This window comes from Dendropsophus ebraccatus, chromosome 9 (genome assembly GCF_027789765.1).
Source record: "Dendropsophus ebraccatus isolate aDenEbr1 chromosome 9, aDenEbr1.pat, whole genome shotgun sequence".
In the NCBI taxonomy this organism is placed as follows: domain Eukaryota; kingdom Metazoa; phylum Chordata; class Amphibia; order Anura; family Hylidae; genus Dendropsophus; species Dendropsophus ebraccatus.
In genome coordinates this window covers 57,280,074-57,554,017 of record NC_091462.1, presented here as the reverse complement: position 1 = coordinate 57,554,017, position 273,944 = coordinate 57,280,074, and the positions used below count along the sequence as shown (strand labels likewise).

The 273,944-nt window shown below is 42.5% G+C and overlaps 1 protein-coding gene across 4 annotated transcripts; it reads right to left on the bottom strand.

Annotated features, from left to right (window-relative positions):
- Positions 1-76,937: 76,937 nt before the first annotated feature.
- Positions 76,938-217,959, bottom strand: ADAM23 (ADAM metallopeptidase domain 23). 4 transcript variants are annotated; one of them, XM_069983439.1, is made up of 26 exons: positions 217,615-217,959; positions 205,638-205,867; positions 186,955-187,031; positions 163,797-163,860; positions 158,313-158,395; positions 155,773-155,836; positions 149,624-149,696; positions 148,446-148,528; positions 141,217-141,282; positions 138,949-139,020; positions 124,669-124,835; positions 124,225-124,309; positions 122,939-123,035; positions 122,587-122,638; positions 121,158-121,257; positions 120,113-120,184; positions 119,576-119,680; positions 118,584-118,664; positions 118,331-118,381; positions 117,009-117,072; positions 115,228-115,333; positions 114,174-114,293; positions 111,082-111,250; positions 109,732-109,843; positions 91,838-91,928; positions 77,474-77,605 (listed from the first exon to the last, which is right to left on the bottom strand). In XM_069983439.1, exons 1-26 carry the CDS (start codon positions 217,766-217,768, stop codon positions 77,560-77,562), a joined length of 2,484 nt encoding a protein of 827 aa, XP_069839540.1. In that variant the 5' UTR covers positions 217,769-217,959; the 3' UTR covers positions 77,474-77,559. The 4 variants fall into 4 exon arrangements, with proteins under 4 accessions (XP_069839537.1, XP_069839539.1, XP_069839538.1 ...); XM_069983436.1 differs by lacking the exon at positions 91,838-91,928 and having other exon boundaries at positions 76,938-77,605; XM_069983438.1 differs by lacking the exon at positions 91,838-91,928 and having other exon boundaries at positions 76,938-77,605; positions 119,576-119,662.
- Between the last annotated feature and the right edge of the window lie 55,985 nt (positions 217,960-273,944).

Here is a 273,944-nt window from a genome sequence, read left to right as displayed (position 1 = left end):
TGTAATATGTGATTGAGGTTTAAGCTGGGTCAGATTAGTAACTGCACCCTTGTGTCAAACTTCCGTCATCAGCTGCTATTTCCATGTTGTTTTCTTGTGTACAAGCTGCCAGGAAGACGTATATTCTGGGAAGAGGAGATACTGTAACTGAGCTGCTGAGTGCCATAAGGTTATATTGTATGTGCTGGATGCAGAGAGCAGTCATTTACTACAACCACTAGTTATGTCACTGTCTGCCATGGATGCAATATAACTCCTGTGCATTTAACTCCTAGGTGTCCCCAAATTTGAGGGGTTTTTTTTTCGTTTTTTTATTTATTTATTTATTCATTTATTTCTTTATTTTGCATTAGGATCATTTATAAACTGTGGGAGAGACCTTCTTAGCAGCAAATGACTCATGTGTCACAAATTGTGTTATTGATGGTGAAAATGGTTGATATATACATTTTATTGTATAAAGGTGGGTCTAACACAATTTGCCAGATTTTTTATGCCACCTGCAACTTTCTCAGTATACAATTTGCTCCATTTTCCTTATTATGACAAAAAAAAAAAAGTTTTACCATACGGTAAATCCTTATTAAAATAGGCATACATTATTTTTTGGACTCACTGCTATTATTGAGCTCCTAAGGGCTCCTGGTGCACAGTTTTCTATCATTCTCTCCATATCAAGGGGTGGGAGGAGCTGGGATATTTGCCAGGAGTACTCACACCTAGACCTCCTTTCCCTTACTTTTCTGGCCAATCACAGGACATCACCTACTTGTCTCTGCTAAGTCATTGACTTTGTAGTGGAGAAAGTGCACTAGACTAAACAGGCAGGCCCTGACCTGAGTGGATAATATACAGTACACTATTATAGAAGAAATGTTGGAGGAATTCTTAGCATTTTTACTGGATATTAGTGTCTATGATATTGTTATGTAAAGATATTGTTATGTAAAGTTATGTAAGGAGTTTTATGTTTGTACCATTATTACTAAAATGTTTATACAAGCTTATAAATCCACCTTTTTTGTACAATTTATACATAATTGTTTTTTTTATATGGTACAATTTATTATTCTTAAAAAAAAAACACTGAAAGGAAATGTTGGGGGGAGAAGGGGTTATCTATGCGCTAGCTGTCTAAGGTGCTATGTGAGCAGAAATAAAAATAACAAGAACAGCAAGGCAGAAGTTACATTTTATAAGTGAAGAGACAGCACATCCAAGGTGAAGTGAAGTTTTAATATCACACCAGTATGCAATGTTCCAGAATTAACAAGCCTTTCTCAAGCAGAATGATGAAACATTGCATACTGGTGTGATATTAAAACTTCACTTCACCTTGGATGTGCTGTCTCTTCGCTTCTGTTGGATTGTCTACCAACTTTGGGCCAGTTTGGTGAGCCATGCCCCCACCTATTACTTAAGTACATTTAATCTATGCTGTTTCATTACAATTGTGGACAAAATCATATAAGTAGCTCTGAGTTAGGCATTCATGTGGTGCAGCCGACGATCGTAGCCATGGTCTGAGGGTATGATCACACTACAGAGAATGCACAGAAATTTCAAGAGGAGGCCGCACGCCGGACATGCCAATTCTTTGGGCAGACAGTGCATTGAGCTCGAGAAATTCATTGAGTCAATGAGACAGGCGGAACTTCAAGTTGGGTCCGCCACACAGCCTCTGCTTTGAATTTCTGTGTGTGTTTAGTAGTGTGAACATACCCTAATTGGACCACTAATGATGATGATGATGATGATGATGACAGTCTAGACAAGGTATAGCTGCCGAGAATTGTGTGCATGGTGAGAGATAGATAGATAGATAGATAGATAGATAGATAGATAGATAGATATGCAACTGAAAAACTTCTTTGGAGCTCTCAAAATCAATGGCGGGTGCCTCCAGTCTCACCTGGGTCCAAAAATAATGGTTGTTTATTTACCCATGAAAAACTGTGCGCCGTTTCAGCCCAATCAGTATGAGCTTTTTTTCAAGCAGTGAACTACCTGAGATAGATAGATAGATAGATATCTTGAGGTATAATCAGCAGCACAGTTACAAGTGGCGGGTGCCAGTTCACAAATCCTCCAACCACAGGTTTCTCAGTAATATGCAAAGTAGTTGTCACGGCACTCCAAATGAGGTGTAGCAAAAAAAGTGTATTTATTCCAAATAAATCAGCACAGCAAGCATAATCAAGTGGCAACGTTTCTGTGGCCTCTCGCCACCATTTTCAAGCCCAAACAAGTGAACAATCCATTTCCTTAAATACAGGTGTATCATTAAGCACAGTACATTCATTGGTTCTTCTACATGTCAATCACAGGTGTTAATCTCAGTGGATTACCGTGCAGGTGTGCATGTGTATAGTGCACAAGGCTAGTAAAAAAATGGGTACACAAAATTGCATGAAATACAAAAGTGCAATCTAAGTGTTTACTTCACATTATTGTTAAGTCAGTGTCCCATAGTGTCCATTCAAGTCCATAAAGTCCATTTACCAGATCGCTAATACACGCAAGTATCAGCGACAGACTCACTTGAAAATCCGGGATACATCGGAGCAGGAACTGGCCGCTAGAGCAATAGAAGTAAACAGCGTCATGTAACTAAGGTAACGGTTGACGTCACCTCAGAGCCGAGACTGATCAGGCTCAATTGGGGAACGTACTAAGATGGGAATCTCAGCTTGGCTGTCCTGCAGACAGCACAGTAACAGTTCGTCTTAGCTGTAAGGCAAACAGCATGATTCCGATATCATTCAACAGTGCGTCCAAACTGGGTGGAATCCACCCCCACGAACACACCGTCTCACCACCAGGACCCGACAGGTCGCTGTAGAGAATCCGTTCAGGTGCCGCATCCCATCAATACCGCTTGGTCTGTACTGTTCCCAACCACTGAAAGGTACTTCCTCCTTGCTCAACACAATGCAGTCCAGTTACTTGTTCCAATGCGTCCCGTTTACATATATCCATATCTATGAGATAAAAAGAGAACATGTAAGTATCAACTTGACATAATAAGTTATTCACATTATATTATATAAAGATATCAGGTGAATCGTTCACTTCACCTCAGTAGAGACCCACACATCATGGAAGACTGGCTGCTACTATGGCTATCTATTCAGATGTTTAACAACTTTGTACTCCACATTAACCCTTTAAGGACAGAGCAAATTTCGATTTTTGCGTTTTCGGTTTTTCCTCCTTGTGCATAAAAGGCCATAGCACTTGCATTTTTCCACCTAGAGACCCACATGAGCCCTTATTTTTTGCGTCACTAATTGTACTTTGCAATGACAGGCTGAATTTTTCCATAAAGTACACTGCGAAACCAGAAAAAAATTTAAAGTGTGGTGAAATTGAAAAAAAAAACGCATTTTGTTTATTTGGGGGAAATGTGTTTTTACGCCATTCGCCCTGGGGTAAAACTGACTTGTTATATATGTTCCTCAAGTCGTTACGATTAAAACGATATGTAACATGTATAACTTATATTGTATCTGATGGCCTGTAAAAAATTTAAACCATTGTCAACAAATATACAACACTTAAAATCGCTCCATTCCCAGGCTTATAGCGCTTTTATCCTTTGGTCTATAGGGCTGTGCGAGGTGTCATTTTTTGCGCCATGATGTGTTCTTTCTATCGGTACCTTGATTGCGCATATACGACTTTTTGATCGCTTTTTATTACAATTTTTCTGGATTTGATGCGACCAAAAATGCGCAATTTTGCACTTTGGGATTTTTTTGTGCTGACGCCATTTACCGTGCGAGATCAGGAATGTGATTAATTAATAGTTCGGGCGATTACGCACGCGGCGATAGCAAACATGTTTGTTTATGTATTTATTTATTTACTTTTATTTATAACCTGGGAAAAGGGGGGTGATTCAGACTTTTATTAGGGGAGGGGGCTTTTTACTATTAACAACACTTTTTTTTTTACTTTTACACTTATACTAGAAGCCCCCCTGGGGGACTTCTAGTATAAGTGCTTTGATCTCTCATTGAGATCTCTGCAGCATAGATATGCTGCAGAGATCCATGAGATAGGCACTCGTTTACTTCCGGCTGCTGCAGCCGGAAGTAAACGAGTGCCGAGCCGGGGACGGCGCCATCTTGGAGCGGTCCCCGGCCGGCTTCATTTGCGGAGATCGCTCCTCCGGGACAAATAAATAAATAATTTAAAAAAAAACGCATAGGGTCCCCCCTATTTTTATAACCAGCCGGGTTAAAAACCAAACGACAGCAGCCTGGTAACACCAGGGTGGGAAGAGCCATTGGTTTAGGCCCTCCCCAGCCTAAATCTTACCAGCCTGCTGCCGCCCGGTCCAGGAGCGCCAATTTTGACGCTCCGGGACCACTGGCACCCGGCTCTTCCCAGTACCCCTGGTGGCATTGGGTACTGGGGTAATAATAGGGGGTTAGTGTTAGCCATTTTATACCGGCTAACACTAGGCCCCGACTTAGTAATGGATTCCGTCTATTAGACGGCTTCCACTACTAAGTCTATAAAGTAAAGAAATAAAGACAAGACACAAGTTTACAAATTTTTTTATTCAAATAAAAACACCCCCACACCCCTCATTGACCATTTTATTAAAAAAAACATTAAAAAAACGCTGGTCATCGACGTAGTCCATGGAATCCGACGTAATCCCCAGGATACCGATATCTGAAAAACAAAAAGGGAGAAACACACAAAAACACACAAACAGGAGCACAACACCCATCATTGTGAGCGGTGTTGTGCACCTTACAGTATGCAGCATCTTTACAGATCGCTGCTTACAGTCTGGCCCCCAAGGGGTTAAGGGAGGATGTATTGCATCCCCCTTAACCCCCTGGGGGCCAGACTGATGTCAGACTGCACCCATCCCAGCAAGGAAGGGGTTAACTGACCCCCCCTTCCTTGCTGGGAGGGGTGCAGTGCTGGGGAGGGGGTGGGGAGAGCTCTATACTCACCCCGATGTTGTCTCTTCGCTGGTCCGCAGCACAATGAAGTCACTGTGCTGCGGACCCGCTAATTATATGTGCGCTCAGCCGAACAGCCAATCAGCTGAGCGCACATATAATTCTAAATGTTTCTTCTAATAATGCTATTGTCATAACATAATTAGAAGAAACATTTGATGTTTTCATTAAAGTAAAGTGATGATTAGTACAGAATGCTCTATTGCCGGCAATATGAATTAATGGCTTATGGAGCTTCCTGTACTAATTAATATTTAATTAATAAAACACATTTTCATTGAAATAAATACAGTTTCGTTATTCAATAATTTATTTCTAACGAATCCATCATTGTGCAATTCAATATACTGTCAAAAAATAAATATATAGATAAATATACATTTATTTATATATCTATTTTTTTTAACAGTATATTTAATTGCAAAATGATGGATTCGTTAGAAATAAATTATTGATCAACGAAAGTGTCTTGATTACAAAGAAAATGTGTTTGATTAATTTAATATATTAACTATTAGAGGCATCGGCATTCGGCATCATTGCCGGCTATTTTTGAAGTACTCCGTACGGACCGCCTGTCAATCCACGGCCGCATATTCAGCCGCAAACAATGGTCTTGTTCATTTTTTACGGGTCCGTTTACGATAGGGCCGTAGATTCATACATAGTGTGCACTGTGCAGCCGCATATCCTATACTTCCAAGCATACACACGAACCACCAAAAATACCGCCGCACAATTACAGCCGCAAATACAGCCGCACTCTTACAACGTGTGAATCGAGCCTAAGTCCGTAATCTCCACGGGCATCAGTCTTAAAAATCCATTCTAATTCTTTTCTTTTGAGAGTCAGTTGTCTATCGCCACCCCTACTGAGGGGGCAGATCCTGTCTACAATCATACATCTGAGATCCCACTCCGAATGACGCTTTTCAGTGAAATGTTTTGCCACTGGTAATTCTATTTTGCGTTTCCTTATAGAATATCTATGTTGGTTGATCCTCGTTTTAAAGTCCCATGAGGTTTCTCCCACGTAAATGAATCCACAAGGGCACCAAAGGATGTACACCACCCAGTCCGACACACAGGTAAGATACTGTTTAATCTTGAATGTTTTTTTTGTAATGGGGTGTACAAACTCAGAGCCCTTTTTCATGAGTTTGCAGTTGACGCAATTCAAGCAAGGAAAGGAACCAGTATTTCTTCTACCAATGTACCTTTGTGTTTCACTGGCTACTGTCTTCACTGTAGATTTGACTAATTGATCCCTTAGGTTCCTGCCTCGTCTGTACGAAATTAACGGGGGTGTCAGGAACTCCGGGATGTTAGTATGACTATTTTTGATAATATACCAATATTTATTCACCACCGTGTTGACTTTAGGTGATAGATCAGTATATGTAGAGACAAGGGGGATTCGGTTGAGTCGACTGTCCCTGGGTTTGTCCTCGAGCAGTGGCTCCCTCTCTTCCCCCTCTATCTCCTGTCTACATTCTGCTAGGAGTCTCTCTGGATATCCTCTCTCTTTAAAGTTCTGTGTCATATTAGTAAGTGTCCTGTCCAAGTCAGTCTGTCTCTCTATAATACATCTGGCCCGTAACATCTGGCTCCTAGGAAGGCTCTTGATCATTCGACGAGGGTGACAACTTCTATATTGTAGCATATTGTTACAGTCCGTGGGCTTCACATATATGTCCGTCACTAGTTTCTGTCCATCCCTGGTGACCAAAACATCCAAATAGTTAATTTTATCATAGTCACATTGCATAGTAAATTTGATTGTACGATCCACTGTATTAAGGTAATTTACGAATATCACCAACTGTGACATGTCACCATGCCACACCATGAAGACGTCGTGTAGCAGCTTCCACATACCCACATGTTGGAAGTGGGGCGTCACATAGATTGACGTCTCCTCGATGTACGTCATCACAATGTTTGCGTAGGTTGGTGCATAATTGGCTCCTATCCCTACTCCACGTTCCTGTCGATAAATCTGGTCATTAAAAACAAAATAGTTGTTAGTGAGTGCAATATCCAATAGTTGTAGGATGAAGTCTTCCTCTCTGGGTGTCATGCATAACTCACTTAATTTGTGCTTTACTGCCCCTCTTCCTGTTTCTGCATCAATTGACGTGTATAGACTAACTATGTCAAGTGTCACTAAGATACACTGGTTTGGTATCTCTATCACCCCAATTTCTCGTATAAATTGTGTAGAGTCTCGTACATAAGATTTTGCGTTGGTAGCGAGTGGCCTCAAGACTTTGTCAAGAAAAATTGAAACATGGCTCACTGCCGAGTCTCGACCTGAAACAATTGGTCTGCCTGGTGGACGCACCGGGTCTTTATAAGGTTTAGGCAAAAAATAGATTACTGGCATTCTTGGATTTTCTACTATCAGAAATCCTTGTCTGCGGGCTTAATGACGATATTGTGGTTATCCATAAGGTCCTTCAAGGCGGCCTTCTGAGGAAGTAACATTGGGATGAATAATGTTGCCATTTTCATATTGCACCTTAAGTTGTTTCAACTCATTTCTGACCAAATTGGCAAATGTCTCAACTGCCATAGACATATTAACAGGCATAAAGTCACTATCTGTTTTGATGTTTAACTTATTACAACTGAACCTGGGTGCTATCACAGTGTCAGGATCAACCAACATAGATATTCTATAAGGAAACGCAAAATAGAATTACCAGTGGCAAAACATTTCACTGAAAAGGGTCATTTGGAGTGGGATCTCAGATGTATGATTGTAGACAGGATCTGCCCCCTCAGTAGGGGTGGCGATAGACAACTGACTCTCAAAAGAAAAGAATTAGAATGGATTTTTAAGACTGATGCCCGTGGAGATTACGGACTTAATGTGGAGTACAAAGTTGTTAAACATCTGAATAGATAGCCATAGTAGCAGCCAGTCTCCCATGATGTGTGGGTCTCTACTGAGGTGAAGTGAACGATTCACCTGATATCTTTATATAATATAATGTGAATAACTTATTATGTCAAGTTGATACTTACATGTTCTCTTTTTATCTCATAGATATGGATATATGTAAACTAAGCTAAGACGAACTGTTACTGTGCTGTCTGCAGGACAGCCAAGCCGAGATTCCCATCTTAGTACGTTCCCCAATTGAGCCTGATCAGTCAGCCGGCTCTGAGGTGACGTCAACCGTTACCTTAGTTACATGACGCTGTTTACTCCTATTGCTCTAGCGGCCAGTTCCTGCTCCGATGTATCCCGGATTTTCAAGCGAGTCTGTCGCTGATACTTGCGTGTATTAGCAATCTGGTAAATGGACTTTTTGGACTTGAATGGACACTATGGGACACTGACTTAACAATAATGTGATGTAAACACTTAGATTGCACTTTTGTATTTCATGCAATTTTGTGTACCCATTTTTTCACTAGCCTTGTGCACTATACACATGCACACCTGCACGGTAATCCACTGAGATTAACACCTGTGATTGACATGTAGAAGAACCAATGAATGTACTGTGCTTAATGATACACCTGTATTTAAGGAAATGGATTGTTCACTTGTTTGGGCTTGAAAATGGTGGCGAGAGGCCACAGAAACGTTGCCACTTGATTATGCTTGCTGTGCTGATTTATTTGGAATAAATACACTTTTTTTGCTACACCTCATTTGGAGTGCCGTGACAACTACTTTGCATAGATAGATAGATAGATAGATAGATAGATAGATAGGAAATACTGTAGATAGATAGATAGATGTAAATCCTTATTACAACAAAATGTGAAGGTACAAGGTAAAAAAAAATATAGAAATAAAACATCAAACAAATGAGACATTTCCAGTAAACTGTGCTTGTGTGGGAAAAAAACATCCCATGTACATGAATATCTTCTTAGTGTTCACATCACATATTTGCTATTGGCAAGTGACATTGTTGTAGTTAATCCTTGCTTCTGGCCAATAAAAAATAGGTTTAAGCTTTATCTGTCTCATGAATATGTAGTGGACAAAAGTCATTGGTGTTGTCTATGATGGTGCTACTCAAGGTACTCTGTGGTAAGACATACCCCGCTTTTGGTCAGGCAAAAATATATATCTATGCTTCTGGAAAATACTAGGTAAACAAATCTCGTGGATTCCTTTAAATTTTAGTGTCACTTACTGTTACATGTAAATTTCCAATAAATTGTTAGTAGAAAGGTCACAAGCCACAAGCTCAAAAAATGACTGTACTGTACTTAACGTTTATTAACCCTTTCTGGGGGAATAGCATAAATGCAATTTTTTATATAAATATTTTTTTTTGTTTTTCTGTTTTATTTTTTAGATCTAGTGTATATTAAATTTATGACATTCAATGTGGTAAAAATAACAGTAAATATATACTCTGGGACACTATGATTACCAAATTTATGTAAATTTTACAGAAGTTTTAATACTTTGGCAAAATAATTTTTAAAAACAAACAAACTGCCACCACACTCCAGGGTCCATAAATTTCTTGTTAAAATGTATACTTTTTTTATTAATACAATGTTTTTAATTACATATTTAGATTTTTTGTTTGTTTGTTTGTTTGTTGCTTTTTCTGAGGCAAATTGACAAACAGGTTTCTTTTATTTTTCTTTACAGCATTTACCTTGTAGCTGGGGTCAGTATGAATGTGATGATACTGAATGTGTATGTTTCTTGGGTCAAAATGTCTCAATAAGGACATGGTCACACACAGTAAGGCTATGTTCACACAATGTTTTTTCAGCTCAGTTTAAAATGACTTTTTGAATCTAAAATAACGAACGTCATTTAGCTGTCTTGCCTCCCCTTAGTGCAATGACTGGGGTTTGTACATTATTCTAGTTTGGGTTACTAATTGGCCTTTGGGTGTGGCTTAATTGAAAAGTCCATTGAATTTAATAGTAAAAATGGGCAAAGAACAGTGATGAAAGAAAAACTGTGTGAGCAACTAATAAAAAACATCCTCTGTTTGCAAAAGATGTCCGAAAATAATTGTCATGATCATTATTTTGACGTCCATTTTTTAATATCAAAAGGGGCCGCTTTTTCTCGATTTTTGATGTTGTGTGAACATAGCCTAAAACAGCAGCTATCATTTTAATTTAAAATAACGTCTGTTATTTTCAGTCAAAATCAATGAAGGGGCATAAGAGAAAGGGATATTGTCAAACTGGGGGGCCCGCATCCAGTGCATAGAGCCTGGCCAGTGCACAGGAAAATAGCGTCATTTCAAGAAAAGGACCACGCCGCTGGGATCCGCGCTCTGATGCTGATCGGATAATGTGAAAAAAAAAAAAAAAGCAATGTACCTAATGAAATGAAAGCTGCATTTTTCTAGATACACCATTCCAGTGCATATGTTTTGCCACATTTGTGCCACCAGAGATATACACCCATAAATTTAGGCACATATTGTTTTCTATCATTTTACTACTTTTTTTTTTTTTTTTTTATAATTTTACTACTTTTGAACAATTAAAACACTTAAATGGGTTATTCCAAGACTACAATTTACCACCCTTCTGCAGGATAGATTACAAGTGATGAATGGTGGTCTGACTACTAGAACCCCAGCTATCACAAATACGTGGGCCTGAGTGCCCTTAAGTGACATTTAAGCTGTAAGGGTCTGCTACAGACATAGCAAATAAGATGGTGGAATATAGTGCTATCTTGAGCAGTCCCATAGTGAATGAACTACAGGCTAGTGAGCTTAACATCTGTAGTAGTGAAATTGATGGAAACTCTTCTAAAAAAGAAGATAATGGATCACCTAAGAGTGCTTTTACACAGAAAGATTTATCTGACAGATTTTGGAAGCCAAAGCCAGGAATAGATCCCAGTCTTTTCTTCTTTGACCTAATCCATTTTTATAGTCTGCTCCTGGTTTTGGCTTCAAAGATCTGTCAGATAAATCTGTGTAAACGCACCATAAGAATCAACAATTTGATGGATCCAAACCAGCATGGCTTTACTGAGGGCCGATCATGTCAGACTAATCTCATTGATTTCTTTGATTATGCCACAAAAGTGCTGGATGAAGATGGTGCTGTGGATATTGCCTATCTGGACTTCAGCAAAGCCTTTGATACAGTTCCCTATAAAGAGCTGATAAAGAAGTTGGAGAAAATTGGACTTAATTCCTGGATAGTTCAGTGGATTTGTTATTGGCTGAAGGATAGATATCAGAGGGTTGTTGTTAATGGTGTATATTCTGAGCAGAGACTGGTTACAAGTGGTGTGCCACAAGGGTCTGTTCTGGGTACTATTCTTTTTAATATGTTTTAAGTGACATAGGAGAAGGTTTGGTAGGTAAGATGTGTCTGCTGACGACACAAAAGTGTGCAACAGGTTTGATATTCCTGGAGGTGTCAGTAATATGGAAAATGATTTATCTTTCAATGTTTCCAAATGTAAAATAATGCACTTGGGGAGGAGGAATCCTTTATCCGAGTATCACATCGGTAGTACTGTGTTGGAAAAGACTTCAGAAGAGAAGGATTTAGGGGGTAGTTATTTCTGACAGCCTTAAAATGAGTCACCAGTGCAACCAGGCGGTGGGGAAAGCAAATCGTATGCTGGGGTGTATAGCTAGAGGTATAACCAGTAGGAAGAGGGAGATTGGGATCCCGCTGTATAGAGCTCTGGTGAGGCCACATCTGGAATACTGTGTCCAGTTCTGGAGACCTCATCTAAAAAACGACATTGATAAAATAGAACGGGTCCAAAGACAGGCTAGAAAAATGTTGGAGGGTGTGAGGCATACACCATATCAGGAAAGACTTAAGGATTTGAATCTGTATAGTCTGGAGGAAAGAAGGGGGGGGGGACATGATTGAAACCTTTAAGTATATTAAAGGACTAAATAAGGTTCAGGAGGGAAGTGTTTTTATTAAAAAACTGAGCCCAAGAACAAGAGGACACAGTGAGAGGTTATCTGGGGGAAAGACCAGAAGCAACAAGAGAAAATATTATTTTATTGAAAGAGTAGTAGATACCTGGAACAAACTTCCAGCAGAGGTGGTTGGTAAAACTACAATAACAGAATTTAAACACACCTTGGATAAACATATATCTTTCCTAAGATAATAAGAAAGGAAATACTAAAAGGGCAGACTAGATGGACCCAGTGGTCTTTTTCTGCCGACAATCTTTTATGCTTCTATGTTTCTAAGCCACAATCCAGAATGCTGCTCCTCCATTCACAAAGGTGCACTCAGGACCCCCACTTTCATGATCAGTCAAGGTCACAGTGGTCGGACCCTCACCAGTTACTTGTCATCTAATCTGTGGAAATGTCATAAATTGTTATCCTTGTGTCCCCATACTGTATTTTGACAGCTATAATGGTTATATTTTTTTTGGCCATTCGAGTTGTATGAGGTCTTTTTTTTTTTTTTTTTTTTTTTTAAGGACGAGCTGTATTTCTTTTTAATGCCAAAATTGCGATCCATGGAATATTTTGATCATTTTTATTCCACTTTTTGGGTTAAGATGACTAAAATTTCTCTCTGTCAGATGATTTCCACTACTAAGCCTAAAGTAAAGAAAAAAAAAAGACAATACAGATTTTATTTAACAAAAAATCCACTGGTCATTGATGTAGTCCACAGAATCCAATGCAATCCTCTGAATACTGATATCCTAAAAACAAGAGGAACAGACACAAAAAAGGCAGGGGCAGAACACTCATCATTTTGACAGGTGTTGTACAGATAGCTGTTTACATCTGGCATCCAAGGGGTTAAGTGAGGATGCATCGCATCCCACTTAACCCTTTGGGTTCCATACAGAACAGTCTGACCCCCAGAGGGTTGAACATCTTGCTGCACTGCATCCATGCCAGCAAGAAAGCTGTTAAGTGAGGCGGGGAGACTTAATACTCACATGAGACGTCTTCTTTTTTCACCAGACCTGGCACACTGAGTGTGATAGGACAGGGCTGAGGTCTGTGTTCGGGTCCAAATGCCAATCCGAAAAATGCATAAGTTGTCCCAAAAAGAGCAGCATTTTTTTCTGACTTTTTTGTGGAGGTCTCAAAAAAGCTGACCGTGGGGGCACCCTTAGGTTAAATAATTACAAAGGGCTCCACAAATAACCGTTGATAGTTCATGTGGCAGCTCAGGTAAATAACTGTTGTTAGCACATATCTTATATATAGGGTGGCAAGATGAGATGACAAATGAGCATTTGCTTGCACAGCAGCTGATAACTGTGTTTTTATATGGGGAAATAATTGGTGTGTTTGTCTAATAATCACTCTATGTTAGGCTGTGTTCATACAGTACTATTGCAGTTTCATTACTGTGCTGTCACGGTACTACAGATTTTTAAATAAAATTTTGCAGTACAGCAACAGTACTGCAATGAAGGTGCTGTATGTAAAAACAGCCTCAAAGGTTCTTAAAGGAATTTATCACAAACCTCATAATTAGTAAAGTGCTAGTATTGCCTAATAGGAGATGCTACACTGTGCATATTGATACCTTTCTTTTTGTATTGCAGTTGTGCATTGGCAAAAAATTTGCATTTTAACCATTATGCTATTTACTTGAGTACACCAGAAGGAGTGGTTTAATTGCAGAAGCACTGTCAACAGTAGCGTAATTTGGTGGGGGCAGAGGGAGCGGCCGCTCCCGGGCCCACACAAGGAGGGGGCCCACTGAAGATTTGGCCAGTTAATGTTGCCCGCAAAAGCTATTGCTTTTGCAGACAGACTTAACAAATTGGCTGTAGGTGGCCCCTGGCCAGGTACCCGTGCTCCTAGGGGGCCCACACGGCTACCAAATGTGTCTGGCCATTTAGCTGTATGCGCTTGTATGCAAGGAGAACATACAGTTGAATGCAGCAGGGTGATTGACAAGGTGAGGAGAGCATTGGCTCTCCACCCAGCAAATCACTGTTGTGACCACAAGAAGCAGTTCCCTCCCTTAGAGCTGTGGAACATGAGTGATGAGGAGACCTATGTAGGTGGGTGGGGCTAACTCCTGGATAACTGAAAAGGGTGTACATAATTTGGAGGTACAGTCTACTCACAGTGGTGGTGGAGGTCTCTAACCACCAGGAGGATTACCAGGGAGATAATTGCTGGGGAAGGGGGTGGCTGCATGAGGAATACATACCAGGGGATTACCTACATGAGATGGTGCTGGAGGGGATGCCTACATGAAGGATACTACCTTTTTTTTGGGGGGGGGAGGGGGGGGGTTGCCTGCATAGAGTGGTCTAAATACCAGATAGATGCACAGAGGGGCGTCTAACTTCTATATGAGGGCATAGAGGGCCCTAACTACTACTACATGGAAATAGAGGGAAATCATTACTATATTGGGGCGCAGAAGGCCTAACTACCATATGGATGCACACAGAAGCTGAATTTCAACAAGAAGGTACAGAGGGGCATGACTACTATATAGGGGTGCACAGGGAGGGTCTATCCTTTATATGGAGGAACAAGGGGGGATAATCAACTATTTTAGGGTATAGATTGTGGCCTTTTTACTATATGAGAGCACAGAGGGACCCTGCAAAGTATATGAGGGCTACTATTGGGTCTAAATACTACATGGAGGCATAAATTGGCTGTTCTCCTATACCCTTTACACCATCATTATCGGGGCTGATTTCTCCTACATTTGTAATGTATTGTCATGTATTGTTTCTATGAATTAGTAAAGTAATTATTCCATTTAGTTATGTTGTAGTAATCTGGCTTTTTGTTTATAGATTTTTTTTAGTATAGTTGCCTTGAACTGCATGGGACTATTTATTGTTATTACCCAGCATTTGTACTATACATTTACTCTATTAGTATTGCAGGTATACCCTTTGGGTGTTGCCTATTTGGTCATTGACCATCAGCTATGTGTAGTCATCATGCTGCCCAATAGATATTAGACAGATAGATATGAGATAAAGAGATAGAAGAATGGATGGATAGATTGCTAATTAGAAAACGAAAACAGCGCCACAGCTTCCTCAATGATGTTTGTGGTATTACAACTTGGTTCCATTCTCTTTTAGTGGAACTGAGATGCAATACCACATCCAAGCTTTGGAGGAGAGTGGCGCTGTTTCTGGAAAAAGACAGCTATGTTTTTGCAAAGCTGGATAACCCCTTTAATTATTACACGGTTATATACGTGAAATGTAAAAAGTATTTCCACTGTTCTCAGTCCCTGTTCACTATGAATAATGTAGTAGAATATTCCCTTTAATATTCAGAAAGAAGTGTAATCTACTGAGGTTCCCTATGGGTAACATAATTGGTTGGGGGCCCACTAAGACTCACTCGCTCCCCCCCCCCCCCCCCCAGGCTGAACCCCTAGCTACGCCCCTGACTGTCAATCCTGGCTACATCACTCCCCTCTGCTTCTGTAGCCGCATCTGGAATGCAATGCTAAACCGCCCTCGGACGGAAAAAATCAACTGGTTTCAGAAAGTTTTATTGATTTGTAATTTACTACTATTTAAAAATCTGTTGTGCAGGAAGTGGTGTATTCATTTCAGTCTGACACGGTACTCTCTGCTGCAACCTCTGCCCATGACAGGAACTGTTCAGAGCAGTAGCAAATGCCCATAGAAAAGCTTTTCCGCTCTGGACTGTTCATGGAGAACACCAGAGAATTAAAGCATTTTGTACATTCTAGAAGCACAGCTAGGTATAGGAAAGGCCCCATGTGTCTCCTTGTCCTATCTAAATGTGTCAGCAGTTTAAACTTACCCTCTATGGCACCTCTATGGCACTAAGCCCTGGCAGAGTAATGGATGCCATCTATCAGACAGCTTCCACTACTATTAAAATTGGCTAGTAAAATTGGCAGAATTCCGCAGCAGAGAGCAAAGCGGAGGCAGGCGAGGCCTCCCATAGGGACAATGAGGCAGGTGGGATTCCGCAGCGGAGACATACCCTAAGCGTGTAAAGTAGAGGGAAAAAAAACCACAACACACATTTGATAAATATTTTATATTAAAAAAATAAAAAACCCTCGCACCTCTCGTTGGACGTGGGCCAACGAATCTGACGTAACCCTCTGGATACCGAAATCAGAAACACAAAAAGGAGAGACACAAAAAAAGGCAGGAGAACATGTAGCATTTTGACAAGTGTTCTTCTCCTTACAGTAAGCAGCATCTTTATAGATAGCTGCTTACAGTCTTGCAGCATTGCATCCCCACTTAACCCTTTAAGTGCTATACTGAATAATCTGTCCCCCAAGGGGATAAGTGAAGAATTGAATCCCCACTTTACCCCCTGAGGGCCAGATTGGTCTCACACTGCACCCATACCAGCAAGGAGGGGGGTGAAGTGAGCCCCCCCCCCCTTCCTTGCTGGGAGGGGCACAGTGCAGGGGGAGGGAGCATTCATTCTCACTATAGATGTCTTCTTTCTTCACCAGAACACAAACTTCAGAAATTACATGACAGTAGCATGAAACATAATACACACATAGACACAAAAACAAAAGAAAAAAAGAAAAAATGGCATGCGCTGCATTGTAATTTTTTTCTGCCGATTTTGTGGAGGTCAGAAAAACGCCACAAGAGAACCTTGAGTGAGGGCACCCTTAGGCATAATATAACTAAGCTAAAAAAAATAATAATAATAATAATAATAATACTACACCCTTATCACCCCTGCACCACACATAGAGAACTGCTGTCAGATGAATAAAGCTGCTGCAAAGGGCGCTGAGTATTGGGACAACTGTGGAAGAAATGTCAGTTGCCCTTAGGGGAGATGCACCCTCTTCCCCCTGAGCCTTTGCTGGCTTTACACATCGCAGATTTTTTGGAAAACTGCCATTGGAGTTTTTGAGCCAAAACCAGAAGTGTATTCAAAGTAATGGGTAAAATAAAGGAAGCACTCATACCTGCTGGATCCACTCCTGGAGCATCGCTGGGTGGGAGAAAGGAATTAACCACAGTCTCTAGCTCCCATCCAATCAGCTGCAGGCCCCTCTGTGATGTCAGCAACGCCCCCTCATCCTCTTTATAAGGCTGTTTGTTTCCGGAGGTGGCCAATCAGCTGTGTGTGGAGGAGACAGCAGAATCGCAGCAGGCAGTTAGAGCAGAGCAGGGAGAGACTAAGGGTATGTGCACACTATGGAAACACGAGGGAAAACTGAACTGAGTTTGGTTACTTCAATGAAATTCGTTAAGATTATATTCGCGAATCTTAATGAGTTTGACCCCAAATTTGTGAAGCCTGCAAAACGAATTTCTGTCTGCTTCGCTGATCTCTACTTATGATTATATGTATATCATGTAGTGATAAAGGTGTACTATACGTGACAGTTTTTGCAGCAAAATTGGTTAGGCTGGGTTCACACTGTGTTTTTCTTATCTGTTTAACATATACAGTACGTTTTATGAAAAAAACGGATGCAAAAATGGATGCAATTGCATACCATCCGTTTGGATCTCTTTTTCCGTTGACTTCCATTATAAAAAAAAAGTATCAAAACGCATACGTTTTTTTTTTATGTACACAAAAATACGGTTGACCACGTTTTTCTGTCCCTTAAAAGTGAAAACGGATACATTAAACGGATCGGAAAAACCCAGTGTGAACCCAGCCTTATTGTAAAGTCAATTTGTTCGTGTTTTCATGTTCAATTACATTACCATTACAATAATCATCATAGTGTGGTGAAGCATAAGGTGAATACAAATATATATTTATTAGCATAAATTATTTTATTGACAGATCCCTCTCTGACATTTAGTTTTTTGTTTGTGTAACACAGGAAGATGATCAATACCCTAAATTGCTGGCCCTGTGGCTTCAACTACAAGCTTCATCTAGTCTATTAGTGTCATCATCGTCCCATGAATAATGTGTTTCTGTATTTTGTAGACAGGGAAGGGGCAAGTAACAGCTTATCTTACTAACAAAATTCTTCCCCATGCTCTTAATCAGATATGCGATTTGTATTCCAGAAAGGACACCTGTACCGCATGCCCCAGGCTTGTATAATGCTGTAATGGTTACAGGCATCACCAGTAGGACCTCATGTGATCAGGTATGTAGGTTTTACGGCAGCTACTATCTGCAGATAATGTAGTCACACTGTTACAGTTAGAAGACTGGACGCTGAATGAAGGAACTAGGATGATATATATATATATATATATATATATATATATATATATATATATATGGAAAGAGCGAAGGACAGCATCTCCTCATCAAGGTGCTATTGCTTTATTGTGCCATTTTGCATAGAAAAAAGTGCAACGTTCCAGCTCTGTTCCATGAGCCTTTGTCAAGCACATATATATTATATATATCTGATTCCCTTCTTCAATGCACAGTATATGTGTTTTACATGTCCACTGCAAATGTAAAAAAGGCTTTCTGTCATGAAATATTTACAGTATGTTACCACTTTCCAGGTGATTAGATCTCTTTCCACGTCAAGTGTGATCATTAAGTTTATGATTAACCATTACACCGACAACATTGAAGAACCAAATTTCACTTTCTATGGAGAGAAAAAAAGATGATATTATATGAAAATGCAGAGTTCTTTGGTTTCAGTTTCTGCCATGTTATCTCTGTGCTAGTGAAACAAGTTCAAATGTTCTCAATTTCCCTTGGCATTGAAAGTGTTAACTTTTAAGCATGGATGAGCATGTTATGAATGGGGGCAGAGTCTGACGCAGTTTATTATTGATAAGGCTCTTGACGTCACCCACATGGCATATTAAAATACAGGGCTGATTTAATACTACCCTAGGCTATATTTTCTATTACTATCCCAACAACTGGTACCTAAGAATTCTTCTTGCTTATGCCTACTCCAACCATGCATGCGGCTCACACTCAAAATCCTATTAGTATCTGGATGACTTTATTATTCACTTGCTGGCTGACAGACAATTACAGACAATGTAAGAACAGCAGAGTAATGTTAAATAAGTCATTTAATACTATAGTGTTGAATGTAATATTACCACTAAAAGTCACTAGATGAACTACAAACAGGACTAGGGGAGAAACTAAATAGTATATTGCACCATAGGGCAGAACCTTAGGGGATATACAAAAACACCTACAGTAATAGAGGTGTGCAAACCAACCACAACTTTGTGGCAGGACATATATTAAGGTAGATGTGTCACCTACTCCTTCCTCCAAAATTGGATTTGTAGAAAGCATAGCCATAGTGAGAAATCATCAGAAGAAAGAAAACAGTAGGGTGCAATGGGCACTGCTGTCATTGGAAAATGACATTGGGATTATGTAGAAAAACGGGTCATTGGGTCACTAGTTGTAACGCCTGGAGTAGTGGATCCACTGGACCGTCACTAGTGATAGCACTAACCTCACCAGGGAGCGGAGTCTAAGGGGCTGCTGGTATTCACCAGAGCCCGCCGCAAGGCGGGATGGACTTGCTGCGGCAGGCGACCCCCCAGGTCGCTACCCCTGGCTTGGTTGCTAGTGACGGCAGGCGAGGCGTGGCAGGAGCAGTAGGCAGGAGCTGGTGCTGGCAGAGGACTGTAGACAGGCTCGCAGGTGGCGGACAGGACTCAGGAACAATGGGAACGCAGCGGGCAAGGACTAGGGACAAGGACTGAAGACAGGAACAAGGGACAAGGACTAAGGTCAGGAACAACAGGGAGCTGGGCCAAACGCTATGGGAAGCATGTAGAGGCTCCAACACCTGGAAGGGGGCAGAGCTGGAACTTATAGGGGAGTGATTGACATGTGGACCAATTAGGAGCGCACTGCCCCTTTAAATCTGAGACAGCCGGCGCGCGCGCGCCCTAGGAGGCGGGGACGCGCGCGCCGGCCGGCCCAGTGAGAGACAGGAGCGGAGGAGAGGTGAGGCGCCCCCAGGGGCCGAACTAGCAGCAGCTCCGGGTCCCTGCACAAGGACCCCGGCGGCTGCATGGGGCAGGAGGAGGTTTCGGCGGCGGCCCGGAACACGAGACGTGACACTAGTAAAATGCCCAGTGACAGTGCTGCACCCTAAAATGTTCTTTATCCTTATGATTCCACACAAATAGAGGCTGAATTATATACAGCAATATGATTGCTGCAATGGGCAATTAACCCATCTTTTCTTTGCAATATTTTTTTTCACAAATCTTTCTGATTTAGTCTCAATGTAAATGAAAGATGACATAAAACCCAAGATCTACTCCATTTCATTGCAAAAAGGCAACAACTAACAGCCCTGCACACAGGATTCACACCCATAGAAAGAAGCTGCACACATCCCAGTGAATATTAACAGTGTATGCCATGCCACTTACTGAGTGTACAGAAACAGGGCCCCCTGTCTTTGACAGCTTCTGTATGTACTTTGCATCTTATGTGAATTACTCAGACTTGCCCAGAGGAAAAACGTTAATACTTCTTATGACACCTCTAGCACTACTATATTTGCTGGGCTCTTCATGTATGCCTCAAAGCTCAGTATACAGGAGCAGGGATCCTCTCAAAGGACAGGAGTCCCTGCATCTGTATAAATCCAACTTTTTTGTTTTTTTGAATCAAAATCAGGTCTATAGATTATTCAAGAGCCCTTAAACTTAATTTACTTAACAACAACAATAATAATAATAATAATAATAATAATAATAATAATAATAATAATATCATTATTCTTGTCCTCTCTTAGCAGCATGTTAATCTTAAGGGTTTTTGTTATCCTATACTGTGATAGCATATGGCTAGAACATACCATCACTTTTTGATTCTGGACACATCTAGGAATTCCACTGATCCAAGAATGTAGGTTGCGCAGTGCTGGTTAATTGGAAAGGTGGTTTACATAAGAAGATGGAAAAACTTTTTCATCTCATTTTCATGATTATTTGTTCCTGCCCCTCGCTAAAGCTGAATTACATCTGCAGTGCTGCATTTTATTACTGTATCTTACCTACTGCAGATTAGATTGATTGCAGCAATAAGTAATATATATATAAAGGACTCCTTTACACACTTTTTACAGCGATGTAAACAACTTCTGGTGCTGGTGCTGGTATTGGCCACAACCTGGAACTCCCTCTTTGAGAATGGATGGATTCATCTATAATGTTATGCCTCTGCTACTGTAGGTGATGTAATGTTTGCCTACTGCAGTTGAAGCAAAAGCCTTGTATTCAGCTTCATTTGGCTTGGCTATGCAATGCCTGTTCATCAGAATGATTCATTATATCCTCCTGTGACCCCTTTCATTGACGAGTTGTTTACATCCAGAAGATCCCATTTTGATGGATGTTTTGCCTCAGTTACATCACTCTTAGTAGAAGGTCAACAACAAATCCCACTATGTTGCCAGTTTTTATGGTGTTCTTTAGAGAAGCCTATGGAAAGAGTGCCACATCCAGAGCACGTTGCATTTTGAGAATAATGCCACTGCTTATGTAGACGTTTTATTACTTTATTGTAGACTACTGTATACACCAACAAAGCAAGTTTTTGAAAGCTTTTGAAACAAAGCGATGAGATTTTTGAGGCCCATAGAATTGTAGGCTATAAATGAGGCTGCAGCTCAGGAAAAATACTAAATAGACCATTTTTATGACAAATTATTATATATTTAAAGTATCAGTGTAACTTTAGGCATATCATGGAGACATGTAAAAAACCCAGCGACCGCTAAAACCAGCTCATAGAAGCACTTATTGTGACTCTGTACCCACAATCTGACCCCCCCCCCCCCCCAAACCACTTGTACCTCCAGATAGCTGCTTTTAATCCAAGATCTGTCCTGGGGTCCGTTCAGCAGGTGATGCAGTTATTGTCCTAAAAAACAACTTTTAAACTTGCAGCCCCGTGCACAACGGCTGGGGCTTAGAATATCTGTGCCCTTACTTTGCACCACCCCTCCCTCCCTCCTCCCCACCCTCTTCATCATTAGGAATGCCACTGGAACATTTTCTCCTGTCTGAACCTTAACAATCCAGCCCATGTTCAGTATTCACACATCTGAGGAATAGGAGACAATCTGCCTGGAGCATTCCTAATGATGAGGAGGGTGGGGAGGAGGGACGGAGAGGTTGTGCCAGCCTAATGCATACACAATCTAAGCCCCGGACGTTGGGCACAGGGCTGCCAGTTTAAAAGTTGTTTTTTAGGACAATAACTGCATCACCTGCCAAACGGACCCCAGGACAGATCTTGGATTAAAAGCAGCTATCCGAAGGTACAAGCGGTTTAGGGGGGGGGTCAGATTGTGGGTACAGAGTCACTTTTAAGGAAATCTGTCAGCTCCCAGGCCGTACCTAAGGTGCCGACAGTGTGCTGAAGCTGGCAGTCTCCTAGTGAGCACGGCACCTTTTTATAGTTTGTCCATGCAGTGGATTATGCACAATCCTACTGTAATGAAGTGTCAAATAGAAGTTCCTACTACCTCCTCTTCATGAATAATCAATGTTGCCCAGCCTCCTTCTCGCTCAGCTGTCAGTCACTGTCTCTGATTGCAGAACATTCCTCTGTAGGCAGATTATGTGTGAAAGAAACATTCAGATATAGTTGAATCTCTAAGCCCAAATGTGTTGGAGCTGTGGTCTAGGGGTAACTCACCTGTCTAGAGACCTGTCAGTAGTTCATTTTTTTATTCAAATCTCCTGATGGAAATTAAATATTTTTCTTTCTATTTTTTTTCACTTTATTGTTTCATTTGTCAAGGCTATGTTCGCACTCAGTATTTTTGCTCAGTATTTTGCAACCAAAACCAGGAGTGGATTGAAACCACAGAAAAACAATGTTCACACACTGTTGAAAATGAGTGGATGGCTGCCATTTAATGGAAAATAATGGCCATTATTTTAAAACAGCGGCCGTTGTTTTAAAATAACAACAATTATTTGCTATTATATGGCAGCCATTCACTCAAATTCACTGCTCCAACACATTTGGGGTCAGAGATTCAACTATATCTGAGTGTTTTCTTTTAGACATAAACTGCCTACAGAGGACTGATCTGCAATAAGAGACACTGGCTGACAGCTGAGCAAGCAGGAGGCCGGGCAGCATTGATTATTAATGAAGAAGAGGCAGGGTTGGACTGGGGTACCTTGGGCCCACCAGGGAATTTAATTCTAAGGGCCCACCATGCACATACCAGATATAACCAGCACCAAACCTTTCACATTACTATAGCTAGAGAAAAAGAGAACAAAGACAGCGCTTCATGTGCAGGACCAGTTGCAATGGGATTGATAGAATTGTAGTACCGGAGTAAAACCGGGTCCCCTCTCACCTGGCTAAGTTGTGCAAGATCGAGGCACAACTCTCCATGCGTATACTCAAGAAGGGAACCAGTGTGCAGCCTTCCTGCAAACCCACGCCAGGGCCGTAACAAGATGCAGACCTCCTCTCCAAATTCCAGCAGGATGAATAGGCGCAGCTACTCCCAACAGATGATGTAAAAAAAACTACTTTATTAAAATAATAAAAACATGTATAAAAGGCTCAGCATTACGCGTTTCTAGACCGGACTGGTCTCTTCATCAGATGCTTAGTTAATACAGTTAATACTTCCCACTGTATTCACTAAGCATCTGATGAATAGACCAGTCCGGTCTAGAAACGCGTAATGCTGAGCCTTTTATACATGTTTTTATTATTTTAATAAAGTAGTTTTTTTACATCATCTGTTGGGAGTAGCTGCGCCTATTCATCCTGCTGGAATTTGGAGAGGAGGTCTGCATCACATTACTATAGCGACCTTACACAGCGCTGTGCATGCGACCAGTGATGCTAGCTCACTGCTAGTAATTTGTCACTCTATGTAAACAGCATAACATGCCACTTAAGTTTCTTGAAAGGGGCAGTCCCATGAAACTAACAAATCTCAGGCAGGCAGGGGAGTGCGGGAACATAGTAATGAAAGTATACTTACCCTTCCCAGTGCCATTTTGGCACTACCTTATAGCGGCAATATCAGCAGGTTCGGGTCAGTGAACCAGCTGATATGCGCCAGCTGCTAATTACCGTAGGACCTCAGTGCCGCTGTTCCTTCTCCCGTGGGGTCCCGTACTGGGCAGATATCTGATAATTCCCAATATGCTAATTAGGGTGTTCTGAGCATTTGGGGCGTTCCCCGTCTGCCTGGAGCACCCGCTCAACCTGCCTAGCCTGCCCTCCCGGCCCGCCTACTATGCATATTCATATATGCATAGTTAGGCCCCTTGTTACAGCGCATGTGCAGGGAGTAGCCTGTAACAAGCGGCCTAACTATGCATATATGAATAAAATATGCATATCCAGCGATGCTGGCCTCCTACAGATACTCCAGCTGCCATGTCACATACTCGGCCAATGGATCACCCACTCAGCCAACCAGTGACTGGGTTAGGACACTGCTGCAGTCACTGACTGGCTTAGTGGGCAATCCATCAACCACTCTGTGACATTGCAGCTGGAGGAGCCAGGGCTGAGACGTACACCAAATCTGGGCGAAAATTACTTCTGGCAGCTGTGAAAGAGACCCAATTCCTCTGTCCATGACAGGAATTGTCCAGAGCAGTAGCAAATCCCTATAGAAAACCTCTCCTGCTCTAGACAGTTCCTATCATGGATAGAGGTGGCAGGTGACAGTGAGAACTGTGTGAGACTGGAGAGAATACACTGCTTCCGGCAGGACATCCAGCAGCTGATAAGTAATGGAACACTGGAGATTTTTAAATAGAAGTAAAATGCAAATCTTTACAACTTTCTGAAACCAGTTGATTTGGGGAAAAATAATAATAATAATAATAATAATAATAATAATAATAATAATAATAATAATAATAATAATAATAAATTCACAGGAGTACCACTTTAATACTGCAACATTCACTGCAAAACTGAACCAGGTTTTCTATTGAAGAACTGGGGAAAAACCACTAATTTCCATATAGACATGACAATATTCCCCTCTATAGAAGTCTGTGGCAAAACAACAAACACATTGCCTGCTGCAATTTAAAAAAAAACAAAACAAAACACCATAACAGAAAAATGTCCTATGGGTATTGCGTTTTGCTTTTCCCCATTCCCCAGCTAACATCTGGTCGCAGCATTTTTGCAGCAAAAATTCCATGTGCCATATTTCTGAAAAACGCCCAGTCCTGCCATATAGTACATGAGAACATACCCCTCTCCAAAAGTGATTCACAGGATAAGGGATAACAAGACCTATAGAGAGTAAATGGAGCACCGTCCCCACTGGTTATTTGAGGGGGGGGGGGGGGGGGCTGGCAGCTACTTAAGCCACACCTGGATGTATGTGTGTGGGAGCAACACTTTGCCTTGTCCTGATGCTGCCCACACATGCACAAGAGCCACTGGGTCGTGTATATATGATGGTGGTGTCCATGTTGCTATGATATGCTATGGTTGGTGTGACCCTGAAACCTTTTGACAAACCTTGGAGATGTATAAACCTTGTGATACATGTTTTTTCTTTAGGATTTGAGTATCCCTCAAATCCCTTAATCCATGGATACACATATACATGCAGGAGTTCTATTTACTGCTCCATCCTACATGCGCTCATTGTGCAGGTGATTGATCTGTGTAGCAACAGATTTCCAGCTTTATGACTCTGCAATATGTGATGCATGTGAAACCAAAGAACGCAAAATAAAGACACAACACATTGTAATCAGGTGTTAAAGGGTCCCAATTTTATTTAAAATTACATGACACAGAAAATGGCAGACCCCCGACTCACGAAGAGTCACCCTCCAGCACTCAGGCTAGGAAAAAACCCCTGTGGGGGAAACCTCGAGGGAGCCATGGCTGGAGAGTTGCCCCTCCCCTGGGCTTAGAGGGTAATACCATACTATAAATATAATAACCTGGATTGAAGAGAGATGTGGCTGCAATATCTATCACCTTACTGATGGCTAGGCGGATGTATCGCTTCTCCCTCACAGATCCAGGTCCACTTCTCAGGAAGGTGGAGACTTGATGAAGGGGTAGTCTAAAGCAGACCACCCCTTTTCCCCTGCTAGAACCTCCAAATTACATCACGGGTAGGGGGCAGTAAAGTAGTCAAGCTCAAGGTCCTCTGGCGCATCCAAGATGGCACTGATCAGGGCGCGGTGCATTGCTTTATGGAACCTTCTTTATGACATAAGCGCTTGTCATCATAGTGCACGGTTGCCATGGTAACTGCAGGTAAACACATCTGAGGCATTAACCCATTAATGACTGGCAATGTGCTTTACTGCAGACGTCACTAAACACTCCTGTGACCAAACAAACAGCTTATGGTTAGTCCACACTAAGAAAACAAAAATATGGTTTGATGTGGCCCATAGCAACCAATCACAGCTCAGCTTTCATTTCTCAAATTATTCTGGTAAAATAAATGCTGAACTGTGATTGGTTGCCATGCACAAATTAGACAGTCTAACGTGCCCATAGCAACCAATCACAGCTCAGCCTTATGCTGCGTTTACACGAAACGATAATTTGCCCGATCTTACGATTAACGATGTAGGACTAACGATTTATTTTTCATAACGATCAGCGTTTAGACAGTACAATATATCGTATGGAACATTTGTTTTGCGATCGTTTTGCGATCGCTTAAGCCTATCTCACACATTGGTTAAATTCGCGAACGACTGTTCACACGAAACGATCTGCAAATTTTTTGTGTACGATCAACGACGATTTGAGAACATATTCAAAGATTAAAATGAACGATTTCTCGCTCGTCGTTTGATCGTTCGATCCGTTTACTGTACGATTATTGTTTTAATTCGATCATTATCGCGCAAATTCGCACGATAATCGTTATGTGTAAACGCAACATAATGTTTTATAATGGATCATAATGATCTAGACCGGGTAAATTTAGCAAATGGAGAGTGTATGGGGAAGGATGTGGATAATTGAAGGTTTTAACATGATTTTGTATTATGGAAAATTAATAAAGATTGTAATAAAAAAAAATGCTCAGCTTTAATTTTAGAAGAGCTTGTCAGAAATGAAAGGTGAGCTGTGATTGGTTGCTATAGACGAATCAGACTGTGTTTTGTCTCTGGCAGATTGATAAAGCTGCTCTATTGTTGTAAAGTTTACAATGATGATTGAAAACACAGGACATCAAGCTTCCCCATAATGCTTTGCAGTCAGCCCTTCCTCCATACCTCCCAACCTTTTGGAGGGACACTTGTGGTTCACAGACATTTCTATACACTACAATTCCCAGCATTTCCTGTCACTCAGTTTAGAATCCACTGGTATAAAGTTATATACGGCGGATTTGGTTACATGAAGGAGACTGCTGACAATCTGATGTAATTGTATGTGGAAAGGGCGGCAAAAGACTATTGTACATAAAGCTGTTGAAATGAATAGAGAAGAGGATCCCTACCTGGAAATCCTCCACAGTAAAGACAGTCTGAGTGGCATGTAACACTACATTTCCCATGCTCTCATATGAAATCGCTGATCACCCATTAGTTGATCAATGGAGAAACTGCATTCACTGTACAAATGGGGTTGTGTAGTTGTTTAAAAGCAAAATACTAATTTTTTCTTTTGTAATTTACTTCTATTAACTCCTTCATGACCCAGCTGAAAATGACCCATATGACTGGGCCAATTTTTAGGACTTGTTTTTATCAGGAACAAGTGTACTTTCTAAATGGCACCTTTCAATCTACCATAACATGTATAGAACCCCCAAAATATTATTTATGAAAATCTAAGTTGGTGAAATTAGAAAAAAATGCAATATTGTGTCTACATAATGCACTGTATGGTAAAAGTGACATAACACTATTATTTTATAGGTCAGTCCGAACACATGTGGATGTTTACACAGATTTTCTAATTTTATTTATTTTTTGTTGCAATTATTAGTAAAATGGCCATATTGTGATTCTTTTAACAATTTTAGCTTTTTTTTTTTTTTTTTTACCTACGGGGCTGTATGGGGTGTAATTTTTGGCACTGTGAACTTTTGTTTTTATTAATACCATATTTGTGTAGATCGGACGTTTTGATCACTTTATACACATTTTTTATATATATAATGCAATCTAAAATCCGCAATTCTGGCCCTTTTTTCTTTTATTTCGTTTACGCTGTTTGCCGTGCAGGATCACTATTATATTTTAAAAGATCAGACAATTACGCACATCACGGTATACACCATGTTTATTTATTTAATTATTTTTATATGTTTTATTTGTATAATGGGATGGAGGGGGGTGATTGAAATGTTTATTGGGGGAGGGGCTTTGGGTTATTTTTAAAACATTTGTACTTTTTTTAAACTCTTTATAAGTTCCCCTGGGGGACAAGTTCCCCTGTTCAATGTTATCGGCATTCTGCACCTAGAGTCTGCCTGTGGAAGACTCTACAAGCAGAACGCCAATTCGACCGCACAGAGGAAGGTAAGAGACTAGAGATGAGCGAACCGTATTCGGGTTCGAGTCGATTCCGAACCCGAACGTTCGGTATTTGATTAGCTGGGGCTGCTGAGCTTGGATAAAGCTCTAAGGTTGTCTGGAAAACATGGATACAGCCAATAACTATATCCATGTTTTCCACATAGCCTTAGGGCTTTATCCAAGTTCAGCAGCCACCGCTAATCAAATGCCGAAAGTCCGGGTTCGGATCGACTTGAGTATGCTCGAGGTTCGCTCATCTCTATAAGAGACCTCCGGTGGTCCATAAAAGTGGGGTCTTGATCGGTAAGTGACAGGAGCTGCCCCTGTCACTTACACTTAAACGCTGTGTTTAAGTGGTTAAGGACAGGCTGCAGCATGATCACATGATGCTATTTGCAGCCGGCCCTCACTTGTTATGAAGTGTGCTCCACTCCTGAGTGTGTTTCATAGCACATTAGACACCCAGGGCCTTCAAATATGTCCTGGGTCATCTGGGGACAGGCGGCCAGGGTGCCTAGGGACGCCCTAGGTTGTCTAGGGGTTAAAAATGTTTTCCAGTTTTCCAGTACTTATCAGCTGCAGTATTTCCTGGAGAAAGTGGTGTATTCTTTCCAGTGTGACACAGTGATCTCTGCTGCCACCTCTCCAGGGTAAGATCCTTATAGACAGAGGAGGCAGCATAGAGCACTGGAAAGAATACACCACTTCCTGCAGGACATACAGCAACTGATAAGTACTTAAAGGCTTGAGTGGTTTTAATAGATGTAAATTACAAAACTATGGGTTGATGTTGATGTTTTCGCTGAAGTACCCCATTAACCCCTTAAAGATGGATGACGTACATTTACACCATCTCGTGGCTAGAAAAGTCCAGAGGGGGGCCACGCGTCGGAATGACGCTGATCCCGTCTCGGTATTTTATTGATCTGGTCTGCAGCAGACCAGACCAACAGAGCACCCATCTCATTGATCTGTGCTATATAAAGAATACTACACTGATCCTTATGAGGGACCAGTGTAGCTATATTAGAAGTCCCCCAGGGTACAAGTTAAAAAAAAAAAGTGTTTCTATTAATAAAACAAACCTCCCCTAATAAAAGTCTGAATCACCCGCCTTTTTCCATTTTATAAATGAAAGTAAATAAACAAACATGGAGAAAATTGAGGTCCTCCTGACAAGTTACAATCAATGTATATAGATAAAGTGATGCTGTTAATCAATATAGAAATATTCCATGTTAACAAATGCAGAGAAAATGACGGAGTTAAAATATATTTTTTATAAGTAAATGAAAATGTCTGTACAGCAATGAATAAAAAGAACACAAACTGATTACAACAATTACAACAAGTTAAGATACGAAAAAATAATAAACAATAAAAAATATGGGAAAAAATGAAAAAAAGGAAAACATGGAAAAAATGGAAATCAAAGATATAATATGAGCGCTATGATAAAAATATGGAAAGAGTCAATGTATAATACGTTAAAAAGGAGCATAAGCTTTCATTTCATATATTGCATAATTCATTAAAACATATAGGTGAGCAATTAAATGGGAAATTCATCAGAAGATTCCATATAGTGCATCAGCAGATTGCATAAAGGTTCATCAGCCGATTGTCTAAAAGTTCATCTTAAATAGTTGTGCATTAATTACACTGCAAATAGCGGGATCTGGCTTGGAAAGTAATGTAGAAATTAGCCACTTAGTAATTGTAACGTTTATGCAAAATATATGAATGTAAAATAACAAGTTCATCAACAGATTGCATAAGTATTCATCATGGAAACTGTGCTTGCCGCACTAATAGTGACACGATGGAAGCTGTGTTTGTAGGACTGAAAGTGACAAGATGGAAGCTGTGCTTGTAGCACTGATAGTGACACAGTCAGTGATGCTGCGATCGGGCTTGGGAATAGCTGTGTCACTTGTAGCTGCAGCAAATAATAATGTAATTGTAATAGATTTGCGGCCGCGTCATCAGCTGCTCAGCCGCTCTTGTCTGAGCATAACTGTACTCAGCCAATCGCGGCTGAGCACAGTTATGACGCGGTGGAGGGGGGGCGGCGGCAGTGATTTGGCCGTCCGTCCGAAGATGACGTTTGGCACAAGATGGCGGACGGGCTCAACACGGATCAGCTAATGTATAATGCACCACACACTTCCGGGTACACTGGCGGGGGTGGTGGGACACGGGGAAGGGGGCGATTCACAGACATAACATACATTACAAAGTTGTATAACTTTGTAATGTGTGTTATTCTGTGAATAATTTTTTAGCGCCGCACTACCCGCAGAGGGATATGTTGCCCGCAAGACCTCGTGCACGGTTTGGCGCCAGATATAAATTCGAAAAGGCAGCGACTTTCCGGTGAGACTTGACAGTGGTACGATGTCTATAGCATATTAGATAATATGCATATAGGTTGCAAATGGTAATATTACAGTTGGACGCGTGGTTTGATACCCTTTTGGTATCTTTTCAACAGCAAAAGTGGTAATAACATTGTCCCAGTGATGGTAAGTTTACGTTTATGTTAAATGGGTTATTCCTGATTGGCTGGACTTAATTAATTCCGGATGGGTTCCAAAACCTGGAATTTGTTACACCATGAATTCTTTTAGAATCCTGTTTCCTGTTACATTTCTAGATGGAAGTATTATATATATAAAGCAACATACAAATGACAATGGAGAATATATCATGTAAATCAATTTGAATCATACAGATAAGTTATGAGATGTTCTGGTGTTAGAATACACATACTGGCTAGAAAATAAATAATATAAGAGATAATACAAGATATAATAGGGAATTTGGGAAGACATAGAAAAGTATGGTTAGAGAACTATGGAAAGAAGTGTAGCTGCTGTATCTTCTCTGACTATGATATTAGGGTTTATTTCTATAAGAGTTTCTGACTTGCTGGTAGTTTTTTCTAAGTACAGGGACCCCTAGGGATCAATCCTAGAGTCCGTCACCGCGCTGATAGACAGCCTGGCAGGTGACGGTATGTGATAAAGAGCACCAGAAGTCAGCACCTAAACAACCTAAAGCCGAAAATTTCTAGTTCTTCATCGAGACCTTTTGGAGCTATTGTTTCAAAATCATAGATAAAACGGTATTCTGCTCTGGACGTGGATGCGAAGTAGTCCCCTCCTCTCCAACTTTGTTTGACTGACTGTAGGACTGAAAACTGAATTTTGAAGATGTGTTAGAGCAATTTCGACTGAGACCTCAAAATAGATCTCCCAGGTCACTTTGTCTGTGAGCTTCAAATTGCGAACCTCCCAAGTACGGGGGAAGGGAGAATGTCTGGCCAGAATGAGTAGACACAGCCATACACCAGTGGTATGAAAATGCCTCACTCCATGGTGGAGTGAGTCCACTTTATTTATAGCAAAGCTTGACCAACTCTCTGAGCATGTTCCAACAAGTTGACCAATAACATTAAACATATACATAGATAGGTTAGAAGAAGACAAGGTATGGTAATGCCTAATATGGTAGCCAAGAAATCGTACATAGTCATGGGTTTTAGCTCATGGCATAGTATATCTTTAGCCTAAGACATATGCTGATCCTAGTAAGTAAACCCGTGTCGTGTGCATACTGTAACCAAGACCCCCTCCTCATGCTATCTTACATCAGAGGTACTAGTGAAATTATTGGTTAACCATATATAGATGTTACATAGATAAATTACTCCATCATTTTCCTCCTCTTAACCATAATTTCACTTCACACCTCTAAGCTTCACCTTCTCCAGCTACTATATCCTTCTGAAGGGCAGGGCACAACCGTTCACCAGAAAAGGCAAAAACAAGAGATGTGTAACCACTTTTGTAAAGATGTCTCATGGTATCTCTGCGAATGTTCACATCAGTGTCCTCAGAACTAAAGCTGTCTGATAGATGTATACCTGTACATACCGACCTTTACATACTGACCTGCACATAGTACATACCGACCTGTACATACTGACCACATGCACTGTGTAGAAACTTCCTGATGTGCTGTTAGTGTAAATTTCTGACTCATACCTAATCCCTATCAATGGAATAAAAACTGTAATGGTGGTGGAGACGGCACTGCTGCTGCGGTGGTGCTCGTGGTGGGATGGCGTCCCAGACGTAATGTAGAAGAATAAAAACTGATCCTCCCAGCATCACATAGATGACAATGCAAACATCTAAAACTTATTAAACAAACCAGCTGGATTCAACAAACTAAGTACAAACAATAATCAGATGAGACAGTAACTTATAACACTACTACTATAGTGACCTATTACATGTGTCATATTCACTAACCATACGGTGTCACACATCACACTACTGTTCAACTGACTTCCAATTGGGCTATGGTACCATCTAGTATCACAACTATCAATAGAATAGCCATTGTATCTCCATCCCTTCATTCCTAGTATCGGCCTCATCATCTTCTATATCTTAATCTCCAACTGGGGTTATGTATCATACAACTCAAAAAACCTATAGAGACTACAACCTCTAGCACCCATCGAATCTGCATTTCACCTTTAATTCCAAACATCCCCTACCATAAGGGGCTCACACTCCCAGTGACCAGGCCTTACTGTAATCTCTCATCCTAGGATTTCCCTCTCTTGTGATGTTTTTCACTCTTTACGGGGCATTAACCTCCTCTATTATTGGCACCGTAACACTGATTCTGATTCTCTCCATAGAGTGTTATATCTCAGTAATCTGACATCATCAGCTCCTCCTCTTGGAAGACATATAACAATGTAAAGTATGTGTAACAATGTAAAGTATGTGTAACAGTGTACAGCATAGACGGTGCAGCTATCAGAGAATGTATACACATCTGATGACCTAATAAATTATCATTGTTGCATTAACTTCATGATGGTTTATAAACGTATTGTCTCTCAATAACATACTATGTCCATTATTTAGCACAATGAGACTGTAGTTGTAGACACCGAGGATCCGTGAAGATTCATATAGCAGTTCCTTTAGAAATACACTTGCAGATGGTAGTGCCTTCTAGCTTTATCCATGGTGGAGCTGTTAATTACTTTTGAAGGCGACCAACATATCTGGAAACTTCTCCTCACATGCTTCATCTCACATAGTCACCAGGGGTTATGGAAGGCACCAACTACAGAGCCAGATCTCAGGGACATCGTGTCAGCAGATCACCACAGACAATTGTTCCTTGGCCATATTACGTCCTGTAACTGAGAAGAGATTAGTACAGACCCGGACATACTCATAGTGACCCATAGTGAAGTCTACTCGTAGTCTCTGGAATGGGTAAGATAGTCATTGGCGATTACACAGGTACCATTACTGTTTTATATAGGCTTTAAGCATAGATGATACACATCTGTGCACACTTTATTTCATCATTGTTGAATTCTGGGGCCACCAATGTAAGGACACTATATACTATACACAACTTCATGTGCTGAACGTGTGACGCCATATACTGAATCATTATGGGGTACAAGGCTGTTAGCAAAATATAGGATCTTACCACCTCTCCAAATGCCGTCCTTACCCTGTACCACCTCCTCCTTCTTCCATTGGTCTCTCAGCTTATTGTGCTTCTTTCTGCAAGAGACTTAAACCATTTCCAGAGACATTTGCACATACCCCATCCACCTGTACACTCTGTAGTGCTACCACAGGGAGGGGCAGGACACTGCAGCCTGTGCAGCCTCATCCACCATCCAGCTCTCTTGGCTTCTCATATGTTCTTTATGTCAGCCTGAATTGTTATAATGGCCGTCATCTCTGGCACCTCTGAGGCTTAAACAGATGAAATATAACTCTGCACTTTGGTTGGTTCACCCAAGGACTCAACAAAGTCTCTGCTCTGCCAAATAGTCCCATAACTGTGGACAATCTCAAAATGTGTACCTGTACTCTATATAGACATTTATAGTCTTCAGCCATCTTACACATCTCAGAGAGTACCTTCATCTCCACCTTTAGATGGGAGTGGTTGGTGTAGTATCACTGCATTCCCCATGGTCACAGCATATCCTGGGCTGTATCTCTTTATAAAACTGGAACAATCTAAAAGACTTAAAAATCTTCATTATTAAAGGAGAAGTCCGGCCAAAATTAATTTTTGATATGTTGTTACTTATGAAAAGTTATACAAATTTCTAATGTACATTAATTATGGGAAATGCACATATAGAGCTATTTCCCTTAATTTAGTAGATCAGGAAGTGTTAGAAATATCTCTGAAGAAGTGACGTCACGACCCAGGGTGTAATTCCTATGGAGTGTCCAGCAGGGGGCGCTCTCTATATAGAAGTCTATGGGACTTTATTGTTTCTATGGGTTTCTATGTAATGTAATGTAATGTAGTGTACAGTGCTTTATTGAATGAATACATCTATGGAATACTTTGGGGAGCAAGTGTCCTTGCTCCCCAAAGTATTGCATAAATGTATTCATTCAATACATAGTAAGCCCGCCGATCCGCCGCATTTCCGCCGCATTCCCGCCGATCCGCCACACGCTGATCCGCCGCATTCCCGCCGATCCGGACCATATACATTGAACTACAGCCCCCATCATCTGCTTCTAGTATGAACAGGTGATGGGAGCTGTAGTTGGGTAATGGATATGACATGCCGCCGGGCGCAGGGGGGAGCCGCTCAGTACACAGGAGCGCTCCCCCCTCCTCCTCCTCCTTCCGGGATAACTTCCGCCTATACCAATGCTGAGTCCCTGCCTGGCCGCCGCTCTCCGCTCACATATACCGGCTCCCGGCATCAGCGCGGACACCAGGATGCATCGGGAGCCGGTATGTATGGGGGGAGAGCGGAGAGCGGCGGCCAGGCAGGGACTCAGCAGTGCTATAGGCGGAAGTTATCCCGGAAGGAGGAGGAGGGGGGAGCGCTCCTGTGTACTGAGCGGCTCCCCCCGGCGCCCGGCGGCATGTCATATCCCTTACCCAACTACAGCTCCCATCACCTGTTCATACTAGAAGCAGATGATGGGAGCTGTAGTTCAATGTATACGGTCCGGATCGGCGGGAATGCGGCGGATCAGCGTGTGGCGGATCGGCGGGAATGCGGCGGAAATGCGGCGGATCGGCGGGCTTACTGTGTATTGAATGTATTGAATGAATACATTTATGCAATACTTTGGGGAGCAAGGACACTTGCTCCCCAAAGTATTCCATAGATGTACTCATTCAATAAAGCACTGTACACTACATTACATTACATTACATAGAAACCCATAGAAACAATAAAGTCCCATAGACTTCTATATAGAGAGCGCCCCCTGCTGGACACTCCATAGGAATTACACCCTGGGTCGTGACGTCACTTCTTCAGAGATATTTCTAACACTTCCTGATCTACTAAATTAAGGGAAATAGCCCTATATGTGCATTTCCCATAATTAATGTACATTAGAAATTTGTATAACTTTTCATAAGTAACAACATATCAAAAATTAATTTTGGCCAGACTTCTCCTTTAATGATTTTTCCACCATTATTAGCTAATTCATGTACTCCTAGCTTTGTATGGTTAGCACATACATGATCTGAGGATAGCCCACCTAATAAGACGAAGGTTCATGTTATTATGTATTCAAATTGATCTTGTAATATAAAAATGCAAATATCATCCTATTAGTAACTCAAATTATTGTTACCCAAATAAATGCAACCTATCAACATATCAAGTACACTGTATGTACATACACCAAGAACATATGTTCATAGACAAGTCGGTCAGAGTTCTGTTTTGTTTCTTTTCCATGTTACGTCACACAGTCTCTGTTCAGGAGGGGTAAAGGGGCTGTCACTCTCCCTTCCATGTCCCACCTTTCTCCTCCCACCTCTCTATGTCACCCCCCCCCCCCCCCCCTGATCTGGGTAAATTGTACAGTGGTTTCCTATCCAGTCACTTATTGACCATTAAAGTGTTGACTGGTCATCTTAGCTGCTACTGAAGTTTATTACAGAGAGATAAAACAAAGACAAGACACACAAGGGCCCATCACATCAGACAGCTACACACAAAAATAACATATATATATATAGAGAGCTCATTTAAAAAAATGAAATCACAATGCGCATTATTATACTCAAAATGTGTCATTTACCAAACAGAAATTGTTTTATCAATTATACAGTTATACCATATTCTATTTTCCTGGCCAAATGTACCTTTTTCTTATTCCTAAGATATAAGCAGATAGTCAATGGCATTTCTTCATACAAGGCTTTCTCAATGTCATATAACTGTAATAAAAAACAAAACTCATCATTGTTTGATTAGAATTATTCATTTTTTTTTTAACCCGAATAATGTGTATACACCTAATACCACCTGGATTTCTTTTGATATAAACCAATTTAAAAGAAGCTTCAGTCATCTACTCAAACCAAACCATCACTGTTAACAAACAAACAAACAAACACCAACACAACTGTCCCAAGTGGAGAACAGGACACCAGCACATTCCATTCATACCATACTGAGTATCTGGTTCCAATTCCCCACATCAGCAGAAACACACATCCCTCTCATCCATTCATTACTGGAACTACAATCCCCACACTGCATTCTGCAAATTCTCACTGAGCACAGACTTCTCTCACACAGACATACACATCTCCATGCCACAACCGTCCTCATGCCAATCATGCCACTTCTTTCCTTTCTCATCACTAAAATTCTTGCACCGTTCCATTTCTAACATCTTTCTTTTGGTATCTTTCCAAGATCTTCTATTGCCCCTTCTCAAATTTCCTTCCTTACTACCTCAGCCACAGTCAAACCCCCATCCTTTCCTGAGGATGGCCCGTCCATATTGGACACCCGTGTAACTATGTGCGCCCATAGTTAACTACAAAGAGGTTGATCAAGCCCCTTAAAACCCCGTAACCTCCCTTGTAAAACCTTACGTATTACCACGTAACTTTACGTTGAGGCTACCCCCGTAACCGTATAAGGCTACGTACCCCAAAGCTAATGCTTTGCCCCCGCTAAGACCCGCGGATTCTAGTTCTTATAAATATCCCGACTGCGCTGACCTTCTATCCCCCCAACCCAATGGGTTGTGAACTGTTACCAAACTTATCTATAAACTGTCTAACACACCAATAATTTCCAACTAACTCATCTGAGTCCTATCATCTACTCCTTGTTACTGCCCATTTTTACAGCATCCACTTTACAGCATTCACTCATTCAATCACTATACAGCATTTATACCAAACTGCACAGACAAAGGTATTTTCATATCCCAAAGCAGAACAAAAAGACAATACCTGGAACTATGATATGAACAAGCGGGAAAAGCACATTGTAAGATTTCAAAGGATCTTACCTGCATGCTTTTATGCTGTTCCCGGTTGTCTTATATCAGGGCTCCGTCTGCGATCGTCTTCAGGTACGCTATTGGAATATCCAGGTGCCCCCTCCAAAATATTAGAGCAATTTCGACTGATACCTCAAAATAGATCTCCCAGGTCACTTTGTCTGTGAGCTTCAAATTGCGAACCTCCCAAGTAAGGGGAAAGGGAGAATGTCTGGCCAGAATGAGTAGACACAGCCATACACCAGTGGTATGAAAATGCCTCACTCCATGGTGGAGTGAGTCCACTTTATAGCAAAGCTTGACCAACTCTCTGAGCATGTTCCAACGAGTTGACCAATAACATTAAACATATACATAGATAGGTTAGAAGAAGACAATGTATGGTAATGCCTAATATGGTAGCCAAGAAATCGTACATAGTAATGGGTTTTAGCTCATGGCATAGTATATCTTTAGCCTAAGACATATGCTGATCCTAGTGAGAAAACCCGTGTCGTGTGCATACTGTAACCAAGACCCCCTCCTCATGCTATCTTACATCAGAGGTACTAGTGAAATTATTGGTTAACCATATATAGATGTTACATAGATAAATTACTCCATCATTTTCCTCCTCTTAACCATAATTTCACTTCACACCTCTAAGCTTCACCTTCTCCAGCTACTATACCCTTCTGAAGGGCAGGGCACAACCGTTCACCAGAAAAGGCAAAAACAAGATATGTGTAACCACTTTTGTATAGATGTCTCATGGTATCTCTGCGAATGTTCACATCAGTGTCCTTAGAACTAAAGGCTGTCTGATAGATGTATACCTGTACATACCGACCTTTACATACCGACCTGCACATAGTACATACCGACCTGTACATACTGACCACATGCACTGTGTAGAAACTTCCTGATGTGCTGTTAGTGTAAATTTCTGACTCATACCTAATCCCTATCAATGGAATAAAAACTGATCCTCCCAGCATCACATAGATGACAATGCAAACATCTAAAACTTATTAAACAAACCAGCTGGATTCAACAAACTAAGTACAAACAATAATCAGATGAGACAGTAACTTGTAACTCGTGTGCATACTGTAACCAAGACCCCCTCCTCATGCTATCTTACATCAGAGGTACTAGTGAAATTATTGGTTAACCATATATAGATGTTACATAGATAAATTACTCCATCAGATGTCACTATTATGGTATTGTTTAAAGTGAGTGGATAGTGGGTGTTCTTCATTGCGTTTCTGTAAATTATAAAAATGCTCATGTATACGGGTTTTGAGTTGACGTTTAGTGCGCCCAATATACTGCTCTGAACATGGGCATTGGATGATATAGATGACACCCTGCATAACATGTTAAGACAGTCTATGGGCAAGAAGTAGAAGACCCAATGCATCCAACTTGTAAATCCATTCCAGTTCTTTTTTCTTTAATAACATTTGTCTATTACCCCATATTTCAGGGGTGGAAATCTGTCAATTACCATCACTTTTAGTTCCCTCTCATTATGACCCATGTCAGTGCAGTGCTTAGATACAGGTAAGTCCATACGATTTTTCCTTACTGTGTACCTATGCTGTGTAAAACGTGTTCTCAAGTCATTAATTGTCTCCCCCACATACACCTTCAAGCAGGGGCACCACAACACTTATACGATGTAATCCGTGGTACATGTCAAATATTGTTTTATCCTGTATTTTAGTTTAGTATGTGGATGTATAAAGATCGGACCTTTTACCAATTGTTTGCAGGTAGTACAGCCTACACAAGGGTAGCACCCTAGTTTTGGGAAACCTGTGGCTGGTACCTCTTTTTATGCAAATGTCAGATTTCACTAGTTTGTCTCTCAAATTACAACGCCGTCTGTATGATAGTAATAAAGGTGTTTGTAGTTCAAGGATTTGTGGATATGCATCTCTCAGTATTTTCCAATGTTTTTGGACTATTCTACATATTTTGTAAGACCAAGGTGTGAATGTAGACTCAAAAGGTATGCATTTTGTCTGAGTGCTGTGTCAGGAACCGGACAGCAGGACAATACAAGACAGTGAGCCATGACGCTGAACCCCGCCCACTGTCCCTACCTGCTTGCCGCAATCCGCCCTAAGATGGCGGCGGGCAACTTGGTGGCGGTCTCTGTACTGGCTTGGTGGGACACAAAGACAAGACAGACAGACAAAACACAATAAAGAATGGTCGACAGTCCGGGTCACAACAATCGGGCAGCGCAGTACAAAAACACAATCCAACAAGCAAGGTCAATAAACAGGCAATATGGTCAGGGGCAGGCAGCAAGCAGGGATAGTCAGAATACAAGGCAAAAATAGTCAGAATAAACAGAGAACTAAACAGAGGCAGAAGCAGGCTGAGACAAGCTCAATAACCGGCACCAGAATGAGCCTCAGCCAAACACTTATAGGGAATAAGAAGAAACTCACAGCCCCTATTGGACAAGGCTCCTGGTTCCAAACAGAATCACCTGTGGTTCAGAACTGGCAGCAGTGTAACTTCTTAATAGCCAGAGTGCACAGCAGACGGGTGGGGCTGAACATCATGATAGAAATAGGCCAGTGTTCAGACAGGGTTCAGGCTACTGCACGAAACATACAAAACACTAAATATCAGCGCCATCTCAGCCGCACAGCACGAGCTAAGGGGCGCACGGAGTTTATCCCAGGCACATTCATGACATGATGTGTGTTTTTTTTCACTAGTAGTTCATCTCTAGTGACCCTCTTCACTTTTCCTTTAAGGCTGGGTTCACACTATGTATATTTCAGTCAGTATTGTGGTCCTCATATTGCAACCAAAACCAGGAGTGGATTGAAAACACAGAAAGGCTCTGTTCACACAATGTTGAAATTGAGTGGATGGCTGCCATTTAATGGCAAATATTTGCTGTTATTTTAGAACAACGGCTGTTATATTGAAATAATGGCCGTTATTTACTGTTATATGGCCGCCATCCACTCAATTTCAACATTGTGTGAACAGATCCTTTCTGTGTTTTTAATCCACTCCTGGTTTTGGTTGCAATATGAGGACCACAATACTGACTGAAATATACGTAGTGTAAACCCAGCCTAAAGGTGTTAAGTACAGACACAGGGTAACCCCTCTTCTGAAATTTCATTGCCATATTTGTGACTGTGCTGTCTCATCCTGTTGGTCAATAATACGGCGTGCTCACAGCGTCTCATTTCATTTCATCTCGTTTCATTTTTGTGGGATGACAGCTTGTGTAATGCAGCATTGTATTGCAGTCTGTCTCCTTTCTATGTATGTTTGTAATTAATTTGTTACCTACATGTGTGAGAGCAAGATCTAGATAGTGTATGTTGTCACTAGAGGAAGTCATGGTGAACTTAATTGTTCTGTCAATGGTGTTGAGATGTTGGACAAATGTCTGTAGGCCTTCCAGATGAGGAACACGTCATCAATGAAACACCACCAGACCAAGACATTATGGTACTGGAGTGTTCCACCGATGACATGCTCTTCAAGATAAGTTACCACCAAATTAGCGTAGGTGGGCGCGACATTCGTGCCCATCACCACGCCGTACTTCTGTAAAAAAAAATTGTATTGTTGTTGGTAATTGTTAGATAACATTAGATTTAGCAGACACATTACAAAGTCGACTTCTTCAGATTCAGTTTAAGTAAATATGATGCTACAGCAGCTAACCCCATCTCTTGCTCGATTGAAGTGTACAAGCTCACAATGTCTGAAGTAACTAAAATTGCTCCCTCAGGTATCAAAACTTCTTTCAAATTATTTAAAAAATAGGTAGTATCCTGTATATACAATTTAGCTATAACCACTAGAGGGCGCAAGACTTTGTCAAGGTAGATAGAAATGTTACTCAAAATAGATCCCTGTCCGGAGACAATAGGTCTTCCCGGCGGATTGCTGACATTTTTATGGATCTTTGGTAGGAAATATAGCAATGGCATTTTTGGAAATTGTACATATCTTTTCCGCTATCTAATCCATGACCACAATTGCGCCCCCCCTTTTCGGCGGGTTTGATAACCAGATCGTGGTCATGATTCAGGGCATTCAAACATTCTCACTCTTCCACAGTTAAATTGGGCCGAAAATATACATCTGCCGACATCTCACTACGAACCTTCTCCAGATCTTTTTTAACCAAGGTCTGAAACGTCTTCACAGGTGCTGGTAATGTCGAGGGGGGGGGGGGAGTCTCAGTCCCAAAAATTTTAAATCTAGTGCTTTGTTAATAGGTGTATTATCCACACTAACAGTTGGCATCGGAGCCTGGTTGAACCACACAGCCAAATTAATTATTTTTTATCAGTCTGCTAATCAAGATTTAGCGCGAACCAGTTTGGTTTAGAGCTAGGACAAAAGCTCAGTCCTTTAGATAGTAATTTTAAATGTACATTGGTAAGGGAAAAATAAGATATATTTACCACGGATTGATGGCGTCATTCATGATGTTATCGGCATCAGTGATGTCATTGATGATGCTTTAAAACAATGTCAATTAACCAATAATGTCATCAGTGATGTTGTCAATGTTGTTATCGGATATATATTTTCAGCAGTGATGTCATCAGATCATCAGTGATGTCATTCATGATGCCATTAGCATCAGTGAGGTTATTGATGATGCTTTAACCTCTTAAGGACATAGGACGTACCGGTACGTCCTATGTCCTCACTTGCACTTCAAAGCGGGGCCGCGCGGCGGCCCCGCTTTGAAGTGCCGCGATCCCGGGTGCCGCGTGTAGCCCGGGACCGCCGCTATTAGCGGGCACGGTCTGATCGCCGTGCCCGCTAATTAGCTAATCGGAGGCAGCTGTCAAAGTTGACAGCTGCCTCCGATTACCGGAGGCAACGTTTCCCTGGTGTCTAGTGGGGGAGATCGCTCCTCCGGGACCTTGTCCCGGAGGAGCGATCTCCGTTACTGATGCCGGCCGGGGACGCGTCCAAGATGGCGCCGTCCTCGGCTCGGCACTCGTTTGTATTCGGCTGCAGCAGCCGAAAGCAAACGAGTGCCGATCTCATGGATCTCTGCAGCATATCTATGCTGCAGAGATCTCAATGAGAGATCAAAGTGTATATACTAGAAGTCCCCCAGGGGGGCTTCTAGTATATGTGTAAAAAAAAAAAAAAAAGTGTTGTTAATAGTAAAAAGCCCCCTCCCCTAATAAAAGTCTGAATCACCCCCCTTTTCCCAGGTTTTAAATAAAAGTAAACAAATAAATAAATAAATAAACATGTTTGCTATCGCCGCGTGCGTAATCGCCCGAACTATTAATTAATCACATTCCTGATCTCGTACGGTAAACGGCGTCAGCGCAAAAAAATCCCAAAGTGCAAAATTGCGCATTTTTGGTCGCATCAAATCCAGAAAAAATGTAATATAAAGCGATCAAAAAGACGTATATGGGCAATCAAGGTACCGATAGAAAGATCACATCATGGCGCAAAAAATGACACCTTACACAGCCCCATAGACCAAAGGATAAAAGTGCTATAACCCTGGGAATGGAGCGATTTTAAGGAACGTATATTGGTTAACAACGGTTTGAATTTTTTACAGGCCATCAGATACAATATAAGTTATACATGTTATATATCGTTTTAATCGTAACGACTTGAGGAACATGCATAACAAGTCAGTTTTACCCCAGGGTGAATGGCGTAAAAACACATTTCCCCCAAATAAAAGAAATGCGTTTTTTTTTTCAATTTCACCACACTTCGAATTTTTTTCTGGTTTCGCAGTGTACTTTATGCAGAAATTCAGCCTGTAATTGCAAAGTACAATTAGTGACGCAAAAAATAAGGGGTCATGTGGGTTTCTAGGTGGAAAAATGCAAGTGCTATGACCTTTTAAACACAAGGAGGAAAAACCGAAAACGTAAAAACGAAAATGGGCCATGTCCTTAAAGGGTTAAAACAATGATGTAATTAAACCGATGATGTCATCAGTGATGTCATTGATCATGTCATCAGATTGATGATGATAATATTTATGTCATTGATGAGGTTATCAAATTGATGAGTTCATCATTGATGTCATTGATGTTGTTATTAGATCAATGATGTCATCAGATCAGTAATGTCATTGATGATGTCATTAGTGTGTCAGTGATGATGTCAGTGATGTCATTAGTGTCATCAGATCGATGAAGTCATCAGTTGTCATCAGATTGATGATGTCAACATTGATGTTGTTGATAATGACATCATCAGATTGATGATAACATAATCAATCTGCTATTAGTGATGTCATCAGTGATGTCCTAGATGTTGTCATTAGATCAATGCTTGATGCCTTTGATGATATAATTGGTGATGTAATCAGTGATGTAATCGATTATATCACCAGATCGATGATGTCATCAATGATGTAATCAGTGATGTATTTGATGATGCCATCAGATGGATGATTTCATCAGTGATGTCAAAGATAATCAGATCATCAGATCGATGATGACATTATAAATGTCATTGATGATGCAATCAAACCAATGATGTCATCATTGATATGATCAATGTTGTCTTCAGAGAGATGATGTCATCAATTATTTAATTAGTGATGGCATTGATGATGTAATCAGATTGATGATGTTATCTGTGATGTCTTTTGTAGATAGCTATCTCATATGCGTACATCTTTATATTCAATATCTATCTATCCATCCATCCTATAGATAGATAAATAATAGAAAGATGTACGATTATTTAGCTTTATGACAGATATAGCATACACAGATAGAGTAGATATGAGATGGATAGATTCATTATCTATCTATTCATCTATCTATCTATCTAGTCCACATAAAATCCGCAGCACTCCAACATATGATAAGAAGGTTTATTCCATCAACACAGGTACAAAAATTAGCGACGTTCCAACTCTTTAACCGAGAATGACTGTTAGAGAGTTGAAACGTTGCTAATTTTTGTACCTGTGTTGATGGAATAAACCTTCTTATCATATGTTGGAGTGCTGCAGATTTTTTGTTGACTGTGTTTGCGATCCCCGGCCAAGGGACTCTCTTCGTCAGCACCCACTCGTTTGTTTCTGGATGTGCGGCTTTTCTCTGTTCTATCTATCTATCTATCTATCTATCTATCTATCTATCTATCTATCTATCTATCTATCCATTTCAGTCATAAAACTAGCTAGATAGATAAGAGATAGATAGATAGATAAATAGATAATAGTTATGAAGATTATCTATTTACCTATAGATTATTTTTCTATTTAATATGTATCTTTCTATCTAATATGAACCCAGGTGCAAGTTAGATCAATGGAAGATGTTACTATAGATCTGGTATCTATGGTAACAAAAGCCAGACTGCAATGTACTACTGGGAAATACAGAGGCATCCTGGTCACATGGTTCACACTGAGCCCACAGACAGGGAGATACCAGAGAAGCAGAGAGACTCAGGGCCTTATTACATCAACAGATTTTCTGACAGATTTTTTTAAGCCAAAGCCAGGAATGGATTTGAAAAGAGGAGAAATCTAAGTCTTTCCTTTATGACCAGATCTCTGTTTATAGTCCATTCCTGTCTTTGGCTTACAAAAATCTGTCAGATAATCTTTTGGTGTTTTACATGTCTGTAGTGCAGCCTGCCACCATGGACCACCAGCTGTGGACTGCACCACTAATGTGCATCAGTAGTGCTCTGTGCTTCACTACATTAAAGGGGTACTCCAGCGGGGGGGCATTTTTTTGCTGGGACTGGGGAGGAGGTGGCCGAGGGAAAAGACATCCACTCACCTCCCCGGTACCAGCGGCGGGTCCCGCATCGCGGCGCTCCGGTGGCCGGTTCCCGGGCGCTTCCGGGTGTCTGACGCGGGCCCGAGATGATACGTCTCAGGTCAGCTCAGCCACTCAGTGACAGATGCGGGATCTGAGCGGACTTGAAACGGATCTTGAAATGTATAAATGGAGCCACTTAATAACATTCATCCTACGATCTGTCCGCAATTGCAGTTGCAATTGCAATTGCAATAAGGCTTAAGAAATAGGCTAAAACATTTTTTTTAACCATTTTATGGCAGAACCCCTTTTAAACATCTAAGATGAAACTTGTAAGGAATGTGTACTAGAATTTATAAATAATGCAACAGCTATTCGTTCCTTGGAACAAATTAATTATTCCAACTTTGCTGACTCCTAAAGGGACTCTTGGACTCACCACTGAGATTTCCAAATTCATTTTTGGAGTGAGGGCGGTCTAATATGTGTCTCTGATTCTCTAATTAAACTACAAGCTCAGAAAGTATGCTCATCTAAATCTCAGCTGGACTGGAGCTACGGTAACTCTTGTAGGAAGTAATCTTTTATTCTGGCCATATCAAAAGCATTCACCTATATCCAGCAACATACACTGACAAGCAAAGGCGTGAAAAAGGAAAAATACAGATGATGGCGCCTTGTGTAAACCTGTAATGTAGTGTAAGGTGTAGATTAGTGATGCGCGAGCATGCTCGTCCGAGCTTGGTACTCGATCGAGTATTAGGGTACTCGATGGTACTGGTTACTCGGACGAGCATCTCGCGATACTTGAGAAAATCTCATCATCCATTTCCTGTAAGTTTGGGCGCTATTTCTCAGCCAATAAACATGCAGGAGACTCTTTGGTACATCCTGCGATCACGTGGGACCCATACATGTCGATAGTAGCGATTGGTTGGCCAGATCAGATGACCCTGCCATATAAAACGCGCAGCCGTACTCGCTTCAGACGTGTGCTGGAAGAGATCAGGGACAGAGCTGCTGCTTCTCAGGGAGAGTGTCAGTGTAGGATTTAGGGTTCCAGTAGGCAGGGAATACTAGCAATATAAACAAACAACCCTTTTCAGGGCTTCAAATAGTTTTTTAATAGTATTACTACAGACTGCTGGCTGGGACTTGCAGTGCTGCTACCACGATTTCAGCAGCACACTGGGGGCATTAGGTGTTGCATACAGACCCCTAAGAAGTGCTCAGTGTACTCTTTTTTGATTATTGGGGCTGGTGGTGCTGCTGTACTACATTGGATTGCTGGGATTTGTAGTACACCTGCATAGAACTTCACTGCTCATTGGACGGGGGTGTCAGAGAGTGTGTCTAGGTCCAGCCACTACCAGATTGTACCGTACAGCCCCCCCTAAACTAGTGGGTACTACACTGTATTGCTGGGATTTGTAGTACACCTGCATAAAACTTCACTGCTCATTGTAAGGGGGTATCAAAGCGTGTATCTAGGTCCAGCCACTACCACATTGTACCGTACAGCCCCCCTAAACTAGTGGGTACTACACTGTATTGCAGTGATTTGTATTACACCTGCATAAAACATCACTGCTCATTGTAAGGGGGTATCATAGCTTGTGTCTAGGTCCAGCCACTACCAGATTGTACCGTACACCCCCCCCCCTAAACTAGTGGGTACTACACTGTATTGCTGGGATTTGTAGTACACCTGCATAAAACTTTACTGCTCATTGTAAGGGGGTATCACAGAGTGTGTATCTAGGTCCAGCCACTACCATATTGTACCGTACAGCCCCCCCTAAACTAGTGGGTACTACACTGTATTGCTGGGATTTGTAGTACACCTGCATAAAACTTCACTGCTCATTGTAAGGGGGTATCACAGAGTGTGTATCTAGGTCCAGCCACTAACACATTGTACCGTACAGCCCCCCTAAACTAGTGGGTACTACACTGTATTGCTGGGATTTGTAGTACACCTGAATAGAACTTCCAATAGAATGTTAACCCAACTGCTACAGTCCAATTGAAGATCAAAAGGGTGCTGGGGGTAGAAGGCTACTTGTTGGCTACTGCTGGGCCTTAACTGGCATCCATGTTGACTACTGCTGTGCCTGCCCTTGCCTCCATGTTGGCTACTGCTGATTCTGCCTGGCCTCCATGTTGATTACTGTTGCTCCTGCCTGGCCTCCATGTTGGTTACTGTTGCTCCTGCCTGGCCTCCATGTTGGTTACTGTTGCTACTGCCTGGCCTCCATGTTGGCTACTGCTGCTCCCGGGAGTTCTCTGTGTGCTCAATGCCATGCAGTGTCTGGCCTAATTTTGGGGAGGCTCACTTGCTTCCTCACTCACTTTTAATGGTTCTCTGTGTGCTCACTGCCATGCTAGGTCTGGTATAATTTTTGGAAGGCTGACTGGCTACCGGTTCTGAATATGCAATAAAATGTTGGTTGCTGCACAGTAGTCTGGTTATATAATCTGGGCTTTCTCCTGTCTGACTCTGTAGTCTTTATGGCTTATATCTCCACTAGTGATGAGCAAATAGTGAAATATTCGAATATTCAATATTTGTTCAAATATCTCCCTGATATTCGACTATTCGATTACATATTCGATCCCATTAAAGTCTATGGGAACAAGTATTTGTTTATTGAAAAACATCTATTCGACCACTTGGAGGTTCACCAAGTCCACAATGACACCTCAGGAAATTATGCCAACACCACTGGAATGCAACTGGGACAGCAGGGGAAGCACTGGTAATAAAGTCACTAGTCGATGTTATACAGGTGAATTACCTGGTTATTAAAGAGTCTATGAATATTTTATAGGTAAAGCTGGACGGCTGTATTATGTAGCACGTAGCACTTGGTAAACAGAGTGCCTTATAGTAAGTAGCACAGCAGCCTGCTTGTACCACCCTGTGTATTTATGTATGACGTAGCAGCACGTAGCACTGGATGAACACACGTACTACTCTTTTTTTTATAGATCTAGCAGTCTAGCACGTATCAGCAGCACAAAGCACTTGGTGAGCAGAGTGCTTGCACTACCCTTTGTATTTATGTATGATGTAGCAGCACGTAGCACTGGATGAACACACATATATGTTATTGGGTCATGTGACTATGCCATCCAATCATTGTTATTCTCGTTTTTCGCAATGCTACGTACACCAAGGGGCTGTGGCAGCCTCCCTGCATGTTGATTGGCTAAAAAAACTGGGAAAAATCAGGGAAGAAGGGGGATTTGAACACTCATCGAATATTTATCGAATATTCTGCAAACTATTCGATAATATTCAATATGATCGAATACCTGTCACGGCCGCGGCGGCGCCCCGTGCTCCGGGCCGCCGCCGCGACTCCTCTCTTCCCCATGTAGCAGCCGGTGTCCATAGGCAGGGACCCGGCGCTGCTGTTACTTCGGCCCCAGGGGGCGCCTCACCTCTCCACGCTCCTGTCCGTCGCTGTGCCGGCCGGCGCGCTCGTCCCCGACTCCTAGGGCGCGCGCGCGCCGGCTGTCTCAGATTTAAAGGGGCAGTGCGCTCCTGATTGGTCATGCACACAATCACTCCCTATAAATTCCAGCCCTGCCCCACTGCAGGTGTTGGAGCCTCTACATGCTACCCATAGCGTTTGGCCCAGCTCCCTGTTGTCTCCTGATTCCTGTCCGCTACCTGGTCCCTAGTCCTTGTTCCTGATCCCTGTCCGCGACCTGGTCCCCACTCCTTGTTCCTGGTTCCTGCTTCCCCGTTACACCTTAGTTCCTGTGTTCAGCCTGTCACGTGCGGTCTCACCTTCAGACCATTGCCAGTATCATCTGCCTACGGCTCCTGCCACGCCTCGCCTGCCGTCACCAGCAACCAAGCCAGGGGTAGCGACCTGGGGGTCGCCTGCCGCAGCAAGTCCATCTCGCCTTGCGGCGGGCTCTGGTGAAAACCAGCGGCCCCTTAGACTCCGCTCCCTGGTGAGGTTAGTGCCATCGCTGGTGACGGTCCAGTGGATCCACTAGTCCAGGCGTTACAGTAGGCTCCAACCATGGATCCCGGCGAGGTGCCTGATCTCCGTGACGTAGCCAGAGTGGTCGCTCAACAGGCTCAACAGATCCAGCAACAGTCGCAGCAAATCCAGCAATTGACTGCCGCCCTACAGCAGCATACTACAGCCCAGCGCCCACCACCACCTGCAGCCACCTCGAGACTTCGATTGGCCCTCCCGAGTAAATATGGAGGCGATCCCAAGTTGTGCAGGGGATTCCTGACTCAATGCACAATGCATATTGAACTTTTAAGTAGTCAGTTTCCCACCGAGCGCTCTAAAGTGGCTTTCATCATCAGCCTATTGGAGGGTAGAGCTCTGGCCTGGGCCACGCCACTGTGGGACCGTGATGATCCTGTTGCTGCCAATCTCCGGGCCTTCCTGGCCGAGTTTCGCTCCGTCTTTGAGGAACCTGCCCGTGCTACTTCAGCTGAGACTGCTCTTCTCAACCTCTCTCAAGGGAGCTCCTCTGTTGGTGACTATGCCATCCAGTTCCGCACCCTGGCAGCTGAATTGGACTGGAACGAGGCCGCCCTATTAGCCACCTTCAAGAAGGGCCTATCCAGTCGAGTGAAAGACGTGCTCTCCGCCCGCGACCTCCCTACATCTCTGAACGATCTTATCCTACTGGCTACCAGAGTCGACAACCGGTTTTCCGAGAGAGAGGAGGAGGTCCGGCAGGAACAACGACTGAGCCTGCCCCGTCGCCATCCTTGGCTGGCACCGGTGTTCCAGAGTCCCGTTGCTCCTATGCCCCAGTCGTCTCCAGAAGTCCCCATGCAGGTGGAACGAGCTCGCCTGACGACTGATGAGAGAGCCCGTCGAATGGAGCTGAATCTCTGTCTCTATTGCGGTGGCGCTGATCACTACCGGCAGAGATGTCCCCAACGTCCTCAGCGTCCGGGAAACGCTCGCACCTAGGTCCGGTGGGAGAGGCCTCCCTAGGTGTGAATGCCACCTCTCCAAGGTTGACTATGCCAGTCTCCATCCAGACACCCACAGAGCAAGTTCTCCAGACTACTGCCCTTATCGACTCTGGCGCTGCTGGCAGTTTCATTTCTGCTTCGTTGGTCCAAAGATGGCGGCTACCCGTGATACAGCTAACCCAACCCCGGTCTATCTCTTCGGTCACGGGCGAGATTCTTTCCGAAGCTGTGCACTGCCAGACGGAACCCCTAGTCCTCCAGGTGGGCGCCTTACATCAGGAGAGGATCTCCTTCTACGTTTTGCGCCATTCCTCTTCCAACATCCTGTTGGGTCTCCCTTGGCTGCAACTACATACCCCTAAGCTGGACTGGAGAACTGGGGAGGTTCTCAGCTGGGGCCAGGACTGTCCAAATAGGTGTCTGAGACCTCCTCAACCCAAGTGCGCTACGAGGTCACCTGCTGACGCCAAGCCTCATTCGGGACTACCGCAGGAATACCATGACTTCGTTGATGTTTTTTCGGCCAAGGAGGCGGACTCTCTACCACCTCATTGGCCCTATGATTGCCCTATAGACCTTCTTCCAGGAACTTCTCCTCCACGTGGTCGAGTATACCCTCTCTCGGTGCCCGAGACGGAAGCCATGTCCTCCTACATCCTTACAGAAGGGCTTCATTCGTAAATCCACGTCTCCTGCTGGCGCTGGATTTTTCTTTGTGCAGAAGGACGGTTCCCTCCGCCCATGCATAGACTACCGGGGCTTAAATAAGGTGACTGTCAAGAACCGCTATCCTCTTCCGCTAATCCCCGAACTATTCGACCGTCTCCGTGGAGCTAGGATCTTCTCTAAGCTGGATCTGAGGGGAGCGTATAACCTGATCCGAATTCGTGAAGGAGACGAATGTAAGACCGCTTTCAACACCAGGGATGGGCACTACGAATATCTGGTCATGCCATTCGGCCTATGCAACGCCCCAGCGGTCTTCCAGGAATTCGTGAATGATATATTCCGCGACCTCCTCTATGTCTGCGTCATTGTCTATCTTGACGACATCCTGGTCTTCTCCCACGACCCGCAGACCCACGTGTCCCATGTACGGCAGGTTCTACGAAGATTACGGGCCAACCGTTTATATGCCAAGCTGGAGAAGTGCGTTTTCCATCAACGCAGCCTGCCGTTTCTTGGGTACATTGTCTCCGACCAGGGCCTACAGATGGATCCTGCCAAGCTCTCAGCTGTTCTCCAATGGCCGCGCCCTGAGGGACTTAGAGCTATCCAACGATTCCTTGGATTTGCCAACTACTACCGGCAATTCATCCCTCACTTCTCTACCCTGGTAGCACCCATAGTGGCTCTCACAAAGAAGAGGGCAGATCCCAAACGCTGGCCTCCAGAGGCCGAACAAGCCTTCAATAGCCTAAAGTCTGCCTTTGCCTCCGCTCCTGCTCTAGTTTGCCGGATATCTCCAAGCCGTTTTCTCTTGAAGTTGATGCTTCTTCTGTGGGCGCAGGAGCCGTCCTCTCGCAAAGGGACACATCAGGCAAGATCAGAACCTGCGGGTTCTTTTCTAAAACTTTTTCCCCGGCCGAGAGGAACTATACTATTGGAGATCGTGAACTCCTGGCTATCAAGTTGGCACTGGAGGAGTGGCGTCATCTCCTAGAGGGGGCTAGACATTCCGTTAACATCTACACGGACCACAAGAACCTCCTCTACCTCCAATCGGCTCAACGCCTCAATCCCCGGCAGGCCAGGTGGTCCCTCTTCTTCTCTCGGTTCAACTTCACCATTCATTTCCGTCCAGCCGAGAAGAATATAAAGGCCGATGCGTTATCCCGAGCATCCGATGTCATGGGGCAAGAGGAACCTCCTCGTCACATAATTCCTCCCGATCGCCTAGTACCTGTTGCTACTTCTACTCTGCAGAGATTGCCTCCCGGTAAGACTTATGTGCGCCCCGCACTCCGTAAACGCATCTTGAAATGGGGTCATTCCTCTATGGTGGCCGGGCATCCGGGAGCTCTAAAGACCGGGCAACTGATCTCCCGCCACTACTGGTGGCCTAGCCTACTCCAAGATGTCAAGGACTTTGTGGCGTCTTGTACCATCTGTGCCAGAAACAAGTCCTCCCATCAAAAACCTGCCGGCCTACTTCAGCCCTTGCCAGTCCCAGACCGCCCCTGGTGCCATATAGGCATGGACTTTGTCACAGACTTACCTCCATCTGCGGGTGACACGGTCATTTGGGTTGTAACTGACCGCTTTTCCAAGATGTCCCACTTCGTGGCTCTTCCTGGATTATCATCAGCTCCTCGCCTGGCCCAGCTGTTCTTTCAGCATATCTTCCGCCTTCATGGTCTTCCTCTTCATATAGTGTCTGACAGAGGCTCACAATTTGTCTCCAGATTCTGGCGTGCTCTCTGCTCTCAACTCCAAGTGAAGCTGGACTTCTCTTCGGCCAGACTAATGGGCAAGTGGAGAGGGTCAATCAGGTCCTTGGCAGTTATCTTCGACATTTCGTCTCCGCTCGCCAGGACAACTGGTCCAGTCTGCTCCCATGGGCGGAGTTCTCCTACAATCATCTGGACTCGAGCTCCAAAGGCAAGTCACCCTTCTATGTGGTCTATGGACATCATCCTCGCCCTCCTCTGCCTCTCTCTCCATCCTCTGAGGTCCCAGCCATGGAGGAGTTGTTATCTGACCTGCAGTCAATCTGGGAACAGACTCGACAATCTCTGCTCAAGGCATCTGACCGCATGAAGGACCAGGCGGATAAGAGAAGAAGACCCGCCATGAATTTTCTCCCTGGGGACAAAGTCTGGCTCTCGGCCAAATATGTCCGACTCAAGATTCCCAGCTACAAGTTGGGTCCTCGATTCATCGGTCCTTTCTCGGTGCTAAAACGCCTCAACCCTGTCACCTACAAACTCCGCCTACCTCCTACGATGCGGATTCCGAACGCCTTCCATGTCTCCCTCTTAAAGCCAGTAGTCCTCAACCGGTTCTCCGAGGGAGACGGTTCTTCCTGGTGGACTGGAAAGGATTTGGTCCTGAGGAGAGGTCCTGGGAACCCGAGGCTAACATCCTGGACCAAGATCTCATCAAGAGGTTCCTACAGGCCAGAAAGAGGGGGAGGCCAAAGGGGGGGGGGTACTGTCACGGCCGCGGCGGCGTCCCGTGCTCCGGGCCGCCGCCGCGACTCCTCTCTTCCCCATGCAGCAGCCGGTGTCCATAGGCAGGGACCCGGCGCTGCTGGTACTTCGGCCCCGGGGGGCGCCTCACCTCTCCACGCTCCTGTCCGTCGCTGTGCCGGCCGGCGCGCGCGTCCCCGCCTCCTAGGGCGCGCGCGCGCCGGCTGTCTCAGATTTAAAGGGGCAGTGCGCTCCTGATTGGTCATGCACACAATCACTCCCTATAAATTCCAGCCCTGCCCCACTGCAGGTGTTGGAGCCTCTACATGCTACCCATAGCGTTTGGCCCAGCTCCCTGTTGTCTCCTGATTCCTGTCCGCTACCTGGTCCCTAGTCCTTGTTCCTGATCCCTGTCCGTGACCTGGTCCCCACTCCTTGTTCCTGGTTCCTGCTTCCCCGTTACACCTTAGTTCCTGTGTTCAGCCTGTCACGTGCGGTCTCACCTTCAGACCATTGCCAGTATCATCTCCTGCCTACGGCTCCTGCCACGCCTCGCCTGCCGTCACCAGCAACCAAGCCAGGGGTAGCGACCTGGGGGTCGCCTGCCGCAGCAAGTCCATCCCGCCTTGCGGCGGGCTCTGGTGAAAACCAGCGGCCACTTAGACTCCGCTCCCTGGTGAGGTTAGTGCCATCGCTGGTGACGGTCCAGTGGATCCACTAGTCCAGGCGTTACAATACCTTACTATTCGATCGAATATCTATTTGATTGAGAAGTATTCGCTCATCACTTATCTCCACATCCTACTTAGTGATTTTTTGGAACACTTGCTGCTTTTTAATGAGTTAATGTCTTTTGTGCCTGGAAAGCAAACTATTTTTTTCAGCTTAGTCTACCATAGAGGTAGAGCTATGTCTGAATTAGGTTTTCCTTTTTATCTAAACAGAGATAAAAAAAAAGAAAAAAAAATCACTCCTTTATGTTATAAGACCATTTAAATGCATGCTTCAGTTAGAAGGTGCAACGTGTATTATAGAATAAGCCTATGGACATTGAACTTCTGCTGCTACTGAAGCTAAATAGTCCCTTTGCGAATCAATGAAATGTATTACTTGATTGAACAGAAAGTGTCTTTTCGTTCCTAGAAAACCTAAACCATGAATTACGTATAAAAATAATAGCAGTGCTTAACCTACCTATGAACTTTGAAGTAATAATGTTGAAATTGTTTAGGTAGATATGTTCTGCTAGTCAGATTGCAAAAGTGCTACAAAAGTGCTTAAGTGATGTAAACTAGATATGCTGGCATAACAGGGAACGAATGTACTATTAATGACTTAGTGACCTCTGATTACATATTGCAGTGAAATCATGACCACAGGATGTAAGGGATCAGCAGTATTGATGTGCAGACCCATGGAAATTCGGGTCTGACCCATGGAAATTCGGGACTGACACATTTCGGCCAAATTTGAAAAATAAAAGTCGGAAGACCAGACCCAAACCACATTGAAGTCAATTGGGACCCAAATGGGCGCAACAATGGCTGTAGGAAGGGGTAGAGGGCTAAAAACATGTGTAGCAACAGGACCACTGCCCTGCATAAAATATGGTAGAGAAAGTACTGGGCACTGGAGCAGACAAGTCCTGTGGGCCAAATAAGTTCACTAATTGCCCTTTTCAGGGCATTAGCAACATTTCGTCCTTACATCTGTCAGTGGAGCATGTTTAGAACAGAAGTTAATACAATTTTGGGAAGCAGGAGGCTTGGGCAGAGAAACACCAAGTAATGTTTGATGTGGATAACTATGAAGTTATGCAATCGGGCTGTACAATTATGTGCTAAATAATAAAACAGTGGGTAAAACTGCTTAGAAAAAGCACTTGGTTGTATTGGTGGATAGTAAACTCAACTGTAGTGATCAGTGCCAGGCAGCAGCTGCCAAGACTAATAAAATCAAGGGATGAATCAAAAGAGGTATAGATGCTAAAGATAAGAACATAGTTATGCCTCTTTACAAATCACCGGTCAGACCACATATGGAATATTGGGTTCAGTTTTTGGTACCTGTATAAAAGAAGGACATGGCTGAGCTGGAGTGGGTGCAAAGGAGGGTGACCAAGGTCATTAATAGAATGGGTGGGTTATGGAACCAAGACATGATTGTAGTGATGTGACTGCTGGGATCCCCTGCTATCTCGATAAGAGGGTCCCATTGGGTCTGTTTTTTAGGATTGTGTGTCTGAGTGGTTGGACCCCATCATCTGACTTTTATCCCATATCCTGTTGATGGGAAATATATTATTTTAACTTGGAATACTCCTGCTGTAAAAAATGAAAAGATCACATATCTTATAAACCAGATTTAAAAAGTTGAACAACTTTATATAAAATAAATTAGTAATGTGAATTAGCCAGTAATGGTTCATAGTATACAGGTTTGCTAAATAAATAGAGGCATGAGGGGCACTCCGTACAAGGGTCCAGGTGAGACTACAGCTCTAGGTGATAGGAAGGAACATTTCACTACGGAACACACAGAAAGGATTCTTTATGAGTAAGAAGATTGGGGGACATGTATGAAAATAGATGTTTCTGCTTCAGGAGGGCTCAGGTGTCCAACCATTAACAATGTTACATAACATTTATTTGCCTATAAACAGTACTATCAGAACAGGCTATTTTAGTTGAAGATTTAACATTTAAATCTATGTGTATAAACAGTTCTTACTTTAGAACATGCATTATACTAAAGTTTATTGACAAATTCATTTCAATCCAATACCAAACATTTTGAACTGTGACTAACAGATTAACTAAAATAAAACAAAACCAATAAGAGTTAGGAAGGAATCCTAAATTATGTTATTTTTTTTTATTCCAAAAATAATCTTTAGATGATATAACATTGGTGTACATCTGGGTCTAATCAAGGAGTCTAATGTGTGTGACTCTTCTAATGAGGATTGGTGTATATTTTGTTCCAATATCTTGTAACTGATTTATTAAAATGTAGCACTGCCATAGTAAATGTATCTATGTGAAAAGGTTAAAAAAGTCACAGAAAAAGTCGCAAAAATTGCACAAGCACAATCACCTGGTACTGACCAGCCGTAGGCCTACACCAGTTTGTACGACTTTTTAAAAAGTTGCAATTGATAAATTGGGTGCTAATGCCAGATTATGCGATTTTTTGGGGTGAATACTCAAAACAGGCAGATAAAAAGAAAATCGCATCTAAAAAATATTCGCCCATCGAATACTGGTTCATAAATAGAACTTAGACCAAAAATGGGTGAAAAATCCAATTATTCACCTAAAAATAGGCTCAAAACCCTTGATAAATTTTCCCCTATGTATTCTTTGCCACTCTGTGTACAGAAGTATGGTCTCTGTCTACTGCTGGTGATAGCACTATTCATTCAGTGTTTTGCACCTAATTGTTGGTGGCACAAAAATAGTATTTTTGTACATCACACATTAGCAAGCATACTTAAATTTTCATTTTACTTCAGTCTGTGTCCAAGTGAACATGTAATTCCTGTTTTCTGTATCTTATAAAAAATAATGCAGACGTCAAAATAATGATCATGTCAATTATTTTCAAGCGTCCATTGCAAACAGCGGACATTTTCTTTTTAGTTGTTCAGGCTTTTCAATTAAAAACACACCCAAAGGCCAATTAGTCCACCTAAACTAGAATAATGTGCCAACAGCTGTCATTGCACTGACGGTCTGCCATACAGTGAAATGACGTCCTTCATTTTAAACACAGAGGAAAAAAATGTGAAAATAGTGTCCAAATGACATTTAAGGTGCCTTCACACTTACCTGATCCGCAGTGGAGTTCACGCTGCGAAATCCACTGCGGATCCTGGTAGTGTGAAGTTCTATGGGGTTACATATCCTCAGTGAATTGGCTGATTGGGAAAGAGGGGAGCCGGGAGCCTCACACACAGCCGCGGTGCCGAGCAGGTAATGTATAGAGATGAGCGAACTGCTTGGACTTTTGGTTCGAAAGCAGTTCGCTCTATAATCATGCCTTTGATCCCAGCCGCATACTTGCGCTCACGGGAATATGCGGCCAGGATATTCCAGGGAATCCCTGTTGAATTCCCTGAAATATCTTGGCCGCATATTCGCAGGAGCTCAAGTATGCGGCCGGGATCAAAGGCATGATGAGAAAGCACCGATGCAGTCGGACCAAAAGTTCGATGGTCCGCTCATCTCTAGTAATGTATTCTACTGGCCGGGGGCTGCTGGGGGGGTTAAAGGGGCCGGGTCACATACTGGCAGTGGAACGAAAATTCCACTGCAGGTATGTGACCCATAAACCTTCACACTACCAGGACCCAGAGTGGATTTCGGTACGTGTGAAGGCACCCTTTAAAAAATTTCCCTTACGTCTTAAACAGCAGCATGAATGGGGAAGATTCCATCTTCCTGCAATGATAGGACAGATGGTAAAAACAATTAAAGACTTAATTGACCCCACCTATAAGAAAATTGTGTTTTTTTTCTGTCCTCCTGTAGGACAGGTGGTAGGAAAGGGAGCAGGCTCAGGCCTATGTTTGTGTCTTGCTTTCCTTTCCAATGATTCTTCCTTTTCACATTGTCATGTGGAGAGGGAGGATTTATAAATATTGCTTTTTCCTGCTCATTATTTTACATCCAATTTCTAATAAGGCCTAAAATTGTATTGTTCTGCGTCTAGTGTTAGCAAGTATTTATATTCCACTTACTCCTTGGTCTAACTTGATGGACATATGCTTTTTGTTAACAGTGCTAACTGTGTAACTTACCAGAAATGTAATATTAACCCCTTCATGACCAAAAGTCATGGATGCACAGATGTCACAATGGAGCAGCACTCTCTTTCTTGCCTTCTTAGAGCCATAATGCTTTTTTTTTTCTAAATACAGGGCTGGTTGCTCATTATTTGTGCCATAATCTCTAGTAGGGATGGTCCGAAACTGCCGAGGTTCTGGTTTGTATGAACCTGAACACTCTGCATCAGATTCCTGCTGTCTTCCCGCTCCGTGCAGTGGGTGGATACAGCGAAGGACCGCCTGGAAAACTGGAATACAGCCTATGGCTATGGCTGTATCCCAGTTTTCCAGGCGATCCTCCTGCTATATCCACCCTCTCCACGGAGAGGGCAGACAGCGGGAATCATTGCCGAGAGTTCGGGTTTGTACGAACCCGAAACCGAACTTGGTTCGGACCATCCCTAATCTCTAGTTTTATTTGTATAATATTCATGTAGAAGAAAAAATTGATCACTTTTTATAATTTTTTTTTCTGATTATGGTGTTTTTTTTCCTCTGTTCATTTACATCATTCACCGTGCTGGAACAATATTGTTGTATTTTAACCCCTTCATGTCAGTAACATGTATATATGCGTTCCTATTGCACATACCCCGTGCAGTAGGAATGTATATATACGTTCCTGACTTCAGGAGGGTTTTGTGATGAGAACGGGATCGCTGCAGAGATAGCGATCCCGCTCTCATCTGTGTCCAGCACCGGAGGTAATGAGAGTCAGCTTCGATCCCGCAGCTGACCTCCATTAACCCCTTAGTGACCGCCGATACGGCGGTCACTAACGGGTCGGTGCCACCGCTGTATTTCTTCTCCCCCCACCGTGAATCCATGGTGGGGGAGATGAAATAAGTAAAATCAGACCCCAGATCAGCCCCCCTAGTGCCCCAGTCACTAGCCCCCCATCCCCGCGGCGGCCATCCAGATCCAAGATGGCCGCCGCCATCACTGTGAACAGACCCCCCTGTGGGGTCCCAGTACAAGCGATCAGCGGTATATACTATATACCGCTGATCGCTTGTGCCATGTGGAGCCCGGCACTTTTTATCCCCTGTCACCATGAATGATTGGTGACAGGGGATAAAAAGTGATAGTGCCCCCCCCAAGTCACCCCCGACCCCCCAGTCACCCCCCCCTTCCCCATATACTCACCTGATCCTGGGAGCTCCTTCCTCCTCGGCGTCCAGGCTGCTTCTGAAGTGCGCATGCGCTCCAGAACCAGCCAACTCAGAAAATTTAAAGTGACAGAGTCCAATTTGGTCTCTGTCACTGAACTATGATTACTGCGATAGCAAATATCACAGTAATCATAGTAATACAGTGAAAATGAATGTATAAAGTACAAAAAGTGACAAACATACAAAAAAATAAAACACACACTTTTTATTGTAGTAATAATTGCAGTTTACTCCCAAATTACCCCTAACCCCCCCCCAGATTATCCGTAACCACCGCAGGTTGCCCGTTACCACCCCAGGTTGTCCGTAATCACGTCAGATTGCACATAACCCCCCAGATTACACGTAACCACCGCACGTTGCCCGTAATCACCGCATGTTGCCAGTGCAGTGACCCCCTCCAGATTGCCCGTAATCACCCCAGATTCCCTGTAACCACCCCAAATTACATGTACCCACCCCAGATTACCTATAAGCACTTCATTCTATCCGTAACAATTCTAGATTGTCTGTAACCCCTCCAGGTTGCCCGTAAGCACCGCAGGTTGCGCATAACCACCCCAGGTTGCCCGTAATCATGCCAGATTACATGTAACCCCCCAGATTGCACGCAACCACGTTGCCTCTGACCACCGCACGTCGCCTCTGACCAACGCACGTTGCCACTGACCACCGCACCTTGCCACTGACCACCGCACCTTGCCTCTGACCACCGCACCTTGCCTCTGACCACCGCACCTTGCCTCTGACCTCTGCACCTTGCCTCTAACCACCCCAAATTGCCAGTGACCCCCTCCAGATTGCCCGTAACCACGCCAGATTACAGGTACCCACCGCAGATTACCTATAAGCACTTCAGTTTATCTGTAACCACCCCAGATTGTCCGTAACCACCCCACGTTGCCCGTAACCACAGCAGGTTGCCCGTAACCACCCCACGTTGCCCGTAACCACCCCAGGTTGCCTGTAACCACCCCAGGTTGACCGTATCCACCCCAGATTACCCGTAACCACCCCAGGTTGCCCAAAACCACCTCCAGATTACCCGTAACCACCTCAGACTGCCCGTAACCACCTCCAGATTACCCGGAACCACCCCAGACTGTCCGTAACCACCCCGCATTACCTGTAATCTCATTTTTTTTATTTTGTTTTAGTAACTGCGCTATTCTAATAACTATTACTAGCTGCGGTTTTGCTCCAGCAAATTGGCGCTCCTTCCCTTCTGAGCCCTGCTGTGTGCCCATACAGTGGTTTATGCCCACATATGGGGTACCGTTGTATTCAGGAGAACCTGCGTTACAGATTTTGGGGTACATTTTTTCTCCTGTTCCTTGTGAAATTTAGAAATTTCAAACTAAACCAACATATTATTGGAAAAACAAGTTTTTAATTTTTACTGGCCAATTTTGAATACTTTCCTCTAATACCATGGGGTCAAAATGCTCACCACACCCTAAAATGAATTCTTTGAGGGGTGAACTTTCCAAAATGGGGTGACTTATGGCCAGATATTACCCTGCTAGCACTACAGGGGCACTGCAAACACACCTGGCGCTCAGAAACTTCTTCAGCAAAATCTGCATTGAAAAAGCTAATTGGCGCTCCTTTCCTTCTGAGCCCTCCTGTGTGCCCATACAGTGGTTTATACCCACTTATGAGGTACCTTTTTACTCAGGAGAACCTGCGTTACAAATTTTGGGGTACTTTTTTTCTCTTGTTCCTCGTGAAATTGAGAAATTTCAAACTAAAGGAACATATTATTGGAAAAATTCGAGTTTTTCATTTTTACTGTCTAATTATGAATACTTTCCTCTAATACCTATGGAGTCAAAATGCTCACCACACCCCAAAATGAATTCTTTGAGGGGTGCACTTTCCAAAATGGGGTGACTGATGGCGAGATTTTACTCCGCTGGCACTACAGGGGCACTGCAAATGCACCTGGTGCTCAGAAATGTCTCCAGCAAAATCTGCATTGAAAAAGCTAATTGGCGCTCCTTTCTTTCCGAACCCCGCTGTGCGCCCATGCAGTGGTTTATGCCCACATATGAGGTACCTTTTTACTCCGAAGAACATGCTTTACAAATTTTGGGGTACTTTATTTGTCTTGTTCCTCGTGAAATTGAGAAATTTCAAACTAAACGAACATATTATTGGAAAAATTTGAGTTTTTCATTTTTAATGTCTAAGCTTGAATACTTTCCTCTAACACCTGTGGGGTCAAAATGCTCATCCTACCCCAAGATAAATTCTTTGAGGGGTGCACTTTCCAAAATGGGGTGACTTATGGTTTTTTTCCTCTCTGCTGACACTACAGGGGCTCTGCAAATGCACCTGGCACTCGGAAACTTCTTCAGCAAAATCTGCAATGGAAAAGCTAATTGGCGCTCCCTTCCTTCTGAGACTTGCTGTGTGCCCATACAGTAGTTTACGCCCACATATGGGGTACCGTAGTACTCAAGAGAACCTGCGTTACAAATTTTGGGGTGCTCTTTCTCTCATGTTCCTTTTTAAATGAGAAACTTTAATCTAAACGTATATATTATTGGAAAATTTAAATTTTTCTTTTTTTTACGGCCTAGTGGTGAATACTTTCCTCCAGCCCCTGTAGGGTTAAAATGCTCATTATACCCCTAGATTAATTCTTTAAGATGTGTAGTTTCCAAAATGGGGTCACTTATGGGGGTTTCCAGTATACAATCCTCCTAAATCAACTTAAAAAAAGAACTGGTCCCTAAAACAATCAGTTTTGGAAACTTTCACGAAAATGTGGTAAATTGCTGATAAATTTCTAAGCCCCGTAACACCCTAAAAAAGTAAAATATGTTTATGAAATGAAGCCAGAATAAAGAGGGCATATCGGTAATGTGACTTAGTAACTAATTTATGTGATAAGACTTTTTTAGAAGCAGAGAATTTCAAAGTTCATAAAATGCTAATTTTTTTAATTTTTCATATTTTCATGTTTTTCACAAAAAACACACAAAGTAGTGACCAAATTTTGCCACTAATATAAAGTGCCATATGTGACGAAAAAACAATCTCAGAATCGCTAGCATACGTTAAAGCATCACTGAGCTATAAGCGCATAAAGTGAGACAGGTCAGATTTTGAAAAATGAGCCTGGTCTTTTAGGTGCAAATCGGCTTGGTCTTGAAGGGGTTAATAGATCAGACAATTCCACACTCTACAATATATATGTTTATTTTTAAATATTATTTTTATAATGGAAAAGGAGGGTATTTGATCTTTTATTGGGGGTTTATATCATGAGGGTTTTAAAAATATTTTTAAAAACTTTATTTTACTATTAAATATGCAATCATTCTGATCAATGCTATAGCATTAAATTGCATTGATCAGTACTGCCCGAGGGCAGGTAGATGGCCGATCAGATAGGATGGTGGTAAGGAGATTTCCTCTGCCTGTCCCACATTGGAGCAGCCCCGCACACATAAAAAGCCTCTTTAGTGCAGGAACATACTGTATATACATATATACGTTACTACTGCACAGGGCATGTGCAAGAGTAACGTATAGCTGACATGAAGGGGTTGATACCTCTGACTACATCTGATGCATCTTACTCCAGCATACTTTTACTTTACAGAAATTACCCCTTCAAATACAAATGATTCATTTATTTACATAAATTTTCCCTTTTAAAACCTGTAGGGCATTCCAAATAGTTTTTTTTAATGCTGGCAAACCTCTGATCTATTTTCCAAAAAGCTGCTTATCACATTTATGAGGGAAAGGGGGGAATTAACAATGTTGGGCCTGGTGCAGAGCAGCAAAAAGTATATTTTTGAGTAAACCCCCATTTTGTGCAAACACCTTGCGACTTTTATCTCTCTAAGCTACCATTGCTAGGTGGGCTGGGCTTAGCTTAAAGGGACAGAATTAGCTGTAGGGGGCATGAGCACCCTGTGTATAGTATTTACTACAATTTATGCTGGCTAACAGTTGTAAATTGTAGGGAAAATGTATGCCAGCTGACATAGCTTTTACATAAGACCCAGTGTGTTAAAGGGCAACTCTCTTAACTTCCTGGCTTACAACCATCTCTGTCCAGATGCACTGGATGTTTTTTTTTTTTATAAGTCTTTGTACAGCTTGTCCAATGATTGATAGAGATCACAGCTATCCGGGAAGTGAAGTCATCTGGGAATCGAACTACACACCACCACACACCGAGTGATATCCAGAGATTTGTTAACTCTGAATACCTAGAGAGTGCTTCTTTTAATGTTAAAATGTTAAAATAAATAAGGACAGAGGAGGAATAATTTGTGTGAGTGTGATTCTTACCTTATACTAGATGTGCAACCAAAATATCTGGTCTTTAGACTGTCTACTTTAAATTTTTCACCCCCTTTTGCTAAGTTCCCTCTATCAATTAGACTGTGAAAGTATATGTTTTGCCATGTTTGTTTTAAAAAGCTAATAAAAACAGAATTCAAACCAAAATCTGGTGCACACACCTTTATTTATTCCACTAGTGCGTGCTGTGCTGTAGGTCACCCCTCCTTCATGCTCCTTGAATGTGATATCCACAATTATTGGGAGAAATTGATTGAACCACCACTTGGAATACTGTGCATCAACCACACCTGGAATACTGTGTTGAATGCTGGAGACCTTTATAGTGATAAAATAAAATAGGTCCAAAGACGGGCTACAAAAATGGTAAAGGGGAACTTTTTAGGAAAGATTTAAAGAACTTACTTTGTATATTTATGATGAAAATCATAAATTATATAAGGTTCAGAAACAAGTGGGGTTCAATCTGAGAATTATCAGAAAGCAAATACAAAAATACTTTACTGAAATAGTAAATGTTTGAAACAAGCATTCAGCAGATGAGGTCGTTTAAGTCACAGTAAGAGAACTAAAGCATATCTGGAATAAACATATAGCTGTCCCAAGATAAAAAAAAATAGAGTAATATCAGGGCAGACTAAGTGAAACAAGTGATCTTTTTCTTAAATTTAATTTAAAGTTAATTGTCTACAGGGCTGGTACTTACCTTATTTTGTAAGGCTAGTTTCACATTGTATTATGTAGTGTACAGCAGGCTCTACTTAGAGTACGATATATTGATTCATAGACCCCCATGTGCTCTGCAAACATGGGGGGTGGGGGTGGACATTTGCAGAAAAAAAATCAATTCATTCTGTGTTTTCTATTTTAATTTTATTATTAGGCCAAGACCAGCCGTAGTTTGAGAACGTTTTTTTATTTGGTTTTCAATTAGGCCTCTGTCATGGTTAAACATGTCGGTTTGTGTCAGGATTTCTTTTCTGTCATTTTTTTATTTTTCTTTAAAACCTGCAATTAACGTAAACACTAGAGATGAGCAAACTGGCCGAGGTTCAGGTTCGTATGAACCTGAACTCTCGGCTTCTGATTCCCGCTGTCTGCCCGCTCCGTGGAGAGGGTGGATACCGCCTGATAACTGCCTAGAAAACTGGGATACAGCCTATGGCTATGGCTGTATCCCAGTTTTCCAGGTCGGTCCTCAGGCTGCAGCGGTCCTCAGACTGCAGCGGGAATCAGAAGCTGAGAGTTCAGGTTCATACGAACCCGAACTTCAGCCGGTTCGCTCATCTCTAGTCAACTTATAGAAAAGGCTAAATTAAAAAGTGTCAGTTTAATACTATGTTCACACACAGTATTACAATGGCTGTTGCTAAGCCACGGATGTTATACTGGCCGAACACTGGACGGTGTTTATATGTTCCTGCGGCCATCAGGGCTCTGACAGCTGCAGGAACATTATTTTCTATGTGGCCCATTCCAGCTGTGCATGGGAATCAATTCACATTGATTTCCATGCACAACACGGATGTACAGAATAATGTCCACAGTTCATGCATAGAGGCCGTTATTAATTGACATGTCCACTCTTTTCATGGCTCCTGTTGTTTGGTGCGGCCCGAAAACAGAGCGGACAGCATTGCATTGATTTCAATGCAATGCCGCCCAGGCTAAAAAGAATGCCCGCTGTTTTAATTAAAAACAGCGTCCGTTCTTTTAAAAAAATACTACCTTGTGTGAAGATGGCCTAAATACAGATGCAAACTGTAGCAAATGAATGCCTAAAAAATGCTCAATATATGGACAGTCAATCTTAAAAAGATTCCTGTTGCTTCCTGCTAAAAAATAAATAAATGAATAAGATAAAAAAAAAGGATGGATAGGAAAATGTCATGGCAACCCAGCCTAAGTGAATGCAGAGATAGGAAGACATTAGCATCTTTGCTCTATGTGGGATATAGATGGTTAATTTTCTGAGTTACTATTCATTCATTCATTCATTATTAATTTGTTTGTAAACAATAAATTAAAACCTTAGTTTATATAATGGTTTGCCTTATAAATAATCTATGCCGTAAATGATAAACGTGCCTGAGGTCTCAACTCTACATTGATAAGATATTACTCACTCCACTGAAGGTAAATTAACTGTCCAGTCCAGCTGAATATTCCCTGATCAGTACGTTAACAAATTTTTTAAAACCCATTGTCATCTCCTGCTTTTCTATCAAAGCTTTATGGGACTTAAATTCTGTAGAACAAGTTGTACTTGTACATTGTCCTTTCTAATGTTATGTAAGTTATACTTTACAATGACACACTTAATATAGAATGTAATGTGAAACAAAAAGTAATCATTTGAGGGCAGAAATGAAAATAAATTCTGAATCTTTTGGATTTTTTTGAATTCTAAAGTTTTTTGGGGGGAGAGGGTTATTTTATGCCAAATTACTGTGCAGAAACTGAAATGTTATATTTATTCTGTGGTCAGTACAGCAGCTATACCTAATTTAGTTTTTGTTTTATTTTATAGTTTTTAAAAATTACCCTATTTTAAGCCCTACAACGTTTTTTTCACCTAAAGAACTGTATGAGTGCTTGTTTTTTTGTGCTGTGATCTGTAGTTTTTATTTGGTGATTTGGACAAAAAAATCAGTAATTCTGACATTGTGAATTACTTTTTGTTTATTTTATGCACTGTGAAGGATCAATTTCAGTATTTCAGTCGAACATTTCAGCAACAATACGAACCTCGTTATTATACTTTTGACCTGTGACATGTCAAAAGTTCTTTTAATGACAGTACCCATTTAATCACAAGTTTTAATTAAACTGGGCCTGGTACTATGAAGGCGAGATACTGCAATAGGGTCAGACTGTGTAGAGTAAATAATTCTAAGCAGCAAGCTGTGGACCCCAGTGGAAGCTTACTGATCCATGGGTATCCGAAAAAAATATTATTAGAGAAATCCTTGCTAAAAGCAAGAAGACATGATTATAAGTAATGGAAACTAGAGAAAGAAGGAAGAAAATAGGGTTGTTTTTATGTTCCACCATAGTCATTTGGAGTGACTTGATTAGATCAGCCACATCTAAAATCTTGCATTTATTAGAAGGTGATTGTAAGGCAACTCACCTGCCGTGGATCCAGCGGCATCCTCCTCGGCCTCAGCCCCGTCTGATGGCGCTAGGACACAGCGCCGCATCAGCCGCCAGAGCCGCGTGACGTCACGGAGATCCGACGGCGTCCTTGACAACCAGGGACGCCGCGGCTCCGTGTAACGGCCGGCTTCCACCCAGCTCTCACAGCTGAGTGCGGTCACACTCAGGCTGAGGGGCAGATCGCTCTGCCATTCAGCCTGCAGTGTCTCACCTGCACAAGCTTTGGATTCAGGAGGCCGGACCAATGAGAGGCTGGTCTGGACTCCTGATCCAGTATAAAGTTCAGCCAGTATCAGACTCCTTTGCTGGCTATTAGATTGTTCTAGTCCCAGCTCCCCTGATCCTTGTTCTGCCTTCCCTGCCCTATCCTTCCTCTATTGTTGCTGCGTTTTCTGACCTTCTGCCTGTTACCGACTTCCTGCTTGACTTCCGATTTTGTACCTCGCTGCCCGTGTGTTGCTGACTTGGCTTGTTGACTTCGCTCTATTGTGTTCGTTCGTCTGTCTTTGTTTTATGTTTACACTTATATCAGTATAAGGAACGGCACCGTGGTTGTCCGCGACCGTTTAGGTCGTTGCGGCAAGCAGGTAGGGTCAGAAGGTGGGTCTAGCTTCAGGGCTCACTGTCTCGTACTGTTTCTGCCTACCGAGTCTGACATTGTTTTTCAGATAGGCAGACAGTAGAAAACCATTGATTCAATTTTGTAGATAATCTGAGGTACAAACTGGTTAGAGGCAGATATACTTACCAATATGCACAGTGAGAAGGGGCTGCAGTAAAGCAGTGCTGAGGGGCTGCAACCATTGCACCTCTTTAAAAATACCAAGAATATTCAGTTGGGGGCTACCGGGTGGGTGGTCAGTGATTACATGGTAATCTAAATTTGCAATATACCCTTTTTAATGCAAATGCGGTAGACAGTATTATATAGGCAAGACAATCAGACCTATGTATGTTACAGTGAACACCTCTATTCATACGGTATAGGATGTCTAAAAGTGCTTGTCAGGCAAAAACATAGTGGTGATTCTAGCTGCCTGCAGTTTGTGGGTCTTCAATGTGCACATACTACTAGGGCAGAAGGTGACTGCAATAAGACGCTGCTGCTGCATAAGGGTGCGTTCACACGTACAGGATCTGCAGCAGATCCGCAGCAGATTTGATGGCCTAGAGTTACTTTGCATTGAATCTGCAACTTCAAATCTGCGCCATCAAATCTGCTGCAGACCCTGTACATGTGAACACACCCTAAAGAAAACCAGCTTACTTAGAACAAAGGCAGTAGGATCATTCGGCCTTCATGACTGTAGATTATATAGAGTACATATTAAAGAAGAACTATTAGCAGGTTAGTCAAATCTAACCTGCTGATATCTACCTTTTACGCATGGGACGCTGAGGATGAAGGTATGTCTCTTACCTTTTTCCTCTGTGTCGTTCCCATGCAGTTTTCATATAGTTCTCTCTCTGATAAGGCATTTGGAGCACTGCCCCACCCCCAGAGCGCTGATCCGACCTTCTAATTATTATCAGTGCAGCGGGCTGACCAGGGGCAGGCCAGATCGCCGCTCTGGGGGCAGGGCAGTACGCCAAACAGTCTTACCAGACAGAGCACTACATTAAGCCTATGTTCACACTACGTAAAACTACGGCCGTAGTTCTCGCCGCAGAACTACGGCCGTAGTTTTGAGGAGTTGAACAATGCCTTATTTGCAATGGGATCCCGGCCGGAGCGTACACACATCGTATACGCTCCGGCCGGGATCCCATACGGCGCCGGAAAAAAACTGACATGTCAGTTTTCTGCGGCCGGAATTCAGTGAATTCTGGCCGCAGAAAGCCCTGTCACTTCACACAGTGAAGCGAGCGGCTCCGGCTGCTTGCTCCACTGTGTGCTATGAGAAGCTCTGATGCGGGTGCGCGCTGATGCGCTCCCATCAGAGCTCCGCGGCCGGAAAGATCACCCAGCCGGTTCTTAAGTACCGGCTGGGATGATCCGGGCTGAGACCGGCCGTTACGTGGCTCGGCCGGGGTCACGGAACGGCCAGATGTTCACAGCGTGTGAACATAGCCTAAAGCTGCACAGAAACAGCTCAGACTATGAAGGCAAAAGGCATACATTCATCCTCAGCACCCTTTGTGCAATAGGGAACTATTAGTAGGTTATATTTGTCTAACCTGCTGATAGTTCCCCTTTAAGCTTGTAATTTAGATGCTACAGCCTATCAGTGTATATTCTTAATACACTTGTAAGCTCATCAACTTCTTATCTCTGTAGTGTAGAAAATGTCATGAACATGGATAGTTATAGCTTTAAAAAAGGCTATTCTATATTGGTGTGCAGATTACTGGCCATCCACCCTAAGATATATACCTGGTCATAATGAACCGTTGTAATCATGCTGAATATTAAAAACATACAAAGACCAATAAGTTGTTAAATCATAACCAGTTTTTCATTGAAGCTCCATAATAGATGATGACACTTGCAAATGAGCATTAACTTTCAGCAAAAGCAAAAAGGTAAAATAATATATGCACTGAAAATATGATACACAAATCCCTCCCAATATAACACTGAAAACAGTAATTTAAATGAAAGATTAAATAAAAATACAATTATCCCCCAATGAAAACAAATTCAAGTATTTTTAAAATGTTTTCAGATATTTGTGCAATTTATAATGTTGCATAGTAAAGAAAAAACAGAAATTGAGAATACAAATAGATCTGATCGTACCAACATGCACCTAAACAATGTTCAATGAAAGAAGACAGCTGTCATACAGGAGGCTTAGTCTATTTAAGAGGAGTCGTGCAGAGAGTGTTGCAAAAATTATGTTTTACAGCATCATTAGAGAGCAATAGCAATGACTTCAGGGAAGTTTTCATAGTTTGTGGACATTATAAGATTTCTTTTCTCTAAATATGTAAATACTATAAGGAAAAAACATGTATGCGTGAAGAGGTCATTATCATGTACTGCTTGAGTTATGGAAAACATCTGAAAGATGGTTTTACATGGCTGTAGGGCTACATTCACACCACGTTTTAGTCCATTCTACCCATTCTACAGACTCTAAGTTAGCAAGCTGTCAAATTGGAAGCCTACATAGAGCCAGATGCCTATTGACTTTAATTGGCTTAGCTGAGTCTAATTGTACCTAATTTTGGCCCATTTTTAAAATGTATACACCTTTTGGGCAGGACTCAGAAACATGTAACACCACGTTTCCAAACCCTGCACAGAAGGCATACTATATATGTTTGGAAAATGGACCAACTAGAGTCACAATTAGATTCCATTCTGCTCATTGAAGTAAATAGACACATTGGTGTAGATTTATGAAAGGGTGTAAATATACACCAGGTGTAAACTGCCCACAGCAACCAATCACAGCTCCTCTTATATTTTACCAGAGCTGAAAGCTGAGCAGTGATTGGTTGCTGTTGGCAGTTTATACCAGATGTATATTTACACCCTTTCATAAATCTCCCCTATTGGGTTCTACATTACTTCCCATTTTTACAGATTTCCATTGTGAAGCCAAAGTAGTGGCCGACAGAAGGGCAGAAGTGTGACGTGAATGCATGCTAATACAGCCACATTTTAGATCCATGTTATAGCCACCATTCCCACTTCCCCTAACTTCCATCCAAACGGAAGTTTTATCACCATAGAAGCCAATCATAATCTAAATCTAGTGTAGCAGAACCATGGCGGGATGGTGGCAACTGTAATTCTCTAGGCAACATGCTGCCCAATATTTCACTGTATTGTACAATATTGTACAATATTAATGAAAGTGAATTTATGAGTTTTTCAGCTGTGGATAAAGTAAATCTGGTGATTTTGTGGTGTTTTCCTCCATTTACATATTTGCAATGTTAAAATCCACAATATTGTTTATTACATGCAGTACACGTATGTGGTTCAGCAGAAACAGTTCTATTTCATTTATAAGTTTGTGTTTTTACCAAAACTTCTAATCAATGTAAAAGACATACATTCATTTCATTTTAATAATCACATCGGGAAACTTTGTAGATCAGTAATGTCAGAGGTCTAGGTACACCGAATTGAAATATAAGTTTCCTATTGGCTAATAGGACACACACATTTCAATTATCCCTGTTCTAGATATTTGAAGCCCTAAAGACATGTTTCTGTTTTTATCATTTGGATGTTGTAGATATTACAGTATAATGTAATGTTGCAGAGTATCAGATCAGCTTTGAATGATTGTCTACAAAGCTAATTCTATCTCTAATCTAGGGAAGGACGAAATGGAATAAAACAACAGAAAATGTTAAATTTAAAAAAATGTGGACCTGCTTGGCTTGGTAAAAATTAGATAAATACCCTCCGCAATGGATGCTGGAACCGGTTCACTGACTTGACAACTTTGGTGAAGTTGAGATCTTCTATATTAATCTAGAAAGTACTTGGGATATAATAACAAACTGCTATTGCTTTAGTCCAACTTTGGTCCTATGGTAATCCAGGGCTTAGGAGCATTTGGGGCGTCGTCTGTTGGCCCAGAGCATCATCGACCCGCCCAGCCGCCCCTCCTGTGCCACTATGTATATATGAATATGCATAGTGGGCAGCCCGGAGCACCCCCTTCGGCCTATCCAGCATGCCCCCTCCCACGCCGCCCACTAAGCATATGCTTATATGCATATTTTTTGGCACGGAATGGGGCAGGCTAGCCAGCCAAGCCAGTGCTCCGGGTCGACAGGCGATACCACAAATGCTCCTAAACCCTGGATTAGCATAGGGACAATTAGGGGCTATCTACAGAATGCTGAGGAGAAGAGAAAAATGATTAACAGCCCAGCAGTTATAAAGTAAAGAGCTTCTGGGGCATATCAGCAGGATCAGTGGGCAGAACCTCAACATTTTGGACTGAGGCAACATTTCTTGTAGTAGGGTATCTATTATCTAACTAAGGCATGTCAGGGACACACTTGTTGCCTAGCTTGAGCAGTTAATATTAACATGTAGGCTCTTTAACTGCTGCAACTCTGCAACTCCCAGTATACTCTGACACCCTGGATTTAGAGCCACAGGTTGGAAATCACTGGGCAAATCAATGACGTTGCTTGGTAAATTATGCTGCTGATGTGCTAGGGAGCTTGTTATAAAGACATTTGTAGTGTTCCAGGTTTAATGGTGAAGATAATGACTAGAACAACTAGTAAAGAGAGGTATTATTAAACAATTACAGCAAAATGTGTCAAATAGCAAAATTTCTAGAAGGGTCTACTACTCTTTAGTCCCTTTGTGAAAAACATGATTCAATGGCCTTTGATGGATGAACTACACAAATTCAAAATGAGTCAAATGATTCCTGACAATAAGCTGGAACAGAAAGAGACATCCGGTGCAGTTCTATTATTTGCAGTAACACATACTATGATGTTAGACAGCTGAGTTTTTAAGATTTCATAAAGATCATCTTGAATGGGCAACGTGAATAATGACTCCATACTGACTCCCCTACATTTGTCATATGACTCATCTACATTCATTTCTTCATTCGTTAAGGACTAGGGAAATCGAATCCTAGTGTTTTCTTCTGTATTACATTCACACACTCAAGCCTATCGAATGCATTTCTAATTACATTACTAAAAAATCTGATTGTTCATCTTGACTAACGTCATTATGGAAGTTCAACTACAGATGAAACAAACTTAAAATATCTCTATATAACTAGAAATATCTTTTAATATGCTAAAAAGAGACTATTTACTAATGTACATTTCCTACTGCTCTATACAAAGCAGTGGGAATGAAAAAGTACCCAGAAAACCACTCTTTATCATTATTTGTAGATACAAAGCAGAAAACTGATATGATGTCTGGTGTAGAGTATTATCCCAAAGGATTCCCATTATGATTAGAAACGTAACTATTCTTAATTTTAGTCATTTAATTACAACAGTTAAAAATTATATAGGAAATATAAAATCTGGTATCCTAACTGTATTGTAAAATCAACCTCAACATCAAAGTTAACCTCAGATATGGACTTTTAAGTGACTGCAGTTACCCTCCAAATCCAGCCCCCTATTATACACTAACAAAGGGCTAAGAAGCTAAGAAACAAGTTTTGTTGGTGAGGTCCACACTGTCAGAGAGGTAGCTATAAAAAATGCAATGCTACCAGTCCCACACTGGTTCATGGCGGAACCCATATGCCCCTCTATCACATACATAGATCCAGTTAAATTTATGGGGTTCTGTTGCAGATTTAGTATTTGGGCCCAGGAGCTTTAACATACATCAGTGCTCACAATGTAGAGCAGTTTTAACTATTCTTTTGCCTTCCTATGATTCAGAGGGAATAAAGTGGTCAGCAGTCTTCTGTTCTGTTCTTATATCTCAGCCTATGTTTGAATATGGAACAGAAGGAAATGAGACATACATGATTTTTTTTGGCCCTAATTGGCATTAGGCTTTCACTCAGTATATGCAGAAAATTAGAACATCACTAGGACCCCTTTACATTGAGGATCTATATTAGGAACCAACTTATTTAATGTATAGGTAGTAAGTAAGCGTGGTAATAAGTCAGTAAATAAACAAATGAGGAAAGCATGTTTAAACCAAACAGATCTACTTAAATATGGCAAAATTACAGGGTGTATACGGATTTTATGCTACATGTGTATGTGTCAAAGTAATTCTTTCTTCTCCAGTGTATAAATAAGTTACACGGGAGCCAGAAATTATAAAAAAATCATAAAATGCAAGGGAATTTTTAAGAAATATATATTTTATTATATCATATATACATGTGCTGGTTTATATAATAATGATATATAAAATCTCTCACCAATAGAGTATAATTATATATAAGGGTCTCTGTTCTGAAAACTTGTGGACACACATACACAATGCAGTTATGGGGGATGTGGCATCAATACTCCAGCGGTCAAACAATGACCTATGCTAACAGCCTTGGTAATTCAGAACAAGAGAAGTCTTAAAGCGGTACTCTAGCCAAATAAAAAAAAATCCAGGGTGGATGGGCAGTGTGTGTGTGTGTGTGTGTGTGTGTGAGACAACATAATAAAAATGTCATACTTACCTTTTCCCTAGCCACAGCAGTGCAGCACCACAACCCATAGACCCGCCGGTCTCCTGTAGCTTCCGGGTAGTTCCTGTGGTGTTGTGATGACACAGGAAGCCAGGAGAAACAGGAGATCAGAGGCTGACAGTGAGCTGGTGGCGATGCGGCTGCTGGCATGGGAAATGGTATGTATGACTTCTTTGTTATGTCCCCACCACCCCCTGCCTGCCCAGAATATTTTTACATTTGGCCAAGGTACTCCTTTAATACCACTGTATTGGTAAGGTATAGTTAAACAGCACATTTATATATGGAACTTTAAAATAAATATTTACACTCCCAGAAAATTCCTTTATTCTCAAAACTAAACATACTGGGCCAAATATATCAAAACTATATTAGAGTTTAGCTGGAAAAGTAAACTTTTTTTTCAAGGGAAAATATATGACCCATCAATGTATCTGTAGATGAAAATAAAATTACTTGTTCGACAATATAAAATTACATTCAATTTAAATGGAGTTAGTTTCGAAGCAGTAATAAAAGTAACACTTACTGTACATTTGGCCATCATAAAGCTAGTAAAGTATCTCTAAAATAATTTATAATAATATAACTTTGCATAGTTTGCGTTGGGGACTGGTAAGTTTATTACTTTATGATTACCTGAAGATGGTTACTTCTGAATTTGGGATAAAATATGTATCCTACAACTATAACAGCAAAAGAAAGTGTTTAGGAATTTAAAAAAGAAGACTACAGGTAGGACATAATATAACAAAATAAAAAGTTACTTTATATTTGTGGAACAGTTCAATTTAGCAATCATGATAAAAAGCAATGCGTTAAGAAAATCAGTACATTATGTTATAGTATACACTGTATATAAAACCAACTATGGTATTTGTAGGGCTTGGTTCTAATATACATATACTATTGATGTCTACAGAAATGTGTATTCTCAGTATGCAAAAGTTGGTAAAAGCAAATGGCTGATGTGAAGCTGGTAATAAAAAAATAAATAAAATGTACGTGCATTCATAGGCTGGCCATACAAATTAGGCAACAGTTGTTCAATGGCTGACAAGATCAGGACAGATATGCATGGTTAGGAGTTAGAAGAAATCATTTTTGACCGAACCAGTGTTTATCCAATAGTTATTTCATGGGAATGGTCAGCTTTAGGTCTGAAGTACATTGCCATGAAGGAGTAGTTGATATGTGGATATTAGGCTAATCACTAACTAGGTATAAGGAAATGCAGCACAATTATTGATATAAAACTTTGTATCCTCAGCCATAGCTGTTAATGAAATGTTTGCATTTCAAGGAGAATTAGAAGAGCTTTAGACAATTCTAAAGAATGTATAGCATGTAGGGTATAGGAATCACCACCCCACATTTTCAGCGCAAAACAGAGCTTAGTTTTTTCCCAAAGTAATTTGAGTTAAATCTGGCTTCATGCAACATTTCCAAAGGCTGATGTTCAGGAACAAATTTATGACCTTGTCGAGGCCAACTTGTGGAATAGTATTACTTGTGATACTACGGAAATTATCTCTAGAGACCTATAAATATTATTGTTTTTCAATGCCTAAATCAAGTGTCTATACCTAAAGGTCAGGAAGAGACAGAAGGATACATGGCAATGGCATAGAATTCTTGATCACATAGTGGGAGATGATCAATACTGAAAAACTCAGCAACCAATCAGAGATCAGCTTTCATTTTCCTAACGGCTCTGTTAAAGTGAAATCTGTGCTGTGATTGGTTGCTGCAGACAACAAACACAGAATGGGACAGATTTATGAAACTGTCCTTGATGCGCATAACAATCACAGAGCAACTTTTGTTCTTTTTAACGGCAGAATACAAAATTAAAACTGCGCTGTGATTGGTTGATAGGGGCAGTACAGACTTTTTTTTAGACAGCTTAATAAATCTCCCCTGTTATATGTGAGCAGCAGTGTGGCGCTATTTTCATGTGAAGCAGTGCCTAATTTATACAGTGGTTAAAAGGGTTTACTGGAGTTTTAGTACTGATGGTCTATTCTTAGGATCAGTCAGATAATTTGGGGTCTGACAAGTGCACGATCAGCTAGTCATGGGGGGGGGGTTGAGAGTCAGGCCCCCACTGATCAAATATAGATGGGCTAATCTAAGGATAGGTCATCAACAGAAAACTCATTCATATGCATTTATACACTGGCTCAAACTTTTCTAGCCTCATAAATAACCCATTGTTTAAGAAAGTGATGCAAACAGTGACATATATACGTGCACAATGGAGATGTGATAAAAGAAATGTGCATATGATCTTGGCACTTTAGTGAATAATTTGAGTATGTAGCTATATTTCTGTTTTCATACATTATGTACAAAATTAGCTTGACACAAAAAAATGGAACTTAATCATATTTAGAATTCCTAAATACATATCCATTTACAGTATATACTTAAATAAAGGTGTATTTTTTTGGTTTCAAGCATACAAACCCTAGATCACACCTGTTTTGTGCCAAAATTTCCTGCATGTACATGCTTAAACTTCCTTATTAATGTATGCAAGCCCAGCGTGCCTACCCTACATGCTAGAAAAATGAGGGGGCAGAATATATATATATATATATATATATATATATATATATATATTCATATATGTGATATTTATAAAATATATAGCACATACCTATATACATAGAAATATATGCATATATTTCAGTGTATTTTAATATATTACTTTTTACATACACATAAAGCTTTTGTTGTCAGAAAATCTTTCAATACACTTGATATGTAAAGTTTTCTATTTTCATATGTACATGTCCTCAATAATTTGTTATTCATTGAATGACTTCATGTCCACTCTGCCGCTGCAGAGAAATCATGGCTTGGATTTCAGCAAAAGTTTGCTATAAGTTTAAAAGACCACAAAGCATGTAATGATGTGACATCACAAAATAGTCTTGGTTTCCTCCATCTCCAATGTTTTTTGGGGGGTGGCATTGAAGGTCGGCCTAATAGCTGGTTGTCTGAGTTAGCACTGTGCCATGCAGCTCTATTTTGAAAAAGAAAATATGACATGCCTTGGGTTTTCACCAGTGTTCCTTTAGGAAAGTTAGTCATGCTTATGCTAGACAATGTTTATCAGACATTTTAGTTGTTTCTCATAATCAGCCCTGCATTTGGCAAAAAAAAGAAGAAAATACTATTGCACTTTTTTTTTTTTTTACTTTTATGGGATGACTTGTAGTTGATGCGCTTTCCAAGAGCTGTATGATTTCTTAGGCTTGTATAAAAAAGCCGTTGATAATATTGTATTGTAGTATTGAAGGCTTTACGTATATGGTGATGAAGGAGACAGTGCAACTTGCGTTCACTGATACCAAAGGAAGACGTTGTAGGAAAGTTCCTTTATATTCCAGACTGAGATGGGTCGTATCTTCTCTTTTTGACATTTCTTCCAAAATGCATCAAAGAAAAGATAGAATTGGAAAAGAAAAGCAAAGAATTATTAGTTTACATTTCATAACAATGGCTATGTTCATGGCAGAGCAAGCAAGTCACCATGAGGCAATGTCAAAATAATGATCAGAAAGATGATTAGAGAATCAGATTTACATAATTGCGGGGCAAATTTTTCTGTTTTGGGGTATTATAGAGGAGGCAGCATGCTACAGGACAACAGAGCCCGTTGGTGAATGTTGCTTTACCACAGAAGCCAAAAAAATTGTACATAAAAAAAAAATCTGTGAATAAATTCCACAAATAAGGCACACCAAGGAGAATGGACTCATTAATTGGTTAGTAAAGAATTACAGCTACAAAGCTTTTGTTAAATGGTAAGTACACAGTGCACTGACGTCCATTCTCCTTATACAGTGGTACAATTTGTAAAGAAATACAGCATGACTTTACAAGGCAACATACACTAGGTGCAACCCCCCTATTATCTGGCTTCATGTGGGGCATCAAGCAAAAGGGCTCATGCATTCAGTTTGGTAACACCTGTCATATGCACCACTACCGCCACCAGTTTCACATGCAAAACGCAGAACAGTAGTATCAGAAAATGCATATGCAGCCATGTGTTCTGTGACACGCGTGTAAATAGTTTCATTAATCCAAACAAAAAAGTGATTTTAAACACATCTTTAAGACACAAGATAAAAGCAGGCAATTATATATATATACATGTGAGCTGAAAAAGCTCAAATCTGGCATATAAACATATACATATTCTAAATATATAATGTTGTAGACACTATACAATTTACCAATGTTTTTTCCTACATATGTATAAACTCACTGACTGTAACCAGGTCCACAAGAAACCACAATAATCAGAGATCCTTTTTGTTACACAGCATTATAAAATCTAGTATATGACAAAGAGTGGTCAGCTTCTCTAGGCAGTACATCAATGATTTTCACAAGAACATTCTAATAGACAACACATACTGTAGTATACAATATCCTATATAGTATGGTCTTGAAAAAAATGAGTACTTGTACCTTAATGTATTATATAATGGTGTAAGGCTATGTATGATAATATCTAATGCAGCCTTAGGACCACTTTACATTTAGTAGGTTTGCAGTTTTCTTTACAAATTTAAGCCAAAACCAGTAGTAGAGCCTTGAGAGAGCGAAATTATTGTGGTGTGGCCTTAGCCAAAATTTATAACATGGCTGCATCAACTATTAAAGGTGTTATCCGGTTAAGTAAAATAGATGTTTAATATTCCCCCTTCCTGGAGACTAACAACTTGTTTAATACTTGTTACTACCTTAGCAGTCTCCTTTCCTTAGTTCTGACTGTGCTCACTTCTGCTCCAGACACTAAAAACTGTGTTTAAGGATTCCTATCCATCCTGCTGCCGAATACTCTCTACGCCTCTCCCTCTGGCCATCTCTCTCTGCACTCTTAGTTTCCAGCTGGCCACCTGGGAGGATTGTTCACAGTGGAGATGCCAGTAACTTGACCCCTGGGGGGGGGGGGCAGCTGGCATCACAGAGTGCAGAGACGGCCGGCCAAGGATTCTGGTCACGTGAGCATTCTCAAAGGGAGGGGGGAAGAGGGAGTTTGACAGCAGGATGGAGAGGAATGCTCAGACACAGTTTTCAGTGTCTGGGGCAGAAGGGAGCACAGTGACGACTCTGATAAGAAAGGAGACTGATAAGGTAATAACAAGTATAAATCAGATTGCTAGTCTCCAGGAAGGGGGATTATTTAACATCTATTTTACTTAACCAGATAACCGCTTTAAGGCCATGTTTACACATTGTATAACTCCGGTTGTTTTGTGACCCGGCTGCATCATAGAACGCGCGGTGTTACTGAAGATCATCCAAGCCGGTATACCAGCCAGATGATCTTCATTTTTGGTGAATTTGGTGAATTTGATGTGCTTCCGCATCCCAATTCACCACTGCACACAATAGAGAGTGCGGCCAGAGCCCTGCGCTCCATTGTGTGAACTGACATGTTCTGTGCGGCCGCTATTCAATGAATAGTGGCAACAGAAAATTGGCATGTCAGTTTTTCGTGCGGCCGGATGGAATCCCGGCTGGAGCGTATACTATGTGTATACACTCTGGCCGGGATTCCATTCATTCCAATACAACATATGTTTAGTATAAATCATGGCCGTTGTTGCAAATTGCAAATTGAAAGAGAGAAAGAGAGAAATGAATGAAATTCCCTCGAGTGAACTATAAGGCAAAAAAAAAAAAAACCATACAGGATTATTTCACCATCAAGGGAAACCGCAAATGCCAACCAGACTGTATTAACATTTGAACAAGAATTCTATGCATTTACATAAGCAATTTTTTTTGTATTAAGGCTGGGTTCACACCAGCGTTATTTTATTCCATTTCCCTGCTCCATCACTGGAAGTACTGTGCTACTGGGCAATGCATACACTTTTAATAACTGATGGCCGAATAATCATTCATCAGTTATCTCTCCTACCTGCCGTCCATCCTTCCCATGCACAGGAATGTTTGGCACAGCCGATGGTTCCTGTGTCCTTTATGGGGAGGGCTAAGTCTATCTCTTTCAATAAAGATCACGGCCAACCCCTATAACCACTGACACCATCTGTCGGTGGCAGATCTTGAAGACCCAATACTCACTAGCAGGCCCGGATTGGTAATCTGACACAGCGGGCAAATGCCCGCTGGGCTGTTAAGATTACCGATCGGAGGGCCGCCAGTCCCTCCGCACATTTGCGTCGGCCCTCTGCAGAGGCAGAGTGAACAGCGCGCAGTGCCGTGCAGTTCACTCTGCCTCTGTCAGGGTTCACTCAGCAGTTATCTAAGGGCTGCTGGCCTGCTACCGCTTTGTGGCCGCACTGCCCCTTTAAAATCCTTTGTACAGCAGACGTGCCGCGCGCAGGCACGTCTGCTGAACTCTACCCCTAACGGCTGACGTCACTTCCGGGCGGAGGAGCAGAGGAGCCTGGAGATCAAAGAAGATGCCGCCGCCGCGCTCCAGTCCCCAGCAGCAGAGGAGCCTGGAGATCAAAGGAGAAGATGCCTGTGCAGCGCTCCAGTAGATAATAGCTGGAGCGCGTCGGCGGCATCTTCTTTGATCTCCAGGCTCCTCTGCTCCTCTGCCCGGAAGTGATGTCAGCCGTCAGGGGTAGAGTTCAGCAGACGGGCCTGCGTGCGGCACGTCTGCTGTACAAAGGATTTTAAAGGGGCAGAGCGGCCACAAAGCGGCAGCAGGAAGAAGATTCTGCTGGGGACCGGAGCCAGGAGGAAGAAGAGGCAGCTGGAGACTGAGCCAGAAGGAAGAGGTGAGTATACTTTTTGTTTTTTACATGGGAGCTGCATAGCAGGGAGGTGCCTATTTTATATGGCTATAGTACAAAGGGAGCCTGGCTGGCTATGTTGTGTAGGGACTGCACAGAGGGGCCAGTATAATGTAATAATGTACTGGCCTTTTACTATGTGGGTGTGCTGCACTGGGGGCTTATACTATATACTGTATTGGCATACTATACTGTATGTGGGTACAGTAGGGCCCTATGCAGGCTCAGAGGGGGGTTTAATACTATGTGGGGGTAGCGAGGAGGAACTCAATATATGGGAGTACAGGGGCCCAAACTACTATAGAAGAGGGGCCTATTACTATGTGGGAACACAGCACAGAGGAGGTCTATATGGGATACAGAGGGGGCCTGATACTAAAATACTATATGGGGGGGGGGGGGGTGCAGAGGGGCCAGACTACTATTTGGAGGCACAAACTGAGCCTAACTGCTTATACAGGGACACAGAGGAAGCACAGTTACAATTTGAAGCAATACACTTGGGGAATTTTTATATAGATGTGGGTGATGCTGGAGTGAGGAGCCTAAAATGTTTGTCTGGCAGATCCTGTGAAGACAAGTCATGGCCAGAGAGAACTTCATGGTAGCCGAGCCAGACGGAGAGGAAAAGTAAAAGTGAACAACTTGAGAAAATACATCACTTGCAATCCATGCAGAGAAGACGCCTCATGTGAGTGACAGAATGTAACTGCACTATAATCACTTATATGGTCTGCAGAACCTTGGTACAGTTAGGATCTACTATTATATGGTCACTGCTTGTTGCTATTACTATTGGTAATATGTCTTTATATAGTGGATTTTATTCAGTATCAGTATGGTGGTATTAGTCATTATATGATGGTAATGGTCATGGTGCGGAGGTATTATTTGTTACTTGTATACTGGTATTATTGGTAATATTGGTCTTTGTTTACTGGTTATGCTTAGTAACAGTGTGGAGGTAACATGTATGGTCATAATACTTCCTCCTTGTATACTGGTATTATTGGTAGTATTAGTCTCTGTATACTGGGTTTTGTCGGTAACATGTATTGTGATATTTGCTTCCTGTATACTGGTGTTATTTGGTAGCTGTGACTGTTATTTCAGAAATATACAGTGTTATCATGCAGAGAAATTTGTCTTATATAGGTTAATATTATATATTTCTTTTTTTTTTTTTTTTTGTATATCCCAAATTTTTCCCTGAGGCCCTACACTTGTGATCGCTGCTGTAGCTGCATTGATATATAGATATGCGAGAGATCGATTAGCGATAGTTATGTGACAGATGAATAGATATGATAGAGATATATAGGAGATAGATAGATAGGAGATAGATGATAAGGATGAGATAGGTAGGTAGAAAGATAGATACTGTATGAAACAGATATCCAGCAGCTCTTTGATATCTTTGATTGCATATACATTTACGATCCCAATATGACAATACAACTCTTCCAAAAACAGCACCTGCCCTTAGGTTATGTGTGGCATTACAACTTGGCTCCATTCACTTCAATGGAACTGAGCTGCAATACCACACCCAAATTGAGGAGGAGAGTGGCATTATTTCTAGAAGTAAGCAGCCATGTTTTTTCCCATTTAAAGGGAATCTACGAGGTCCGTACCAGGTATGGAGTTGTAGATCCCGGAAAACAGGTGTGGGGGAGATAAAAGTGGCATGAGCTTTAGTGCAGTTTACACTTTTATAATAATCCTTTTAATTACCTGCTTAAGTGTCATGACTACAGCTGCAGTGCTGCCCTGTATTAGTCAGAACAGGAGGTCCTGCTGTGGCTCGGCTCCGCCGCTGTGACACTTCAGCTGGTAATAAAAAGAAGGATTTTAAAAGTTCAGACTGGACTAAAGGTCCTGTCACTTATATCTACCTACCCCCAACACACACCCCTAAAACAAAAACATCAAATTCACAGCAGATTATGTTATCTTTATTATTATGTGTTGATGGCGGGGTTCACATATTTAAGGGAGTAGTGAGGAACTTGGCCGATTGAAGCAGAATTCGCTGCAACGTGTATTCTACACCGCTATCCATAATATATCTGGGAGAATATGGTATGTGGGCTGCTGAGGTTAGAGTGCCAGGGCTGATTTTTAGTCCCAGTCCGGCCCTGCTCACTAGACTGACAGACCTCACTGACTTTAAAGGGGCAATTGGGGTTCTGTCATGGTATCTGTTTTTTTAAGACAGATTCCGTGACAAAAGCATCAAACCGAACATCCAATGTGGGTGTGCACCTAGCCTAAGGAAGCATGTAGGTCTTTCTTGAAGTCATGAATAGTTTCTGTTAAAACTGGCTGCTGAAATTATTTTTCCACTGTATACAGTATAAAAACAAGCCTTGTAATTCAAATGGGGAGTTTTAAATGTGAGTTAAGGTTAATTGAATGGTAACAGCTGCCATTATATTTATGATGAAGGTATTATTAACTTTTTTAGGCCAAAATATAATGTTTATAACAGCCTACCTTTCCTTAATAGAGTGCAATATAACCCATTAAATTAAGAAGAATGAATGCTAACATCGGTTCATTTCTCAAGTGCTTTAACTTTCCACTACCTTATCTATGATAAACCTGATATTATCACATTTATGGTTGATTATCAGCTAGTTTATCAATCTAAAAGTATCAGTGTAAATACTAATCTTTATCAGTTGTGTCTAAAAATACACTCAGCTACCACAATGGCAGGAAGTGGGTAATATACATAGAGAAAGACGAGACATTAGTGGGCTGTTATCAGGTGTGCACATTATAGTCACTTCTAACATATTCTGTATCCAATCCAGGACTGTTGTTGGAGGAAGAATAAAGCTCATTAAGGTCTGAATTAATGAACAGTATAATTATGATAGTGTTGTATATATGGACTAAAATAAGGATCCATCAAGTGCAACCTATAAACCTACTGTGATCCAGAAGAAGGCAGATGATATTTTTAGCATATGTTAAACTACAAACTACAAGTGTAAACATGATGTGCGGACAGTCTCTCCTCTTACTGACTTCCTGTCAACTACAGAATTATATCATCACCTGTAATACCCCTCTGGGCAGCTCTCGGACCACTTCCCTCCACTCCCTTTTTTGTTTCTCTATATGTCCCAATGCATAGAATGCTTTTGAAGACATAATGTCTGCCATATCTAGACCAGGAGGGCAGGAAAAGTGTGGGTAAATCTATACAATAATTCGTTATAATGCGTTATAATGCTCCTCTAACCTATACAGCTTGTCTCTGCTCTGTGAGTAGTGTGGCCTGGGTGATGGAGCCTGACAACTGCTCTGCTGTGTAGTGCTAACAGGGATAAAAGAAGACAGGCTAAAGATATATCTTATATATTATGCTATGGTGTAAATTGAGGGACAGACGTTTTATGTCACTTATCTATCACTTGCTGCAGTTAGGACTCTGTGATGAGGCTTTACCCGCTCTGCAAAGCAAGAGGCATCATGGGTAATATAGCTGAGTTCTGCTTTAATAAAATGTTTATCTCCCATATGTTTTAAAATTGTTGAATAAAGGTGGTGAATAAGAGGTGTCATGTTTATATTAATTAATATATTTGCTGTCTCGTAATTAATATATTATACCAATGTGGAAAGTTGGTAACCCCTAATAAAATAATTTGTACTTTAAGGAACAGATACACAGACATTGCGGAAGATTTATCAAACTGGTGTAAAGTAGTCATTTTTCAAAGAATTGTGAGGAAAAAAAAGTGGAATCTGATTGGTTGCTAGGGGCAACTAAAACAAATCTACTTTACACCAGTTTGATAAATCTCCCCCATTATGTGTAAGGGATCACAGACTTAATACATAAGACTGCCTTTAAAGGGGTTATCCAGCATTAGAAAAAACATGTCCGCTTTCTTGTAGAGACAACATGACTGTCGTATCTAAGTCAGGTGTGGTTTGCTCCTTTCACTGAAACAAAGGTGCCAAACCCCACCCAAACTGGAGACAAAAGTGGTGCTGTCTCTGGAAGAAAGTTGCCATGTTATTCTAATGCTGGATAACCCCATTAATCTTGTAAAGGACTGCAGAAAAGCCATCCAGAAGGCGGCTATAAGTATCCCTTTTTACTATGCAGATCAGAGTTAGAGTTGCTCCCTTCAACAGATTGACTTTACTGGACTGTTCTTACTTGCCAAACTAACTGCAAACAAGAAACACTTTATATAGGAAAGACAGGGAAATGTAAAAATACCAGGCAGGTGGCATATAATAAAGAAGCTATGCTAAGCCATCCATCCCCCTGCAGTGCAGTGCCACCAGCTCACAGTGCCCTGCTGGTCTCCTATAGCTCTCGTTCTGTGACATCACATCCTGACTTGGAAATGCCCATTCAGTCAGTCAGTCAGTCAGTCAGTGACTGGGGTGGTATCAAAAGTAATAGCAGCACAGTAGATGCAATGTATCAGTTCATAGGGTGCTCGCCAAACCTGACCTGGCAGCACCTCCAAGTCTTTAATCCACACAGCAGAGCAATGTTTCGGCTTATACACAGGCTTGAGAAAAGCTTGTGTATAAGCCGAATTGACGGGGGTTCGACACTGCTGCAGGACCTGCTTATCTGAGCGGGTATTTCCTGCCAGGATGTGGCGATGCAGGGAACTGGGAGAAACCAAAGACTGGCGGCTGTCAGCGTCCTGGTGAAGGTGTGCTTCGGAGGCACAAGGACAGGTAAGCACAGCTTCTTTATTATGTTTGCCCCTGCATTTTTAAACCAGAGTCCCCCTTTAATTTGTAGACTGAATAGTGACAACGACCCCTCAGCCAGCTCCAAATGGTAGCTATCACAAAGGTGCGAAATCCATGTCTCATTCAAGCATACTTCTACCCAATCTTTTTAGGCCAAAATATATGTCATTATTTCTCATGTAGAATATTTCCAGACTAAAGTCTCCTTACTCTTATTTAGATAAAAACCCTGGAACATAAGCAGAGCATTTTACTTAGCTTAAACATAACAGTACCAGTGAGATATTGGCTACATATACAGACATATGCTCTGAGGCACCCCTGGCCACACAGGTATGCAGGGAAGTATATACCTGAAAGGGGACCCTGCACATCTGCCCCCTGGCCTCCTGCTATTCTACTGCTGTATCCCTTTCATTCTTAGGACTGTTAGAGGTATGTTCCTGACTGAAACTAGAGCAACCTAAATAAACATCTAGAAAACTGAAAAGCTACAGTTTTATTTTAGAAGCACATTAGTTGAATATGTGCTGCCTCATATGTTAAATAAATCATGCTAAAAAAAACAATTATATTATAAGAAGTTCAAACAATCCGAATATGTGCATTGTAGAGTATCTAGCCATATTATAACCTGAAGGTAGTTTTTTTTTTATTTTCAACTTTATTAAGCAAGCAACTGACGACAAAAAACATACAGTGAGTAAGATTACCACAGCTAGTCCCTCAACCAGACACTCAATTTAAGTGTATTTTAATGTTCCCGTCCCCTTGAATAATAACATGCACGTCAAGCTGTGTGCTAGGCCAGGCCAGAGATTGAGGTTCTGCTACAGCAAATAATTAACATTGCATTTGTTTTTCTGCAGTTACCAGAGTAAAATCAAATTCAATTTTACTTTTACATTAAATGTAAAATGACACATTGGGTGCAAAGATAGCAGCTAGATAACCGTAGTAAAAAAAAACTTAACAATATGGGGTTAACTTTACTTTGATTTACAGCTATATATTTTTGTATATTAAGTCATATGATTTTTCATTTAACTTTGAAAACATTTTACATTGGAGTGATGATGTTTTTATGAAGTCCTTTTCTCTATGTAAGCGTTGTTTGACTGAGACAAAGCAGTCCTTCATTTCCATTACAGCACTTATTTGAAGTTCATAATTCCAAGTGATCACCACCATAAGCAGCACCAGGGGTTCCTAGCGTCATTCCCCTCAACAGGAAAAAAAACAACTTACTGTTTTACAACTTTCAAAATCTAAATCAACAGTAGATGTGCTATAAAGCAATTTTGCAATATACATTCATTATTTTGGTTTTTTTTTAATTATCATGGAGAACACGGCACTTCCTGTTTTCTTACTGTTTTTTGCTTTTGCTGAGTCAGAAAACAGGAAGTATTGTGTTTCCGAGGCCATCTGAGCGCTCACAGAGAAGGCAGTCATGTGACTGATGGACACATTGAGCCGTGGCACTGTTTAGTTTGTTTTTTCAACCAGCACAAGTCAGGAAATCTGCCTTCAGGAGACTGGACCTGGATTTCTGGTAAGTTCAGCTTTGTTTTTAACATGATAATAACAAAAAAAATTATGAATGTATATTGCAAACTTGCGTTATATCACATCTACTGTTGATCTAGATTTTATAAGTTATAACGACAGGACCAGAATACTGACTGAAATATACGTAGTGTGAACCCAGCCTTACACGTAATCATTGCTTACTGACATGTTATCCAGCTTATTGCATATTAGTAAAACAAAGAATGTATATCTTGTGCTTGGGGGGGGGGGGGATCATTATGTGATATTTGTGACTGTAAACGCAATCCTTTGTTAACAAAACAAATACATCAAGCTTCTGTCATGATAGGTACAGTATATCAAGGCTGGGTTCACACTACGTATATTTCAGTCAGTATTGTGGTCCTCATATTGCAACCAAAACCAGGAGTGGATTAAAAACACAGAAAGGCTCTGTTCACACAATGTTGAAATTAAGTGGATGGCCGACATTTAATGGCAAATATTTGCTGTTATATTGAAATAATGGCAGTTATTTACTGTTATATGGCGGCCATCCACTCAATTTCACCATTGTGTGAACAGATCCTTTCTCTGTTTTTAATCCACTCCTGGTTTTGGTTGCAATATGAGGACCACAATACTGACTGAAATATACGTAGTGTGAACCCAGCCCAACAGTGTATCAGCTTTGAGTTTAAGCTTTTAGCTCACATATGATTGCCTAGAGCATGGGTCTCCAAACTGCGGCCCTCAAGCTGTTGCAATACTACATTTCCCATCATGCCTGGACAGCTAAATCCAGAGCCTTAGCTGCTCGGGCATGATGGAAATTGTGGTTTTGCAAGAGCTGGAGGGCTGCAGTTTGGAGACCCATGGCCTAGAGGTTTGACTGGATCTAAATATGAATATTCTTAATACTGTTGATCACAGATGAAGATCTTGAACTCAATGAGCATTAGAAAGCTGCATGATTTGTGAGGATACTGTATGATGATGAAGACTTATTTAGAGCCATCTCTTAATTGTGTAGGATGAGTGGCACACAGGAGTCCCTGGTGCCAGTTATATTATGGTGCAGTCCTACTGCAGGGCAAGCAAGATGCAGTCCTCATCTCCCAATTCCAGCAGGATTAACAGGCGCAACTACTCCCAACAGATTAAGTATAAAAAACAACTTTATTAAAATAATAAAAACATTTATAAAAGGCTCAGCATCATGCGTTTCTAGACCGGACCAGTCTTGTCATCTGATGCTTCTGATTAAGAGACAGGTCCGGTCTAGAAACGTATAATGCTGAGCCTTTTATATACATTATTAGTATTTTAATAAAGTAGTTCTTTTTTTTTTCTCCAAACCACAAAAAATATAATTAAAACCGTATTTAGCCACATTATCCCACAATAAGGATATATATATAATATAATATATGAAATAAAAAAATGCTACTACCTAAACACGCGCTTACGAAACGCATCATAGGACAGACTGCAGGTCACGGAGCACACACAACGGGATTAGGACTCTTGTTAGTGGTCATCCGTGGGTGCAGATTTTTCCTTTTGTTCCGTCTCCCTCCCCTCCCTAATCTCTACTCCTGTGGTGGGATAACTCAGGATGAGACCAGGGAGGTGTAAGGTAAACAAGAGGGATACAACAGAGACCAAACAGGATTGAGTCTTCTCTCTTTCTCCTCTTGCATTCTTCAGACTTTGGCTATGTTCACACAATGTCAAAAATATTGAAAAGGCGTCCGATTTTCATATTTTAAAAAACGTCCGTTTTTGCCGAGATTTAACTGACTGCATTGGCAATGCATTGGAGTCAATGGGAAGACGGACGTCCAATGCACACAATGCATTGAATAATGGACGTTTTTGCTGCGGACATCAAAATAATGAACATTATTTTCGGACGTCTTTTGCAAACAGCGGACGTTTTTTATTTGTAGTTCACACATAGTTTTCCTTTTGTCACCATTCTGTCTCCGTTTTTGCTGTTAAATTCAATGGACTTTTCAATTAAGCCCCCTCCAACAGCCGATTAGTAACCAAACTAGAATAATGTGCAAACACCAGTCATTGCACTAAGGGGAGGTCAGGCTGCTAAATGACGTCCGTTATTTTAGACTCAAAATGACGGACGTCATTTTAAATGGAGCTGAAAAAACGTTGTGTGAACATAGCCTTTCTTTAGTTGTGGGGATAAAGTAGTTTTTTATACTTCACCTGTTGGGAGTAGTTGCGCCTGTTAATCCTGCTGGAATTGGGAGAGGAGGACTGCATCTTGCTTGCCCCGGTGTAGGTTTGCAGGAAGGCTGCACACTGGTTCCCTTCTTAAAGTGACACTGTCACCTCCTTTTTGCATTCTGACATCTCTACACAGGTGTAAAGGGTAAATTTAGCGGTTTTCATACCTTATTTTATATCATACGTCATGGTGCTTGTTCAAGTTAAAGGTCATCTTTTATCAACTGCAGATTGAGTTAAGTGGGCGGGGCCTCGTGGCATTAGCACCACTTAGCCCTGCCCACAACACCACAGTTGGTCCCGCCCCCTTGTCGGCCATTGGAACAGGCTGGACGAAAGGTCTAGACCCCACCCCCTTTACGTCGGCCAACCAATGGTTGTCAAGGGGGCAGGGCCAATGGTGCGTTGTGGACGGGTGCGCTAATGCCGCGAGGCCACGTCCACTTAATTCAATCTGCAGTTGATAAAAGGGCACTTTTTACTTGAACAGGCACCCTGACGTATGATATGAAATAAGGTATGAAAAACGCTAAATTTACCCTTTACACCTGTGTAGAGATGTCAGAGTGCACAAAGGGGCTGACAGTGTCACTTTAAGTATATGCTTGGAGAGTTGTGCCTCGATATTGCACAACTCCGCCAGGTGAGAGGGGACCCCTTACTAGATTTACTCCGTCTTTACTCTAACTTATATTATGGAATACAGTAGGATCAGAAATAGTAGAGTCAGCTTCTGTAATCCATAGGTGACGGCAGCCAGGTCCTATTAACAGTCAATTCGTGTTTACATTGAGCTTTAGATAATCTATTTTAATGTTCGCAGTCATCTTTTACAACTGTGTTACAGTATGTTATAACCTGACTGGCTCATATGGGACAGTATCATCACTGTACATAGATTTCTTATCACATACTTACATCATTTGTAATATATTATAAGAAGCTAAAGCCTAAACTGGATAAGCGAATATGAGTACTATGGGGTATACTAACCAGCTATATCTTTTTGTGTTATCATGGAACCTGGCAGATTTATAAGGAAATACATCTGTGTAATACTGTACATGAATACCTCTTACAGTAGTCGCTCTAATATATCACATAGGATGGGATTTTGACAACATGCTCAGGTGGACAAACACAGATGTCATTTGTACTGTACTTTTTATAATCATTTATTCCAGCTGCAAACCAACTACAACCTTGGAGTATTACATCCTTTCCCACTAAATATGTAGGGGTTCCTTAAATTCACTCTTAATAGCAGATAAAAGAAATTATTCCTGTACCTTAACTGATGGTTGTTTAAAAAGTTATAAAATTATGTTTTCCTTCCAAGCTCAAGTGACATAGAGGCTCCCATCTCCATGCCCTGCGTGATTGATGTACAGGGTTTGGCTCCCAAAACTGGGCCTTGTACATACAATAATGCAGTACAGATAGGAGTGAGGAGTGCATGCTGCAGATCAGCACAACCTCTAGGACACTTAATCTTAGAAAGAAAACATGATTTTATAATTTTGCAAACAACCATCAGCTAAGAGCCACAAATTTGTTTTGTCAGCCAATTAGGTATCTACCCATGTCTACAGCTCTGGGCAAAATATAGAACTGAGAGATTCCCTTATAACCTGTGCAGGGCTTCCAATTTTTATAGACATATTGAATAGTAGGTCTAAGGATCACACCTCCGAGATACTCCATTTTAGGGAGGAAGAAGTTTTAGTACATGCCCAACATTCCTGGTATACAATAAAAGCTGTATAGTATGAGCCATTGAATAAGTTGGAATTATGAACTTTTTACACAAAAAGTAGCTTGAAATGAAGCAATTGCTTCTGCTGGAGTTATCTGTCTTTCTTGCCTCTGGTCTTTTCTGTTCTGCAGACCAAGCCACTGTTTATAAGACACGCAGTAATGCTCTAAAAATGTATTCTGTATTCTGTATGATGTGTCATACTTGATGATTTTAGCAGTGCTAGATGTTAGGCCAACACTGTATGTAAGGGAGTAGTCTAATATAAGACAGGTGGTTATAGGACAGCACACTCATCTTCTGCCGCTCTACATATCCTAATGGTTTCAGTGACTACATCAAAGCATTAACATAGGAACATGAAGCTCAGACCGTAACCAAAATACCCTAAAATGGGATGCAGATTTCTTTCTTCTATTTCTCATAGCTATCTCATCACCCAAATGACATTCAATTACTTTATCTCTCATTGTTTAATTAACAGTTCTAATTAGTAAAATCCTAGAACCATGTAGCAGAAACTCAAATGTGATATACAGTAAGCAGAAAGAGTTATGGCATTGCCATTGAAGAGAAGACATGCGTTGTTCCTTACTTAAAGCCCCATCCAGTCCCCCCAAGGACAATAGCTGCTACCAGGATGGCACCAGCGATGGACCCTATTATAAGGTTGGTGGCACTAGGACCTGTGGTAAAGGATTATGGGAAGAAAAACATAAGAACCAACCACAAAAGGGAAACGCAGGCAAATAATTGTGTGTTCTAACCTCAGACTTACACACAGATTAATCTCTGGTTTTTACCTCATCTAGCAAATGTGGATTTTTTTATACATTTGCTCCACTGGCCTCATTCTATTAAGCTTTTAACTGCTAATATTTTAACAGCACATTATTTTGCAATAAAAGGGTTAGGGGAAATTTTAGGCAATAAGGTTTAGTGTTTTTAGTAATAGGATATTTAAAGGGCAATACAATTTGGTTTTCTGCATTTCCGTTTTATTGTTTTTTTACATATTCCATATTAGTGAAATTCTAAAATGAAATATGAAGTACAGGGTTAAGGTGTACAGTTCCTTATCTCACTCCATAGGTAGAGAACACATTGTTAGTAAATATTAGGATCCAATTTACAACAATTTTTTTTTCTACCAAATTAGACCACCAAGGTAAAAGTTGTAACAATTATAATTCCCTCTTTACATAAACGCTGTTAACTTTAGTTATACTTGAATCATTTTAACAAGGGTCTTCATGTTCATTGGACATTTTAGAACATCAAAGCAATTTATTTGACATTTATATGAACCATCAAACAATGTCAGGCAATGAGCAAGCTCAAAAGAAAAAGGTGCTGCATGAGAGATCCATATGTATAATTTTCTTTAAACAGCATGAAGAACACTTGAAAATTGAATGGTCCTTGAAATAAGTATATCATAGTCACACATTGACATTTCCATAACCTTGTCCTTTTGTACTTGCTTCTACAATCTGCATCCTGCCTGCGCAGAACATTTTCAAATTCCTTATACAGACATATTTAATGCAGTCCAAAACATTTTCCTCTCCTGTCTCTATAATATCACTCAATTGAAACTTTATATGGTCTTAGTATTTTACATATTTAGGTTTCATCTGTAGACCCCTGTCTGCCTGATTAATATAATGAGTGGCAAAAATGGGACAGGATTTAGTCTTTAAGTTCTTTGAAAAGGAGAAGACCCTGCAAAGGTCCCTCATGGGAGCTCACTGCCAGGCTTACACTACTAGATAACCAACATTTTTGTGCTCTAAGCTTTAAGCTGTCTTGTTGCCATAACCGTTTACTTTACTTTTAATAGTACAAATCAAAACATTTAAAACATAGGCCTATTATGCTAAATCCAAATCTACTAGTATCAAATAAGCATGTAATGGTATATCTATGGGTGACATTTGGTTAAAATTGTTAAGAGTGACTGTCACAAATAATTCCAGTGCAGTTGCAGCTAACATAAAAGATTGCTATGTTGTGGACATGTCCATGCCAGTCGAGTTCAGTTCATGAGTCCTATTCTAATTAATAGGGATCATGCACAGAACCCACCTGGTGTGGGGGATATCCAAGTTAATGAGTCAGCTGCGGCTGCATTGTGATCTGGACCGGGATTCTTTATGAGAGGCACCCTTTAAAGCAGGGGTAAATATAACATGCCTATGAAAATATGTTTTCTGTAGAACCACTATTGTTTAGACAAGTGGTAATAAAAGAAAATAGATATAGTGATAAAGAATGCTGCATAAAAGAGTACTCAAAATAAACAAAAACAAACAATTTTGTTATGTCAAAGTGTTCAGACCCTGGCAGATTAGGAGAACGAGGCATGAGAGGTTCACTTCTAGCCTATGAACTTGACAGACTTTCAATGCAAGTCTACTGGAGCCATCTAGGTCAAAGACACAGAATGGAGAGAGGATGCCACGGCAGCATAATCACTCCATGGTCGTTCTACTAGCCTGTCAAGGTCTGAACATTTAAACCCTGACAATTAAAAAGCTTTGATACGTCTCTCTGACAAATCAAAAGTTTTATTTAATGACAGGTACTTTTTTAATGATAATGATGGGTACAACTACTACTTATTTTTGCATGTGTGCATCTATCTCTTTAATGGTTTTTTGTTTTATTCCTGCTTTGTACCTATTATGGTACAAAAACACATTCTTATATTCTATAGCTTCAACAGTGTTCTGTTATCAGAGAAATCCTTCAGAGAAGCTACCTTTCTTTAGCCCTTATACCTCCTCTCCTGAGTTAACTTCTAACCTAATTTTAACCAGATCAAAGGTCAACTTTGATGCAGTCATAACTCAGCCTAGAAGTTATTTATTAGGAGAGGACAATGGCTGTTAGGGAGAAGTTTACTTCACTGATAAGACACTGAAGAGGCTGTAAATTTTCTAAAAGTGAACCAATAATTTTCCTGGTAACGCTACCAGCAGTGCCCGGAAGACGTGCTAAAACTCTGCCTTACCATGTGTTCTGTAGAAACTTTAGTTTCTGAATCTAAGTCTCTTTTTCTGGCGCATGAGACAGACAGGAAGACAGGAACTAGTCATCTAGGCGGTGACTTGTAACTTCTCTCTGCCTGTCAGCACGCTCTGCGGGATGATTGGCAGGAAAAAAGGCCAGTTAGAAGCTTCTTTTCCTGTCAATCACCCCCACAGAGGGTTCTGAAAGGCAGAGAGTTGTGACTAGTTACGGCCCAGATGCCTAGTTACTGTCTCTCTGCCTGTCTCGCACGCCAGAAAAAAGACAAAGGGGGAGATTTATCAAACATTTTTTAAAGTGAAACTGGATCAGTTTCCCATATCAACCAATCAGATTCTATTTTTCATTCCTCACAGACTCACAGAAAGTGAAAGGTGGAATCTGATTGGTTGCTAGGGGCAACTGAGCCAGTTTCACTTTACACCATGTTTAATAAATCACCCCCATAGTGTCTAAAGTTTCTACAGAACACATAGTAAGGCAGTGTTTTAGCACATCTTTTGGCCGCTGCTAGTAGTGTTACCCAGAAAATCTGAGTCATTGGTTAATAAAGACCAATGGAGAAAAATGCTATACATAGGTGTCCATAGCATACAAATGATTTTATCATTTTGACTGTAGGTATGTGCCATTGGAACAACATAAAGAAGGTATGGAAAAATTAAAATCTAAAAAAGTACCCTTCCTAGAAACAGTGCTCTTCTTTATGACAATCTGGCATACAAAGTTACAGTAGAGGTGTTCAAACCTCTATGGCAGCCTTATTACAGTTGTGTACTGTCACTCCTGCATAAAGAATGTTTGCTCTTACCTTTACCTTAACAGTAAGCTATCCTTAAAATAAACCTATCTCCTGGAGATTTAGTACCAAAATACTGACAATGGTACATAGTTTTTAGGAAAAGGATACACATGTAACATTCCATTTAGCTTAGCTATCTTTGACTGCAATCTGATCCAATATCAAACAGTATTTTTTTTAGCAAAGTGCCAAAGAGGCATGGTCCAGACAGTTCAGAGCTCTGATTTACCTAGACCACGCCTCTTTGACACTTCATGGCAGCATAAAACAGTTTCAGACAGCTAAAAGGTAATATGTGCATCCTTTCCCCATATGTAACATTCTCAGCACTCAACTTCCAGGTGACAGGTTCACTTTAAGTATTTGCATGAAATCTGCTATGTTCAAAAGTATGTGTAATTTTTGGTCCTGACAGAGCTGGAATGCACTGATATGCCTAAACAGTAGCAATAAAATACTTCTATACATCTTAAGGCTGGGTTCACACTATGTATATTTGAGGCTGTATTTGTGAGGCTGTATAGCAACCAAAACCAGGAGTGGATTGAAAACACAGAAAGGCTCTGTTCACATAATGTTGTAATTGAGTGGATGGCCATCATTTAATGGCAAATATTTGCTGTTATTTTAAAACAACGGCTGTGGTATTGAAATAATGGCCGTTATTTACTGTTATATGGCGGCCATCCACTCAATTTCAACATTGTGTGAACAGATCCTTTCTGTGTTTTCAATCCACTCCTGGTTTTGGTTGCTATGAGGACCTGACATGAGGACCAAATACTGCCTGAAATATACATAGTGTGAACCCAGCTTAAAAATAAAAGTCAAACTTAAAAGTGGTGACAGGTGCTCATGCAACAAAATTTTGTGTGCCCACTAGAAAAGTATTATAGTACTTACCTGTAGTAAACACATATGGTACCATTACAATAGCTGCTAACAATAACAGATGCTTGGGAGGCACAAAGATAATGTTTTACTGAAATCTGTTGTATATTGTATATGTTGTATAAGCTATAAATCATGATGTTTAATACTGTAATACAGTGTGTGCATATATATATATATATATATATATATATATATATATATATATATATACACATACACACTGTATATTCCTCTCTGTATCTATTCCCCACGTTAGAGACTCTACCATTACACAAGGACAAAAACTTCTCACTACATCTACAACAGATTACAAAAATCAAACTACACAAAGATGTAATACACAGCATGTAGAAAGGCTACATGAAACAAAAACTTTATCATTAAAGTCAACTCACACATATACAAATTACATGAGGTCATTGCCACACAACTAATATATAACAGAATAAAAGACTGTTTTAGTACACTTAGGCACAGTATACCAGCCTTGTTTATGTACACTGTTAGGGTATGTTCACACAAAGTTACAGCCATTCTTTATTGGATTACCATAGGAAAACCAGCTGTTGTTATAAAAAAAAGTTTCTGTTATTTGTCGTTACAAATGGGGGCCATCTAATGAAGGCGGACATCATTTTGAGGTGTGTGAACACAGCCTAAATCAGTACAAGTGTAGAGCTTGAGGCCAGAACTAGATGTGATTCTGGTTATCACTGATGCTGAATTTCAATGAAAACAGTTCAGGGCCTGTTTAATGTGTATATACTGTGCTTCTCATCCAAACATGAATATTATTTCTATGGGAAAGTGAATATATGCAGCTGTCTTAAATCTCAATGAAGCAAAAGAAAAATTCTGATCGAATTAAACAGATAATATATGTAGGCAACCTTTCACCAAATAATTTAACTTCATGGGCAGCTTAAAGGGGTATCCTGGACCTACAGTAAAGATTACTATGCTGCGGAGGCATGTAGCCGATCCCCTGATGTTCTCTCTACTTTCTGCTTACAAGACAAGCGCTCAGGAGCATGATCTGCCACCTCAGCAAATCACTGGCCAAGACAGGACATCGCAGCTGATAGTGATTGGCTGAGCCATTGGCTCCTGCACCGCAGTGCTCATCTCAGAGCAGGAAGACGAGAGATAGGCAGACTGGACAAAACCATACAGGAGTTGTATGGAGGTAAGTATAGCTTTTCTTCCATTCCTCACCCCCAGGATGAAATGCACTATAGAGCTAGAATACCCCTTGTAGGCAGAATTCTGTCACTGACTGTATCAACAAAACTGTCTGTGATGTAAATGATGTTTTCTAGGAAGTAATGCAAACTACACAAATATAGTAGAAACCTTTGGACCCCCTTCAGCCTTTTACATCACTGACCTAGCCTATTGACAAGACATCAACTGAAAGCCCTATACAGTACATCCAATTTAAAGGGATATTAAAAGTCTTTGCAAATGAGGCTAAAATGTAAGGGGCCTGTCTAAGCATGGCAAAAGCTCAGGTTAGCCATATATCCTATCAAAAGTTTTATCTAGTCATGAGCTAATTTTTACTCCTGGTCAAATGCTGAAAGGTCCACTTTAAGGTTTACCATGTAACACAACTTATGAGGGTAAATTACCTTAGAATTTCACTTTAGGGTTATATACAGTTACTGTATATAATATTATATAACTAAGCATACTCTCTTTATAAACGGTGATGGGGCAAAACCCAGTTAAGGTACCTATAGAATTTCAGGCACTGTGAGATTAACCAAGATGTGTAGATTGCTATTATACAGTAAGAAGTTACCATGAAACTGGCCTGGAGTTTACTTGTTTACCATAGTAATCATATAACTTTACTTGTTGGTAACAACTGTGTTACTAACACTAATGGATCTATAAAATATGTTACTGCAAACAGTTTTACATAAAGAAATATATGAATAATTTTAAAGGTTGCATTTTACAGTGGAAGTTGTTAAGAAAAGAGTCATTGTTCCTACCATAGACAATTTTAGACAACAAAAAAATAGACACATCCAGTTTTGATTGGGGTTTGGGAACAAGGATATAAAATTGATATTATGCCCCACATTGTCCCAGACAGGAGAGGGTCAACACTGCATGAGCAAATCACACGACATGGACACGGTCAAATCACATGACTAGTACGGTCATCACCACATGACACAAAGCCAATGGGACAAGTACACATAAGGCTCAGACACACGGTATACTTTTACCTCACACACTAGGCACCAGACATGAAACTTGGAAGAAATGCTTACTCTATTCCCCACCCTGTTCCTCCAAATATCACCCCCAGAGCCAGAATGGTCCCTGCCACTGCACCTATTAGTCTGTTAGTGGCCATGCTCACTGTTTGAAAGGGAAAAGGTAGATTATTTTCAAGAAATCAGTCAATCTTGCACGAATATAAAACAACTCTAAATCCTGCAATTATGAACAGAGAATCCTAATATCTTATGAGAACACTTACGCGCTGCATTAGTTGTAGATATAAAAAAAACTCTGCGATCTTTCAGGCATTGATCACATAGAGCAGTTCTTTTTTTAAATGTTTAGGCGAAACGAGGAATCTTACAAGGAAAGATTCTTTCTGTCTGAATTTTAGTTACAAAATCTGCTTCAAATCTGCATTATGTGGACAAGGCCTAAATATGAACGCATAAGAACCAAGCATGAAATAGAGTTTGAAATCTTTTTTATGATAAAACAATAATACTTCAAAAATATTATAATATATTATATATGATTTTATAAATGAAGTATTAGGACAATAAATCATCTGTCACTAAAACATTTGGTAAATTGTATTAAGACAGTATTACATATGAGTCTTGCACTGAGCAGCAAGCACAATGGGAACACTAAAGAAATATACATGGAATACACAAGGACCACCACATTATTTTCTTATAAAAGCCTTTGCTGCACTAAATCAATCAATCAATCAATCAATCAATCAATCAATCAATCGAGGAGTGCTACTTTAATATATGATTTTGCAGTTAAGTACAATATCACCCAGGGATTACAATACCTCTGTATTCTAATCCCAGCAGTGTACATTAAAACACTGAGCACTGATTCACAGTTTATACTAGGACCCCCAACTATTACTGACATTTCTAAAAGGAAGAAGTGTTACTGTTCCAAAACAATGAACCTGCCAATGTAACCACATAGCCTTAAAGGGGTAGTGCGGCGGTAAAGAATTATTCACAGAATAACACACATTACAAAGTTATACAACTTTGTAATGTATGTTATGTCTGTGAACGGCCCCCTTCCCTGTGTCCCACCACCCCCACCCGTGTACCCGGAAGTGTGGTGCGCTATACATACCTGTCATGTGCCGACTCGTCTCCAATCTTCAGTCATTGAAGTCATCTTCGGCCGGCCGGGCCGAATCCCTCCGACCGTCCTGAATGTCGGCCCCCCTCTGCCGCGTCATCGGCTGCTCAGCCGAGACTGGCTGAGCATAACTGTGCTCAGCCAATCGATAATTTTTTTTTCAGTTATCATTAGAGATGAGCGAATACGATTCAATCTAGTAGGTATTCGATCGAATATTGCGGTATTTGAAAGATTCGAATACAATCGAGTAGTGTGTCGAATACGCGGCAAACATTCGAAAGCCCTCCCATCACACTTGCCGCTTTTTTTAATGCAATCACCATGCAGGGAGGCTGTGAGGGACCCTGGGAGTACGCACGCAGTGCGAAAACGGCGTATACCCTCATTGATGGCTGAACCACATGACCTCGAATCCTAAATACAAGCCTTCCGCCTCTTGACCGCAGATGCGCTTTCAACCTACTCAGGGAGAGTTCCTTGAGCAGGGAGAGATAGGTTTTAATAGCATTTTGGCTAGGCAAGCTTACTACTGAACCCAAAAGTCCTTTTCAGGGCTAATATCCAGCGAAAAAGTAATCTCTGCATCCAAAGCACTTCTCAGTGCTAAGAAATAGATTGCAGCAGCAGCAGCATTAGCAGCTGTATTCATTCCAGTACCCTGTGTGTACAAGTGACTTGTAGTGTCCCTGGTTTAGCCCACTAAGGGCACGTTAACGTTATACCTATTGTGCCAGTTACCCAGTAAAAGGCACATGATACCCACTAGTGTGCCAGTTACCCAGTAAAAGGCACGTGATACCCAGTGTGCCAGTTGCCCAGTAAAAGGCATGTGATACCCAGTGTGCCAGTTGCCCAGTAGAGGCACGTGATACCTAGTGTGCCAGTTACTCAGTAAAAGGCCCGTGATACCCAGTGTACCAGTTGCCCAGTAAAAGGCACGTGATACCTAGTGAGCCAGTTGCCCAGCTAAAGACACGTGATACCCAGTGGGCCAATCTCTGCTCTGCTGCGGCCTAGCGTTCGTACAGCATAATGATATGCACGAATCACATGACGCTCTATGGACGCACATTGGAATCATGTATGTAACACTGCGCAAGAAATACTAAGGAAATGTGTGAACATTGCCGTAAACGTTCGTAAAGCATTTGCAAATATTTTTCATTCGCAACTGCGGACAGTGGCATTATACTGCGATTTTGGGGTGTTGGGTGCACCCAGGCATGCTCCCCCTGATGTCACAGTGTCATTCCGGAGGTGTTGGCATCGTTTAGGGAGGTTTCATGGGGGACTTGGTGACCTCCAAGTGGTCGAATTTGGATTTCCAAGTGCCGAGAATTTTTTTCCCATAGACTATAATGGGATTGAGTATTCATTCCAATAGTCGAATCTCGGTGCCTACTCAATTCAAATTCTCAAAAGTCGAATATTTCACTACTCCCTCATCTCTAGTTATCATACTTTGAAACAAAACTTTACTTACTTGTATCAAGGTCCAGTCTCCTGAAGGCAGCTTTTTAGCCTTGCAATGTTTGAAAAAGAGGCTAAACACAGGAAGTACAGTTTAACAGCTCAATGTGTACATCAATTAAATGACTGGCTTCTCTGTGAGCATGCAGATGACTGGGACTTCTGGGTCTTTTTCCTTTAACGAGAGCAAGACTAAAAAGCAGCCTTCATTAGACTGGACCTGGATACAAGTAAGCATAGCTTTGTTATAAAGCATAATAACTAAAAAATTTAAATTGCAAACATTATTTATATCCCATCCCCTGTTGATTAAATTTTGTTTTTCAAAAAGCTTAATTAGTTTTTTCAAGTAACCAGATGAAGCACTACATAAATCAACTGTGCCATTAAACCAGGCTGACAACATTAGTCCAATCAGAACAAGTGTATAAACATATCATAAAATAAAGTTTTGTTGGATAATTAGACATTCATTAATAAAATTAAACAACTTAACATAGCATCACAAATAATTCTACCAGTAGCCGATATCACCTACTAACAACTGAACAACAAGAACCTCCAGGTCCAGTAATAGTGGAGCCGAAGTGAAATAAAGAAAAAGAGAAAAGAGAGAAAAAAAAGAGAGAGAAGAGAAAGAAAAACAAAGGGAAGGTGGTGGTGGTGGTGGGGTGGAGAAATTCCTCCTCCTTGACAGATATTTACAAAGAGATAGTAAAAACCCCCTCCTGCTTTACGTGGAAGAGGACAAATATGACATTTTTGGCTGCCACACCTTTTTAGAATTTCTCCTTTCTGACATAGAATGAAGCCGATCATTGACCATTATCCAATTAAGTTTAGCTTTCACCAGCTCCAAAGGAATTACCACCTTTTTCCAAAAGGAAGCAATTACAATTTTAGCAGCAAGGAACAGGAAGTATGCAAATTGTTTGGTTGTCTTAGGTAACCCTGGGATTTTCCCATTTAAAGTACCATGGGATGGAGAAACACACACATTACATTGCGTCATTGAAAACAACATGTTAAAGATTTGCCTCCAAAACTTTTCCACCTTTGGACAAGCCAGCCATATAAGAAACATATTTCCCTCCACTCCACAATTCCTAAAACATAAGGGAGAAATTGGGTCCATTTTAGCAATCTGTGATGGGACAAGGTACTATCGTAACAAGACCTTGTAGTTTGCTTCAACCAATGCTGTATTATTACAGATTTTAGCCATGTTAATAGTAGAGATTAGCGAACCTGCCGGATTTCTGGTTCGTACGAACCAGAAATCTCGGCATCTGACTCCCGCTCTCTGCCGGCTCCGTGCAGCGGGTGGATACAGCCTAAGGAATGCCTGGAAAACTGGGACACAGCCTATGCCATAGGCTGTATCCCAGTTTTCTAGGCGTTCCTTACGCTGTATCCACCCGCTGCACGGAGCCGGCAGACATCGGGAGTCAGATGCCGAGATTTCTGGTTCGTACGAACCAGAAATCCAGCAGGTTCGCTCATCTCTAGTTAGTAGCTATGTCTTGTCATTCTCAAGTTGAAAAGGAAACAGGCATGTCTCGTTTCCAATAGGACATATAGCTCAGCTTTCCAGATGGGCATTATAGTACAGATAATACATGTTTCCCTAGAGGTGAATTAATACATAATTGTTCCAAATAGGTATTAACAGTGATATCTTTAGACCGCTCCTTCAATAAGGATAAAAGTGTGTTATCTGATTATACCTAAAATTCTCAGTATCAGGTAATTCATAAATAGTAATAAAAATAATCACAAGGGCTAATGCCGTGTCTGTAAAAAAAGGTTTCTAATTCCGTAAAGGCCTTTATCAGTCCACCACTTAAAAGCAGCAGAATAAATACCTGGGGTAAATTACGGATTAGAGGAGAAGGGAGCAGCTGGTGTGTGTGGTCAGACACTCAAGCTCAAACGGATATAAGATTTGATCCGTATGGCCAAAGTTGAAGAAAGGAGTGGGCATAGGATGGTCGGACACTTGCGTATAGTAAGTCAGGGTAGCAGATCTATAGGAATGGTCGAGCAGGCATGTTGCTCAACTGCCAACCAACAAGGGCGAGCAATATTTCTATGCAATGACACACTAATAGTATTTAGTTAAATTAGGAAGACCCAGACCCCTATTAATCCTACTAGTATAAAATGTGCATTGAGCCACACGTCAATGGCAGGGGCCCCATAAAAAATAAGATTGATTTAGATTTTGAAAGCCATAACAACAGTGACACTTTAAAAATTAAAGAGTGTATATTGCAAGACTGCTTGCTATTGTGATTTCATTAAAAAAAAAAATCCACATTTTTTTTCTCTACTTTATTCTATTAAAAAAAAAGACAACACTGATGTCCTTGTATATGGCAGATGAAACGATGGACCTTCCCTGGTTCCAGGGCCTGTGTGACTGCAGCCTGCATCACATAGGATATTGGCTTTAGCCATGGAGGGAAAGTGGTGTTCATCTATAAGGTAAAATAAGCAGCAAATGGAATTTCCTAACACTTGAAGGCAAGCTTGGGGAAAGGTAAATTATTTCTTAAAGGGGCTGTCCAGGCTTATAAAAACATGACCACTTTCTTCCAGACAGAGCATCAACTTGTTTTTGGTTTGGGTGTAGTTTTGAAGCTCGGTTCCATTGAAGTTAAATGGGTTACAAGTGCTACAAAAAGATGGCCACTTTCTTTCAGAGACAACACGACTCTTGTCTCCAGTTCAGATGCGTTTTGCAATTAAGCTCCATTTACTTCAATGGAACTGAGAAGCAAAACCCCGGCCAAGCTGGAGACAAGAGTGGGGCTGTCTCTGGAAGAAAGTGGCCATGTTTTTTTAGCGCTGGATAACCCCTTTAATTAAGCTTAATTGTAATACCACACACAACCTGGTGTGGTGCTGTTTTTGCAAATAAGTAACTGTATTTTCTAGTTCTACACATTTTTCCAATTAGCTCATATCTCAAGTATACTGAGGAAAAAAATGTAGTTACACTGGGATATTCAGACTTCATGTGACTATAAACATGCAATAAAACAAAAACAGCATTTAATTATCATGTAGTTACTGTAGAACTGCACTTTACAGGCTGAAACCCCTTACGCTTTCACTACCATAGGCTTTTATCTGCTACTGACATTTTTTTCCCCATATTTTGCACTGACACAATAGTTAAAGAGTTGAAATAAGATATTTTATATACCCATAAACATTGATGGCAATACCAGGGAATTTATGTACACTAGAGTTGGATACTGCCATAGGCTGTATCCATGTTTTCCAGGACTTCCTGGGGCGGCTGCCAATGACTTCCTCAGCCACCAGTAATCAAATGCAAAGTGTTTGGGTTCAGATGAACCAAATCGTGCTTCGCTCATCCCTAATTTTCACCAAACAATCTTTAATATGGATCTTTAAAGGACAACTCCGGCGGGACCCCCCCCCCCCCCCAAAAAAAAAAAAAAACACAGACACACACAGACACCATACTCACCATCCCTCCGTTGACTATCGCCACTCCATTCGCCCGACGTCCGCCTCACCGTCACCTGCGTCCGCCATCCAGCGATGTCTCTTGCTTCCGGGTCCATGAGAGAGAAAAGGCTGCCAGTGCGCTTGCGCACCGGCAGCCTTTTCATTGGCTGGAGCGCATCACATGGCTTCCAGCAAGCTCAGCCAATCAGGGCTGAGCAAGCTGGAAGCCATGTGATGCGCTCCAGCCAATGAAAAGGCTGCTGGTGCGCATGTGCACCAGCAGCCTTTTCTCTCCCATTCACTCTCAATGAAGACGCCGAAGAGGAAGAAGACCCGGACCGCCCCCCAGCTCTGACGTCACCCAACACCAGAGAAGAGGACTGTGACGACCGTAATAGGTAATGTATACATTCTTTAACTTCCGGGGTGGGGGGTCGGGGGTCGGAAAGTGGGGAAAGGGGGCCAGACCGGGTATTTAACCACATTACAAAGTTATATAACTTTGTAATGTGTGTTAAAAAGGCCAAAAAAAATTTTCGCCGGAGTTGTCCTTTAACCTGTACATGCTGCTCAATTTAAATGCAGCATACCATGGGGAAAGGTCTTTAGCTGCCGTGTAGACAATATATTATGCTAGGCTAACTGTACAGCGGATCAGCCTGTTAAGTGGGGTTTCCATGGTGTGAAGTGGCTTTTCTAGCACATCCCACAGATATAATTAAAATAGGGAAATGAGAAATAAAAGGGCCAAGTCAACTGCTTGAATACTTTGTAATGTTCTTCAAACTATTCCTGAACAGATTTTCAGTGTGAGATGGTACATTATCTAGCTGATAGGGGCCACTGTCATTAGGTAATACATTTTGCTACAAAGTGATGTACCTGGACTACAACGTTTGGATGGGTGGTGTCAAAGTAACATCCACATAAATGCCAGGACTGAAGACTTCCCAATACAGGACCTTACTCAAGGCCTCACACTGACTCCTCCAGCCTGTCTTTTTCACAGAGTGTATCTTGGTACGCAGATAAGGAATGCCCTTGCATTTATATGAAAATGTAATTCATCCAACTAATCCACCTTCTTTCACTGCTTTATGGTCCAGTTCTGATGACCCTTGTAGGTACCTTAAGCAGTGGAAAGAGCACTCTAACCAATATGTGACAATGCAGCCCCTAATACTGCAAGATGTAATGCTCTGTATTTCCTGACACCACTTTATCCTAGAAAATATTTCTTTTTTGTTACAGTAAAGGTCCTTTTACAGTTACAGACCTGTTGGCCACGGCTGTCCACAAATGAGCCCTGATCAGCTTTTGCAGTTCCTTTACATGGCACGTCAAGTCAGGCAGCCAGACCACACAAACGATCCCTGTATTGTTCGTGCAGCCATGGAAACTAACAGCACAGATATACATATATCGATGCTGTCAAATTCCAGACAATCATAAGAAGTGCATGCATACTTTCTGCACTGCCTGTCAGACGGCATCCTCTTTTCTTCTTGTTCTCCGGCTGAATTTTCAGACCCTGCCTCCTCTGGCTGAAAATAATTTTGGAGGATAGAGCATTTTCCCACTCCTCGGCTGATCGTTGACACTTTTACACGGGTCGATTATCGGCCGCAGGAGCATTTCTAGCAATACTCCTGGCTAATTATTGGCTATGTGAAAGGCCCTTAACTCTTCTGAAGAATCGGCCCTTATAGCTTCTGTCCTTAATCAGTAAACCATGGAGGTTCAACTGTTGTCCTTTTTTGGATAACTTTGGGCAGCACCCAACAAAACCTGCCATTTTGGAGATATTCTTACCCAATTAACTAGCCCCTAACAAAGGATGCTAGCATCCTTATCATTGCACTAGTCTGCTACTTCTAAAACATAAACTTCAAAAATGAACTCGTTAACAAATATATCCTGCACCTTGACAGACCTATATATAGTAGACTGTGTTCAGTCTACTGAACTGAGTGGACCCAGCACAATTATACCACCATATATGCCGGCATACCATTCTACTGGTATGCCGATCTATACCCTGAACATAGGCTACTTTTCAAATGTGAAAGTAGCCTCACTCAGAAAATGTAGACAGCAAAAGTAGGAGAAAAATAGAAGAAAGTATGCCTGTAAAACCATAAAAACACAGAGTTTGCTTTTTGTCTGTTACTATGAAGACACATAGGTCTGCATTGGATCTGTAGACAAATTATACATATATATTTTTTTTAACTTTACATGCATTACAGCAAGATGGTGTAGTATTTCTTTTTCAATCCTTTAATGACCGCCAATACGCCTTTTTTCAACAGTTACTAATGGACGTTATTACGACCCACACATCTTTTTATGACAGGGATTGCAAGAGATTAGCCGTTAGTATGACAGTCGGGCTTCCGCTGTAACTACCCAAAGTGGAGAAACCTCTGCTCTGACTAGTGTAACCTGCAATATATTGCAATGAAACATGACCACGGCATGTAACATATGTGGAGGTGTCCCTTACCCCCATCGGCAGTCTAGTTACGTGATCACTGGCCGCCAAACAGTTTCCATGGCAGCTGGGGGGCCTGCCATGTATATGCCTCTATACATCTGTGCTGGAAGCAGAGTTGTATAGATTGCCTGTGAGCCTTATGCTGACGGGCACAACACACTGCACTACAGTAGCAGTGCAGTGTATTTTAACAGAGATCAGGAAATCACTATACACTAGTAGAACAAAAAAAATAGAAAAAAAAGAGTTAAATAAAATCAATAGGAAATTCAACCCATCCTCCCCCAAAAGACAAAATAATACTTATTCTTAATACAAAATGAATTGTTATATACAGGTGGGTTCACATGTAACTGCTCCAGAGTGGATTTCATGCTGTGTGTTCGCAGGGAAATCCTCTGCAAATCCCTGTCATTCTGAATAGGATTACATACTTGCAGCTGAATTTTCATCTTGCTGCGAGTATGTAAACGCTAGCCCCTTTAACCTGCGATGGCCCACTCCGGGGGCCCCAGGTTCCTTGACATACCGCTCAGCCAATCAGTGGCTGCAGTGGGGCAGCACACTTATTGACTGAGCGAGATGTCAGGATACTGGGTGCCCCCAAAGCAAGCTGGAGGGTGGACCTGGCAATGTATACAACGGGCCACCGCGGATTAAGGGAGCCGGTGTTAACATGGTCACAGCGGGATTAAAATTCCGCTGCGAGTATTCCTAATGTAATCCTATTCAGAATGACAGTAAGGGATTCACAACGGATTTCGCTGTGAGCTTGCAGCGTGAAATCTGCTGCAGATGCATTACGTGTGAACCCACCTTAAAACTATATAAAAATAAAAAAAACTATACATGTTTGTCATAAACAACTTTTTAAGGCCTGAGCTATAAAATTATATCAATATTTATTCTGCACTATGTATTATGTCACTAAATAAATTTAATATGCAAAAAACAGGAAAAAATTGCAAATTCCTTAAATTCCTTAATCCCAAAATAGAAGAAGAAACGGAGGGGGAGAGGGGCCTTTCCTAGTGTATTATCGCCAGTATACACTTTCCTACAAGAAAAGTGCTCCACCACAAAATGCACTCACCTGACTAGGTTGTGCAGTGTGAATAAGCACAACTCTATCATGTATATCCTGTCTTATGCACCGCTGCTTCACCAAGGAACATCCACAATGACCATTAGGAGTAGCATATCCAGTACAACTATCCCTCTAAGGACCAGAGTGAAACAAAAAATCCTCTTGGATGTTCAGAGCAGGTGCCAAAAAAATAGATGGCAAGCTTAAAGCGACTCTGTACCCACAATCTGCCTCCCCAAACTGCTTGTACCTTCAGGTGATGCAGTTATTATCCTAAAAAACAACTTTTAAACTTGCAGCCCTGTGTCACACTGCCGTGGCCTAGAGTGTCTGTACATTAGGCATGCACCACCTCTCCGCCCCTTCCATCCCTTCCCTCCCTCCTCATCATTAGGAATGCCCCAGGCAGGTTTTCTCCTACTCATCACCTGTGTGAACACTGCACATGGGCTGGATTGTTAAGGCACTTGTGCATTGTTCAGACAGGTGATAAATAGGAGAGGTTCTGCCCAGGGGCATTCCTAATGATGAAGAGGGTGGGGAGGAGGGACGGAGAGGCGGTGCAAGCCTAGGGCATAGGCACTCTAGGCCACGCAAATTTGACACAGGGCTACTAGTTTAAAAGTTCTTTTTTAGGACCCCAGGACAGATCTTGGATTAAGAACTATTATCAGAAGGTACAAGCGGTTTGGGGGGGCAGATTGCGGGTACAAAGTCGCTTTAAGTTAACACTTCATAAAGTGCTACCGCAAAAAAAAAACCATGGCCTCAATCCAGTAAAAGGCATGAAAAATTTAATAAAAATGTAAATGCTGCAATGCCTTTTTGGCCTCCAATTACAAGAAAGCCTTTCTCAAGCAGTTGACTCTAGTTCTCTAGTTTTAACATACCATATATTCGCTATCCTTCATTTATCTAGTCAAATACTACTAAACAAGAGATCATGCTGTGGAGCCTCTGCTTCTTTATGATGGTGTCAGTTGTAGGTGACAGTAGGGGGGAAAGAGGTGCAATTAATTGTTATTTTCAGCCTCCTCCTCTTCTACTTAAGCAGCGTGGCTCGCAGTGCTGTGCTCTTTACACATACTTCTGTTATGTAAACTGTATAAACAGTCAGGTCGACTGTCTTCATAATCCCTGCCACCTTTAGTTACCGCAACAAGGTTGGATGGGACCAAAGGGTCCTCGACCTCAAAATAAGTTCCTGTTCCAGAAGTGGGACTCGTATCTACCAGGTGTTTATAGAATATGCTGTGGATCTTTGAGCAGGGAATACCCAACTCTCTTGCATATTCTACATTTTGCATATTCTACATTGTCATCAGACAAACATACTTCACAAACTCTTCTAAAAATGTGCTTCACATTTGGTGAATCTAAGTATTGGCCAATGTTGGGAAGAAGGGGCCAAAAGGAAGCAGACAAAAGTGATCTACAATACCGTAGTATAGGTTGCTTTAACATACAAGGTTTACAGAATATTTTGCTGCATGAAGTTATTTAGTATTAAATAGCAATATAATATCCTCTCTTGTACAGTACCTACAAGACATAAACGGCTATAGAAATATTATCATACAGTTTATATGCTGCTGTGAAGCAGTCTGCACAATCCTTTCTGTGTTAAACCCATTTGTAATATACAACTCTCCTCCTATACTTTCTCTGATGTCAATCAAAATGTCTCAGATCCCTGAAAGCAAGACCTTTATGTGTTATAATATTATTATATAGCAATGAAATCAGCCAAACTACATGTGACATACATTTTATAAGAAATAAATTTCCTTTGCATGAGAGACTGTGTATACTTATTAACTCCATTAACAACAAAATGACACAAACCCTTTGGTCCTTCATCCTTCCTAACAGTAGGCTCCTTCTTTGGGTCATATATACTGCAGTCAGTTCCAGCCCACGTGGAACTGCATATACATGTGGCTTCATTGCTGCAAACCTTAAAAAAAAGAAGACAATGATGTCCACACAGAAAAAAACCTTATAAAGTGTGAAGTGACAGCAAATTCTCATCATTAGTTAAACTGGGATAATATTCCTAGGTAATGTTACAGGGACAATAGCCTTTCTCCCTGGTCCGTAAAAGGCAAGTTTCTAAGGTGCTCTGTAAACTTAGGCCCTTAACAACATAGGAAATAAAGTGGCTATATATCACTCTCCTGTACAGCAGAATGTCCCTCCTTTCCTGGACTCAGACCCGGGGAGTGTAAAGATTCATTTTAAAGCAGGTTTAAAAGATGCGAACAGCCAATAATTGGACGTTTGCCACCTCTTTGGCTGATTGCTGTCACTTTTACACAGGCCAATTATTGGCTTCAGGAGCATTTTTAGCGACGCTCCTGGCCGATCATCGGCCTGTGTAAAAGGACTCTTGGGGAGATTTATCAAGACCAGTGCACGCCTCTAAGTGAATCCGGCTGGCTGTGCCCTGGCGCAACAAATCTACACCTACATCCAGCACCTGCGAGCAGGCGTAAATCATGTTAAACGAGGCGCAGGAGGAGGCCCTGCCCTCCCACACCTGCTACGCCAGGGAGAAGGGACGAATCTGCACCTTCTCCCTGGTGTGCGCCCCTGCGGTAAATTTATTAAATGTCCATTCACATATTTCAGATTTGCTGTGGATTTTCAGCAGCTGATCAGCAGCAGATCTGAAGCAGATCCTAAGCAAATTTGCTTACATTTACAGCTCTTTTACCCACAATTACATGGTGTATGGTACCCTTTATTTTTACATACAAACAGGTCTGCCACTGACACTGCACAATCTGCTGCCACGTGAAACACAATTCCTCCAGAGACAGAAAGGGGGGAAAGCAGCAATATTGTGTTGTGTAAAAGGACATTAAGGGTCCGTTCACATACTCCATAACTGCTGCGGAATACACTTTCAGCAGATGTGGTTGATAACAATTGGCTGTTTCTTTAGGCCCAGACCTAGAATCATCAGCCGCCGACCAGGCATCACTACTTGTAATAGCGTAACGTAATAGAAACAGGTCCCCATGCTATGACCTCAGGAATCGCACTGTATTGTATTGTTCATTATACACATTTCGAGCACTTAAACACACACACATTAAACCAGGTGTCTTTAAATCAATTTCAACAAAACTTTAAAAGCAGGTTTAACAATATACTACTATTTAACAAATACTTCTATTATACTGTTCTTACCCCATGCCCAGAGCAGACTTTCCCATTAGAACCCATTGGGCAATTGCTAATGTTCAGTGATGAAATAGGTAGGCACTTCCTGTCTAAGCACATCATTGATGGGCCACATGGTGTTCCATCTTCCACATAGCCCATGTCAGTCTCATCATCCAAAAGTATATGAGCACCACTGTATAACACACAAATGGTTGCAGATGTTATCTCCTTTATAACATATGTCATTATGGAAATACATAATTAACATTGTTTCCTAAAACAAGTGTAAACTAATAGTAGGACAAAAAAACAAATGGTAAAAATTACATGTCCACGCTTAGACTAAATAATCTTGTATTAGAATTTGAAATCAGCATTTAGAAATTTTAGTGAGGCTGTATTGTCGGTATACTATGATTAAAAAGAGTTTTTCTAAACTTATGAAAGACACGTAAGTAATTATTTTTTATGTTTACTGTGTTGACTAGCTCTGTGTAGCAGTTTGGTAGGGCTTTCTGTGGGAGTGATTACCAATGTAAAGGACAAGGCTGCTTCCCTCTTACAGCTGCCTCTATGACCAACAATTACAAGGTGTAAGGTAGAGTTGTAAGTACTCTCTATTTTTACATACAAACAGCTCTGACACTGCACAATGTGCTGCCCAGCATGTGAAACACAATCCCTTCAAAAACAGGGAGGGGAAAAACAGGAAGCTGATGAGATAAGAGGCATGTGATGTTTGCTACCTAGCACTAGAGGAAAGGGGAATATGGCTGATAACTACTCGTTCAGAGTTTTTTTTACTTGTTTACTTGTAGGTTTCTTGTTTCACTAATGTTGTGCATCACAAAAATCTATGAAAACCGACTCAATCGTCATTTTGTGCTTTAACCCCTTAATGACTCAAGACAAGTATGCTTGCCCTGCCGCTGTAAGGGGGAGGCAGAGAGGCTTTACAGCGCGGGCCCTCTCTGCAGCGCACGGCTCCCTGCCGCTATCAGCAGCCGGGGACAGCGGATATTAGCTAACGCAGATGATCGCCGCACCCGGCTAATTAGCCATTTAGATGCAGCTAATATACTGAAGGAGCAACTGAATAGGTAAGATATCACAGTGATCAAGAGGTGTGAGGGTCATTTTGTTCATGACAAGGAGGGAATAGTACAGGAGTTTTTAGATTAGTTTGTTAAACTATATAGCTCTGAGATTAAAGTGTTTAAGAGGGAAATTGATGCTTTCTTGGGGAATTCCTCCCTGGGAGGGGATGGATTACCCTTTTAAGTCTATAGGTGTTTTTCAAATGTTGTCCTACCCATGCTAGAGGTTCTCAATGCATCCTGTGATCAGGGGAGCTTGCCACAATCCACGAGGGAAGCCCAAATTATTCTGATCAAAAAGAAAGATAAAGATTCCACAGATATGAGCGTATACCAGCCCATATCATAGCTTAATACAGATATTAAGTTTTGCAAAAATAATGGCTAGGAAGTTAGCTGAGCTAATAACAAATTTTATGGGCCCAAAGCAGAAAAATTTTATTCCTGGGCGCATGATCTATGACAAAGTGTTAAAGGTATTTTCAAATATTCAAATCAGCGCCCCTGGGTCCTGCTGGGTAATAAGTATATAAAAAAAATTAAGGTGTTATTGGGAGGGAATGATTTGGGAGAGGAAACAGGTTTGTCTTTAATATAGCACATTAGTGCACATAGGAAAAAGGGTGGATGCTCTCTGCCAATTGTTAAGAGTGTATTGTCTGGCAGCACAACTATCATGTATGGTGAAGGACACAACTGTGTTTTTTTTTTCTATAGGTACTTCATACAAGTAAAAGGACAAAAAAATCTAATATATCTGAATTAGTAGAATCAGTAACACTTCTGATTAAACAATTTGCCAGATGATGGAGGGGAGTTAGGAGGAGGTGTAAGGTGGAGGGTTACTTAATACTAATGTTCGTGAATTTGGGAAAATGTGTAACAAACAGTTTTGGATTAGTAACGAATGGGATGGTGTTTTGCAACTATTTCACAGTGGTAAAATACAGGCATTTAATGATTTGTCTAGTGAGTTCTGTTTGGAAGGGAAACATTTTATTATTATTTACAGTTGGTTCAGGCTGCAGAGAAGTCCATTAAAACGGATATCTTATCACAGTATAGTAATGCACACCCTGTAGGAAATGGGTATGATGAGAAATAGTTTATCATTTATAATTAAATGTAATCATGTTAAACAAATCCCATGATGAAAGTAGAGGGAGCTAATCCAAATGGGAGAGGGACTGGGGACTGATTGAGGAGGCTAATTGGGATAGCATTATAAGTAATATGATTAAGGTAGCGTTAGGTGAAGCCCACAAATTAACCCAATTTAGAATTTTTCATATAAGAAATTTTTCACCTCTCCTCCTCTACAAAATGAAAATAAAAGAAAATGCTGACTGCCCCCATTGTAAACATAGAGACACATTTTGGTCTGGAGTTTTTGAACTCCTTGAAAAGAAAATTATGAGCAAGCTTTCCTTTATCCCCTATGTAGCAATATTCCGGGGTACTCCTAACCTCCTAAACATAACATATTTGATGAACTGCTCATTATAAAAAGTCTGTTCTATGCTAGGCTGAAAAGCATAGAAACTGCCAATCTGTAAGCCCCCCCCCTCCCCCGTCTATGCCGGAGTGTTGTAATGCCATCCCCCTAATAAAACATTTTGAGCATATTTGGTATTTCAAAAAAGGAAAAGGGCAGGGGGGGGGTGACGTTTTACCGATATTGGCAAAAATGATAGTGATGGCTGTGGGTTGGCTGTATAGATACACAGGTGATGTTATTCCCCCGCCCCCCAGTGGGTGTACAGTGTATGGGTGGGAGGGTGTTAAGGGGTGGGAGATATTTGTACATTGCAAATATGTCTACTGAAGATTATTGTGTTTTTCGGGACACTGTATAGCAATGTTTGCTCTTGTGTTCTTCTGCAATGTATATGGATTTTGTATGCTGTTTGAATTGTTCTAAAGATGAAAAGTTTTAAGAAAAATGAGATTTAAAAAAGAAAAAATAGCACAAAAGCAGAGAGTAGAAAAACACTGAAAGTCTGTAATCTGAGAGCATACCTGCAGTCCATCACTCTGCCTTGGTAATAGATGTATGATGGAGGTATGTCACCGGCTAATTTACCAATGCGAGGAATCTTAGATACATTTGCACAAAGTAAGAAACCACAGAACACATCACTATTAAAACAGAAAAAGATTTACTACATTAATATATGTAACAGTGATATCATATTATTTAAACATAGACTTGAACCATTGCTGATACAGTACTAAAGGGGAATTTTACAAGTCAGGAGCCAAGTCAGTTGACAGTTGTGGGGAAAAAATAAGTATATATAGAGTTAAGAAAGTTGAATGATCTGCTGGAAAAATATTTAAATATCAAACCAGATGGCATCTGTGGCAAAGGATACAGCGTTGTGGCAACGCTAAATTGTAGCATTATAACTATCAAGATGGACAATCATTTCTTTATTTTTTCTACTTTGCTTTCTTATTTTAATATATTGCAATTTCTATATCCAAATAGACCCATCCTCTCAACACATGTAGTGTTCAACCCAGGACCAGCTGGCCAACTTATTACATATCTGCAATAGGGCCTAGTTACTCCTACAGATACCTTCTCTCTATCATTAACAAATTGATAATGGTCATATGGTCATATGTTTAACATTATATAAGTTCAGTACAACTTTGGTTTTATTTATTTAAAGGTCTGCTCATTCTCTGTTTATGAGTCAAGTAGGTGGCCTGGCCCTTGACAGCCATACAGGGAAGGTTGTCATTCACTGTGCTGCCACTGGATTCCTATGCATTGAATTAGCACAGATTTCAATGAATAAAATGCTAATTAATCTGAATCTTTTCCCAACAAAATCAATCTGTCCAGCTCTGATCTAAACATGATGACGACAGACAAGAAACCATGTTCAACAAGACAGCTTCCCCTTCAGTTTTTGCGAATTAGGTGCCAGCACTCTTGTGGGCTCTGACATCTGTGTGCCACAGCAATGACGTCATGTACGTATTTCAGCTTACTGTACTGTACGTACTGTGCTAACTTGTAAGATTTTGAAATCATTACTTTAGACATTCTTTTTTAACTTACTGTTTGCTGCACTGAATCCAGCTGTCTCCATCCTTCCCACAATTCCCTTTCTCTGTGCCTTCTGTATTCAGCCTCTCATAGCAATACTTATCTGAGCCCGCAGCTTCTGTAAATGTGAAGATAAATCAGATGTCTATTAAGCAAACTATGCTAATACTGTAATAAAGGGGAAAAGTATCTACCAGTCTCCAAGTCATAACGCTAACTGTCCGAAATGCTAGTTTTCTTCTCCTTAATAAAAAAAAAAAAAAAAGATTCCTTTCTGTGGCAAGCAGAATAAATCTCTGGATCAATCACCCTTCTTCAGAATCTAGTAACTATGGCTAGCATTTGGTCATTGTGTCAGGAACCATCCACATGACTAGATCTTGGCTATAGGAGAAGATGCCTTAATGACTCTATGAAGTCTTTTATGTAGGACATGAAATCTTTGAAAACTAGAAAGCTTGTTAGCTACTTTTGCAGATCAGCATGGTTATTGTGGGACTGAACAGTAAAGAGTGGCTAGAGATGAAGTAACTGGGTAGCAATTACTGTATCTTGAAGGAAGCCCCCTACTATGATAATACGACATATAAGAGGGATACTGGCTGTAGCAACATAGGCAATGTTGTTGTGGTTTCCCCCAAACATGATGTTTAGAAAGGCTTGGAATTTCTGGAGGTGAACTCCAGAAACTAGAAGGCTCCAGCCATTGTATGCTCCCTGCACAACCCCTTTAAGACTTTGATTTGTATTGGATGGAGATTGTATGGGGATATAACCATGCTGGACCGCTCATTTACTATATGCAAATATTGTAAAAAATTAATTGCTATTTTGCATTTTTATTTGGTTTCATCAACTCTGTTAAGCAATTTGCTGATCAAACCTGCAATATGACTGTACCATTAAAGCCACACACAAAAAAAATTCTACCATGAATGGATAAATGATAAAAAAACACTTTCTGAAGTCAAGTTCAATTTGTAGTTAAAGTGGACCTGTGAGAAGCTTTCTGCTGATTAAAATAAAGGGTGTGTACAATAGGTCTTCTTACATCACTCTTATACCAATCTGTCACTCCAACACTGAGATATAAGCTTTAGAAGTTTTATATAAATTAGGAGACAGATCTCCTAGCTTTCAAAAAGCTTCTAAAGTTTATATCTTAGTACTGGAGCGACTGATTAAAACTCTTTTGCCTACTGCTTCACTTTAGTCTGCAAAAAGTGCTTGCAGGCTGCTGACATTTAGGGTGCGTTCACACGTATCTTATCTGCAGCGGATTTCATGCTGCAAGCTCGCAGCAAAATCCGCTGCGGATACCTTCCCTGTCATTTTTAATTAAATGACATACTGGCAGCAGGATTGTCATCCCACTCCAAGTATGTAAATGCCGGCCCCCTTAACCCCCCACCGCCCTGAGCATACTGTACCTGATCCATGCTCTGCTGCATCTGAGGTTCCCGGCTCCTGGAGGTCCCGCCCAGCCAATCAGTGACTGCCGCAGCGGGAACAATGGGGAGGCGGGAGCCTCATATGCAGCCGAAGCGTGGATCAGGTACAGTATTCTCAGGGCGGTGGGGGGGTTAAGGCGGCCGGCATTTGCATATTCGCAGTGAGATTTCGCTGAGAACTCGCAGCGGGAACGCACCCTTAGGCCGGGTTCACACTACGCAAAAAAACGGCCGTTGTTATAAAATATGGCCCCGTGTTTTTTACGTAGTGTGAACATAGCCTAAAGCAGCTTTGACCATGGTCACTATAACAAAAAAGAAGTATTATACAATTTAACTTACTTTGTCCCCAGATGTGTTTGCACTGATTGTCTCTTGTCTTGCATTCACCATTGTAACATCGGCCCTAGAATAACAGAAGGATCAGGTAATTGTTTTGCTACACTAATGTATTTCAGAGGAGAGTGCATTGGAGAGCCCAAAGAATAGTCAGAAAGGCATGGAAAAGGGAAGGGAAGCAGAAAGCTGTGACTGGTGGGACTGTAATCTTAGGCTAGATTCCCATCACGATTTTGCTATCCATTTAATGTATCCGTTTAATTAAAAAAAAAATCGGATGCTGTTGTACGCCATATGTTTTCATCTCTTTTCCATTGATTTACATTTTTCAAAAACATGGACCAAAACTTTTTTTTACATTTTGTAATGTACACAAAAACGTAATTGACCTTGTTTTTCTGTATGTATTCCAAAACAGATACAGTGAGACGGATTGCAAAATTGTGATGTGAACCTAGCCGTAGGATCAAACCTAAATCCTTTGTTTTCCAGTTTAATATTACAATGATTAATATGACTTTAAGGTGTGCCCAGTTGATAATTGTGTAGTTATGAAATGTCATGTGATTTTCTAATACACACTGTTAATTCTCATTATTTTTAAGATTATGTTTGCTGTGAATTGCTGCCACTCTTCAGATGATAGAACAACTTGTTTAATTGCTATTGATGTAGGGGTCCAAGGTTCATAAATAAAAATGGAATATTGTTTTAATTAAATAATAGGCAATTGTAGAGTATGTTTTGAAATTTTTGTATTGGTTTGTTTTTCTTGATGTTGGATAAGGAAAAAGATTAAAATAAAGTTAAAAAAAAAAACAGACAAATTTAAGGAAAAGTCACATCTAAAAAATGTTCGCCTGTCGAGAAATAGTTAATAAATAGAACTTAGACCAAAAATGGGAAAAATCCAATTATTCACCTAAAAGTAGGCACAAAGCACTTGATAAATTTCTCCCACGGTGTTTTTGTTCTTCAGTTTAAAGTTAAAATGTTAAAGAGTTGTACAACGTTTAGCCTTTTTTTTTTTTAATGGGCCACTGCCATTCTGTTACGAGGATGGTAATCACAGCTTTCTGGTTTCCCTCTTGATATCAAGGAAATACCCACTCTGCAAATTACAAACTGAGGTGGGCCAATAAAGCAAAAGAAACAAAAAATACAGTGAAATGTTGTGTGTGAACTTGCTGGATAAAGTATTCTGAAAAGTTTATGTCCAACTTGTCCTAGGATCATTTTTAAAGCTGTCCCAATAAATTTCTAAAAATGTTGGTTCCGATATAAGGATTACTTTATGTAAGATAGCAGGTTATTGTTTGAATTACCTGATTTGAATCACAGGCATATCCATCTTGCTTACGAAGATTAGGTGGACACTATGAATACAAAATATGGGATTGTCAACATATTGGGATGAATTAACTTTACAAAAAAGTGGGGGGGAACAAAACTTACTATAAAGCAGTTTGAAAATGTATTAAAATTAAAAGGACCTGTAAACGTTGGCCCTTTAACATCAGTCCCAGTACTTACGTTGAAAACTATATAGTTGGTAGCAAAGAAGTAACATTAAGTCACCTGGCCTGAGTCCCCAGTGCAATGCTCTGTGATGTCACATTCATTAACAGCATATCGACAGTCATACTCCCGAGGAAGGAACTGTAAAGATATAAAATGCTGACTAACACAATTGCCTTAAACTTGTTATTTGTCAAAATGAAATATACAATTCTGCCTATTGCAGTGGTAAGAGAGATACAAAGGCACAGTTTATACCCTGCCAAAAAAAGTTTTAAAAAAACCCTTCTACATCTTTGCTATTTCTTTTATTTTAGAAAAAATGGTTGACTCTTGTACTTCTAAAAAAAAAAAACCTGCCAAATATGTGACTGGGTTTACATTTGGTATTTTTGGTCAGTACTTGAGGGGTTAATGACAGTGTGCAGGACCCCTCACATTGCAGCGGTCCTGCACACATCTAAAGCCCCTGAAGTCAGGAACGTTTATATGAGTTCCTGCTGCACAGGGCATCGGAAGCAGGAACATATATAAATGTATTGCTGACTTGAAGGGGTTAAAGTAAAACTGCATGGTTTTCTGCAGTTTAAATTGGTGCGGTTTTGTGTGTCAAAAACCAAGGTAATTGATGTTGCTACTGTACACCTAGATGTTGGAATAATCCCACATTAAATTCCAAATACAACATTTCACTCATTTTTACTGAAAAGGGGAATTTCACTCAGATTTGCTGCAGATAATTTCCACAGCAAATCTGCAGGGAACCAAAAAGAAAAATTATACAAAATAGACTTTGCCTCACTGGATTTTCCTACAAAAAAACTAAAATAATAAATTAGTTGTGGATTTCATTGTGGATTTTTTCTTGCTTATTGAAATCCACAACAAACATGTACACATTCCACAACAAAATTGACATGCTGCAGGTTCTAAAATCCACAATGTTGGTCTAATTTCATCTAGAAGAGAAGCGTCTGTAAAATCTCATTCACTTGCAATTATCTATCATGTACATTAACCCTAAGTGTTCAGAAATAAGAGCCTGTACTCACCAAGCAGGAGGTGTTACAGCAGGGTCCATCACTACAGTGTGCTCCATTGGACAGGGAGCATTTCTTGCAACAGTCTCCAAAACAATCCTGGACAAAATGTTTTGTCTATGAGAAAGGCAGAACATGGAAACTGCATGTTGGAAAATTTAGATGATAGGCTGGTGCTCATCAACCCATCTTACTAACAGCAGACACTGAAAACATTTTGTAAAGCGGGGCAGTGCACTGATTGGCTGAGCGGGACGTCCAGCCGGGAACCCCCAAAACCGATCTGATAGAGAGATCCCTGGGGGCATGAGGATTAGACCTCTGCAATTTCATACTTGTTTACTATGCTGTGAATAGGGGCCTATTACCAAATTTATGCTGCTCTCAGATAGGTCAGACTGTCTTCTGACATAGATTCTTCAAATAATGGTGTCTTTTTTCCCTTTTTCTTATATAAACTACTTATGTTAGGAAAAATGGTGTAAAATGGAATTGAAATTAGTGATCTCACTGAACGATATGCTATGCTGTATATTACAGATGACTTACTGTTCGTGAATCACAGTCACACTCTTCTCCTGGCTCCACATAACCATTGCCGCACTCTGTCACTTCAAACAGCTGAAAAAGTAAAACAGTTGTCTTTGTAACTCTATTCTGTGGGGTGGTATAAATAAGTTGATAACAAGTGTATAAAGTCTAATTTTGTTTATTTTAAAAAAGGAAAAAAAAAATAGTATCACCATATACTAACACCCAGAACTTTATTCTGTTGAAGAAGTTTGAGTAAGGGTGCGTTTACATGTACAGGATCCAAAGCATGTCTGATGCTGTGTTAAGTTATTTAGTAAAATCTGCTGCATATCCTGTATGTGTGAAGCTAACCTAAGGCTATGTTCACACAAAGTTTTTTTGAGCTCCGTTTAAAATTACGTCCGTCATTTTGAAGCTAAAATAACAGACGTCATTTAGCAGCCTGGCCACCCCTTAGTGCAATGATGGCTTCTGGTACATTACTCTAGTTTGTGGTTACTAATTGGACTTTGGGTGTGTCTTAATTGAAAAGTCTATTTAATTTAATAGTAAAAACGGAGAAAGAACAGTGGACAAAAAAAAAACAACTACTAAAAAACGTCCGCTATTTGCAAAAGACATAATAATGATCATGTTCATTATTTTGATGTCCGTGGTAAAAACGTCCGTTATTTAATGCATTGTGTGCATTAGACGTCCTTCTTTCCATTAACTTCACAGTCAGTTAAATCACGGCAAAAACGGACGTGATTTTAAATAGCAAAATAGGACACCTTTTCTCTATTTTTGACGTTGTGTGAAAATAGCCTTAGGCTTATTTTTAGTACGGTGAGTTTTGTAGTTTTCATTGGTAATTTTTTTTAAGAAGGGAGATGAAGTAATTCTTGTATTGGGTATTTTTGTGGGATACAATGCAGTCAGCATGGCTCCACATACCTGTGACCAGCTATAAAGACCTCACTCCCAGCTCATCTAGATGCTGTCCGTGCTACGCACAGTGGTGGATATTAGATGGATACACAATTGGGGCACACTATTTATATTGGTAATCTGAATGTACCTTTGTTGGTCTATTGAAAAGACATAATCCTCCTCCACGGGAAAGGAATTCCTTGAACTCGGCAATGCTGCACTTAGAAAATCGACGAGAATGGTACACACTACAGGGAAAAAAGCAAAAACAGTTATACAGTACATACAGCCCATAGCTAAACAACCCATAAATGCATATAACATAAGACACACACACAAGCCCACTTAGCTCCATAGATAGATGATTTACATCTTTAGACTATGTTCACACGTCGTGAGAGACCAGCCGTTCCGTGAACCCGGCCGCGTCACGGAACGGCCGGTCTCTGCACGAATCACCCCGGCCGGCCGGATGATCTTTCGGCCGCAGTGTTCTGATGCGGGCGCATCAGCGTGCGCCCGCATCAGAACCTCCCATAGCACACAGTGAAGCGAGCGGCCGGAGCAACAGGGTTTCCTACGGCCGCAATTCATTGAATTACAGCCACAGAAAACTGACAATTCAGTTATTTGCGGCCCGTGCAGGATTCCGGCTGGAGCATATACGATGTGTGTACCCTCCGGCCGGGATCCCATAAAACAAGAGGTATTGTCGATGGCAACAACGGCCGTACTTTTACGTAGTGTGAACATAGCCTTAAAGTGTCACTGTCGTGAAATTTTTTTTTGCAGAAATCAATAGTCCAGGCGATTTTAAGAAACTTTGTAATTGGGTTTATTATCCGAAAAATGCATTTTTATCATGAAAAAGCAGTTTGAAGCTCTCCCCCCTGTCTTCATTGTTCTCCTATGGAGAGAGCTAAAGAGAAGACCAAAACAGGACAACAAAGAGTTAATCTACAAATCCCTCACCCGTTATCTGTTCTGACCATCACTAGTGACCTGTCTGAGCTAGGATTACAGCTGTCACCCAGCTCCGTGCCTGTAATCCTCTGTTATCTGCTTTCTGCTGCCGGCTAACTCCCTCCTTCCTCCTCCCCCCTCCCCTCTCCCTAGAACAGACAGGGGACGTCTCCTGCAACAAGTCACAATTTTCAGATTTTTCAGAGTGGATGAAAAAGAGGAAGGAGGGGGGGGACCTGGGAAAAGGCTTTTTACATGCAGATAATGGCAGATTTGGCTAATAAACCCAATTACAAAGTTTCTTAAAATCGCCTGGACTATTGATTTCTGCAAAAAAAAAAAATACGACAGTGACTCTTTAAATGGGGTCGCCCACTGCCGGGTGTAACTACCATGGCACTAGTGAGTATATCTATATATAACATAGGTAAGCTAATATCTGTAACTCTTTTTACAACAATTAATTAAAATGCGCAGCAAATGGTTATGTTCACACATCCTTCTTTTTTAGAAGACAGCGAACGCTGATTGCAATGTTAACATAGCCAATAAGACCCTAAAATAACACAAGATATAATGACTTTATTGGCAGCTTGTGCAGTTATATTACATACCCAGTTTCCTCCATAATGCATCCTCCAAAGTTCTCTGTACAGTCACATTCTTCTGCGAGAATATTAATTATGATTAGAATAATGAATATATATCACTGTAAAACATCTGTTACTATTGCCTCTCATGTGTCTTCTCACTTCTTATATTATTAGTACGGTTTAAACAAAGGTTTATCCATTGTATTATGACTAGCTGCAATACTTTTTTTTTTGTTAAGTATTGTAATAAATAAATGTTAAAAAAATGACAAAAAAAAAAAAAAAAGATTCAGAATTGTTACTTATGTTTTCTGTTTTAAACTAAGATAACAAATACTATACGTACAGTTCACTTCCTCATACTGATACTTACTTGGCTTCATTTTTCTGGAGGCTGGTTCCCACTGTATACCAAGGTTTTGAGCTAAACTCTGAGCCAGCTGCTGGGCCATCGCCATCAAAAACCCATACTGTGACACAAACATATAGCAAATTATGTAATATACTGTAGCACACTGTAGCTTGATGTATAAACACATGCCACATCAGGGACAGATAGATAGATAGATAGACAGACAGACAGACAGACAGATAGATAGATATCCAAAACAGCACTCCCGAACTTGAAGCAAATCCTGTAGATACAGTAGATAGATAGATAGACAGACAGACAGATATGATTCCACAAAAGAGCCGCACTGCGTTGCAAATATGAAGAGGGTGCTAGCATACAAAGGATTCGGTCCAATCCTCACACTAAACAGCGTCCATACCACACTCAAGTGAAAGTTCAGTGAAAGATATCAAAGTAACAGTGATGCTTCTGCTTCATGACAGAGTCTTTCTCAAGGGTTGGAAAAGGCCCCATAATAGGACAGACACGTCACATGTTATGGTGCATTTACACAGAGAGATTTATCTGACAGATTTTTGAAGCCAAAGCCAGGAACAGACTAGAAACAGAGATAAGGTCATAAAGGAAAGACTGAGATTTCTCCTCTGTTCACATCCATTCCTGGCTTTGGCTTCCAAAATATGTCAGATAAATCTCTCTAAGGAAACGCACCATTAGGCAATGTTCACACAAAGTATGTGTTGTATAAATCATAGCCGTTGTTGCAATTTGCAATGACGGCCGTGATTTATACTACACATACGTTGTATGTGTATGAATGGAATCCCGGCCGGAGTGTATACACATAGTATACGCTCTGGCCAGGATTCCATCTGCCCGCAAGAAAAACTGACACGTCAGTTTTCTGAGGCTGCTATTTACTGAAAAGCGGCCGCAGAGAACCTCTCAGTTCACACAATGGAGCATGCCGTCCAGCTGCACTTTCCATTGTGTGCAGCGGTGAATTGGGATGCGGGCACACTGATGCGCTGGCATCCCAATCCATCAGAAATTAAGATCATTTGACCGGTACTACAGTACCGGCTGGGATGATCTTCTCTGATCCCGGCTGGGTCACAGTTCAGCCAGTGTCTTACACCATGTGAACATGGTCTTAGACTGATACTGTATGTTTTAGGAAAAAAAATTGCATTTAAATTCAATGCCATACAAATACATTTTAAAAAGAGATTTAAACCCTGGAAATATCAGAGAAATGGAGGCCAATATTAAATGGCATTACGTCATATAATATGAAAAATTACCTCATTTACTCCAACGCCTCTAGAGGTGGAACAGACTCCTCCAAAGAAACTCATACTGCTTCTTTTATAGTGGAAAGTTCCATTCCTTTAAAACCAATACAACAATGCACATTAAGGCTATGTTCCCACACGGTATTTGTACAAAACCAGGAGTGGATTGAATACACAGAAAGGCTCTGTTCACACACTGTTGAAATTGAGTGGATGGCCGCCATTTAATGCCAAATAATTACCATTATTTTAAAACAAAAACATTGATTTAAAATAACAGCCGTTATTTGTCATTAAATGACGGCTATCCACTCCTGGTTTTGGTTGCAAAATACTAAGCAAAAATACTATGTGGGAACATAGCCTAAATCAATAGGAAATTTTAAGTGCTACAAGGGATATATCTGGGACTTTCACCTTTACCAGTTCTAAAGAAAAAGATCTGATACATACGTTAATAGGTGCACAGCATCGGCATGCTGTTTGATGTTATTCTGGCGATATTTGGAGAAGTCATGTAGCATCTTCACTGGATCTGGACCAATTGTGATACGGTCCTTATCTGTCCAGGTTTCTACAGCGACTAAAACTACCCGCGTGTTCAGCTGTTCCTTATATATCTGTAAGTGGAAAAGGAACACTTTCAGAAACAGAAGACGTTCAGCAATAAGTGGAGAAGACACTATTAAGAAGGTGGCTATTGCTGTCTGGAATAGTGGAGAATAACACAGACAGACAGTAAAAATCAGAAATATGCTTGAGACCTCACACACTTCTCCTGTATATTAAAACATAAGTAGAAAAATATTTACATGGCTCTTTTATTTGCATTTTTTATGCCAGTCTTTATTTTGTGGCATATATTTACAGTGCACTGCTTTTCATTAACAAAGCCACTTATCACGAAAATGTTATAAAAGTTTCATGAAACAAAACGCAATGGGGGAAATTTACGATTGATAAATTGACACAATTTTGCCCTCTCCTGTGTTTGACCTGATCATGTTTGAATGTACGTTTTGTAAGTAAATTAATTAAAGAAAAAGGATATTTTCTGCATTTTTAGGCACAAACTACACAAAATAATCAAAGGCATTTTGCATCAGGAATTCAGTAACCAGTGTGTTCCAAAATAGTAAATGACAAAAAAGAACAACTAACACAATGCAGTCTGGATGTCTCTCAGCAAAACACAGTAAACCCCTTCCCCAGTGTATGGACTTTAACCCTTAGAGGACCGGACCAATTAAAATTTTAGCGTTTTCGATTTTTCTGCTTTGTGCATAAAAGGCCATAGTACTTGGATTTTTTCATCTAGAAACCCAAATGAGCCCTTTTTTTTGCACTACTAATTGTACTTTGCAATGACCGGCTGAATTTTTTCATAAAGTACACTGCGAAAGCAGAAAAAAATTCAATGTGTGGTGGAATTGAAAAAAAAAAAACAGATTTCTTTTATTTGTTTTTTTTTCCGTTTTTACGCCGTTCACCCTGGGGTAAAACTGACTTGTTATGCATGTTCCTCAAGTCATTACCATTACAACGATATGTAACTTTTATATTATGTGATGGCTTGTAAAAAATTCAAACCATTGTTAACAAATATATGTTCCTTAAAATTGCTCCATTCTCAGGCTTAGGCTATGTTCACACTACGTAAAACTACGGCCGTAGTTCTCGTCGCAGAACTACGGCCGTAGTTTTAAGGGGTGGAACATAGCCTTATTTTCAATGTGATCCCAGCTGGAGCGTACACACACCGTATGCGCTCCGGCCGGGATCCCATGATCAGTTCCCGGGATCAGTTTTCTGCGGCCGGAATTCAGTGAATTCCGTCCACAGAAAGCCCTGTCAGTTCACACAGTGAAGCGGCTTGCTTCACTGTGGGCTATGGGAAGCTCTGATGCGGGCGCTTCAGAGCTCCGCGGCCGGAAAGATCACCTGGCCGGTACTTAAGTACCGGCCTGGATGATCCATGCAGAGACCGGCCGTTCCGTTTTTATTTATAACATGGGAAAAAGGGGTGATTCAAACTTTTATTAGGGGAGTTTTTTTTTTTTTATTTATTAAAAACAACACTTTTTTTTTTTTTACACATATATTAGAAGCCCCCCTGGGGTGCGGATTATTCCCCCCTGGGGGACTTCTAGTATAGCCACACTGATCTCTCATTGAGATCTATGCTGTATAGTCATTATATAGTCATATAGTCATGCCATTACGGCGCTGACCCCGACCGGTAAAGGATGTGTGGATCGCTCCTCCGGGACAACATCCTGGAGGGGCTATCCACCCCACTAGACACCAGGGATAGCTGCATACAAGTAATCAGATGCAGCTGTCAACTTTGACAGCTGCATCTGGTTACTTAATTAGCGGGCACGGTGATCGGACCGTGCCCGCTAATAGACGCAGTCCCAGGCTACATGGGGCATCCAGGACCGTGGCAGTTCACAGCGCGACCACCATAGGCCCAGCGTTGTCTAGGGGTTAAAGCAGACCTGTAAGCAGCTTTTCGCAGTGTACACAGTTTACTGTCCTGAATCAGAAGATATAACTCTTATTTCTATCCATCATTTCAAAGCTGAAATATAAGCTTTAGAAGTTTTATGCAAATTAGAAGATTAAGCCCATGAGGTGTTCCCTATGGATGCAAAAACATTGCTGGGCTTTTGCAGCCCAGGAAATGCCCATTTTGGGTTATGGGGGTCTATAGACAGATATGTTTGCCATATGCACCAGAAGATTTCCCAAGGTATGAAAAGAGCCTAATAATTCAGACAAATAAAATTTTTCTGCCCTTTTTTTAGAATATAGGGCCTGACTCACACACTCAGTGCACAGACTGTATTTACGGACTATGTGCTATGGACCAGACTTCGGAACTCCCAGTATAATCGTTCATGATGATGCTATGATCTCCGAAATAGTTAAATCTTTGCACTACTGTACTGACAAGCCGTCATAATGAATGATGATGCTGAGGGTTCTGAAGTCCAGTCTGTGCCCATAGTCTCTAAATACAGTCTGTACATGTGAATCACTCCTAAGTCAGTGAAAACAGGGATTCTTTTGTGTCCTGTTGAAACATCCAAACTTGGAACTGACTTTAACACATAAATATTACAAAATAAAAAAAGGGATCCATTTAAAAATGAATACAATCTAATTCAAACTGGCGAAAATGGATTCTTAAAGGGGCAGTAGATCTAAAAGAAAACAAAACAAAAAAACACCTTCCAGTTGCATCTTATATTTTTTTAAAATATGAAAACAAACAACATTTCAACAGGATGAAAAAACATAACATAAACCTAGTCTCCCTGTATAGTATACATCAAAACCAACAGAGCAGGGCAAAAAAGCTAATAAGAAATAAAACAATAAGGCTGGAATCACACACAGCAAAGTTGGATATTTAGAAATGTATCTTACAAAGCACAGATTGTTCTATAAACACATTTGACTTTCTAAATGTGTGGATGTAAAATGAGCAACTTGATAAAATGTTCTATCAAAGTGTAGGACATACGGACTTGAGTGGTATAAACACAGCTATCAGTGATGGCCTTTGATAATGTCAATTGCACATAATAGCCCTCATTCAAGATTGCTTTGAATTACCGTCCACATATGAATACAACTATTACATGAGTTGGAAACAAGAGCCACAATTACTTCTATTGCACAGTTATTGGAGCCCCCTCATCGCTATATCTGATCTTTAGTTCTGTTTTAAATTAAATATAAATGTGCCATTTTATAATTATGTAAGTACAAAAAACAGAGATGACACATCATAACATATACCTCAAAACACAACTAGAACTAGCAAAATTTAATAGATGTATATGCCCATCTCATTCTAAATGTTTAAGACTTACAGACTCCAATGTAGAGAAGCCAGCAACAAAATACTATCTTCCCCGCAAGTGACCAACTGGGGTGCCAATGGAGATCCACAAAGAAAAATGAGTCAGAGATGTGGTCAAAAAGCAGCCATTTCTTTATATAAAAGCCACTTATAGTCCACAACCAAACAATGCCTTTTTTTTTTGTAAGACACTTGAGAAAGGGATCGGGGCGATCCTGAAATGCGTTTTTTCGTTTTTAAATAAATTGTTAGTACTTTATTTTGCCTTGCTTTTTTACCTGGCCCTGCGCCCATTGGACCCAGTTGTGGAGTGCAGGATTCTGTTGCTGCTGTTTTTTTCTGGCTGTTTTTTCTTTTGTGGACAGCCATCATTTCGCAGCCAAATAATGACCATCATTTCACACACAATGGCCATTGTTTGTGGGATAAGGGCTGGTGTTTTCAAAAAATTGCTGTTATTTGGATGCAAAATGGCCAAAAAAAGACGATGTGTGATTGTGGCCATACAGTGTATATCAAGCACAGTGCAATGTTTCAACAGTATTGTGCATGCTTGATAAAGGCAATACTGCCATAACATCGCACTGCACTTTATAAGTGCCTTTAAATAAACGGTTGCTTTGTGATCAGATGTCTGACTTTGTTGTGACCTTTTTCGATTTTTGTGAAAAGACTTAGGGGACATTTATCAAGAGCTTTGTACCTATTTTTGGAGTAAGTTCTATTCATGAACCAGTGTTCGACGGGCGAATATTTTTTAGATTTGACTTTTGTTAATCTACCTGTTTTGAGTATTCACCCAAAAATCTGCATAATCTGGGATTTGCGCCCAATTTATCATTTGCGACTTTTAAAAAAGTCACAGAAACTGGTGCAGGCTTACATCTGGTCACTACCAGGAGAATTTATATGTGCAATGTTTTGTGAATATGCATTATGCAATATTTTATTCACAAATTTATTAAACGTTTGTTGAATTAGTCCTATTTGGCTGGGTAAAAAACAGACAAATATTCTGTAGAAAAATCACATTTTAGACTCATTAGTAAATGTACCCGAATGATTTTATTGTTGCATCCCAGTTTAAAAGATTAAATTCTACTTTTAAATCTTGGTTTACAACAGTTGGTCTTATACACACAAGTGTATTGAGAATGTATAAAAATTTGCGGCACTTAGAATTCAAAATTCGACCACTTGGAGGTCACCAAGTCCCTCATAAAACCTCCCTAAATGATGCCAACACCTCCAGAATGACACTGGGACATTAGGGGGAGCATGCCTGGGTGCACCCAACTCCCCAAAATCGCAGTATAATGCCACTCTCTACAGTTGCGAAGGAAAAATATTTGTGAACACTTGACGTTTATGGCAATGTTCACACATTTCGTTCGTATTTCTTGCGCAGTGTTACATACATGATTCCAATGTGCGTCCGCAGAGCGTCATGTTATTCGCGCGTATCACGCGTAATGCTGTATGTACATTACTGGAACAGTATGTATGACGTGCCTTTTTCTGGGCTACTGAAACAATATGTATCACGTGCCTTTTACTGGGCTACTGAAACAGTATATATCAGGTGCCCTTAGTGGGCTACTGGAACAATATGTATAACGTGCCCTTAGTGGTGTTAAACAGGAACACTATAAGTCACTTGTACACACAGGATACTGGAATGAATACACCTGCTGATGCTGCTGCTGTTATATCATCCTTTCTTAGCACTGAGAAGTGCTTTTGATTCAGAGATGACTTTTTCGCTTGATCTTAGCCCTGAAAAGGACTTTTGGGTTCTGCAATAAGCCTGCCTAACCAAAACGCTATTAAAACTTATCTCTCCTTGCTCTAAGATCTCTCCCTGCCTAGGTTGAAAGCTCATCTGCGGTCGAGAGGCGGGAGCCAAGTATTTAAGATTCAAGGTCATGTGGTTCAGCCATCCAATGAGGGAAGACGCCGTTTTTGCGCTGCGTGCGTACTCCCAGGGTCCCTCACGGCTTCCCTGCATGGTCATTGGATTAAAAAAAAGCGCCAACTGCGATGGAAGGGCTTTCGAATGTTTCCCGTGTATTCGCCTTACTACTCGATTGAATTCAAATCTTTCGAATACCGCAATATTCGATCGAATACCTACTCAATCGAATCGTATTCGCTCATCTCTACTCAATATCTTTAGAGGGGCTGTCAAGGAATTACTTTTCACATTACAATGGGTTCACAATAGGGTAAAAACAATCTGCTCTGATCACCTTATGCTGCCATTCTGACCCAGCAATTCCTGGTCTTGGCCTTGATACAAAAAAGAGCTTATTCAACCAATCACTGGCTGCATTGGTGAACGCTGAGTGACTGAGTGGTCCTTTTCCTGTGTCATGACTGAGACCAGGATATGCTGCCCAGTGGAAGAATTATCATTCCTGCACTAATACAGACTCCATATGTATAACATCTAATATTTTCATGGAAACTAAAGGCTTTATTCCACAGGCTGACAGTGAGGAGCAAATAAGCACTGTCAGCGCTCGTTTGCTCCTCGTCCCCCACTCGCTGCAGCCGCTATTACACGCAGCGGCAGTGAGCGGGTTAGTGCAGGAGGGGCCGCGGGGAGCTGCAGGGGGGGGGGCTGACCAGGTGATCGCTAGATCGTCCGGACAGCCCATAGAGGATAGTGGCGGTCTGCTGCCGCCGCTCCTGTTCCGGAGAGTGATGGCAGCAGATCACTGCTACCACAGTAATTTGTTTTTCAACATGTTTGAAAGACAAACAACACAACAATCAGCCGAAATGAACGATGTCGGCTGATCATTGCCTTCTTTTCGACAGGATGATATACGGCCGATAATCGTTCCATGGAATAGGGCCTTAACTTGCTTAACTAACACTATTAAAGTGTATGACGTACTCCAGTCAGTGCAGCTACTGAACTACATTAGCTTGTACCTGGTAATGCCTTCCACCAACTGTAAACTGTAATTGCATTGATATTTTATGTAGCATGTGTCAGAAACACGTCACCCACCCCTCATTCTCCCACTTAGGTTAGTCAGGTGGCGTCACATGCACCATGTTTATTTACTTTTAGATGATTAGAAGCTGTGAACTGGTTGCTGATTAATGTGTATCAATAAAATAGTAATCTTTATTGCACTGCTAAGCAGATGTTCTGCTCTCTTCCTGAAAGTCTTTTTTGGCTTGGAATATCATTGTGTTAGAGTATAATCACCACTACCCCCCCCCCCCCACCCTACGCACAAGACAAAGCACTGCATATATATATATATATATATATATATATTTCCAGGCTTTTTACCGCCTGAGGCAAACCTGGGCTACAGCCGCCCCCCCCCCCCCGCCGAACAGCCAAACAACCACCCCCCGGCGCCCCCCCCCCCCCCCACGGGGAACTTACCACTTACCAGAGAGTGGTGTCTGTAGTTGCCAGAGTGCCGGCCCGTTGCTGTGGTGTGTGGTGGTTGTGGTGGTTCCGGTGATGGTACGGGGGGGGGGGGGGGGGGGGGGTCGTATGCGGAGGCCGGGTGCGTGGTTGTTGGGGGCCTGCAGTTGCCGGCGCAGATTCCTGGGTGGCTATGGGGGGCCGTCACTGTTGGGGCGGATTGCAGGGGAAGAAGGGAGATAGCTGCTGGCGCCCCGTGCTAGTCCCTGCGCTGCCTCTTTCCTTTCCCCAGCAGCGTCTCCTGTCCCCAGCACTGAACGCTGCTGAGCTGCTACTGGGAGAAGGAAAGAGAGAGCAGCGGCGGTGATAGGTGCCGGGACATTGCTGTGTGATAGCAGTGTCCCGGAACTTACCAGAGCGCTGGGCAACACTCCAGGTGACGTTGGACAGGGAACCCGGCAGTACGTGGGGATGCCGGGGAGCGCGGGCGGCAAGATGTGTGGTGGGGCCGCGACTGCTGCTGTCATTTTAGCTAAGTTAAACTTAACTAAAATGACAGCGGTGAAGATCTTGCCGCCCCCTGCAGGGGTGCAAAATCTGCGGCCTGAGGCGGAATACTCATTCCGCCTCATGGCAGAAGCGGCCCTGTAAAAGTCACAGTTTGATCACAGCTGATCGGAGTGCTGCGGTTCTTCTCTTCATTATATATAAGTGGTACCTTGGTTTAAGAGTAACTTGGTTTAAGAGCGTTTTGGTTTAAGAGCTCACAGTTTTTGAAAATTATGACTTGGTTTAAGAGCATTGCTTTGGATTAAGAGCTTCCTGTACTGGGTGTGGGTGCGAGTGGAAGAGGGACATGGTCTGCATAGTGGGGTCTACAGCTCTGTACTCTGACCCAGGAAGTCTCCCTCACCTTCCAAATCATAGCAGATCCACTTCAGGCTGGGGCTTACATCAGGGGACAGGAGAGTGGAGGTAGTCTCTTCATAGCTGTAACCCCTCTCTCCCCAGACAGAGACGTCTGCTATATTGTGCTCAGATATTCCCCGCTATATGTACAGTAGTATCTTGGTTTAAGAGCATTGTTTTGGTTTAAGAGCTCCCTGTACTAGGTGGGAGCGCAAGTGGGGGAGGGGCATGGTCTGAATAGCGGGGTCTACAGCCCTGTACTCTGACCCAGGAAGTCTCTCTCACCTTCCAAATCAGAGCAGATCCACTTCAGGCTGGGGCTTACATCAGGGGACAGGACTGTGGAGGTAATCTCTTCATAGCTGTAACCCCTCTCTCTCCGGACAGAGAGTGCTGCTATACTGTGCCCACATATGTCCTGCTCATTCCTTCATGCTCCCTGCAGCCTCTGTCAGTCCTAATTGGTCCATACTGAACACACACCCCTTCTCTGTTGCTTCTCCATTGACCACACAGACCTCTGACAGCAGCCCTGCTTCTCTATTCTAGCCTGTTGTACTATACTACTGCATTATGATGATCTGCAGTTCCATCCTGTATCTACAAACTGCTGCTGTTTTTCAGGGTTATGCACTTACTATACATTATACTCCACATGCTGATTGCTATACTGTACAGTAACTTATAATATCACATATTCAGCTGTTTATAAATGTTTGTTTCATCTGTTTTACATGTTATTCAGAATAAGAAAACATTATTTTGGGGGAGTGTAACCAATTATCTGCATTTCATGTTTTCTTATGGGAAAATTTGCTTTGGTTTAAGAGTGGATTTGGATTACAAGTGCCGCCCTGGAACAAATCCAAGGCAGCTCTCTCTCTATATATATATCTATATATATATATATATATATCATATTTATATCTATATATATATATATATATATATATATATATATTCCGTGATGTAGCCAAAAAATAAAATCTCCTGTGGCCATAGGCAGAATCCTGCCTGCAGCCACAAAATTGACAGGCAGAGAGCCAATGGCTGCTTGCTCTGTCATTCCCTTATATTTAACTGTAAGGGTCCATTAGGAGCCCTTATGGATAAATACATAGGTGCAGGAGCAGAGTACCCTCTGCTTAACCCCTTATGTACTGCAGTGTGTAAGTGATCCAATATTCAGAAGACAAGAAAATCTTTGCTCTACTGCTGGTGCACTGATAACCCGTGACCTCTGCACAGCAGGCAGTGAGAACATAGGTCAGGGCTTATCAGTGCAGGGAAGCAAAGTTTTTTTTGTCTTTCGCCTGTTAACAGGAGACTCTTACCTTCTCCCCAGGGCCCCCTCCTGCATGAGCCTAATAGCATCCGCCTACCCTGGCTCTATGGTAGCTACGCCACTGGTGGATATATTACACAGGGAACCAGCAGATTTAGAGTTGTTCCATACAAGATACAGAAATACAGATAAACAGATACAGATATAAGAAATGGGAGGGATAGCTTTGTAAGGTATTCTGTAAAAAAGATCTAACTCAAACAGCAGGTATTGAGGGGGCTATATTTATACATTTAAAAAACTTGCATCTGAATATGTGAATTCTCCACTTTGCCTACATTGGATCATGTATGTAGAGGTAAAGCTGATTATTGCCTTCACTGTATAAATAATTTAAACATTTATTATTTTATTTACACTAACATCATGGTTCTGGCCCATCAGGTCTCCGCTCAGCTGGCACAAAAACCTGACACCTGACGGATATAATAAGTGTTTATTGCACATTATATTCTTATGTTATGGTGAATCCATCATATAAATCATAGATATTCATTGTATTCAATGTCTGCTGTGGCTCAAAAGGAGGATTTTAATTTCAGAGACAAGATCCTCTGAATTGGGGATTATTTTATGGCCCTGAGTACTGAGAGCACATTAAGAATTTGAAAGGAGGAGAAACGGACTATGGAAATGTACAATATTTGGCCTAAGTCTGAAGTACAGAACATATGGATGGATCAAAAAGTCAATATTAATTTTTAACAAGATGAATTTATTGCTTTGAGTACATAAGTAGATAATAATGTTATGGCTCAAGGGCTTTAATTTTTCTCAAAATCTATAATGAGACATGAACCAATTATCATGTGCAATTAGAGGAAGACGAACGCAGCAATCTATGTCGAACTTTCCAGCTGCCAGGTAAATTCGGGTTATGCTTATCCATTCAATATACTTTCTATATACATTGTTAGTTCCTGAAGCTCCCAGACTGCCCATTGTTCTCTGCTCCGTGGTATCTAGTAACCAAGAGAATAGGGCATCTGAACATGAACAACACTGATAAGTGGGGAACTGGTGGGCATGGAGATCAAAACAGATGAGACACTCATTCAAGATGCCTCAAAGTGTCATGGGAAGAGGCAAAGGCAGACGCACAACTGTGACCACTGTTCTAGCTGGGGTACAGTTTGTTGTATTCGCTGTGGTGCAGCGAATATAACATCCGGTAATATGGCATGCAACTACAGGAGCTGGTCCTGGTGGTTACTGTGGCACAATTGCTTTTTATACTTTTCCAGCAAAGGTTTATTGCCTGAGCAAACACAGATCTAGACTCTGCCGCAGGATACCACCAGATTAACACCAGGAATGGTCCCAGTATAGGATATAGCTGGCCTTGTGATCCAAGTGACACTTGTGTGAAATATTAAGGGGTCACGCAGGAGGAGAGTTCAGATACAGGTCAAGGCCAGGGCTCCTAAAGTGTGTGTGTAGTGCCTGGTAAGGAATAGGACAAGTCCCTGCTTATTAAAATGTGAATCGAGTGCAGAGATTTCTCACAAAGTTGTTGCTCCTGTATACTAAGTGGGAAGGTATACTGTATGCCTTGCTTTACAGTTACATGCTTTACACCACAAAATGTATTATTCCTACCAAAAGTAAACAGTAATGCTAAATGCATGGCTGTATACACTTAAAGGGGAACTCCTGGTAGAGGTTTAAAAAATGAAACTTCTGCAGAAGCATATACCATTACCTATCTATCTATCTATCTATCTATCTATCTATCTATCTATCTATCTATCTATCTATCCCAGTTTTGAAACTACCAAAAATCATTTTGTTTGGGGGTGTTTGTTCTGTATTGTGTTTCTGTACTTCCTGGTTGAGCAGTTCCCAGAATGCAGTACTGGTTCCAGAAAGCAATGCTTTCCCTCAGCTGTTCATCACAGTCCTCCACCCTGCCCATTCCCCACCCAAATTTGTTGCAGAACATCTAGGCTGTGTTCACACATTGCAGTTCATTGTGCTACTGAATTATTTGCAGTACTTTATCATTTCATTGTGGTCCCACCCACACAGTATTCTCTACCTGTAACACCACACAGTGCACTGTATTCTCTACCTGTAACACCACACAGCACGCTGTATTCTCTACCTGTAACACCACACAGCACACTGTATTCTTTACCTGTAACACCACACAGCACACTGTATTCTCTGCCTGTAACACCACACAGCACCCTGTATTCTCTACCTGTAACACCACACTACATGCTGTATTCTCTACCTGTAACATCACACAGCACGCTGTATTCTCTACCTGTAACACCACATAGCACACTGTATTCTCTACCTGTAACACCACACAGCATGCTGTATTCTCTACCTGTAACACCACACAGCACCCTGTATTCTCTACCTGTAACACCACATAGCACACTGTATTCTCTACCTGTAACACCACACAGCATGCTGTATTCTCTACCTGTAACACCGCACAGCACACTGTATTCTCTACCTGTAACACCACACAGCACGCTGTATTCTCTACCTGTAACACCACTCAGCACGCTGTATTCTCTACCTGTAACACCACACAGCACGCTGTATTCTCTACCTGTAACACCACACAGCACACTGTATTCTCTAACTGTATCACCACACAGCACGCTGTATTCTCTACCTGTAACACCACACAGCTGTATTCTCTACCTGTAACACCACACAGCACACTGTATTCTCTACCTGTAATACCACACAGCACACTGTATTCTCTACCTGTAACACCACACAGCACTGTATTCTCTACCTGTAACACCACACTGCACACTGTATTCTCTACCTGTAACACCACACAGCACACTGTATTCTCTACCTGTAACACCACACAGCACGCTGTATTCTCTACCTGTAACACCACACAGCACACTGTATTCTCTACCTGTAATACCACACAGCACACTGTATTCTCTACCTGTAACACCACACAGCACACTGTATTCTCTACCTGTAACACCACACAGCACACTGTATTCTCTACCTGTAACACCACACAGCACCCTGTATTCTCCACCTCTAGCACCACACAGCACACAGTTACTACCTGTAACACCACACAGCACACTGTATTCTCTACCTGTAACACCACACAGCACGCTGTATTCTCTACCTGTAACACCACACATCACACTGTAATCTCTTTCTGTAACACCACACAGCACGCTGTATTCTCTACCTGTAACACCACAAAGCACCCTGTATTCCCTACCTGTAACACCACACAGCACCCTGTATTCTCTTTCTGTAACACCACACAGCACGCTGTATTCTCTACCTGTAACACCACAAAGCACCCTGTATTCCCTACCTGTAACACCACACAGCACCCTGTATTCTCTACCTGTAACACCACACAGCACGCTGTATTCTCTACCTGTAATACCACACAGTACACTGTATTCTCTACCTGTAACACCACACAGCACACAGTTACTACCTGTAACACCACACAGCACACTGTATTCTCTACCTGTTACACCACACAGCATGCTGTATTCTCTACCTGTAACACCACACAGCACACTGTATTCTCTACCTGTAACACCACACAGCACACTGTATTCTCTACCTGTAACACCACACAGCACACTGTATTCTCTACCTGTTACACCACACAGCACGCTGTATTCTCTACCTGTAACACCACAGAGCACGCTGTATTCTCTACCTGTAATACCACACAGTACACTGTATTCTCTACCTGTAACACCACACAGCACACAGTTACTACCTGTAACACCACACAGCACACTGTATTCTCTACCTGTAACAGCACACTGTATTCTCTACCTGTTACACCACACAGCACGCTGTATTCTCTACCTGTAACACCACACAGCACACTGTATTCTCTACCTGTAACACCACACAGCACACTGTATCCTCTACCTGTAACACCACACAGCACACTGTATTCTTTACCTGTTACACCACACAGCACGCTGTATTCTCTACCTGTAACACCACACAGCTCACTGTATTCTCTACCTGTAACACCACACAGCACCCTGTATTCTCTACCTGTAACACCACACAGCACACTGTATTCTCTACCTGTAACACCACACAGTGCACTGTATTCTCTACCTGTAACACTGCATAGCACGCTGTATTCTCTAACTGTAACACCACACAGCAAGCTGTATTCTCTACCTGTAACATCACACAGCACACAGTTACTACCTGTAACACCACACAGTATGCTGTATTCTCCACCTGTAACACCACACAGCACACTGTATTCTCTACCTGTAACATCACACAGCACACTGTATTCTCTACCTGTAACACCACACAGTATGCTGTATTCTCTACCTGTAACGCTGATATTGGAATACAGTAAATAACTTTTTGAATTTTTTTTTCTTTTCATTTCCACACACATATTATGATCAAGCATCTGTTATCTTTGAAGTTGAGCTCCACAATAAGGAGTTTAATCCATATTATCTTACATGGGATACACTGTTTATGCCTTGTTTTTTGTCCAGGTGGGATTGGCAGTGCCGGCTCTGATCCTCTCTGCCGTTTACCATCATTGACTTGTGCTACTGCATCATTTTTGTGAAGACGCTGCAGTACTGCAATGAAACTCCAACATGTGTGAACACAGCCCTAATTTCACTGCAGACTTCTGCACAATCAGAGAAGTTGCAACAGCTGCTTCTGGCTAGTGAGAGATTGTGAAGGGTAGGGATTTAAAAAAAAAAGTTGCTGGCCCAAGCTGGCACTGCCCTAGGCACTGGCCTTTTAGTTAATTGAGGCAAATATGGTTCTGTTAAAACCCACTGTTATGAGTAAAAAGGATTTTTCTGTTCAGATCACCGGATCCCTGCTGAATTTATTAAGGCACATGGGCAAACTATAGGTGAAGGCTTTGTAATATTCACATACACAGAAAAGAACATGTCCAGCATCACCACAACTCAATAAAACAATTTTTTTTGTAACATTACTAAAATTATGATGGCAACATTAAATGCAGGCATAAGAAATATGACAAATTTTGATATAATAAATTGTTATTATTAGCATCCTATGCAGTGATTATCAAGAACACATCAGTCTTTTACATTCTTTGTTTGGGTTATGACTTTATTAACAATGTTGGGATTCAGCGATTCTGGATACATTCTTTCCTGTGTATTAGTTATTGATTGTATAGCGTCTGTTTTACAAAACTAAAGAAAGTAATATACTCACAGAATCAACAACGTTTACCACAGATTTAGCAAAATTACTGGTATGAATGGAAGAAGAACGTTGTTTCTTGTACTAGAAGGAAAATAAGAGATCAATGTCAGCGTTTAATACTTGGAAATTTCACATCTAATCCCTAGTTTGTAATAATGCAAAGAATATTACAAAGATACAATACTGCCACCATGTGGTAATTGAAAAGGCTGTCCTGAAGCAAACACAAACATGGTTGCCATCATTTCCTGTGTCCACAGAATATAGTATTATTGGTTGCCAAATAAACATGCTTTCTGGCAAAGACCGCGTTATTAAGTGAGGGCGGGTGCAAGTGGCTGAAAAATCCAACCAGTTTTACTTGTAAAACTAAGGGGTCTATTCCACGGGAGCGATATGGAATAGAGAAAATGATCAGCTGATGATAGTGTCATCGGCTGATCGTTTATTTAGGGCCAGACCTAAAATCATCGGTCCCCCACCACGCATCGCTATGGTGGAATAGGGTGCGCAGCGGGCGACCAACGATTTGAGATGCACCATACTTTACCTGGCAGGACTTCTCCTCCAGGACCGCCGCGGCCAGTGATTGGCTGAGCGGTCTGACAGCTCAGACAGGCCGCACCAGAGTTGATGCTGTGCCGCGGGACCCGGGGAGGAAGATGGAGTGTAGGAGAAGCCCTGCCAGGTAATGTATGGTGCAAGGCCTGCAAGGACATCGGTAATGATGTCCCTGCAGCCCTCGCTCAATGATCATAGCAGATCGGCGCTCGTTTACATCGTTGATCGGGCCTCCATCAGTCCGTGGAATAGGACCCTAAGGCTGGCTTCACATCGGAAAAGTCTGTGGTATATATCAGCATACTAGCAGAAAAGGTATTTTGAGGTGAGTGTGTGAGTGGGCCTGCTGCAAGTACACATTGGCATCGCTTTCCGTCGATATGATGATGAATACCACAGATGTAATGCACTTTTCTGAACAGTATACAAAAATAAACTGCAATAAAGAGAGTTGAAATCAGTTTTCATTAGCTTTCATTGCAAAATAAACAGTCTGGGACAGGAAGCTACATGTCCTGTAAGCATAATGGAAGACCAAGCTTTTGAGTCCTGCACAAAGCAGTATACATACGGAAAATGAGCAGAACGTAATCACAAAATGACTCCGCCCTGCTCATTCAAGTCAATGTGGCCATTGGCCACATGCCGGGCTGCACGTCAGCATCCTTTTTTCACTGATTCCAGACGTGTAGCCCTAAGTAGGGGCCGAAAACAAGATGTAAACATAGCCTTTGTTTTCTGACGAATAACCCTGCATTGGGATATTCTGTATGACTGTTTTCTAAGATTTCTGTGTAGAAAATGGTGGAGAACAGCACCTGGTCCAAGTGTGTTACCACTGCAACAAGCTAGACAGGATTCACACTGTGTTTTTGGTGTTTGTTTAACATATTCTTTGAGACTATGTTCCTACACAGTATTTCTGCTCAGTATTTTGGTCAGTATTTTGCAACAAAAGCCAGGAGTGGATTGAAAAAAACAGAAAGGCTATGTTCATACACTGTTGAAACTGAATAGACGGCCGTCATTTAATGGCAAATAATTTTGGTTATTTTAAAACAAACATTGGGCAAGATTTATCAAACATGGTGTAAAGTAAAACTGGCTCAGTTGCCCCTAGCAACCAATCAGATACCAGTTTTCATTCCTCACAGACTCTTTGGAAAAAGAAAGGTAAAATCTGATTGGTTGCTAGGGGCAACTGAGCCTGTTTCACTTTAAACCATGTTTGATAAATCTCATTTGTTTTGTTGTTGGATAATATCTAATTATTGAATACTAATAAGAATTTTCACTGCATAATGTCAAATAAATGAATGGGTCATGCTTGTGTTCACTGCCACCTAGTGGTGGAATGTTTTCTTTAAACATACAGAATGAAGCAGAATTCTAAAACTGCAGAGAATAACAAAATTAGATTTGCATTTAACCTATTAAACCTTCTTTAAAATTAACAAAACTGTATTTCCATTAACGCAGTGCAATCCTGGCAGGACATTGAGTTTAATGGATCAAACATAGTCTTCTAGTGGGCATGTTCAGCCCATTTCCTAAATGTGTATGTTCGAGAAATGGACTAAACACTGTTAATATTAGACTATGTTCAACCCCTAAATTTAATGGACCCACTGTATGTAATGGTATACATCAGCGTACCTTTTGGACAGGGTGGCAATGCATGCTGCTGATGGGCAAAAGAGTGAAAGTCTGGCTTACCATTTGATGGTCATTTACAATCATAAGTTCCACATATTTCATTTCTTCAAATACTCCACGGGGAACCTGTTGGAATATATTGTAGTGAATACACAAGGGCAAATTGTCCCTGAATGTTAATGTTTAACCCTTTGAGGACCAAGCACAAACTGATGCAGTGGACCACGCCCATTTTCATTTTTTACGTTTTCATTTTTTCCTCTACAGGGCCATGTAAGGACTTGTTTTTTTTCAGGAATAGGTGTACTTTGTAATGGCCCCTTTCATTCTACCATAACATGTATGATGGAACCCCAAAAATATTATTTATGAAAATATAAATTGGTGAAATTGGAAAAAAGAATGCAATATGGTAACTTTTGGGGGGTTCCTGTGTCTAGGTAATGCACTATATGGTAAAAGCAACATGATACCATTATTCTATAGGTCAGTCCAAACACAAGCATATGCAGGTTTAAGCTACCTTCACACAACATTTTTTCTGCTCCATTTAACCTCAAAAGGACAGAGCTCAAAATGGCCTTATGGACCGGACCAGATTTCAGTAATATGACATTTTTTACTTTATCCATTAATAACTTTGGGATGCTTTTACCTATCCGGCTGATTCTGAGATTGTTTCTCGTGACATGTTATACTTTATATTTCTGGTAAAATTACCAGAGTCGATACTTACAGCCTATCTTTATGAAAAAACCCAAAATAACGTGAAAAATAGCAATTTTCTAACTTTGAAATTTTGTGCTTGTAAGGAAAATGGTTATGCCACATAAATTATATATGAAATAGCATAAGCAACATGTCTACTTTATGTTGGCAGCATTTATTAAACTTTCGTTTAATTGTTTAAGACAATAGAAAGTTTCAAAGTTTAGCAGCCTTTTTTCAAATTTTCACAAGAATTTCAAAATCTGATTTTCCAAGGGTCCAGTTTGAAGTGTATTTGAGAAGGCTGTATATTATGAAGCCCCACAAAGCACCCCATTTCAGAAACTGCATCCCCCAAACTGTTTAAAATCAATTCCAGAAAGTTTTTTTTAACCCTTTAGGTGAGTCACAGAAATAAAAGCTAAGAGTGTGAGAAAATTTAAAAATTCTATTTTCTTTGTAGAAATTATATTGTGATCCAAAATCTTTCATAATAGAAAACCTATTTCCAGAGAAATCCACCCCAATTTTTATCGCCCCATGTCTGCAGTTTATAGAAATATGTGATATGTGGCCCTATTGTGCTATTTGAAGCAACCACAAGTCTTAGATGTAGAGGAGCGCCTACTGAATTTTGAAGCCTCCTTACAATTGGCCAATTTTCAAAGTACCACTTCTGGTTGGCAGAGGCTCAGGGGTGCCCAAAACAACAAACACCCCAAAAGGGACACCATTTAGGAAACTACACCCCTTGAGGAATGTTACAAGGGGTATAATGAGCACATGGACCCCACTAGTGACAGACACAATGTGCCGTGAAATTGAAAACAAAATACTTTTTCACACTAAAACTTGGTCTAGCCTTACATTTTTCAGGTTGACAAGGGGTTAAAAGAAAAAAAACCATGAAACTTGGAGAGAAATTTCCCCCGAGTACAAAAATACCCCACATGGGGACATAATGTATCATGCAGGCGCAGGACAAGCCTCCAAAAGGAAGGAGCACCATTTGGCTTTTGGAAGCTGAATTTGTCCAGAAAGGAGGACAGAGGCAATGTCGGGTTTACAAAGCCTCCGTGCTGCCAAAACAGTGGAAACAGCCCACAAGTGACCCCATTATTAAAACTACACCCCTCAAGGAATCTAACAAGAGGTATAAAGAGCAAATGAACCCCACTGGTGACAGACACAAATGTGGAACAATGTGCCGTGAAAATGAAAAATGTAATTTTTTTACACTAAAACTTTGAATTTTTCATGTTCACAAGGGGTTAAAAGAAAAAATAAACCACTAATCATGTAGAGCAATTTCCCCCGATAACAGGAGTACCCCACATGTGGACACAAAGTGCAAAGCTGGCGCACGGAAAGCCTCCAAAGGGAAAGAGCGCAATTTGAATTTTGGAAGCTGGATTTGGCCAGAATGGAGGACGAAGGCCATGTCTGTTTCGCAGAGCCCCCGTGCTGCCAAAACAGAGGAAACACCCCACAAGTGACCCCATTATGGAAACTACACCCCTCAAGGAATGTAACAAGGGGTATAGTGGGCATATGGACCCCACTGGTGACAGGCACAATGTGCTGTGAAAATGACAAATTTAACTTTTTATACTAAAATGTTGGTGTAACTTTGAATTGTTCATGTTCACAAGGGATTAAAAGTAAAAATAAACCACTAATCATGTAGAGCAATTTCCCCCAATTACAGGAATACCCCACATGTGGACACAAAGTGCAAAGCTGGTGCACGGAAAGCCTCCAAAGAGAAGGAGCGCAATTTGGATTTTGGAAGCTGGATTTGGCCAGAATGGAGGACGAAGGCTATGTTGGGTTCGCAGAGCCCCCATACTTCCAAAACATTGGAAACCCCCAACAAGTGACCCCATTATGGAAACTACACCCCTCAAAGAATGTAAAAAGGGGTATAGTGGTCACATGGACTTCACTGGTGACAGACACAAATGTGGAACAATGTGTCAGAAATTTAAAAATTTAATTTTTAACACTAAAACGTTGGTGTAACTTTGCATTTTTCATGTTCACAAGGGGTTAAAAGAAAAAATAAACCCCGAATCATGTAGCGCAATTCCCCCCGATTACAGGGGTACCCCACATGTAGACACAAAGTGCAAAGCCGGCGCACGGAAAGCCTCCAAAGAGAAGGAGCGCAATTTGGATTTTGGAAGCTGGATTTGGCCAGAATGGAGGACGAAGGGCTTGCAGAGCCCCCGTGCTGCCAAAACATTGGAAACCCCCCACAAGTGACACCATTATGGAAACTACACCCTTAAAAGAATGTAACAAATGGTATAGTGGGCATATGGACCCCACTGGTGACAGGCACAATGTGCTGTAAAAAGGAAAAATTTAATTTTTTTACACTAAAACATTGGTGAAACTTTGAATTTTTTATGTTCACAAGGGGTTAAAGGAAAAAATGAACCTCTAATCATGTAGAGAAATTCCCCCCGATTACAGGGGTACCCACATGTGGACACAAAGTGCAAAGCCGGCGCACAGAAAGCCTCTAAAGGGTAGGAGCGCAATTTGGATTTTGGAAGCTGGATTTGGCCAGAATGGAGGACGAAGGGCTCGCAGAGCCCCCCGTGTTGCCAAAACATTGTAAACCCCCCACAAATACGGGGTGGAGTCATTTGAGGGGGCTTGTGGGGCTTCCTGGGGCCTAGTCCTGGGGCGGCGCCTTGGGGGCTTATCATCACTAAATGTTGATGACGATAAGGAAGAAGAGGAAGGAAGAAGGAACGAGGGATCTTCCTCTTAATCCTCACTGGTTTTCTCAGTATCGGAGGCAATCCAGGCTTATGCCTCCTCAGCCGAGAACAACCTGTGGGACAACCTGCGGATCCAGCGTCAGTGCATCCCTATGAGAATACATACATACAGTGGGAATGACATCCCACTGCGTATAAGTTAATGCCCGCTGGCTGGAGCATACGTTACCTCCTCGCTGCTCTGGCTTGCTTCGGGGCTCCCGGCATCTGCTCATCCCGCTCAGCCAATTATCTTCTCCCCGAAGCAAACCAGAGCGGGGAAGAGGTAATGTATGCTCCAGCCGGCAGGGGGTTAACTTACATACACGGAGTGGGATGTCATTCCCGCTGTATGTATGTATTCTGATAGGGATGCACTGGCGCTGTATCCGCAGCGGATTTCGCTGTGAATCCACAGCGTGAAATCCCCCGCGGATCTGGTGTGTGTGAAGGCACCCTTAGAGGGGTGTGTAAGTGTTATGCTTTTACACCTGTAAGTGTTAGTGTTTTATGTACTGTTTTTACATTTTATTTGTGTGTGTTTTTTAAGAGGGGAGGGTGGCAGCAGAGAGGGTAAGAGGAGAGAGGAGAGGGTGGCAGGACGGAAGGGAGAGGGTAAGAGGATAGGGTGGCAGGACAGAGGGTGGCAGGGGAGGGGAGAAGGTGGCAGGAGAGGGGCGGCAGGACGGAGGGGAGAGGAGAGAGGGTAAGAGGAGAGGGTGGCAGGGGAGAGAGGGGATAGTAGCAGGGGAGGAGAGAGGGTAAGAGGGGAGGGTGGCAGGGGAGGAGAGAGGGTAAGAGGAGAGGATGTCAGCGGAGAAGGTGGCAGGAGAGGGGCGGGACGGTGGTGAGAGGGTAAGAGAAGAGAGGAGAGGGTGGCAGGGAAGGGGCGGCAGGACAGAGGCGAGAGGGTAAGAGGAGAGAGGCAGGACAGAGGGTGGCAGGAGAGGGGAGAGGGTAAGAGGAGAGGGTGGCAGCGGAGAGGGTGGCAGAGGAGAGGGTGGCAGGAGAGGGGCGGCAGGACTGAGGGGAGAGGGTAAGAAGAGAGGGTGGGAGGACAGAGAGGGTGGCAGGACGGAGGGGAGAGGGTAAGAGGAGAGGGTGGCAGAACGGAGGGGGGGGGGGGGGGGTAACAGGACGGAGGGGGGGGGTGGCAGGACGGAGGGCGGGTGGGTTGACAGGACGGAGGGGGGTGGCAGGACAGAAGGGGGGTTGACAGGACAGAGGGGGGTGCAGGACGGAGGGGGGGGCTGGCAGGATGGGGGGGGCTGTCAGGACGCAGGGGGGTTGGCAGGACGGAGGGGGGCTGGCAGGACGGAGGGGGGGGCTGGCAGGGCGGAGGGAGGGCTGGCAGGGCGGAGGGAGGGCTGGCAGGACGCAGGGGGGGGCTGGCAGGACGGGGGGGGGGGCTGGCAGGACGGAGGGGGGGAGCTGGCAGGACGCATGGTGGTGGTGGCAGCGGCAGCCCTGGGAGGCGCAGAGGAGGAGGAGGTGAACGACGGAGGAGGACAAGGGAGGAGGTATCAAAAGAGGGGGGAGGAGGCGCCTGGTGCGGTCCTCCTCTGGTAACAGGGAGATAGATGATCATCTCCCTGTTACCGGAGGAGGAGGCAGCTCGGGGGGAAGAGGCACCCGGCGCCCGGAACTCTCTCGGGCGCCGGGCACAGGACTCACCACCCTCATCATCACCTTCTCTGCTGCTGATTCTTAGCAAGCAGAGAAGGTGATGATGGGAGTAGTAGTATAGATTGCCCGTAATTGGCCGGCTGGTGCTTACCGGACAATCACAGATGATCGGGGGGGGGGGGGGGGGGCGGATCCACGGGCATGCCCGGACACTGCTGTGATTAGTGCTGTCTCGGACGGCACCAATCACAGCTCTGTGCCGAGCTCCGGTCCCCGAAACACAGCAAATCGGTGTGATTGGCCGATGACAATGAAACTCAGACATTTGTCCACTTTGGGAACATATTGGGGGAAAGGTGGCTGCTTCGTAATACAGACGGCTGCTAATAATGATAATGAACATTATTAGTGACTGTCTATATTAAGAGACACCCGCCTTCCTCAAAAATGTTCCTAGAATGGGAACACAGCTTAGGAATGTGTTTAGAGATGATCGAAAGCAAAACTGACCTGCGCTTATATCCCTCAGACTGCCAGGCCCATGCAGAGGGGGGATACTGCCTGGGGACCGTCTGGCAAATGCCTGGAAAACATGGATACAGCCATAGCTGGAAATGCCTGAAAAACATGGATCCAGCCATAGCTGGAAATGCCTGGAAAACATGGATACAGCCATAGCCAGAAATGCCTGGAAAACATGGATATAGCCAAAGCTGGAAATGCCTGGAAAACATAGATACAGTCATAGCTAGAAAATGCCTTAGTTGTATCCCTTTTTTCAGGCGTTTTCCAGGCAGTCCCTAGGCGGTATCCTCCCTCTGCACAGAGCCGGAAGCCTGAGGAATATAACTGCGGAACAGTTTTGCTTTGTACAAAGCGCAACAAACCTGATTTGCTCATCTCTAGATGTGTTCATACATGGCAGATAAGCTGCAGATTTGTCGTAGATTTTAGCCTTCCTATCAAAGTTAATTAAAGGGGTTATCCAGCGCTACAAAAACATGGCCACTTTTCCCCCTCTCTTGTCTCCAGTTCAGGTGCAGTTTGCAATTAAGCTCTATTTACTCCAATGGAACTGAGTTTGAAACCCCACCCAATCTGGAGACAAGAGAGGGGAAAAGTGGCCATGTTTTTGTAGCCCTGGATAACCCTTTTAAGAAAATCTGCAACAAATCTGCAGTGTGTCTGCCATGCATAAACACTGCCTAAAACAACACTCCCTTTAAAAAAACACACAAAAAACTATGAAATTATAGTAAATGATTGAAATGTCCTCTTTAGTTAAGCTAGAGAGTCTGTCCAGGAAAAAGGAAAATTCTATCCAGCTGGCAATTTGGATAGAAATAAGAGTGCTCCTCCGGTATAGCTGCCACAATGGCGCTTCCGGTCCTCCTCTGTTCTCTGCTTTCCTGACCCTACAGGACCTGCCCACACAGCCAATAACTGAGGCTGGAGACCACTGTTAAGCTGACCAAGCAGGTCCTGTGGGTCAGGAGCACACAACCCAGAAGCAGAGAGCAATGGAGACCTCAGACAACTTCTATAATAAAAACTGCATTCAGCAATTTTTTTGTCTCCATCACATCTACCATAAAGATTGAGTTATTCTTTCCATACATGTATGTTGTGTTGGGGATCATGTTGTAAACAGAAGATTCTGTCAATAAGTTAGTACATACTCCACCCAGAGAACCTCCCCAACATTTTAATCTCCCTGGGGACAAGGGGGGAAGGAATGATCATTCAGGACTCACGATGACAACTTATATGGCAGCTATAATACTTGTAATTGTTATCACCACATTTTCTCAGGGAAGACGATTAACAAAACCCAAAATAAGTAAAATATTTACCAGTGATTCACGATTTTATGGAAACTCTGTGGTTAAGGATATTTTTACCATATCAATAGTAACAATGATGCTTTCAGCTATGAATGGCGATATTATTACAATCATGGGAACCTTCATGTGTGCCATTTGTGAATGAATAAGACTGTGCTGCTTCCCAAGCAATCAGCTTCTCTATTCTGAGACACTGGAGTATCATTCATCTGAAACATTGCAGGCATTGATGAAGAACATCCATTACACTTACTCAGTAGTTACATTTCACAAAAAATAGCTGAATGCCTAAACCTGGTAAGTATATTTATACCAATCTATATTTTCCATTCTCACTTACATTCAGCGCTCTTTTTCTTCTTCTTCTCAGCCATTGTGTTTGTGCAAAGAATGGCTGTTCGCTGGCTTTCCTTTCTGTATCTGCTGGAAGCATTCAATAAGCAGTGATGGAAGAGTTAAATCAAGATCACAATACCAATAGTACTGGGTGATACAATTGTGGAGAGTTTTATGTAATGAAATACACATAGATAACTCTTTTCTATCAAGAATCTGCTATAGGATAGTCCCTCTTGAAAACAGGTGCCTGTGATATGTGTTCCAAAACTTTTTAGAGGGAATTTATCATCCCTTTCCACCTGATTTATCTCTCTCAATAAATCTTCCAAAACAAGACTGGTGTAAATTTCTCCCCCACTGCCTTTCATGTATGAGTGTGGACATGCTATACTTGAGATTGGTCTTAATCCCCCACATCGCCGTATTTCATGTATGAGTGTGGACATGCTATACTTGAGAATAGTTTAAATCCCTCCCATCCCCGTATTTCATGTATGAGTGTGGACATGCTATATTTGAGACTGGTGTAAATCCTCCACATCCCCGCCTTCCATGATTGAGAGTGGACATGCTATACTTGAGACTGGTGTAAATCCCCCCCCCCATCCCCGTATTTCATGTATGAGTAAGGACATGTTGCACTTGAGAATAGTTTAAATCCCTCCCATCCCCGTATTTCATGTATGAGTGTGGGCATGCTATATTTGAGACTGGTGTAAATCCTCCACATCCCCGCCTTCCATGATTGAGAGTGGACATGCTATACTTGAGACTGGTGTAAATCCCCCCCCATCCCTGTATTTCATGTATGAGTAAGGACATGTTGCACTTGAGATTGGTGTAAATCCCGACCATCCCCGTATTTCATGTATGAGTGTGGACATGCTATACTTGAGACTGGTGTAAATCCCGACCTTTCATGTATTTGTGTTGACATGCTAACCGTGTTGTTCCCTCTCCACCTGTCATCTGAAAGGGAGTCCCTGATTATCTGCACCCTTTTGCCAGTGGTTTTGGGAGGTGCATTGTATTTGTGTGTACAAGGAGTTGACTACAAGATTTGGTACTGTAGATGGCCTAGTGGTCTCTCCCATGACTTTATCCAGGGTATGAATTGCTACTCAATAGATAACACAATCAGTAATGTACAGTATTTGTAGGCTTTGAGGTCTGATTTACCTGAATGGTTTGGAAGTTTGGAGATTTGGGATCCTGGGGCTTTTTCTATAATGTGTGGTCGGCTTGTGCTTTCCTGTGAGAAAAAAAATATTAAGTGACACCAAATTACAGTGTATTTATGGTTGAAAATCAGACCAAATTAACTAAATCGTAATGCAAAGCAGAAAACACTAGAATATATTTAAATATGAGAATATCTAGCGAAGTTCTGAAACACAATCCATCCTTCAGGGAGATAGACAATTTACATATCATTTATCCTACCTGACTGTCTGCGCTTTTGGATAAGTATTAGTAAAAGCATTCAGACATACCATAGCTTTGTCAAGGAGGCGGAGCCTAAGGTTTGCTGGGCCCTAGCACCATCACGCCTAACTGCTGTATGTCTGATCAGTTATGCACAGAGCTCAATGATATCATCCAAGCCCTGCACACCACTGATCATAAAAAGGATATACAGCATACAGCACAGTTAAGTGTAGTGACCAATCCATGGACCATATTGATTGTATAAAAGGAATGGAATACAGTATGATTAGGTGTAGTGTAGGAATCCTAGGCCCCACCTCATTGACACTTTTCTTCACCCAAAAGGCGTTTTTATTAAATTAAAAACACAGATGCAGGCAACAAAGATATGTTCTGAATGTTCTTATTGATAACTATCCAGCAGTGCGAAAACCTCAGTAGGTGGTCAGAGGATGACACCTGCTCAGAAAGCCTAGATATGCCAATCTTTATCACCGCTTTTTCCAGCTTTTGACAAAACAATAACTGCATTTCTTTACCATCCAGACTGAAAATAAATTCTCCAGATTTTTTCCCAGCTAGTTTTTCTCTATAACATATGAGAATGTGATTTTTGCTCTTCCGTAAGCTATGGACATCAATAGCACAGGATTTCTTAGGTGAAGTAGTTAAAGGCAATTAATGCTAAATTTATCCAAGCACAGAATATTTAGCACCATGATCTATTGCACTGTCAATATGATTAATGCCTTGTGCCAAAAATGCTCAGCAATGGGGCCAAATGCAGTGTGGTAATGGCAGCTATTCATTTCTGCTTAATGCAGGCAAACACAACTAGAACATTTTACTGGTTCTGATCTGCAAACATACGGAAATGCAGAGACCTTCAACAAGCCGCTATATTATCTGAGCAGACAGGGAAAATAAAGACGCAGCCAATAAGACACATGGGTTTTAATTAATATTCTAGATATTGGAGAATACAAGGAAACATAAGAGATTTTAATTTATGCCTTCATGCTTTAGCGGATTAATTCTGCTTTTGAGGCTGTGGTCCAGGCGACAGTATTTTAGATTTAGCGGCCCCTAATAGTAATAGGCATACAGTCACCTTTAGAAAATGCTCAGTTAACTAAATACCAGAAAGGGTGACATTTTTGTAATACACATGTATGAGGTCTTTAGGGTCTGAATTGCATGACTGATCTTGGGTTGCTCATGCATGTTTGTTTACACAGCAAATTCTATGCATTTGCTGCAAAATAGACCTAGTCCAGATCTGCAGCAGAGCTGAATGACAGTCATAAAAGGGCTGTCATAGGGATGCATAGGGGCGCTGTTGTACCTCTTTATGTAACTTCACAAAGAAAAGTATAAGCAGAACAGAAAAAAACAAACAAAGCAAAGCTTCATTTAACTCTGCATGTATGTGTTCTCTCCTTGAAGGACCGCTTCTAAGGAAATATTTCCATTCATGATACCTGACCAAGAAGTACTACAGGTAGAGCCTTATTAAGTCCGACGTTTTTTACGCCGGACTTAAAAATGTTTCCTTAAATCTCCGGCACTACGGAGATTTAAGTAGAGGCGCACTGCCTCTACATAAATCCTGTGCGCTCCGGAGCGCACAGCCGAAAACCTACGCCAGCTGAGGGCTAGAGTAGGTTTTCGGCGTATCTTTAAGTGAAAAAAAATGCTGAATCGCGCCCCCTCGCTGACTATGAGTCCGCGCCCCCTCAAGTGCAATGCAAGCAGAGTGCAAGCTGAATTTAAGCCCCCATTGGCTTCTATAGGATTCCTCTAGCAGAATCCGCCCAAAGAATTGACATGTCAATTCTTTGGGCAGAAAGCGGATCGGTGGCAGAAAATTCTGCTCAGAAAGGCTATGTGCACACTGAGCAATTCTCGAGGAATTGTAGCTGAAAGTTTTCAGGCAGAATTCAAGCAGATTTAAGCCCCCTCTAGCAGATCTACAGCAGAAAATTCTGCTCGGAAATTCTGCAGTGTGAACAACAGAGCAGAAAACCCATTGAACACAATGGGACTTTGCTCTGTACATTTTTTACGGGAGGAATTTCAAGCTGAATTTCAAGCTGAATTCCTCGCCTTTTCCTCAGTGTGCACATACCCAAATTCTGCAGTTTGAACAACAGAGCAGAAATCCCATTGAACACAATAAGACATTGCTCTGTACATATTTTACTTAATTTCAAGCTGAAATAAAAGCTTATTCCTCTTCAATTCCTCACCTAATTACTCACATATTCCTTAGGGTGGGTTCACACTACGGAATTCTCGCGGATAAACTCCACTGAATTCCGCAGTATGTCCGCGCGCCTTTCCGCCGGCTTCATAGACACCATTCTATGGGCCGGCGTATTCCACTAATTCCTCAGTATGAACCCACCCTTAGGCTATGTTCACACTGCGTATGAATCCGTCCGTAGTTCATACGCCGCCGTACATGTGTGGCTGAAACTACGGGCGTGGGAAAAATCGACATGTGGCCGGATGCGTAAGAACCGCGAACATACGCCCATAGTACAGTTATGCTTCCCTAGCTTGTTAAAGTACAGTTATGCTTCCCTAGCTTGTTTCGAAGCGATCTGAGGCAGGTCATTTACTTGGATATCTTCGCCCAGCCCCGTAAACCACACAGAACTTTTTGGATCGAAAAATCAAGTTCAATTTGGCTGAAATAAGTAATTCGTATGGGACCGCATGGAAATCCACGACCGTGAGTTTCAACATTTCCGTCCTCAAACAATGGTTTTGTTCATTTTTCACGGCGCCGTATACGATTCGGCCGTAAGCTCATACGTAGTGTGCACTGTGCGGGCGTATATCGTATACCTTTAAAGTGTCACTGTCGTGATTTTTTTTTTGCAGAAATCAATAGTCCAGGCGATTTTAAGAAACTTTGTAATTCGGTTTATTATCCGAAAAATGCATTTTTATCATGAAAAAGCAGTTTGAAGCTCTCCCCCCTGTCTTCATTGTTCTCCTATGGAGAGAGCTAAAGACCAAAACAGGACAACAAAGAGTTAATCTACAAATCCCTCACGGGATATCTCCTGTGACAGTCACCAGTGACCTGTCTGAGCTCGGATTACAGCTGTCACCCAGCTCCGTGCCTGTAATCCTCTGTTATCTGCTTTCTGCTGCCGGCTAACTCCCTCCTTCCTCCTCCCCCCTCCCCTCTCCCTAGAGCAGACAGGGTACGTCTCCTGCAACAAGTCACAATTTTCAGATTTTTCAGAGTGGATGAAAAAGAGGAAGGAGGGGGGGACCTGGGAAAAGGCTTTTTACATGCAGATAATGGCAGATTTGGCTAATAAACCCAGTTACAAAGTTTCTTAAAATCGCCTGGACTATTGATTTCTGCAAAAAAAAAAAATACGACAGTGACTCTTTAAGCGAACGCATCAACCTCAAAACTATGTGCGTATATTCGCGGTTCGCACTACGGACGGATTCATACGCAGTGTGAACATAGCCTCAGTGTGAACCCACCCTTAGCATAGCTAGTTCAGGGTTATTTCAGGGAGATAATATTTTTATCAAAGTGAGTGAGGAACAGACGGAAGGATAAAGACAGAGTTATAATCATCGTCATCTTTACTCGCCTTGTTCCATCTTGTTTACTATTTATTATCTGTTTGATTTATCCATCATATCACAATCTCCAGCCCAGTGATCTAATGTTGAGTTGCATTTTTCCTATTTGTTCTGTTTTTGATACATGATATTCTGATTTTGTATTACTTCCCTTTTGCTGGCAGATCTCCCTATTCTGTCATAATATAAGTGGGTATTTAAGTACTGGGTGCCATTGTGCGTACCCATTCTAAGGACCTTACCAAGACTACATTAACTGTAAGATTAGTGCAGGGGGGGGGGGGGCTGGATTTATATTAGGAGTAATTATAGGCACACTCAAAATGTGGCTTTTGGTTGAGATTAGACACTAAGGTAATTTGTCCCCTTAAGGAAACCACCAAACTGGCACATGGAGTCTTACAAGCCATGCAGTGCATTATGGAAAAAGAATATGCAAAGCCTCTCCACTTGGGACAAATAACTTGCTCTTCACTGAGGTTCAGACATTAGATATAGCTATTCTACTTTAGCCTCACAATATGAAAAAATAAACAAAATCACTCCATGACTTTCAAAATCCTTGAAAAGTTCTTAGCAGGAGCAATTGGTGGCTCTGGTCACGTCCTGCTCCAGTGGAAAGAGCTAGCAGCATCAGTCGACAAGTATGAATCAGCACAATTTTACTGTCTCGAATATTGGAACGCCTATGCGATTTCCCAAGCAGAACATTTGCTGTCAGATATCACACAGTTATTCTGAAGGTATAATTTAAACTGGAAAGCAAAAAACTGCACTTAACATCTATGTAGGCAGCAAAATTTACAAAAAAGGAACGTTCTTGTAACATTTTCTTTGTGATAACGTCCTATTCAGTTCCAGATATTTTGTTTTGCTACCGACCATTTAGTCGTACAGTTTGTCTTTCTTCTGTACATGTGGCACCATATACAGTTGGTAGTTCTCCTACAGCATATCCCCACATATTATTATCAATATTAGAGTAAGTCCATGATTTCATTTTTTTTCAGGAACTTTATATGCAGGATCTAGAATGTTTGAAAAATCCTCATTCACAATTACAATGGTACCTCGGTCCTCGAACACTCTACTGTACAGGAGATCACAGGGCAGCACTATATACTGTACAGTACATTATACACAAGAAACATTGAACAAAAACAGCAATTATAATACAACAGTCACTAACTCCTCACTCCTCCTTTACTGTATAGAATCCCCCCCATCCTAGCTCTATAACATATATGAGATAGTGGTGCACTAACTTTACTACTACTGTACTGTATATGCACTCCAGCAGTCTTATACAGTACTGTACTGTATGTGAAGCCTCACCACTGCTAAAATGTGTTGTAGCTATCATAAAGGAAGAGTACGTATACTTAGGGCGGGGGGGGCGGATCTCCACATGGCAAAGCGTGGCCTGCCTCCATGATGCTAAAACACGCATCTCAGGGCCACCCCAAATCCCCACCCACCCCCGCTGTGGCAACATGTAGGAGCGCCCTGGCGTCTCAGAGCCAGCACTCCGCACCCTCCGGGGCGCCGTGTAAGAGTGGCCCACCTCTGACACCGGCCCTGCATCCAACCAATGAGATTGCCCTCCCCTGGCGCAGCTTGTCGGAGCAGCCCCAGCACCCCTTTGTCACAGCCCCCTGGTCCCTGCCCCCTCCCACAATGCTGAAGCAGTGTCCTGGAGCCCCCCAGATGGTGTTTTAGAGCTGCCCGTGACCCCCTTCCTCCCCCTTCTCCTGGAAGAGAGATCTCATCTTACCTGCCCGCGCTTCTGTTTGCTTCTCAGGTGGGAGCCTGAGAAGCAAGCCCGGATGAGAATGAAGAGGAGTTTCAGCAGCTGTGACAGTGATTACTATCTGGCTGCTGAATGCTGAACATTATAATGTAGATGGTGGACTGTGTGAGGGGAAGTACAGAGAAGAATTCTCCCCCCTGCTGTGTTAGGTTAAATGGGCACTGTCACAACAAAAAACTAAAGGGGGGAGGCGCAAAAATTGAATGTTTGCCCCGGGTGAGGGAAGGGCTAGCTGCACCTCTGCCTATTACACAGGGAAATGTGCGTCTAACAAACAATGATTTTTTTAGCAAGCTAGAACTATGTGGTCAGCCAATAATTGAGCCAATACAGTTTTTATTTATCTTTCTCCTTGTGTCTAAAAGGTACAATACATGCATAGGTACAATAACACGTTATAAACAGATATTAGTGTATATTTTGCATCTTATGTGTTCTGCAAATTATTTACTGGTCTGTGTGAAATACTTACAGAGTTGTGAGTCACGTCCACCGGGTGTATGGTGTAGGTGTGGGCGCCATCATCAAACATTCCACTAGAAATGAAACATATGGTTAGATAGAACACATAATATGTTGCGTGCAATAAAAACCAAAACACTAGCTCACCTTTTTATGTCAAATCCTGACAGCTTCCCCTCACTCATAACTACATTTTACTCTGATGTGCTGCAGGGCAGGGGAGTGGTCTACTGGATTCCTCCCATCCAGCTTAACTTTATAGAGCTCACCTGATTTTTTTATTTAGAGATGGACCTGTGAGCCAAGCCAAACCAGGCAAGAGGGAATCCAGGGAGACCACCTTCTGGACACTTACTTCACACCATGGCCAGTGCCAAGTGGAAGTACCAAAAACTGTAGGATTAGTAAATATGTCAGGACATGTGTAAAAAACAAAACACCCATTTTGGGGGTTTCTGAACTACCTTGTTCATGCAAAATCAAGTAAAACCCAACATAAAATATAATCATTTTGGGAAAATTACGAACACACTTAAAAACGAAACAGTGAGCATTTGCCCATAGCAACCAATCTACCGATGGCTCTAATTACAAGCGAAGATAGGACTGCACTGACAGGCCGGGCGGGGAGGAGACTGGAGGCGGGACTGAGGAGAAGAGGAGGTACACATCATCGGGGCTGGGGGAGGAGATAGCTTTGAACTTCTCTTGCCGGGCTCACCTCCTGTGCACAACTGACCAAATTTGCATATAGCTATTCAGGCGAAAATAACATAAATGGGATGACCGATTAGGAAACGGACCATGGCAGCTGATTCAGCATGGCTGCGCGCATCCGATGGTATGTAATGTTTGATATAGCCTGGAAAGTGGTACATTCGCTTTAAATTTAAGGGTTTTGTTTCATTGCCATATCGCCCCATTTATATACACAAAACATAAAAAGAATTATGTCAATTTCTAAAGGAAATGTGTGTAGACACAGATGTAGTATTAGATGTACATACATACAATAGATTTATATTATCTTGTGTTTTGCTGGTTCCCCTCAGAGAAAAGAATAGGCAGGGTCAGTATAAAATGTATTGTTCAGCAATGGATGCAGTCATCTGGAAGTCAATATTCTTCACTGTCCTTGAGCATAAAGGCTACATTATTAAATGTGTCTAGGGACATTGAAGTTGAAGTAAGACTAGCAAAATGCCCTTTTCTAGCTGATGCGGGGCAGGAAGGGTGCTCTTAAAGCTGTATTACCAATGGCACAAGTGCAGAGGAACATCATTTTGTTAATAATTTATTAGCTTGAAGTCTGAGGTCAGCTCCCAGTAACAGCTTTGGCTTTTTAACAGCTGCATGAAGAGTTCCCTTTATTTGGCTGTTTATGAATTTATTTGTTTTGTTATTACATTTGTTTACGAAAATGATACTTACAATCTACAAGCCACCTGAGGATGCAATGAAAATAGTCTATACAACCTGTCACTGACAGTTCTGTATAGGCCAACTATACAAACTTAAAACTGTGAAGGCCACTTGGAGGTCTGGAGGCAGAAACTATATAAAAATAGACAGTTTCTGATATTCAGCATGCAAATAATTGTCTTATAATTTGCCTATGTAATATTCATTGCTAAAAAAGCCTACATATATTACCATTGCTTCACATTAAAAATCTGACCTAAGCTTAAAGGGAAACTATCAGCAGGTTAGAAGGCTCTAACCTGTTATGTCCCTATAACGCACAGGGCATTAAGGGTGAAGGTTAAACTACCGCACTCAGTGCACAGATGCCCCAATGCCTCCTGATGAATATTGGGGCAGTGCTCTGCATCGCTCTGCTAATATTAGTTAGGATGCGCAGGCCTGATGCGGGGAGGATCGGTGAACTGAAGATGGTAGCCCCCAGTGCAGCAAAACCCCTCGTTAGCAAATTAAACAAAGGCCTTATTCACACGTCCCTTGAAGTTGTCCGTAATTGCGGATCCATAATCACAGTTCAACTTAGGCACATGTTAGTACTTTGAGTGGAGAGGAGCAGAGAGAGGATACACGCGAGGCCTCCCATTGAAACACATAGCAGGCAGGATTTGGTGCTGATTCCGTATTGTGAACAGAACCTTAGGATGCGTTCACACGTACAGGATCTGCAGCAGATTGGCAGCAGATTTTATATCAATGTAGCTAAATAACTGAACACAGCATCAAATCTGCGCCAGCAAATCCGCTGCGGATCTACTGCAGATCCTGTACGTGTGAACACACCCTTAGGAAGCATCCATCTATACCCCACCTATGGACATGCAATTCATACATAAACAAATACCCTCCCTATAACCCTGAGATTCCAAATACAGCACATTCAGTAAAAAAAAATCTTTTAGCACCCACAAATAAAAATGAATGCACACTAGGCCACTGGATCAAAAAACATCTTTTTTGAGGAAACTGCACACATCAATGAAGTATAAATTCTACACGTACAAATGTATAGTATATGCGTTTTACTATAAGCACACAAACTAATGCTGCTAATGTCAGCTGTCTCCTTACTGTAAACCATTGCAAGTGGAAATCGCCACTCTGGAGTTTCTGACACCTCTGATGGTACCATGATAGTAACAGTGCTCTCCTCCCTGTGGGACAAAAGAATGTAGTCATGACATTGTGCTCCTCAATGATAACAAAATACATGATTATACAATTTATTGTAACCATTTAAAAAACAGTGGTATCTAGCTGCAAGGTCATAGGTTATATGGCAGTATTTTGCATCAGTATTTAGTAAACCAACACCATGAATGGAACGTGCACAAACACTGATGTAACATATTAACCAAAATGCTGCCATGTGAAATTAGTCTCCTCAAGCATCCAAACAACTGAGGAGACAATCACAGACAGTGTAAACTTGGATGAGATGGTCTAAGAATGTACCAGATTCATAACAAGCGCTTAGGATGTTTGAAAACGTTGGCGTTTTTTGGGCACAATGCTTTGTGACCTGTGCAGAACTTTGTAGTAACCATAATCTATTGTGAATGGTGGATCCTAAGTTGTTTGAATCCAACTCTAGAATGGAACTGTCACCTCTCACAGTAATCCTGAGATTTTTGCCACTGCTACCAGCCATAAGGATGCAGTGTTGGACTGGCCCACCGGAGGGCTGGAGAATCCTCCGCTGGGCCCCCAGATTTAGAACACTCACTCACATGTCTTTTCCCTGTGGGTTTTCATTGATGGGCCCCCAAGATCATTTCCTCTGGTGGGCCCCAGATACCCCAGTCCGACACTGTAAGGATGAGCCCAATTGTATGACAGTGGAGTTAATCATTGTTCGGCAGCTCAAAAAGCAAATTTGCGGCAAATCGATGGCAGAAATTTAATGGGCAACCTCAGAATTGGGATGCAGAAACACATATATACAAAATCTGACATGTGAACATATCCTAGTAAGACAGAAGATGGATCTAAGGTTATCTCAGACTCCCAACGGACAAGGTAGCTAAGCAGCAGCCTTTAATCATAGCTGTGTCCTAATAATGCAGAGCTAAAAGGCGGCTAACACTGAAGGAAATAAGTGAAAGGTTTTCTCATAAATAATGAATACAATTTTAGAAGCACAACTGGACATCCTTTTAAGCTATAAAATTCTCTGCAGCATGGGGGCATGTTAACCAAGAATCAAGGACATATCTTACTCTTCATGCAAATCAAGCGTAAATGTCATTATTACTGTCTATGAGCTTTAATTAAATCCTGTACAGAGCCACCCCTCAATTTAAAGTCTATATCAGCAGATGGGATCTTGTGCATGATGTCAGTTTGTGCATTTTTTCCAGTCATGTTCATTAGTTTTTGTTTAAAGGTCAATTGAACTGGAACAAATATATACATACACATATATATATATATATATATATATATATATATATATATATATACATACATACATATACACACACAGATTTTTAAAAAATCATATTTAAAAATATCCAATTATTCACCAAAAAATAGACGCAAAGCCCTTGATAAATTTCCCCCTTGTAGTCTTTTTTTCCCACACTTGCTTCCCCTGCTGATATTGTTTTTCACAACTGATTTATCAATCTGGCACAATTATAACCCACAATTATGACACACAGATAAATTTAACACAATGAGAATTTTATGAATAATTGGAGTCCATGAAAAAGTCGGTAGTTGTTTATAATGGCTACTTTAAAGTGTACCTATAACGGGAAAAAAACTTTTCACATGTCACAGAGACATGTCAAAAGTTTTTATCAGTCAGAGACCCATGATCAGAGGACAAAGCAGGTCAGCTGCCTGCTCAGTGACTATGTGAGGAGACATTCTGCAAAAGACTTACATTATGCAGCAGTCTCCTCACATGACACAGAGCTGGGAGAGGAATGCACTTCTCCCAACTCATTCTCCTGTTCAGTCGCGTTCTGAAATCTCAGACTCCAACCAATCTGTGGTACAGTTGCAGTGCGCCAAAACTTTGGTGCAGTTTACAGTCAAATTAGAAATAAGGGCTATTATTATGGTTTTATTCTTCTAAATAGTGTAAGGGCCATGTTACATGGGTTATTGAGCAGGGTAACCGAGCTACAGAGGCTCACAGAGCCTATTAGATGGCTCAATGATTGTGCGACACAGGCTGCATAGGCATTGTTAGCAATGTCCGTGCAACCCTTGCTTTAAAGGTGTATTTAGCGTCAATATATAGAAAATAGAAGCTTACCTGTCCACGCTCCCCAGGTGTCCTCCTTCCCATCTCAGTCCATGATTGGCTGAGCGGGCTGTCACTGCACAGACGGGTTCGAAAGTGTTGGTGGTTGTGGTCAGCGGGGGACCCGGAGACAAGAGGAGGACACCGGTGGAGTATGGATAGGTAAGCATAGCTTTTTTATTATTTTCTATATACCAGCGGCAGAGTACCCCTTTAATCAGCTGCCAGCCACACATCTCCTATTACACGGAGCAATGTGCAGCCGATGGCAAATGATCTTTAAACTTGTTGAAAGGCAACAATCAACCAAAAAGCAAATGATTACTCATTCCTTGGCTGATTATTGTCTTTATTACATGGAGCGATATCTGCCCTATTTGGTCAGATTTGTCAGATAATTGATCCATGTAATAGGACCTTAACAGTTTTCAGGAACTTTCACATAGATGGCCTATCTTCAGGGTAAGCCATCCATGTCAGCCGACACCATGCACCCCACTGATCAACTGTTGGGAAAGGAAATACAACAGCCATAAAGTAGGCACATTCGCTCTCTTGTGACCTATTTCACATATGGTCTCCCCCCTGCACACAGCTAACAATCAGTGCCTTAAAGGAGAAGTCCAGCAAATATTTTTATTAGTGTATTGTATTGCCCCCCAAAAATTATACAAATCACCAATATACACTTTTTACGGGAAAGGCAAATAAAGTGCTTTTCCCTGCACTTACTACTGCATCAAGGATTCACTTCCTGGATAACATGGTGATGTCACAATACGACTTCCAGAGCTGTGTGGGCTGTGGCTGCTGAAGTATTTCCCAAAATAAGTAATTGGTGAATTGTAAAACTTTTGGGAAGCAATACAATACTTTAATAAAAATTTTCGCCAGACTTCTCCTTTAAATATGGTATGTGAAACACTGAGGCAGGAAGACCTTTGTGTGTAGTGTATGTATATATTGTAAGGAGGGTGAAGGAGTGGAGGAGTACAAAGCATCACCCTATATGACTGAATGTTAGGTTATCCATATGCTCCTTCTGGCTTCTATCAGTGTTGGCAAATCTCTAATATCAATTATTTCTGATATGTGTAGTACAGCATGCCTACTGACTGTATTTGTTGTTGTTGTTTTTGTTTTTTTTAATCTTAGTTTTAATCTTCGTCTTAGTTTTAATCTTCTTAGCTGTGCCAAGGGTTCCAGCAGCCATGTATAAGAAGCCAGAAAGTGGAGGGCATTACATTATAATTCTATTATCCCTACATGAACATTTCAGTAATTCAGCAGTTCTGTATCTGTGACAGGTTCTACAACTGATCATTATGTCGGAATTTAGATGAAGATGGAAAACTGAATGATGGAGAATAAATTGGCAAGATTTTACCACAGGAAGTAACAAGAACCATTGATAAATTTATTTAATGTCACTCTGATAATCTGGTAGATCCAATAGTCCAGTGCCTTCCTTGTTCCTCGGATGCCAGATTACTAATATGAGACTATGCAGTTTAGAAAGCAAATTGAAGTGCTTGACCTGTGGCCTCAATATAACAACAATGAGAAAACAGGGAAGACTACATGTTTGATAAAAAGTGCACCACAGCTTGGACATGACATCATATTCTATATGCAGCTTGCCAGTAAGCATCTTGCATTGTTCCAGCTTGCTACAATGTAATAAATTAAAATGACATTCACCTCCATCTATAATTTAATTGCTTACACTGTAAAATTCTGCAAAGGCCACTTGACTCCATCCAGCTGTTAAAGCTAAATTTATAAGTGTATTAAGCCTCCTGGTGAAGTGTGCAAGTTACAGATAGTGGCTCGGTGCAGGGCTGCAGGAAGCTTTTACACACAGCAATGAATCTAAATGTTACCTAGAATGACTTTTGTTAATGGGTTTGCGGCTGACATAAGTAGTACAATCCCCAGAGATTTACCTATGAAATCAGGATCAAATGTCTCTATATCTTCATATACTACACTGATCTTCTTAAAGACAGTCATTCAGCAGTCATTACGAAAAAGAAGATTACTTGTAACTTTTTGTCTGTAAGACTGCCTTCATGTTATGGTTAAAAAGATATATAGTAAGATAGTAGAGTAAGATATATAGTGGGAACTGCTTAAAGGGGTAGTGCAGCGCTAAGAAATTATTCACAAAATAACACACATTACAAAGTTATACAACTTTGTAATGTATGTTATGTATGTGAATGGCCCCCTTCCCCGTGTTCCCCGACCCCCGCCCGTGGATCCGAATGTGTAGTGCATTATACATACCTGATTCGTGTCGACCCCTGTCGGCATTTCTTCTGACAATGATGTAATCTTCGGGAGGCCGGCCGATCCCCTCCTGCCATCCCTCATGCCGGCCCCCCTCTGCCGCGTCATAACTGTGCTCAGCTGCGATTGGCTGAGCATAACTGTGCTCAGCCAATCACTGCTGAACAGCTCATGACGTGTGCCACGTCATCAGCTGCTCAGCCGCGATTGGTTGACCATAACTGTGCTCAATTGCGGCTGAGCACAGTTATGACGCGGCAGAGGGGGGCCGGCATGAGGAACGGCAGGAGCGGATCGGCCGGCCTCCTGAAGATTACATCACTGTCAGAAAAAATGCGGAAGGGGGTCGTCACGAATCAGGTATGTATAATGCACTACACTTCCGGGTCCACTTTCCACCAAGGGCAACCAGTAGCGGATTATAATAGGTCCTTTTCGGGCGGTAGCTCGGGGCCCAGAGCTCCTGGGGGGCCCATGGCCACCCAAAAAGACTTATACTTTCAGTAGTGTATTGTTACTGTGGGGCGGGGGGGCCAAGCTAGGTCAACAGCCCGGGGCCTATGGTAAAGTTAATCCACCCCTGAGGGCAACATCTGCAAAGAGTTGTAGGTTCTCTCCTTGTTTGTGTGGGTCTCTACTGAGTACTGTGGTTTCCTTCCACACCCAAAACACACAGATAGGCCAATTTAGATTGGGAGCCCTAATAGGGACAGGGACCAAAATTGACAAACTATGTAAGGTGCTGCGGAATCAGTTGGCGCTATACAAATAAAAGCATTATAATATTATTATTATAAAGCATTGTTGTAAGGCTGTTTTACGCCTGGTAAGACAAATGGCAAAAAAGACTGCAGGTATATTGTGCACCAATGACTTAGTATGTTACATGTATTTTCCACAATAGATATGTACAGCAACAATGGTAAAGGATATTAGTGACTAGCAATACTTTGTAACTGTTGGTAATATGTTGGCTTTGAAAACTTTATATAATGTAGTTACATTACCTTATTCAATTTTGCGTTTCCCTCATTGTACTCAATCTCCACGTAATCTGAGGACAACAGGTCACTGTAAGAGTAATATAAGATATGTAAATGTATATGTATACTTTTTTTTAGTGTTAATGAAGAAAATTCTACAGTTTAGGCCACATTCTAGATATCAATACACATTACAATATCAAGACATTCCCACCAGTAGAGGAATATCTTCAGAGCATTTCAGGAGTCATTTGGATGGCAGAAATAAACCCTAGTAATAACCTGATCCCACTGATCTGCTTTAACAAGTGGGTGAATCAAGGAGCAATTTCCCAGCAGCGCCACCATAGGAGAAATAGAGCATTACAAATTGAAATCACTAAACTGTCTGTTTAATACACAGGCATGGTGGGTCCTAAAAAGCAAGAAATGCTCTTTGGTGTCACTCTCTTAGCTGGCTGGTAAATGAAAAATGTCTAAACCAGACAGTCCCTTTAAATGACTAAAAATAATACATGAATATATATATGTCTCAAATGTGAATGCCTTGTGTACATTTACCAGTGCCCCTCTTCTTATCAGCCATACCCTCAGCAGAAAGAAGCACTCTACCAAGCAGCCATGAGCTAGGAATAGAACGAAAATAGAATCCATTCAGCTATTCAGCTCTCACAGTTCAGTGAATTATTATTATTGGGCACAGGATTGTAGGAATATCAGCTTTATATCAGCTTGTATAATTAGCGAATACTTGTTCCCGTTTTAGTTTTCAGTACATTATCGCGTTCACGACTCATTGTAATACTATTTTTAACAGACAACATTAAAGTATATATTTCAATTGCTATGAACTAGTGATTAAATTGGCATCAGATAAGAAATATATATTTAAAAGAGGTTTTTTTTTTTTTTTTTTTTTTATATCTTAATTTTTATTACATCTATATAACTATTAACAAAATCCATATAAAACCATGAACAATATTACATAAGTATCCCCTACCCACCCTCAAAAGGAGCAACTCTTTATAAATACCCAAAGCCGATACAAAACCTGTTTCTCCAGTGGAGTCACAACGCGGGGCCCCAAATAATCATACAGAGTATTTACCTCTCTCACCCTTCCACTTCCACCTCCCGCTTAACTATTCACCCACATTGTATCCTCATCTTATCGCGGAGGGACCCCGCCCCCGCCCGCCCACGAGAGGACCGCGCCCCCCCCCAGGCCCAGCCAGAGCACATCAACCATCCAATATAAAATAATTAATAATAAAAAAAAAAAAAAAAAAAAAACACCCTTAACCTACAAAAGTTGAATCTCCTCCCCATCCATGATCCCATGGGCGGACCAAGCCACCGCCGCCTTGCTCATCCACCAGTCCACTCACTCCCAATGGGTCCCTGATCGTCGGACCTCCACCTTCACCAGATGGGAGTCCAACCACCCTCGGGCCCCTCATCTTAAAGTTACGCTTGAGCCCCTCCCCTGCCACTGCAGGGGCTCCGTATTTCTTCCGTATTTCCCCGATTGCCAGCTAACCATTTATTATAATCAGCCATGGCCCTCAGAGAGACAGATTTTTAATACACTCAACCCAAAGGCCATACCAAGGCAAGCTCCCCCCAGGGCCATGAAAAAGGAGGACATCTTCTACTCCTACCTTATAACAAATTCAAATAAAATTAATACCAACAAGAAAGGAGGGGGAAGAAGAAGAAAAAAAAAAAAAAAAAAAGGGAAACTAACGACCAACCTTACATACCTAACCGGCCGAGCCCGGGACCGACGCGCGGCCCCCACCCGGGCACACACAGGCGGCCACCCCCCGCGACCACCCCCCTTAATCCTCCCTTCAACTAACACCTAACATCATAAATCCGGTGCCCCGCGTGTACCCCACTGGTCACACTCTTTAAAAAAAAAAAAAAAAAAAAAAATTTTCTTTTTTCTTCCTTTTCTCTTTCACAAAACGTACATAGTTCTTACTATAACATTTCCTTAAATTATACACCCATTACCTTAATCCATCTCTCTACTCCTTGTACCAACACTATATCCAAACATCTACCTAATTTCGTTCGAGCCATGGTAAAGGCCCTTTATTGCCAAATTTCATTACTATACCAATAATCTAATTATCTATTCCTAACTTATTGTAACCTAATTGCTCCTTATCCCACCCAATTCCCTCCCTCCCTTCACCCATTCCCTCCCACCAAGAGGAAGAAGAAGAGGAAAGAGAGAAAAAAAAAAAAAAAAAAAAAAATTAGTAAAGTCAAATTCAAAATTCTAAATTAATTTCTTACATCTATGGTATTTCAAGGGAATTATCTTTATCCCCTTAATCTCGGTAACAACCTAATTTTTTCATTTTGGGTCATGGATTCTAACCAGGGATTCCAAATAGTAAAGAATTTTTGGGAGTTCCCTCCTTTATAGGATGCTGCATATTCATAGTTTATTATCTTGCAAACCTTTGGTATATATTCTTCCACTACTGGACTCTCTTTTGCCATCCATCTTCTGGCGATCATCATTCTTATTAAAAAAAACAATTTATTCAGCAATTTTTTCCTTCCACCAATTATCTCTTCACATTGGCCTAATATCCATGCCTTCGGGTCACCTACTTCCACCAATTGCAACCGTGCCTTAACCATTTCTATTATTTTATGCCAGAATTCGCGAACTGGTTTACACTCATAAAGCAGGTGAAAAAAACCCACCTCCCTCTCCCCACACTTTGGACATCTGTTTTCACCCTTGCCAAATTTTGCCATTACTTTCGGAGTGTAATACAGCCTATAGTGAATAAACCACTGTGATAATCTATGATCGTGACTATGTGATGCTTGTCTCACCCACTTCCATATCTTCGACCATTCTTCTGTACTTATTGGTGCAATATTCTTATCCCACAACTTAATATTATTATGTGAATTCCTTCTATCCTGATACCCCCTCAAAAATTTGTATATACCCGACACCCTTAATCTAGAATTCTCCCTTTCAAATAAAAATTGCCACAAGTTATTCTCTGTAATCTGAATATTATTACTTCCCTCTGTGTAATTCACTGCGTGCTTTAATTGCATATACTTAAAAAATGCATTATCCGGCAATCCAAATTTCTCTCTTAGCTGATCCCATGAAAAAAACACCCCATGATGTGAAAAAAATTGTGCCACATATCTTAAACCATATGAGTGCCAAAACTTCCATTCCCTAATTTTCGCCAGTTCTGGCAAATGGAGATTATTAAACATGGGGGTGAATTGAGATGCACCCCTGGACTCAGTTATTCTCTTTACTTCCACCCAAACTCTACCAATCATGTCAAACAGGGGGCATTGATCTGCTCTCCCTTTACTCATCCTCCCAGTTTCTAAGATCTCCCAAAAATTTTGGCAGCCCCACCGATTCTGATGTACTTCCTCCTGCATATACAGCATTCCTGCTGCCCTTACTACATGATGCAGTTGGGCTGCCAAAAAATACAGTTTAAAATTAGGGACCGCCAGTCCGCCTTCCTTCTGCGCTTTATATAGATATACCATTTTTATCCTTACTTTTCTCCCTTTCCAAATTAATTCCCTTACTAATGCCTCCAACAATTTAAAACAACGTTCCCCTACCCACATAGGACAATTAACCAACACATATAGAATTTGGGGTAACATAACCATCTTAACTAGACTGATTCTATCTGCCATACTAAGGGGAAGACCCAACCAGATTTTCACCTTGGCTCTCAATTTTAGTAGGAGGGGATTTATGTTAAGCTCCATGTATCTTTTAATATCCTTTGCCACCCTTACCCCCAGATACCGAAATGACTCCCCCTCCTTCAGTACCGTAACCTGATCATGAATTACCTCTTGATCCAAGGGCAACAGAACCGTTTTCTTCCAATTGATCTGTAGTCCTGAAACTCTCCCAAATTCCTCCACTAGTCTTATAGCTTTTGTCAAGGAGACCGATGTTTCACTTAAATAAAGCAGTATATCATCTGCAAACAATGATATTTTTTCCTCTCTATCCCCCCATCTAAGCCCCCTTATCTCCTCCTCTTTCTTTATCATAATTGCTAACGGTTCCACGTAGAGAGCGAAGATGAGGGGAGAGAGAGGGCAACCTTGTCTCGTTCCTCGTCCAAGCAAAAACTGTTCTGTCAGATCCCCATTAACCAATATTGCCGCCCTTGGATCTTGATACATTATTTTCATTAGCTGAATGAACTTAGGTCCGAACCCATAACCCCGTAAAACCTCCCAGAGGAACGACCATTCCACCCTGTCAAAGGCCTTAACTGCGTCCAATGACAGGATGGAACGGCCATCCCCCCTACCCCCCTGCAGATTCCCAAACAACCTCCGAACATTTTCTGCTGTGGAACGACCTGGCATAAACCCACACTGATCTCTAGAGACCAACCTCTCCACCACTTTTACCAGTCTATTTGCCAAAATCTTGGCTAGGATCTTCACATCAGAGTTTAGTAGGGAGATTGGCCTATAAGACCCCGGATCCAATTCTTCTTTCCCCGGCTTTAACAATATAGTGATTGTTGCTTCATACATTGAGGGCGGTAGGCTCCCCAAATCCACGATACTGTTAAAAAGATCCTTTAACTTAGGCACCAAAACCAACCCAAACTCCCTGTAGATTTCATAGGGGATACCATCTGGCCCGGGGGATTTAGAACTAGGGGCCTCTCGCACTACCTTCCAAATCTCATCCTCCGTAATCTTTGCCTCCAACATATTCTTATATATCTCTGGAAGTTGCGGCAACTCACAAAGTCCCACATACTCCTCTATTTCCTTACTCCCCACTGCTAACTCTGAGGCATACAGTTCACTGTAGAACTTCCGAAATACTTCCTTAATCCCCTCCCGACCCCTCTCAATCCCTCCTCTATCATTACGTATTGCCAGAATTCTTGTAGGTCCTCCTTTATCCCTCAACATTGAAGACAGAAATTTGCCAGGCCTACCCCCCTCTAGGTACCTCCGTTGCCCCTGAAAAAACAAAGTACTTTCAGCCCTATTCTCTAGCAGTGCTTCATATTTTCCAACTGCCTTTTCCCACTCTTTTTTATCCGATTCTAACTTAGATTGTACAAAACAAGCCTCCAATCTTTTCACCGACTCTCTCGCCTCTTCTTCCTCCTCCCGAAGTTCTCTCCTAGACCTGGAAGTCCTCTGCAACAAAAGTCCCCTCAAATAAGCCTTTGCGGTATCCCAGACCACCAAGTCGGATGCGGAGCCAGAATTAAATTCAAAAAATTCCCTAATCCTATTCAGCATCACATCTTTATCTTTCCATAATGCTAGCCAAAATGGATTAAACCTCATTGAACCCCCTAGTCTAGGGACCTCTTGATCTTTAAAGCGAGTCACTACCGGACAGTGGTCTGAAATACTTCTAGCTTCATATTTAATCTGCTGTATCCAGGGAAGAATCTCTGGGGAGCCCAATACCAAATCTATCCTTGACATAGTTTGTTTGGATTTATTATAGCAGGAATATCTCCTAACCCCTGGGTTGAGCCTTCTCCATATGTCCACCCACCCCACCTCTTCCATAAACCTACTAAGCGGAGTAGCCCCATACTTCTCTTTATTGCCCTGTAGTCTCAATCTATCCCACAATTCGCATGGTACACAGTTGAGATCACCCATCACTAATACTGGAACTTCCTCTTGATTCCCCAAGAATCTACATAACTCTCTAAAGGGTCCCAACGAAAAGGGTGGGGGAACATATAGGAAGGCCCACACCATCTTTCTACCCCTAAACTCAACCACCAAAAAAACAAATCTCCCCTCTTTATCCACCTTATAATCAATAATTTTGCAATCCACAGATTTGTGGATTAAAACACTAACCCCCCTAGCAAAGCTAGAGTATACTGAATGGTATTCTTGATCCACCCATTTACGCTGCAAACAATTGACCCTATCTTTCGTGAGGTGGGTTTCCATTAGACAGATTATGCCCGGAAGATGCTTACAAATCACTCTATTTACTGCTACTTGTTTCTTCCTATCCCCCAAACCCCGAACATTCCAAATCAAAATTTGCATGTTTTAAACACAAGAAAAAAAAAAAAAAAAAAAAAAAAAAACCCTCCTCCTCTTCCCCCCCATCCCTCTCCCCCTCCCCTCTCCCCCTCCCTCCCTCCCTCCCTCTCCCCCTCCCTCCCTCTCCCCCTCCCTCCCCCCCCCCCCTTCCCTCCCCCCATCCCTCCCCCCATCCCCAAATGACCTACACCAATTACTTGTGTCGGTCTCTATACTGGCCATTTCCCACCCGATCGAGCCCCTCTGTTCAATTCATCATCAACATTATATATCTTGCTAGGCAGATTCCTTTAGATCCCTTTCATATCCATCCATTCAACCGCTGCTGCTGGGGTTGTAAAAAAATATGTATTTTCCGAATGAATTATCTTCAATTTAGATGGAAAAAGCAAGGAATAGTGAATACCGGCCTCCCGCAACCGCTTTTTTATCTGCCCATATTTCATTCTTGCCTGCTGGGTAGCCTTAGAGTAATCAGGGAATAGCGCTATTTTACTGCCATTAAATTCACCAATATTTAAATTTCTTGCCTTTCTCAGAATACAATCCCTGTCGGCAGAGCACAGAAGTTTCACCAAAATAGCTCGTGGATTAGAGCCCGGAGGGAGGGGCTTGAGGGGGACCCTATGTGCACGCTCTACTTCGAACACCTTAGAAAAATTAGCTCCATCAAAAGTTTCCAGTAACCATTTATAGATAAACTCTCTGCAGTTATCCCCTTCTACCTTTTCTGGGAACCCTACCATCCTGATATTGCTCCTCCTTGCTCTATCTTCCATATCCGTTAGTTTTCCAGAGAGGTCTCTATAATCCCTAGAGAGGCGCTCCACTTCACTCTCTAAATTCCTAGTCTTTCCTTCTACCTCCCCCACCGTTTGTTCCACTCCCTGCAACCTCTCCCTCATCTTTCCCATGTCATCTCTAATCATCATAATGTCTTCCCTCACTCCTCCAATCTGTGCCTGAACTTCGCTTAGAGCCTGATTAGACTTATTTACCCCTTCCAAAATCTGTCTCCAAATATTATCAGACTGTTCACCTCCCCCCTCTTCTGCCTGTCCTGTACCTTCATCTAGCCTCATCTGGAGTTGTTCAGGTATACCCCCACTAGCTCCCTTTTCCTTACTTTCTTCTCTTCTCTTTGGAATTGCACCGGGGGACTTGAGATATTTATCTATACCTCCCACTGCCTCTGTAGATATTTTTTCTTTACTAAGTGGGGATTGTGGCCCTCCCACTATCCCTGATTTTCTCCTATTTCCCAACACTTCCTCCATTTGAGCTTTAACACCTTGATTACGCTTAGTTTTGTTAGACATGTTGACAGGAAAGGAAGAAGAGAAGAAGAAAAAAAAAAAAAAGGAGGGGCTAGCTGAAAGACTCAACTACAGGTAGCTATAATAGTGTGTTTCACCATATAGCAATGGCGGTACTGGTTAGAGGCTCAGGGCCTAACAGAGGGAACAATTGCCCTGAAATATCTGTAATAATTAATATCTGAACAATTCAGAGCTTAATAGAACTAGCAGTTGTCCCTTCACATCGACGATAGCAATTGACAGTTGGACAAGTCAAAATACGTTAATGACAGTAAATGTCTGCATAAATCAGCGGAAGTAAATCATCTCGAGGTTAATAAGCAATAGTAAGTAATCTTATATAGCAGCAACAGCCTTAGTTGTATCCAATCTTATTGGTAATGACAATTGTCCCCATACATCGGCAGCAGTAAGATGTCTGTGTGCATCAATGGGGACCATTTATCAGCCAAACAGTTCAGAGCAAGTCAACAGTTAGAGTAGCTTTATATAACAATACCGGCCGTAGTTGTTAAACTAGCGTATCAGTGCTTATTGGCAGAAATAGTAGTGGATGACTGTATATAGCAGCAAATTGTCAGCCGGGCAAGTCAACAGTGAAAATATATTTAGCCAGATATCTTCCTTTATAATACCAATAATGGTTGTCCACTTATATATATGTCGGCAGCAAGGTTACTATGGGAAAGTCTCCTAGTGGCTTCTATCCAGGCCACTTACAACGTTGGTCCTGGAGGACACCATACCACACATTAACCCCTTAGGGAGAGCACCAATTCCTTAGAGAAAGTCCCCCTTGCCCCAGACACCACTATTTGCAATAGGAATCCTCAGATCAATCAACACCAACACGGAGAGATCTCACCCCATTGGAGCCCTCCTCAATCTCCGGGACTGTCTCTGCCTCTCCAAGCCTTTGTGCCGTCCACCTCAGCTCCCAAAGTTCTCTGGCCTCCCTCTCCTCGGGACCTCCGCTCTGGCAGCACCGTAGGTTCCCACGCACGGCTGTCCTCCACGTATCTCCGACTTGACTGTATCTCCTCTCCGCCCTCAGCACATCCACCGGCCTCCGTCTCTCTGATCTCCGCTCACTCACTCCAACTAAACTTAACAACGTCCGGCACTGCCGACCACAGCTTCCGCTAGCCGCTCCGCTGTCCTCCCGACTCGTCTCACTCCGATATACACACAGGCAGGCTTCAGGAAGGATCGCGTCCTCGTGTCTCAACCCAGCATTTCGCGGGCTCGATCAGGTGGGTGGGCGGCGCTACACAACGCTGTGCGTCCGCTCACATGACCATCCCCCAGGACATTATATTTAAAAGAGGTTTATAGAAATATAAATGAGCAGCTTTACTGAAATGTTATAACATATCAATACATTTTTCCTAAAAATCATGTTCTGAGGCCTACTTTGGAAATTTATAAAATGTGGTCAATATGACTACGTGACATGATGTTCAAAGGTAATGTGATGTAGTCAAGTGAGTGCAGTGACTCATAACTATAAAAAGTTACAGTCATTATACAATACAGTCACATGATCACTGGTGTGATGTCACTGAGGACAACGCATCACTTTACAATTACTTTCTATGTTACGTCGGGTTCACATTATGATTTGAGAATATGCTACACATACTGTATACATCAGCAACTTGTGAAAATGGGATGCCTACATGCAGGTGCATTTACTGCAATAGGCCCCATTGAGTTTAATTGAGCGAACATAGTCAACTAGTGACTAAACTCAAGTAAATTTTAGAACATGTATTTTATATATACTTATATGCACTTTTCAGGGACCTGTAGGCATAGCACACCATGCTTTTGAGATATACGTATGCAATGGGACCCATGACAGTACATATACAAATATGTCTGTAGCATATTTTGACTGGCTAGAATTTCTATCTGCAACGTACTGTTCTGTAGGGAAGCATGGGATCAGTTCTGTAAGCAGTTTCATTTTCTGTACACCAGAGGGAAATAAATCTGAATCAGTATAGACATAAGAATAGGAGAATAGGGCCAAAGTAGTGTGTGTGTGTGTGTGTGTGTGTGTGTGTGTGTGTGTGTGTGTGTGTGTGTGTGTATAAGATGTTAGAAAATTCCATTCACACATAAGTGGAAAGGACTGCATTAATTTAACAGCATGATGGTACTCTATTATGCCCTTACTACATAAGCTACCACTTGAATTCTGCATAGTATATAGAGTATTATGTAATGCTTTATTATTAAGCATGGGAAGTCTTCCCTCAGCACTTTCACTATGCTCAAAAGGGATCTTTTATTATGCTGAATTTGTAGTCCTAAATGCTGTATAAAATATCTTAACCTATTCGCTACACAGCCTCACATATTACAATATTCCACATGCTCCTGTAGCTATGATAATGGTTAATCTAATACAAAATCCAAGATGTTTTAAGAAATAGCAAGAAAACATCTGGACATATTATTTTCTTCTTCGGTGGGGTTGCTTTACCCTATGGACTTCAACAGGCTAGATTAATTGCTCTGCACCACAGCAAAGCACTAATGTTGTTACCCTGGCAGAGTGGAGATCTGCACCTGCTTATACCATCTGCGTGACCTGATGGTGCAGAGCTCATATACCCAGCATGGCTGACCTTCATCTTTCCACGGGACAAATTCATTTTGGCTTTTACAAAGAGCGTGTGTCAGAAACAGTAAATTAGCTTTGATCATCATTGGAAGTGTAGGTAAGAGTTAAAAGTCATGGTTCCAATGCTCCAATTAATGTTCAAGTATCTTCAGAGATGAATCTGGGATGAGGAATTAACCAGAAAATTATGGGACTAAGCAGAAATTCATAGTAAACACCCAGGTATTCCGTAGTACACCTGTCGATGGGAATAATTCTCAAGGATGCACACTAAGCTAGTTTGGGTAATGATTACAGGGATTTCTTCAGTAAATGTGATGCGTAAGGAAACATAGTACAGAAAAATAATCAAACTGTTGTGAGTCACATTTAATAAGTGTTTTACACACTGTTTGGGCCTCACTAAATTAAGGGGTAGGGCTTAAAGGAAAATGTGCATGGCTTAGTGAAAAGGGGCATTGCCCAAATGGATACTATTGTTTCAAACATCTTCCCCCCACTTCATAGCCTATATATACTCCTACCATATTTATAAACCAATTCATTTACTCAAAGCGGGTCCTTAACCCTGAAAAACAGCTCTAAGGGCCCTATTCCACCGGACGATTATCATTCAGATTAACGACCGAACGACCGAACGAGAAATAGTTGATCGCTTTATAAGACCTGGACCTATTTTTATCGTTGCTCGTTCGCAAAACGTTCGCAAATCGTTCGCATTGAATAAGACATCGTTCAGTCGTTCGCAATAGATACGAACGCAATAGCGAATAAATAGCAAAGAAAAACGATTGCAATTACCATCATAAGTAACGATTATCGTTCCATGGAAATGAGTGAATGTTTTCAGGTATTTCGCAATATCGGTCGTTTGAGATCGTTAATCGTTAACGATTATGCAAACGATAATCGTCCGGTGGAATAGGGCAAAATAATATATACTGCTAGAATAGAATACAGCAGGAAACAACAGGATACCTTTGTTGGATTCTGATGCCATTTACTTCCAACAAAAAAGAGGGTATGTATATCTGACTTTAGACAGAGGGTATGTATAACTGTTTTTAGACAAAACAAGGTGGTTCTGTCTAGGGATGGTACGAACCGAGTTTGGTTTGGGTTCGTACGAACCCGAAGTCTCGGGAATGATTCCCGCTCTCTGCCCTCTCCGTGGAAAGGGGGGTTACAGCGGGAGGACCGCCTGGAAAACTGGGATACAGCCTATGGCTGTATCCCAGTTTTCCAGGCGGTCCTCCCGCTGTATCCACCCGCTGCACGGAGCGGGCAGACAGCGGGAATCTGATGCCGAGCGTGAACCTCGGCAGTTTCGGACCATCCCTAGTTCTGTCCCATCAAAAAAAATAGTATGCTGAGGTACAAACAACTTTTTTTATTGTGAATGGTAACATGATCCAATAGATTTAATTGTTAACAACTCAAAAATTATATCTTGTGAGCCCTTTAGAATGGTTGATATCCCTTTACACCCAATAATTAATCTGAGAGGATTAACTCCGAAGCAAGTTTGATGTTCCCTTTGTTACTCCACTCAACTCTCCCTAATTAGGCCATGTTCACACAACTGAAGTTCCGCAGTAACCATGGCCGTGATTAGTACGGATCTTACGTTGTGCTGAAGGCTGAGGGAATCCCCTCCGGAGTGTATACACATAGGGGGACATGTATGAAAAGGCGAAAATGCCTTTTTTGGGCGCAGATTGGCGTAAAAATATTCGCAAAGGGTATTTTTGCGAATATTTTATTGGCATCTGCCCCATCTGCGCCACCTTCGCCAGTGGGTCGGGGAGGGGGCGGAGAGGGGGTGCGGCAGCACGCAGAGGGGGATGGTGGTAAAAGCATGTGGTTATTGCTGCACAGCCCTTATTCTGCATGAGATCCCTTGTGGATCTTCTTTAAAGCATTAAAAACACTTGCGTTTTCTATCATCTGTATAATAATGTCCAAACTGTGGGCCAATGCTATTATCGGGCCATGAAACTCCACAGTGACTTCTAATACTCTTTTAGTGTATAGCACTGGATGCTTTCTGGCATACACTGTATTATTATTTTCACTATGTAGAGGTATAATTAAGCTGATTTACATAATGACTATGCTTTTCTGAGTATGTTGCATTCTTGTTATCCACCTGTCATCCCAACAATCAGGACATTCAGACTTTAATGTATGCCACTGATGGTTATTTCTATCTTCTTTTATCCTACTATAACAATAGTGGAGCTGAATATATCTTTAGGATCAATAGGGTGCGGCAGAGAGACACTAACATGCACAAAACCACTTCTATTAAACTGTCAGATAGGGAGACTAGAGCCTTTACAGGTTTATGTTTTAGACATGTTTATAAATCATTTACAAGACATTGTTTCCTTGGAAGCGTCAATGAATCAGCCCTGAGACCCATTATGGTTACTGGACTCTAAGGAATCTGATCAGCCAGACATTGTGTTTCCTGCACTTACAAACTATGATTGTAACTAGTGATCTGCACAAGTTATTCACTTACCATAGACATGTATCACAATAGGATGTGTCATAAATGATTTATTGGTGGGATTACAGCCATTCAGACCCTCAACTAGCATTCAGCCCCCACCATTCACAGCCCAGGGGGTGGACAAAAAGGGAAAGCATGCTCACTCAGGATCAATGGGTGAGCAAGTGGTTTGACCCCCATCTAGCAGGCATTTATGGCATGTCAGTTGTCATGCTAGTGTATGTCCAAAATGAACATTTATTGGGTACATTTATTTATTTTTTTAAGAACAGAGAATAAGACTAGAACAGTGTACATATTTCTAAAATATACCAATGCAGATAGTCATTGTAATTAAACACGAGAAAAATATTTTTTTATTTTATTTTTTTTCTTTTTAAAGATATTTTATTAGAGATTTTTACATATAATAATACAGGCATTATTTCGAGAGGATTTTTAGAAATAAAAAATATGTTTTAATATGTCTAATATCACTATCCCACTTACTGGGCATTTCCTGACTGCTGAGTGTCCTGATTTCTCACTAGTAAATACTCTCCTAGCCCCTTTAAGATAGTAGGAGACCAGCGCGTAAGAGACCCTTATATCAAGGTTCAGGTGGGATCCCTATCTTCCTTCTGCTCTGCATCCTTAGCAAGGATGACCTTTACAAAATGGAGGGTTTATGTCAAACTAGTTGGCTCCTTATGGGATTTTTGACACGTGCAGTACATCTTGACACTGTGCAATGTTAGAAATGAGTGCATCCAATGAAGGTGTAGCATTTAAAACTACTTAGCCACTCCTATATCCCCTTTGTCATAAAAAAATATGGCCAGGTAGGCCAGGTATGATGGCCAGGTAGGCCAGGTGTGGCCAGGTGGGATCCCTCTGCCACGTACTATGGAAGTGTCCTTGTGTTGCAGTATATGGCTATGTTCCCACTTTGTAATAATATCGATGGAAGGTGGCTGTCTTGTTAAATAGACGGCAGGGGCGGTCTTGGCATTTCTGGGGCCCCAAGCGAAGTTATGTCTGGGGCCCCCCCCCTCGACACACGTTCCAAAACAATAGACCGCTGTGTGTTGCCCCCAGTAGTATATACCCCTTGTGCACTACCGCCAGTAATATATACTACTTGTGTGCTGCCCCAATAGTATATACCCCTTGTGTCCTTCCCCCAGTAGTATATACCCCTTGTTTGCTTCCCCCAGTAGTATATAGACCCCTGTGTCTTCCCCCAGTTATATATAGCTCCCCCGTGTGCTCCCCCAGAAGTATATAGACCTCCTGTGTGCTGCCCCAGTTGTATATAGACCCCCTGTGTGCTCCCCCACTAGTATATAGGCCCCTGTGTGCTCCCTCAGGGGTATTTAGCCCCCCTGTGTGCTCCCCCACTTGGATATAGACCCCTGTGTGCTCCTCCAGTAGTATATAAACCTCCTGTGTGGTTCCCCAGTAGTATATAGACCCCCTGTGTGCCCCACCAGTATTATATAGACCCCTTGTGTGCTGCCCCAGTAGTAGATAGACCCCTGTGTGCTCCCCCACTTATATATACCACCTGTGTGCCTCACAAGTAGTATATAGACCCCCTGTATGTTCCCCTAGTAGTATATAGACCCCCTGTGTGCCCCCACCAGTAATATATAGACCCCTGTGTGCTCCCCCAGTAGTATATAGCCCCCCTGTGTGCTCCCCCACTTGGATATAGACAAGCCTCCAAAACTAGTCTGACCATTATCTGTTGCCATCTGCAGCCAGTCTATAGGGTTGCTTTCTTTCTTAGTGCAGCCATACCAAACCTCACTGCTCATTGTTCTGTGTAAGAGGTGGCATACACCATAAAGTACCACTTCCACACAGTCTATGCGACAACCTCCAAAAACTAGTGTGACCAGTATCTTTTGTCATCTGCAGCCAGTCTGCAGGGTTGCTTCCATATTCAACCTCACTGCTCATTGTCCTGTGTAACAGGTGGCATACACCATATAACACCACTTACACACAGACTCTATACGACTACCTCCAAAAGTAGTCTGGGTAATATATTTTCTTGGCTTGCTGTGATCTGTAGAGCAGCTATCTCAGTCTTGACTGTGCAGTGTCCATAAAATGGTGAACCCCAGGGGTAAGGGTCGAGGACGAGGCCGTGGTTCTGGCCAGGGTGACACAGCACCCCTTGAGGAGGGAGCAGTGGCACACTGCAGACATTCACTCCCTAGCTTATTCTCGCAAATTACGGGGCCTCAGGGTACACCGCTATTAAAACCGCCTGTTTTTTTAATCTTCAATTTCAATTTTCAAATCAAATCGACGTTAAGTGCTATTTTGCAGGGCTGTCAGGTCATCTATTGAATCTCCAAGATACACGCCACAGCTAAAAGGAACACACAGTGAAAATAGTGGAAAAAGTCCACCCACTACTACCTCACTTGCCCTCTCTTAGATACTCTTTAAATTATTAAGGGCTGCGTTCACACTACGTATATTTCAGTCAGTATATGTATATTTCAGTCAGTATATTTCAGTCAGTATTGCAACCAAAACCAGGAGTGGATTAAAAACATAGAAAGGCTCTGTTCACACAATGTTGAAATTGAGTGGATGGCCGCCATTTATTGGCAAATATTTGCTGTTATTTTAGAACAACGGCTGTTATATTGAAATAATGGCAGTTATTTACTGTTATACTGTTATTTACTGTTTACTGTTATAAAAGTGTATTCATTCAAATTCCGGGGCCTCTTAAGAAGACTGTATTGTTATTTCTTTGTCCCTACCTCCAATGATTTTGCCTCTCATGCACAACTGCATGAGGGTGTGAAGCTAAATCTAACCATAATCCGGCTATTTTTATTGGATGATTGTATTCTCCATTTCATACCATGTTATTGCTGGATACTTGAATAAATAAATTTAAAAAAAATCAAACTTCAAACTCAAAATTTAAACTAATTCGAATTCAAACTCAAATTTTAATTCAAACTCAAATTATAATTCAAATTTCAAAAATAAATAATAAAAAAATGTGGTCGCCAGAACAGAAGTGGTGGGGAGAAGTGGTGAGTGACATGATACTGGTAAAATTACCTCAACTGCTAAAGTAGTCAGGGGCGTCATGCCCCAGCCCTGGTCAGTCTAGTAAATTAAAAAGACAAGTTATTAAGTGGGGGAGGGGGGGAGGGGAACAGTGAGCTTGTCAGGCACTGACAGGTGAACACTCTCCAATGCCTTTGACCTTCAAAGTGACCTTCAGGCCTTTGACCTTGGTCGAATGTGCCTTGCCCATCTTGGTCTGGGTTAGCACTATTGTCTTGAGGTTGACCACCCGGCTGTAATGGTGTGATTAGGCTGCCTCAAAGGCATCCATGCATGCTGCCCCTGCTGTTTCTTGTCTATTTCCGTGGTGTTTCCATTATTTTCTGAGGTTGACAGGTTTTCAAGCAACCTTCCCTGGGTCGAGCTTGGGTCCCCTGCAAAAATGCTCGAGTTTCCCATTGACTTCAATCGGGTTCGTTACTCGAAACGAGCACCCGAGCATCGGGAAATATTCGACTCGAGTATCGAGCACCTGAGCATTTTAGTACTCGCTCATCACTATTTATTATGTTTAAAATAGGGCTGACTAGGTGCTGGAGGAACCAAGAAATTCCACCTCAGCATGAAGTAGCCTATGCCATTCATACCACATATTTGTATAAGACGGCCATTACTTTGGGTAATTCAAACTACCCAGCTTTTCTGGAGATATCGCTGCCTTGGACCCGATCCAAGTTCTGTCTCTCAGGCATGCTGTTGTAGACCTCACAACTTTCTTATTTACTTGCTTATATAACAGTTAGCACTGGGACAATTCTGGATATGTCTACTTGGTGTTAAAGACTGTTTATTAACAATATCAAGTATCTAAAGTTTTTGGCTATGTTCACACAACGTAAAACTACGGCCGTAGTTCTCGCCGCAGAACTACGGCCGTAGTTTTGCGTTGTGGAACAATTCCTTATGTGCAATGGGATCCCGGCCGGAGCGTACACTCATCGTACACGCTCCGGCGCCCATACGGCGCCGGAGCAAAACTGACAGGTGATGATCCGGCCAGAGACCGGCCGTTCCGTGACCCGGCCGGGGTCACGGAAGGGCCGGTCTCATACAACGTGTGACCATAGCCTTTAACTGTTGTGTTTCGGTTTGCTATAGTTATTGTAATGTAACAATGTTATGGTGCTGCATTGACGGATGTAGGTTCACTAATCCTGTTTACATGTATGCTATATTTTGTAAAAATTCTTAATAAAAACTATTAATACTAACAAAAAAAAAATTAATGTCAGAAATGTGCCTGAAACTGTGATACTTTTGTCCAGGTGCTATATAAGTGCTTAGGCCGCTATATTAGGTAGAGTGATGTCAAAGATTAGTGCTGTTTCCATACAGACTCTCTTAATGAAGTTGCACGAAACTTGCACACCATGCTATTCATACTAACAAGTCCAAAGGGTACGAGAAAAGTTTCAGTGACTATTGAATGACATCTGCAATTGAAACTGCACAACAGACGCTTGAAAATCCCAACTTGCATGTACATATGCTTCAGTTATGTTAAGTAACAACAACCATATGTAACTAACATTCCAAACAGCAAATCACTGATGGAACAGATTTCCAGTGGTAACAAATGACCACTTAGTTTCCATAGAGACACACACAGATATTTGACCCAAATGCTATTTTTAATTTGCAGTAGTCAAATGAACTCCATCATGTCGTGGCCCAACTTACGACAGCTTTCATGACTTATTGTCTAGCCTGAAATACATTTTAGGTCTACTGTCTAAATGTGATAAACCTCTCACAAGTTCTTAGAAGGAACACAGCTTATGGGTACATTCACACATACAGAATCTGCAACAGATCTGGAACAAATGCGATGGCGCAGATTTGAATCTGCAGCAGATCGGTAGCAGATTTCATGGCTCAGATTAGATTCAAAGCAAATCTGCAACTTCAAATCTGCTGCAGATCTAAAGTTGATCCTGTTTGTGTGAACGCACCCTTAGGCCGGGTTCACACTAAGGAACCGCACTCTTCATTGTGTGAACTGACAGGTCTGTATGGCCGCTATTCAATGAATAGCAGCTGCACATAACTGACATGTCAACTTTTCATGCAGCCGGTTGGAATCCTGGCCGCAGCGTATACTATGGGGGAGATTTATCAAACATGGTGTAAAGTGAAACTGGCTCAGTTGCCCCTAGCAACCAATCAGATTCCACCTTTCATTACTCACAGACTCTTTGGAAAATAAAAGGTGGAATCTGATTGGTTGCTAGGGGCAACTGAGGCAGTTTCACTTTACACCATGTTTGATAAGGGTGCGTTCACACCTACAGGATCTGCAGCAGATCTGCAGCAGATTTGATGCTGTGTTCAGTTATTTAAATGAAATCTGCTGCAGAAAATAAGCTGCAGATCCTGTAGGTGTGAACGCACCATTAATCTCCCCCATATGTGTATAAACTATGTCCGGGATTCCTCTGACTTCTATGGCAATGTATCTTTTGTATTATTGTAAACTGCTATGGAATATGGCACTATGTAAATAAAAAAAAATCTTATTATTATTACTGTTAACTGCATCAGAATTCTGGCATACATTGTTTCCCTCTGCATAAGCCACACCCCTTTGTCACATGCAGCTGAAACATCATGTACAACACATAATAAAATGTGATGTTCAGCATGGAAGTCATTTCCTGGTGTACATTACATACGAATTTTGGCACATTTTTAACAGTAAATCTGTTCCTGTATATGACAAAATTGCTATATATGCTTTTCTCCATAATGATCTTGCTTTAGAAAGCTGGGATTTACTAGGGCCTATATTTGTCAAATGTATTCTGTTTTTTCAAATGTAAACCTTGTTTTCTGGGTCTGCTAGTAATCCTGAAATATTTTTGAACCTCAGCAGTCCATTATAACCCATCAGCATAATTTACAGTTACAAAGAAACAGCACTATTATTCCTGGATAAATATCCAATTGTGCTGATTCATTTTTATTTAAACCTGCTGAAATAGAGTAAAAGTGGCGGATGTTGACTCAGCAAAATGCTGCCATTCTACACTCCTGGCACAGGAGACACAAGTTCCTTTTATAATACTTAACTGCTCTCTTTTCCGATTATGATGCTGATCTAAGAGCAGACAGAACAGCGTATGGACCCAGAACAATTCTGACCACCATGTAAGTATGAGTGACTACAGAACGCAGAAACATTGCTATTTTCACATTTGGTGTGAACATCTTTGCCTTTATATTGACATGTACTGCCTATAAAATGTATAATAATAGAGTGCTGTACAAGGAGCAGAATTTCCTCCTTACCCTACTTCTGCTTAATCGGTTGCTGTTTGACAGATCTGGTTACAATGCAATCTGGTTACAATGCAGTTGAGCTTTGGTGTGGCAAGCATTAAAAGACGTGCTGCATGTATGTGCCCACATCTGCCCTGCTCATTCCTTCATGCTCTCTGCAGTCTCTGTCAGTCCTTGTGTTTCCCATCCTCTCCATTACTGCTATAATGTGCCTGCACTTACACCCAGCCAGTCACGCTGCTGTATAGAAAAGTTTCTGTCACTGTCCTCCTGCACAGCTCTGTGATTCTCACTTCCTGTTTGGTCCATGCTAAACACACCACTTCCCCATTGCTGTCATGTGACCACACAGACCTGTGACAGCAGCCTTGCTTCTCTATACTAGCCTGTTGTACTATGCTACTGCATTATGGGGATCTGCAGTTCCATCCTGTATCTGCAAACTGCTGCTGTTCTTTCAGCTTTATGCACTTACTATACATTATACTCGACATGCTCATTGCAATGTGCTCTGGTATAGAGTGGATTTGGATTACAAGCACGGTCCCGGAACGAATTATGCTTGTAATTCAAGGCACCACTGTATATATATATATATATATATATATATATATATATATATATATATATATACTAGAAAATGTACCCGGCGTTGCCCGGGTATAAAGGGTCAGTGTGTTAATTACATTTGTTCTGAGGTGCCCAGGAGGCCAATCTAAAGGTATTGTTTCATCTGAGTTAATCAGTGGAATTAGTGTATACCTGTAGTGCATAGTTGGAGGGGTTCTGTATACCTACAGTGTATAGTTTTTAGGGGTCTCGCATATCTGTAGTGCATAGTTGGGGGTGCTTTATACCTATAGTGTATAGTTGGGGGGGTCCTATATACCTGTAGTGTGTAGTGGGGGGCTGTATAGCTGTAGTGTATAGTTGAGGGAGGTCCTGTATACCAGTAGTGTATAGTTGGGGAGGGCTGTATACCTGTACTGTATAGTTTAGGAAGTCCTGTATACCTGCAGTGTATAGTTGGTAAAGGTCCTGTATACCTGTACTGTATAGTTCGGGGGTCCTGTATACCTGTAGTATATAGTTGGTGCTGTATACCTGTAATGTATAGTTGGTTGAGGTCTTGTTTACCTGCAGTTTATAGTTTGAGGGTCCTGGATACCTGTAGTGTATAGTTGGTGGAGGTCTTGTATACCTGTTGTATATAGTTCGGGGGTACTGTATACCTGTAGTGTATAGTTTGAGGGTCCTGTATACCTGTAGTATATAGTTGGCGGAGGTCCTGTACACCTGTAGTGTAAAGTTTGGGGGTCCTGTATACTTGTAGTATAGCCATGGTAAAGGTGCTGTATACGTGTAGTTTATAGTTTTGGGGTCCTGTATTCCTGAAGTGTATAGTTTGGGGTCCTATATACCTGTAGTATATAGTTGGTGGAGTTCCTGTATACCTGTAGTGTATAGTTTTGGAGTCCTGTATACCTGTAGTGTATAGTTTGGGGTCCTGTATACCTGTAGTATAGAGTTGGTGGAGTTCCTGTATACCTGTAGTGTATAGTTTTGGGGTCCTGTAAACCTGAAGTGTATAGTTTGGGGTCCTATATACCGGTAGTATATAGTTAGTGGAGTTCCTGTATACCTGTAGTGTATAGTTTTGGGGTCCTGTATACCTGTAGTATAGAGTTGGTGAGGGTGCTGTATACCTGTATTATAGAGTTGGTGGAGGTCCTGTATACCTGTAGTGTATAGTTTGGGGTCCTGTATACCTGTAGTATGTAGTTGGTGGAGGTCCTGTATACCTGTAGTGTAAAGTTTGAGGTCTTGTATACCTGTAGTGTATAGTTTGGGGTTCTATATACCTGTAGTATATAGTTGGTGGAGTTCCTGTATACCTGTAGTGTATAGTTTTGGAGTCCTGTATACCTGTAGTGTATAGTTTGGGGTCCTGTATGCCTGTAGTATAGAGTTGTTGAAGGTCCTGTATACCTGAAGTATATAGTTGATGGAGGTCCCGTGCACCTGTAGTGTATAGTTTTGGGGTCCTGTGCACCTGCAGTGTCCTGTATACCTGCAGGGTCATATTTACCATTAGGCACTCATGGTTGCAGAGGGGCAGTACCCTCCCATTCAGACTTGCCAGAAAATCAGGTGTCTTTTCGAGGGGGGGGGGGTATGGCGGTATTGGTCAGGTCTAGTATAGTGGTGTTCAACAACAGTTCAAGGGAACAGCACAGGCCAAAGTCAAAAATAGAAAGGGTAGATGTAGAGTGCTCGTCTCACCAGACAGGACCCCTCCGTCCAGATGCAAATCCTCAAAAATCAACAGGAGACAGCACTTCAAAGTGAAAAACGTGATGCTTTTATTCACATCCTACTTCCGCAAAGTTTCGGCTTGTTCTCAGCCTTTCTCAAGCGTGATTTTTTAGTATAGCAGTGTTATCCAGTCACAGTATGGTGGTATTGGTCAGGTCTGGTATGGCAGTGTTATCCAGTCACAGTATGCCGGTATTGGTCAGGTCTGGTATGGCGGTGTTCTCCAGTCACAGTGTGGCGGTATTGGTAAGGTCTGGTATGACAGTGTTATCCAGTCACAGTATGGTGGTATCAGGTCCGGTGTGGTGGTGTTATCCAGTCACAGTATGGTAGTATTGGTCAGGTCTGGTATGGTGGTGTTATCCAGTCACAGTATGGTGGTATTGGTCAGGTCTGGTATGGTGGTGTTATCCAGTCACAGTATGGTGGTATTGGTCAGGTCTGGTATGGTGGTGTTATCCAGTCACAGTATGGTGGTATTGGTCAGGTCTGGTATGGTGGTGTTATCCAGTCACAGTATGGTGGTATTGGTCAGGTCCGGTATGGTAGGGTTATCCAGTCACAGTATGGCGGTATTGGTCAGGCCTGGTGTGGCGGTGTTAAATGTGACATGTGGAGCTATTACCTACCAATCATGATGCTAATTGGTGAGTGAAGATGGGGCATCTTCAGGTTTAGTGCTTAGGGAAGCAGCAGCTGGTAATACTGCCCTGTATACATGTACTGTATAGATGGAGTAGGGGGCCCTGTATACATGTACTGTATAGATGGAGTAGGGGGTCTACCAGTTATTTCTGTGGATCTGTTGTAAGGCAGCTGGCCCTAGCAACCATACAGATTCCAGCTCCCTATGAAAATGAAAGTAGTAATCCTATTGGTTGCTAAGGCTCCCAACTGCCGTTTTCTCTGGGCAGAGCTGCAGCTAATTATGTCACCTGTGTGTGCAGTGTGGAGATTTTCCCATTCATTTCTATGGGGCGCCGCTCTATCCTCTTCCCTCCTGTACATCTGGCGGGGACGGGACCTTCGCTCTAACCTTCCCGGGCACCCAATGTATCTGTGTGCCAAATCTGGGGTCAAACGGTTCAGGTGTTTGGAAGTCTATACCGGACAGACAGACAGACAGACTTTCATTTTTATTATATAAATATATATAAATATGTATATTTATATGCAATTTTGGAGGAAAAAATGCAATGCAAGTCTCCACCTGTACAAATCCAGTTATTGCGTATGGTGTCAATCCCTAAAGTGAACTGTACTTATTGAACTTGGCTTTAAATGTGTCTGAAACCTAATATGACCACTAAAGGACATTGATCACAAGTTGTGCTTTCAGGAAACAATCAAGTGTTATATGATCATATAGTAAAAATGTATAGAAACCCTCTCTGTCAAATGGAAACATCTTGGATCATATACAAACGACCTAATTTGACATATCCAATATAATACAGCTGGGACTTTCTGGTGGCAAGTTTATGGTATATTCACACATGGAAGATTTGAGGTGGAAATCTCTGCAACTTCTTTTTACTTATAAATGAGGCTTGTAAGCACCCATGAACATCTTAATCACATCTTAATGACCAATATGACTGACATATCAATAGATTCTATTTATACCTTTCACCTATTTACCTGTAAATCTTGCAGTGGTACTCAATGTGCAATGTACAGAACACACGTACATGCCACTGAAAGGGTACCCACCAATATCTGGGTTAAAAACACATTCTCCACTTCTGCTGGTCCAATAGAATCCAGGACCCAACTGTCCATAACTTCCTGTTCCCAAACCCAACAACTGTGACGCATCTTAGCCAGCTATTGGCTGAGCAAACATTTTTATCCCAGTGTGCCCCCTTTTTATTCCACTGGAAGAACCCCTTTCATTGATTTAAAAAAAAACAAATTACTTTAATGTTGGTATAATATACTTACTTGTTCAAAGAGAGGTCAAGAATAAACTTGGAACCAAAGGCCTCTATCTGGAAACTAGTCTGGGCAAGATGCACAGCCTAAGAATAAAAAAAAGTATTGTAGTTACAATGGACACAATTATACTTAATATGCATAATAAACTCATAAATACCCATGAGATGAAATCATTAATTATTTAGACAATCTCCAGATACTGCAACATCATGACCAGATACGCCTGCTTAGCCAATCAGTGACTGAGGCGGGAAAACTCTACAGTCACACTGGCTGAGCGGGTAGCTTCTGCTGGGTCATGACAAAACAGGAACCTGGGAGATACAGGAGTCTGGGGGGTGACAGTGAGTGGTGGCACTGAGGCTGCTGTTTTCCTTTTGCCCAGAAAACCCTTGTGGAGTCATCTCATCATTACTACTACATATTAGCCCGTATGTCTATGATATATGATACATGACCACTCGGTCATCGCAAAAGCTGATATCTTTAATATAATTTACCGTATATACTGTCTTACTTTCTGACCGGCCACTGTTCTTCAAGCAGGATTAGATGTAAGCATTACTGGCTTTTGTTTTCGTACTAACATGTCCCAATCTACAATATAGTAGCGCCATGATCTATGGTAAAACTAAAAAGGGACTTCAGTTTCATTTGTCTCCTGAGCCCAGTAAAACATTAAATGAGAACACCGTGTAAAGAAAGATAAACTGGCAACACCAGTGCTGCACTGGCAAGATGAGCCATTTGTTTATCTAATTTTTTTTTTTTTTTATATTTCATTCTTTTCTGCTAGTAGTTTTTCTTTTACTCTTGTAACACACCTCCCTGACTACAGCATGTGACATCACCATTTTATTCAGGAAGAGAAGCCTTGATGCAGTAGTAAGTGCAGGGAAAAAAGCACTTTATAAGCATTGCCCGTAAGAAGGGTATATTGGTGATTTGTATAAACTTTTGGCGGGCAATACAATACAATTTCGCCAGACTTCTCCTTTAACCCCTTAGCGACCCATGACGTATCTGATACGTCATGGTGCCGCGGGGGGTGTTCAGAGCGGGGTCCCGCCGGGACCCCGCTCTGAACGGCGCTGATCCCGGCTGACACGTGCAGCCGGGCAGTGCCTCTGTTAGCCGGCGCGGGTCCCGTTGCCGCGCCGGCTAATTAAGCACTTCAATGCAGCTGTCAAACCTGACAGCTGCATTGAAGTGCTTTATGCACACTATCCCTGGTGTCTAGTGGGTCGGATCTCCGGGGAGATCTCCGGGGAGATCCGTTCTTCTGCCCGTGTCGGGCCTCAGCGTCGGAATGACGCTGATCCCGGCTCGGCAATAGATTGCTATGGCCTGCAGCAGGCCATAGTAATCTATGACTGATCTAATCGATCTTTGCTGTGTATATACACAGCATTGATCTCTATGAGAGATCAGTGCTATGTATATACAAGCCACCCAGGGGGGCTTCTAGTCCATGTAAAAAAAAAAGTAAAAAAGTGTTTTTATTAATAAAAAATCCCCTCCCCTAATAAAAGTCCAAATCACCCCCCTTTTCCCATTTTATAAATATAAATTAATAAATAAACAAATAAATAAACATATTTAGTATCGCCGCACACGTAATCGCCCGAACTATTAATTAATCACATTCCTGATCTCGCACGGTAAACGGCGTCAGCGCAAAAAAATTCCAAAGTGCAAAATTACGCATTTTTGGTCGCATCAAATCCAGAAAAAATGTAATAAAAAGCCATCAAAAAGTCGTATATGCGCAATCAAGGTACCGATAGAAAGAACACATCATGGCGCAAAAAATGACACCTGACACAGCCCCATAGACCAAAGGTAAAAGCGCTATAAGCCTGGGAATGGAGCTGTTTTAAGGAACGTGTATTTGTTAACAATGGTTTGATTTTTTTAAAAGCCATCAGATACAATAAAAGTTATACATGTTATATATCGTTGTAATCGTAACGACTTGAGGAACATGAATAACAAGTCAGTTTTACCATAGGGTGAACGGTGTAAATGCAAAACTCCCCGAAATCAAAACAAATTCGTTTTTGTTTTCAATTTGACAGCGCAAATGATTTTTTTCCGGTTTCGCAGCATATTTTATGGAAAAATAATGCCTGTCATTACAAAGTACAATTGGTTTCGCAAAAAATAAGCGCTCATATAAGTCTCTCGGTGAAAAAATGCAAGCGCTATGGACTTTTAAACATAAAATGGAAAAAGCAAAAGCGCAAAAACGAAAATTGGCTTTGACCTTAAGGGGTTAATACAATTCCTTTAATGAAAGGAAACAAATATAAGTGTTGTTCACATTTCGTAGAATTGCTGACTATAGTGGCTGTGAGCTTGGAGGCTTACATTATACTTATGTGGATTGAGTTCTACATTACTTGGTTCAAAGAAAGAGATAGGTCATAACCATATCACACTTCTTAAACAAGTGTCTCAGGTTCTGTAAAGATGGCCCAGTGCCTAGACTCCAAGACTTATGCAAGGGCAAACAATCGTACTGAATTAGAAGGAATTTTTTTTTTTTTCCAAATCAGACTCTCAATATATGCCCCCCTTTAGTGGCAAATATATGATGTGCAAAGGCATGTGTCCCCTAAATAAAAAAAAAACGTTACTTTTGCTTATTAAAATATAAGCAAAAAATTTTTCAACAGATCATGACAGTGTTGTAGGAAATCTTCATAAAAGGGACTTCCATGATGTAAAAAAAAAAATTGGAGCAAGATAAAAGGGAAGGAACAACTAATGGAGAAAAAGGATAGATTTTGTAAAGGGATAAAAGGTCACATCTAGAGGGTAGGTGTGTTCATTTAACAGAGATGGATGGCTGGGGAACTCAGATCTGCCCCGAGAAAGAATTTGTATTGTTAAAGGGGAACTATCAGCAGGTTAGACAAATCTAATCAGCTGATAGCCCCCTACTGCGCACAGCCGCTAAGAATGAAGGTATGTGTTTTACCTACATCCTCAGTGCAGGGCCGTCTTACCCATTGGGCATGGTAGGCGGCTGCCCGGGGGCCCTTGCGTCCTAGGGTGCCCCTGCCCAGGGGAGCCATCTATAAGGGGGAGCCATCTATAAGGGGGGAATACGGGGGAGCCATCTATAAGGGGGGATACAGGGGGGAGCCATCTATAGGGGGGGATACAGGGGGGAGCCATCTATAGGGGGGATACAGGGAGAGCTATCTATAGGGGGGGGATACAGGGGGGAGCCATCTATAGTGGGGAAAACAGGGGGGAGCCATCTATAGGGGGGATACAGGGGGAGCCATCTATAGGGGGGATACAAGGGGGAGCCATCTATAGGGGGGAATACAGGGGGGAGCCATCTATAGAGGGGGATACAGGGGGGAGCCATCTATAGGGGGGATACAGGGGGAGCCATCTATAGGGGGGATAAAGGGGGGAGCCATCTATAGGGGGGGATACAGGGGGGAGCAATCTATAGGGTGGATACAGGGGGAGCCATCTATAGGGGGGATACAGGGGGAGCCATCTATAGGGGGGATACAGGGGGGAGCCATCTATAGGGGGGGATACAGGGGGGAGCCATCTATACGAGGGGGGATACAGGGGGAGCCATCTATAGGGGAGGATACATGGGGGAGCCATCTATAGGGGGGGATACAGGTGGGAGCCATCTATATGAGGGGGGGGATACAGGGGGGAGCCATCTATACGAGGGGGGATACAGGGGGGAGCCATCTATACGAGGGGGGGATACAGGGGGGAGCCATCTATAGGGGGGGATACAGGGGGGAGCCATCTATACGAGGGGGGGATACAGGCGGGAGCCATCGATAAGGGGGAATACGGGGGAGCCATCTATAGGGGGGGGGATACAGGGGGGAGCCATCTATAAGGGGGTAATACAGGGGGAGCCATCTATAAGGGGGTAATACAGGGGGGAGCCATCTATAAGGGGGTAATACAGGGGTGAGCCATCTATAAGGGGGTAATACAGGGGGGAGCCATCTATAAGGGGGTAATACAGGGGAGCCATCTATAGGGGGGGAATACGGGGGAGCCATCTATAAGGGGGGAAACAGGGGGGAGCCATCTATAGGGGGGATACAGGGGGAGCCATCTATAAGGGGGGAATACGGGGGAGCCATCTATAAGGGGGGATACAGGGGGAGCCATCTATAGGGGGGATACAGGGGGGAGCCATCTATAGGGGGGGATACAGGGGTGAGCCATCTATAGGGGGATACAGGGAGAGCCATCTATAGGGGGATACAGGGGGAGCCATCTATAGGGGGGGATACAGGGGGGAGCCATCTATAGGGGGGATACAGGGGAGCCATCTATAGGAGGGATACAGGGGGGAGCCATCTATAGAGGGGATACAGGGGGGAGCCATCTATAGGGGAGGATACATGGGGGAGCCATCTATAGGGGGGGATACAGGTGGGAGCCATCTATATGAGGGGGGGGATACAGGGGGGAGCCATCTATACGAGGGGGGGATACAGGGGGGAGCCATCTATACGAGGGGGGGATACAGGGGGGAGCCATCTATAGGGGGGGATACAGGGGGGAGCCATCTATACGAGGGGGGGATACAGGCGGGAGCCATCGATAAGGGGGAATACGGGGGAGCCATCTATAGGGGGGGGATACAGGGGGGAGCCATCTATAAGGGGGTAATACAGGGGGAGCCATCTATAAGGGGGTAATACAGGGGGGAGCCATCTATAAGGGGGTAATACAGGGGTGAGCCATCTATAAGGGGGTAATACAGGGGGGAGCCATCTATAAGGGGGTAATACGGGGGAGCCATCTATAGGGGGGGAATACGGGGGAGCCATCTATAAGGGGGGAAACAGGGGGGAGCCATTTATAGGGGGGGAGCCATCTATAGGGGGGATACAGGGGGAGCCATCTATAAGGGGGGAATACGGGGGAGCCATCTATAAGGGGGGATACAGGGGGAGCCATCTATAGGGGGGATACAGGGGGGAGCCATCTATAGGGGGGGATACAGGGGGGAGCCATCTATAGGGGGATACAGGGAGAGCCATCTATAGGGGGATACAGGGGGAGCCATCTATAGGGGGGGATACAGGGGGGAGCCATCTATAGGGGGGATACAGGGGAGCCATCTATAGGAGGGATACAGGGGGGAGCCATCTATAGAGGGGATACAGGGGGGAGCCATCTATAGGGGGGATACAGGGGGAGCCATCTATAGGGGGGGATACAGGGGGGAGCCATTTATAGGGGGGGATACAGGGGGGAGCCATCTATAGGGGGATACAGGGGGAGCCATCTATAGGGGGGATACAGGGGGAGCCATCTATAGGGGGGGGATACAGGGGGGAGCCATCTATAGGGGGGATACAGGTGGGAGCCATCTATATGAGGGGGGGATACAGGGGGGAGCCATCTATAGGGGGGGATACAGGTGGGAGCCATCTATATGAGGGGGGGGATACAGGGGGGAGCCATCTATAGGGGGGGATACAGGGGGGAGCCATCTTTACGAGGGGGGGATACAGGGAGGAGCCATCTATAGGGGGGGATACAGGGGGGAGCCATCTATACGAGGGGGGGATACAGGGGGGAGCCATCTATAAGGGGGAATACGGGGGAGCCATCTATAGGGGGGGATACAGGGGGGAGCCATCTATAAGGGGGTAATACAGGGGGGAGCCATCTATAAGGGGGTAATACAGGGGGAGCCATCTATAAGGGGGTAATACAGGGGGGAGCCATCTATAAGGGGGTAATACAGGGGGGAGACATCTATAAGGGGGTAATACAGGGGGGAGCCATCTATAAGGGGGTAATACAGGGGGGAGCCATCTATAAGGGGGTAATACAGGGGGAGCCATCTATAAGGGGGTAAAACAGGGGGAGCCATCTATACGGGGGGATACAGGGGGAGCCATCTATAAGGGGGACGGATACAGGGGGAGCCATCTATAAGGGGGGGATACAGGGGGGAGTCATCTATAAGGGGGTAATACAGGGGGAGCTATCTATAAGGGGCCAATACAGATGTGCAGTGTGTAGAGAGATGAGGATGGTGACAGAGTGTGGAGCCCAATCGGTAGGTGACAGGGGCTGCCCCTGTCACTTACACTTAAACGCTGGGATTGTGGTGTTTAAGGGGTTAATGGCAGGCTGCAGCATGATCGCTGCAGCCTCTCATTAACGGTGAGGGCTCGGCTGCAGCTATGAAGCGCACTCCGCTCCGGAGCGCGCTTTATAGTGGAATAAACACCCTAGACATACAGTTACACCCAGGGTCATTACTCCCAGGTCATTACTGGAAGCACAGGGTCGTCTAGAGGTTAAACATGCAGCCAGTAAATATCTCTCTTTTTCTCAAACAGTAGTCCATGCTCCCAAAACAAAGGAAGTGACCTAGGCAGTCCCAGTCCTAATTCCTATTATGCCACAACAGCTGTAGCAAAGTAGTTAAAAAATACAAGAAAATTCACAAGTACATTTGTAAATTTGTGTATTGGAGGAAAGGGCTATTGAACAACTACAACTCATATCATGCTCTATTATGTTTGTCATTATGGAAGTAGTGTGGTCTTACTGCACACAAGCGTGAGCTGACAGTCTTTGTATTTTTTGCTGCTGTTATGGAAGAAGTAGTTAAAGTGACACTGTCACCTCCTTTTTGCATTCTGTCTTAGTGGTTTTCATACCTTATTTTATATCATACGTCATGCTGTTTGTTCAAGTAAAAAGTGATCTTTTATCAACTGCAGATTGTGTTAAGTGGGCGGGGCTTCACGGCATTAGCGCCACTTTGCCCCGCCATTGACCCCTCCCCTCCATGATGTCATAGGCACATAAGCCGCACCTTTCGCCGGCCATTGGAACAGGCTGGCCTAAAGGTCTAGGCCCCACCCCATTTTGGTCGGCCCACCAATGGGCATCAAGGGGGAGGGGCCTGTTTGTGGTGGAGCTGTGGGAGGGGATAAGTGGCGCGAATGCCGCAAAGCCCCGCCCACTTATTACAATCTGCATTTGATAAAAGATCACTTTTTACTTGAACTAGCACCATGACGTATGATATAAAATAAGGAATGAAAACTGCTAAATTTACCCATTACACCTGTGTAGAGAAGTCAGAATGCAAAAAGGGGTGACAGTGTCACTTTAAAGCGGCACTATCAGCAGGTTCTGGTCAATGAACCTGCTGATATCTGCCAACCGTCCTGCTGTTCTTTTTATTCTTTCTGTCCTTACTGAGGAGCTTTTGACTAATTGCTCCTATGCTAATGATGGGCTTTGGAGCCCATCCACCCAGAGTACCCCCTCGGCCTGCCCAGCCAGCCCCCTCCCGTCCTGCCCCCTATGCATATTCATATATGCATAGTAAGGCCCCTAGTTACCAGGCATGTGCACGGAAGATCTCCAGCTTCCAGCACATGTGCGATTCTCCCTGGCCTTCTGACTGACACAGGGTGAAGAATCCTGCATCAGCTACGTAGACAGTGAGGTCCGATACGCTGAAGGGGCCTGTGGCTGGTCCCGCCGCTCACAGCGGGCAAGGGGAGAGGCAAGTTAGTACTTGTAATCAATTTCCCCCCTGCCCCTGAAGGATGTTATAATCTGCCGGACTTCTCCTTTAATACATTGATATTCATAGTACTGTAGCACACAGTCACATGTCCACAAAACTGGAAAAGTTTCTATCATCCTAAACAACTGTATCAGCAGTAAGTTTAACTGAGCTTCCCAAGAACTGATGTGTCCTGGACTGAACATCACAAACGTCTACAGTAAATCTCTTCTTACCGGCAGGGTATTAAAAGATTGAAACAAGACTGTAAGAGTAATGCCAAATTATTTTAATGTTCTCACTAGCTAATGGTCTAAGCTACCATAGCTACAAATAGATAATATCGCATTTTACATTATTTAAAAGAAACATTCAGTGGCCAATCTTCTTAACTTGGAACAACAGCATCTAACACAGGGATTGGCAACCCATTGATTGTGATCGACAGGGTGATCACCAACATGTGCAAGGTAGATTGCTATTGAACAATGAGTATTACACATTTAAGTTTATTCTTCAGTAGTGACTGAGCTGGGTTCTGTACACTAACACACTGCTGAAGAGGAGCATAGGAAGAAGATGGTCTTCCTCACCATTGGAGTATGGACTTTTACATGTGTTGTTAAATGTTGAGTTGTATAATATCCTAGTTTTCTTACAGACTTTAGCCAAGAATTTTATAGATCACACCAAAAAATGGTAAATATTTTAGATTTAGGGTGTGATCACACGTACAGGATCCCCAGCAGATTTGATGGCCCAGATTTGATTTGCTTCGAATCTGCAACTTCAAATCTGTGCAATCAAATCTGCTGTGGATCCTGTACGTGTGAATACACCCTTAAGATTTTGCATACAGCAGGTGCAGAACCACGTGATAGAGTTAGTCTGTATAACCTAAAAAAATACTAAGCAGAATCCAGCCATGTAGCGACTTAAGGGTCAAAGTATTGACAGGCGGGGAGATGACACAAAATAGACGTGTCTTATGTAGAGACACATGGTTGTAGATAGATTTCATGACCAGTTGGCAGATTGAGAGCTCCATGGACCCATATAATTGTTGCCTATACCTGCAGACAGTCTGCAGGAATAGGCAACTTTCAAGCGCAACATGCATAGAACAAACAGAATAAACTAAACTACTATACAAGAGCTGAATACAGATATTGACATTTACAGCCACAATTTAAAGGGGTTATCCAGCGCTACGAAAACATGGCCACTTTCTGCCAGAGACAGCCCCACTCTTGTCTCCAGCTTGGGCGGGGTTTTGCTGCTCAGTTCCATTGAAGTGAATTAAGCTTAATTGCAAACCGCACCTGAACTGGAGACAAGAGTCGTGTTGTCTCTGAAAGAAAGTGGCCATGTTTTTGTAGCACTAGATAACCCCATTTAAGTTTTTTTCATTGACAGACTCTAGATTGGTGGCAGCCAATGGATTTTGTTTTGAGTACCAGACAAAGTACCATGCATGGCTCAGTGGACAATACCATCTACAAGCTTTCTTCCTGTTTTTATCTTGTCCTGCGTAACTGGCAATGTTTACACAAAAATGCACCATTGTTCAATGATTAGCAGGAGGAGATTGTTGATTCCATGACAATATCAAACAAAAAATAAATGGTATGTGATAGTGTTAATGAGAAAAATATGTGTGAGAGAAGAAACAGTAGCAGAAATGTAAGCAAGGAAAACAGCACCCCTGTGGGAAATTAAATGAAGCAAAGTACTGGAGTCAGAATGTATGCAGAGAAAAGAAGATGATATTGGAGAAGAAAGGCTGGATAGTGAAGAAGGAAAAGCTGAGAAAAAAAAACAGTCCACTCTATGCACTGCTCCCCACAAAGTACCCATTGCTACAACTAATATATCCAAGTATTCTTACAATAGTTAAATATTCTTAATGATTCAACATACACACCTATGCTGTTATTTTTGGGAGGTAGATGGCCATTTAGTGTTACAGTTATTCAGTTAAATTAGCCCTTCAGAATGGTAAAAAAAAACGGTGCTCTTGCTGCTGTTGCTAAGCCCCTCAGTCTCTTCTTTTTAGAACCAGAACTGGGTTGTTTATCAGCAGTACTCACACAGGGTCTTTCTTTGCCTGGCCAAATCTTGGCCGGTAAGTCCTGGCACTTGCTGTTGCTCTTTCCTGTTTTTTTTGTCTGTATTTTAGCAACAGTGGCATGTAATCTGCGTAGTGTGAACAGAGGCATTAAAGTGCTGGCCATCCTTTTGCTTTTTGTGTTTTTATGTGGGGTGTGTGGTACCCTTCTGTTGGCCTATGTGGGGGGATGTGACTACCTCCTGTTGGATTGCACTCCAACCATGTCCTGTGGGTGTTCAAAACAGATATTAGTTGGATCCTTGTAGGCTTAATGTAATTCCAAGAGAGGCCATTGCTAGTGTAGGACCATCTCTTTCTGAGGTCACCATTAGGGATGAGCCAACCGGCCGAGGGTCGGGTTCATATGAACTTGAACTATCGGCAATGATTCCCGTTGTCTGCCCGCTCCGTGGAGAGGGTGGATACAACCTTGAGGACTGCCTGGAGAACTGGGATACAGCCATAGCCATATGGCTCAGGTTGTATCCACCCTCTTCACGGAGAGGGCAGACAGCGGGAATCAGAAGCAGATAGTTCAGGTTCATACGAACCAAATAGTTTGCTAAGAACCTCATTCTTTAAACAACTCTTTACAACAGGTTTTTATTGTGTGTACGCTGGAGGGAGTATGTGTGGTAAGTCCTGGCACTTGCAGGTTGCTGTTGCACTTTCCTGTTACTTGTCTGGCCAGTCACAGGACAACATCCACCTGCAAACTGCAAAGGGTGGAGGTCAGGGGAGATTACATTTAAGAGGCAGCACTAAGTAGCAACAAAAGAAACTGCTGCCAAGATCAAGTGATCAGAAATTAGAAGGAAGCCTTGATTTATAACTCAGGCACAGGATGGTCTGGTTGAGGCAGATAGGCTCAAAGATTGCAGGTACACAACCCAGGTATGCTCCCCTTCTACTACACACAGCACTAGCTAAGCCCTGCCCGCACTTGCTTTGTTCTGTCTTTGTCTCTCTACTTCTAAAAACAGGCACAGAGCAGCAGATTGCAGAGAAGCGACAAAGACTTATGTTTTTTTTTTCTGTGGATAAAGAATCATGTTTGGTAAATGAAGTGACTTTATTTGAAACAATAGTGACTATTTAATAACGCATAACTATAAGGGAAAATACAGCCAAAAGCCATGATCTTTCATGACACAGACACGACAGACATGACTTCCCAGCCTGTGGGCATGCTGTAAATACAATTTTATTTCCAAATAATATATATTATATGATATAATATATAGTATATAATTATATTATATAATGTCAGGAAATACATAGCATACAAAATAAAGTGGGGCTTTTCACTCAGGTCCCCTTTAAAATTTCTGGTGTATACCATAAAAGATGTCAAATCAATCTTTAAGTTATGAATGTCAAACTTTAGTCATGAGAAATGCTGTGAGGGACCTAGAAGACACTATTTAAATCACAATGTTACATGGCTCACTAACTAACTTATTACATGGCTCACTAACACCATTATTTGTAGAAAAATACCAATAGATGACTCCTTTCTGTATGTAACACACCAGTGATCTGTGTGAATGTGCCTTTCTCAGACAGCAGATTGTACAATGCAGACGCTGACACTATACTGAATTGTTTATGTCCATAATCACATAAAGAACATTTATCATTTCCCTTTAGATTTGGTCTAAACGTCTGTATGCTTACGTAGTATTATCGCTGTGCAAGGAGAAATAATAGCAAATGGAAAATCCTGTTTTCAATGTCCATCAGGCAGAAAGGTCACAGAAAGGGGGTTCTGCCAAGCTAGCAAAAAATATTGAGTGATGTACACAAAGAGGACCTTGAGATTACCTTGCAACCAACCAATTCCCCAGAAGTCCTCATTTTAATTAATTCTCATTTTAACTCATTTTCTGTTTTGACTGAGAATTGAATTAATTAAGGTCATTCGTGCACCAGATGTGTAGATTTAGATCGCTGCTTACATCTCTCCTATACAAATAGATAACATATAGAATCAGGAGATAGATGATTCAACATAAATACATACAGTGCATTGTATGATTAAATATTGTGTTGATATCACAATACCACTAGTAGTTTATTCTGCATAGTTTGCAAAAGTTGTACAGTGTTGCCTTGGATTATGAGCATAATTCGTTCCGGTACTGTGCTTGTAATCCAAATCCACTCTTAAACCAAAGCAAATTTTCCCATAAGAAATTATTGAAATGCAGACAATTGATTCCACACCCCAAAACAGCTGAATCTGTGATATTATAAGTTACTGTACAGTATAGCAATCAGCATGTGGGGTGTATAATGTATAATAAGTGCATAACCCTCAAAAACAGCAGCAGTTTGTAGATACAGGATGGAACTGCAGATCCCCATAATGCAGTAGCGTAGTACAACAGGCTAGAATAGAGAAGCAGGGCTGCTGTCAGAGGTCGGTGTGGTCACATGATAGCAATGCGGAAGGGGGGGGTGTTCAGCATGGACCAATCAGGACTGACAGAGACTGCAGGGAGCATGAAGGAACTAGCAGGACATATGTGGGTACATACATGCAGCGCTCTCTGTCCGGGGAGAGAGGGGTTACAGCTATGAAAAGATTACCTCCACAGTCCTGTTCCACAGTCCCAGCCTGAAGTAGATCTGCTATGATTTGAAAGGTGAGGGAAATTTCCTGGGTAGGAGTACAGGGCTGTAGACCACACTATGCAGACCATGCCGCTCCCGCTCCCACCCAGTACAGGGAGCTCTTAAACCAAAGCAATGCTCTTAAACCAAGTCACAATTTTCAAAAACTGTGAGCTCTTAAACCAAAACGCTCTTAAACCAAGTTACTCTTAAACCAAGGTACCACTGTATAAATAAATAAATGTGTATGACTAAAAAGAGTAAAGTACTTGGTAGTGCGGTGTAATAATGTCTAGAGTTGTGTTTTGTTAAAATCATAGCCAAAATGATTGAAAAAAAAGGAATGAAAAAAATCCAATCAATACAAATAAAAAGTATCAATAAAAAGTGCAGGTCATCTTGCAAAAACAATGAGCCCTCACACAGCTTCGTAGATAGAAAATTAAAAAAGTTATAGGGGTCAAAATAGGGCACTGTAAAGCATTATAAAAAAATTGTTTTAATTCTTTATGAGAAACATAAAATAAATCATCTTAATTTAGTATCGATGTCAGAGTACTGATCCAAAAAAAACAGAAAACATGTCAGTTCTGCTGCACAGTAAGCTGCATAAAAACGGGAAAGAAAAATCACTCCCCACCCCCAAATTTCCAACATTTTGCATCATGTTATAGCTCTTAGAAGGCGAGGAGAAAAAATTGAAAATCACAAGCAAAAATTGACTTTGCCCTCAACCTGCTCCCGTCACTGTGGAAACTTTGAAAGTTCTGTGTGCTGACACTGGAAGTGCGGGTTGCTGTGGAAACGTCAATTGCATCGGCGAGTTCTGTGCATGAGCCCTATTAAGTTAGAACAGCCCTTGTACATGAAACTCGCTGACGCATGGGACATTTCCATGGCAACTACCGCAGAAAGTTTCAGAGTCTCCACAGTAACATGTACGTTTTAAAGGGTAAAACTTTGTGGCTTACCCCTTTAATTTATGAAGAAAAAAATAAAACAACATGCAAATAATTAGTATTGTCTTTTATATGGAAGGCGTAAATGAAACTTGCCTTTTCTGATACATTGTACATATAGTGCATGTGTAGCCTGTGATATGTGAGATGTACGAATACTTTAGTCACATGGTACATAATGGATTTCAGCCATTTCATTCTTTATCACCATATGGCCATGCAATGAAGCGTAGAGTGAGGCAGCAAAGTAGCCCGCTATGACAGTGTGCACATCCTAGTAGAGAACAATCATTCACTATGTATTGTAAGGACAATCATCATCATCATCACTATGTATTCTTCTGCCTGTGCCTTATGCTTATGACCCTGTCCATGTTCTTGCCATTTATATTCAGCACTCTATAATCATTTATGACTTGGCAGATTCACTTATACTGTGCATTGTAATTAGGAATGGTCCGAACCGAGTTCGGTTCGGGTTCGTATGAACCCGAACTCTCTGCAATGATTCCCGCTGTCTGCCCTCTCCGTGGAGAGGATGGATACAGAGGGAGGACCGCCTGGAAAACTGGGATACAGCCATAGCCATAGGCTGTATCCCAGTTTTCCAGGCGGTCCTCCCGCTGTATCCACCCGCTGCACGGAGCGGGCAGAAAGCGGGAATCTGATGCCGAGCGTTCAGGTTGATACGAACCCGAACCTCGGCAGTTTCGGACCATCCCTAATTGTAATCATACTAGTTTCTCAATCACTACTGATTTTTATTTTTTTTTTTTTTTTTAGAAATGGCTATAAATGGTAAATTGTGGTAAATATGGATTAAAAAGTACAATGGTACCTCGGTTTCAGAGTAACTTGGATTAAGAGCATTTTGCAAGAAGAGCTCACAGTTTTTCAAAATTGTAACTTGGTTTAAGAGCATTGCTTTGGTTTAAGAGCTCCCTGTACTGGGTGAAAGTTAGAGAGGGGCATACTCTGCCTAGCGGGGTCTACAGCCCTGTACTCCTACCCAGGAACTCTCCCTCACCTTCCAAATCATGGCAGATCCACTTCAGGCTGGGGCTTGCATCAGGGGACAGGATTGTGGAGGTAATCTGTAATCCCTCTCTCCCCGGACAGAGAGTGCTGCATGTAAGTGCCCACATATGTCCTGCTCATTCCTTCATGTTCCCTACAGTCTCTGTCAGTCCTTGTGTTTCCCATCCTCTCCATTCCTGCTATAATGTGCCTGCACTTACACTCAGCCATTCACACTGCTGTATAGAAAAGTTTCTGTCACTGTCCTCCTGCACAGCTCTGTGAATCTCACTTCCTGATTGGTCCATGCTGAACACACGCCCCACGGCTGTCATGTGACCACACAAACATCTAGCAGCAGCCCTGCTTCTCTATTCTAGCCTGTTGTACTACACTACTGCATTATGGGGATCTGCAGCTCTATCCTGTATCTACAAACTGCTGCTGTTTTTCAGGTTTATGCACTTCTATACATTATACTCCACATGCCGATTGCTATACTGTACAGTAACTTATAATATCACATATTCAGCTGTTTCTAAATGTTTGTTTCATTAGTTTTACATATTATTTAGAATTAAAAAAAAGATTTTTGGGGGTGAAACCAATTTGTCTGCATTGCAATGATTTCTTATGAGAAGTACGGTCCTGGAACGAATTATGCTTGTAATCCAAGGCACCATTGTATATATGTATTAAAGCATTATTTTTCTTTTTTTTTAGACCTTTTTAGTCATTCAATTCCTGACTTATGGGTGATCTACTAGTACAGACTGTAAGAGCAGATCACAGATGGCAGTCGCAGAGTTGGGCTGCCATGATAACTAACTGGCTCCCTGAATGTGCTCTGCTACTATTTAAGTGCCGCTTTCAGCTTCATTAGCCAACATCGGAGATTGTTCAGCACCAGCTATTAGCTGTAGATGTCAGCTGTCGTGTATGGAGCAAGCTCAGGGACATCATGGGCAAAGGTCTGTCACAGGTACAGGTACCTCATGATGGCTTATCAGTTGAAGGGTTTTCAGCACTAGCCTCAGCACTCACATTATGCATATATGGAATGTGACCTACTAAATATATTACACCCCCATTTAGTGTCACTCTGTGAGATTCTTATTGTGAGTATCATAGACTTATGGTGCGTTTACACAGAGAGATTTATCTGACAGATTTTCGAAGCCAAAGCCAGGAACAGACTATAAACAGAGAACAGGTCATAAAGGAAAGCCTGAGATCTATCCTCTTTTCAAATCCATTCCTGGCTTTGGCTTCAAAAATCTGGCAGATAAATCTCTCTGTGTAAACGCACCATTACATAGAGAAAGTGACCTCTGGTCAAAACACAAACACCAGTGTGAATCAGCTGGTAACAATGAAGGGCCTAGAAGTGTCATCATAGCGGGGAAAGGAAGCCACCAAGTAAAAAGAGGAGTGGAGTGGCTGTTTATGCTCACCCTGTCTCTAAGAAGTGGTCCCATAATTCTCCTTAACATCAGAAGATTAATCCCCAATGTATTGCTCAAATATTCCACTATTGCCCCCTCTTGCAACAATGATTGCCCCTCAAAGAGTTACAACCTGTCCCTCAATGACATCCAAATGGCTAATCCCACACAAGCAAGTCAGATGCTGCAACAGCTTGTAAAAGGTAGGCCTGACCATAGGACCTGCAACATCAAGCCATCTTCTAACATTAACGGTATTGTAAAGACCAACTAAAGACCATGCAGGGTAAATAAATACTAGCAAAGCCCTTCCATTGGCTGACTACACTGGTGAGGACAACTGCTGCAGAAGAGTAATGCATGCATTCAAATACTAACAATATGCCAATAGCTCCACATGCATGAACGATGCCTGCAGAGATGTTACAGTGACCAATGTCCGTGGCTTCAGCCTAGAACAGATTGTGGGTTTTAAAACCTGCAGCACTTCCATTATTCTGGACATATCTTTTCTGGAAGATGTGAATGTGAAAGGCCCGAATATCTAAACCCTCTGTGCCACCTATGCATATCTACTGTACTGCACTGATCAAGGACCTACTGAACGCAAACAATGACAACAAGCATAGAGCTAAATAAAAAAAAGTCTATTAAAACATTGTACAACTTTATGTGATACAATAAATATTTGTTTGGCTGAAACTGTAATATCATCCATAAATGGATCTGAATGCTGAAATGTATGAATGGCATGAGTTTGTATTTCATTTACTAGATATTAAATATAAATGTGCTGATTTTACACATACATAACCCTAAATACATCATGGCATATGGTAAATGAAATACATACATATAAAAAGGCAGGTCCATTTATAAATAGAGGATAACTTCCATTTACAGATAACAGAATGTATGCCAATAGGCAATAAACACATAGTATTAGTCATATGAGGAGGAGGAGAAGTGATGCCAGTGCCGGGCCCTGACACCTGTTACATTAAGAAATATTTAAGTAACACGAGTCTGTGGCATATAAGCCTATGTGAACATGTTAGAATCCAAAGAACCAGGAAAATTCTGACATTCAATCTAGTTCTAAAAGGAAAGGAGATATAAGGCGCTGGGCAGCTCTGCCCTCACGGATAGAGAATGCATGAAGACATTTACTGAGCAGCAGTGATTTCAGGTTGGAACACTGTAATTCTCTAGAACTCAGAAAAGTCACCATAGAGCAATCAGAAAAGCAGCAGGGGCAGCCAGTTATATTTAGGGCAACGATGTATTTCAATTCACCATGTACTACTCTGCAAATTTCCTTGTGTGGGTGGACATGCCTTTGTGAAGCAGTAAATCCTACATAATTCCCAACATTACCGCTCAATCCTACATCTTGAGGAGACTGGGGGGTAGAACTATCAGAATGTCACATGCCAGGTGACCGTGCACATCAAGAACAGAAGGAAAATGACTTCTTTCAGGATAGAAGAAAAAACTAAATACAGGAAAGCTAAAGGCCCTATTACGCCAAGCAATTATCGGCCATTATCGGCCATTACGGATGATAATTGCTTGGTATAATAGCTACTGTTAAAAGGCAACGATCAGCCGACTTAGGGGGCAGTGTGTGGTATTATTATATATTTAGCAGGCACAGTGTGTGGCAGTATTATATTTAGTGAGCATAGTGTGTTGCAGTATTATATTTAGGGGGCAATGAGTGGCAGTATTATATTCTGGGGGCACACTGTGTAGCAGTACTATATTCCAGGGGCACATTATGTAGCAGTATTATATTTAGTGGGCACAATGTGTAGCACTATTATTTTCAGTGAACACAGTGTGTGGCAGTATTATATTCAGGGGCAGTGTGTATCAGTACTATATTCCAGGGGCACAGTGTGTAGCAGTATTATATTTAGTGGGCACAGTGTGTGGCAGTATTATATTCAGGGGCAGTGTGTGTCAGTACTATATTCCAGGGGCACAGTGTGTAGCAGTATTATATTTAGTGGGCACAGTATTATATTTCTGGGGCAGTGTGTGGCAGTATTATTTTCTGGGGGCACACTGTGTGGTATTATTATGTATTTAGCAAGCACAGTGTGTGGCAGTACTATATTCCAGGGGCACAGTGTGTAGCATTAATATATTTAGTGGGCACAGTGTGTGACAGTATTATATTTCTGGGGCAGTGTGTGTCAGTATTATTTTCTGGGGGCACACTGTGTGGTATTATTATATATTTAGCAAGTACAGTATGTGGCAGTACTATATTCCAGGGGCACAGTGTGTAGCATTAATATATTTGGTGGGCACAGTGTGTGACAGTATTATATTCAGGGGTCACAGTGAGTTGCAGTTTTATATTCAAGCGGCACAGTGTGCAGTAGTATGATATTCTAGGGGGGCAATGTTCTCTAACCAATAATTCATTTTAATGTGTCTTTTGGTCCCCTGGATGTAGACCAGTCTCCAGGTATCTACAGATACTGATGACCATTATTGACAACACAGGATCTCCAAGCATTAATAACAGGTGTCACCGGGGACAAAGCTTTCCCCCTGGCACATGGCTCCTGGGGTTAGACCATATAAACGCACCGCACACTGAGCTCTGAACTATGCACCAGCCTAGTATAAGGCTTTTGGTGTATTTGCATTGATGCATAAAACCATAGTACCTTCTTATGCAGCAAGAACTGGTGTAAATGCGCTTACGTAATATATATACTGACTAAAACATAACTCACCATTAAACAAAGTAGTGCATATTCTTTGTCCTAACACATGACGCATCTTCTAATGCAGGAGGATATCATAAATGAACATATTGGTAAAGGTGTACATAGAAAAAGATTATATAAAAATGTTTAACCCTGCTTAACCTAAGATATTTGACACTAGACCAGCATATGCCTACCAGATATTATTTTTATTGCAAAATTATCATGCCAACTTATTCTTGCTTTGCCTGTTGGCCACTGTACCTTGTTATGCTTCTGCTGGTCCCTTGTCTTTGTATCCAGTATGTGGTACGGACTCTCAGATTCCTTGTTAAGGTAATAGACCAGTCTTGAAGGCAGTGTGATTTCTTTGTGCATATCATTGCTCTGGTTGTGGCTAGTGCTTTCCCTACTGCTGCTGTTATGCTGTGATGCCTGTTCTTCATCTGCCAATGTGCCAGCCGTGCCTCCTGCAGTCTCATTGCGGTGCGGAGCTGGTAAAGAGGGAAAAGAACAAAACATTTTACTGCATTCAGTCTTTGTCTTATTAAAAGACTATAAGACGAGTCATACATCCTAAAATTAACGTTTCTCTAAGTCCCTTTATATATGTGACTTCTGCAATTAGATCAATTGTCAAAATGGATTCATGTTTACATTTTACAAGATTCTAGTGTATAGTTATACTTCATTTAAAGGAGTTATCCAGAAAAAGAAAAACTTTTTTTTTTTCAAAAAACAGCAGCTAAGTTCCATTATGAATGCAGCCAAGCTGTAATAACACATGCCACCTGAGGACAAAGGTGGTGCTGTTTCTGAAATATAATGCTATGTTTTTCTAAACTTGGGTAATTCCTTTAACTGTCTAGGTCATGGTAAGCTTGATTATGTTGGCATTTGCTACTTCTGGATCACAGCTTGCCTTCACTATGTTGATGTTTTATCTAGGCATTTTATAGTGTCTCCACTTAAAGGGGGTTTTCAGGTGGGACAACACTACAGTCACTGATTGGCTGAGGGTGTAGTGGTTTATTCTGTCCTGGAAGTGCGACAAATCCATGAGCGGAAGGTAAGTATGGTCTTTTTTATTTTATACCTGCCTGAGCACAAGTTTAAAATATTTATGCTGGATGGAAAATCCCTTTAAGGACCTCTCACACAGGATGATCATTAGCTGAATGTCCATGGGTTTGTAGATAACTGATCAGTGTAAAATGGCCAGTGATCAGCCGATGAAGGAGAAAATGCTTGTTTGTAGGTTAAAAAATTATTAGCTTCACATCGCCCCAGTAAACTGAGGATGTGTGGCTGACAATGGTGAATTTAAAGGGATGCACAAACAATCCAGCAGCCCTGTCTGTGCAAGGGTTTAGTGGTGTAAAGGCCCCAAATCACTGTAGGTGTTTCAGGGTCTAGTCAGGTGTCCCATTGTCTAGTTTTGGGTTTGCCCCCCAATTGTTGGTGCATCAGCAGCAAGTAATATGATTTTATCTAGGTAAGTAATGAAGCTTCTCATGGAAAACTCTTCATAGGAGAATGATAATCAGGAATGTATTTAGAATTATTTTCTATTGCATTATCTCTATACTAAGCCACCTATTACTACAAGATCAGACAAGAAGTCATACCAGAAGTCATGAGTCAACATCACGAACCTCACCCACCAACAGCTGTTCTGATACACTGACACCACTACATCATATGACCTTTTCCATCTTCTCTAGGTCTATCTTGTAAAAGCTCTTTAAGACGATACGTAGAAGCTCTGTGCTAGTACCACTTCTTATATTACCTAAGCCAGTCATCTGGCCATGGGCTTTGATTTTTTTTCCTGTACTTTCAACCACCGAGTCATGGAAAAACTGAACAGCTTTTGTTATTAGGATTTTTTTTTTTTTTGGCTGTCCTTTTTTCTGTCTTAAGTCTGTCATTCAATTGTACAGCAAAGAATATACCATCTGCTTAACAGCACAAAAAGATGGGATGAGCGAAAGAGTATTTAATGCAAACAAAGCCATTTCCAAACACTTTGGCATGAATAACTCTTGTATCAGACATAACATGAGCAGATCCTACGCTAGAATCAGTATCGAAAGCTATAAGCATGCAGGCTGCTCACACAATGTAAATGAATGGGAAAACTATGGCTGTAGTTTTCAGCATGCATTCATTTACATTGGTTTCAATAAAATACTGGCTGTTGTTGTGTACACTATGTAGCACACAACGACTGTTGTTCTACGGCTCTGTACAAATAAATGCCATGTCAATTATATGCAGCCCCAGTTTGGAAACAATGGCCGCAAATAATTGACAGTTCACAAACTGTGTGACTGTCATCCCGGCTGTAGTGTGCATGAAAGTTAATTGTTAATGGTTGTTAATGGTTAATTGACTTTCAGACACACCCATGTGGCCGTCAGTTTACAATGGGCTTTAAATAATGTTCCTCTGGCTGATAATGCAGTATCATGCAGAGGAACATGTTAAACAGTGACTGTTATTTGACAGTGCAAACAACAGCCCTGTCAAACAACGGCCGCTGTTTAACAGCATCTTAACATATCCCAAGGGCTTTTTCTGACAGATTATCTGACAGATTTTTTCAGCCAAAACCAGGAATGGACTATAAACAGGGAACAGGTAATAAAGGAAAGATTGAGATTTCTTCTCTTTTCAAATCCAATCTATTAGATAATCTGTTGGTGTAATAGGGCCCTGAGGCTATGTTCACACAACATAAGGACAACAGTCGTTGTTTGGCACTGAAAACCAACGGCCATTGTATTCAGTGTCAAACAAAGGCCACTGTTGCATTGAAAATTGCATTGAAGTGAATGGACAACAGGCGGAAATAATTGACATGTCAATTATTTCAATGGACGTAGCAACGGCCATTGTTCAATACATTGTGTTAACAGGGTGTTGTTTGTGTTGACTGCAATGCAACAAATTTACTATGAAAAGAACGGCCATTGTTTTACTTAAAAACAATAGCCATTCTTTTCAGAAAATGTACATTACGTGAAACAACGGTGGCTGTTTAATGTGTTCCTCCAGCTGATACTGCATTATCAGCTGGAGGAACATTATTTAAAGCCCATTGTACTCTGCCGGCCGTACGGGTGTGTCTAAAAGTCGATTAACCATTGAATTTCAAGCGAAATACAGCTGGGATGACAGCCACACAGGGGGTGAACTATCAATTTTTTGTGGCCATTGTTTCCAAACAGCAGCCACAAATAATTGACATGGCATTTATTTGTACCTAAAATACAAAAGTGCACAACAACGGCTGTTTATTTAAACCAGTGTAAATGAATACATGCTGAAAACTACAGCCGTAGTTTTCCCACTCATTTACATTGTGTGAACATAGCCTAATACTGCAAGTCTGCCTTTGGTATAGCCATAATGGGCAATTGGGAAATGTGATTAATACAATTGCCAAAGTAGAAGTCCAGATCACTAGGTTTACTGTTATGTGTCTTGCATTAGCTCAGCATTGCTGACATATATATTTTCATCTGCATGGCTTTCTAGCTATCATTTCATTTTACAAAATCTGAACTTATAGTGCTAAACGTCTATAAACTTAATGTAATGTTAATGTAATATAATCTTCAAGTATTTGATTTTTATTAGTCCTTTGTTATAAACTCATATGTCACTTAATAATCTAGGAAAAGTGGGGATAAGGTAGGCATATGCCAAAGACTTTCTGCTAAGTATGCAGCAGATTACTACTACAGTTGGTAGTTTTAGTGCTGACCTTGTCCAAGACCTTGGCAATCCAGTGTCTATATTTCCCAATGTATAGAGTCTATAAAATGCTGAACATGGAGCAGAACAGAAAGCTACTGCACAATGATGGAAGTGGCTACTGAGGGTGTATTTGGGAAACTGGGGGACTCTGTTACTTCCCAACCCCACACAAGCTACAATTATAGGTAAATATCTTAAAAATGCTGACTCTGAATTTGTACATTTTATTTTCCTTTTCTTTTGCATTCCCCCACTGTACATGACCCCAAACATCTTTGTGAAACAATCAATACAGACACCTACAGCAGGACCGGCCTCCACTAATGAGTCTCCTGACTCCCCCCATCATATACAAAAGTCCATAAACTTATTATCCTGCTGTGTCAGCTGTGACCTGATGATGAAGGTTTTTACAACACATGAAGCTTTGTCACTATGAGAGTAGGTAGATCGTGCAGTTCAAGGCCTGAAAAATGACTAATATTCTTCATTACAATGACAGCCGTTCATCATTATAGCAATTACACTTACTCTAAAGCATCTAGATCATTAGTATAGTTTTTTTCTTTGAGTGTAGGAGAATGAATAGAATACAGTCAGCAGGTACTAGTCATCTACTGTATCGCACCTTTTTCAAATACTGTGAAAACCAAACTACAGTTAATTAAAACAGTTTTTTAAATCACATACTCTGTTACCGCTAAATGTTCAGATAAGATTGTCCTTATACCATTTGGCAAATAAAGTGACATGGTTAAGGGTGTCATGACCTGTCTGTAAGATATATGAAAACGGAAGCGGCTGTCATTATTAAATATATAAGATTATGGTTGTATAATGTGACTGTATCTCAGTATAACTCCCAAGAAGGCAAAAGGCCTGTACAAGATGTAAGCCATGAAAAGAATACAATACATAAAGTGTCACTGTCATTATAACTTTCAAAATCTAAATCAACAGTAGATGTGATATAAAGCAAGTTTGCAATTTACATTCATTATTTTTTTTTTTTAGTTATCATGCTGTAAAACAAAGCTGAACTTACCAGAAATCCAGGTTCAGTCTCCAGAAGGCAGATTTTCTCACCAAACACAGGAAGTCCTGGCCAGTACAGAGAGTCACGGATCAATGTGTCCATCAATTACATGAATGAGTTCTCTGTGAGCAAGCAGAAGACTGGGACTTCCTGCGTTTGGTCTCTTTTATTCAACCAGCACAAGACCAAAAAGCTGCCTTAAGAAGACTGGACCTGAATATCAAGTAAGTATAGATTTGTTTTACAGCATGATAACTAAAAATAAATTATGAATGTAAATGGTAAACTTGCTTTATATCACATCTACTGTTGATTTAGATTTTGAAAGTAATAACAGCAAGTAAACTTTAAAGGGAACCTGTCATCAGCCTCACGCCGCCTGAACCAAGGGGACAGGCGGGGTGACAATGGGGTATAATTCACTCTGAAACCCTCCAGCATTTCAGAAGACTCAGGGTCCTATTCCACAGGCCGATGGTAGCCCGATCAATAATGTAAACGAACCTGCAATTGAAGAATTAGACTTGGGATACATGACACAAGTTGTGCGGCCAAAGATCACCCTGCAGTTCTCCCTGAATCGCACGGCATCACAGCTAATCAAAGTGAATTGGGTCACATTGCAACCTAAAAGTTGCTGCAACTATGACCAGAAATCAATAGTGTATCGATTTCTGGAGACTCTTTGATCATAACGTGTGGGTTGCAACATAACCCCATTCACTTTCATTAGCTCCATTAGCTTATTAGTTGCAATAACACATCACAGCAATCTTTAAGAAGTGCATTTTTGAAGTACTACTAACACTCCTATTTTTGGAAGCATTCTTACTTTGCAGAATTTTTCCACACCAGCCTGGGAAGAAAGGATATGCAAAATAGCTCTCACACCTCTTGAACAAAGAGATGTCCCTTCAAGTCAAGTCTCGCTCAGTCAAGGAGCCTTAGAACATTGACTGGGGATTTTATGCCAAGCCAAACAATCTCTCCAAAAGTAAAGATTTCCCATCTCTAGATTGCTATTTCGGGGGTTTTGCCCCTCATCAGTGCAAAGCAGGGTTTTGGCTGGCTAGTGAGAGGTCTATCGACATGGGTCTTTAAGGAGAGTCACTACCCCGTTGATCCACACCAGCCTAAAACTTTGCACAGCACTATGTGCCAGGTAAACTGCATCATAATGGGATTAAGTACTTTGTTAATATGGTATACATGCAGCTTTTAAGATGTTTAGCAGATGGCACAAGAACAGTTATTTATTCTAGATTGGACACTTACATGTTTTGCATGGACAAATATCTAGCTGAAGTTTTGATAATATAATGCTATTAGTATGAGAAGCCTGGTTTGCTCACTGGGAAGAAGATGCAGAATTAGGCTACAACTATGGTCTACTTGCCCTTACATTTAAATTTATTATATTTATGAGATCTCTACTCTCTAGCCCTTTCCTAAAGGCAAGTAGCCACAACTCACTACCTTCTGTAGCTTACACTTGGTTTCAACATCGATTCCCTGGAATATCCTGGCCGTATATTCCCGTGAGCGCAACTATGCGGCCGGGATCACAGGCATGACGAGAGAGCGAACTGCTTTTGGACCAAAAGTACGAACAGTTCACTCATCTCTAGCCCTTACACATGTGAAAGTAATCTGTACAGAATAGGAAGTCTTGGCTTATTATAAGGCCTAATGGCTAAAATTTTAACTGCAAGATTTCAGAAATATTTTTTAATACTAATAGCAAAATGAAAAAAAAAAAATTTGAAAAAATCACCAAAAATTCTTAAAAATATATTTCACACAAAAACATTATTTAAAGGAGAAGTCAGGTGAAAATTTTTATTAAAGTATTGTATTGCCTCCAAAAGTTATACAAATTACTAATATACACTTATTACGGGAAATGCTTATAAAGTGCTTTTTCCCTGCACTTACTACTGCATCAAGGCTTCACTTCCTGGATAAAATGGTGATGTCACGATCCGACTCCCAGAGCTGTGCAGGCTGTGGCTGCTGGAGAGGATGATAGCAGGGGGACACTGAGGGACACAGGGCACTGGAGGGACACTGAGCATTCCCCTGCCATTATCCTCTCCAGCAGCCACAGCCCGCACAGCTCTGGGAGTCGGGTCGTGACATCACCATTTTATCCAGGAAGTGAAGCCTTGCTGCAGGAGTAAGTGCAGGGAAAAAAGCACTTTATAAGCATTTCCCGTAATAGGTGTATATTAGTGATTTGTATAACTTTTTGGGGGAAATACAATACTTTAATAAAAATTGTCGCCAAACTTCTAATTTTCTGATGATCCGTTCCCTGTAACTGTAGGCACCATTGCTTGGCCTTTATTTGCCCTTATTTTTACATTGTGGAAACATTGACGTACACTGCCACTGGTGGATTGAGTTTCCCACTAAAGTTTTGTTCCTACAATGTGTCCAGTAGAACTATTCAGAATTTTCTTGAATTACGGTAAGTATAAGAGAAAACAGCCCCAGTTCTGGTAATGTACATGTTGACCTTTTGTGCGCTCCTAAGAGACCTCATTGGCATTAGAACAGTATGTTCTGCCTAGTAGTTTAGAGGTGACATCAATTAATTTTAATCTCATAATATATCATACAAAACACATAAACAGTCACTCAAACACTTTTTAGTGCCGTGGGTATTAAGGGATCAAAATAGTTTTCAGTCTTCTTATTGATGAACAATGACTCATCTGTGTTTTTACTTTAACAATCTTTCAAATACTTAGGGAGTTTCATTTTATTAATAATTTATTTCTCTGGCAGGATCATTACTAGAGACTCTACCAACAGAATTCTGCTTCTGATGAAAAAACATCACACAGATGAGTGTACAAAGCGGAGCAGGTGAAGGATCGGTGGTGGGCCGCTGCAGTTTCTGGATAGACCTTAATTAATTTTACAAACAAAAATAAAAAGTGTCAAGAAAGGCTGAACGCTCCACAGATCTTTTCCATTTTTCACCCAGCTATGCTGCAAAGCCTTTGATGCATAAAATTATACACATCCAAGAAGAACATGAAGTCATTTAAATGCATGGATGTCTTTTTGTGTCAGAAGAGATTGTCTGCTGGTTAAATAGATTTAAGGTCTATGGGAGAAAAGTGTGGGGGAAAAAAGAAATGCGGAAAGCAATCTAGCGATCAGTGAGCAATGTGTGAGGGTATACAATGTGACCTGTTTATATCATCTATTGATACTTTGTATCCAAATTTAGTCAGTTGTTGCCTGTAGATAATTTACAACTAAAAGACATAATAGAACAAACTTTTCTTTTTATAAACCTAACACTGTTATTACTACATGATCTCAGGATACTTTTTGCATTTAATTCTCCATAATACCACAGGGTGTTTGCGGCCACACCCTGGAGACTGAGGGGGCCCCCTGCCCCATACAAGGAAACCAATAATGGTTCAGGGTCCTATCGCGTACTTTTCTATTTTCATACTTTGGACCCAGAAACTATTGTGATTGGGAATTTGATCAATTACAATAACGGTTGTATAATATACAGCATAAAAGTATAAAAGATAATGCAAAACTTATCAATAAGTAGTAATGGATATGTTAGAATTAGTTGCCAGGCACCTTGGTACTGCTATAGGGGGCCAAAGGTTGCTATGGCACCTGATCGGGCCCAAAGGCCCCTCTGTCACATGAGAGGTATCTCACAGTGTGGGCGGCAAGCCGTGTTACAGATTCTAGGCCCAGGAGATCTGATTATATTATGTTCCTGGTTCGTGCGGTGCAAGACTCCCAGTATGTCTATCTACTGTCCTACATGGGACACTTACCAACAAAGAAGTAATGGAAGAACGGTAAAAGTGTTCCCCTATAAGAAAGTCATCCCAGCACATAGAATCTGCTAAGACTATTATTTATCACATTACTTTTCCAGGGTACATATTTTTTCATCATTATTATTATTATTATTATTATTATTATTATTATTTCTTAAGTGAACACCTTTGTATTAGACACCATAATGGGAAGTAACCAAAGTTAGGTGTCCAGAACATAAAATCACAGAGAAGTGTGTCTAACCACTGGTCTGAGAATCCTGTTATACAGGCTCAAGGTCTAAAGGCTGTGAACAAAATTCCACAGACATAGATAGATAGATAGATAGATAGATAGATAGATAGATAGATAGATAGATAGATAGGAGATAGATAGATAGATAGATAGATAAATAGATATTAGGACACATAGGTATAATGGTATAATATACCGCCCCTTCCTAGTCAGCAGAGCATCTAGTCTTCTGGGTCATAAAGATTGCAGATAAATATGATTTGTTAAGTACAGAGTAAAATTGATCTCAGAAATGTGCCCTGCAAACATTTTCTTCTTCCTGAATACCCAGTCAGCAGTGCTTTCTTGGTGCCATAATTGCAGATCGCCACTGCAGTAAGGGAAGATATGAAATTAAGGCAATGTCCTACCTAGGCCACTCAGCTATACCAGCAATGTCACCAGCTGCCGGGAACACATTTAACAATTCAATGAAGGATTACTTAGTAATTTGGGCAATGGTCCCCAGTGGATGGCAGACATCTAGGTGGACACATGTGATGAGATTCTACACAGAATCAGGGCCAGCCTTAGGCTGAAGGATTTAGACATGATAGACTAAATTCTACTACAACAAGCGCCACCCCTAAACCCCAGCCCCCTAAACCACTCGATCCCCGATAAAGGTGCCTAACAGTGCTCAGGAGGACAGATGCCTCCACGGCCATCCCTAGCCTTCCTGATTGGCGCTCCTGCAGACAATTGTACACAGGGGCATAGCTAGGGGTTCAGCCTAGGGGAGGGGCTGAGTGGGCCCCCTACCGATTATGTTACCTATAGGGAACCTCAGCAGGTTACAATGCCTATCTTTCTATCTGGGTGAGCTCCATCATACTGACTACAAGATGTTGGAAAGTTGGGTGACCTCCATTATACTAAGTACAAGATACTGGGAAAGCTGGGTGACCTCCATCATACTGAGTACAAGATGCTGAAAAGCTGGGTGACCTCCATCATACTGAGTACAAGATGCTGGGAAAGCTGGGTGACCTCCATCATACTGAGTACAAGATACTGTGAAAGCTGGGTGTCCTCCATCATACTGACTACAAGATACTGGGAAAGCTGTGTGATCTCCATCATGCTGAGTACAAGATGCAGGGAAAGCTGAGTGACCTCCATCATACTGAGTACAAGATGCTGGGAAAGCTGTGTGACCTCCATCATACTGACTACAAGATGCTGGGAAAGCTGGGTGACCTCCATCAAACTGAGTACAAGATGCAGGGAAAGCTGAGTGACCTCCATCATACTGAGTACAAGTTGCGGCGAAAGCTGTGTGACCTCCATCATACTGACTAAAAGATGCTGGGAAAGCTGGGTGACCTTTATCATACTGATTACAGGATGCTAGGAAAGCTGGGTGACCACATCATACTAATTACAGAATGCTAGGAAAGCTGGGTGACCACATCATACTGATATGATAAGTCATTGCTAAATAAATCATTGGCAATCACAAATGCCATATAATGTTACTAGCCCAGTAATGAATCCTTCCAGCCAGCAGCATATGGTAGTAGTACATCAGTGCTGAGCACAGACTGCTGCTGCTGCCCATCAATAGCCGGTCTGCTGCTATCTGTTCTTCTCACTGCCCCCTCCCTCCTTTATCTACCTCCCCTTGCTTGCTGCCCCTCAGCAGGATAATGGATGATTGCCCCGTGCACTCTGCAAGAAGGGAGTTGTCAACAGGGGCGTAACTTACTGGGATATACCCGGAACATTAATTTGCTGGGTCTAAAGTAAGCTCGGTGGGCCGGGGAGCGCCTCCTTACTGGCTGCACATCTAACTTAGACATAGGAATCAAACTAACCACCATGGGAGGAGGGAGGGGAGGCAGCCAGGTTTGGGGGGGGGGGGGGGGGGGCGCTCGGGCAGACAGCACATGTAACTCAGAGATTCCTAAGTCCAAGTTAGATGTGCAGCACTCTGTCTGCCAGAGCGCCCCCTAGCTGGCCATGAGTGATTAAGCATCTTCTAGTATTAAAGGAAAAAAGAAAAAATTGCCAAACTCTTTGGAAACACCAGCCCTGTCCTCACAAAGTCATGGGACCAAAGTTTTAGGTGAAAGAAATAAAATGCATTTATTTCGGATAGCACAAATATATAATGCGTTTGCACAGCCTAAGTTCTCTTCATCAAATATAGTAACAAACAGGAGATATAAATAGGTAATTTGCCCACTTATGCAAATTAGTAAACAAATACACAATTGAATTCATTCCTATAGGACAGAACAAAACAACACATGTAGTGATCCATAACATAGTAGTGAGCTAGAGAATGCAGAGAACAAGCATCATATCTTATTATTTCTAGGCAAACACATGCAGTGTGAGCTGCTTTGAATCCCCATAGGGCCGTGGCGAGGTACAAAGTGCTGGTGAGCTATCAGAGCCGGCTGCTGTGAGTGGGGTCTGAGTCACATGACTGTCCTGAGCCAGTGGGTGGAGGAGTAGTGCCCTGTCTCCTGGTTCAGAGAGATGCAAGTACAGGATTGTGAGCTGTGAGTGCTGGCCAGGGGGAGAGGAGGGTGTGCTGCTGTCTGAGGAGTGCAAGCACAGAGAACAGGCTGTCAGCTAGTCCGTAGAGGAGACAAGGCAATACATTACAGGGACAGTACATAACAAGCCATGGAAGAATAGAGGTGGAAAGCATCTGCAGCAGTAAGGCATGTCATGAGTTACATAGATGATGGGATAGGGTGATACTAACAAGACAAAGGATATGGTATCACATTATGTGTAGCAGATGCAGGTTGCACATAACATAAGGGATCATATATAAATAAATATATATATAGAATTGCATTACAGAGCCAAGAGTATGGTGCTAAGCGCTTTATAGATGTACCCAGGTACAGCAAATGTCAGGAGGAAAGGTGGTGTAGTGGGATGTAGTAGTCTTCTAGTAGTAGTTCCTATCATCTGCATCCCTTTTACTGCAGTACTTCCTTATGCAACATCCATGGGAGCTCTCCCTTCTCCGAGCAGCTCGGATCCTGCAGCTGTTACACCTTGCAGAGGTCATTGCAGATTGCTGGATCTGAGGCTGCTGTGTTACATAGAGAAGCTTCCTCTGCTGTATGAACTGCCCAGAGCTATGAAGAGCCAGGTGGTCAGTGGTTAGTGAGCAGAAGGAACACATGGCAGAGAATTAGCAGCATACAGCTGCTGGGCTCCCACAGACCTGGGAGAGTCATCACCTTCATATTGGGGGGCAGAAGGAAGAAGTTTTTGTTGCTGGGGGAGGTTACTACAAACTTATTGCAGGGGCATTATAAACTGTTGTGGACAAGATGACAATTGCATGAGAAGTAATAAGAAGTCACTGACCTGTCTGTGTGGCAGAGGCTCCCCAGGGCTGGGGGCAGGAGAGCAGCAGCAGACAGAAGAGGTGCAGCAGCGCAGGGCAGGAGAGCTGGCCTGACAGATGGGGCATGGGAGAGGATGGCCGGGGATGCCGCAGGGAGCTGCCTGCCTCCTCCATATCTCATAGCTCTGCAGACCTGGGATACAGCTCAGTGTCTATGCTGCAGCAGCACACTCCTCATAGGCATGCTCGTGTCTCCAGCACAGAGGGGGCTCGAACACCCCAGCAGGGGTTATCTGGCTCCCATTTGGATCCTCACTATAGCTGCAGCAGCTATTGCAGCACTCGCATCCTTCTCCTGCTGTATCCACCCGTCTGGCTGGCTCTCCTATTTTTTTCTGCACATTGCACCTCCCTCCCGCCCCCTTGGTGCATGACAGAGGATGAGCTGCCTCCTCCCCCAGTTACTACTCTATGCAACACAAACTGGTGCCGCCGCCGCCGTGCCTCCCTCCCCTGGGCTGGTGCTGATGCTTCTGTTGCTAGGAGAGGAGCTGGCTATGGTGCATGCGTGCTGCAGTGCTAGAGGAGGCTCCCAAAAGGATGCAGTGCACAACCTGGAGAGCGGAGCAGCAGTGCCAGGACCGTGTTCTGCACTCACTCAGCTCTGCACTGTGCACAAGGTCTTGTGGTCCAGGGTGTGCACCTTGTTCAATGAGGGGAATTAGTCTATAGATAAACTCTATGTCATTCAGTGCACTACAGGGCTGATGTTTTACCAGTTCAGATTTTTTTTTCTTAATTTAAAGGGAACCTGTCATGAAGCCCAATCTGCAAGTATCATGTATTATAACTAAATCTGAGCAGGTTTACATATAGTTTGTGCAAAAAGTTCCAGGTCGACTTTTCATTTTTTCATGTAAAACTCTTCTTTTTCCCACCATCTGGACAGGAGCATTCTCAGACATTGGGTGTGTATACAGGCAGGTGGTGACATACATTACTTTTATAATGAGCTGCTATGATGAAATTCAAGCAAATTGGATCTGCCTGGGATTAGTGATGATCGAACAGTAAAATGTTCGAGTTTGAGTTGAACCTCGAACAGTAGTAAAGTTCGGGTCGAACTCGGACCCCATTAAAGTCAATGGGAGATGTTCGAGTTAATTTTGACACCTATATGTAGTAGAAGAAACTGTAATTATCGTCCAAAAGGGAAAACAGAAAACATGGAACAACTTATAGCCTGAAATTTGGGTTTAAGAATGAAAGGAAAAAAAGGGGGGGGGGGGGGATAAAATATTGCTAGAGATGAGCGAATAGTGAAATATTCAATAATTCAAAATTCGATTCGAATAGCTCCCGATATTCGTATATTCGAACTAATATTAAATCCCATTATAGTCTATAGGAGAAAAATACTTGGGAACTCCTCTGTATGAAACATCGATACATCTAACAGATGAAGAAATTATTTTTTAAAAAATTTGTTCTGCAATGCAGACTGTCAAAAATGGGCTCTGTACCCACTCAGGATAAATTTAACCACCAACTCCTCTGTAGGAAACATCGATGCATCTAACAGATGAAGAGATTGATTAAAAAAAAAAATATTCAGCAATGTAAACTGACCAAATGGGCTTTTTACCCACTCAGGAAAAATTTGACCACCAAAGATTGATTCATCTAACAGACTAATCATATTACAGACTATCGGACTGATATTAAATACTATATGATTGATTCCAGACTAAAGGACTCATATTCCACACTATTAGACTGATATGCCAGATTATCGGACTGATATTCCAGACTACAGGACTCATATTCCACACTATCAGACTGATTTTCCAGACTACAGGAGTAATATTCCAAACTATCGGACTAATATTACAGACTACAGGACTCATTACAGACTATATCGGACTTATATGAATGACTATAGAACTGATATTACAAACTACAGGACTCATATTACAGACTATCGGAATTATAATACATACTACAGGACTCATATTCCAGACTATCGGACTGATATTACAGACTAAAGGACTCATATTACACACTATCAGAGTGATTTTCCAGACTACAGGAGTCATATTCCAGACTATCGGACTGATATTACAGACTATAGGATACATATTCCAGACTACAGGACTGATATTACAGACTACAGGACTCATATTCCAAACTAGTGGACTGATATTCCAGACTACAGAACTGAAATTCCAGACTATTGGACTGATATTCCAGACTACAGAACTGACATTACAGACTATTGGACTGATATTTATCAGATCATATTACAGAATACAGGACTGATATTCCAGACTATCAGACTGATATTCCAGACTACAGGACTGATATTCCAGTCTATCGGACTGATATAACAGACTAAAGGACTGATATTCCAGTCTATCGGACTGATATAACAGACTAAAGGACTCATATTACACACTATCAGACTGATTTTCCAGACTACAGGAGTCATATTCCAGACTATCAAACTGATATTACAGACTACAGGACTGATATTACAGACTATTGGACTGATATTCCAGACTACAGGACTGATATTCCAGACTATTGGACTGATAGTTATCATATCGTATTACAGAATACAGGACTGATATTTCAGACTATCGGACTGATATAACAGACTACAGGACTCATATTCCAGACTATCGGACTGATATTTCAGACTGCTGGACTGATATTCCAGACTACAGGACTGATATTCCAGACTATCAGATTGAGAAATTATGTCAGCTGATAGGAAGCTATAATCACTGAAAAAATCCAAGTACACAAATCATATGTACGATTAATTACTGTATAACAGACCAAAATACACTTTTAGGCACTATGTATAAATTGTCAAATCCAATATGCAGCCTGCAATAACAAAGATAATTATTGCTGTGGCTGCAATGCTGTCTATGGACAGGAAAATGCTTGTTGCAAAAATGCTAGATTGCTAAATGAACAATGAATAAAGGATAAAAGGAGGCACTCACCAGCAGTGTATTCAGACCATCCAGCTTTTATTGCTGTGCACAGGGGGAGTGGGGGAGAGCGCAGGTATAAAGTGTCAGTGTGTTAATTAGATTTATTCCAAGGTCGTCCAGGAGGCCAATCTATGCCCTTGTTTTTTTTTTAAGGGGAAATCTCCAGGAGCCCAGTATACCCCTTTAAACACTATATACACGACAGTTCTGCACTGTTTATGTAAATTGTAGCTTATGCACATTAGAAATAAACTAAAAACTTTAAACATCTTAAATACCTAATAGCCAAACTGAGATGTCGTGTGATCAGGCTGTATACAGAGCCTGGTTATATACAACATTAGCAGTTTTAGGCTAGGTTCACACGATGTAACTGTGCGGCTGTATTTTTTATGCGGCTGTAAATGTGCGGGTGAAACTCCGGCCGTGGGAAAAAATAGACATGCGGCTCAAAACATACGGTCATTTACTTTGAAATCTGGTTCAACTAAAAATAACAAATAAAATGTTAAGAAAGTGATGCAAACACCTCTGGATGCATCTGGGAAAGCAGGGAAACAGTTTACATGAATTGCTATTACCGGGGTTTGCGATCCTCTGCACTATAGCCGATGTCTCTCATGGTTAATATATTGAATTAATAAAACACATTTTCTTTCTAATAAAGTCCCTTTTATTGTTCAATAATTAAATGTAAACGATTCCATCATTTTGCAATTAAATATACTGTTAAAATAAATATATATATAAATAAATGTATATTTATATATATATAAATTTTTTGACAGTATATTTAATTGCACAATGATGGATTCGTTAGAATTAAATTATTGAACAAAGAAACTGTATTTATTTCAACGAAAATGTGTTTTATTAATTAAATATTAATTAGTACAGGAAGCTCCATAAGCCGTTAATTCATATTCCCGGCAATAGAGCATTCTGTACTAATCATCACTTTACTTTAATTAAAACATCAAATGTTTCTTCTAATTATGTTATCACAATAGCATTATTAGAAGAAACATTTAGAATTATATGTGCGCTCAGCTGATTGGCTGTTCGGCTGAGCGCACGTATAATGAGCCGGTCCGCAGTACAGTGACTTCATTGTGCTGCGGACCAGCGAAGAGACAACATCGGGACATCGGATGGTGAGTATAGAGCTCTCCCCACCCCCTCCCCAGCACTGCACCCCTCCCAGCAAGGAAGGGGGGCCACTTAACCCCTTCCTTGCTGGGATGGGTGCAGTCTGACATCAGTCTGGCCCCCAGGGGGTTAAGGGGGATGCAATACATCCTCCCTTAACCCCTTGGGGGTCAGACTGTATGCAGCGATCTGTAAAGATGCTGCATACTGTAAGGAGCACAACACCGCTCACAATGATGGGTGTTGTGCTCCTGTTTGTGTGTTTTTTGTGTGTTTCTCCCTTTTTGTTTTTCAGATATCGGTATCCTGGGGATTACGTCGGATTCCATGGACTACGTCGATAACCAGCGGTTGTTGTTTTAATTTTTTTAATAAAATGGTCAATGAGGGGTGTGGGGGTGTTTTTATTTGAATAAAAAAATTTTTAAACTTGTGTCTTGTCTTTATTTCTTTACTTTATAGACTTAGTAGTGGAAGCCGTCTAATAGACGGAATCCATTACTAAGTTGGGGCCTAGTGTTAGCCGGTATAAAATGGCTAACACTAACCCCCCATTATTACCCCAGTACCCAATGCCACCAGGGGTACTGGGAAGAGCCGGGTGCCAGTGGTCCCGGAGCGTCAATATTGGCGCTCCTGGACCGGGCGGCAGCAGGCTGGTAAGATTTAGGCTGGGGAGGGCCTAAACCAATGGCTCTTCCCACCCTGGTGTTACCAGGCTGCTGTCGTTTGGTTTTTAACCCGGCTGGGTATAAAAATAGGGGGGACCCTATGCGGTTTTTTTAAATTATTTATTTATTTAAAAAAAAACGCATAGGGTCCCCCCTATTTTTATAACCAGCCGGGTTAAAAACCAAACGACAGCAGCCTGGTAACACCAGGGTGGGAAGAGCCATTGGTTTAGGCCCTCCCCAGCCTAAATCTTACCAGCCTGCTGCCGCCTGGTCCAGGAGCGCCAATTTTGATGCTCCGGGACCACTGGCACCCGGCTCTTCCCAGTACCCCTGGTGGCATTGGGTACTGGGGTAATAATAGGGGGTTAGTGTTAGCCATTTTATACCGGCTAACACTAGGCCCCAACTTAGTAATGGATTCCGTCTTTTAGACGGCTTCCACTACTAAGTCTATAAAGTAAAGAAATAAAGACAACACACAAGTTAAAAAAAAATTTTATTAAAAAAAAAACACCCCCACACCCCTCATTGACCATTTTATTAAAAAAATTAAAACAACAACCGCTGGTCATCGACGTAGTCCATGGAATCCGACGTAATCCCCAGGATACCGATATCTGAAAAACAAAAAGGGAGAAACACACAAAAAAAACACAAACAGGAGCACAACACCCATCATTGTGAGCGGTGTTGTGCTCCTTACAGTATGCAGCATCTTTACAGATCGCTGCTTACAGTCTGACCCCCAAGGGGTTAAGGGAGGATGTATTGCATCCCCCTTAACCCCCTGGGGGCCAGACTGATGTCAGACTGCACCCATCCCAGCAAGGAAGGGGTTAAGTGACCCCCCTTCCTTGCTGGGAGGGGTGCAGTGCAGGGGAGGGGGTGGGGAGAGCTCTATACTCACCCCGATGTGTCCTCTTCGCTGGTCCGCAGCACAATGAAGTCACTGTACTGAGGACCGGCTCATTATATGTGCGCTCAGCCGAACAGCCAATCAGCTGAGCGCACATATAATTCTAAATGTTTCTTCTAATAATGCTATTGTCATAACATAATTAGAAGAAACATTTGATGTTTTCATTAAAGTAAAGTGATGATTAGTACAGAATGCTCTATTGCCGGGAATATGAATTAATGGCTTATGGAGCTTCCTGTACTAATTAATATTTAATTAATAAAACACATTTTCATGGAAATAAATTCAGTTTCGGTGTTCAATAATTTAATTCTAACGAATCCATCATTGTGCAATTAAATATACTGTCAAAAAATAAATATATAGATAAATATACATTTATTTATATATCTATTTATTTTAACAGTATATTTAATTGCAAAATGATGGATTCGTTAGAAATAAATTATTGAACAACGAAAGTGTCTTGATTACAAAGAAAATGTGTTTTAGTAATTTAATATATTAACTATTAGAGGCATCGGCATTCGGCATCATTGCCGGCTATTTTTGAAGTACTCCGTACGGACCGCCTGTCAATCCACGGCTGCATGTCCAGCCGCAAACAATGGTCTTGTTCATTTTTTACGGGTCCGTTAACGATAGGGCCGTAGATTCAGACATAGTGTGCACTGTGCAGCCGCATATCCTATACTTCCAAGCATACACACGAACCACCAAAAATACCGCCGCACAATTACAGCCGCAAATACAGCCGCACAGTTACAACGTCTGAACCGAGCCTTACTGTGTATACAGAGCCTGGTTATATACAACATTGTCAGTGTTATATACAGCCTGGTTATGTGCAACATTGGCAGTGTTATGCTGAGCCTGGTTATATACAACATTGGTAGTGTTATACAGTATACAGCCTGATTATGTACAACATTGGTAGTGTTATGCTGAGCCTGGTTATGTTCAACATTGGCGGTGTTATGCTGAGCATGGTTATATACAACATTGGCAGTGGTATACAGTATACAGCCTGGTTATGTAAAACATTAGTAGTGTTATGCTGAGCCTAGTTATATACAACATTGACAACAGTGTTAGTGGAGGTCAACAACAATAACAACAATAACAGTATTATTTTGAGCCTGGTTATATACAACATTGGCAGTGTTACATACAGCCTGGTTATATACAACATTGGCAGTGTTATATACAGCCTGATTGTGTATAACATTGGTAGTGTTATGCTGAGCCTGGTTATATACAACATTGACAACAGTGTTAGTGGAGGTCCTGTATACCTCTAGTATATAGAGGTCCTGTATACGTGTAGTGTATAGTTCTGGGGTCCTGTATACCTGTAGTGTAAGGTTGCCACATCCTCCCTGACTGCAGACCATAAGTGTGTGTGCGTGTGTGTGTGTGTGTGTGTGTGTGTGTGTGTGTGTGTGTGTGTGTGTAAAAAACCTGAAGCTTATAATAAGTGCATACACAATCCTGCATTATCATAATCCCTTTTAGGCACTACCTTTCATCCTTGCTGAGGACAACACAGAAGAGGTTTTAAAGTTTCTAATACTGTATGCCCCCCCCTTGCAGGTAGCCTTCATTCTGTATACACTACCCCTCCCTTGCAGGTACTCCTATACTGTATACACTCCCTCCCTGCAGGTAGCCCCCATATTGTAACCACTCCCCCCCCGCAGGTGTCCCCCATACTGTATACACCCCCCACCCCTGCGGGTAGCCCCCATACTCTTTACACTCCCCCCACTTGCAGGTAGCCCTCATACTCTATACACCCCCTCGCCCTTGCAAATAGTCCCTATACTGTATACACTCCACCCCAGAAGGTAGCCCCCATACTCTATACAATCCCCCCCTTCTTGCAGGTTGCCCCCATACTTTATACACTCCACCCCACAGGTAGCCCTCATACTGTATACACCCCCCACTTACAGGTAGCCCCCATACTCTATACACTCCCCCCACTTGCAGGTAGCCCCCATACTCTATACACCCCCCCTGCAGGTAGTCCCTATACTGCCGCTGCGAGTTTGTTAGCAGCCTGCCCCGTTAACCCCCCGAGCGTATACATCACCTGGTCCCTACTCCGGCTTGCTTCGTACCGCTCGGCCAATCAGTGCGCTGCCCCGTCGGCTGAGTGGGACGTGAAGACACCGGGAGCCCCAAACAAGCCGGAGCAGGGAGCAGGTGATGTATACGCTCTGGCGGCTGGGGGTTAACAGAGCGAGCTGCTGACAAACTCACAGCGGGATGTCCATCGCACTCACAGCAGGGATCCGCAGCGGGTCTCGCTGCGAATTCGCAGCGAGAAATCTGCTGCGGATATGCCCTTAGGGCCAGTTCACACTGAGCAAGAGCGTCGGAATTCCGCGGCGCGCCCTCTCATTTACTTACAGCAGCACACTGAGCATGGCGGGATTCCACGCGGAAAGCTCAGTGTGAACTGGCCCTTACTGAATTTATTTCTGTGGATCTGTTGTAAGGCAGCTGGCCCTAGTAACCAATCAGATTCCAGATCCCTGTGAAAATGAAAGTAGTAATCCTATTGGTTGCTAAGGCTTCCAACTGCCACTGGGCAGAGCTGCAGCACTAATTATAACACCTGAGTGTGCAGTGTGGAGATTCTCCCATTCATCTCTATAGGGGCCTCTTCCCCCTCCCCCTACCCTCCTGTACATCTGGCGGGGACGGGACCTTCGCTCTAACCTTCCCAGGTACCCATTGTATCTGTGGGCCAAATTTGGGGTCAAGCGGTTTAGGCGGTTTTATGATATAGATATGAATAAAAATTTTCAAGTTGAAACAATTATTCATTGAGTTCTCTTAATGTTTCTAAGCAGTGTAAACTATGCAGATGTTAAAAGATCCATGACTATTATGAGCCTGAAGCCCAGACCACCCCAGTCAAACTCTGGCTGTGACTAACAGAGTACATGTGATAAAAACTGACTTATTTTGCTTATACCTATACAGTAAAAATGCTGATATGCTGTTATTGGGAATAATTTAATTGAGAGATTACTTGCAAGTGTATCCAGTGTAGACAACCTGCTATGAGCCTCCAGGCATATATGCTTATATATTGTAACATGCTATCGATACAGGAAAGAGATGTGTGCAGTGGCAGATACTTAGCTCTCGGAGGATTACCCAGACTGGATACCGTCTAATAAACCCAGGTGTATTAGGTCTGTATAGGCTTTTAGTCTCTGAATGTAAACAACGCTGATTCTATATCTATATGTCAGGAAGCTGAGACCTTGACAATGGTAAGGAAGGAAAATACACAGTACAAGGCTATGTTCACACAATGTAAAACAGCGGCCATTGTTTGGCATGTTCCACTGGCCAATACTACATAATTGGCAGGAGGAACATTGAAATCTGCCGACCGTATGGGTGTGCCTGGAAATCAATTAACCATTGATTTCCATGCACAGTATGACAGGCATGACAGGTACACAGTGGTGGACGCTGTTTGGAAAGAACGACCGGAAATAATTAACGTGTGAATTACTTCCACGGCCATATTAAACAACAGACGTTGGTTAACACATGGCAATTGTTTGCATTGATTTCAATGCAATTCATTTTTTTATGACAAGAAAATCTGTTGTTTTAATCGTTCATAAATACATTATGTGAACATAGCAGAATTACTTCTTTATGGGACCCAATAAGAGGGACAAAGGGAAGGTGTGAAGCCTAACATATTTGTCTGGCAGGTTCTGAAGAGATGAGTTGTAGCTGGAAGAAACCATCAAGGTGGGCTGGGACAGATGTAGAGGAAAAAGGAAAGTGACGCTTCGAATCAAAGAAGGTGTCACCTGTGAGTCACTGAATTAAGTTTTTTGTACTTTGTAGAACATTATTTGGCAGGGCCATCGTAAGCACCTGGCATACTCGGGCAAGTGCTGAGGCCCACAGACCCTCAAGGGCCCCCCAGCCCTGCACTAAGTGATAATACCAGCTGGCCAGTAGCAACCTGGCACCCCTCTCCTCCTTCCCTGACTAACATCCGCAGGCATCCGGCACCAGTGACAGCTTGCACCAAACCTCCCCCCAGACTCACGCACGCAGGCCGCTGCCGCTCTCCGATCACCAGTGACAGCTCCCCAAAGGCACATCCTGATGTGTGACATCTCTTTTCTCGACGGGCCAAAGAGGCGCCTCGTTGTCCCGCCTCTAGCAGCTAGCAAGCAGAGACTGAGGACCTGGTAAGTATTCTTGAGGAGGGGAAGGGGAAATGGGGGGGGGGCATTTTCTACTGTCATTATTAGGGGGTCTCAGCAGAGGCAGGGGAGGGCAAGAGCCTCTGTTGAGATCCCCTAATAATAATGCTAGACAGTAGTTGCTACTCAGTGAAAGTGTCTTTATTTATTTATTTTACTTTTACAGGTTGAAATAAAGAAGACCGGACTACTGTGGAAAGAAGATTATTACTTTTTTATATAATAAAAGGGTCAACGATGGTTCTCTGGGGCATTTTATTATAAAGATAATAATAAAGATCTTTTAAGGTTGTTGTGTTTTTTTCTTATTTTTCTCTTAGTAGTGGAAGCCGTCTAAAAGATGGTATTCGTTACTAAGCCAGGGCTTAACTTTAACTAGTAGAATGGATAACACTACCCCCCCTTCCCAACTTATTACCCCAGTACCCACCACCACCACCACCCCCAATTTTCTGACGCTCCAGGCCTGACAGTATCTGGCTCTTCCCAGTACCCCTAGTGGTGGTGGGTATCGGGATAATAAGTGTGTGTGTGTGGGGGGGGGGTAAGTTTTAGCCGTTCTACTGTTCATCTATTAGACGGCTTCCACTACTAAGTCAAAAATAAGAAAAAAGAAATAAAACTCCCCAGAGAACCCTCATTGACCTTTTTATAGTTAAAGAAAAGTAATATTCTGTTTTTCCTAAGTAGTCCGGTCTTCTTTATTTTAACCTGTAAATTAAAAATAAAATAAAATAAAAATACTCTCACGCAGCAGTCTGTTGTCACTATTAGGGGGTCTCAGCAGGGGCTCTTGATCCCCCCGCCTCTGCTCAGACCCCCTAATAATGACGCCACATAATTTGCTCTACAAAGGGGCCTGCTAAGGCTCTGTTACCCAAGGGCAAACAAAAACCTGGAGCCAGCCCTGTTATTTGGTAGGGGATTCCCAGGGTGGAAAAGGTTGGGAAACACTCCCACCTCCCCACCTACCCCCATTGGTCTGGCCCTCAAAAACCATCTCAATTTGTCATGTGGCTCCATAGGAAACTTAATTGCCCACCCCTGCTTCACAATGACTGTGATATAAAGTTGTGCTGGCCTAAATCTCTTGATTTTGTACTGAAACCATTTAGAAAGCGTTTTCATTTTGTATTCAGGAAATACATCAAACCATAAGTGGTTCTAGCATATTAAGCAAAGCTCTCATAGTGAAATGCCTAACTTGTGCTGCTCCCCAGCACATCAGGGGCAGCAATCTGAGCGTAAGCCATGGATTCCTCATGCAGACCCTCTATTAAAAACATGATAGAATTTCCATAGACCTGAGGGAAGGGAAACTGATGTGAAAAAGTCACAATTCACAACACGCTTAAATTTCTGCTAAAAGCACAGAAAAGCTGAAACTTGTAGCACAAAATGAGGCTTACACAAACATTTGTGACTTTTTAATGGTGGAGAACTGGCATCCAAGCTGTCAGGACAGGAGAGGTAGGGACAAGACACGACAGTGAGCCCTGAAGCTAAGCTCACCCACTGTCCCTACCTACTTGCCCCAAACGGCCCTAGGTATCCGTGGACAACCACGAAGGTGGTCCCTGCTCTGGTTTAAGTGAAACACAGAACGAGACAGACAAAAAATACAAAGGATAGTCAGCAAGCCAAAGTCAAAACCAAACAGGCAACACAGTACAAAATCAGTAAACAATCGGATAGCCAAAGGTCAGGCAGGAGGTCAAATAACAGGTCGAGCAAGCAGAGGAATTAGGAACGGGGATCACAGGAGTAGACAGGGGGAGCTGGGATCAGGGTATGAACCTTAATAGCCAGCGCTGGGAGACTGGCTCAGCTTTCTTTTATGAGGATCAAGAGCCTGGTCCAGATCTCCATTGGACCAGCACTCTGATCCTCAAAGTTCTGGACAGGCACAGGAACAAGTCACTCAAAAGACTTACTCAGCTGTAATAATCAAATCCTGCAGAGCTCTGATTAACTCCTGCATTGCCGGATGCTGAAAAGCAATCAGGTGTGTCACACAAAAGCAAAAACCAGGCCCAGTTCACACCAGGCTTCTGCACATTCCTGCCACAAGCCTTAACAAACTCCCCCTATAGGCTCAATGTGTGAATTAAAGGGGTAGTGCGGCGCTCAGCAATTACTCACAGAATAACACACATTACAAAGTTATACAACTTTGTAATGTATCTTATGTCTGTGATTGGCCCCCTTCCACCACACCCGGAAGTGTGGTGCATTATACATACCTGATCCGCGTCACGCCCGTCCGCCATCTTGTGCCAAGACGTCATCTTCTGGAGGCCGGTCGAACAGCTCCTGCCGACCCTGATGCCGGCCCCCCTCTGCCGCGTCATGACAGTGCTCATCCGCGATTGGCTGAGCACAGTTATGCACAGCCAGTTGCGGCTGAGCAGCTGATGACGCGGCCGCGTCATCAGCCGCGATTGGCTGAGCACAGTTATGCTCAGCCAATCGCGGCTGAGCATCTGATGACGCTGCAGAGGGCGGCCGGCACTAGGGACAGTCAGAGGTGTTCGGCCGGACGTCATTGTCTGAAGATCGGAGACGGGGGTCGACACGCGTCAGGTATGTATAATGCACCACACTTCCGGGTACACGGGTGGGGGTGGTGGGACACGGGGAAGGGGGCCATTCACAGACATAACATACATTACAAAGTTGTATAACTTTGTAATGTGTGTTATTCTGTGAATAATTGCTGAGCGCCGCACTACCCCTTTAAGCTTAAATAAGAGGGATGGACAGCAAAGGGCAGAAATGGATTGAGAAGGGGTAAAACGTTAAAGCTCCCTGGGGAGCACACTAGAGATGAGTCATTCCTCACGGCAGCCTCTGTAATGGTCTGGGACAAATAAAGGAGAGAGAACGAGAACAAATACAGTCTGAGCCAAGGCAACTGTGCGTCATTGGATTTAATTGTTACTTAATAGACTTATACCGAAAAGTACTTTATTCCATTGTACAGTGTGCATTCGAATGATATTCTGCAGAACAACTTAAAGGGATTATCCATTCTTTATGAATTAATGGCCTATTCTTACAATCTGCCAGGATATTAGAATATTAGAAACACCAAGTTAAGATCCTATTTTATGAGCTACAACCCTCTAGACTTTTATCTCAGAGTTTGGTGCACAGGTATCAAACATGCAGCCCTCCAGATTTTGCAAAACTAAACTTTCTATAATTCCTGGACAGCCAGCACTGGCTTGTCTGTCTAGGTCCATCCTGGCATGAGGCATCCATATCGTGGTGGTTAAAGGGGTTATCCAGCACTACAAAATCATGGCCACTTTTCCCCCTCTCTTGTCTCCAGTTCAGGTGTGGTTTGCAATTAAAGGGGAACTCCGGATAAGAAAAACTTGTTTTCTATTAACCCCTTAGCGACCCATGACGTATCTGATACGTCATGGTGCCGCTCGGGGTGTTCTGAACGGCGCTGATCCCGGCTGACACGTGCAGCCGGGCAGTGCCTCTATTAGCCGGCGCGGAAACGGGACCCGCGCCGGCTAATAGAGGCACTGCCCGGTTGCATTTAGAGGCACTGCGCCGCACGTCCCTGGTGTCTAGTGGAACGGAGATCCGTTCTTCTGCCCGTGCCGGGCCTCAGCGTCAGAATGACGCTGATCCCGGCTCGGCAATAGATTGCTATGGCCTGCAGCAGGCCATAGTAATCTATGACCGATCTAATCGATCTTTGCTGTGTATGTACACAGCATTGATCTCTATGAGAGATCAGTGCTGTCTATATACAAGTCCCCCAGGGGGGCTTCTAGTTACAGTAAAAAAAAAAGTAAAAAAGTGTTTTTTATTAATAAAAAATCCCCTCCCCTAATAAAAGTCCAAATCACCCCCCTTTTCCCATTTTATAAATATAAATTAATAAATAAATAAATAAACATATTTAGTATCGCCGCGCGCGTAACTATTAATTAATCACATTCCTGATCTCGCACGGTAAACGGCGTCAGCGCAAAAAAATTCCAAAGTGCAAAATTGTGCATTTTTGGTCGCATCAAATCCAGAAAAAATGTAATAAAAAACGATCAAAAAGTCATATATGCGCAATCAAGGTACCGATAGAAAGAACACATCATGGCGCAAAAACTGACACCTCACACAGCCCCATAGACCAAAGGATAAAAGCGCTATAAGCCTGGGAATGGAGCGATTTTAAGGAACGTATATTTGTTAACAATGGTTTACATTTTTTACAGGCCATCAGATACAATATAAGTTATACATGTTATATATCATAGTAATCGTAACGACTTGAGGAACATGCATAACAAGTCAGTTTTACCATAGGACGGACGGCGTAAATGCAAAACTCCCCGAAATCAAAACAAATTCGTTTTTTTTTCAATTTGACAGCGCAAATGATTTTTTTCTGGTTTCGCAGCATATGTTATGGAAAAATAATGCCTGTCATTGCAAAGTACAATTGGTTTCGCAAAAAATAAGCGCTCATATACGTCTTTAGGTGAAAAAATGCAAGCGCTATGGTCTTTTAAACTTAAAATGGAATAAGCAAAAGCGCAAAAACGAAAATAGGCTTTGACCTTAAGGGGTTAAAAGTACATTAAAAGTAATATAGATGTGTCTATACAATGTATTACTGTATCTGTACGGTTCTGCCACACTGGTAGCTGACAGAAATCCAGGAAGTGAAAAAAATGGCCCCTATGCTAATTAACATTGTCTCCTGCTCCTGCTGCTATCCCCCCTTAGGAAACAAATCTTACATGCCTCTGTCTCACATTGTGTGTGTTTGCTGATGATGCAGGCGTGATGTCACAGGAGGCCAGAAGCAGCTGCTGCACTAATTTTACTGATTGTAATGGGTGGGGGCTGTGATCACATGAGGGAAAGCATTGCATTCTGGGAAATGCCAAGCCAGGAAGAACAGAAACACAAAACAAAGCAACCCCCCCCCCCCCCATACACACACACACACACACACACAAACAAATGGATTTTTAGTAGTTTCAAAACTGGGATAGACAGGTAAGTAATGCTTTATGCTTCTGCAGAAGTTTCATTTTTTTTTAACCTTTACCTGGGGTTCCCCTTTAAGCTCCATTTATTTCAATGGAACTGAGTTCCAAACCCCACCCAATCTAGAGACAAGAGAGGGGAAAAAGTGGCCATGTTTTTGTAGTGCTGGATAACCCCTTTAATCCCTTTCCTCAGCCCAGTGACGCTGCAGACAGCATGTCCAGCCACAATTTTGTTCTTTTGCAAATTTCCTTAATGAATTGGCAGGAATTGACTTCACAGAACGAAGCAAATTGTCAGTGTGATTTGCAACAAATCATGACTCACCAGATTCACTTTGCTCATCTCTAATTTTTACCATGCAGGTGTTTTTCAATGATCGTCTGATGTCCCAGAAATCTAAAATGAAGCTACCCTCACCTGGTGCCCAAAAGAGCAGCTCATCCTGTTGCAGGTAAAGAGCAGTACATGACATGTAGTATCAGGCTGGGTTCACACACAGTATTTTTGCTCAGTATTTTGGTCCTCATATTGCAACCAAAGCAAGGAGTGGATTGAAAACACAGAAAGGCTATGTTCACTTACTGTTGAAATTTAGTGGATGGCCGACATTTAATGGCAAATAATTGTTGTTATTTCATAACAACGGCCGATGTTTTAAAATAACGCCAATTATTTGCCATAAATGACGGCCATCCACTAAATTTCAACAGTGTGTGTGAACATAGCTTTTCTGTGTTTTCAATCCACTCCTGGTTTTGGTAGAAAAATACTGAGCAAAAATACTGCGTGTGAACATAGTCTCACACTGTACTGTATAGAGGATATACTAGATCACTGCATGCACGCCACTAATACTGGGGTTTTACCTGTAAAATACTTTTATTGGTCAATCAGTTAGCTATTCACAATCGCAGCAGCTTCTAACTGCAGCTATGTATGGTGAGTCTGGTCTTAATTTCCACTGGGCTAGAAATAACTATTGTATTTTTAAAAAAATATTATAACCTAAGGCTAAGTTGAACTTGAGGGACTGTGGTATGCTCCCGAATGATGTTGTAGCAGTGGGAAGGCCGGTCACTGGCTAGATGGAAGTGTGACGCCACTCCTGTGGGGGATGGCCTGGGTCCTTCCCGGAGGGATATCTGGCTAGTCCTGTGTTTTGAGACTCTTTGATGAGGCTCCACGGGCTCTTCTTTTGCATATTCATGTTTCCCAGGGAGCAATGCACTTAGGATTTCACTGCATTGAGGGCTTTCATTAGCAGCCGGCAGTGTTATCGTTCGGCTGGTCTCCCTGAGATCAGCGATCTGTTTCTCTTATGGCTCTACTAGGCATTGCTCTCACCTAGCCAGAATCCTGCTTCACACTGATGAGGGGCAACACCCCGAAACAGCTGTATGTGGATGGATACCTGGCCTTGGTTTTTCCCTTCTCATTACATTGACTTATAGGGCCACTGAATATGGTGGTTTTGGTGGTTTCCTTACAGGAGCCACCCCTTGGCTGGGTCCTTCCCGGAGGGATATCTGGTTTGTCCTGTGTTTCGAGACTCTTGATGAGGCTCCATGGGCTCTTATTTTGGGATAGTGTAGTCACAGGTGGCAAGAGCAGTGTAATTACCCTCCCGGATAGTAGGACCTGCCACCCACAAAAAGGGGAAATGCGGTGGTTGCGGTGTAAATGCTGTGCAGGTGGTAATAAATAATCACAGACTCAGTTGACTATGTTGACTTGGTTTACTTCTTGTAAATGTGCAGCAGGTACTACAACAGATCTTGACATACATTTGATACAGTTCCAATAAATACTCGAAAATAGAACCACCAGATCTGTGTGATAAGTGCTGAGTAGGATATAGTAGAGTTGGTAGAGTTGTAGTTAGGTAGCGTAGTAGAGAAGAGGGTGCCATGACAGTCTCAACCCAAGATAGCAATGTGCTCTGTCAGGATGTTGGAGTGTATAGAAGAATACTTGTAGAAGAAGAAAACAACCTGTGCCCATGTATTGACCTTTTTTTTCTAGTCTTCACACCACCTTTGGCTGAACTGTACTAATGGGTGACACAGGCCCCAGACCTTGTTACCTGGGATGAGCAGAGTGCAGAGGGTTTCCTGCTGACACTCCTGCTGCGAGATGGAGTTCATAGACTTTCCAGTAACTTTGTTTCACCTGGATCACTTCCTAGCTCTGTGGCTCTTTAATAGATACTGTCCTGCACTGTAGTACTCCTAGTCCACGGCGTGGGTTTAGATGATCTTTTGGCTAGTCCTCTCCTGAAGGGTTTAGCTCTGCTTCACACAGCTTGTTGGTACTTCAAGAAAGAAGTTTGTAAGAGGGCACTGTCCTGCGTCCTACCCATGCGGGGTACTGACTAAGATTGCTACTAGAAAACTTTCTGGACTTTCTGTCCAGTGTGTGTGTTGCGCTGTAGTTGCATGAAAAGAGTGCAACAGAAGAGTAGAAAAGGAAGAGGTGATAGGACAGAAGAAAGCAAAGATTCTACTGGTTCACAGAATCTGGTACATACAAACACAATAACCTTTGAGACACTTCAGCTGTGCGACTTCCATACTTCAGTATATAGTACAGTGACATCTATGGGTCATCTATAAGTAATACTGTGGCTGCATTAAGACCACAAAAAGTACAGACTTTTACGAAGGGTGTAAACAACAGTAACACCCCTAGTGGGACACCACAGGACCACTGTACCTACATTTTATTTTATTTTTTAATTTCATGGATATTCCATGTGTGAGCCGAATTTACTACCTGGAGACATGACAATGTTTGACTGTCACATATTTAGCAGCATTGTGCCATATTTTAATCAGATCTAAAGTGCTGGAGTAATAAAGAGTTTCAAAACGTGTCAAAATTAATTTATCACAGCAGGTCTGCTGAGACCCACTGTGATCAGGAGATACAGCCAGGTAGAGAACGTGGCAGCAGTGCATTGTTTGCCTGTTAACTATTATGGTTTGGAAACTGTAATTAGGAAATACAAGACATTTATTAAATACTAGACATATATTAAATTTAAAATAGTTTTTAGGGACTTTTAAGGGTTCCCGAGAGGAAAAAAAGTATACATATATAGGCTGGGTTCACACTACGTATATTTCAGTCAGTATTGTGGTCCTCATAATGCAATCAAAACCAGGAGTGGATTAAAAACTGTCACGGCTGCGGCGGCGTCCCGTGTTCCAGGCCGCCGCCGCAACCTCCTCCTGCCCCATGCAGCCGCCGGGGTCCTTGTGCAGGGACCCGGCGCTGCTGCTAGTTCGGCCCCGGGGGGCGCCTTACCTCGCCCCGCTCCTGTCTCCGACTGTGCCGGCCGGCGCGCGCGTCCCCGCCTCCTAGGGCGCGCGCGCGCCGGCTGTCTCAGATTTAAAGGGCCAGTCCGCCCCTAATTGGTGTTGCACACAATCACTCCCTATAAATTCCAACCCTGCCCCACTACAGGTGTTGGAGCCTCTACATGCTTCCCATAGCGTTTGGCCCAGCTCCCTGTTGTTCCTGACCTTAGTCCTTGTCCCTTGTTCCTGTCTTCAGTCCTTGTCCCTAGTCCTTGCCCGCTGCCTTCCCATTGTTCCTGAGTCCTGTCCGTCACCGGCGGTCACGTCTACAGTCCTCTGCCGGCACTATCTCCTGCCTACTGCTCCTGCCACGCCTCGCCTGCCGTCACTAGCAACCAAGCCAGGGGTAGCGACCTGGGGGTCGCCTGCCACAGCAAGTCCATCCCGCCTTGCGGCGGGCTCTGGTGAAAACCAGCGGCCCTTTAGACTCCGCTCCCTGGTGAGGTTAGTGCCATCGCTAGTGACGGTCCAGTGGATCCACTACTCCAGGCGTAACAGTAGGCTCCAACCATGGATCCCGGCGAGGTGCCTGACATCCGTGACGTAGCCAGAGTGGTCGCTCAACAGGCCCTACAGATCCAGCAACAGTAGCAGCAGATCCAGCAACTGACTGCCGCCTTACAGCAGCATACTACTGCTCAGCGCTCACCACCTACTGCTGTCTCTTCGAAACTACAACTGGCTCTCCCGAGCAAATACGTTGGTGACCCCAAGTTGTGCAGGGGATTCCTGACTCAGTACACCATGCATATTGAACTTTTAAGTAGTCAGTTTCCCACCGAGCGCTCTAAAGTGGCTTTCATCATCAGCCTATTGGAGGGTAGAGCTCTGGCTTGGGCCACGCCTCTCTGGGACCGAGATGACCTTACTGCTGCCAATCTCCGAACCTTTCTGGCCGAGTTTCGCTCCGTATTTGAGGAACCTGCCCGTGCGTCTTCGGCTGAGACTGCTCTACTTAATCTTTCACAAGGGAATTCCTCCGTTGTCGACTATGCCATCCAATTTCACACCCTGGCAGCAGAGCTAGACTGGAATGAGGCCGCTCTAATTGCCACCTTTAAAAAGGGCCTGTCCAGTCGGGTCAGAGACGTGCTTTCCGCCCAAGACCTACCTGCCTCCTTGAACTAACTCATCCTACTGGCCACCAGGGTTGATACTCGTTTTTAGGAGAGGGAGGAGGAGGTTCGGCATGAACAACGACTAAGCCTGTCCCGTCGCCATCACCAGCTGGCGCCGGTCTTCCAGAATCCTGGCATTCCGGTGTCCCAGCCGTCTCCTGAGGTTCCTATGCAGGTGGAACGAGCTCGCCTGACGCCTGATGAGAGAATTCGTCGTCTGGAGCTGAATCTCTGCCTCTACTGCGGTGGCCCTGATCACTTTCGGCAGAGATGTCCCCAACGTCCTCAAGCGTCCGGGAAATGCTCGCACCTAGGTCCGGTGGGACAGGTGTCCCTAGGTGTGAATGCCACCTCTCCAAGATTGTCTATGCCAGTTTCCATCCAGACACCCTCAGGACAAAATCACCAGACTACTGCCTTTCTCGATTCTGAGTCAGCAGGCAGTTTTATTGCGGCAACATTGGTCCAAAGATGGCGGCTACCCGTGACCCAACTAGCCAGACCCCTGACTATCTCCTCGGTCACGGGCGAGATTCTTACCGACAATGTGTACTACCAGACCGCACCTCTAGTCCTCCAGGTGGGCCCTTTACATCAGGAAAAGATATCCTTCTACGTCATGCCCCATTCTTCTCCCACCATCCTCCTGGGACTCCCTTGGCTGCAATTACATGCCCCTAAGCTGGACTGGAGAACCGGAGAGATTCTCAGTTGGGGTCAGGACTGTTCCAACCAGTGTCTGAAGTCACCTCAGACCAAGTACTCTATGTCGTCACTTGACCCCGCCAAGCCTCTATCCGGCCTACCGGCGGAAGACCAAGACTTGGCAGATGCCTTCTCTGCCGAGGAGGCGGACTCTCTACCATCTCACCGGGCGTACGATTGTCCCATAGACCTCCTTCCTGGTACTTCTTCTCCACGAGGTCGGGTGTACCCTCTCTCCGTACCCGAGACTGAGGCCATGTCCTCCTACATCCGGGAGAACTTACAGAAGGATTTCATCCACAAATCCACATCCCCTCGCCACATTATACCTCCCGATCGCCTAGTGCCAGTCGCCACCTCTACTCTTCAGAGAATACCCCCCGGAAAGACCTATGTTCGCCCTGCGCTTCGAAGAAGGATTTTGAAGTGGGGACATTCCTCATTGGTGGCCGGGCACCCTGGAGTTCAAAAGAACGGGCAACGGATCTCCCGCCACTACTGGTGGTCCAGTCTATTCCAAGATGTCAAGGACTTTGTGGCTTCCTGTACCATCTGTGCCAAAAACAAGTCCTCCCAACTAAGGCCTGCCGGCCTATTACAGCCCTTGCCAGTTCCAGACCTTCCCTGGCACCACATAGGGATGGACTTCATCACTGATTTGCCTCCATCTGCAGGCAAGAAAGAGGGGGAGGCCAAAGGAAGGGGGTACTGTCACGGCCGCGGCGGCGTCCCGTGTTCCGGGCCGCCGCCGCAACCTCCTCCTGCCCCATGCAGCCGCCAGGGTCCTTGTGCAGGGACCCGGCGCTGCTGCTAGTTCGGCCCCTGGGGGCGCCTTACCTCACCCCGCTCCTGTCTCCGTCTGTGCCGGCCGGCGCGCGCGCGCCGGCTGTCTCGGATTTAAAGGGCCAGTCCGCCCCTAATTGGTGTTGCACACAATCACTCCCTATAAATTCCAACCCTGCCCCACTAAAGGTGTTGGAGCCTCTACATGCTTCCCATAGCGTTTGGCCCAGCTCCCTGTTGTTCCTGACCTTAGTCCTTGTCCCTTGTTCCTGTCTTCAGTCCTTGTCCCTAGTCCTTGCCCGCTGCCTTCCCATTGTTCCTGAGTCCTGTCCGCCACCGGCGGTCACGTCTACAGTCCTCTGCCGGCACTATCTCCTGCCTACTGCTCCTGCCACGCCTCGCCTGCCGTCACTAGCAACCAAGCCAGGGGTAGCGACCTGGGGGTCGCCTGCCGCAGCAAGTCCGTCCCGCCTTGCGGCGGGCTCTGGTGAAAACCAGCAGCCCCTTAGACTCTGCTCCCTGGTGAGGTTAGTGCCATCGCTAGTGACGGTCCAGTGGATCCACTACTCCAGGCGTAACAAAAACACAGAAAGGCTCTGTTCACACAATGTTGAAATTGAGTGGATGGCCGCCATTTAATGGCAAATATTTGCTGTTATTTTAAAACAACGGCTGTTATATTGAAATAATGGCAGTTATTTACTGTTATATGGCGGCCATCCACTCAATTTCAACATTGTGTGAACAGATCCTTTCTGTGGTTTTAATCCACTCCTGATTTTGGTTGCAATATGAGGACCACAATACTGACTGAAATATACATAGTTTGAACCCAGCCATATACTGTATATATATATATATACACACTATTGGAAATATATGCTCCTTGTAAAAAGGAGTTTCGTGGCAACCAGCTTTTTTCCTCTCCCTGTTTTAGATTATAAGGTTGTGCTCTACGCTCCAAAATCTCTGTGTTCCCTTTGTTGTTAACAAAGGAACAGCTTAAAGGGGTTATCCAGCGCTACAAAAACATGGCCACTTTTCCCCCTACTGTTGTCTTCATTTCAGGTGTGGTTTGCAATTAAGCTCCATTTACTTCAATGGAACTGAGTTTCAAAACCCCAACCAAACTGGAGACAACAGTAGCGGGAAAGTGGCCATGTTTTTGTAGTGCTGGATAACCCCTTTAAGGCTATGTTCCCATCCTTTCTTAGCCATTTGACAGAAAACTTTTAGGAGGGCCATTATGTTGAGGCCAAATAACGGCTGTTGTTTCATAATGACGTCCATAATTATACAAATAACGTTCATCATTATGAAATAACGGCTGTTATTTGACCTCAAATTGATGTCCATCCTAAAAGATGACTGTCAAGCTGCCAAAGAAAGATGGTGTGTAAACATAGCCTAAAGGCAGGGCCGGGACAAAGGGTAGGCGATGGCCTAGGTCGCCATCTAGTGGTGAGTTACAGGGAGGCAATTTCAAAAGAAAAAAAAAAAATTACTACAGGCTCCTGTACTCCTGGTGGCCTCGGAGCGCTGCCCCTCCCTGCTCACATACCACCAGCACCCTCATGTCCTCCCACTCTCTCCCCCTCCCTGCTCACATACCACCAGCACCCTCATGTCCTCCCACTCTCTCCCCCTCCTGGGCAGACAGTGTAGAAATCCCCTCACCCACAGCAGGATCATGGTAGAAACTAGAATGGAGTGTCCGGAAGGAGGTGTAAAGGACCTTTGATGACGTCATGGCCATGTGACCAGTGTGGGAGGAGCTATCTTCCTCTGCTAGGCTTTCTATGAGGCAGCTGGTTTCCCGGGTTCAGCAGGAGGTAAGCCACACTGAGGGCTCTGTTCTGCAGGTCAGGGGTGTGTGGGTGTGATGTTCTGCAGGTCAGGGGTGTGTGGGAGTGATGTTCTGCAGGTCATGGGTGCGTGGGTGCGATGTTCTGCCGATCAGGGGTGCATTGGCGCGATGTTCTGCAGGTCAGGGGTGCATTGGCGCGATGTTCTGCAGGTCAGGGGTGCGTGGGTGCGATTTTCTGCAGGTCAGGGTTGCATGGGTGCGATGTTCTGCAGGTCAGGGGTGCATGGATGTGATGTTCTGCAGGTCAGGGGTGTGTGGGTGTGATGTTCTGTAGGTCAGGGGTGTGTGGGTGTGATGTTCTGCAGGGTCAGGCGTGTGTGGGTGTGATGTTCTGCAGGGTCAGGCGTGTGTGGATGTGATGTTCTGCAGGGTCAGGCGTGTGTGGGTGTGATGTTTTGCAGGGTCAGGCGTGTTTGGGTGTGATCTTCTGGAGGGTCAGGCGTGTGTGTGCGCACTGTTATGTGATGTTCTGCAGGGTCAGGGGTGTGTGGGTGCACTGTTATGCGATGTTCTGCAGGTCAGGGGTGTGCGGGTGTGATGTTCTGCAGGTCAGGGGTGTGCAGGTGCGCTGTTATGCAATGTTCTGCAGGGTCAGGGGTGTGTGGGTGCACTGTTATGCAATGTTCTGCAGGGTCAGGGGTGTGTGTGTGCACTGTTATGCGATGTTCTGCAGGGTCAGGGGTGTGTGGGTGCACTGTTATGCAATGTTCTGCAGGGTCAGGGGTGTGTGTGTGCACTGTTATGCGATGTTCTGCAGGGTCAGGGGTGTGTGCACTATTATGCGATGTTCTGCAGGGTCAGGGGTGTGTGGGTGCACTGTTATGCAATGTTCTGCAGGGTCAGGGGTGTGTGTGCACTGTTATGCAATGTTCTGCAGGGTCAGGGGTGTGTGTGCACTATTATGCGATGTTCTGCAGGGTCAGGGGTGTCTGGGTGCACTGTTATGAGATGTTCTGCAGGGTCAGGGGTGTGTGGGTGCACTGTTATGCAATGTTCTGCAGGGTCAGGGGTGTGTGTGTGCACTATTATGCGATGTTCTGCAGGGTCAGGGGTGTCTGGGTGCACTGTTATGAGATGTTCTGCAGGGTCAGGGGTGTGTGGGTGCACTGTTATGCAATGTTCTGCAGGGTCAGGGGTGTGTGTGCGCACTATTATGCAATGTTCTGCAGGGTCAGGGGTGTCTGGGTGCACTGTTATGAGATGTTCTGCAGGGTCAGGGGTGTCTGGGTGCACTGTTATGCAATGTTCTGCAGGGTCAGGGGTGTGTGTGTGCACTATTATGCGATGTTCTGCAGGGTCAGGGGTGTCTGGGTGCACTGTTATGAGATGTTCTGCAGGGTCAGGGGTGTCTGAGTGCACTGTTATGCAATGTTCTGCAGGGTCAGGGGTGTGTGTGCGCACTATTATGCAATGTTCTGCAGGGTCAGGGGTGTCTGGGTGCACTGTTATGAGATGTTCTGCAGGGTCAGGGGTGTGTGGGTGCACTGTTATGCAATGTTCTGCAGGGTCAGGGGTGTGTGTGTGCACTATTATGCGATGTTCTGCAGGGTCAGGGGTGTCTGGGTGCACTGTTATGAGATGTTCTGCAGGGTCAGGGGTGTCTGGGTGCACTGTTATGTGATGTTCTGCAGGGTCAGGGGTGTGTGGGTGCACTGTTATGTAATGTTCTGCAGGTCAGGGGTGTGGGTGTGATGTTATGTAGGTCAGGGGTGTGCAGGTGCGCTGTTATGCAATGTTCTGCAGGGTCAGGGGTGTGTGGGTGCACTGTTATGCAATGTTCTGCAGGGTCAGGGGTGTGTGTGTGCACTGTTATGCGATGTTCTGCAGGGTCAGGGGTGTGTGGGTGCACTGTTATGCAATGTTCTGCAGGGTCAGGGGTGTGTGTGTGCACTGTTATGCGATGTTCTGCAGGGTCAGGGGTGTGTGCACTATTATGCGATGTTCTGCAGGGTCAGGGGTGTGTGGGTGCACTGTTATGCAATGTTCTGCAGGGTCAGGGGTGTGTGTGCACTATTATGCGATGTTCTGCAGGGTCAGGGGTGTCTGGGTGCACTGTTATGAGATGTTCTGCAGGGTCAGGGGTGTGTGGGTGCACTGTTATGCGATGTTCTGCAGGGTCAGGGGTGTGTGTGTGCACTATTATGCGATGTTCTGCAGGGTCAGGGGTGTCTGGGTGCACTGTTATGAGATGTTCTGCAGGGTCAGGGGTGTCTGGGTGCACTGTTATGTGATGTTCTGCAGGGTCAGGGGTGTGTGGGTGCACTGTTATGCGATGTTCTGCAGGTGATGGGGTGTGTGGGTGTGATGTTCTGCAGGTCAGGGGTGTGCTGGTGCTCTGTTATGCAATGTTCTGCAGGGTCAGGGGTGTGTGGGTGCACTGTTATGCAATGTTCTGCAGGGTCAGGGGTGTGTGTGTGCACTGTTATGCGATGTTCTGCAGGGTCAGGGGTGTGTGGGTGCACTGTTATGCAATGTTCTGCAGGGTCAGGGGTGTGTGTGTGCACTGTTATGCGATGTTCTGCAGGGTCAGGGGTGTGTGCACTATTATGCTATGTTCTGCAGGGTCAGGGGTGTGTGGGTGCACTGTTATGCAATGTTCTGCAGGGTCAGGGGTGTGTGTGCACTATTATGCAATGTTCTGCAGGGTCAGGGGTGTCTGGGTGCACTGTTATGAGATGTTCTGCAGGGTCAGGGGTGTGTGGGTGCACTGTTATGCAATGTTCTGCAGGGTCAGGGGTGTGTGTGTGCACTATTATGCGATGTTCTGCAGGGTCAGGGGTGTCTGGGTGCACTGTTATGAGATGTTCTGCAGGGTCAGGGGGGTGTGGGTGCACTGTTATGCAATGTTCTGCAGGGTCAGGGGTGTGTGTGCGCACTATTATGCAATGTTCTGCAGGGTCAGGGGTGTCTGGGTGCACTGTTATGAGATGTTCTGCAGGGTCAGGGGTGTCTGGGTGCACTGTTATGCAATGTTCTGCAGGGTCAGGGGTGTGTGTGTGCACTATTATGCGATGTTCTGCAGGGTCAGGGGTGTCTGGGTGCACTGTTATGAGATGTTCTGCAGGGTCAGGGGTGTCTGAGTGCACTGTTATGCAATGTTCTGCAGGGTCAGGGGTGTGTGTGCGCACTATTATGCAATGTTCTGCAGGGTCAGGGGTGTCTGGGTGCACTGTTATGAGATGTTCTGCAGGGTCAGGGGTGTGTGGGTGCACTGTTATGCAATGTTCTGCAGGGTCAGGGGTGTGTGTGTGCACTGTTATGCGATGTTCTGCAGGGTCAGGGGTGTCTGGGTGCACTGTTATGAGATGTTCTGCAGGGTCAGGGGTGTCTGGGTGCACTGTTATGTGATGTTCTGCAGGGTCAGGGGTGTGTGGGTGCACTGTTATGCGATGTTCTGCAGGTCAGGGGTGTGCGGGTGTGATGTTCTGCAGGTCAGGGGTGTGCAGGTGCGCTGTTATGCAATGTTCTGCAGGGTCAGGGGTGTGTGGGTGCACTGTTATGCTATGTTCTGCAGGGTCAGGGGTGTGTGTGTGCACTGTTATGCGATGTTCTGCAGGGTCAGGGGTGTGTGGGTGCACTGTTATGCAATGTTCTGCAGGGTCAGGGGTGTGTGTGTGCACTGTTATGCGATGTTCTGCAGGGTCAGGGGTGTGTGCACTATTATGCGATGTTCTGCAGGGTCAGGGGTGTGTGGGTGCACTGTTATGCAATGTTCTGCAGGGTCAGGGGTGTGTGTGCACTATTATGCGATGTTCTGCAGGGTCAGGGGTGTCTGGGTGCACTGTTATGAGATGTTCTGCAGGGTCAGGGGTGTCTGGGTGCACTGTTATGATATGTTCTGCAGGGTCAGGGGTGTGTGGGTGCACTGTTATGCGATGTTCTGCAGGGTCAGGGGTGTCTGGGTGCACTGTTATGAGATGTTCTGCAGGGTCAGGGGTGTCTGAGTGCACTGTTATGCAATGTTCTGCAGGGTCAGGGGTGTGTGTGCGCACTATTATGCAATGTTCTGCAGGGTCAGGGGTGTCTGGGTGCACTGTTATGAGATGTTCTGCAGGGTCAGGGGTGTGTGGGTGCACTGTTATGCAATGTTCTGCAGGGTCAGGGGTGTGTGTGTGCACTATTATGCGATGTTCTGCAGGGTCAGGGGTGTCTGGGTGCACTGTTATGAGATGTTCTGCAGGGTCAGGGGTGTGTGGGTGCACTGTTATGTGATGTTCTGCAGGGTCAGGGGTGTGTGTGTGCACTGTTATGCGATGTTCTGCAGGTCAGGGGTGTGCGGGTGTGATGTTCTGCAGGTCAGGGGTGTGCAGGTGCGCTGTTATGCAATGTTCTGCAGGGTCAGGGGTGTGTGGGTGCACTGTTATGCAATGTTCTGCAGGGTCAGGGGTGTGTGTGTGCACTGTTATGCGATGTTCTGCAGGGTCAGGGGTGTGTGGGTGCACTGTTATGCAATGTTCTGCAGGGTCAGGGGTGTGTGTGTGCACTGTTATGCGATGTTCTGCAGGGTCAGGGGTGTGTGCACTATTATGCGATGTTCTGCAGGGTCAGGGGTGTGTGGGTGCACTGTTATGCAATGTTCTGCAGGGTCAGGGGTGTGTGTGCACTATTATGCGATGTTCTGCAGGGTCAGGGGTGTCTGGGTGCACTGTTATGAGATGTTCTGCAGGGTCAGGGGTGTGTGGGTGCACTGTTATGCAATGTTCTGCAGGGTCAGGGGTGTGTGTGTGCACTATTATGCGATGTTCTGCAGGGTCAGGGGTGTCTGGGTGCACTGTTATGAGATGTTCTGCAGGGTCAGGGGTGTGTGGGTGCACTGTTATGCAATGTTCTGCAGGGTCAGGGGTGTGTGTGCGCACTATTATGCAATGTTCTGCAGGGTCAGGGGTGTCTGGGTGCACTGTTATGAGATGTTCTGCAGGGTCAGGGGTGTCTGGGTGCAGTGTTATGCAATGTTCTGCAGGGTCAGGGGTGTGTGTGTGCACTATTATGCGATGTTCTGCAGGGTCAGGGGTGTCTGGGTGCACTGTTATGAGATGTTCTGCAGGGTCAGGGGTGTCTGGGTGCACTGTTATGCAATGTTCTGCAGGGTCAGGGGTGTGTGTGCGCACTATTATGCAATGTTCTGCAGGGTCAGGGGTGTCTGGGTGCACTGTTATGAGATGTTCTGCAGGGTCAGGGGTGTGTGGGTGCACTGTTATGCAATGTTCTGCAGGGTCAGGGGTGTGTGTGTGCACTATTATGCGATGTTCTGCAGGGTCAGGGGTGTCTGGGCGCACTGTTATGAGATGTTCTGCAGGGTCAGGGGTGTCTGGGTGCACTGTTATGAGATGTTCTGCAGGGTCAGGGGTGTGTGGGTGCACTGTTATGCAATGTTCTGCAGGGTCAGGGGTGTGTGTGTGCACTATTATGCGATGTTCTGCAGGGTCAGGGGTGTCTGGGCGCACTGTTATGAGATGTTCTGCAGGGTCAGGGGTGTGTGAGTTATGTGATGGGGAGAGCGGCCCCTTGTGACCACAGGCAAAACGCTGCCACAAGAGTGCAGTGAAGAGACTGGATGTAACTGCACTCTGTTATAGGGTTGTAGTGATAGCGGTCATAGTGTGGCGGTATTATGTAATGGCATCATTGGTGATATCTTCCTGTTTTGTTCAGAGCGGTATTCATGTAATATGTAATCACTGTATGGTGGTAGGAGGGTTATAAGAGAACTACCGTATGTATTGGGGATCTTAATACAGTGTGGGGGCAAATTCAGTACATTATACTGTGTGGGGAGCTCCGATTCTGATGGGGGGGGCGCCATTTGCCTTCTCTGCCTAGGGCACCAAAACTCCTTGTCCCGGCCCTGGCCTAAGGCTTTCCTTAGACACAACTTTTGTACAGGATTTTTTGTCGTTGAAAAAAGCCTCCAAAAAAACAGTCACCAGTATTCCCTGCTTTTTTGCATTGTTTTCTGACATTTTTTCTAGCGTTTTTTTTTTTTTTGTGTAGATTAGTATACGTGTTTTATCCCTTGTTTTTTTTTAGTACAAGTCCTGTGATTCCTTATCATGTAATTCTAGGAATTATTTTAAAAAACTGTGTGGACACACACACACACACACAAAATGCAATATGCATATAGACATGAAGTTTCTCCTTGGATTTTTACCCCTTCATAGAATTCTATAGGGGAAAAGCTGCCAAAATTTCTCTTAATGCAGGCCCTGCTGGGATTTAAAAAAAAATAACTATAAAAGCACTGAAATACGCCAGACTGCCCTAAAAACACACCAGAGAAAAAAATGTCTCGTGGGTATTCCTTTTCACTTCTCCCCATTGACTTTCAGGTAACACCTGGATGCAGCATTTTTGACCCCAAACAAATCCATGTGATAAATGTAGCATTTTTTTTTTTTTTTTTACTTTTTTGACTTGTGGATTTTGGGGATTCCCAGGCAACCTTATTGGTTTTTGTAGAGGTTATGAGGCTTTGCTTAAAAAAAATAAAATAAAAAGTTTTTATTAAAAGTAGAAAAATAAAAGTAAACACTATTGTAATCATATTAGTGCCGCCATTTCCACATAAAATTATTATGAAAATGTTCATTCTACTCTATTATGTTTATATTTTGTTGATGCCTTTAACCCATAGCTGCACCAGGACGTTACTGAACGTCCTCGTGCCGCTATGGGAGTTCAGAGGGGGGTCGCGTGGCGACCCCCCTCTGAACTGATGTGATCCCGGGTGCCGCATGTAGCCCGGGATCGCAGCTATTAGTGGGCACGTTCCGATCGCCGTGCCCGCTAATTAAGTACTTAGAAGCAGCTGTCAACGTTGACAGCTGCTTCTAAATACTTGCTCATATCCATCCCTGGTGGTCTAGTGGGGGGATCGCCCCCCTGCGGCGCGATTGCGGGGGGGCGATCCCCGCATCCATCCCGGGCCGGGGTCTGCGCTGTAATGGCGCTGATCCCGGCTCGGCATTCTATGAATAATAGAACACCGATCTCATGGATTTATGCAGTATAACTATACTGCATGGATCTCTATGAGAGATCAGAGTGCATATACTAGAAGTCCCCCAGGGGGAATAACCCTTCCCCCAGGGGGGCTTCTAGTATATGTGTAAAGTAAAAGAAAAATGTATTTTTAATAACACAAAGCCCCCTCCCCTAATAAAAGTCTGAATCACCCCCCTTTCCCCATTTTATAAATAAAAATAAATAAATTAATTAATAAACAAACATGTTTGCTATCGCCGCGTGCGTAATCGCCCGAACTATTAATTAATCACATTCCTGATCTCACACGGTAAACGGCGTCAGCGCAAAAAAATCCCAAAGTGCAAAATTGCGCATTTTTGGTCGCATCAAATCCAGAATAATTGTAATAAAAAGCGATCAAAAAGTCGTATATGCGCAATAAAGGTACCGATAGAAAGATCACATCATGGCGCAAAAAATGACACCTCACACAGACCCATAGACCAAAGGATAAAAGCGCTATAAGCCTGGGAACGGAGCGGTTTTAAGGAACATATATTTTCTTTAAAAGGTTTTAATTTTTTACAAGCCATCAAATCAAATAAAAGTTATACATGTTACATATCGTTGTAATCGTAACAACTTAAGGAACATATATAACGAGTCAGTTTTACCCCAGGGCGAACGGAGTAAAAACACCCCCCCCCCCCCCCCCCCCCCCCAAATAAAAAATAAAAAATTTTTTTCAATTTCACCACACATAGAATTTTTTTCTGGTTTCCCGGCACATTTTAGGCAAAACTTACATCTGCCATAGCAAAGTACAATTAGTTGCGCAAAAAATAAGGGCTCATTTGGGTCTCTAGGTGGAAAAATGCAGGCGCTATGGCTTTATATACACGAGGAGGGAAAAACGAAAACGCAAAAATGAAAACTGGCTGTGTCCCCTAAGGGTTAAGTAAATGAAAAAAAAAACAAAAAAACAATAACCTTACACAATTTCCATTCCAAGATCAATGTTATGGAACCTCAGCGTATTTGAGTATAATAATAATTGTAAGAAACTTTGCGATCTCCTTTCTGCGGCTTAACACTTTCAGTCTGTCAGTTTCTATCTGCTTCTTTCCTCTATTTGCAATAGACGGGATGAACTTTCACATAAAAAGGTATTGATGGACTAGATGAGTCTAGGAGATGCAGCTGCCTTTGGCAAAAATATCCATTAAAAGAGCACGTTTACTTTTACAGCCATAAGTGCTTGTAATATCTTTTGTACAAGCTTAGTAAAAAGATACAAGATAACTACACATACAGTAACTATGGGGGTAACTATCAAGGTTCTTGTGAATTTAGGATTATTGTAGGGTGATACAAGAAGGAATTTTTGGGCACATATATTTAAGAAGGACATTGCTGAATTACAGCAGGGGTAGGTGAGGGTGATCCTTTTAGGTCAGGTTCCCTAAGACCTATAAATCCTTCCCAGTATCTTTAAAGGGGAACTCCACATAAGGAAAACTTGTTTTCTATTAAAAGTACATTAAAAGTCATATAGATGTGTCTATATAATGTATTACCATATCTGTACAGTTCTGCCACACTGGTAGCTGATAGAAATCCAGAAAGTGAAGAAAAATGACCTCTGTGCCAATTCACATTGTCTCCTGCTCCCACTGCTCTCCCACCTTAGGGTATAAATCTTCCATGCCTCCGTCTCACATTGTGTGTATTTGCTGAGCACAGGCTGATGATGCAGACAGGAGGCGGGGCGTGATGTCACAGGAGGTGTTGCTGGATCCCCCAATCCCCTGAGTGATTCACCATCTCTGACCAGCCAGAAGCAGCTGCTGTACTGATTTCACTGATTGTGCAAAAGTCTGCAGTGAAATTAGGGCTGTGTTCACACATGGGGGAGTTTCATTGCAGTACTGCAGCGTATTCACAAAAATGATGCAGTAACACAAGTAAATGATGCTAAACGGCAGAGAGGATCAGAGCCAGCACTGCCAATTCCACCTGGACAAAAAACAAGGCATAAACAGTATATCCCATGTAAGATAATATGGCATAAAGTCCTTACTGTGGGGCTCAACCTCAAATATAAAAGATGCTTGATCATAATATGTGAAAAGAAAAAACAATCAATTCAAAGTTCTTTACTTTATTCCAATATCAGCGTTACAGGTAGAGAATATAGTGCGTTGTGTGGGTGGGACCACAATGAAGTACTGCAAATAATTCAGAAACAATGAAACTTCAAAGTGTGAATGCAGCCTAGATGTTCTGCAACAGATTTGGGTGGGGAATGAGCAGGGTGGGGGACTGCTCAACCAGGAAGTACAAAAACAATACAGAACAAAGTCCCCAAAACAAATGGTAGTTTCAAAACTGGAATAGATAGGTAAGTAATGCTTTATGCTTCTGCAGAAGTTTCATTTTTTTAACCTCTACCTGGAGTTCCCCTTTAAGATGTAGAGAACAGCGTTTGGGTACTGTGCCTATGAGCTTCCTCTGTTGTAATAAAAAAAATTGTAATCACTGATCCTCACTACCGAGCAAGTAGCATCTAGTCATGCTACACATTTTTTCCTGCAAAGTTTTTTTTCTCTTTACTTTGGTTATGTTCAGAGTTTACAATGTTGTATAACTAAAACCATAGGGCAAACCTGCAACTAGCAATAAAGTATAAGGTAACTTGCCATGACAGGAGTTTTTCTAAAAAAAATTTCTAAGAATTTCTTTCTCTACTGATACATCTTCTATCGGATATATCTGATACATCTTCTATTTGCTTTGTAAACTGCCTTCTGTAGGTTGCACGCCCTATGCTGTAGTTCTCCTCTACAGTGCCTCCCAGATGTGTTCACCTTATTCAATTATTAAAATGCTTCCTTCATAAATTTCCACCATATTGTCCACTATACATTACTCTGACAAGCTTTATGCTTACACTGGTGTTCATAAATATTAGCAGGCGCAGTAATTGTAATTCAGAGAACTGGCAAACTTGTGTGGACGTTCTAATAGTTGAATACAGTTTGGGTTATTAAGTAAATGTTACATCCAGAAACATATACAGACAGTATCTAATGTGAATAGCATGGAGGAATCATTTGCAGGGACTGTGCCATGTCTGTCAAATTTATTCAACTACAGATTGACCTGGGGGAGACTGCTCTAAACATAGAGGAGCAACAGTAATCTTCACATTTGTATACTTTTATTTTAATACCTCTCACTGAGCTCCCAGTCCCACTGTGCAGCATTTCTGGGATCGGGGCTGGTATGTGCAATTGGCCACACAACCACGTGGGGAACTACACATGCTTACCCTGATCCAGGAAATGCTGCACAATAAGACTGAGAGATCCCTGAAAGCGGCGGCATTTTATGCTTACCTGGGCATAGTGTTTAAATAATATATATCTTTGGAATACCTTTTTCAGGCTGGAATCACACATGGCAGTATGGAAACCTGCCACTGCAATTTTTGTGCCAAAGCCAGAAGTGGATTCAAATGGGATGTAAAATATAGAGGGGGGACTTGTACTTCTCTTTCCTGTTGGATCAACCTCTGGTTTTGGCAAAAAAGTAATGAAAGAAGGAGCTCATTCATAAATATACACTTTTGGTTGGGATTTTCTGATCTGATATAAGCTTTTTTAACAGCTGTTCTTCCACATGACAGGATTTACATCTGCCATCTATATTGTTTATGTGCAAGAGTGCACCAGGTGCACGTGGCCGCCTTCTTCCAGAGACAGCACCACTTTTGTCTCCAGTTCAGGTGTGGTTTGCAATTAGGCTCCATTCTCTTTAATGGAACCCTAACTAAACTGGAGACAAGAGTAGTGTTGTCTCTGTAAGAAAGCAGATATGTTTTTCTAACATGTCCGCTTTAAGTAGTGGAAAATCCAGGTGCAGCCTGCAGTTATCGGTGGCTAGCGGACACCTAATGAATTTCAATAACGAATAATTTTTCCTAACGCCTTACTGTACCTGGACTTTCCATGACTTAAAGGGGTTATCCAGCGCTACAAAAACATGTCCACTTTCTTCCAGAGACAGCCCTACTCTTGTCTTCAGCTTTGGCAGGGTTTTGCTGCTCAGTTCCATTGAAGTGAATGGAGCTTAATAGCAAACTGCATCTGAACTGGAAACAAGAGTCGTATTGTCTCTGAAAGAAAGTGTCCATGTTTATGTAGCACTGGACAACCCCTTTAAAGAAGAGAGTCCAGGTGCTATCTGCAATTAAGAAATGCATGCAACTGCTGCAAAAATACAGCTGCATAACACTGCTGTTAATGCAAAGTTCACTAATAATACGTAGGGTATCAAGCGTGGAGTTTAACTGGGACATCACATCTGTCAAGCCATAACGCAGGTGTCCTAAAGTGAGCGATTAGTAGTGAGTGAGTAGTGAGTTGTGCCACCGGGACCCTTTCCTGCAATTAGCCATGGACTGCACATCCTCTATTACACGGAGTGATGTGCATCTGATGGCTAATAACCCAATTAACTGATGGCTAGCCCTACTACTATAATGATACCAAATGTACATAGCTATTCATGTTTTGCATTTTTTTAAAAAAATTTGTCACTTTTTTTTTCCACTAGGGGACTTGAACTTGTGATTTCTGTGATTGATTCTATAATGCATTGTAGTAATACCGTATTACAAATGATTATGCCTCCTTTATATAATCAGGCCTTTGGGGGGTCTTTGTTAGGCCCCCAAATCGAAAACCATTTATTGGTACACTGAGGTAATTTCTTGGTGTTGTTAATGGAATGATAAATATGTTATTGACTATGGCAGTTACCAGTGTTCCACATGGGCTGTTACAATAGGATGTCAACTATTATTTACAGCTACAGCAGATGTGGACAGTGAGATTCCAGCTTCAGCGGTGCATAAAACATCACCACAATATCATGGTATAGTAGTGTGTGAATGATCCACAACATAGTTTTACATCCTGGGGTCAGAAATGGGGTCTTTACCCAATTCATATGTATTTGTAATGCAGGGCTACTTTAAGGTGATGGAAGACTAGGGATGGGAACCTCAGGTGGATATTACAGGGACCCGTTATATTTATAACAGTGATGGTGTTATTGAATTGTAGAATTATGATGGAATTACAGTATATGATTAGGTAAGCTCTTGTCAACACTGCTTATTATGTGGGCTTTACCTAGCAGTATTAGGCCAGGTTCAGACTATGTAACTGTGCGGCTGTATTTGCGGCTGTAATTGTGCGGCGGTATTTTTGGTGGTTCATGCGTACGCTGGAAAGTATAGGATATACGGCTGCACAGTGCACACTATGTATGAATCTACGGCCCGATCGTAAACGGACCCGTAAAAAATGAACAAGACCATTGTTTGCGGCTGGAAACGCGGCCGTGGATTGACAGGCGGTCCGTACGGAGTACTTCAAAAATAGCCGGCAATGATGCCGAATGCCGATGCCTCTAATAGTTAATATATTAAATTAATAAAACACATTTTCTTTGTAATAAAGTCCCTTTCGTTGTTCAATAATTTAATTCTAACGAATCCATCATTTTGCAATTAAATATACTGTTAAAATAAATATATATATAAATAAATGTATATTTATATATATATTTATTTTTTGACAGTATATTTAATTGCACAATGATGGATTCGTTAGAATTAAATTATTGAACAACGAAACTGAATTTATTTCAACGAAAATGTGTTTTATTAATTAAATATTAATTAGTACAGGAAGCTCCATAAGCCGTTAATTCATATGCCGGCAATAGAGCTTTCTGTACTAATCATCACTTTACTTTAATGAAAACATCAAATGTTTCTTCTAATTATCTTATCACAATAGCATTATTAGAAGAAACATTTAGAATTATATGTGCGCTCAGCTGATTGGCTTATCGGCTGAGCGCACATATAATTCTAAATGTTTCTTCTAATAATGCTATTGTGATAACATAATTAGAAGAAACATTTGATGTTTTCATTAAAGTAAAGTGATGATTAGTACAGAATGCTCTTTTGCCAGCAATATGAATTAACGGCTTATGGAGCTTCCTGTACTAATTAATATTTAATTAATAAAACACATTTTCGATTAAATAAATTCAGTTTCGTTGTTCAATAATTTAATTCTAACGAATCCATCATTTTGCAATTAAATACATTTATTTATATATATATTTATTTTAACAGTATATTTAATTGCAAAATGATGGATTAGTTTAAATTTAATTATTGAACAACGAAAGGGACTTTATTACAAAGAAAATGTGTTTTATTATTTTAATAGATTAACCATGAGAGGCATCGGCATCGGCATACTGCAGAGGATCGCAAACCCCGGTAATAGCAATTCATGTAAACTGTTTCCTGCTTTCCCAGATGCATCCAGAGGTGTTTGCATCACTTTCTTAAGATTTTATTTGTTATTTTTAGTTGAACCAGATTTCCAAGTAAATGACCGTATGTTTTGAGCCGCATGTCTATTTTTTTCCCACGGCCGTAGTTTCATCCGCACATTTACAGCCGCATAAAAAATACAGCCGCACAGTTACATAGTGTGAACCTAGCCTTAACTTGACACTATATAGTAAAAAATGTCAAGCATGGGGGAGAACCCCATTTTCCATAGAACCAGCCCTGTCTTAGTGTGTTATATATTATGGAAAAATAACTGGACATTACATAGTAGCAATAAGCCTAATGAAGTACTACAGGTCTCTTTTGTGGACACTTCAATGTTTGCATGCTAATTTCTTTCTTTAATAAGACTTATATAATATTTACTGCACATAAGGGATGGGTAAAACTCTAGAGCTCTTGCTCCTTCCTCTCCTTGGTAGTCTGTGACCTCTTGGAAGCGTAGGTAGGGACGTACACAACAATATACATAAGGCTGAGAGTAGGGCTTAAGGTCCAACTACAGAAAGCGATTATCGTTCGTATTTGGCCGATTATCGGCTATTACGGCCAACAATCGTTTTGTGTAATAAAAGGCAAGGATCAGCCGACATGCACAATGTTGGCTGATCTTTTTCTTTCAATGCCTTTCAACGTGTTGAAAGACCAACTATCCAGATAGCAACGATCTGCTACCGTTGTTCCGTGTAACAGGAGCAACAGCAGCAGTAGGCCACTACCATCTTCTATGGGCTGCCCGGATGATTTAGCGATCACCCAGGCAGCCCAGCCCCCCCTCTTACACGCTCGCTGTCTGCGTATGTAATAGTCCTGGCAGCGAGCGGGTAACAAGGAACAAGCGAGCACTGGCCTGACAGGTCGGCGCTCGCTGGATCCTGCTGATTGCCCCGTGTAATAGGGGCTTTAGATTGGCTCCCTATCCCCAATGAACTGTGATGGGTATTTTTTTAAGGTAATGTTCACTTTTCCTTTCTTTAGTTATAATTTTTTATTTTATGACTTATAGAATATTTGGCTGCGTATAGCCATGAATAGGGCTAGCTTTGACTCTAGATATACTATAGAGCTTAGCAGCCTACCTCCATATGGACACACATCCTTATCCTGGTCTGTAATTCTACACCCACTCCAGTAATTTTATTGGTTACGGTCTGATGACTTCTGAGATAACCTAAGAATAAAATCTCCGCACAAGGTGCCCACACATGCACCATCAAGCACATTCATGAGTAATGACTGAAGCCTGCTTACAGCTCCGCAGTGTCTGTAACAATGACTAGTATGAAGTGATCTGCATCAAGTATGTGTCACTTCATAAGAGTTTTAGTTTTAGAAAGCTTAGAATTATTATAAAACAAAAACATTGTGCAAATAAATACAAAAAAATGCCACACCACCTCCCTAGCTTGTGTCATATGTGTCAGCGGCTCAGAATATAGCCAGTCGCTTCATACATAATATGTAACACACAACCTATACTATCTAAGCAGCTGTATTCTAATAACTGACACTACAGTGTGTGGAATGACATGGCTCTAGTAGCACAGGGTTAAGCTAGTGGACACACGAATGATACAGAGATAGGCGCTTTTGAAGCAGATGGCTTTTCGTCTGCTCCCATCTGTTACCATAAACATTTCTAGGCATCAGTTTGAGACAAGTCTTTGCTAAACTGGTCTATGTTTGCTGCTAACAGAAAGGATGACTGATCATCATATGCCAAAACACAATGGCCACTGATGTGTACTCAAACCTCCGGCTCAGAGAGGATAAAGTTGTGTTCACAAATATACACGACTCTTCCTTCCTCATAACCAGGTTTACATTTTGCTGATGTGACAAGGCCTTTTATTTGACAAGCGACAGTTCACATTATGTTCCTCTGACTGTGTCATTTCTATGACTAATTGCCTTTAGCCTTCACTCAAAAAGTAATGATTTATTCCTCATCCCCGCAGCATTTCTCAGCTTCCCCCTGGGAAAACAACCCCCTACAAACTTACTCCCCACCTACATCCTTCCTGATCCAGACAGCCGCTAAATGGGATCCCAAGGGACCCCTTCATGTCAGCATGAAGTATATTCCATATGTAGTAATATATCCTTCCCTATGTATACTGCACGGCGGCTGGTTGGAGTAGGAAAGCTGAACTTTTATCAAAGAGTATTCCTCAAGCAAATAAGGATCTGACAAATAAGGCAGGTACAGTGTGTTTCTGTAGTACGCGCTCACATTGCTTCTTGTATTCAATAATACACTGTCACACCAAAGCTGATATCCATTGTACTGGTTTTCTTCTTTATACAAATTGTTTTTGTGTGCATGTGTTACACAAGAAGTTCTTTCTTAAGTTAGAACATTTTATTCCAGCAGTAGATCATTCCTTTTTAGTAGACATGTAGTGAGTGGTCTCTTTAGACTAAGTGATTTTAAACAATAAATGATCGCCACCTGAAATCGTTCACCATATAACAAAGAAAGATAATCGTTACTTATGATCGTTATTACCATCGTTCACCTCATCTCATTCCAGCAAATGAGCGAATGATGAGGAATTACACTGAAGGATTAGCAAACGCATTTGGCAATTACAGCGAACGATTAACAATGAAATCTCAGGATTTCCTTTATGACCTGATCTCTGTTTATAGTTTGTTTCTGGCTTTGGCTTCTAAACTTTGGCAGATAATCTGTCAGATAATCTTCCTGTGTAAATGGAACCAAAGGCCCATTCATTCTAATGGGTGTTGTCCTATTCTTTATTTTTCCTGCAGAAACCTGCTTAAACTGGAAATGCCCTTTAATACATGTTCACTTTAATTTTACAGCATAAGGCCATGTTCCCGACAGGACGTTTTAGTTTCTTGTGATGCCACTAGGATTCCCTCAGATTGCAGCACTACGTAAGTACCGTAGTAATCACGGCCGTGATCAACGGCTGTATCCCAGTTTTCCAGGCGGTCCTCTCGCTTTATCCACCCTCTCCACTGAGGTTTAAGACAGCGGGAATCATTGCCGAGAGTCCGGGTTCGTACGAAGCCGAACCTCGGCAGGTTCGGACCATCCCTATTATTTAGACCCGTTCATCAAACTCCTAAAATGTATATAGAGGCCAAGGGCTCTATGTATGGTAGAGGGAAGGGGAGGATGCATCTTCAATCAGCTGAATTTATCAAGAAGCACACACCTTTTAATAAATCCTATGCATCTAAGGCTGCTGTCTCCGAGCTGGCATAGACTTTAGTTATAATTTATACCTGGGTGCAGGCGTAAATCACAAAAAAAATTGCATATGGCAAGGACATGCCTCTCCTCGTGAACTGCTATGCCCCCTTCCAGCCCTCTTAAATAGCAGGGTGGAGGCCGGTGACAGGTTCCACAACTTTTGCAAGCTGCATTGAATTTCCTTTATTAGCAGGTGGTAACACAGAAATGGGTACCCCAGGTAACTTAGCATTAGGATAAAGGGAACATACATTGGGTTCTCCTTCAGTGACTTTACTGATTTATGTTTAGGGAGAATGTTTTATGCAATAAAGGATAAAGAATGAAAGTGTAAGTTGCCTGCCATGAAGCAAGCTACACTTAGCTAAAATATTTTTTATAATAGAGATTAATGATCTTTACGGTAAATATGTCAGGCTGACTCAAAGACTGAACACCTAGAATGCAGCACTTTGCTTTGTAGGTACATCCCCAAGTATGAATGCTTTTACTGCATAGACATTTTGTGCTGTGACATAAAGAGGCATACGCATTCCATCTATACATAACAATGTATAAGCCATAAAAGTGCCTTGCCATGCATTCCAGATACATGTAAGCTATTTGGGATGCTAAAGCACTTGTGTTTTTTTTTTTTTAATTATTATTTTGTTGTTATTTTTTTTAATTCTCCATACCATTAGTAGCTTTTATGTAGTACATTATTTACATGTCTCATGCCTTTAGGTACAGAATGCTTGATGGCCTATGTCATGCCTATTAAAAATACAAATAAACTTGCTGCACATATGTAGTTTTAAGTGGGAAACTATTCTATAAAGACTCCTTAAAAAAAGTATTGCAAATAGGTAACACACCTTTAGGTTTCTTTCAGGCAGTGGCGGATTAAATGTACCCTGGGCCCCGGGCTGTCCACCCAACCTGCCCCCCCAGTCAATGTCAATTCGCCCACATTATAATCTGCTACTGCCCCCCCCCCCCCAATAAACACTGCCTGACTCCCCTCCCTGCTGGCCCCAATAAACATGATGTTTGGTCCCTTGCTGCTACCCCCGGTAAGCATTGCCCACCCCACCTCCACTGCCCCCAATAAACATATTGCCAAGGTCACAGCAGCACAGAGGATGTCAGGAGAGGAGGGTGCTGATCTTATAGGAGAGGTCCGAGCAGCACAGAGGATGTCAGGAGATGAGGGTGCTGATCTATAGGAGAGGTCCGAGCAGCACAGAGGATGTCAGGAGAGGAGGGTGCTGGTCTTATAGGGGAGGTTGCAGCGCCCAGCAGCACAGAGGATGTCAGGAGAGGAGGGTGCTGATCTATAGGGGAGGTCTGAGCAGCACAGAGGATGTCAGGAGAGGAGGGTGCTAATCCTATAGGAGATGGTCCCCCTTTATAGATGGTCTCCCTCTTTCCCCCTCTAAAGATTGTCCCCCTCTTTCCCCCCTTATAGATGGTCCCCCTCTTTCCCCCTTTATAGATGGTCCCCCTCCTTCCCCCTTTATAGATGGTCCCTCTCTTTCCCCCTTTATACATGGTCCCCTTCTTTCCCCCTCTATAGATGGTCCCCTTCTTTCCCCCTCTATAGATGGCCCTCCTCTTTCCCCCTCTATAGATGGCCCCCCTCTTTCCCCCTCTATAGATGGTCCCCCTCTTTCCACCCTTATAGATGGTCCCCCTCTTTCCCCCCTTATAGATGGTCCCACTCTTTCCCCCTCTATAGATGGTCCCCCTCTTTCCCCCTTTATAGATGGTCCCCCTCTTTCCCCCTTATAGATGGTCCCCCTCTTCCCCCCCTTATAGATGGTCCCACTCTTTCCCCCCTTATAGATGGTCCCCCTCTTTCCCCCTTTATAGATGGTCCCCCTCTTTCCCCCTTTATAGATGGTCCCCCTCTCCCCCCTCCCTTATAGATGGTCCCCCTCTCCCCCCCTTATAGATGGTCCCCCTCTTCCCCCTCCCTTATAGATGGTCCCCCTCTCCCCCCTCCCTTATTGATGGTCCCCCTCTCCCCCCTCCCTTATAGATGGTCCCCCTCTCCCCACTCCCTTATAGATGGTCCCCCTCTTTCCCCCCTTTATAGATGGTCCCCCTCTCCCCCCTCCCTTATTGATGGTCCCCCTCTGCCCCCCTCCCTTATAGATGGTCCCCCTCTCCCCCCTTTATAGATGGTCCCCCTCTCCCCCCTCTAGAGATGGTCCCCCTCTCCCCCCTCTAGAGATGGTCCCCCTCTCCCCCCTCCCTTATAGATGGTCCCCCTCTCCCCCCTCCCTTATAGATGGTCCCCCTCTCCCCCCCTCCCTTATTGATGGCCCCCCTCTGCCCCCCCTTATAGATGGTCCCCCTCTCCCCCCTCCCTTATAGATGGTCCCCCTCTCCCCCCTCCCTTATTGATGGTCCCCCTCTGCCCCCCCTTATAGATGGTCCCCCTCTCCCCCCTCCCTTATAGATGGTCCCCCTCTTTCCCCCCTTTATAGATGGTCCCCCTATCCCCCCTCCCTTATTGATGGTCCCCCTCTGCCCCCCCTTATAGATGGTCCCCCTCTCCCCCTCCCTTATAGATGGTCCCCCTCTCCCCCCTCCCTTATAGATGGTCCCCCTCTCCCCCCTCCCTTATTGATGGCCCCCCTCTGCCCCCCCTTATAGATGGTCCCCCTCTCCCCCCTCCCTTATAGATGGTCCCCCTCTCCCCCCTCCCTTATTGATGGTCCCCCTCTGCCCCCCCTTATAGATGGTCCCCCTCTCCCCCCTCCCTTATAGATGGTCCCCCTCTTTCCCCCCTTTATAGATGGTCCCCCTATCCCCCCTCCCTTATTGATGGTCCCCCTCTGCCCCCCCTTATAGATGGTCCCCCTCTCCCCCTCCCTTATAGATGGTCCCCCTCTGCCCCCTCCCTTATAGATGGTCCCCCTCTCCCCCCTCCCTTATTTATGGTCCCCCTCTGCCCCCCCTTATAGATGGTCCCCCTCTCCCCCCCTCCCTTATAGATGGTCCCCCTCTTTCCCCCCTTTATAGATGGTCCCCCTATCCCCCCTCCCTTATTGATGGTCCCCCTCTGCCCCCCCTTATAGATGGTCCCCCTCTCCCCCTCCCTTATAGATGGTCCCCCTTTCCCCCCTCTATAGATGGTCCCCCTCTCCCACCTCCCTTATTGATGGTCCCCCTCTGCCCCCCCCTTATTGATGGTCCCCCTCTGCCCCCCCTTATAGATGGCCCCCCTCTGCCCCCCCTTATAGATGGCCCCCCTCTCCCCCCTCCCTTATAGATGGTCTCCCCCTCCCTTATAGATGGTTCCCCTCTCCACCCTCCCTTATTGATGGTCCCCCTCTCCCCCCTACCTTATAGATGGTCCCCCCCTCCCCCCTCCCTTATAGATGGTCCCCCTCTCCCCCCTCCCTTATAGATGGTCCCCCTCTCCCCCCTCTATAGATGGTCCCCCTCTCCCCCCTCCCTTATTGATGGTCCCCCTCTCCCACCTCCCTTATTGATGGTCCCCCTCTGCCCCCCCTTATAGATGGTCCCCCTCTCCCCCCTTTATAGATGGTCCCCCTCTCCCCCCTTTATAGATGGTCCCCCTCTCCCCCCTCTATAGATGGTCCCCCTCTCCCCCCTCTATAGATGGTCCCCCTCTCCCACCTCCCCTATTGATGGTCCCCCTCTGCCCCCCCTTATAGATGGTCCCCCTCTTTCCCCCCTTTATAGATGGTCCCCCCAGTCAGTAAATAACATAAAAATAACAAAATACAACTCACCTACCCTGCGTTCCCCCGTCGATTCTCTCTCCTTCTGCAGGCTCTGGCTGAGCGCGGCTGCCGGCGGTGTCCCGTCCTCTCCCCGGCAGCGCGCGCATCACACAGCTCCTAGTGCCGCCTGGGCCCTGACCTCCGGTACATGCGCTCCCAGTACCGGAAGTCAGGGCCCCAGGCGGCACTAGGAGCTGTGTGATGCACGCGCTGCCGGGGAGAGGACGGGACACAGCCGGCAGCCGCGCATCAGCCGGAGGCAGCCGGAGACTCTTGTGACCGCAAGTGAAACAATGCTTGTGGTCACAAGAGTGCATTATAATGTGGGCGGCGTGGCATGGGCTCCCCCAGAGCCTCGGGCCCCGGGCGGTCGCCCAAACCGCCCACATTATAATCCGCCACTGCTTTCAGGTACTCTCAAAGTTAAGCACAGCCTAGCCAAAGAGTTGTGGGTACTCGCACAGCCTAACAAAAGAGTTTTTCCAGGCAAATCTAATGCTTTAGCATATGCCTCCCTGTACATAAAAAAAATAGTAATGCCCCTAGGTAAAGCACCTTACACGAAACACGCGTCGGGGTTGGCACTACCGTCATATCAACAGGGGTAAGCACAATATTTGTTTTACCTATTAGACTTTGCCATTAGGTATCCCATGAGACTGGTGACTTTTTGTCCTACTACAGACTGCAGGGCTTATAGATAGTGGTAGCTTATTACTGTGTAATAGTAGCTTGGTACAGTTTATGGTGGGTACTACTTATATGGCTTAATGTACTATCTCAATATCATCGCTTATTGTAGACCCATATGTTCTTATGTGGTAGTGTGTCATTGGGTATAGGGTCTCTTTTTGCTCAGTTATATCATTATTCTGTAATATTTTAAATTAATTATGTCATAAAGTAATAGATCTTATGGAAACTGTACCCATGGTTGTTTTTCAGTATGCAAATTAAAAAAAAAATGAGAGCTGATACTTACCTCACTGCTGCCTTGTTGCTTTCAAATCCTACAGGCCCCACCGTGATCTTGTCCTACTTCTGATAATATTTCGCTACAACGGAAACTGTCCATTTGGCTCAGTGATTGGCTGAGTGGGAACAAAACACCATTGGAAGGAGGAAGAACAGGAAGGACCACAACAGATTTGACAGCAACAAGCACTCCATTTTCCTGAGCAATTTCTTTACAATTGCTGGCAGCAGCCTGCCTATCAGCTGTATCACTGGCGGTGTTCTAAGTCTTTGCAGATATTGTATTGCATTGTCTCTTTTTATTCCTGTAGTCAAAGCAGTTCTTCTCTTTTAGGGTGAGTTCAGACTACGGAATTCTAGCGGATAAATTCCGCGGAACTCCGTCACCTGTACGCGCTCACGGCCGCGCGCCTTTCCGCCGACTCCATAGACACCATTCTATGGGCCGGCTGCTTCCGCATTCCGCCGAAAAAAATTGTCACGTCAATTCTTTCGGCGGGAAGCGGAATCAGCCGGGCCATAGAATGGTGTCTATGGAGCCGGTGGAAAGGCGCGCGGCCGTGAGCGCTTACAGACGACAGAATTCCGCAAAATTTATCCACGAGAATTCTGTAGTCTGAACCCGCCCTTAATCAGTAGCCACAGCAGCATTCTCATTCTCCCCTTTCTTCTTCCTGACTTGTTCACCATGCCAGATATGATATGCTGCGTGTTCAATATTTCAGCAAATTTCTAGGTCCCCGGCTGTATCTTTGCATCGCAGTGGATCTCAGGAGTAAGGCTAAGTTCAGACTGCATTTTTGCTATCCATTTAATGGATCCATTTGATGGGGGGGAAAAAAACAGATAAATAAATGAATGCACTTGTGAGCATCCGTTTGGATACATTTTTCCATTGTCTTTCGTTGTAAAATAGAGGGATTGAAAAACATCCATTTTTTTAGCGTACACAAGAATGTGTTTGACCACGTTTTTGTGTATGGTTACGGTTTTGTTATTTTTTTTATAATTAAAATCAATGGAAAAATGTATCCAAATGGATGTACACAAATGCATCCATTTTTCCCCATTAAATGGATATGTTGAACAGACAGCAAAACACGGTGTGAACTAAGCCTTAGACCTGATGCAATCAGTAATTTTTGACTTCTAAGGACATGTCCAAAGTTACTGCAAATGACAGTAATGCTTTAGGTGTCCTACACCAGTGCTTCTCGATTCTAGTTCTCATGGCCCACCAACAGGTCATGTTTTAAGGATTTTCTTAGAATTTTACAGGTGATATAATTATACTCAGCTCATCAGGTATTATCACAGGTGTTTTTTATATGGGAAATTCTCAAAACAAGACCTGTTGGTGGGCCATGAGGACTGGAATTAAGAAGCACTGCCCTACACCCTGGATCGCTTTCATCTCTCTCCCTGTAGTCACAGCAGTTCCCTTAACCTGTGATATTAGTCATAGCAGGGACTCTCTTTCGGGTCCCTTATTACAGCCATAGCCGTACCTTCCACATATTCTCGCCTTCAGCACTTTCCCACAATGTGAGCTCTACTCGCAAGAAAGACAGTATTCAATTTGCAATTCAATAAAGGTGCTCAAATGCCTTTAATGTTTGGCCGACAGTTGTCTCGCTTGTCCTCCCCATACACAAGAACATTCACCAAGGCCAAACATTCATGCGTTTCCTATGGTTGAGGTAAACCACAGTCAGACTGCTCTAACAATGGGTTATTCCATCCTACCAAAGCACAAAAGGGTTGTCCAGCAATCCATCACGCTCCCATACACCTTACACTGTCAGACAAACCCACCAGCCAACATTATTAAAAGCTTCCTACTCTTGCATGGCTCTGTTGCAAAAGGAGCACACATCAGATATAAATATTTTACAGCAGTTTTTTGTGCTTTCTCTGCTCGGTAAGAGCAGTCTGGGTCTGCCTCAGTCAGCACTATTCAAACAGGATCAGCTATAGTCATGGACCTAATGGGAATCCTGCCCTCCTTTTCTGATTATGGAAGGTGTATTTTATACTTATAAACACAGGGATGGCTCCAGGTTTTTGCTGGCCCTTGGGCACAGCCTCAGCGGGCCTCATTGTGGATACAATTATGGAGATACAGGTGAAGGAAAGATTTACAGCAGGATAAACATGCGGCTGTGGAATATCTTACCCCTCCTGTGTCTCCTGATCGCAGCGGGTGTCAGGACTCCAGAGGAGTGAGACCCAGTGCAATCAGAAACTTTTGACATGTGCTTTTGACAAAAGTCAAAAGTTTTATTCGTGGCAGGCACTCTTGTATTTTGGGGATCATCCACTAACATTCTAAATAATATATATCTAGGGATAGATATCGCACATCCCAGGACAGCAGGGCAGAGACTGTGCAGGAGACCTGTAGTTCTGCTGCTGCTGCCAGTCACCTGTGCTCCAAGCTTGCTTGTGGAAGTCACCAGCTGCATGGCCTGTCAGAACGGAGCCAACAGAACTGTAAATCAGTACCAACAGGAATGACTGATGTCACAGATGCTGGGAGACATTGTAACCAGATGCTAAATTCAACTTGGGATGCCCTGTGAGAGACCATCATACTTTGAATTCATTGCATGTTGAGGACATCAGGGATCACTGTATATCAGGGGTACTCATCCTGTTTTCAGAAAAACCATGGAAGCAGACCTTAAGCGATCTTAAAACGATTGTAATAACGAACTTTTCATACGATTTATCGTTCTGTCTAAACGCTGATCGGTATAAAAAACACATTGTTACTTTGAAATCATTAGTCGTTCGATTGCGCAAAATTATCGCTCTGTGTAAAAGAACCATAAGATCTGCCTGCTCGTAAATTGCATCTTAAATGCTAGCAGGTACTAAGAACTAGATAACTAATAAAATCTTTCAAATAAACATGGAGAGTTAGAAACAAGTACATTAAGATAATGAAGTAAACAATTTCAGTGTCATTTCAACCTCGAGGGAGATCTCTGCGTGTTGTTTGTGTTGCTATTTCTTATTAGCTGCATAACATGGGGACAGTAAACACAGTATCAACTAAACCGTCTCCCAGTAGACTGGCTTACTCCTTCTTTTGTATTTGAGCTGTGTTCACACCTGCATTTGAGGCTGGTTCAAAACAGTGGACACCTTGCAGAACTCAATGGACCTCACTGGAAATCTGAGGTCCCTCGCATTTAACTTGCATCCTTGAATAGGTAACATTTTGGTTTAGCTGGGCGTTTATTGCTTTTTATTACTTTTTTCAGATAAATGACGACCGTCTATGGAGGCCAGCTGCTATAGTAACCGGCCACCACTTCATAATCACATTATGGAGGCCGGCAGCTATAGTAACCGGCCTCCATTCCACAATCACATTATGGAGACCAGCTGCTGTAGTAACCGGCCTCCATCCCAAAATCCCATTATGGAGGCCAGCCACTATAGTTACCAGATGCTACCGCTGTTAGGGGATGCAGTACTTGTAAATGTAGGATTATACTAAAGGGTGGTAAATTCAGTATATAACTCAACCCGCACTCCGGTATATCTTCAGCGGCGCTGTGTTCGTAGCAAATGGTCAGTAGATAAATGATAAATCTCGGCACTCACTCGTGTCAATGCTTCTTAGAATTTTATTTGCAAATTTGCAAATGCATTTATCATTTATCTACTAAAGGGTGGTAGATAGTAGGGGTAGGTGTTGAGTATATGAGGGTGCAGAGAGAATTAACAGTGGGGAAATAAAGTAGTCATATTGAGGTACAGAAAGCTAAAGAAGTGGTTATCAAGGGTTGGAGTTAAAATATATTAAGGTAATGGGGGATATGGAATAGCAAAGAGGTTGATGTTGGGTATATCTGGGTACAGGAGGATATAGGTGCTGTGGGAATCGGCCTGGCCCCCAGCTGATTCATGCTCTCTGGGGATGTCCTAGGGATTCCCCAGCAGAACAAGCACCAGTGACCTCAGTATTTGCCAACGGGCTGTACTTCTGGTAAAGGAAGCTCTTGTTAGAGACGCTCCCTGTACCGGAAGAACCAGCCCTGGCGCACACTGAGGTCACTGGTGCCAGGCCGACAGGGGAAAAGAAAAAGACAGCCCAGCAGGGGAGCGAGGTGTTAGGTGAGTTGTGTTTTTTTTCTTTTTGTCTGGGGAACAACATAAGTGGGACATGTATTAGGGGGCAATCTTTAAGGAGGGCAATCTATAAGGAGGACATGTACAAGTGGCATCTATAAGGGGGACATGTATAAGGGGGCAATCTATAAGGGGGACATGTATTAGGATGAAATCTAAAAGTAGGACATGTATTAGGGGTAAATCTATAAGGAGGGCAATCTATAAGGGGGCATGTATTAGGGGGCAATCTATAAGGAGGGCAATCAATAAGGGGGACATGCACAAGGGGCATCTATAAGGGAGCAATCTATAAGGGGGATATGTATTAGGGGCAATCTATAAGGGGGACATGTACAAGGGGGCATCTATAAGGGGGGCATGTACAAGGAGCATCTATAAGGGGACAATCTATAAGGGGGCCATGTATAAGGGAGAAATCTATAAGGGGGGACATGTATAAGGGGGCCATCTATAAGGGGGATGGACAACTAAGGGGGGCCATCTATAAGTGGGATAACACAGGGGTGGCATATACTAAAGGGGATAACATAGAGTAAGCCTACCCACTAAATGAGGGTGTAAAGGGGTCAGTACAGATATGCAGTTTGTAGAGAGATAAGGATGGTGCCAGAGTGAGGAGCCTAATATGTTTTTCTGGCAGATTCTGTGCATTCGTGGCTGGAAGAAGTTCTTATGATGGCCCAGGGCAGATCAAGAAGAAGATGAAAAGAAGAAAATGAAAGGGGAACAACTCTGATCAGAGAAGACATCCCTGGATATAAGTCACTGGATATAACTGCACTGTAATGTATATGGTGTACAGAACCTGTGTAGGGCTGGCTCTACGTCTATATGACTGTATGAGGTGATATTGATCCTTGTACAGTGGCTTTTATTCAGTACCAGCGGTGGCATGGGTCTTGTTAGGGGCATGTTTTTGTTTGGTTGGGGCATGTCTATGTCCCTCTTTGCACTCAAAGTTGGGAGGTATGCTTCTGGGACCTGTTACCGGTGTGGCAGCACTGGCCTGTACTGCCCGCTTCTGGGAAAGGGAAGTTGTCGATGCACTTGTCCTGCTCCACCTGCCCCTGCTGTCCCCCAAGCAAAGCAAATACACAATCTGCAGCACCTTTTGAAACACACAGTCTTACTCGATCCTCGAGGCGGCAGCAGTGGGTAAGAGGTGCTGGTGTCAGACTGGAAATGGCAATAAATGGCGCCTTTAAATTTGTTGATAACAAAAGGGTGGAAACTGGGAGCCTAGTTTCAAAGTAAATGTACATTTACTGTAAGGAGTGAACATGTATGCACCAGGGAAGGGTAGAAAACCATATACTCACCTGAACATTGTTGCATTGACTGCAAGCAGTGGGTGGCAGTACCTCTTTTTCTAGGCGCAAACTAGAGAAGTGCCACGGGTCTGCAACAGCAGATCTACATATCCTGCTGCAGAAATGAATCACAGTGCAATGGAAGAAAGTGACTGAGCGAATGAATTAGGTTTCAATGTTCTTTAAAGGGGCTGTCAAAAAAAAAAAAAACATGGTCCTCAGTTTGGTTGCTGTTTTGCAGTTAAGTTCTACCACATACAACCTGAGAACAGGGGTGGTGCTGTTTTTGCAATAAAGTGGCTGTGCTTTTTCTAATCCTGGATTAACCCTTTAAAACATGGAACATCAAATGGTGCCATTAAAAATGACCACTTTTCCCCAAAAATCAAGTCCTCTTATGACTAGCAACCGAAAACTTATAAGAGATGTTAAAGAAGGTTCAAAAGATGTAATTTGCTGTGGTGCCGAGGGGTTAAACCAGAATGACGAGACTATAACTGTGTAGACAGCACTGTCAATATAAGATGCACGTGAAGCAGAGAGAGCAGTAATGAACAGATGTGATCAAATTTGCTGATCGTGCTACATTTATAATCTGAAACTTCATCCATTATTTAAAGCTACATGTTTTTCTTGCTCTTTCAATCGATCAGTTTCTGAAACCATGAAATGTATAAATGCACATTCCCAGCACTATGCAAAGAAATTCAAAGACAGCATTTGATAATAATTAATAGTGACTTGGAGTTATTCATGTGAAAAAAGGTTCATTAACTGTTTATCCATAACAGTATGTTATTACCAGGCATCTGTCAGCGGACAACCAGGTTCAAAGAAAACCACGTAACACTCTAAGGAATGGGATACTGGTGCCAAGGGATCCTCAGCTTGGTATAAAACATAACTTATATAACAAGTCTGTATGTGAAAAAATAAATGTAATTAGAGAAGCAAGAACTGAAGAAAGATCCTAATGTTCAATAGTAATGTTGCTGCCCTTATTTTGGGAATATGGATGAATAAATCACACTTCTTTTTTCCATGCAAACTTAGGAGTGCTGCATTTTTTGTCATTTTTATTAATTATATTGTGAAATCAGCTTTTGTAACACTTTATGTACAGTAGCACAATATTGGGGGAGCACAATATAACAATTACAAAGACACTGGGGTACAAGTATGTAGAGTATATACTGGGTGGCAGTGTTTGGTAGGTTAGAGTATGTTCACACAGTACAAATCTGAGGGTATGCTTTTCCGCCGCAGCCAGTGATTGGCTCAGAGGCCTGTCAGCTTAGAGAAGCTGCAGCGTGTGGTGCCAGAAAGAGAGCAGAAGGCAGGAGAAGACCGGGAGTGTGGACAGGTAACGTACTAACTAATTGTTCAGTCGTTAGCCATCAGTCGTGCATCGCTATTACACGTACCAATGCACGCGCCGTTCAATGATTTTAGGTCAGGGCCTAAAGAAACAATCAGCTGATAATCATTTCATGGGCTGATCATTGTCTCTATTATACAGTGTAAGGCCGGGTTCACACTACGTAAAAAACACGGCCGTATTTCATACAAACGTCCGTAGTTGCGAAAACAACGACGTTATTTGCAAAACGCTGATCATTATAAAAACCAAATTGTTAATTCAAAATCGTTAAACGATCGATTGGGCGAATTATCCCCCCCTGAATTGCAGCATAATAGAGCTCTCACTAGGGCCTTTACTCTGTCTGGTACAGGCACCATACTATGACTTACATCATCTTATGTACACCTGCACTATTTGCAGCCTTCAAGAGGGAAAAGAAAACTGTTGGACTGTTGATGAGACCATTTCCGTCCTCCCACTTATCTTTGCCACTGCCCACGATCAATTACACAGGACAGCAGTGCAGCACTGACTCAGTGAGTAGTTAGAATGTCACTGTCAAAAAAAAAACTTTTGACACGTCAGGGACAATCTTTGATCATCACTCTGGGCGCTTCTCTCTCGGTTCTGTGTCACGTGATAAATTCTCCCCCTGCTCGTTCTCACAATCGATCAGGGTGTGAACACTCAGACCTAGACTGATCAAAACTTTTGACATGTCTCTCTGAAGTCAAAAGTTTTTTGTATTGAGAATGACAATTTAAGTCAGTGTGAGATGGGGGGGCTCGACATGCACTCCCCCCCCCCCAGTAGTCCTCTTAAAACCCTCCTACCACCATACAGAGATTACAATACAGAGATATTGCCTCAAAACTGCTCTGAACAAAACAGAAAGACATCACCAATGATGCCATTACATAATACTGCCACACCATGACCCCTATTACTACAAGCCTATAACAGAGTGCAAATACATCCAGTGACTCACAGGGGGCGTCTTCTCTGATCAACGTCTTTTACTTCTTTTTTTCTCTCTCCATCCAGCGTGGGCCACCTTGAAGTCTTCTCCCGGCTATGCAGATGTAGGTATAAACCTTGCGATGTATGTTTTTTCTTCAAGACTTGAGTGTCGCTTTAATCCAGGGATAAACATATACATGCAGGAGTTCTACTAGCCACCGCTCCATACTACATGCGCTCATTGTGCAGGTGATGGATCTGTGTAGCAGGCAGATGTCCAGCTTTATGACTTTATGTGATGGGTCTCCAACTCCCAAGCATAATAAGTTAAACCAAAGAACGTGAAATAAAGACTTAGCACATTGTAATCAGATGTCAAAGGGTCCCAATTTTATTTAAAATTACATGACACAGAAAATGGCAGACCCCTGACTCACGAAGAGTCACCCTCCAGCACTCAGGCGAGTAAAAAACCCCTGTGGGGGAAACCTCGAGGGAGCCATGGCTGGTGAGTTGCCCCTCCCCTGGGCTTAGAGGGTAATACCATACTATAAATATTATAAACTAGATGTGAGAGAGATGTCACCTTATTGTCACCTTATTGATGACTAGGCGGAGTATCTCTTCTCTCTCACAGATCCAGGTCCACTTCTCAGGAAGATAGAGAGTCGATGAAGGGGTAGTCAGAAGTAGACCACCCCTTTTCCCCTGCTAGAACCTCCAAATTAAATCAAGGGTAGGGGGGGAGTAAATTAGTCAAGCTCAAGGTCCTCTGGCGCATCCAAGATGGCACTGATGAGAGTGCGGTGCATTGCTTTATGGAGCCTTCTTTATGACATAATAGTGTCATCATAGTGCTTGGTTGCCATGGTTACTGCAGGTAAACACATCTGAGGCATTAACCCATTAACGACTGCCGATGTGCTTTACTGCAGAGGTCACTAAACATCCTTGTGACTAAGCAAACAGCTTATGGTTAGGCCACAGTAAGAATACTAAAATATGGTTAATGTGGTTAATATGGTTTAATGTGGTCCATAACAACCAATCACAGCTCAGCTTTTGTTTCTCAGATTAATCTGGTAAAATAAAAGCTAAACTGTGATTGGTTGACATACACAAATTAGACAGTCTAATGTGCCCATAGCAACTGTTAGCGCAAAAAAATGTAGGTACACCAGTGAGCCCAGACTCAAATGCCTGTGAGAACCTAATTAAATTAGGATTGCTGGCCTCAAAATGCCTCTGAGACCGCCGGCCGGGGAGTGACAACACATACACAAGTTGCGTATATAGAGCCTCTTAGTATAAACTGAGGAAGACAGTTAATTTATAGGAAAAGTTGCCTGGCATTTGCTGTACAGACTATAAGAGCCAATCAAAAGCGTTAATTCATAATCAACCAATTACTGTTAGTATATTAAGTACGTCAAAATGGAATAATAATCTCATGTAGATTGGAAAAAACCTACAATGGGTAATAATACTTGCGGTTACTGCTTAGCTACATTTCCCCCCCTCTCCCTAATGACTGTATTGTCTGTAGCCTTTTAGGTGAGGGGTCAGACGATGATACACAGGACATTTAGAGTCTGAGGAACTCCCCTTTCTCAAGTTTAGCGGTTTAATCTGTTTTTTTTCTCCTTTTCATTGTTAGTATAGTTCCTTAATTTTAAAGCTTGCACCACAACTACTTCCTTGTTCTTTAACCCTTTGAGGACCAGGCCCAAAATGACCCAGTGGACCGCGCAAATTTTGATCTTAGTGCTTTTGTTTTTCCCTCCTCCCCTTCTAAGAGCTCTAGCACTCTCAGTTTTCTATCTACAAGCCATGTAAGTGCTTGTTTTTTACAGGAATAGTTGTACTTTGTAATGGCGTCATTCATTTTACCATAACATGTATGATGGAATTCCAAATATATTATTTATGAAGATATAAATAGGTGAAATCGTAAAAAAGAATGCAATATGGTAACGTTTGGGGGGTTCCTGTGTCTACGTAATGCACTATATGGTAACAGCGACATGACACTATTATTCTATAGGTCAGTCCGAACACAACCATATGCAGGTTACACAGATTCTCTTATGTTATATATGTATTTTTTTTATGAAATCCTTTTTTTTGGCAATTAAATATTAATAAAATGGGCCTATTGTGACGCTTATAACGGTTTTATTTTTTCACCTATGGGGCTGTATGGGGTGTCATTTTTTCCGCCATGATCTCTAGTTTTTATTAATACCATATTTGTGAAGATCGGACGTTTTGATCACTTTTTATTGATTTTTTTTAATATATAATGTAACATAAAATCGGTAATCTGGGCACTTTTTCCCCTCTTTTCGTGTACGCCGTTTACCGATCACAATGACGCTTGTTATATTTTAATAGATCGGACAATTACGCACGCTACGGTATATTATATGTTTATCTATTAATTCATTTTTATATGTTTTATTTATATAATGGGAAAGGGGGGTGATTTAGACTTTTATTGGGGGAGGGGTTTTGGGGTAGTGTGTTAGTGTTTTGAACTTTTTTTTTTACACTTTTGAAGTCCCTTTGAGGGACTTTTACATACAGTACTTTGATTTTTACACTGACCATTGCTATGCCATAGGCATAGCATTGATCAGTGTTATCGGCGCTCTGCTAATTGAGCCTGCCTGTGCAGGCTCAGTGTAGCAGATCGCCGATCGGACCGCACGGAGGCAGGTGAGAGACCTCCGGCAGTCCGTTTCAACGATCGGGACCCCCGCAGTCACACTGCGGGGGTCCCGATCGGTAAGTGACAGGGGACTCCCCCTGTCACTTACACTTAAACGCCGCGGTCGCGCCGCGATCGCGGCGTTTAAGGGGTTAATGACACGCGGCAGCGCGATCGCTGCCGCGTGTCATTACCGGTGAGGTCCCGGCTGCTCACTGCAGCCGGCCCCCACCTGCTATGAAGCGCGCTCTGCTCCGGAGCACGCTTCATAGCGGGAAAAACACCCAGGACGTAAGGTCACGTCATGGGTCGTCTGGGGACAGACTTCCATGACGTAACCCTACGTCCAGGGTCATCTGGGGGTTAAGCATCTATTTGTAACAGTTGCAATTCTTTTGTGAAAAGCACACATTATATATATATATATATATATATATATATATATATATATATATATATATACACACTACCGTTCAAAAGTTTGAGGTCACATTGAAATGTCCTTATTTTTGAAGGAGAAGCACTGTACTTTTTAATGAAGACAACTTTAAATTAGTCCTAACTTTAAACAAATACACTCTATACATTGCTAATGTGGTAAATGACTATTCTAGCTGCAAATGTCTGGTTTTTGGTGCAATATCTACATAGGTGTATAGTGGCCCATTTCCAGCAACTATCACTCCAGTGTTCTAATGGCACAATGTGTTTGCTCATTGGCTCAGAAGGTTAATTGATTATTAGAAACCCCTTGTGCAATCATGTTCACACATCTGAAAACAGTCTAGCTCGTTACAGAAGCTACAAAACTGACCTTCCTTTGAGCAGATTTTGTTTCTGGAGAATCACATTTGTGGGGTCAATTAAATGCTCAAAATGGCCAGAAAAAGAGGACTTTCATTTGAAACTCGACAGTCTATTCTTGTTCTTAGAAATGAGGCTATTCCATGCGAGAAATTGCTAAGGAATTGAAGATTTCCTACAATGGTGTGTACTACTCCCTTCAGAGGACAGCACAAACAGGCTCTAAGCAGAGTAGAAAAAGAAGTGGGAGGCTGCGTTGCACAACTAAGCAAGAAGATAAGCACATTAGAGTCTCTAGTTTGAGGAACAGACGCCTCACAGGTCCCCAACTGGCATCTTTATTAAATAGTACCCGCAAAACACCAGTGTCAACATCTACAATGAAGAGGCGGCTGCGGGATTTTGGTTTTCAGGGCAGAGTGGCAAAGAAAAAACCATATCTGAGACTGGCCAATAAAAGAAAAAGATTAAGATGGGCAAAAGACATTGGACAGAGGAAGACTGGAAAAAAGTGTTGTGGACGGATGAATCCAAGTTTGAGGTGTTTGGATCACAAAGAAGAACGTTTGTGAGAAGCAGAACAAATGAAAAGATGCTGGAAGAATGCCTGACGCCATCTGTTAAGCATGGTGGAGGTAATGTGATGGTCTGGGGTTGCTTTGGTGTTGGTAAGGTGGGAGATTTGTACAGGGTAAAAGGGATTTTGAATAAGGAAGCCTATCACTCAATTTTGCAACGCCATGCCATACCCAGTGGACAGCGCTTGATTGGAGCCAATTTTATCCTACAACAGGACAATGACCCTAAACACACCTCCAAATTGTGCAAGAACTATTTACAGCAGAAGCAGGCAG

What these genes read in the sequence shown, in the direction of transcription:
- ADAM23 (XM_069983436.1), bottom strand. Translation starts at nt 217,768, where the DNA reads ATGGAGGAGGCAGGCAGCTCCCTGCGGCATCCCCGGCCATCCTCTCCC. An exon ending in CTTGACCTCTCTTTGAACAA is followed by an intron (nt 163,861 to 186,954) that starts GTAAGTATATTA and finishes TTACTCTTACAG; the next exon opens with TGACCTGTTGTCCTCAGATT. An exon ending in TGGTAAACGTTGTTGATTCT is followed by an intron (nt 124,836 to 138,948) that starts GTGAGTATATTA and finishes TTCCACTTACAG; the next exon opens with ATATATAAGGAACAGCTGAA.